Source organism: Mustela putorius, unplaced genomic scaffold (genome assembly GCF_011764305.1).
Source record: "Mustela putorius furo isolate JIRA1106 unplaced genomic scaffold, ASM1176430v1.1 tig00003853_pilon_pilon_pilon, whole genome shotgun sequence".
Taxonomy (NCBI): Eukaryota; Metazoa; Chordata; class Mammalia; order Carnivora; family Mustelidae; genus Mustela; species Mustela putorius.
In genome coordinates, this window is record NW_025422005.1 from 43,255,819 (window position 1) to 43,538,926 (window position 283,108).

General features: G+C 52.8%; 4 protein-coding genes and 2 long non-coding RNA genes across 16 annotated transcripts in view; 2 read left to right on the plus strand and 4 right to left on the minus strand.

Annotated features, from left to right (window-relative positions):
* The window catches only part of CDCP2 (CUB domain containing protein 2), a 13,822-nt gene extending 2,035 nt beyond the window's left edge, over positions 1 to 11,787 (minus strand). The window contains exons 1-5 of the mRNA XM_013055622.2: positions 11,701 to 11,787; positions 8,205 to 8,552; positions 5,377 to 5,712; positions 4,113 to 4,466; positions 1,053 to 1,231 (exon numbers count right to left, since the gene is read on the minus strand). Of these exons, the coding sequence (XP_012911076.1) occupies positions 1,053 to 1,231; positions 4,113 to 4,466; positions 5,377 to 5,712; positions 8,205 to 8,552; positions 11,701 to 11,779 (1,296 nt within the window). The 5' untranslated portion in view covers positions 11,780 to 11,787. The remainder of the gene's footprint in view (positions 1 to 1,052; positions 1,232 to 4,112; positions 4,467 to 5,376; positions 5,713 to 8,204; positions 8,553 to 11,700) is intronic.
* Positions 11,788 to 23,278: 11,491 nt separating this feature from the next.
* LOC101691030 (NADH-cytochrome b5 reductase-like) lies at positions 23,279 to 45,643 on the minus strand. Of its 2 annotated transcripts, XR_006601756.1 has the most exons (8): positions 45,581 to 45,643; positions 42,485 to 42,774; positions 41,482 to 41,630; positions 37,993 to 38,080; positions 34,304 to 34,408; positions 30,911 to 31,114; positions 27,003 to 27,315; positions 23,279 to 26,696 (listed from the first exon to the last, which is right to left on the minus strand). XR_006601756.1 is itself a non-coding variant. In XM_004751589.3 (7 exons), exons 2-7 carry the CDS (start codon positions 42,677 to 42,679, stop codon positions 27,112 to 27,114), a joined length of 945 nt encoding a protein of 314 aa, XP_004751646.1. In that variant the 5' UTR covers positions 42,680 to 42,774; positions 45,581 to 45,643; the 3' UTR covers positions 23,279 to 27,111. The 2 variants fall into 2 exon arrangements, 1 of the variants encoding a protein (XP_004751646.1); XM_004751589.3 differs by having other exon boundaries at positions 23,279 to 27,315.
* LOC106005669 lies at positions 26,619 to 33,290 on the plus strand. 2 transcript variants are annotated; one of them, XR_001179203.2, is made up of 3 exons: positions 26,619 to 26,708; positions 27,966 to 28,095; positions 31,058 to 33,290. It is a non-coding gene; the product is annotated as an uncharacterized LOC106005669 (long non-coding RNA). The 2 variants fall into 2 exon arrangements; XR_006601757.1 differs by lacking the exon at positions 26,619 to 26,708 and adding an exon at positions 27,231 to 27,339.
* Positions 45,644 to 45,770: 127 nt separating the features above from the next.
* MRPL37 (mitochondrial ribosomal protein L37) lies at positions 45,771 to 60,319 on the plus strand. The gene is made up of 7 exons (XM_004751590.3): positions 45,771 to 46,193; positions 49,580 to 49,763; positions 49,858 to 49,973; positions 52,867 to 53,052; positions 54,911 to 55,068; positions 57,998 to 58,201; positions 59,924 to 60,319. The coding sequence occupies exons 1-7, from the start codon at positions 45,848 to 45,850 to the stop codon at positions 59,999 to 60,001; spliced, it is 1,272 nt and encodes a 423-aa protein (XP_004751647.1). The 5' UTR covers positions 45,771 to 45,847; the 3' UTR covers positions 60,002 to 60,319.
* Positions 60,320 to 64,591: 4,272 nt separating this feature from the next.
* Positions 64,592 to 225,950, minus strand: SSBP3 (single stranded DNA binding protein 3). 8 transcript variants are annotated; one of them, XM_045064567.1, is made up of 18 exons: positions 225,764 to 225,950; positions 224,711 to 224,783; positions 224,415 to 224,476; positions 221,604 to 221,688; positions 111,214 to 111,303; positions 89,634 to 89,714; positions 88,666 to 88,725; positions 84,452 to 84,518; positions 84,283 to 84,359; positions 77,213 to 77,277; positions 76,493 to 76,541; positions 75,853 to 75,888; positions 75,266 to 75,320; positions 73,860 to 73,930; positions 66,547 to 66,625; positions 66,277 to 66,305; positions 66,044 to 66,145; positions 64,592 to 65,272 (listed from the first exon to the last, which is right to left on the minus strand). In XM_045064567.1, exons 1-18 carry the CDS (start codon positions 225,817 to 225,819, stop codon positions 65,243 to 65,245), a joined length of 1,167 nt encoding a protein of 388 aa, XP_044920502.1. In that variant the 5' UTR covers positions 225,820 to 225,950; the 3' UTR covers positions 64,592 to 65,242. The 8 variants fall into 8 exon arrangements, with proteins under 8 accessions (XP_044920502.1, XP_044920504.1, XP_044920507.1 ...); XM_045064569.1 differs by lacking the exon at positions 89,634 to 89,714; XM_045064572.1 differs by lacking the exons at positions 88,666 to 88,725; positions 89,634 to 89,714.
* A 35,251-nt stretch (positions 225,951 to 261,201) lies between these two features.
* LOC101691755 lies at positions 261,202 to 274,237 on the minus strand. Of its 2 annotated transcripts, XR_199318.3 has the most exons (5): positions 273,885 to 274,237; positions 273,290 to 273,384; positions 268,858 to 268,938; positions 268,525 to 268,635; positions 261,202 to 261,298 (listed from the first exon to the last, which is right to left on the minus strand). It is a non-coding gene; the product is annotated as an uncharacterized LOC101691755 (long non-coding RNA). The 2 variants fall into 2 exon arrangements; XR_006601590.1 differs by lacking the exon at positions 261,202 to 261,298 and having other exon boundaries at positions 266,591 to 268,635.
* Between the last annotated feature and the right edge of the window lie 8,871 nt (positions 274,238 to 283,108).

A 283,108-nucleotide genomic window follows, 5' to 3' on the forward strand; every position in this document is an offset into this window, starting at 1 on the left:
GCAACTCAGGGCAGAGACGGGTGTTCGTGCAGGTAGGACATATAAGGGCGACACTAGGAATCCAGGAGTCTAAGGTGTTCAGCCTTTATGGTCCTATGGTATCAGCCCCAAGATTTTGTGATTCTGTGGCTCCAAATTATGGTGGTGGTTCCAGCCTTGAAGCTGCTGAGAGTCCGTCATACTTCCTGGTTCCCTGCCTCTGGGATTCTCTGTCCCTGTCCTTTCGTGACTCTGTGGAATGTCCACAGAACACCCCTGGGGGACTTAGGGCACAGAGTCAGGGTGAGGGGAGATTTTCTTGGTGGCCAAGACTGCCCCCACTTCTCTCCTCAGGTCAAAAGGACAGAGGTCACTGGAGGCTGGGGGAGTGGACGAGTGGGCTAGAGGGGACATTTGGTTAATGTGGGGGGCAGGGGGGCACAGTTTGCTGGAAAGTGCATGTTTTCTGCCAAGCCAGTCTGGCACATTCCTGGACACCAAGGCGTGGCGGAGGGGGGGGCTCTCCATGGAAGGGGGGCGTCTCTCCTTTCCCCTTTCACTTGTCCCTAAGAATGCAGGCATCTGAGATACTTGGGCCACGGCCCAGGGACTCTGAGGGCCCCAGATCTGGGGTCAAGGCCTTGAAAATATACGGAGAGTGGAAAAAATTCATCTGTAAGCCATGCTGCCTTTGGAGGGAAGTGGATCCTGTTACGTGAAAGGCCCTTTTGTTCTGTGGAGCACAGGGGCCATTTGGATCACAGGTTGGAGAAAGGGCAGCTAGAGGCAGCCGGGCTCCTGCAGCTCTGAGTCTTGAAGGGGTGAGGCCTGGGTGATGGGGAGTTCCTGAGAGAAGGGAAGGAAGATCAGGAAGGCCTCCAGGGATGGTCAGGGTTGGGGCCTTGCAGGAGGAATCTGCAATAGGGTTGTCGCTGTCTATACTGATCTAGTTTGGTGGTGGAGTCACTGAGCCAGGAAAAGAAGCTGAATTCTCAGGAATGGCAGGTGCCTCTCAGCAGGGGTCAGACGCACTCCCTCCCACCTGCCCTCCCCAACCCCCACCCAGCCCCTACCTGAGACTCAGTGCCACAGGTGTCAAAGCGGGCCTGGATCCGGAAGGTGCCGCCGGCTTCCTGGGCGGCACAGTTGCGGCTGCCCAGGTAGACCTTGGTCCGCTCCAGGGGTGCCAGCGCCTGTGCGGAGATCAGGATCTGGAAGTCCGTGCGGGAGCAGCTCACATTCATGGGCACGACTGGGGACGGAGGGAAGGAGCTGCTGGAGGTCTTACGGGCAGGAACTAGGCCCTGAGACCCCATCCAAAAGGGGTGATGTGCGGGAAAACCAGGGCCCAGAGTCGGGAGACATCTATGCAGCCTAATGGGGATGTTTCATGTGTGTTACTCCATTTCACTCCATCAGACTAGGAGCTCCCCAGGGCAGGCACCTGGCCTTCTTGTGTCCTCACAGCCCGGCACTGAACTTGGCAGGTGCTGCGAATTCTGTGTGAATTAATGAGTGAGTGAGTAAGTGAGTGAATGAATGAATGAATATTCTTAATCATGAGAAGAGCTACGATGTGCTGATCTTACCATGTGCCAAGCAATTCATTCAACCATTTAACAAATATTTCTTGATGGCCTACTACGTGCAGGACACTATTCTAAGCACCACAGAAAAAGAAATGAAAAAAAAAAAACCAAACCAACCCCATCAGCCAAAACTTCCTGCCTTCTTGGAGCTGACATTCTAGTTGTGCAAGGGGCGATATGTACATAAAATGAAAGATGTGTCAGAGCGGGCTGAGGGAAAATCAAGCAGAGAAGCAGGACAGGGAAAGGCAGAGTATATATGGTGGTGGGGCAGAATGGCAGCTTTGCAAAGGGCGGAGAAGGAAGTCCCACTCTCTCCCCACGAGGACCCCATGCAGTGGGCACAACGAAACCCAATTTACACTTCTGGAAACTGAAGCTCTGAGAGGTGAAGTTGTGTGCAGGGGTTGAGCCGAGATTTTATCGATGATCCCCCCCCATCCTATCTGGGGGGCCCCTGCAGCCCTCCAGGACCAGACGGTGCAGCTTTTCGTGTCTGGGTGTATTGGAGTATGTGTGTGTTCCGGGGGCAGTGTGGGTTAGGGAGGGGGCAGTGGAGGTGGAGGGCGGGGCGGCCAGCGGGCGGGCGAGGGAAGAGCGGGCAGGCAGAGGCCCGGAACTCTCAGGCCCTCTCCGGGAAATGCCTCAGACATATTTCAGCCTGTGGTGTCTGGGCAGCTAGCGATTTATGGGCCCGCTGTCTCCCACAATGATCTCGGCAGCGCTGAATGGCGCAGCACCCTGATTGATGCTGAGGTTGTCCTCTAGCTGGGAGGCCACTGGCAGCCTGGGCCACCTCTGGAGCCTCGCCCCAGCACGAGTGCCCCTGTCTGGTCCTGGGGTCCCACAGGAATCTGGGCAGGGGGGGTGGGGCAGGTGGGAGTGGGGGCTCCTGCCCCTGGAACAGAGTCGGGTTCAGAGTTGCCCCACCGTCAGGCTCTGTAGACTCCAGAAGGAGAAGGGGCTTGTCCAAGATCTCGCATCGCTGGGAGAGGGAGGACCCAGGCCTGGAAATAAGACTATCAGAACCAAAGGGGACCTTAAAGGTCCTTCACCCAGTCTCCTCATTTTACAAGTGGGATAACTGAGACCCGCAGAGAAGAAAAACCACCTGCCGGCTAGCTGTGACAGACCCCGTGTCCCCTACTCTCTGGAGTGAAACCCTAGGAGGGGTCGCTCTCCCAAGGGACAGCTCTCCTCCCCCAGGTTATGGATGGAGCCACCTGGGGCCCTGGAGGGTGGGTCTGCCCAAGCCACTCACTGCCACTAGCAGTCCTTCTCCATCACCACTTGTGTAGGGGCTAAGGACAGAGGGAAGATGTTTGAAAGCAGACCAGGCTTTAGACATGTGCGCGTGAGGGAGAGAAATCCACCCTCAGCAAGGATATCTCCTGTTCCCTCTTTTCATCCAAATGACCGCCTGCAAAGGGCATTCATCGACCCCTTGCATGGAGGAGGCCACTGGATGGTCGGTAATAGCAGCATTTGGATGTGGCCCTGGTCTGTCAGCCCTGGCTCCCTCCCCCTGGGCCCTGTTGGGCCACAAAGAAGGCAGGCAGGGGTTCTAGTCTTGGCTGTCCCCCCCCGACTCCCGCCACCCCTGGCCCATGGGACCACAGTGAAGTGGTTCCTCTCTTTGAATCTCCCTTTCCATACCAAGCACAAGAAGAAGCTTTCGCCTCCTCAGGTAGAGGGCAAAATGGGTCCAGAGCAGGGGTTTTTCTGGGCCCATGGGCCAGGGAAGGGTGGCGGGAAGAGGGGAGAAGATGGGGGAGGCTGCTGGCAGGCAAATCTAACAGGCACTACAGAAGCTGGAAAAACCCAGTGCCAATGTCCTCAGCCGCCTCTGCAGCTGAGCAGGACACCTGGCCAAATTCAAATATCAAGACCAAAAAGTCTTTTAAGGACTTCTAAGAATGCCTTCATTTTCCTGATGACAGGACATTTGTAGCTGGCATCTCCTCTATGGTCTTCCTGCCTTAAATGTGGACATGATGTCTGGAGTTGTGGCAGCCATCTTGCAGGCATGAGGTCAAGAGAATCCCAGAGATACTAGCTGAGACCGTGTTAAGTCCCTAACCCAACAAAGCAGCTCCCTAGCTCCAGAATTCTTGTTATGTGAGGAAAACAAAAGCCATGTCTAAGCCACTGCCAGTCAGGATTTATGACCGATACAAGCAAAGCCTGTCCACATCTCCATGGTTATATCAACTGTTTATCATAAGGAATATGGCCATATTTTGTGTACTAACCCTGGATACACAGGACAAACCACGCATGAGAGATGCCAGGGGCCCAAGGGGGAAGGAGGGAAAAGCGGGGACCTAGGACACGTGGAGTTGGAAGCCTGGGAGACAGGGCTCTGTGGGGTGGAAATAAGCAAGGGCCACAATGGTATGGTTTCAGGGGTCCCAAAGCAGCAGTCGGTGATGCTGTAGCCTCCCAAGAAGAGATTGGTGGGATGGAGGGAGGAAGCTGTGAAGGACCCCAGACTCGGCCCGCATCCCCGCCATCAGCACGCCCACACACTCCACCCCAGCTGACCTCCAATGTAGGCCACGGAGAAGCCCCTTCGGGTGGTGCTGCGGTCTGTGTGCAGCAGAAGCAAGAGCTGGTTGTGGCCCGAGGTGACTGGTGCTGGCAGGTGGTGGCCACACCAATTTCCCAGCAGGGGGGCCTCCTCACTGGCCCCATCAAAGGCTGCCAGATGATCGAAGTCACAGGTCCTGGTCAGGCTATTGGGACCCTCTAGGTCCAGGTCCAGGAAGAAGAGCCTGACCCGGTAGCCCGGAGGCAGGCGGATGGTCCAGTGGCAGTGGATGTTGTTAGGGTAGGTGCTGGGGTACTGGGGACTGGAGAAGTTGCCCCGTATGGCTGTGTACACCTCCTGGCATTCTCCTGGGTTGGGGAGAGTGGGACAGAGGGAATAACAATTAGAAAAGTTGGAGACTGTCACCCTCTTAGGCAGTGGGCTCCATAAAGGTCCTAAATCCAGCTTGGTGGGTGGTGGGTACCATGATTGGCAAACCAGACAACTGATCGCAAAGCCTGCTTTAAACAGAAACTAGCTGAAGGCCAGGACTCTCATTCCAATTGGCAGTCCACTTCACAAGGGCTGGTCCTGTAAGGAACTCAATCACCAGACCTAATACTTGAAGCTGAGTCCAAACTTGGACTTGACAGACAGGTGACTCATGACAGGACTTTGTTCATTTTCTCACTGCCCTACATCCAGCCCTACCTTCTAGCCTCCCCAAACAACACCTAGCAAGCACACTAAACCCTCTTTGTCCTTCCTGCCTTCAGGCATGCTGATATCTCTGCCCAGAATACCCTTCCCTTCCTTCTGCCTCTGGCTAACCCCTTCAAAGCACTACTCAATTGTCTCCTCCTCCAGGAAGTCATCCGTGATTCTTACTGTTAACACAGATCACAGTGGGTTGTCATCGTCTATTTCCTTCTCCATCTCTTCCACTGTCTAGTTCATTTCACTGTCAAGGGTTCATTCATTCATTTGTACACACATGGAATCCCTTTTATGTGGCAGGTACAGAGACAAACCCATAGGAGCTCGTAGTCAGGGAGATCAACGTGCCAACCTCAAACATAAATGATAAATGTTAGATTAACGCTGCAAAAGCAAAAACAAAACCAAACAACCTCCAGAAGGAGTTGAAAGATTGGACTAATTCTGAGCTATTCGGGAAGACTTCAAAGAGGAGGTGACATGCTTCTACCTTGGCACTGGCTGAGCAGGGACACACACAACATGCACAGAGACTCGAGGTACAGCCCCAGCCCCTTCTACCTGAGAAGTAGTAGGCCTTGAAGCCCCGGCCTCCAATGTTAAAGTCAGACTTGAAGATCACCTGCAGCTCGTGGCCCAGGGACACAAGAGTGGGGGGCCGCGTGCTGCCACAGTAGTGATGCCCGTGGGCGGGGCCAGGCCCCCCAAGCACGGCCACGTAGTCATAGGTACACTCCTCATTGCCTTCCACCTGGAAGTCCATGAACACCAGCTTGACGGTGGCGGGGCCAGAGGCCCGGATCACCCAGTGGCACTCCACATTGTTGGGGTAGTTGTCCGGGTACTCGGGGCTGGTGAGGACCCCTGAAAGGCCCGTCAGGACGCCACCACACACATCTGCAAAGAAGCCCTCCTGAGCTGAACTTTCTTCCTCCCCGTGGCCCCCCCAAACCCCTCCCTTGGGAACCGGATATCCCCCAACGTGCCTCCCCCATGGGCATTCCATGGGAGCCTTGTCACCATCACTGAGCACTTGCTAAGGGGCAGGCACAAACCGGGCACTTGGCAATGACACTGTCTTTTGACACCAATACCATCACCCTAGGGGAAGGCACAGTGTTTCTCCCCATTTTACGGTTGTGACAGTGGAGGCACGGAGAAGGTAAGTAACTTACCTGGGGAAGTCTGGGTTCACCCAGACCGGCCCTGAGACAGGGGTGTGAGCGCAAGGACTCTGTGCGGGAGATAGAAGGGCCAGTAAAGGGCATTGTCAAGCCAGCTGCCGAGCCCTGTTGGGGGAACTCTGGGAATGGCGTCAGACGCACACTCAGAGTTATGTGACCTGAGAGAAAGGGAGCTGAGGCATTCATACACCAGCTCTGGAGAGTCCAGGCCGAGGGCTGGGAAGATGGAGGTAACCTGAGACTTCAGAAGAAGCCTTCACATAGAGATGCAGAGGTTGACAGGAGCCACTGAAGTAAGGAGGCCCCGGGAATCTAGGCGGGGCCCTGATGGCAGGCGCCTCCCCCCGCCCCGCCCACCCCAGCTGGTAACAGGAAGGCAGGACCTGCCTGGCTGCAGAGCCTGGGCACTTGACCTTGTGATTCTCACTGTACCCTCCTACCAGGCCGGCTGCACACAGAGGCTGAGATGCCTGAGTTCAGGAATGTTCCCAAAGCTCCCTAACAGAGGAAACAGAGGCTTGCAGAGAGGAGATGGGCTTGAAGTCTGAAGACAGGTGTCCGTCTTTAGCTCTGTCCTCTAGGAGGGGTGCGACCCTGGGCAAGTGACAGCCTCCCTGAGCTGTGTGGGAATACGAGAGGTCAGAAGACCTGCCCAGCCTGAACCAGCAAGCAAAGGCTCATGCAGAGTCTCTCAGGCTGATGAAAGAAAGCCTTCTGGAGCCCAGTACTGCCCATCCAGCTAGAAGGTGGGTGGTGATGAATGTCCCCATCAGCTGGAGGCCGGGGAGGCGGAGAGGGGGGCAACCTGGTTTCTCAAGACTCCAGAATCTCACCCCAGGCCTTGGCTTTGTGAACCGGGCATTGCTCTGGGTGGGGTGGCTAATACTTCCTTTGTCCTGGTGTTCCCACTCTCAGCTGTGTCACCTTGGGAAAGCACACCCCCTCTCTGCTCTTAACTTCATTGTTTGTGAAACGAGACAGCAGGTTTTGACAGTCTGTGAGATCATTTTCCATGTAACATCCTTAGCAGAAGCTTTTGAGCTGTGTTCTGCTTTGCAGCCGCCCCCCGGGGCATCTATCTGCCTGCATGTGAGGCAAATTTCACTCCTGTGCTGTCTTTAAGCTCTCTTTAATGAGCTGGACGACAGTATCCACAGTCACAGGTTATATGCAAAAATTTCACTTATTGGAGGCCATTGTACTGACTTCTGTTTTCAGTGATTGGCTTATAATAAGCAAATGTTAAAAACCTGAACTTAAAAAATACAGTAAATGCATACCAAGAAAATACTCCCTTTACCTCTTTTCTATATAAGGGATTAACGTAAGCTTCCATTTGGTCGAATGGTACTCCTGTTTTTAAAAATTTGGAAAACATTGCTTATGGTATTATAACTTTGATACCCTAACATTTTAAAAACTGAAGAGTCCAAAACTCCAAAACCATATTGAGATTGGTCTGTGATTCTTGTGTTTGAGCATTCCGAAGTTTTGTGCCTCTAAAGCCAGCTCAGGGAGGGGTGTCCCACCGGAGGCTCCCGATCATTGTTTGGGGAACCCTGTGCCCCAGGAGCATCTGTGGGTATCTGTGGCTTGAGCTGACATGAATAAGGCCTTGGGAGAAGGGAAGAGGTTTGAGTATATGCAGAGAGGCTAGGAGATCTTTGGAAAGGGGAGGAGAGCAAAGCCTCCGCTCCCCTCACTAGACCAAGGGGCGGGTTTCCAGGCTGAGGGAGGGAGGGGTAGGGCTCCGCAAGGTAAGGGGCATTAGGTAAGGCTTGGGGAGGGAGACTGTCACCAGCTCCACACAGATGGCCCTCGTGCAACTTCTACTCCAGAGGACTTGGGGGAAGGTGCAGGGGCGGGGTGGGGGGTGGTCCCTGTGCCTGTAAGTGTCAGGACACCGCAGAGGGACGGGCAGCAGGGGCAGCATGGTGTCCTCCCCTTCACCCTGATGCCATGCATGGGATAAAAAGGATGACGGCTAGCCCAAGAGGCCTTGCCCTGGGTACAGTGAGACCTTCCCAGTGTTCCCAGGACTGCTGCCGCGAAGGTAGGGACCCCCTCGACCGCCTCTGGAAGCTGTCCTGTCCCCCGAGCTGCTGCAGCAGGGTCACCCAGGCTCGGGAGCAGCCAGCAAGCTGTGCCTCAGCCCCTGGCTCTCTTCCCCCATCCCCCAATCCCCGCAGGGCCCCCCCTCCTTGCCTTTCTGGTAGCCTGCAGAAAAGCCACGGCTGGCCACGTGCTTGTCTGAGTGGAAGACGACAGACATGACATGCCAGGAAGAGGTGAAGGGTGGTGGGGGCACCTGGCCACAGAACCTCCCCAGCAGGCTGCCCTTGTCCCCCGAGGCCCCGTTGTACACCTCCAGGTAGTCGAAGCCGCAGGAGTCATGGTACTCCAGGTCGAAGGCATGGAAGGTGAGTACCACCGACGAGCCCTCGGCCACCACGATCAGCCAGCTGCACTCTGTGTTGTAGGGGTAGAGCCTGGGGAAGTTGGGGCTGGAGAAGTTTCCGGAAGGTGCTGAGAGCACACCGCCACATTTGACACCTGGAGCAAGAGGGAAGAAAGGCTCAATCAGCCCTGGGTGGTAGACCCGGCCACAAAGCTGGGTCTTTGGGATGTGGTGAGGGAGCATGAGGCCGTGATCTAAATCAATTCATGGATGTGTACGTTTGCTCATTCATCTGCTGAATCCTCAAATACTTATCAAGCACGCTTTTATTCATTCAACAAATACCGTCTGAGGGCTAGGCAGGTGCTGGGGTTTCGGCAGGGACAGAAAAGACAAAAAGTTCTTGCCTTCGTGGAATCTCCTGTGGGCTTCTGATGGGAGCACAGATGATAAACACAGTGAGTAAAACAGAGCATCGTGAAGAGTGATTAGTGCGACGGAGAAAAACAAAACAGGGAGAGGAGATGGAAGCATCCAGGTGGACCTATAATTTTAGATGCAACAGTACTGTATGCCGGATCCTAGGCGTGTGCCGTAAGGAACTTGAAAATTACAAATGCTAATGCCCCCACCCTCAGTGAAGAGGCGCACAGCCTGTTTCACTGTAGTCACAAGTACATTCTTATATGCACGTGTTTGCTTATATTTAAAAAAGAGGGACGCCAAAGTGGCTCAGTGGGTTAAGCCTCTGCCTTCGGCTCAGGTTATGATCCCAGGGTCCTGGGATCGAGGCCCGCATTGGGCTCCCTGATCAGCAGAGAGCCTGCTTCTCCCATTCCCTTTCCCTCTGCTTGTGATCGCTCTCTCTGTCAAACAAAAAAATCTTCTCTTAAAAAAAGAAAACAATGGAAGGAAACAAACAAAAATATTTTCTCTCAAGGGAAGGAGTCAACACCTGGGAGGGAAACAGGCATGAAGCTAGACTTCTTTCAAAGCGACTTGTTTTATAATTTTGACCTTAGAATCATGAATGACTTTTAGTACAATTTTTAAATGAGCAAAAATCCATTTTTTAAGTAACCCCTAAAAAAATCCCAAACTGAAACGAAAGAACTTAACTACATATCAGGTTGGAAACACATTCACTTGGGGGAAAATGATCTCAAATGACTTGGAAATATACTTTCTGGACTGTGCCTTCCTAGTAGGATATGTCCCCGGGACAGAACGCAGCACAAAGAAATCTGAAACTTGACTCAGGAGACTTACTGTTTGTAGTAACAGTCAGAACTGCTCTCGTACAGTATTTTATAAATTGGAATAAAGCATGTCTGTTAATGTCAATAGAAGCTAAGATGTTCCACGTAAGAGGAGAGCAATACAACCATAAAATTAAAAAATTAAATAGAATGCTTGTGATCTTCAGTGTGAATTAAAGACAGTATGAATTTAAGATTTATTCTTATTCAAAAAAAATTAATTTCCTAGCTCTGTTCACTGAAAAGGCCAAAAAGCATGTGCTGGGCCTGGGCTGACTCAGCACACACACACACCCCCACCTGGGGAGGGGGGAAGCGCACTGTGGAATGGGGGCAGCTGTCAGCAAAGCCGTAGGGGGCCCCAGGGAAGGGGGGCTAATCTTGCTGCGCCAGCACTGTTAGGGGAGGGACAAGATTCACAGGGAAGGTGATGTTTGAGTTTGACCAGGAGGGACAAGAAGATCGTTAGTTGGGGACAATTTGGAGGGAGGAAGTGGTGCAAACTCACAGTTACCTAGCCTCCCCGAGCCTCAGTCACGCATCTGTGAAATGGGGTGGCTGTGAGCACCGATGAGACAGAGCTAGTCCCTCAACAGCCGCAGATGTACACTCAACTCAGGCTGATCAGGCTCCAGGCCTGACCCCTGTGGCAGGCCGGGCAGGAACCCTGTCTGATTTGTGCCGTTACGGCAAGAGGACAGAGAGACAGCCTGTCCAGTGTCTGTCCTTCTCCTTCCCCAGCCCTGCCAGGCCAAGAAAAGCCCTGGGAGTGTTGGAGCAGCATTCCTGTGGCCAAGGAAGCCCCAGGTGCTGGCACAAGGGGAGGCCTTCGTCTCCGCGACTCAGACTCCCTGAACCCCAGGGTCACCCTGGGGCCGCTATAGCCCCAGAGGCTGGAAAATAGGAACATCTAGCTTCTCCCGCTACAGGAAGGAGAGAGACACCTGGCTACCCAGCCCACCTCCTCCACCAATGAAGTGACTGGCCCATTCTCTTTCCTCCTCTTCCTTCTTCTTCTTTTTTAAAGATTTTATTTATTTATTTGACATAGAGAGAGATCACAAGTAGGCAAAGAGGCAAGCGGGGTGGGGGCGGGGAGAAGCAGGCTCCTTGCTGAGCAGAGAGCCCAATGCGGGGCTCGATCCCAGAACCCTGGGATCATGGCCTGAGCCGAAAGCAGAGGCTTAACCCACTGAGCCACCCAGGCACTCTTCCCTTTCCTTCTTTAAGCCCCACTTGAGCCTGTAGGAAAACTAGGTACTGAGGGCCACTTGCCCAGCCCCTCCAACACGCACAGCCCTTGAAGACCAGTGAAATGATACTGTTCACAGACAGGCACACGACACAACAGGGCTGGAGCAGCACAAGGCAACCCGGGGCCAGGGTCAGGCACAGAGTTTTGGGAGCTCCCAGGTGGGAGCCTCTGAGGCTGATGGAAGGATGTGGAAGGCTTCCTGGAGGAGGTGGTATTTGATCTGAGTTTGATAGATGAGTCCCATGTTCTCAGAAGGCAAAAGAAAACAGGGACCTTCCAGACAAAGGGCGAAGCATTTCCAGGAGGGGTATGTTCCTCTGCCAGAGCACGGGGTGCCCAAGGGACACAGGGGACCGAGGCTAGATGTTTTATAGAGATTGGGGTCAAACATGGGAGATGCCGAATGCCATCAGGAGGAACTCTGATTTCACCTGGCTCGCGGTGGGGAAGTGCAATAAACCTTCCACTGTTCTTGGAGCCATTCCTTTAGCCCTTGGTAACTATGCCTCCTTGGACAGGTTACTTAACCTCTCTCTGCCTCAGTTTCTTCATCTGTGAAATGGAGGACTCATGCCCACCTTGAGGTTTGTGGTGAAGATTAAATGCAATCATATTTACAGGCACTCTGCAAATACTGTCTTTCACCGTCTCAGAAGAAAAGACATCCTCAACTTAGTCAACTCCCCCCAGAAAGGCCTCCTGCTTTCTGGCCTCCCACATAGAAACCTCCTGAGACCCTGGCAGCCACCCTCCACCCCTTCACAGAGACTGCCTTTCGTGAGCACCTACCTTTCATGGCATGGGCCCTGGGGCCTGGGCCCAGCAGCACCACCACCAGCAGCAGACAGGACCCCAGCTCTGCCAGCATCTCCTCACTGGGGGCCCCCGCAGGTCTGCCGAGCCAGGATCTGAGGGTCTGGAGCAGGGAAAAGAGAGGTGAGTCTGAGAGGGCCTCCAAGTTAATGATGGCCTGAATAATTCATTGGCCCCTCGAATTAGTAAGCTGATCCCCAGGTGCTCCCTTCATTCCACCCTAAGGTGACGGATCTGGTGTCACTGTCTTGACACATTCTGAGATCTGCATTGGCCACACTGTATCGGGAAGAGAAGCATCTCAGGGCAGGGAGGGAATTTGGTGGTGGAGGAAGGGCGTGAGTTTTGGGGCTGGGCAGATCTGGAAACCACCCTAAGTCGGCCTCTAGGCTGCCGGGTGGCCTTGAACAAGTCATCTAGCTCCTCTGGGTCTCAGTCTTATTCATCTGTCCAGTGGGGCCATTCAGCCCCGCCTGTAGGAAACGGAAGGTTGTGGCTGGTGCTGCAGCCCAATGGCTATCACATCCCCATCCACTGGGGAACTGAAGGGACCTTCTAATTAGTGGGACAAGGGGGAAAGGCATCTTTCAGACATGCTTAGATTAGCTCAGAGGGAGAGCGAAGGAGGCTGGAGTGTGCAGCTGATGAGGGAAACGATTATTTTCATGGAAGAAAGCAGCCAGAGTAACAGAATGGGAAAATTGTATTGTGCATCTCCTACAGCAGATCTGGGCCACAGTGTAAATTCCACAGGAATATTAGCTATTACCTCCTTGACGGGTCCACAAACTTTGCCTAAGCATCACCCTGTGCCAGGCTGGGTGCTAGAAGTGGGGCCACAGGAACGCCTTCAGGGGCTCTGCTTCCCACAGGAAACAGGATCTAGTTCCCCCGGGAGCCATATTTGGTTCCATTCGACCCAGAGCTTGTTCCTCAGCTCCTTCTCTGCGCAGAGGCTGCACAGGGCATCTGAGGGAAACGTGGCACCTTCCCGCCTCCCAAGGAGCCTGGGCACTGGTTAGGCCGACGAGCCCTGATTCCTGTCCCTGCTACTCCTGCCGGGCTGGGGCAGCCTGGGAAAGTGGCCCACCCTCTCTGAGGCCTCAGCTCCTGAGCACAAAGAGGAGGAAGTAGCTTGTGGTCTGCTTCAAGGATGAGAGGAGACGGAGTGTGGGAAGTCTTAACCGGTGCCTGGCTCTGTGCTTGGGAGCAAGCACGATTTTTATTTACCTCGGAGGAACTCAGAGGGCCAGACCACGTGTTGCTTCTGGCCCATCCTTGCATCAGGAGGTCCCCAGGGAGCCCTCTGCAGCCAGCACCAGAGGCCACCTGGCAGGTGTTCAGCAAAGAGCATCGGGGATGGTTGGGCCTGAGGGGTTGGCTTACCTGTGGGGCTTGATTGGCAGCAACAGAAAAGTTCTGCTGTCCTGGGCCATCTGAGGGGACAGGAGCTTTTGTCTCTCACACACACACCCCATGTGCATGAGAGAGGGCTTGGACCTGGTTCCCGCTGAGCACTAGGCCTGGTGCTGGGAGCCTCACCCCAATGGGCGGGTGCCCGGCCAACATCCCAGGCACACGTCAGCCTCCCCGCCTCACAGAGCAGGAAACAAACACCCAAAGGGTTTGAGCGCCCTGTCTTGGGTCGAGTTGCTCCACAGGAAGACCCTGTGACAAGGATTCAGGGGTCAGTAGCTGATTTGGGAGGTGTTCCCAGGAAGCAGGGGCAGGGGTGTGGGGAAGCGAGCCAGGGGTGAGAAGAAGCCAGTTGAGGGCATGCTGGAGAGCAGGTGCCATTGTGGACGATTGAGGCTCCACCCCCACGAGCACCTCCAGGAGGCAGTGCAGACCATGGCCCCACGGTGTTCCAGTGAGGGGTGAGGAAGGGCCCCGAAATGCAGGGGTTGCAGCCAGAAGCCCAGGAATGGTGGAAACCAGGAATGTGGGCAGGGCCACAGGGGCACCAACGGAGTCGTCCAGGACAGAAGACTGTCGCCCTTAGCGCGGCTTCAACCCTTGACCTGCTCTCCCTGGAATCACTCACCCCTGAAATGTTCATTCCAGCCCTGAAACAGCCTCTCTTCCCGCACTCCCTGGAACCTCTGGTCTCTTTCCCTGCCCTTCTCCCCACAGCTGGCATACCCTTTGCCCCATCTTCTCTCTCGGGCTTAGATTCCAGGGTCAGGTCATCCTGCTCTTTCACAACATTTGCTGGACCAGCCCAGATGGCTGCATCCTCTCCTATAGGTCTGGGCCTCTGAGCACTGCAGGGCAGCACGCCGTCACCATGCGGTGGCACTAGGACCTGTTCAGTGCTCCAGCTGTTTTGGGGTCTCAGTTCCACCCCTCAGCCTTTCTATGTATCCCTAGGTGGCTCTCTCTGACCCTCCATAGACATTATCCCAGATAGTCACCAGTCTCCCCAGCGGATGACCCCAAGCCCTCCTGACAAGCCAAAAAGACATAAAGCAGAAACTCCTTAATCTCATAGCCCTTACCCTGCCTCCAGCTGCTCACGTGTCCCTTCCCTGCAGCCTAAGGGTCGGTTGTTCCACATCCTGTCCGAGGCCAATTTCCCATCCTGTGCCTGGAAGCCCACCCTTCTCACTGCCGCAGGGACCAAATCCTGCGTTAGCTCCCCTCTCCCCAGGTCCCTGGCCTCGCCTGCCTGGTTGCCCTTCTCCCATCCCCATTGAGGCATCACAGGCGTGGCTGGGGTACAAACACTTTCCAGGAGCCTGTGTTTCCCTCCACCCCCCACCCTACCCATCAGCTGGCTCTCAGAGCCCAGCATCTTGAAGGCCATGTCTACACTTCTTATCTTTACTTTCTCCCCTCCTCTCCTTCTTCTAGGGTCTACAGGGTCGTGGGGATATTGCTACCACAAAAAAACAAAACCGACCAGGATTTGGTCAGCAAAGCGCAAGGCACAGATGGCTGCTGTGCTGGTAACCGGAGTAACCACCAGAGTGCCCCTCAGGCTGCTCAGCCCACCGCCAACTCATCGCCACCCCCTCCCCCCGCCAAATCGCTTCTTCTCTGAGGTTTCTGATTCTAGGTGGTGGCACAACCAACCCACTGAGCCTGAAATGTCGCAGTTGCCTCGGCCTCCCTTCCCTCCCATTCTGCACTTGAGATTGGCGAGCGCTTTAGGCTCTGGAACAATTTCTCAAACCACTGCTCCCCACACTCAGCATCCGGCTCCTGCCCGACTACCTTCCTGGCTGGCGTCCCTCCGCTCTGGCCTGCTTCCTTCCCCATCAAACTGCTCTCTGCCTTCATCTCCGAAATATGGACCTGACCAAGTCACCCCTCTGCTCAGGATAAAATCCCAAGTCCTCTGCTTGGCATTCCTGATTCTCCAGGACATCTCAGACTTGCTTCCTTTCTTCCCCACATGCCAGTAGCCGGCATCTCCCTCACTCCTCACATGCTGTGTCCTGAACCTCAACTGCCCCTCTTTCTGTCCCTTCAGACTCTTATTCACCCTTCAGAACATTGCCACCTCCTCCAGAGAGGAGGTGCCTTCACCCCAAGCTGGGACAGTGCCTGTGCCTGGGGCCCAGCTGTAGCACAGCGAGGGCCACCTGGCTTTTGTGCAAACATCCTGTCCTCTTGGGCTTTCACTCCAGCGCCCCGCACAGGGCTTGGCCCAGAGCGCATCGTCTCACTGTCTCCGTCCCTGCGGCACACCGTCCCCAAGCGGTGGATGGCACTAATCGGGAACACACAGCTAGGAAGTATCCCTGTCAATCTGAGCCCATTCTCACCTGTGTCCAAAGCGTGTGCTTTTAACCCTGCCCAGGGGAATGGCAGGGGGTCTGGTGGTGTGATTTTGCCTGAAGTTCCTAGAACCAAGACCACCTTGGGAAGCTACTAGCTGTGTGACCTCGGACAAGTCACCTTTGCCTCTCTGGCCTGTTTCCTCAGCTGTGAGATGAGAATGGTGGGCATCTGTCAGGCGTTGTGAGGACCAGAGAGGGGAAAGCGCCTGGAGTGTGGAGAAGAGGGCCAGCGCTGAGCGCGGGGATGTGCTCTCTCTCCTCCTGCCCTCTGTTTGTGCAGACTCCCAGGGCTCCACAGACCTCAGGTCCTCTCACACTGGTCTTTTCCACTCTCCTGGAAGTCTCCTCTGGGTGGGGTGTCCCCTGCTGGCTGCCCCTCCCTGCCTTCAGCAGTCTGTCCCCAGGGGAGGTGGTGGAGAAGGAGGGAAGCGGCCTGCCCACTAGGGTCCTTAGGGAGTCCCTGAGCCCCGCAGGACAGTCACACCGGGGGCCTGGCAGCCTTCTGGTTCCAGGCTGTGCAGACTCCCACAGCCAAGCCTGAGGTCACGCTCTCAAACTTCCAGGAGGTGTCTTGGCGCAGAGATGCCTCTTGTCCCCATGACCGGCTCTGCGGTGCCACAGACACTTAGCAGCCGCAAGGGCTGTCCCTGAGAAGCGCTGTCAGCATGTCTGGGGTGGGGGTGGGGGGCTGCCTCCATACATGCTGGTCTCTGTCACTGTGTGAATTTGTCCATCCCGGGGTGCCCCTGTGTCATCCACTGGTCGTGCGGTTTCTTCAGGCACATGAGCCTTTCTTACTGTCTATGCATCAGGCACCAGGTACACTAATCTCTCTGGGGATGACTATCTGTTTCTGCGTGTCCCTGTGCCCTTTGCACCTGCACCCAACACCGTGTACACAGAACTGCTTCTTTGCACACGTGCCCGGATCTCACCTACTGCTGTCCCTGCGCAGACACGTGTCTCGATGTCTGTGGATATGCATCTAGGCCTGTATGTACCCAGTGCTCTCTCTGGATATATACGAGCACTTCCGAGGGGCGGTCCCTCCCTGGGGGTCCATCTGTGTCCAAATGCAAATGTCATAGCTGTGTGCGCACGTGGCTGTGGCGGAGGATCAGCACTGCTCCACATGCCCGTGTTTATTGTTATAAACTCATGTCTATTTCCGTGAGTACATGGCTTATAGGTCTGTGTCCCAGTTGTTGCCTCTGGCCGGCACGTCTAGCTCTGAGGATCCTCACCAAGCCAATTTTGTTTTCCTGCCTGCATTCTGTTACTCCACCTGGGTACCGGGCGGGTACCGTGGGATAGCAAGGGTGCTGCCTCAAGCCTCCCTTTCCCGGTCTGAGCTGACAAAAGAGGTGTGGCAGACCACAGGGAGCAGGGAGGCCCTGCACCCCAGGGGATTCCTGGCTGGGCCTCAGGGAGTTACATCTCTCCATTAGCCAGGGCCCTGGGGACTTAGGAGAGCTTCCGGAGAGGATGGGCCTGGTGGCAGAGGCCAGGATGGAGGGACACCTGGGGAGCACCCACACCCTCTCCTCCAGATGTCTGGATATCTGCGGGGACTGGCCTTGTAAGGGTGGGGGATGGGCATGCCACCTCCCAGACCTCTGCTGGGGCCTCCTAGAAAGCCAAGGGGGGCCTGGGTTGAGTGGGAGGAGCAGAAGGGGAAAGGAGGCGGGAGGGAATAGGGCAGCCAACAACCAGGAGACCAGATGAAGGGAAGGGGAGAAGAGCAAGGCGGAAAGCTGAAAGCAGAGAGGCAGGTTCTGACAGAGACAAGGCTGATGGTGGGCTGGACAAGAGTCCCTGGGGGTGTGGGGACAGCAGAAAGGGGATGTCCCTCACAAACCAGGAGCCACAAACCAACCTGGGACTCTGTGAAGAGGACACTGCCTCCCTCCCGCGTCTCTCCTCTCTCTGTGTCTCTGTTTTTCTCTCCGTTGCTCTGCCCTGTTCTTTCCCAAGGTTGTGCTACAAAAGCCACATACCAGGAATGATGTCCCAGAAGAACAGATGGGCCAAGGACCAGGTATTCCGGGAGGGCCCAGACAAGGGTGTGACCTTCACAGCCTCTGGCTCCTGGGCCATGGGAAGAAAGTGAGGAGGGAGCCAGAACTGCCCCCATTTGTGGGGCCTGCCAGGCCCTGGGTCCTTCTACACCATATCTCACTGAATCTCCCAACCACGCAGGGAGGGGGCAGTGCCCCCACAGCACAGCCAAGGAGCTGGACTTGGCCAGGGTGGGTGCCCTCAGTCCTGGGACAGGGAGAGACCTGGGGGCCAGGCAGAGGACAGGCCCCTTCATGGGCCCTGCTTCCCCTCAGCAATGCTAGGCCACTGCCATTAGCCAGGGTTTAATGGAAAGGGTGATGGGTATGGGTTCAGATCGTCCTGGCTTTGGACCCATGTTTCACACCTGATGGGCAACGTAACTTTGGGCAAGTCACTCACTTGCCCCTGGAGCCCCGGTTTCCTCTTGTGTGAAGAGGTTTACTAATCCTGCTCTCCATCTCCCTGGGCTGCTGTGCAAATTAAATGCAAGGTCCAAGAGGCAAAAGGGCTTTGCAAACTGTGAAGAGCTGTGCACTGCCAATGTCTGGATGTGCTACACTAACAATTAGGGTGGGCATGAAGTTGGTGGGCGAAGCCCTTTGCATAGGTCAGGTCATCTCCTGTAATCCACATATTCCCGCCATCGCGCAGTACACAGACTGGGGCACAGCGATGATCCAGGATCACAGTCCTCTAAGTGGCAGGAGTGGGATTCCAACCCAGGACTGCAGAGCTGCAAGGCTGGGGCTGAGTACTGACTGAGGGGGGTGAGGGGTTCCTGGAAGAGGATTTGCAGAGCCAGGAGCAGAGGGGTGGGGAGGCTCAGGAAGGAAGCCTACTGCTGGCCCAGCTTCTTCCCTCCCTTCCCTTTGATGGCCCATTAGTCCTGCTTCTTTGGCAAGCCAGGACGTTTAACAAGGTTCGAGTTTACATACAGGGAGGGAAGCTGCCCTGGTGACGACCTTCCCTGCCTCAGGAGACACGGTGGCGTTGGCTGTCCCAGGATTACAACTTCCAGGACAGTGTCTGGGGTATTCTACTGCCTCCTCTTACCGCTCTGGGCCCTCCTGTCCTTCTCACCCACCCATCACATTCCACCTCTTCCACCTCCACCCATCCCCACCCAGAGCTCCCGCTTGTGGGAACCTTCCAGAGCCTCCTGCCTCGAACTGGATCCCAAGCCTAAAACCTCCCTACCACTCAGCAACTGCTGAGCTCCTACTGTTTGCCAGGCACATTCACGCCCAGCCATATCCAAGCTGTGTGACCATGGGCAGGTTCCTTAACTTCCTCTCTGTACCTCAGTCTCCTTATCTGTGAAATGAGAATAATGAATTAATATTTGCAAAGGGTTTAGAAGAATAGTACTGGGGTGCCTGGGTGGCTCAGTGGGTTAAAGCCTCTGCCTTCGGCTCAGGTCTTCATCTCAGGATCCTGGGATCCAGCCCCACATCAGGACACCTGGGTGGCTCAGTCGATTAAGCCACTGCCGTTGGCTCAGGCCATGGTCCCAGGGTCCTGGGATCAAGTCCCGCATCGGGCTCCTTGCTGTTCAGGGAGCCTGCTTCTCTCTCCACCTCTGCCTGCCACTCCTGTTTGTGCGTGCTTGCTCTCTCTCTCTCTGACAAATAAATACATAAATAAAATCTTTAAAATAAATAAGTAAGGGGCACCTGGGTGACTCAGTGGGTTAAAGCCTCTGCCTTTGGCTCAGGTCATGATCTCAGGGTCCTGGGATCGAGACCCGAGTCGGGCTTTCTGCTCAGTAGGGAGCCTGCTTCTTCCTCTCTCTCTCTGCCTGCCTCTCTGCCTCCTAGTGATCTCTCTCTGTCAAATAAATAAACAAAATCTTTAGAGGAACAGTACTTGGCAAGTAGTACATTCTATTAACTGATTTAAATTTATTATTTTAAGCAAAGTTCAATATCTTCACAAAAACTTTGTTAAGGTAAGGATTACCAAGCTCCATTTTATGGTCTGGTAATCAGAGCTCAGAGAGAGTTGCTTTTATCAGTGCCTTTATTCAACAAGCATTATGAAGCGCCTACTGTGTGCCAGGCCAGTGCTCAATATTTTGTGTACTTTATGTCACTTCACCCTCACAGCTCTGTGAGGAGGTGTTAGTATCCCCCAAGGTTTCCAAACCCTTCCTGGGAGGTACGACTACCCTGGGGGAGACCCCTGGCTGCTGTCTCTCTCCCTGATCCCCTGAGCACTGGGAGAGCAGAGACCTGTATTTCATTGTGGTTGTATTTCAGCCCATGGCAGAGAGTAAATATCTGTTGAGAGAAGCAGTAAAAGTATCCCCAGCTTCCAGAAGAGGAAAGTCAGTTCAGAGTAATGAAGTGATTTGCCCAAGATCACACAGCTGCTCGCTGGTGGAGTTGGGATTTGAACCAAAGTATAACCAGCTCGAAAGCCCATGTGTGTTCTTCCCACGACACCAATTCTACCCACACGGAGGCCCGTTTCTGAGGAGGAAGATGAGGTCTGAGCTGGTGTGCAGACTTGGGACGGAGGGTTGGAGATGCCTGGAGAGACTGAGCTGGGGGCGAGACCCCGGCAGCCTTTTTCATTGAGAGCTCTGGTCCCTCCTGCCTCCAACCTACCCACCGGGCTTTCCCCTCAGGCCACTAGCTATCCCAGTCAGGGAAGCAGCACTCCCTCATCAGGTCCCCTATCAAGAAGGGGGGGCCCTGGGGCGCCTGGGTGGCTCAGTGGGTTAAACCTCTGCCTTCGGCTCAGGTCATGATCTCAGCGTCCTAGGATGGAGCCCCGCATTGGGCTCTCTGCTCAGTGGGGAGCCTTCATCCTGTCCCCCGCTGTCTAACTCTCACCTACTTGTGATCTCTCTCTCTCACTCAAATAAATAAAATCTTTAAAAAAAAAAAAAAAAGAAGAAGGGGGTCCCCCTGAGCTTCACAATTTCTAAACACAGAAGCTGCCACACTCAGGTTCCGGGACCTCATCGCTGTTCCCTGCTGGAGGGTTTCCCTGGAGACAAGGTGAGAGGGAGGGAAGGGCACAGACAGGAGGAGGGGTGGCGAGCCCAAGGAAGAGGGTGGGCTGGGACCTTGGGCCATCTGGGCTTGGGTAGACTTCAGAGAGCAAGTCCAAGCCCCTTACCCTCCCATTTTTTAGATGTTGAAACTGAGAGCCTGGGAAGGCAGAAAAATGAGACAGAGCCCACCTTCATAGGGTGTCCTCACAGCGTGTAGACAGAATGCCAGGCTCTTCCACATTTATTCTAATAGCTTCCATGACCCCGGGGGAATCGCAGACACCTCCAAAGTCAGTGTCTTGAAGAACCTGGCAGAAAGCCTGCACACAAGCAGGTGCTCAAAAATGCTTGCTGAATACATGGAGGAAGGGGTTACTTAGTTCTCAGAATAATCTGGAGAGGTAGAACTTACTACGCCATTGAGGAAACCGCCTCAGAAAGGAGGGAATTGACAAGAGCATCGCAGGCTGCTGGAAAACGATCTCCAGATTCCAGGGACACATGTGGGGTGGGCACCAGAGTGGAGGGGGTTGGGAGTGAAGGGAGGTGAGAAAGGAGGCCCCACAAGTCACAGGCAGCCCTTCAAGGTGAGGCAGAAAATATGGGAGGGGAGGAGGGCAGAGAGGCTGGAAGACCAGGGGCATGTTCTTCCCTCGAATAACATGGAGGAAAGGCAGGCTAGGGCTGGGTTTTGTTGAGTTGTCATGGGGGAAGCTTGGACAGGCTTCAGGGTTGTTTGGATGGAGCCTGTAGAGCTTGCTGGAGATCCCCTGGAGCCCTCTCTCTGGAGCATGGGGGACAGCTCCCCGAAGGTGGTCATAGGCCTGGGCATGAAGGTTCCCTTCTGAGCAGAGAGCACTGCTGCCCTTAGAGGGGGCAGAGAAAGGGGATCCCTGCTCACGGGGACCCCATTGCAGGCCAGGCACAGCGCCGCACACGTTCCTTACACCCTCTCAACCCCAACCCATGGTCAGGGACTCCCACCAGCTCATTCATTTATTCCACAGATGCCACGTCCACATTCACTGGCCAGATAGCATGCTAGCTGGGGTGGTGGGGAGGGAGAGGGCAAGCTACAGACCCCTCCCCTCATGCAAGACCACCCCTTTCTCCACCTGATGCTTTACCTCTTGAGTATCTGTCAGTTTCTTTGCCTACAAAACGGGGAAGCTACTGCTCTCTAAAGATTGTGAGCACCGAGACACCTTAGCAGACGGTGATCACTGGCCACCTCTCCCACTCACGCACCCAGAGGAAGTTGCAGAAAGTCCTTATAAGCACCAGGCTCCTGCATCTCTCTGCATGAGGGCTCCCCTGGTGGCCAGGCACTGAACCCATCCCTGGGAGGCCACAAGTGTAGGGGGTTGGTTCCCTAGAGCAAGCCTCAACCCCCTGTGGCACTTACTGTAGGCTGAGCCACTTAGAAGCCAGGGGTGTCTCTAAGCTGAGCGCTAAGACCGGGGCCTGGTTAAGGCTGTCACCCTGCCCTGTTACAAGCCAGTGTGCTTCGTCAACATTGGGAGCAGGTGGCAGGATGACACAGTGGTCTCCAGCCAGAGCTTGTGGGATCCACATGCAGGACATCTCTGCTACCTCCCCCTATGTGAACCTCACGCTCTTCTGTATGGCCCTGGTCCATGCCATCTATTTAGAATGAGCCCTGCGGCATGAAAGTTCCCGGAACCATGGGGGCCCTGTGCCAGCCAGAGACCTGTGCAAATAGTACCCAGCCAGGCGACGCCCGGCTCCTACAATTCATGGTCAATGCGAAAGAGGAAATGAAAATGCTGCGTCTGCACTGCCCCTCCTCAGGCCACTCGGACCACCCTGGCTGTTGCCCTCCTTCGCCTCTGGCGGGAATGAGCTCAACCACGTGCAGCCCCCCAGCTGGCTGTGCAGATCCGAAGCTCTAAGGGCCAGAGCTTAGTCTTTGATTAATAAAAAATGCGAGATAAATTAATAATGACTTAATACGTGCAATTTGGGATCAAAATCTTTCCAAAGCATGGAGAAAATAGTAAAAAGGGGAGTTCTTGAGAGTGGAAAGTTTGAGAACGAGTGCTATCCTCAGAGGCCAGCCATGAGCCAGGCACGGCTGGGAGACACCAGGGAGACAGGAGAAAGGACGGGGCTGGGTTCTCACACCTGCTCTGGTCGAGGTGCAGCACTTGCCCACCACACACGTTCCCTTCATCCTCACACAAGCCTGGGCAGCGCTGCAACTGTCCTCGCTTTGTAGATGAGTAAACAGAGGCTCAGAGAGGCAAAATTATTTGCTCTGGATACTTATACAACTGGCAGAGATTTGAATCTCGGCCTGCCTTTCTAGAAAAGGAAAACAACATGAAACAAACAAGCCCCAAACTCTGGTGTCTAGAAAGTCACTCTGGTTTGCATTTACAACAGAAAGCAGAGGGACAAGCAGAGGGGACAGCTGTAAGGTGCACCTCCTACTTGCTGTGGCACCCGGACCAAGGCACATAGCAGGCGCTCACGACAGTTTCAGATGGAAGCAGGACAAGCCTGGGGGCATAAACGGGCACAGCCTAACTTGAGGGGGGCGGGCATGACTGTGTATAAGCCTCTAGTTTCCGAAGCAGTGTGACTAGGTGCATTTCGTCTTCTTTTTTAAATCTTTCATTATGGAATGATTTCAAATACAGAAAAAGCAGACATCAGGGACCACATCACCCAGAGTCACTCAATGTTCGTATCTGGCCATGAATATGGCAGACATTGCAGATGTTTTTATAGTGAAGCGATGCAGAGGCAGATTAAAAAAAAGAAAAAAGAAAAAAAAAGCCCTCATCCCATGCCATCCCCTGAGGTCACCATTGGCCTTGCAGTTGGTGCACCCCCTCAGTGAGCATTTGACATTATTTTGTGTTTTTAAACTTTCATAATATTGGTATCTCTGTCTTGCCTTCTACGATTTGATTTTCACTCAATTACTGTGTTTAATTGAGTCTGTGTCGATACATATAGATCTCATTCATTCTTTTTAACTGCTGTACGTTATTTTACTGGATGAATATAGTTCATTTCCCTATTCTCTTACTGATGGATGTATGGGCAGTTTTTACTTGCTGTTTCAAATGGTGCAGCAAAGAACATCTTTATACATATCTCCTGGTGCACTCACGTGTCCCATATAACCTTTTTGACAACTGCAGCACGTTGGAATTTGTGCATTCCGATGTGACCTTGTAGGACTGTTTCATGTCTTGGAAGCTTGGTTTTCCTCATCAGTAGACAGGGTAATAAAATCGTGGGCATTTTGGGGACAATCCAGGGCTTCAACATAGAGAGATGCATTCTGCAACCTGTAAAGTACTCCACGTATACTTCCTGTTTACTTCGAGGGTATTCGACATCCGGGATATGCCGGGCACACTCCCATGCTGGGGACATGATGCATGGGCCCCAGGATAGGCCGGTGATGTGCTCACCTGTCAACGAGGCAGTCAGAGAGATGCCGCCAGGATACATGGGAACCTGCTGGCTAGCCTGGCCGGCAGTGCCGAGGCAGGCACGGCTTCAGAGAGGAAGGGGTAGTGAGCTGTGTAAGTCCTTGGAGGACGAGGAGGCCAAGGCGAGTGGAAGAGGGGAGGGCGGAAGGATGGCCCAGACCCAGAGAGCAGCAAACAGGAAGGGCCATACTGATGAGAGAGCAAGAGTGCTTGGACAGAACCTGAGAGCTGGGGGTCAGGGGCCAAGGACAGAAAGCCATCTAGAGAGGCAGACAGAGCTGTGACGCTGTATCCTAGGGCAACAGGGAGCCATGGAAGGATTTTCAGTAAGGGAGTGACAAGCTCGGATCTGTATGAGATCTGCTGTTCAAAATGGGAACTTGGGTCAACAATAATGCACTGTGCACAAAATCTGTTGTGGGGGAAGCTCTCTTGCTAAGTGTTACCGGAGTTGCAAAACCAGGTCTGGCTGCAGTATGGAGGAAATGAAGGGAGAAGCTGGGAAAACCACCAGGGGAATATGGAAGTGCTGCAGGCCAAACACTGAGGGGGCCAAACTCAGGTGGGAGTCCTTTGGCTGCCGTCACCCCGACGGCATGCCCCGACACCATGCGGTGGGTGTGGCTGCATCAGGAGGGATGGGCAGAACCGTCCACCCTCATATTGAGAGAGGCCATCCTCATACACCCCAACCAATCCCCTTCTTAGGCTCTTACCATCTTGCAAGGCAGGAGGTTTCCAGTCTCTGGATGGTATGAGCTCTTTTGGCATATTGGTACCACGGGCATGGCTGGGTCTTCACCATCATCCCATGATAAGAGACCCCACTCTATCCAGATGGTACAGATGCCATGTGGGGTGAGGGGAAGGGGAGGGCAACACATTCTAGGACAAGAGGAGCTAATGGCTATCGCTGAGTGGCTGTGTCTAATATCTAAAGCACCCAATACATAAAATGGGACAAAGACACAAAAGAACTACCCCAGGCCTCCATTTCTAATGTGGGACTTCCTACCACCCCTAGCTCTGAGTGACAATATTGCCTTTGAAGTATCTACTCTTGGGGCAGTGGCATGTCCCTGGCCCCTCAGAACTAGGTATCCATACTTCCCTTTCTAGAACACTCATCTCTTTTAGAATTATGAGTTTAATTTCTGCACTCCTTGTTGGGTTATAAGCTCTGTGGCGGAGTGACCAGAACTGCTGGTAGTTCCCCTGGTGCTGGAACAGAGTCTGGCTCGTGACGGGCCCTCCAGGAACATCTGTGAGGAGCATCAACAGAATGCCCCAGGGGAGGGGAAAGCGGGGAAGGAAGACGCCCACATGTGAGGGGCCCGGAGGGAGAAGTGTCTTGCCCAAGTCACAGGAGAGGCAGGAAGAGATCATGGCTCTCGCTGGGACCTCTGAGGCTTAGCGCAGGCCTCATAGCTCACCACACTCAGGGGTGTGCAAGGGGGCCGTGCCACGGACCAGTGTGTCCCAAAGTACAGCCCATAGAATGCTGCTCTCAAAAGATTCTAGTGGACAGGACTGTCCTATAGTTAAATAAGCTTGGGAAACTCTGAGTTAAACAAAATGAAAACGATTTCATGACCACTAGACCTTTCTGATATGCTCAGGTGCCTAGGATTTTGGGGGAAGGTCCAAGGCAGTCTTCCTGTCCTCTAAGTGACTGTCAGATTCTGCCCAGAAAGCACAGCGTGAAACCTCGGGCACCGCCTCCAGATGCCTCTGCTGGGTTGTTTCCCGAACAATGGCCCAGGATGGAGATGTGCTTGCAACTTTTTGAGCCATGCAGGAAAACCCCTTTCACAAATGGAGGTGACCACACACCCTGATATATCAGTGGGATGACCACAGAACTGTTCTTGTTGCGGGGGACCTGGAGACCCCACGGGGCTGTCCCTTCACTGCTGCCATGCATGGAACCCTAGTGTCCTACGGAGCCCAGTCTGAAAACCGCCGGTTACCCAACCCTCCGTACAGGTGACATCAGGGGACCTGGCTTCTCATGCCAGCTCTGCAGCGAACTGCTTTACCTTGGGTCCATCTCTTTGCCACAGGGGGCCTTGCTTTCCCTGTTCACACACGAGTCTATTCGACGCGATGCTTCCTGGAGTCTTAAACTTTAATCTCTGGTGTGAGGAGGGCTGTGATTCCACGACTGTAACGTTCTGATTCCATGGTCCTCTGGCTCTGAGATTTCATGGCTTAGTATTCCGATTCTCGGAGCGCCCGCAGCTGGCCTGAGCTGGGGCAGCATGGTGGAGGCCAGGCAGTGGAAAGTAGGATTCATTGCCCATAGTGTCCCGCCCGCTGCCGGGGAGCACCAGGTCCCTGGGGAGGTCTTGCCCCGTGTAGGCTGGAGGGGCTCGGTAGGGAGGGCAGTGGGGGTGGAGCAGAATCAGCAGCGGCTCAGTGGGCAGAGCAGGGAGAGGGACCCAGGTCTCCTGACTCCTGCTCTATCTTTAGATCTCCATAGCAACTGTCACCAGGGCTCCGGAGCTAAAGGCGGGCTGAGCTGGCTGCCTGCAGGAGGGAGGGGTATTTGTTTCTGTACTTCTTTTGCTCAGGAGAGGACTCTGGGCTGGGCTCTTGAGCCAGGGAAGGGAGACTTCGAGCGGAGCTGTTTGCAGCAGGAAAGGCCTGGGCCCCCTACAAATAAAGGTAATTCAGGACCCACCTTGCTGGGACCGGGTCACAGAACCTGAGAGCGCTCTAATCTGAGACACCTGGGATGCTCTTCCTGCACCTTCTCCTGCCAGTTCCTACTCATCCCTGGGCCTGGCATGGACCTGGCTTTCTCCCGGGAGTCCTCTGGGAGTCCTCTGGGATGCCCACGCTCCCTCCTGGGGCTCCTGCAGCCCCATCTTCCCTCCATCCAGCAGTATGTCAGCCTGAGGGAGTCAGCAACCTTGTGGAGTAGATAAGAGCTGGAGGAGCAGGGAGGAAGACATTCACCTACAGTCACCCGGCCAGTGAGCGGTGGGCCAGGCCTGCACTCCAGTCTGTACTTCTCCCAGTGTTCCAGTGGCAGGACCCTGGCTAGGGCTTCGGAAGGGAGGCCTGGCTAGAAGAGGAAGTAGGAGTCCTCGGCCAGGCCTGCACACAGCAGGCACTTGGCCATGTCCTTGGTAAACTCAGCCGAGCCACAGACCAACGCAAACGGCTTTCTGCGACAGGAACCAACCAGCTCTTCGATCAGGCCCTGGGCCAGGCGGCCAAAGCGGGTCTTCTCCTGGTAACTCTGGGGAAGCTTCTCCAGGGAGTTCTCCTGAGACAATGAGAAAACATGCAGGTGACTACTGGGAAGTCTTTGGAATTCCCCCAGTTCGCTGTCGAACCAGGAAACTGAGGTGGGGGGCCGGGGAAAGGCAACCTTTAGCTAGCATTACTGCAGGCAAGAGACTTCTTGCCATGGGGGCTCTGATTACCCTCGTAACAAGCCCGGGGATGGGGGGTTGCTTATCCTCCCAGGTGAGGCACAGGGAGGAGGAGGCACACCCCAGGGCACGCAGGGAGGCAGGCCCCACCAATTCTCGCTGCCTCCAGGGGCTGTTACACCTGTCACTCCAGGGGGATGTTTGCTCCCCAAGATTGGAGACCTCCGCGTATCTTTGTAAGGCTGTCCACCACCGTCATCGTGGGAGCATGACATGTGTTCATTGGTTTCATCAGGCTTTAATGACCTTGTTGATGGAACCCATTTTTACTGAGTGGGCACTCTGTGCCCTGCACCATGCTAGGCGCTGGGATGTGGCAGCTGCTCAAAACTGACAAGCTTCCTGGTCTTGCTCCGGCTTTGTGTCCTGGGGATCCGAGGCAGCAGTGGGGGTGCTATTTCTCACATAAAAAGGCTGGAAGAAGGATTCCAGGGTGCACGGTGCTCCGGTGACCCAGGCTTCTCTCTTTCTGCCCCTCTAGCCTTCGCCGATGGCTTTCATCTTCAGGATCACAAAACAAAAGCCCCACCTCCAGCTTACACGGAGGAACTTCTCTCTTTTAAGTGGACATTCCCCCGAAGTACCATCGCACAGTGACAGCGCACAAATCAGTAAGTATGTGTAGTCTGATGATCTCTAATGGAGGCAAGACACCACTTGCCCAACATCTGAACAAACAAAACCAGAACGGGACCGTCCCCTCTGCAGACCCTATCAAGGCAGGCTTCTAGCTTCTAGGGCTAAGCAGAGAGACACGAAGGAGAGAGAGGAGGCTGGAGTCTAAGCTCTGCCACCACGTCCCGGCTGAGTGACCATGACCTCTGTGAGCCACTGTGATGAATGCAGGCCTTTTCTCACACCGCCTCAGAGGCCCACCCCACAGAGCTCATCTCACCCCACTGCGGTGCTCGTGGGGGATCCTCTCTGGAGATCTGGACCTTCCATGCCCACTCCACGCTCTGACCCACCGAAAGGGCCCTTGTGGGCTGGGACCGCAGGGCCCCCACTGGTCTCACCTCTTCCTCCTGCTGCCCAATTCCCCCAGGTTAGTTAGGTTTGGCATAGTCCCCCTCCCCCAACTGCACACCCAGAGATGCGGTGGGTCTGGTTGCTGCCCAGGTGGGGTAGGGAGCCCACAATCAGTGACGGCACCACAGGGTAGCTGCTGTCAAGGAGGAGGGCCCTGGCTGTGACAGCAGAAACACCTGGGGGCTCTAGAGAACTTTCAGGAGAAAGTCACACCCCAGCAGAGAGATATGTGTGGTAAGCAGGCTGAGCAGGCGTTAGGTGAGGAGGTGGGGGAAAGTGCTTCTGGAAAGGGGGATGGCCCCAGCACAGGCAGGCCCAGCAGCCAGCCAGAAGAGCACGGTGCCCTCACAGCCGGGAGCAGACCAGTGACCAGTGACACCGGGACACGCAGGGAGGGTGCTAGGAGACAAGGCCACATGGGTTGGTGCAGCCGTGCAGGCTGGACCATCATCCTGAGAGCAGTGGGGAGCCAGGGAAGGGCTGGAAGCAGGGTGGTGGAGGAGTCAGGGCTGCCCTTTTGGCTACAAGAGGAAGGGCCAATTGGCAGGGAGTGTCTGGAGAGGGAGCCCCGGGGGCTGCTGCGGCTACCGCCTGGCCAGGCCAGGGAGCATCCTAGGTCAAGGGGGCACCTCCCACTCCATCGCCCCTTACCTGTCCCTGCCTTTGACAGCCAGCCCACTCATCTGCCCAGGCCCAGGCCGCTGGCATCATCAAAACCCTGGCCCAGGGCTGAAGACCCTTAGTTGCCGGTAGACTAACTCTGCTCTCAAGCCCAGGCTCAATGCCAGCTCCTCTGTGAAGCCCTCCGTGCTTGCTGCCAGCATCCTCAGTGCCCTCCCCATGTGCTGTCTTATATCAACACGTGGTAGAAGCAGGCTTCTAGACCAGCACCTCCTGGTCTCACACCTAACTCTCTACCAACTCAGTCAAGGTTCTTAATCTCTCTGTGCCATCTCTACAACACGGGCATGATGGCAACACAAGCCTCCTAAAATGGTGGTGGGATGAAATGATTTCATACCCACAGAGGGCCTGGAACAGTGCCAGGCATGGAGAAAGTGCTCGGTGAAGCCCTGTCCCTGGGGCTGTCTCCCCACACAGCAAGGTGAGTGCCTGGAGGATGGGGCAGGTCATCTTCATTTCCTTATCCCGGGCTCCCGGCATGCGGTCAGGGGACAGGAAGGACGGCCAACAGCCTGGTGGTGCTGCCACTCATCCCACCTTCCCTGAGCTGGGCTCCAAGCAGAGGTGACAGACCCATCCTGGGGACACGGTCGGGCTGCACACTAGCCTTTGCTTCATTCCCCAGCCTTCAGCTCTCCTGTCACTGCAAACACTCACCAAGCATGGCCCTCCTCATGTTCACGCCACTGGGCCTTCTGTCCCATGGACAAGCCCACAGAACCTGGTCCCTGAGGATCCCAGAGCCCTGGTACTAGGGAGGGAAAGCCGGTTTCCTGACAGCGCCCCTCCCAGTCACACTGGGGACACTCTAAGGCTGCCTCAAGTAGGAAGCTGATGAGAAGGGTGCTCCAAAGTCCTGGGCAGTGAGGCCAACCCTGAGCAACAGAGAACGGGTAGGGGCCCCAGCAGGGACCCAGGTCTGGGGGCGCATGGAAGAGAAATAAAGCTACAGACCAAGGGGAAGGGAGCTCAGGGCCTGGCTTGGGTTAAGGAACAAGACCCCCCCATCCCCCAACCTATGGGCCAGAGGGGAGGGAGAGGGCAAGGTGGCCCGAGAGCATGAAGGGAGGAGGAATCCGAGGGGCAGGGGTCAGGAGGCAGAGTTGCTTCTAGTTCAAGTTTCTGCAGCCTGGAGAGTCTGGAAGCAGCTTTCCTCCCATGTAGGGGCAAAGTGCTGTGGGAGGGACCCGAATAAATGCAGTGACCCCAGATCTGCTTGCTTTACCAATCCTTGATGGTGAGCAAGCCTACTCTGTGCCTGGCACCCTGCTGAGCACCGAAGGGAGCCTGGTGATCCAGACATGAGATCCCTGCCCCGAAGGAGATTATCCCAGCCTTGGGGACATCTACAGCCTGACCCACTGACTCCACACACAGGTCCCCCAGCCCATATATCTGGTGAGGCCAGGGGACATCTGACAGGCAGCACAGCACGGTGGGGAGGGCCAGAGCTCAGCCTGGGGCTCCAGATCTGGCTTCTCCCCCAGTACAGACAGGCCAGTGCCCCCACCTCTTAAGCGTCAGTTCCCACATCCACATACACCAAATGGAACCAGACCCGTCTTCCTTGCTGGGCACAGGGTGGTGGTCCCTACCTGGAGCAAGGATCCCTACTGCAGCCCCGGGGCGGGGAGGCCACAGCGGATCCTCAGGACGGGTGCAAGGGGCCGGCACAGTCTCAATCAGGGAAGGAAGTCACGATGCTGGGCTCACCTGGCTGAGAACAAAGAAGGTTCGGACGTTCCAGAAACGGGCCTGCTCCTGGAGGAAGGTCTTCAGGTAGATGCCCTCAAAGGTCTTAAAGCAGCCGACCAGGGTGACAAAAGTCTCATCCTCTGCATTATCTGTTATGGTCTGCAGGACGGGCACCATGGGGGCCAGGCCAGTGCCTGAAGCCAGCATGAGGAGCTCACCATACTGGGGAACAGAACGGAGAGAGGGCAGGTCTCAGCCCACCCACCCGCCACATGGCCCATTCCTGGGCTTGCTTGAACTGCACAGCATAGCACAGCCCTTCCTGGGGGTCCCACCCGTGTGAGGTCCCCTCTCCACATCCTTCAGGAAGCCGTCCTTGCTTGTGAAAGCCTACAGCTTATGAAGTCTCTGTCACAGAAATTATGGAATCTGGAGATTGAAATGGAACATAAAAAGGTATAGCCCATCCTACAAGTGGTTCAGCTGCTCTCCTACCCATCTCCACAGGACTTTGCTTACATACTTCTCTTGACAGGGAACCCACTACCTCCCAAAGCAGATCACTCTGTCATAGGCTGACTTCCCCTGCCAGAGAGGTCTTTCCACCTCACACTGAGCTGAAACCTGCTCCTGCCAAAGCCTAGTCTGCCACCCCTATCGCAGCCCTGGCCTCTGTGCTGCCTTCTCTGCCCCAGGGGAGCCCTGTAGAGATCTGAGGGCCCTGGCATGGATCCCTGAGCCTGCTCTAAAATGAGATATTTACTACACATAAGCGCCCAGCACTGGCACAGAAGAGCCACTCGAAGAGAATTTCTTCCCCAGGAGGGCCCAATTCTATCAGCCCATTACTGAATCCACGAATCCATCTCCTGGCTCTAGGTCTCTTTAGGAGATGTGATCTTCTTTAAGGTCAGTGCTTTAAAGGTTAGTGTCCGACCTATGCAACAAGCTAGTCACCTCCTTCATTCTAGAGATTAGGCCTCTGAGAATGCAGCCCAAGTTTCCACCAGCTTTACCGACGGCTAATGCCTCTCACACCTCAGCATGAAATACTTCCTCGAGTATCAGTCATGCAGACCTGGGTCTAAATCCTCAGCCAAATGATCTGGCCAAGTGCTTTCACTTCTCTGAGCCTTGGTTTCCTCACAAGTGAGAAAGAGTAACAGCTTCTTCCCCACAGTAACATGTGTCTCAGAACTGTCGTGGGGATTAAACAAGATGCCATCAAGAGCCTGGTGCAGATCCTGGCACTCCCACACAGTTCAACCCCTTCCCTCACTGAGCCCTGCTGCTGTCTGCACCATCCTGTCCTGTGTGTGTGTCCCCAGCCTCCTGGTCCCCTGCCCGTCTGCTCCTCCTCTTCCTCCCACCACCCCTCGGGGTCTCTTCTGTAAAGTCTTCCCCGGGCCAGGAGCATGTGAGGGGTCCTTCCTTTGGATCCCCACAGTCCTCTGTACTCCCTCCTCACGACATAGGTCATGCTGTACCACCACCATTTGTGTGGGTGTCTGTTCCCCCATCACACAGTGAGCTTCTGGAGGACAGGGCCTCGTCTGTTTGCCCCATGTGTGAACCCATGTGGAAACCTGTGAACGTCTGGCGGGAACGCACAGAGATATGCTCACGTGCCACTCTCAGGGTGGTCACGATGTCCCATCTACAATGAAGGTGACTGCAGAGCGGCCAGACAGGGCCAGGGAGAGGGCCAGAGCAGCCCGGCGTCCCCACGGGCGCAGAACCACACTTTTGTGTGTCCCAGAGGCCAAGTTTGTGTGTGAGATGCCATGTCTCTGTCTGGCCCTATACTGCCTGGCCCTATAATACCCATGGATGGGAAGGGCCGGGGCTCTGCAGGGGTGTTCTGTGGGCGCAGGGAGGCTCCCCCAAGAAGGGATGGTCAAGACAGTGTGCATCAGGAGTCCCCTCCAGGTCAGGGGGAAACAGGGACAATTCGGGTCCCTTGACAAGGGCCTGGGGGACACGGGGACACTCTCAGCTAAAATGCAAGGCTGAGCAAGGCTGACACAGGGAGCACGCTGCCGAGGGCTATTGCCACCCAGATACCGGCTACGTCTGTAAGTGGGGGTAGCAGTACCCCAGAGCTGTGGTGGGGTAAACCCTTAGCACAGACATGAGGGCCTGGCCCATAAGCAGCGCCACACACGTGTCTCACGGCATTGTACACATGTATGTGGGTGCACGCACTTGTTACACACACAAACATGGATGTGTGCATGGGCGTTCCACCATGTGTGGAAGAGGAGCTGCGGAGTTATCTGCTAAGGTAGTGAGACTGGTGTGTCTGGGTAGATGGCCTGCAGGTGTGCTTTCCTTTCTTCTTTTTGCCTGTCTACATCTGATTTCTTTTTTTTTCTTTCTTTCTTTTTTTTTTTTTGGTAATGAACACACATTGTATGTGTAATAAGGAAATAAAAACAATGGAGAGAAAGGAATGATTCGTTCTTTTTCATTTGCATTGTTTCCTAATTATATAAAGGTAGTAGGGGCTCACTGCAGATGATTTGGAAAGTATAATGAAGCAAACAAAAACCACCCATAATTCTACCACCCAGAGTCGCTACCCCTGCGTTGCATTTTCTTTTCGCATATTTTCTGTGCATTTAAACTTTGTTTCCCAAACCTGTTGCACATTCAGTTTCATACATAGTGTTTGTCACCTGATCTTACAGCATAAGCACAGAGCATCATTTATAAACATTATTTTAAAATCCAGGATAATATTCTATCAAGTACCTGTAACCCCATGCACTTAGCTGTCCCCCTATGGCTGCATATTCAGTTTCCTGCTATTATAAATAAAGCCTCCGTGAACATGTGCACAAGAGGCAGCATTTGGATCCTTTCCACAAGACAGACTTCCAGGAGTGGAATCGCTGGGTCAAAGGATTTGAAGATTCTTAAGACTCTTGGTACACACTGCCAAGCTGCCTTCTAGATATGCACCAACTGATGAGAAATGACTAATTCTTCCTGGGCCCATCAGGGAAGGAGGTGCACATGCCAGGAAGATGAGGGGAAGAGCCTTCAGGCTGGGATGCATGGGTTCCCGAGTGGAGAGGTATGGGGTGTATTTAAGGGAGTGGTCTCCATGTTTTTGTAGCTGGAATGTGACAGTGGAAAGATATCGCAGGGTCTGGCGGCATAGGATTCCTGAGTACCAAGTATGTGAGTGTGGATTTGCTAAGCAATGGGCAGCCCTGGAGAGTTCTAGAGCATATGCAGAGGCCCGTTCCGTCTCCTCCCACGTCCAACCCCAAGGACGCTCTTGGGATTGGGCTTGGACTCACGAAGAATGGCACAGTGTGACTCTACAGCCTGACATGTGGAAACCGTGGTCCTGGAGGCTCAGGCGGGAGGCGTCTCCTGAGGGCCTAGCGTGCTGGCACTGACCTGGTTGGCTTTATAGAAGAAGTCGCCGAAAGGTCCTCGCCAGAAAGCTGTGTCTCCTGTGCTCCAGGACCTGACGTACTGGGACATCAGCCCAGTCGGGTAGCACTGGGAGCAAACACAAAAAGACCTCACTGAGACACGTACTTGCTGCCCGTACCAACCATGTCAGCCACTAACGTGCGGCCCTTCCGAGTTGCCCCTGAGTTGGTACTCTCATTCCCAATTTTCAGATGAACCCAGAAGCTTATCCAGAAGGGAAATGATGAGGCTGGGATAAGAACCACAGGGCTGACAGCCTTACCTTCAGAGGTCTCTGACCCATGGGACCACAGGTGCCCTGCATGTCACATCATGGAGTACAGAACTGGGTAAGAGATGAGTAATGTCAACTGACACTTACTCTCAGTATCAGGGAGGCAACAGGGGGTGGTGGGGACTGTGGTAAACTGGTGAGTGCAGGAATGCTCCCTCTAAAGGAGGAAGTCACTTTGCCGATCCCGGGATGTAGTTTGTGGGGCTGATGATGCCCTATCTTCTGATTTTCTAAGAAGGGCAAAAGATCCACATTTTCATGTAAAATTACCCATCTTTGAAATGTCAGAAACTAATTCTAAATTTTAAAACACTGTGTAGGCCCAAACCAAATACACATATGTGCTGCAATCAGTTCTTAGGCCACTCGTTTGCAGCCTCTGTGTTACCTGTCACTGTCTCCTGACTGGCTGACAAAAGTAAAGGTTGTGCAGGGGATTCCCTCATGGTAGCAGGCAGTCCACATTTCCTGTGCGCCTGCCCATGGGGGGCCAGGCACCATGCTGGGGCTATAGGGAACACAGCTAGATCTTAAGCTCCATGAAGACAGCCAGTGTCTGAACCTTGGGAAAGACTTAATAAATAGCTCAATGAATGAATGAATGAATGAATCCAGATTTAGGACCCCTCCTGAAGGAGCTCACAAACTAGGAGGGACCAAAGTCTGATACATTCAAGGTAGACACTTGAAACACCCCATGAAAAGGACAGAATGCTGAGAGAACCCTGAGGAGGTACAGTTACTTCTAATGGAGTAAGATCAAGGATGGCTTCCTGGAGGAGGAGATGTTTGAGCTGGACCTTGCAGGTTAGGGAAGACTGCATTTACTAGGGACACCTGGGTGGCTTAGTTGGTTAAATGTCTGCCTTTAGCTCAGGTTATGATCTCAAGGTCCTGGGAGCAAGTCCCTCATCAGGCTCTCTGCTGCTTCTCCCTTTGCCTGCCACTACCCCTGCCCATGCTCTCTCTGACATATAAATAAAATCTTAAAAAAAAAAAATGACTGCATTCACCAGAGAGGGTTCTGGGCATCAGGTATGGTCAAGGTAGCACAGCCCAAGACAGGAATGTGAGGGGAAGGGGGAAGCTCTAATAGGACTGAAAGGGTGTTTGGAGTGAGAATACAACTAAGTTTGAAGGAGACTGGGCTTTGGTTACCAGCCGTGCTTTTAAGCAACCACAGCTACCTCTGGTAGCATCGCTGACTTCGCTGGGTACCATATATATAAAGCAAGGGAAGGCCTCAGCCCTCCTGCCAGAAGTCTGCGAGGGAGGCTACAGTTCTCTTAACTTTCTGGAGGCAAGCACACCGGTTTTCTGACCCCAGTCTTGGGGAAGGCACAGGCCGAGCTGTGGTTTGAGTGGCCCTATGGCACAGACAGCACTCAAGGAGAGAGGAAGGATTCTTCTGTGCCTCCAGCACCCACATGGAGCCTGCTCAATACACACTTGTCCAATAGAACCGACCCTGAACTTCTATTCTTCCACGTGGGGTCACATTACCCAAGGGGCCTTGGGACAGTGACATCACCACTCTGAGCTTCAGTTTATCTGTAAAGTGGGATAATACGATATACTCTGCAGGACGGTTATGAGGCTGAAAGGAGATGGAAACAGCTGGAAAACTGGAAAGAGTGCGTGGTGCCAAGAAGGTGCCTGAGCGATGAGAGTTCCTCCCTCCCATCCACACGGGAGGTAACCCTAAAAAACCCGAGTGCCTTCCCAATTTGCAAAGACATTTCCAGCTCTTCCCAGCCAGCGGCTTAGGGATAATTAAGCATCTCTCTAAAGAGAGGCTTTCCGGTAAATGAGGAGAAAATCAGCCTTGCAGCTGGGAGAGATCCAGCTGCCCTGAAGAACTGTCTCCAGGCTTATCCTTTCAACAGAAACACACCCAGACGAGCAGCTTGGGGAAGCAGGCCATTTGGAGAGGATTTGTGGAATCTCCCAGACAAACAGTTGCGTGGAGAAGGGATCCCATCCAAGCTTCTGTGTAAGGGAATAAATACTCGGGCTTTGAGTACAGTCAAGGAAGGCAGGAGCCAAGACAGTGCTCGGGTCCTGGAGGCAGGAGGCCAGGCTCACTCGCCGGCCACACTTCCTACGCCCTGTGGAGACTCGGGTCCTCCTGTTTGCTTACCAATGAAAGGGGAATAATAATTCCCATGCTACAGGGATGATAAGGGATGTGAAAGCTATTCTTAAATATCGCTGTTCCCTAAGGTTCTGTGTGGGAAATGACAATGTCGACTGTGTATTAGGTTGACCTGTATGAAACCACTGTTTCTGTAAGTCAAAAATGTTAGAGTATCAGAAGTTTCATGTGCTTCAACCTAATTATTTTTTCCACATAATTGGATCTTCAAGATCTCTTATATATCCGGTGCTGACACCTTGGGGCCTGGGGGCATGGGGGCGGTTTGTACCCAGACTGTTTTGTTCACCTCATCTCTGCCAAGTGCCACACCCACCTTGGCTGCCCCATGAGCACCCCTCCTGCCAATCAGATTGGGTACAGTTCCCACAGACCCTATCTCACACCTCCTTCCCTTTGGTCATCTGCCCAGGCTGAGGCCTGGAATGCCACTTCCTACCACTGCCCATCTGTATCCCTTGGTCAAGGCCCAACTCCAACACCCCGGCACCGTCTCCACCCTGAGAATGGTCTCAGGTTAGTCCCATTCACGAGGTGCTGCGTGTCCCAACTTCTGCCTGCTCGCCCCCTTCTAGGCCGGGACAGGTCACGAACGGCTCCCCCAGCTGTGCCTCCTTTGCCCTTGCACATGCTGGGAACACAGCCCTGAGAGCTTCCTTCTCACCCTTCCCTGCCGGTTCTCCATTCCTTCACTTCAACTCAAAGCTCTAACTCAGCTTCTGTTGGGAAGGCTCTAACTCAGCTTCTGCCTTCCCTGCACCCAGCTGCCCTGAACTGGGTTGGGGCCTCCTGCCCTGGTCTGGCCCTCTGTCCCAGGGTGGGCACTCTCTCTGACTCCTCTCTGGAGCCCAGCAACTAGTACACAGCAGGGCCCGGGTGACTCGACCACCCCTTCCTCTGGGCGCAGGGCTCGCTCTCCATGAAGAGCTGAGAAAGCACGAGGGAACAGCGTGACCTTTCTCAGTCTGAGCTTCCTTTTCTTAAAATCAGTCCCCGTTGGGGTCTGAGGTGCCAACCCCCAAACCCGACCCTGCCTCGGGAAAGGAGGAGATGGGAGAAGGCTTCCTTTACTCCCCCTGCTCTTTCCTCAAGCCAGCCTCCTCCCATGTGAACACACTGGCTTTTCCCCCATGGCTGAGCACCACCCCATCCCGACCCATCCTGACTGCCAAACGGGGTCCGTCCACACCATCGGAAGGGCACCCGCGTGGGTCGGCTCACCTTGATTAAAACTTCAAAGTATCCTTCTGCGTTGGCAGGGCTGATGGGCGTATAGGCTCTCTGAATTTCTAAGCCGTCCACCTTCCCTCTGGGGAAGAGAAATATATGGTACAACAAACGCTTTTAGGTACTTCCTCTGTGCCAGGCTGGTGAGACCTGGGGCCCAGCTGTCCCCAGTGGTCCTCACTGAAGGTGGAGCAGAAAAAAGGGGCGCTGGGTTCCCCCACTGCCATGTGCTGGCTGTGAGACCCAGGCAGGTCAGTGATCCCTTAGCTGCCCCTCTGTAAAGTGAGGACAACCACATGTGTCCCTGTGATGTGGTTCTATGGGATCAGAGATGGCAAAGTCTTCAAAGAGTCCTCTGATGATGGGGGCTGTTTATAGGACATCACTGTGGTGTTTCCTGACCTCTTCTCGACCACACAACAAGAAAGAGAAAGACTGTTAATGTTTATTAAACACTTACTACCATGTACCAGGAGCATCAGAATTAGAAGGATCCTCAATGGTGCCCTAGTCCAAAGCCTGACCTCATGCACGAATCCTCTCTATGATGTTATCAACAATGGGGCTAGGATGATTAATGACAAGTAATAATTGTAAGCAGTCATGTTGTAGTCAATAACTACTGCGCACCAAGCATACTGTGCATGTTATCTCATCTAACAAATGATAACCCAGGGGCGCCTGGGTGGCTTGGTTGGTTGAGGGTCTGCCTTCCACTCGGGTGGAGATTCAAAGGTTCTGGGATCAAGCCCTGTGTCATCAGGCTCCCTGCTCACTGGGGAGTCAGCTTCTTCCTCTCTCTCTGCCCCTCCCCCAGTTTGTGAGCATATGTACTCTCTCTCTCTCTCTCTCTCAAATACATAAGTAAAATCTTAAACCAAAAAAAAACAAAAGGGGCACCTGGGTGGCTCAGTAGGTTAAAGCCTCTGCCTTCAGCTCAGGTCATGATCCCAGGGTCCTGGGATCGAGCCCCACACTGGGCTCTCTGCTTGGTGGGGAACCTGCTTCCTCCTCTTTCTCTGCCTGCCTTTCTGACTACTATCAATCTTTGTCTATCAAATAAATAAATAAAATCTTAAAAAAAAAAAACCCAAAAGACTCTAATAACTCACATGAGGAAACCAAAGCTTGGACGTTACTTGCTTGAGGTCACACAGCTAAATACCATCCTTAGCTCTGACTAACACTTCAGAGCTTCCCAGAAACACCCAAGCACTCCTCCTTTGAATCCTACTGTATGCAAAACTTTCTTCTTGGACATGTGGAAAGATTAAAAAGACCCCACCCTGGGGCGCCTAGGTGGCTCATTTGGTTAAGCATCCAACTCTGGTTTTGGCTCAGGTCATGATCTCAGGGTCCTGGCACCAAGCCCCCATTTAGACTTTGTGCTCACTGGGAAGTCTGCTTGAGATTCTCGCCCTCTGCCTCTTCCCCTAATTAGGCATGCACTCTCTCTCTCTCAAATAAGTAAATAAATCTTTAAAAAAAGATGCCTGGGTGGCTCAGTCAGTTAAGCGTCTGTCTTTGGCTCAGGTCACGATCCCAGGATCCTGGGATGTAGTCCCACAACACACTGCTTGCTCAGTAGGGAGCCTGCTTCTCCCTCTGCCTGCCACTGCCCCCTGCTCCCTTCTCTCTCTTTGATGAATAAATAAATAAAATCTTTAAAATAAGGGGCTCCTGGGTGGCTTAGTCGTTAAGTGTCTGCCTTTAGCTCAGGTCATGATCTGAGGGTCTGAGGGTCGAACCTCGAGTTGGGCTCCCTGCTAAGCGGGAAACCTTTTTCTCCCTCTACCACTGCCCTTACTTGTGTTTCCTCTCTAGCTGTTTCTCTGTCAAATAAATAAATATCTTTAAAGTCTTTAAAATAATAAAAAATTAAAAGGCCCCATCTTAATGCATCACAAGCAAGAAACTAGACAGAAATATTCAAGGAACGCTTGGGGAACAAACAGGGAAATAAGAAACACAACCTGTGGCCTGGCTTGGATGCCAAGAGTACTATGACATCTGCCATCACAGAGGTAAACACAGACATGCTCCAGACAGAGGGACCACTCTCATCTGGGGAGCTTCAGGAGGCCTCCTAGAACTTTTGTTACCCTCCTGGCTATGAAAAAGGCAGGCCACTCACAGGTGAAATTGGGGACAGGACGGGAAGGAATTCCAGGTAGAGAGCACAGCCCGGGCAAAAGCTTAGAGGTAGGAAATGCAGAGCATGGGTCACAGGGCTGGAGCAAAGCACATGTGTGAGGAAGGAGCAGGGAGACTCGGTGGGAAAGGAAACTGGAGCCTTGGGAGCCTCCTTGGAACATGAGAAAGGAGGGACACGGTTAGCTACCTATGTTAGGAATGTTGCTGGAGCAGCATAGAGGGTGGAGGAGAGGCGCCAAGCTAGGGACAGGGAGTGCTGGGCAGCCCTGACTTATGGATGGAGGGTTGCATGGGGTTGTGGCTTGCCCTGGAGGCACCGGGATAGTGAGCTTTCGTGACAGCCAGCCAGGCCTCGGGCTGGACACACTGGGTGCAAACACTGGGGGATGGCATGAGGCAAATGGCTAGAGTGTGACCCGTAGTAAGACACTCTCCTTGTCCTCTGTTGGCTCTGCTGGTTCCCCCCTTCTTGCCAATACCACAAATGATGGAGTTGCCAGGGTTCGGTCCTCCATCCCTCCCTCTTTCCACGCCACATACACCCCCAAATGCCACCCAGGTGCCGGCTGTGATTCCCACACTCACATCTAGAGCTCCTGTCTCTCTGCTGAGCCTCTGACCCAGAGTCAACCACCTAGCAGATGCCTCCCCCTGCAGGTCCCAAAGGGCCTTGTCCCTGGGCCAGTGCGGGAGAGTGCAGAGGGAGGGGTTCAAAGTTGAGGGAGAGGGTAGAAGGAGGCTGGGAAGAGGAAGGAACTTCAGAGGACTGGTAGAGTCTAGCTGGGCAGTTAGGCTGGGGGTTTGAATCCTGGTTGCAGGACTTACTAGCTGTGTGATCTTGGGCAAGTCCCTTATTCTCAAGGACAAGTGTCCTTCCTCTCAACTGGCACGAATATTAGATTCATACCACAGGCTCTAGAGCCAGACTGCTTGCCTTCAAACTGTGGCTCCACCAATTCTTAACTGTGTGACGTTGGGCAAGTTACTGAACCTCTCTGACTTTAGTTTCCTCTTGCGAATGATAATGGTACCTTCTGTACAGGGTTTTGTGAGGATGCAGTGAATTCCTAGGTGTTCTAGGAGGCAGTCCTAGCACACAGAACTGTGTGCTGGAGAGTAAATGCCACGGAAGTGTTTGCTGTTACTGTTGCTGCTGTTAGTTGTTATGATAACACAATCCCAGAATCCTCTGAGTCAGGGGGCACTACGTATGTCTTAAGGGTGAACAATAGAGGCTCAAGGGAGGCTAAGCAAGTTGTCCTCAGCCACACAGCAAGCAAACGGCCAAGCAGGGCTGCGAAGCTTTGGCCTCCCACTACCTGAATGTACCGTAGGATGAGGTGCTGGCCAGGCCGCAGGCCGAGCTGGCAGTTCCTGGGGAGTGCGAACCGAACACAGTAAGTGTCCTCGGTGAGTCTGTCCATGGCACTGATGCGGAAGGCCAGGAAGGTCTCTGGGCTCAGCTTGGATGGACAGCTCTGTAACAGGAAAATATCCAACAGCTAGGACTTGGGGCCCAGTAGACATGCAAGCAGGTGCAAGCACCCTTCTCGCTTTCCCTTCCGAACAGGCTATCTCTCTGCAGTTTTCTGAATAATAGAGAGTAGTCCCACCTCACCTCTGATCGAAGAAGGCCCTTCATGCTCTGATCGAAGAAGGCCCGAGCTTTTCACACTGAGCTTCCCCTACTTGTAAGCCTTCTGCAGCTCCGTCAGCCCCAGGATAAAGTGCAGCCTCCTTGGCTGGACACTCCAGGACCCTGTGGACGAACTTCAAGCCTCCTTTTCTTCTCTGTTCTATCAAGAATGGCTTGCTGCTTCCTGTCTGGGAGTCTTTATTTGCTCAAGCTGTGTCCTTTATCCAGAACACTCATCTCCGATGTATGTAATACCTACTCACCCTTCAAATCTGCTAAAAATCCAGATTTGTAGAATTTAGAAATTGATGGGACCTTGAGATGATCTAATCTAATATCCGTATTTTCTATGTGGGGAGACTGAGGCCTGAGTGGTAGTGGCTTCCTTGTCCAAAGTCACACCCTGAGCAGGAATTCAAATTCACATCTTCCAAGTCTCAGCCCACCACCTTTAACATTCCACTCACTTGCACCTCCTCCAGGAAGTCTTCTCTGAATGTCATGACTCACAGATCTCTCTCCTGTAAAATGCCCAAACCTCATCCACACCTGGGCTGACCCCATGGCTAGTTCTGGGCCAGGCTTTGAACCCGAATATCTCTGCCATGCAGAGTCAGGGAAATCTTCCCCACATGGGTGCAGGGTGCTGACACTGCCACCTTGACCCATCTTGGCTGAGGAGCAGTCCTCCCTCACCTGTGACTCCTCCCCACTCAGCAGGCTCCTGTCCTTGCTGGCTCGGGCTGCTTCCCACTTCGCCAGCTCTTGGTGATAGAGGTCAAACACACAAGGTGAGCAGCCACTGCCACAGCACTGGGAGGGCAAGGGCTCCACTGGCCGAAGCTGCAACCAGGCTTCCTCATCGGCATCCTCCTCCCTCTCATCCATCATTGCTGGTGCTTGTGCAGCCTGGGAGGGTCAACTTGGTACTCTTCCCAGATCAGGTCCGAGTCCGCGGCCACAGGCCTGGGGCCTCCCCTGTTGGCCTGAGAGAGAGGGAAAACATGTGAGTTAAACTCTGGTCACCTTGATTGCTCCCATTCGCCCTGAGGCCCACAGGTGCCCAACTCTGTGTGAGCACTGGGTCAGGGAGGACTCACCCTGAGTCCTGCTGCCTGGAAGGGGGGGCAGGCAGACAGGGTGCAATGATCAGAGCTGGCACCCAAAGTTTCCTAATTTCTTCCTGTGCTTTGGGTGCCAGATAAGCACTTTACATAGAAAAGCTCACTGAGTTCAAAAAAATAGTTTAAATGAGAAAATATAATAGTTATGTACAATTTAGCAGTTATCAAGATTATTTAGAAGTAAGTTAAAATGTTAGGAACACCTTTGTAACTACCACATAGTCAAGTACAAAGAACCTGGCTAGTGACCCAGAACCCCCTCATAACTATCCCTTCCTGATCACCTCCCATCCCCCACAAAGTAACCATCATCCTGACCTTTGGTATAATCATTCCCTTGTTTTTCCTTAGTTTTGCCCCCTTTGTGTAGAAACTTAAGCACTGTAGTTCAGCTTTGCTGGCTTTTTAATGTCAACAGAGTCACACCAATGTATTCTTTTGTGTCTAGTTTCTTTTTTAAATAGTATATATTTTTGGATTTTTATATTATTTTTTTGAGAGATTGAGAGAGAGAAAGAAAGAGAGAGACTGAGCATGAGTGGGGGGAGGGGCAGAGGGAGAAGCAGACTCCCCACTGAGCAAGGAGCCTGATGAGGGACTCCATCCCAGGACTCTGGGATCATGACCTGAGCTGAAGGCAGACGCTTCAGCAACTGAGCCACCCAGATGCCCCTTTTGTCTAATTTCTTTCCTTCGGTAAGTCACCCACCAAACTGCTGCATTTAATTTAATCCTTATAATGATGCTGGTACTAGAGATGTCATTTTTTAAACAGGAAAACTGGGGTCTGGGGGTGGTTAATAACATACCCAAGGTCAACCTAACTCCTAAGACAGGGAGGTCTGGTTTCTCGGTTACCAAACACTTTCCGTGATTTCTAATCTTTAAGACCTTTTCTACTTATCCTGCTTTCCATGTCCATTTACACTGGAGCTTTCCATGATCCCAGAGGATGTGCTTCCAGTCTCTCCCTACACCATCCATCAGCATACCTGCCACCAGTTCTGATCACACCAGTCTCCTGTTTAGCAACCTTTAACAGCTCCCCAGTTGCCTTCTGGCTTGAATCCAATCTTCCTCCCTGGTCCCCTGATCGGAAATTGTCCAAATCCTCTTACCACTTGGTTTTAGAAGTACAGTCCCTCTTTGTGCAATATATCTTTCTCTTATACAAGAAAGGGTTTGGTTTCAGAAAACTTGGATCTACTGTTCATGAGCTCTATGACTTCAGGAAGGTTTAGCAGGCTGCAACCCCCTTGAGGACAAGGATGATGTCTTACTCTTTCTCTGTTCTACCACTAAGCACAAGGCTGGCATATGGAAGTGAATGGTGAATGCTCATTCAGTTTATAGAAAAGGTCTGAGAGCCAGGCACAGTGCTACACGCTGGGACACAAGACATAAATAGGATACAGGCTCTCTACTTTTAGAGAGCTTCCAGCCTAACATGGTGTCATAATAATGCAACACGTTTTTATCTTGTGCTATGGACCAGGTGTGTATGGTGAGCAAATGAAGTCTGGAGCCCTCTTTATGCTTTTTTTACTCCTGAAGTTTTTGCAAGATAAAGTGAGAGAAGGGAAAGCTCTATTTATTCATTGTAAACTGCAAGACAGCGTAAGGGTTATTCCTATTAGTATTTGCCTTAAACTTACCTTCTCCGTGTCTTAACTACCCTACTTCCTTTGGTATTTTGGAAATTGGCAGAGAAGTTGGCCAAGTCTGTCATGAACTTTAAAGACCTGATTCCTGCCTCCTCCTAGCCTCACCTCTTTCTTCAGTCTAAGACGCACCACTTTAAGCCAGGTCTTGACACATCCTGTTGTCCCTGGTGGGATGATTCTCCCCACCCTTTCAGGCCTTCTTAAAGGTCACTTCCTCTCACTCTATTTAGTTCGATTATGTATTGATTCATTTAGCATGTATTTACTAGTGCTAGGCACTCGTCTAGGTGCAAGGGATAGAGCAGCGAGGAAGCCAAGACCCCTGCACTCATGGAGTTTACATTCTGGTGGAAGAGACAGTCATTAGACAAGATCAAAATGGAAAACGCGACATTTAGTGTTAAGTGCTAAAAAGAAAAAGGGGGAAATACGTGTGCGTGTTCCAATTGCTTATTTATTGACTTTACTTTCTGCCCATACGCTCTACATCCCATAGCTGTTTTATTCACCAACGAAAACCCGACGCTCACCACTGCGCCTGACACACTGCAATCATTTGATAAACCGGTGTTGGTGGGCACAAGGAGCAAAGAGCACTTCCATAGCTCAGGCCTTGTTTCTAGGAGGCAGACAGGGAAACCCCGAGGAAAACGGGAGGAAACTAGATCCCTCCGGGGAAGGGGCGCGCAGTCGGACGCAGCGCTGGTGTGGTGGCCAGGGCCACTCTCGAACTCCGGGAGGGGCAGCGGTCGAGGTTCCGCAGCGTGGGAAGTGAGTGGTGAGGCAAGAAACTTCAGTGCACCCACTTCGGGCCGGGAGCTGTGCAGGCACACTAACTTACACATTTCTCACCCATTTTTATAGTGAGGGACACTGGGGCTCGGAGGGAAGTGCCCTGCCCAAGCTTCAGCTGCCCGTAAGCGGTCAAAGTTGCCCTAATTTCGGGTTTGAAGTACTGGTATTCTAACACTGGTCCTATTGCAGCCTCTAACAAGACCACTCACCTACACACCCGCGCCTCCCCTCGAGACGCGTTCCTCCAGGTGCCGCCCGCCCCCCCCTCCGGGAGGCGGGAAGAGGGTCTCACCTATGAGAAAGTGAAAATAGCCTGAGGGGTGGGGCAAGGTACGAATATACTGAATGTGATTGGTTGAAGTGGCTGCCACTCATAAAACGAGCCTCGGGCACCCAGCCCCTTTCGCTTCCAGCAGGCTTTGCGCGCAGGAACATGGCGGCGTCCAGGTGGAGGTCTTGAGGGGGATCAAGTTGGTATGGCGTTGGCATCGGGGCCCGCGAGGCGGGCACTGGTTCGCCCTGTGCGGCTCGGCCTTGGGGACTGCGGGGCGCCAAGACGCGGGGCGTATGAGTGGGGCGTGCGCTCTACGCGGAAGCCCGAACCTCGTCCCCTGGACAGGGTGTACGAGATCCCGGGACTGGAGCCCATCACGTACGCGGGGAAGATGCACTTCGTGCCGGGGCTGGCGAGGCCGGTCTTCCCGCCCTGGGACCCCGGTTGGACGCACCCAAAGTTCCGCCGACCAATCCCGATTCACGAGCAGCCGTTGTACAAGGATCAGGCCTGCTACGTCTTCCACCAGCGTTGCCGCCTCCTCGAGGGTGAGGCCCTAGGACGGGCAGGAGGGGGATCTCCTTCCTCCGCCCAGCACTGACCCCAACTCTCCGTGGCCGTGCAACTCTGTGGGTGTCGGTTTCTTCGACTGCGAAATGGGTAGTGATGACGTCTCCTGAGGGTTTCAGCTTTAAGTGGGATGAGAAGTGTGCTTCTGTGAGGCAGTGTTAGGTTGAATGGCGAAGTGAAAAGACCTGGTTTCTGGTCTGCCCCTGCCTCCATCTAACTGTGTGATTTGGGGCAAGTGGCTGAAATTTCCGGAGCCTCCATTTTCTGTGAACTCAGTGGTTTTGATTAGATGATCCACATTGACCCTTCCAGCTCTTAATACCCTGGAGATGTAACTGTACATTGAATGATTCGATGGAGGGAGTTTATAGTGGAAAGAAAAAGCATGCTTAATCTGGTCTATGGCCTCTTTTGGCAGGATTGGTGAATGTGACAGAGAGGTGCCCACACAGGTGCCGTGGGTTAATAGTGAACCCAGGCCTACCTGTCTTGTGTCCTAGGTCAGTGTCCTCTGTCAGAGGTCAGAGCTGAGATGTTTTCACGAAAGGGTTCTGGACCTAAAAGCTATCTAGCCTATTTCTGCTCTCCTTTTACTAAGAACAGGTCATAATGACTGAGCTGAACGAAACCAGTCTGTCTAGAGCAGAACCAGAATTATTTTCAAGAGTCCATAAGGGTGAGGGAGCTTTTTTTTTTTTGAGCGTCTCTTTCCCTACTCTTTACCTCTTCTTTAGTCCCCAAATCACTGTGGGAAGGGGCAGGTTCTGGAAATACAAAATGGTCAAGGTCAGTGGGAGCAGTATTTTCCAAGGAGTAATTAGGAAAGAAAGAGACCTGGCAGGATTTGGGGACTAAACCAAAGAATAAATCCTAGATTAAAAAAAAACCTTAATGGCCAGCCTCTTAAGCTGCTCAAACCCATTCCTGAAAGCTGAATTTCCAGCATCTAAACATTCCCATTGCCTTACCTGGGTATTGTAATGGACCTCACAGGACTTGGCAACCCCCCCCCCCCCATTTTGTTTAATTTAAGTAGGCTCCACAGCCAGCATGGGGCTAGAATCCATGACTCTGAGATTAAGAATTGATGCTAAGGACTGAGCCATCCAGGTGCCCCACCCTTGTGTGACCCTTGTAACATTACTAGGCTTTAGGGTAGACAGACTCAGGTTCTCCTCTCCATCATCATTTACAGGGTTGTGACTTGAAACAAATTCTTTAGTCTCTGAATTACATCCTCCAGTCCATAAAATCCCATCTGATCTGTAGATAAAGTTCCTGGCACAGGGTAGATGATGGTGCTCAGTAAATGGCAGCTCTAATGATTATTTATATCCTAGGGAACCATGAAATCTCAATATTTTAATCCACTGTCAAGTTTAAGGAACAACGGCAGTGCCAGAACTAAAATTCAGGTTATCTGACTCTGGTCTAGGGCTTTTTCTGCTGCACCATAAAATCCAGAAGTTATATTTCTAAATGATTGTATTGTCCTATAAGCCTCAAAGTAAAAAGTCTCATTGTGTTCATAGCATTTCATTTATTAGCACAAAGGAGATTGCTTGAGAGTATCTCCCCCCGCAGAGTATCCTAGGCTCGGTTTAATCCCAGGCATAGCTTTACAAATGAAGATATGTGCTGGCGAGAGTAGCCTGCTAACCAAAGCCATCACCAGCCTGCTGTCAATTTGTGACTACAGCCATGGACAAGAATACAGTATTAACTTTGTTCTGAAGGTAGGGGACTGGGATGTGGATTTGATGCAGAGCTTAGGTCCCTAGCGCTGGGCCAGTTCTTCCCTCAGGAAAGCCAGATCTGGGGAAGGGGGAGCAAGGGACTTCTGCTTGGCATCACAGCCCATCCCACTGACAATAGCTGTCATTCCTTACTGTCTGAAAACGAAGCAGTCTGAATCAAATGTATTTTTGTTTATTTATATCCCATCATTTCCTGAAAAGTATTTCAGGCATATTACAGAAACTTTACACACAGCCAAATTAAATTAAAAACATACAGGTGAGGGAATTTACATGAAGGAGAAATAAAACAGTGAGTTGAATAAAAAAAATCCATTCTGTGAGGTTCTTTTTGCTAAAGGGGAGCCCCAAACTTGGCTCTCAGCCTGTTAAGGGTGCAGAGCAGTGTTAGCTGACCTGGCCACTTGCCTGTTTCTGTAAATAGTTTTATTAGAACACAGCCACACTCACTTGTTTACTTGTAGCCCCTGGCTACTTCCATTGCCACAGCGGCAGAGATGAGCAGTTGTGACAGAATGTATGGCTCAGAAGCTGAAAATATTTACTATCTGGCCCTTGAGGGAAAAGTTTGTTGCTCCCTGGTATAGAGAGGAACATTTTCAGTTATGCAGTTCACCATGTCTGTAAGACAAAACTGTACTATCCCAGGAGAAGCCCGACCTTCCAGTACCAAGGCCAGGGAGGATCCTGTGTAATAAAGTTCATGTGTGATCCTTCTGAAAAATCACGGCAGTGCATTTCATAGGGCTTCTGCATATAAAAATCTGCTTAAAGATAGCTCATTGTAGAAGCTCAGGGTTAGGTGAGTTGTGAAAGATTATCTGTTTCAGTGCTCCCAAACTCAGGGCCCCTGAAGTTATTCATGATTAGTAAGTTATTCCATTATTTCCAGAAGCTGTTTTCCCTTGATACGGCAGCATGGGCTTCATCCTCGGCCCACACCTAATACATGGGATCTATTTGGTAGATATGAGCTTTTCCTCCCCCCCCCTTTAAAGTTTATTTATTTGACAGAGAGATCACAAGTAGCAGACAGGCAGGCAGAGACAGAGAGGGGGAAGCAGGCTCCCCACTGAGCAGAGAGCCCGATATGGGGCTCGATCCGAGGACCCTGAGATAACGACCTGAGCCGAAGGCAGAGGCTTAACCCACTGAGCCACCCACCTGCCCCGACCATGGGCTTTTCTAATCAGGGACTTGGATTTTGGTTATAAAGGGATTGAGGATTTGAAACACTGGCATACTGATCTAGTCCTTGAGTCTGGAGTCTGTCTGAATCTTGCAGGCAACAGATGGACTGTTGCCACAAGATTCACCCTTACGATCCCAGCCGTCTCCACTGCTGTTCCGATCGCTCCTGTGCAGGCTCTCACTACCTCATTCAGTTTGACCATCCGCTGGAAGACAGTCATGCCTGCCATCGAGTTGGAATCGGCTGTCCTGGCTTCCACTCTTGTTTTAGTTCTGACTCCTCAGATGTCACAGTACAAATCCCGTCTCTCTCAGAGCAGACCTCTCCCCAAGATGCTACTGGCAGACCTAAGCAACTCATACTTGTCTTCTTTGTTTGTTTGTTTGTTTTGTTTTTGTGATTGATTACCCCAAAGGTGTAAAGCAGGCCCTCTGGCTTACCAAGACCAAGTTAATAGAAGGACTTCCTGAGAAAGTGCTTAGCCTCGTCGCTGATCCAAAGAACTGCATAGAGAACCAAGATGAACGCCTTTTGAACGTGATCTCTCATGCCCGTCTCTGGCACTCCACTGAAGACACCCCCAAGAGAGAGGCCTACTGGTAAGTTTCCCCCAACTCAGGAAGGTTTCTAGTTGATGGATTTTAGAGTCAGCCTTGTGCTTTAAATCTCCAAATGTCTCTTCTTTCCTCCCAGCCCCATCATTGTGGACAGTCTGCTACAGCTGTGTAGATCTCAGATTCTCAAGCATCCCTCTCTGGCCAGGCGGATCTATGCCAGAAACTACAGGTTATCTACCACCTGGAATCGAGGTTGGTCATCTTGGTCTGTTTTTTATCTTTCTACTCTTAACACCACTACCTGCTCACCACCACCGTGTCCTTGCCTGTGCTCATTTCCAACTTTCACAGACCACTTTTGTAGAATCAGACACATCCTCCTGTCCTGAGCCACAGACCAGTTCTTTTTTTTCTTTTTTAAGGGAAAGATGGGAGAGAGAGAGAGAGAGAATCTTAAGCAGGCTCCTTGCCTAGCATGGTGCCCGATGTGGGGCTTAATCTCACAATCCTGACATCATGACCTGAGCTGAAGTCAAGAATAGGGCGCTTAACCCACTGAGCCCCGGGTGTTCCTCAGTCTTTTTTGTTTTTCCTGACTTCTTCCCATGACTTAATTCAGCCATATCTAGTATCTATTGAGTGCCCATGAGAGCCTAAATGTTGAAGATAACAAGTAATAAAGCGCAGGCAGTCTCTGCCTTCACAAAGCTCGTACTCGATGGTCAGAGCCTTATTACCCCATTCTTGCTTTTCTCCTTTTCCAAATCCATTTTCCACGTAGCTGCTAGAGTGATCTTTCTAAAGTTCACTTCCCTCCCCTGTTTCTGACCCTTCACTGCCTCCCAGGAACTTCAGCCATTTATGATCAGATGTACCCCACTGATCTGGCCGCCAGCTGGGCTTTCTGGTCTTCTGTCCTTCTTACTGCCCCACCCCCAGCACACCCCCAGGCCAAATGTACACTTCAACTGCTTGCAGCTTTTTGGCATCAAGCTTTTATACCTTTTGCACTGTGCCGTATGTTCTGTCTGGAATGCTTTTTTCTACTTTCCTCGTTTGGCTAAATTCTGCTTGTCTGTGAGGCTCAGCTCCAGCCCCGTTCCTACGTGAGTGCGGTCATCAGCTAGTCTGCTTCTGTGCTCCTGGTGCCCATCGTGTGTCTTGTTACCAGAGCAATGTTGTACCATATTAGAATTCTCTAATCTCTCCTCTGTCCCCACTAAAGTGAACCCCTGACATTAGGGACCGTGTCTCACTTGTTTTTGTGCACGGTGTCTAGTTCCTGGCACATGAGCAGCGCTGACCGAGGGTCGGGTGGGTGATAACCACCCCAGGGGTTTCCGGCAGGGATGTACCAGGCACACCAGCATTCCGACTACGGAATCCTGGCGCAGGGAAACCGGCTGTGGAATGATTGGGGATTTTCAGGGCATCTGCTTGGTCAGGTTTCTCGAGCTTGCCCCTTTTGAGTATGGACTTCCTGGCAAGGAGTCAGCTGTGCAGAGGTAATGGCACCACTAAGGAAATTAGTGAACCTCATTAATAGAGGAGTACTTGTTGGCCCGTCATCAACTATTACCTCTAATTAAACTGCCCCATTTGGAGCTGTCACTGGAGGAGGGATGTGGAGGGAATTGAATTGGAAACCACACTAGAGTGGTCTGTGGGGAGAATCTGAAACCCAAGGTTAGGAGAGGTTCAGGCACATTTATCTTCCTTGCAGATGATATGTGAGGAAACAGGAAATATTTTAGGAAACTATTCCTGAGGTGTGGGTGTGACGTGTTTTACCAAGCAGCTCAGAGTTCATCCATCCACAGACGTGGTATCCCTGCTTTACACACGCAGTGAGGGAGACCACGTGCTAATTAGGTGGCAGTGCTGTGGATCGAACCAGCTGTTAGATGTAGAAGGCATCTAACCTGACATCATGACCTGAGCCGAAGTCAAGAATAGGGCGCTTAACCCACTGAGCCCCGGGTGTTCCTCAGTCTTTTTTGTTTTTCCTCACTTCTTCCCATGACTTAATTCAGCCTGATCTGTTACCATGGTGCTGTGATTTGACTGTCCAGAGCACCTCCAGAGGAAGATTTGGCTCCCTGGAGAATCTTCAGGAGGCTGTTCTCAGGGAGCCTTTCAGGCACATCTTGCCTGGTGGCATGAGGCCTCCTGTGGAGACCTCAGATAGGGGCATGTGCACATGCTCACAGTGGCAGCTTTGCTGGTATGTCAGGTGTGTGTTTTCTCTTAAACTGATGTCTGTGTGGCCAGGACGCCGATCTGTCTTAGGTGAGGCCTTCTGACTGGCCTGATATTCCCTCACTGTTGGTTGTTGAGTTTAATAGCCTTTCTTCTTAGCCTCTAATCTCTTCCTCCTTCGCCCCCTCCCTCCTTCCCTACCACATTCTGGTCGTCACCTGGTTTATCTCCCTAAACTCTGCCATGGGGCAGTACACTTGTGTGCCTTCGCACATGTTCCTCCTGAACTAAAATGTTTTTCCTGGGTGACTACTAACCAACCAAGGGCATTTTGCGCCCTAAGGGAGATTTGGCAGGGTCTAGAGACACTTCTGATTATCATGACTTGAATGGGGGGAGTTCTACTGGCATCTGGTGGGTGGGGGCCAGGGGTGCGGGCAGACCTCCACGGTGCACAGGACAGTTTATCTCATCAAAGAGTTAGCCAGTCCAAAATGAGAGGGCCAAAGTTGAGAAACTGCTCTTATCCATCCTTTGGTCTCCCAGAGGAGGTCAGTTTTTTTTTTTCTCTCTGCTGTCTTTGAGTATGGTTTGTACTTACATATACACTTACCAACTAGGAAGCTTCTTGAGAGCAGAGGGTAGCTCTTACTCATTTCTGGGTCCCCAGCATAGAGCAGGTGCTTGGGAAGATCTGTGTGGGGCATCCCCGAATCCAGACTGCCAGGTGGCCTCAGGGTCATTGGCAAGGGAACACAGGAAGAAGAGTGCTCTGGTTGGTCCCCTTCTCAACATCTTGACCAAAGTTTTGTTTTCTGCGATTAGGCTGATCAGCTGGGAAAGCAGTTAAGACTTGAGAAGCATGGTAGGATGAAGGCTCTAGGCTTGGCTGAGCTGAGGTAAGGCTTTGGATCAGGGTAGACTAATCGTCTTTCTCCCCTTGTAGAGTCTTTTCTCCTTCAGGTTCGTGGTTCCAGTGGAGCTCGACTGAACGCCAAGGATCCGCTGCCCACCATCGCCTCCAGAGAGGAGGTTGAAGCTACTAAGAATCATATTCTTGAGACCTTCTATCCCATATCTCCCACTATTGATCTTCAGGAATCCAATGTTTATGATGTGGAAGACAACACAGGTAAGTGTCACAGCCTTGTGTCTCTGCACAGTGTGGAGATGAGGGACGTGTTTTTTCTGAAGGGAAGGAGTATATTAAATATTGAGTCTGTGCTCTGTACCTCACGGACATTTTCTTCTGAGAGCCACGTAGCAGTGTATCCCCACTTGCTTTTGACCCCTGAGAGGTAACTGTTATGTCAGAACTGTAATGGGTAGCTATGGGGCTTCTGGCCAGGTGCAAAGTGTTTCCTTTATTCACAGGTCCCTTGAAAGACACCCCTCTTCCTTCGTACCCCTAAACCCTGCCCAAACTCCTGCTAGGACTGAGGAACCCCCCAGGCCTTGAATGGGAGTATTCATTCAAAACTCCATCGAATAAAGGCCCCACCACCTCCCCTGGCTGCGGCGACAGAAGCCAGAGCATCAGGCTAGGCAGGCCCATGACTCACGCCCTCCAGTCTGTCCCTAGGAGTTGTAGCTCCTTCCTTCTAACCTCATTTCCATGGTGACAGCTTCCAGGAGGCCCAGCCCATTGCTGCAACCTCCTACCTAGCTGGCCAGCCTGACCTGGGCTGTTTTCTCTCAGTCCATCTGGTTCCTGGTTCCAGAAGCACCCTTCTGACACCCACGTTCTGTCCCTTCCCTCAGTCCTCTGTCCCTACCTCCCCAGGGCCTGTCAGGTACAGGTGGAAGTCCTCAGCTTACAACATGAGGGCCTCAGGTCTTGGTCCCTCTTTTCAGACTCAACTTGAGGAGTCCCCTGCTGCTCCCCCTCCCCACCCCCCGCCCTCTGCCGTAGTCCAGCTACACATAACACATTGTGCTCTTTCTCACCACAGGCTCTAGTGTGTCCTCTTCCCTCTGCCTGGGGTGTGTGGCTGTCCACCTCTTGTTTTCTTCCCCTCAGTAGTTCATCTGTCATCAGGGGCCTTTCCTCTGTCTTTCCCTAGCCCCAGCTCACCCCGCTCAGATCTTCACATGTCCCTCTCTTGGACCCCCCCCCCCCAACCCAGGACGGAGCCCCTCAAAGGCAGTGACAGGCCACGCTCGGCTTCTGCTCCTGGCCCTTGTCTGACCGTGGTGCCTGTCTCAGACTGGGAGCACAGGGAATGCTGAGCAGCTGAAGCAAGGACGGAGGCCCGAGGGAGGGCGTCTCTAAGTACTGCTTGCTTCTGGGATTTTTCAGAGCCCATGTTTTCCCAGCTTCTTCCTCCTTGTCACCCACTTCCACTAATCTGGGTTGCTCATTCTGGAAGCTGCCAGCCTACCAAGGGTTTACTCTTGGCCACAGGGGATGCGCATGGTGCCCTGGCAGTGTTGTGGCTGGGAGGAACAAGGGCTCGGCTTTGACCCGCAGTGCCAGCGTTTGCAGAGCACTTGGGAGGCATGAGACCAGGCCTTTATCGTGAATAATAAAGTATGAGATGTTGCTAATGATTGGCTTTTGAAAAAATAATTAGCATAGCGTCCATGTTTTCTTCTACTAGCAGTTGCTGTCCCCTGTGTGCTTGAATGAGCGCGAAAGGGGTAGAGTTAGAGCTAACACACAGAAGTCAACCTGGCACAGTAAAGAGCCAAAATAGTAAATATTTCAGGTTGTGCAGGCCACACAGGGTCTCCGACAGCTACTCTGTAGACATTGTGTCTGTGAGTGGGCATGGCTGTGCTCCGCTAGAAACTGTTTGTTAAAATAGGTGGGGGCCAGGGGCGATGTGACTGGCAGACTGGTTTGCCATCCCTGGAACTATGGTGATGACTTCTGCCCTAACAGAATCTCTGTGGTGCCTGGCACTGAGCCAGGGTGAGGTGACTTTCCAAAGGCTCTGGGACAGGCTGATACTAATTTCCGTTCCTCCACATGATTATGTACCTTGCAGGATTCCAGGAGGGTTATCCTTACCCCTACCCCCACACCCTGTATTTCCTGGAGACGGCCAGTTTACGGCCACACCGCTTTCAACCAGATCAGCTGCGGGCCAAGATGATCCTGTTTGCCTTTGGCAATGCCCTGCTCCAGGCCCGGCGCCTCTATGGGGTATGTATGCGGAGAAGACCACTGAGCTACTTGACGTGGTGTTGGCCTCCTGCCTTACACTGCTTAAAGGAAGAAGGAAGGTGCAGAGGGATCCCTTGCTTGACTGAGGACTTCCAGGGACAGGCGCTTCCACGCACCCTGTGGAGATAAACTGGCATCTGGGGGCCTCCTGTGTGCCTGCCTGTGTTTTACATAAGAGACATCGTGTATTCATCAGAATAGCCCACGGGGTTTCTTTGTCATCCCCATTTTCCAGTTATGCCCCTGAACCACCGGCAGGCTAAGCAGCTTGTCAGCATTACACAGCAGTGAGTGGTGGAAAAGGGGGCAGAACTGGGTGTGCCCAGTTCCTCGGGCTTTTGTTATTCGTGCTCGAGTACACCCCCGTGGTTCTGTGAGAGCAGAACGGGGGCACGATCCTCCACGGGCAGGAGGAGGTGAAACAGAGATGATACAGACCTGTGTGCCAAACGAGGACAGGCTTGGGGACCAAGATACCACTTGGTGATAGCCTCTTGATTCTGGGAGGAGGTCTTAAGGACCTGGATTGTTTAGAATGCGGGCTGAGTAGTTGTCCCACAGAGCTGTCCCTAAAATGGGGGAAAGCCTGGCCAGGGAACAACAGCCCCGAGGGAGGGAGTAGGGAATGGCAGTATGGGGTTCCCCGAGCAGGCCTGGGACACTGGATCCCTGGATCCCGGTGGGTGGGGGAGGGTTGTGTTGGGGGAGTGCTGAGAGCTGCCAGCTCGTAGGTCTGAGGCCCTCCAGTAGGAGTGAAGAGACTCATGATGTTCTCTTTTTCCTGTTTCTCATCCTACTTGGTCTAGGAACTAGTGGGGTTGGAGGGGTGTGGTTGGGCAAACGCAATAGGGTGTGGAATGGACCTTGCCTATATTGGGCATTTGTTACATTCCAGTGTTCTTTATATCTGTGTTCCTCAAAGTGTGGGCCTGGGTTAGTGGCATTGGTGTCATCTGGGAACTTGGTGGAGGTAGAGATTCTACCACATCAGGAACTCCGGGGTGGCGCCCAAGTAACTGGTGTTGCCCGGAGCCCTGCAGGTGGTGCTGGCTTTAGCTCGGGCTTGAGAACCACAGCAATGAGGTTTGAAAACCACTGCCTGTAGCAACTCCGTGGCAGATGCTCCTGGCCTCATAGCTGAGGAAATTTGAGGCTCAAGGAGGCCAACTGCCTTTCCCAGTGTCACACAGCTAAGAGATTGGCAGCTGTTACATCTTTATATATTCTTGTGTCTTCTTCTTGTGTCTTCTTGCGTCTCTTCAGTCCTGGAAGGTTATCTTTGTTTCCGTTCTTTGACTATGTACTTAGGAAGGCTCTGGAAGGTTGGGTGACTTGCCCAAGGTCCTACAGCTATTGCTTGGGGAAGCAAGCACTGCCGCCCTGATCCCTCTAGCTTCAAAAGATGTGCTGTCTCCCACCTCCCGGGCAGGGGAGCGGAGCAGACGGGGTGGCACGTCAGGGACCTGCTCTGTAGGCTCCTCGCCGCTCCTGTGCCAGCTGCTGCCAGCAGAGCATGGCTAGCGACACTGCTGCTAATTGCCACCCAGTTGGGTAGGAGGGGAGACCTCCCCCATCCCTCCAGGTACGAATTATTCCTGGGGATGTGAAGTTGAGCAATTACAGGAAGAGCCTCCATGTAAAAGGTAAAATTGCTGAGAAATTTATGTACTACCTGCAGTTTTATTGATCTGTAGAGGGAGATAAGAGTCAATACAGAATCTCAGCTAACACTTAGAGGTACTTTTCTTTTTATTTATTTCTCGTGCAGCTAAGAACAGGTATTTTTAAGGCCAGCAGTCCCGGTGTGGCCCACACCACCATCTGACATTAGCTGTTCCTAATGTCCCATTCCGCTCTGGAGGGGTGGACGTAGGCAGTGTTTTTGGATCAAGGATGCTCTGCTTCCCAGGGCCTGCCTGCTGGCTCTCTGTCCAGCAGCTGGCCCTCACACAGCTGCACCGTTTGGAAGCTTCAGGGGGAGGGGTGAGCGTGTCATTTCTCATCCACCCTGGGACACTCCTGGGAGTGAAAGGAGGTACTCCTGTCCCATGGTGTGGGACTGCCAGGGCTTGGCCATGATGGGAGGGGTTTCAGTGATTTCTTGGCGTGGGGTCTGATCCTGGCTCACGCCCACGGGGCAGCCTTGCACAAATGATAGCACCTCTCTGACACTCAGTTTCCCCATCTGTGAAGTGGGGACAGACTGCTGGATCTGTGAGCTTACTGGTGGCTGTAAAGCTGGTGACCCAAATGGTGTGTGCAAGGTGTGTGGGAGCTGGTTGCTGCGGGGGTCCGGACCGAGTGGCGCTCCTTGAAGGGGAGCACCAGCACGCAGGCTGCCAGGTGAAAGCCTACTGCCAACATGCCGGTGCAGATAGCCAGAAATGCCCTCCATTTCTCCAGGCTTTCTGGGATGCCAGGCCCTTGGGAGCAAGGTGCTGTGGGAACCGAGTAGGCATAGCGCTGGCCGGGCCACTGTGGGATATCAGGCCAGTCCCTAGCCTTGCTGAGATTGTTTCCTCATCTGGCAAGTAGAATGGGAACGGAGTGAGCTTATATATTCACTGACCCATTGTGGAACCAGCATCACTGTTGTCGCCATCGGATAACACCACGGGTTTGAGGGATTTCCCATCATTAAGCTCCCCTCACCTTCCTGTACTCTGCCACTGGCCCAGTCCTCACCCCGCGGCGGCAGGAATTACTGTTTCTGTGTGCTTATCAACCGGGAGGCACTGGGTCAGGCAGAGCCAGGCCGGAGAAGGGAGGGACGGCCTCGCCCTGGCTGCTGCCCCACGGTCAGAGCCTTAGATGGGAGTGGGCACTGGCTGTGGAAGCTGCCGGTTCGGTGCTGTTCTTTATACCCTGCTGTGTCTGGTTTGACTTCCTTGTCCCGTTTCCCTCTCAGAATGACGCTAAGGTTTTGGAGCAGCCTGTGGTTGTGCAGAGCGTGGGCACCGACGGACGTGTCTTCCAGTTCCTCGTGCTGCAGCTGAACACCACGCAGCTGGCCTCCAACGAGGGTGTCAAGAATCTGGTCTGGGTGGACTCAGACCAGCTCCTCTATCAGCATTTTTGGTGTCGCCCAGTGATCAAAAAGAAGGTGGTTGTGGTAAGTCCTGCCATCTCCAGCCTGGTGATGGGACCGGGACCGGGACTCCGTGTCCCCAGAGTAATTCAAGGGTGGAGCTGAAGGGATGCTTGCAGCGGGGACCCTGGCTTTAGGGTCGTCCTACCCAGGATCTTTCCAGGAGCGCTTCTTCTGTCTTGGGCCCTGCCTGGCCCTCCGTGCACCCCCCCCCGCCCCGCTTTCCTGTGCCCCCAGCATGGCTAGCTCCTTACCGCGCCCCATATGCCCTGCTGCTGCTGGCCCGGGCCCCTCAGGGGTGCTGCTGCTTTTTTGTAGGAGGCATCTCCCTTCTCCCCCTGCCCTCCATTTCTCTTTTGTCGGGCCATCCTCTCCTTGTCCTTCCAGGTCTAGCATAAGGACCTCCCCGCCCCCACCCCATCCCACTGCTAGCCCCATTGCAGTTCCTCAGGTGGGTCCCCATAGCCCCCGTGTTCCCCCATCACAGCACAGTCCCACAGTTTCCAGATTTTTCTTCTCCATCAAATGGAGCTCCAAGCTCCTCAGAGGTGGGTCCCGTGGGAGACGCCTTCATTTCTTTCCGCAGACATGGGATTCTTTCTGAGGCCTTGTCACTGTCTCTGGTGCTCCACTGGCAGAGTCTCGGCCTGCTTTCTGTGCAGCACGCAGTGACCGTTCTGATTCATAATGCGAGGACAGGCAGCGATAAGCACCCTGAAGGGACAAGGGGACTTTGGGGGCTGCTGGGTCTGTGGCTAGCTGTGTCCTGGGTCCCCCACGGACCTGAGCTGGTGTGCTGCACGGAGCTGGTGTTGGGCTTTTGAACAGAATTGGCGTGGCAGCTGCCTGCTTAGCTCTCCAGCGTCTGCCAGTGTTGTTTCTGCCCCAGAAGTGCCTCTCTGGGCGGGGCCCTCTTCTTTGGCCCCAGACACCATTGCGTGTCACCTGCAGCCACACCAGCTACCTCTGTACTCTCTGCTCTTACCCTGCTCTCTTCCTCTCCTGTATGTTTCTGGGTTCTCCCTTCCAGAACACTGACTTAGTGGCAGACACATCCTGGCTGGTCAGATGTCTCCCACCCCCCCAGCCCTAGGCCCCCAGCACAGGCCCTGGGCTCCAGCCTTGCCCTTCTGCTTCCTACCTGTGCTGGCACAGAGACTCGTCTCTCAGAGGCATCCTGCCTTTTCTTTTTAACTCCGGCCCATGCTTCTTGCCCTGTAAGACTCTTCTTGCCCTGTTCATACTCATGGGAAACCATGAATCATCTCTGCTTTCTGAACATCTTTTCCCTATGTCTTCTGTGAGGCTCGTCAGCTTTTATCGTCACTGTTCCGAGATCTGGCTGTAAGCTCCTTGAGGGCAGAGCCAGATTCAAGCCACTCTCAGGTTTCTGGCACAGAGCACAGGCCTGGTACAGAGAGAAGGGGGGTGCCTGATCGATGTGTGTGAACAAGTGAGGGATTATTGTCCCTGGGAATGAAAAGCAGGCAGACCATTGGTTCATGGTGGTTTAGGGAGGGGGTAGGGAGGGGGGGCGGTGTCAACAGCCCTAGGAGAGCTTCATGTCCTCCAGCCCAGCCTCTCTGGTATCTCTTCGCTGCCGGCTCCCTGGTGCCCCTCTTTGCTCCATGAGAGGAGAAGACCGGCATTATCCAGACATTTTAGGATTTACATAAAATCCACCTTTGTTTTTATTGCTGCCATTATACCTCGTAGCAGGATCCTAATGGGCTGTGTTCTTTCCAGGAACCTGTTGGGCCGACTGGTTTCCAGCCTGAGACATTCAGGAAGTTTTTAGCTCTGTACTTGCATGGTGCTGTGTGAACCCAGGACCACTCTGGGGTCTCGAGCCCCCCCCCCCCCGGCCCCTTCCGCACAAGATGCTGTATCCAGAGCAGTGCTGGGCCGCCCGAGCCTCCACGCTCACCCGGCCTGTAGTCTGGTTGCCGACAGAGAGCCCTTCTGCTGCCCTGGAGCCTGTGCCTGTGTGGGGAAGCTGTGGGAGGGGGGTGCCCGTAGCTGTATGTGAGCCCTACCGTCAGCTGGCCTCTGCGTGGGTGTGGGCCCTGAAGCCTGACCTGCCCCCGGTAAGCCAGGCTCTGCCCACAGCCGACTCTGACTTAAGATGACTTCAGATAAGAATCTTTGTCTGAGTTTCACCTTGTTCATTTGATACTTGAGGATAATGACGTCCTGTGTTGTGAAGACGGAGCGGCCGCCACAGGATAGGTGCTCTCTGAGGCTCCCTGGGTTCTCAGGGGACTCTCCAGACTGCGGGCACATTTCATCAGGGCTGCAGAAACTCTGACTGGAACATTCGTTGTAGATTTCTCCCTAGCATCCAGGTAAATAGATCAAGTACCTCCCTGGTTCAGCTGGCCTCTCTGTGCACACCACCTCCGAGTCCTGCCCTGGGCCCTGCACTATAGACCCAGCACCCTGTCTCGTCCTCCCGTGTCGTTTCCATATTCAGGGAAGCGCTTGAATGCCCGTGTGCTGGGCACTGTTCTGGGCCCTCGAGGTAAGGGACCTCAGATAGTAGAAGGCCACCTAGGTCACACAGTGGGTGGTGCAGGTCTGCTTCCTAGGTAAACGCTTGGAGATGTGCAGGTGATTTTGGGGAAGGTCTCGAGGACAAGCCCCTGTGAGGAGTGATGGGGCGTGCTGGGCGGAGAGCTCGAGCTCTGTGGGTTTGCACCTGAGGTCTCGGCCAGTTCCTAGTTCTTTGGGTGCCGTGGAGCAGAGGTGAGGAGTGGAGCCTTTCTGCAGACACTGTTGGCCTGCCACCAGTCATCGGATGCACACTGTTCGTCAGAGCGAGAGAGCCCGAGGTGCAGCAGGGAGGAGGGCAAGTCCTGGAGGGAAGCGGGGAGGCTGGCCCTGCTGGAGGGCCTCTCGGGAGATCCACGGGCAGCACGAGCCACTAGAGCTGGTAAATGGCCAAGTGGAGCCCTGCCCCTGTGTGGCTCCCAGGCTCATCCTCTAGCCACTTTGCAACTTACCTTTTAGGCTTGGGTGGGATGGTGGTGGCGGCTTAAAGCTGGGCTGTGCTGGCTGAAACCCCTGGAGCCTGTGGGAGCGAGGCTGAGTCGGGCGGCCATGGTAGTTGGCCGCCAGCAGATGACCCTGTGGTTCGAGGACTGCCCTGGGAGGGGCTGGTGCTGCAGGGTGGGCCTGGACCACAGCCCACTTTGAGTGAGGACCGCCCTTGTGGCTGGCTTTGGTCTGTCCCCTGTGGATCTCAGAGCTGAGCTCTGGGTCCAGCGCAGCTGACCTATGAGGCAAGGCAGACAGGACTGCCGGGTTTTATTGTCCCCCTACAGATGGGGGGACTGAGGCTCAGAGAGCAGGTGTTGTGGTGTCAAGAGCTGGGAGTCTCACACGTGATGACAGCTGCCTTTTCCACAGGTGTCTGCTTCCCCCAAATCCCAAGAGCCTGCAGCCTCAGCCTCACCATCTGCATCCAGGGTCCCTCCTGTGGGCAGCAGCACAGCCCTGCCCCCTCCAGCCTACAGGCCGCGGGTCCCCTCCCCAGCCAGGCCGAGAAAGAACTGAAACCTGGATCAGGATTGGGGCCCGAGCCCTAAGATTCCCTGCTGCAGACCTCCGGGGCAGTCCAGCAGTCAGCCCAATCTAAAAACTTGCTGTGTGCCCTGGCTGACCTTGTGCTGGGAGCTGGAGCTGGAGCCAGAGCTACAGAAGGAGCCCTGGTCTCTTCTCCAGGGGCTCCAGTTTGCTGGCAGATGCTGACAGAGCAGTGGGTCTCCTCTGGGTCCAGGGAAGCTGTGAAGGCCGCCTTTCCCCTGCCTGAGCTGCTGCCCACAGTAGGTGGTACAGCAGGCATCACCACAGAGGGGACAGTATGCAGGCGTGACTACCCAACAAACACCCAGTTCCTCTGTGAGTAACTGAGCACCTGCTGGGTGATTCTGGGGACAAGGAACACTCAAATGTCCCCAGCTTGGAGGAACACCTGGCCTCGGGGTTGCTGGGGGGCATTGGGTATTCTCATCCTACAAGCAGAGGTGGGGGAGCCAGTGAGGCTAGAGGCAGGATCCCATTCCAGCTCAGCACCCCACACCATGGCTCCCGCGTGCCTGGAGAGCACTGGCAGTGGCACGGGGCCCGCATGGCAGAGGCTGTGTGCTCAGGGAGCCAAACCCTTCAGAGCTATGTGAATGTGGGTCAGGCCGAGTGCCACCTGCCTGGTCATTCAGAGAGGTCTATGCGGAGGAAGAGCCCAGAAGCCTTGTTCAAGAGAAGGGAAGGGCGAGATGCGAGCTTCCGGGTCCTCCAGGCTCTTCCTGTCACCCCCTTCTGGACTACCCCCTCAGGGGGGGCTACCAGGGGCCCTAACCACCAGTACTGCTGTTAGTGACGGATGCAAGGTGCTGTTCTAAACTGCTCACAAACACCAGCTCATCCTCACAATGCCCTGGGAGAAAGCTTTACAAATGAGGAAACAGGACACAGGTAGGAACTAACTTGTCCATGGCCACAGGTGGTAGTAGTGGCCAGAACAGTGTCTGGAAGGGTCAGACCTTATAAAGGTATACTGAGCCCACATATGGCCTGGAGCAAGGTCCTGGGAGCACAAGGGAAGCAGAAAGTCATACTTTCTCAGTGTCCAAACCCACACACCCCACTGCTTACTTCACCCCAGCTCTCCATGTGTGGATGGAGGCTAGGACCGGGGCTCCCCACGTCTGCCCAGCGCCACCCAGCTGCCTTCCAGAATGCCAAAGGCTACTCTCAAAGTCCTCCAAGAGCTCCCCCTTGCCTTGGAGGTGAAAACAAGACCAAACTGAAAACAGGAAAGTCAATGTCCCTGGTGGGGGGTGGGGGGTGGGGAAAGTCCCCAGCCTCTGCCTTGGGAAGCGTCCACCTGAGTGGGAAAGGCACTGTGGCTGCAGCCTTGGGGACCCCAGTGGCCTGCACGGACTCTGTGGAACAAGGCAGCCCACACCTGTTCTAAGCCCTGAAAAACAGCCTCTGGCACATCGGTGTGTGTCTGAGACTCAAAGCTGAAGCTGGATTTTAGAGTGCCCCCACATATCTGAAGGGTGAATGCGGTCTTCCCTCCCGATCCCCCTTCCCCAAAGGCCACTGCAACCCCACACAGCAACTGCAGATTAACATGCCCAGGAAGAGCATAAACACCTTGAACACAAAACAAGGTCTTGTTACACACCAGGCACAAAAACCGCAGGCAACCGGCCACCTTGCGTTCTGTAGTCCGAATGATAAACTCCAACCCACACCCCCCACCTCCCCAAACATGTCAGGAAGGGCTGCGGAAAAAAGATGTCCCTTTAATAAAACGTTATCAACATATATCGTACACAAACTACAATGTATCATAATTACTTTTTTTTTTCCTCTCTTAATTCAGAACCAGACTACAAGGTAAGAAAAAACACAGAAACAGCTACAATGTTCCCAATAATCCGCACAAGGTCTTTTTTCAGGCAGATGGTATCTCACATAGTATGATATACATGGATCAGGGAGGGAGGGAGGGAGAACAGACAGCAGCTACAGGGGCGTGGGGAGGAGGGGCTGTAAATGTACAAAGAATTCAGGTGTCTTTAGGGCGAGACACGGGAGGTTTTCGATGGGAGCGGTGAGGTGAGGGAGGCCGTGTGTCACCCCTCCTGGGAGGGGACAGGCTCCACTGTCGCATTTGTCGGTTTTTGAAAATAAAAACAGGACCGGAAACAGCACGTCTGTTTGGTTGGTGTCCCCCGCCCCCACAGCTATTCCAAAGTCTTTCCATCCAGTTCCAAGCGTATACAGAACAATTCTGGTCAATTTCCCATCTTTGAAAAAGAAGCAAGAATCAAGAGGAAAAAACAAAAGAAAACCCAAACTCCAGCCCTACGGTGCCCCCCCACACACGACGAGGATGATGCGAGCCAGGGCCACGGGACAAGAACGTGGGGGTCACAGTTGCCATGTCCCAGGTCATAGCCATCCTGTTGGGGGTGGCCTCCCCCACTGTGCTCTGTCCAGGCCACCACCCAGCTGGCAGGATTCTCGCTGGGAAGACTGGGGTGGGGGCCGAGGAGGGGGCCGGAGCAGCACAGAGGCCGGGCAGGGGAAGGTCCAGGAGAGAGAGAGGAGGAAGCGGTCCTGGGAACACAGTGCATGCCACCGGGTCACAGCGTGTCTCCGCCGCCGCGGAGTCCTGAAAGCGGTCAGGTGGTCAGGCCCCTCGGGCCACATAATGGGGTGGGAGTGGGGGAGGCGGTTCTGGGGTCCCAGGTGCCGGTGCCACCTTGGCTAGGAGAAACCAAGCAAAACCCAAACAGGTTCCTGACCCTCCCTTGCCCATCCCCACAAACCAAAAACCCCAACTGGAGAAAGGTGATTTTCTTTTCTCTTTCCAAAAAAGGCCTTTTGAAAGAAACCACCGATTGTAAACTGCCCAGTTTATTATTATTATCATTATTTTTAGATGGCTACAAAGACAGCGTGAGACCTCACACCTAGACTAGCTTTCCTGGTGGAAGGGCTTGGGTACAGACATACAGCAGGGCGTGGTTGGTTTTTTTTTTTGTCCTTTTTTCTTTTTTTTTTTTTTTTAAAGAAGAAAGCAAAGAGGTTGACTGGGGGGGGGTGGGGGGGGGCTCGCTAGAAGCTTCCATTTTTAAAAATTTTTCCCCCAAAAACCCCCCCTTGAAAACAAATTAAAAAATCCCAGTAACGGTAAAACCCCAAACAAACAAACAAACAAAAACAACAAAAAAGTGTCACGTACATAAAAGGTCCTTTTGGGAATGGGCAAGGGGTGGGATTTTTCTGGTCATTGACTTGAAATATATTTTTATTTTGAGTTTTGTCCTTCATGTTTTATGGAATAAAAAGTTCGGCCTTTTTATTGCATGAAACTAAAAATTGGGACAGGTTGGGGGACTGGAGGAGGAGAGTGGGGGCTGAGGGGGAGCAGGGAGATGCCCCTCCCCCAGCTCCTGGGTAATGACACCTCACTTCTTCTTGCATAATTTCTGGCATCTTCCCGCCTGCAATGCTGGCTCTCTCAGCGTCTCGGAGAAGAGGAGGGGATCACACGCTCATCGTCATGCTTGGAGAATACTGGAAGGGGAGAAGCAGACAGGGTTGTGAGGCCAGGGTGTGGGAGACTTGGGAACTGGAGAGGGCCCATCTGGGGGTCTGGGGAAGCCTGGGATGGCACTGCCCACTCAGGCACTAGCCTGTGCGCCAGCCACAGTGGGAGCTCTAAGGGTCCCCCTGCCCCCTTTCTCAAGTCCCCCCTTTTTCCAGCTGAGGAAGCAGAAGATACTGCCCTCCCCACACAGGGTGGGCCAGGGCTCTGCCGGGGGGATGGTCTGGGGTTCTCAAAAGCTGCTGGAGCAGGACGCTGTTTCTTCAAATGTGTTGTAAGGAGAAGCTGGCCCCTCTGCATGGAGACCCCCAGAAGTCTCTGGTTGCACAAACCTTCTTCCCCAGGTCAGACAGAAGTGGACCCCAGAGACCATGCTCCCCAGAGCACCAGAGCCCAGGCCTCGTGAGTCCCAACCCGGGGCTGTTCTAGCCACATTAGCTTTCTCAGTGTTGCAGGCACTGTTGATGCCTCCAGAAGGACCTGCCAGCGGTCCAGGTGGCAGTGGCTGGGCCATGCAGCGGGGGTTGGGGGGCAGAGGGGCCTCTGCACTTTGCAGAGAAAAATGACCAAGGAGAAAGCCAGTGGCACGGCTCTTGGGACACCAGCCAGCCAGGCTGGTGTTGGACAGTGCATTCCAGAACTTGTTAAAGGAACGATCCCTGGCCGCAGGGGTGAGTGGAAGAATCCAGGGGCAAAATGGGAGTCGGGGTGGGGGTGAGGGGGGGGGACACAGCACTTACATTGTCATTCTGGAAGGAGTGGAGGAAGTTCCCTCCTAGCTCACCATCGTCTCGAGGGGTGCCTGGAGGATTGCTAATGCCACTTATGTTGTTGGGAGAATTCTGGAGAGGAGAGAGAAGGTAAGCCCCAGCTCCCCAGCAACCAGCCCACCCGATGGGGAGACAAGCTTTCTGGGGCCTTGAGGCTGGGGCAGGGTGGATGCTGTCAGCGAGGGAACAGAACACACACTCACTTTTGGAAGTCCATCTATGTCACCTGACCCTGCAAGGAAGGAAAGCTCGGATTCAGTTTTGTGTTTTCTCTTCCACGGAGAGACCTCCAGACCACCCCCAGATCCCACACTACTGCGCAGAGAGTCTCCTTTCCTGGCTGGAGCTCTGGGCACCTTCCTAGGAGCCCAGCCAAGGCCAGTATGGGGGACCAGGCCCGGCTGAGCCGAAGACGGATGCTGGCGCAGGGCTGGGCAGGGTAGAGTGTGGCCATGGGGCCGGTGCCTGCTTACCTAACGATCCATTCATGTGGTGTGGCTCCATGCCGCCCATGCCTCCCATCGGGCCGTCCGAGCCTGGACCCATCGGGAACTGGGGGAGAAGCACAGGGTGTGGTGGCTGAGTAGGCCCCAGGCCCTTTGCAGCTCTCTCGCAGGCTCCCACACCCAGCTGCAGAAGAGCAGTGCCCTCAGGGAGCTTCCACTCTGCCAGAGCCCCTCTGTCAGGCACATAGAGGTGTCTGACGTGGGCCAGGAGGTTGGAACGGGGCCCTTTCCTTGGCCCCCAGAGCTGTGCGGGCAGAGGTGAGGAACCAAATCCAGGTAGGAAAAGGCACTGGGCTGAGGCCACACCATGTCATACTGGGACAACTCTCTAACCAAATGGCATGGACTTACTTGGGCTCTCTATGTCCCTGGGGTGGAGTGCGTGGCTCACCAGTCAGAACCTCACACAGACACACACAGATACACAGGAAGACTGCCTGTGCCCAGCCAGGGGCCGAAGTACTAATGCTTCTTCTCTCCATTTTACAGATAAGGAAACTAAAGCACAGAGAGAGTAGGAAATGCTTTGCCAGAGGTCCCCGTCCCCCCTCAAGAGATGGGAGGTGCTGGGACAGGGCACAGGCAACTGTTCCACAAGCCTCTGAGTGCTTCCTCAGAAGCGAAAGAGTTCCATGGGGCTGGTGAGGAGATGGGGTCTACTGAGTGACTGGGGAGGGGAGGAGCTGGGCAGGGGACAGTACAGAGGGAGGCCACTGACGACGTCCCTACGCCGAAGCGGTGGTGCAGGCGGGTCACAGGGCAGAGGCGGAGTCAGCTCCAGCCTGGGCCTCAGGCCTGTGCAGGGCTCGCAGACCAGACCAAAGGCTGGAGGTCACATCACATGGTCATGAAGGGAGGGCTGAGCTTTGTCTGGACAGCCAAGGCCCCGTGAGGCACACCGGACGTCAGGGTGGACAAGGATGGACCATGTGGCATCTGGCCCTGTGCTGGGGGCTAGGGACAGAGAGCCGAGTCATGGCTGGGCCTCAGCCTGGAAGAGGAGCCCACAGCTACAGACACCCAACCACCCCACAGGACAGACGTGCCCAGTTCCAAAGGGAGCTGCAGACAAGGCAGGGCCAAAGCTTCTGGAAGAGGCACTGTGGAGAGGGCAGAGAAATCAGAACATTCTGCATGGAGGTGGCAGGGGGCCAAAATAACTGAAGGACAGGATTTGGCCAGGCAGAGACAGGGCGTGGAAGCCATTCTAGGCAGGGCTCCTGGGTAAGCACAAGAGGCAGGTGGCAGCAGGGAGTGCCGGGGCAGAGACCAGTGTGCCCAGCCTGGGAGGGAGCGCCTCGGGGCCATCTGCCCACTCCCAGCCACTGGAGTCTCAGACTCCTTGCCTCCCGCCACCCTGGAGGCTTCCTAGGGCCACATTTCTGTCATTTGGCAACAAATTTCACACTTCTTAATCCAAATGAGAGGAAGACAAGGGTTTATGAAGTCAACTTGGGTCACAACTCCATTAGACAAAACAGCTCCAAGCATGAGAATTCTATTAAGTTTTAGATCATTGTGCTTTTTTTGTGTATTAGTATTTTTTTAAAAAAATAGGCTCCACACCCAGCGTAGAGTCCAACATGGGGCTTGAACTCATAACCCTGAGATTGAGACCTAAGCTGAGACCAAGTCAGATGCCTAACCCACTGAGCCACCTGGGCGTGCCTCCTCTGTATTATTTTTAACAGCCTTGCTGAGATAGAATTCACATCCCATCCAACTGGCCCATTTCAAGCCCACAATTCAGAGGTTTCTCATATATTCAGAGCTGTACAACCATCGCCAAATCTGTTTTAGAACCTTCCCGTCACCCCATGAAGAAGCCCTGTACCCATCAGTAGTCCCGCCCCAGCCCCAGACAATCATTACCTCGTTTCCCGTCTCTATGGATTTGCATGTTCTGGATGTTTTGTATAAATGAAATCCTGCGTGAGCTTTTGTGGTCGGCTTCCTCCACTCAGCAGGTCTTCAAGGTTCACTCATGTTGGGGCGTGAATTAGTGCCTCACTCCTTCTGGCCAAATCACGTTCCACCAGACGGCGAGGATGCATTTCATTAGTCCCTTCAGTCCCTGGACACAGAGGGTGTCCCCACTTCGCAGCTATCACGAGTACTGCTGCTCTTGACACTTGCGTACCGTCACTACGTGGACACACATCATGGTTCTCATGGGACCGACCCCAGAGTGGAAGCGCCGGGTCACGTGATGATTCTGTGTGGCCTTTCGAGGACCTGCCAGACGGTTCTCCACAGCAGCCGCATCCTCTTTGGTTCCTGCCAGCGGAGGAGGGCTCTGAGGTGTCCCCGGCCTTGTGGGCGCACAAGGCTAAGCTCACTGTGGTTTCCACTCGCCTCTCCCTGACAATGAAATGGGGCATCCTTTTGCGTACTTACGGGCCACTGGCACGTCTTTGGAGCAATGTCTGTTCCCATCCTTGGCCCATTCTTTAAACCGCGTTGTTTTTTCTTGACTGAGTTTTAAGAGTTCTCGGAGTGTTCTGGATTCAAGTCCCGCATCAGGTATGTGATTTGCGAACGTTCTCTCCACTCTGGTCTGTGTTTTTACCTTCTGGAAGGTGTCCCTTTGAAGTGCAGAAGTTTTCAATCTTGATGAAGTCCCATTCATCCGCTTTTTGCTTTTGTCGCTTGGGCTTCCAGGCTCCTAGGTAAGAAGGCTTTGCTTTCGTCCAGGCCACAGGGATGTCCACCTCTGTTTTCCTAGAAGCGTTCTATTGCTTCAGTGCCACTGGGCAGACAGTGCACTGTCTGCACGGATCCCGGGTATCGGTGTAAACAGCAGTCCGACATCACGCACTTGCCTGGGGACACCCACTGTCCCTGCACTGCTTCTTTATTTTGTGTTAGTGACTTCGTTACATAAATGCTAGCATCTCAATAAAGCCATATTAAGGCTGGTTAATGGGAGCAGGGAATAGAAGCCTAGTTAAATAAACAGTTTCTGTAAGAAAAATGTAACATTTTTATGTTTCTGTCTTCTAATACAGTGACTTATTTGAGCTCTTTATTGGATATTTAAATTCTATAGACTATATTACAATGGAGTCCTACAATATACAAATGTAAGGTGTTTTTTTTTCCCTTGAAGCTAAATGCAATGGACTGATTAAACAGATAATACTTATGTTTGACTTTTAAAAAACCACATTTCTTGGGGTCTCTGGGTGGCTCAGTCAGTTAAGCGTCTGACTCTTGATTTCAGCTCGGGTTATGATCTCAGGGTCATGGATCAAGCCCTTAGTCAGGCTCTGCGCTCAGTGGAGTGGAGAGTGTGCTGGAGATTCTCTCTCTCCCCCTTTGCCCTTCCTTCACCCGCTCCCACACAAGCGCTCTCAAATAAATTTTCTTAAATATTTTTTTATTCATTTGAGAGAGAGAACGTAAGTAAGAGCACAAGCAGGGGAAGGGTCAGAGGGAGAAGGAGCAGCAGAAACCCAGTTGAGCAGTGAGCCTGACATGGGTCTCAATCCCGGGACCCTGGGACCACGGCCCAAGCTAAAGGCAGACACTTAACCAACTAAGCCACCGAGGTGCCCCACTAAATAATCTTTTAAAAAAACTCATGTTTCTTTCTGTCCTATATTATAATGGGGATTTTCTTTCACACCCTACCCCCTTACAAAGATTAGAAAGAAGTTTTGTATGAAGAGGTAGTTAGCATGGTTTCAGGTTAGGTGTCTTAGATAATCCATTCAAGGAAGGTCATTTGTCCAACTTGATGAAGCGAGGATATCCTGAGCATCCGGATGGGAACACAGGTGGCACATTTCTGGATGGGCCCAGGCCAGACCAGGTCGATGAGCTGCTGGGGTGACCCATCTTACTTTTGTAGGTGCAACATACTAGGCAGTGCCTGCTTTCCCCACAGTACTTCTCTGGATTGCCCATAGCCTCTAGGCCAGGTTTTTTAATTCCTTTAGGTAGTGGCAAATGCAAAAGTCACTGTGAGCTGCCACTCTGCTCTAATCAGGCCCTGCTGTCAGCCCCACATGGTCACCCGGAAATACTCCTTCCACAAATGCATCTATGTGTGGGGTGCTTGGGAGGTCGCTGACTTGCATGGATTTGGGGACCTTGAAGAGACTCTCCTCCAGCTCTCCTAAGAGGTCCATCATACTCTGTATCTACAAGCTGGTTTAGGAAGACCAGCACTTGCCAGTCAGGTCTCTCTGCATCCCTATTTCCATCAGCTGGGCTGTCCTGTCTCAGATGTCCATCACTTCTAAACTTCCCAAAGCACCACAATGTCATTCTCACTTAAACCTCTCTCTCTGGGAAAATGGTTTAAAGCAGAGACGTGAGATGTACTTGTGTATATCCAAGTGAGACGTGAGATGTACTTGTGTGCTCCAAGCTGGATTCCAAGTGAGTTTTTTGTTGTTGGTTTTTTTTTTTTTTTTAAGATTTTTATTATTTGAGAGAGAAAGGAGAGAGTGTAGAGGGGAGGGGCAGAAGCAGACTCTCAGCTGACGCAGGACTAGATTCCAGGACCCCGAGATCATGAACTGAGCCGAAGGCCAGACGCTTAACTGAGCCACCCAGGGGTCCCATAAGTTACAGTTTTAATCGAGAAGCTGAGAAAGTGCTATTTAACGTGGCTGCTCTTTACTGGTGACAACTTTTGAGTTCTTGAGCAACCTCATTTCCAAAACACAAGTCTTTATGCTTTGGTCGATGAGGTTTTTGACGCAAGCCTCCTACCACCCCCAATGACTCGGGTGCGGTCTGCTCATCCTCTTCTAGGCTCCTGGGGCCCTCCTGCGACATCACCGAACGGTTCTGGAGCCACAGCATACACATCTCTATCTTCCTGGAATTCCTCTCAACCTTCTCTCTTCTCAGCGCGGTTCCCATTAGAGAAAGACGTCACGGCGGGCTGAGCCTTTGACTCTTCTCTGCGGCCCAGCAGTAATGCCAGCTACCGTGCAGGCTCGTGTCAGGGCCTCCAACTCCACAAAGTCCGAAGTCTCGTTCGCTGTATCTGCACATCTCAAGGAGACTGACATGTGAGCCAAAACTTCCATGCCCGCTCTCACAGGCAGGCAAGCCATACCCTTCGGCAGCAGTGCCAGGGACAAGGTGTGCGGGACAGTTAACAGGTAAGAAGTTCCTACACCAGATGAAATGGGCCAAATTAACTGTGAGCTGTGTGCCAAATCCGCAGAGAGAGGGCCCAAGCCTAGCTTGCATTTGGACAAGAGGAGAGCCATCTTTGATCTGTTTTCTGTAGTTTCATTAAAATCGTTGCAGAACTCAACACGCTAATGTGAAGCCCCATCCAGCTCTGCAGTCCAAGTACCAAACAGCCAGGGGACAGGTTTTTGTCACCACGACATGAGGCACCACCTGATAGACTGTGGGAAGGTCCCCCGATGGCTGGTGAGAGCCGACAGAATCTGCCTGACTAGAAACTCCCCCTTCTGCTGACACACAGGCGGGGCCTCTGGGCCTGGAAATGGGGCCACCTCGGTCCCTGGGGCCACAGAGGGCTCGGCCTGGCAGCGATGGCGAACATGTCCGAGGGCTATGTCCTAACGTGGCCGCTCTCCCTGACTGCACCGAGGCACCTCTCAGGCCTCGCGTGCCAGGGCCTCCCTGCCCCCTTCCCCCTTCTATTCTGCCTGCCATCCCCGTGGCCATGGCCATGATCCACACCCACCGCCGCAGCCGCCGTGTGTCCTTCTGCCTGGCGCCCGCTGTTCTAGATGGTCAGGGTCTCCATCCTTCTCCTTTCTAGCCTCTCACCTCCGAAACCACGGCCCTGGTACTCACAGTGGGTAAAATGAGGCCTATACCATCTCGACACAGAGCACAGCAGCCATGGACCCACGGGCGCAGCCCAGGCAGACCCTGTCCAGGCTCCTGTGCACTTGACCCGCAGCCCCCGGAGGGCCATGGCGCCAATGGTCCACTAGGAGCCGCAGGCCACCGATGCAGGCAGTAACAGCAGGATGGTCCCCTGCGCCAATTCCAGCTGACGCAAAGCCCAGCGAGCTCAGGCCCTGGCTCCGGGGTTTGCTGTAAGAGCCCTACTCTCTTCCCCCTAATCTCCCACCTCCACCGCCAAAACCCTGAAACACTCAGGTGTCTCGGGACGTCAAGCTTTTAGTACGAAAACCTGATGGGTGGTCACCCTAATAAGAAGCAGGGGTCACAGGGGTGCCAGCTGCCCAGGAGTGGGACAGGGATGGTGGAGCAAGGGTGAAGGAGTGGGGTTCCCAGGCTTCTCGGTCAAAATGATGCTCGGGTTCAGTCCCTCACCGCACCCAGGAGGCCTCCAGAGATGCTCACTTCAGAGGCTGCTAGAGGACTGAACATGTGCAGTGTGCAGCACGGGGCAGCTCCCCGATGGGTGTTTAGCCCTGTGGTGATTCAGATATCACATCAGGACCCAAAAACCACAAAACCAAACAAAGCACCCCAATAGGCCAGAAGAACTGGGGGGCCCCAAGCCCATCCTCTGGCTCTGCAGTCCAGACTATTCATTCTGTCCCCCTGCAGTCTCCTTTCCAGACACGCTCCAGGAGGCAAGGCCAGAGTGATTCACCTCCCCCGCCTGGTGCAGAAGGGCTCTGTGCGACAGTGAGTCAGACCAGCCTTCTCCTCAGGGAGCTCCCAGCTGGGAGACGGAGACAGGCCACAGCTGCAGAGTCAAAGGGCCATCGGGCACAGGACAGAGGACATGGAGGGGGTGGGTGAACAGCAATCAGACAAAGTGGAATTTGAGCTGCGACATTACTGAGGGTTGGGACCTGGTGAAGCCCAGAGGGAGGGAATGGCTTCTCAGCCAGGCAATGACAGGAGGAGAGGCCTAGAAGCTGCAAGGTGCAAGAGTCATGGGGCTCCCAAAGGGGCTGGAGGCACAGGGCAGGCGGGTCCCCTGATGGGCTCCAGACCCGGGAGGGTGACAGACTGCCCGGGGTGGCCCAGCCCATCAGCAGGGCAGGGTGGGACCCAGGGCCACCCAGAGCCCGGTGCTTTCCCTCACGGACACCCCACCGGGAGTGGCGGGGACCCCCCAGTGAGGCTGGGCACCTGACTCAGACTGGACAGGAGGGCATCATGCCATCCCCCATCTCTCCCGGCTACAAAATGGAAACCGAGTTCCCCAAGAGTTAATCACTTTTCTGACGGTTTATTTTATTCATCTTTGGTAACAAATGGCTGAAATCAATTAAACTTGCTTTCCCCTCAGCTGATGAAGTTAATTATGATTTGTTATGGTATCTGATATGTAAATTATTAGAAAGCGGACTTACGTTGGACCGGCTGCCTCCAGGCGGCACTGGATTAATCATTGTGTAGATGTTGTCACTGGAATTTGTTGAATCTGTAGAACAGTGGAAACCCACAAGTCGCGGTGATTAATTCATTTCTTAATTAAAACAAACTCGTGGCACTTGAACTCATTCTTTTGTATTTTATCACCTAAAATCTCCTCTAAGTACCACCATTTTCTGGCTAATTTGTATTTAATGAAGATTCACCAAGTTTTTAATCACAGAAAATTCAACTGTGAAAACCACTCAACCCTGAAACGAAGAATTCCAGGATGCCTGTCTGGACAGCAGCATGAATGTGGCAAAGGGGGGGCGGCAGGTCTGCATTCTCATCTCCCCACCCCAAACCCAATCTGGTCCCCAGACACTGCCGGGGACCACACGGGGACAGCCACCTGCGCTCTCCTCCCCATCCCGCCCAGCAGCTTTAATCAAATCGGGGACAGAAACGCCACAAATTACCCAGGGGCCACCTTGCCACACTGATGGGGCAGGAGGGAGAGGCAAGGATGGGGCTGGAGACGCATTACCATATGGAGTGGCTTAATGTGACCCAGTCTGAATGTAGGTCACGCAGCTCATCAAAATGCAGCAGCAGAAAGAGGGAGCGGGAGTGGGAACCAGAACATCATAGCCGCCAGCTCCGCCACTGCAGCTGAACAGCTCCCCTGCTACTGGGGGCTGAGGAGTCTGGGGACAGAGGGATCCCTCCGTCTCCCCCAATTAAGTGGCAAAGTCTCCTTAGAAAATCAGCTAACATGTTTCTATCAGAAACAGGCCCCCCATTGCTCAGGCAGAAATCCAGCTACCTCCCGCTTCTTATTCTCTGGGTAGGTAACAACTATGGCGGAATTCCTTCTAGACGGTAGTATGTTAGTCTCAGCTGGAAGAGAAACATGGAACGTGATGCTCTGTGTGTATGCATGTGTGTGCATGCCCGCAGGTACGCACACATGCCTCTTCCGATCCAGGAAAGAGTGATCTCCTATAGAGAGGACCAGAAGCCAAGAGCGCTGGGAGCTTGAGGCATCATGTTACATGGTCCTGGTCCCAGGATGCCAGAATTACAAAGCCCCTTTTTAGTCACTTAGAGATAGGCACAGCCAGGACAGGTGCTCACCAACTGGTGTGAGCCGAGGACAGCGAGACCCTCATTCCTGGATCTCCCCACTCTGCCCCATCCTTGAACCAGAGGAGTGACCTAGCTGAGGCCACCGGGCAGGTGAGTGGCACCAGGGGCCTCCATCCCCTAAATCCCTGACATTAAGATACCTGGTAGGGTAAATGCTGCTCGGGAGGTATGGATGGTAAGCTTGGGGCCTGAACTTGCGCCCCTCCAGGACCCCTTGCTCCCACAATGGCACCCTCTCCCCAAGCCTTCTTACCTGCAGGACTAGGCATGATGGGTGTTCCTGGGGGACCACCACCGCCAGGAGGTCCCTGGAAATGAGATTTAAAAAGGCAATCAAAAACTCATGGCAATGATACAGGTTGGGAGAAGCCACTGAACTCCAGTGACATCAAAGACAAGAGCTCACGCAGGGCCCAGCCCGGTATTCAGTTCTTGGTAAAGCTCAAGGAGAGCCTGAGTGCTTAAGCCTTGGTGGGGCTGGACTTGGAATCCCCCCACCCCCGACACCCACCCCAGTCCTTTCTTCAAACCCAGAGGCAGCCGTGGGTGTGCATGTGTACACAAACACACACCAGTGGGTGGAACCAGACGCCTGTGGTAGAAACCAAGTGGGCCACTGATCAGTCCCCAAGATGGGGACCCAACTCTAGGTCTCGTTGGGGGGACTTTCAGGCCACTGGAAGGTACAGAAACCTGAATAGCGATAGCAGGTTCTAGCACAGTTTGGAACGTGTGCTCAGAATGTGTTTTGAAGGGAAAGAGACAGGGACCCTGGGAGAAGATCTTGTGCGTGTCAGTCACGTGTGGTCGGACATGCAGTGCCCTACCCCCCACACTTACCACGTAGGTACCAGGTGATGAGGAGGAGTATGGGATCTAGAAACAAGAGGTGGGGGAACCATGATCAGAGTCACTTCCTCAAATACTCAGGTGCCCTTGGGCTCCCCAGTCCACCCAGAGACGCACCCCCTCTTGTGGGGAGAGGTGGTGGGTCCCCTGGTTAGTTTCCCTTGGGGGACCAGTTGTGTGAACAAAGCCCGATTTCCACACTGAACTGATCCGGAGAGCCCTGGCAGGGAGCTGGCAGGGGGTGCGGACATGGGAGAGCCTCCCGTTCAGGACAGGAAAGTGAGAGCTTCTCCCCAGCCCTCTGGCCTTCTGTGTGGTGCCCTCTCCCAGCTCTGCCCTCTGAGTGCAGGCAGCCAGCCCTGTCAGGGAAGAGAGGATCGCCAGGGGACAGCACTCTCTAAGCGAGCCCTCAGCTCACCCATCAGGGTTCCTGCACAGCAGGGGGCTGGGCTGGGCCCGAATCCTGGAAGGCCCACGCCTCCACTTAAAAGCGGCACTCCTCCCTGCAGGCACTGGGGGATGGGGGTGGGGGAGTCTTGCTCCATCTCCGCCTCTGATGACACCTCTGACCTGGGGCCAGAGGACCCCGGACCTCCTGGCACACACCATCCCATCCCACCTGGGTACTCACTGAGTTAGCACTGTTAGGATTTGGCCAGGGTCTGCCAGCTCCCGGGCCCCTGAGAGAGGGAGAGAGAGAAGATTATGACAATGAACAAGGTCTTATCAACCCCAAGGAGGTGGTGCCGGCAGGGCCAGAACGAGTGGGCTGACATCACTAACAGGAGGTCCTCCGCACGGGCCTAGGGCCTTATGCACCACCTGGCTCTCGGGGTGCCATGGGCAGGTCCGTGGGTGGAAGCATACAAGCTCCTATGAATGACACAGAAAATGTGTAGCATATCTAAGATTTCCTGTGCTTGCGCATTTTCACAGCTTCTCACGGGGCTCTCTCCCTGCAAGGTTGGGGGGAGGGTTAAGGACTAAAGCAGTTGGTGGTCACCGGTACAACACAGGGGTTCAAATCTCGACCCTGTCTCTTAGAGCCGTGTGAGCCTGGGCAAGTTACAACACCTCTCTGGACCTCAGTTTCCCCCATCTGTAAGTGGAGGGTGCTGATAACCACCAGCTCCCAGGGTTGTTTGGAACAGTGGGTGGGCAGGGCCATGGCAGGCTCAGAGTCACAAAGAGTGCAGACACGCAGCAGTATGGCCAACAAGCCCACACCACCGCTAAGAGACTGATAGCCAGAGAGGTGCCCCGCATGCCCCTGCCCACGCGTGTCTTGGGGGTGCTGGAAGGTGGGTGAGCCGAGGGCTCTGAGCCAACAGCAGGGTCAGCTGTGCCTTACATGTTAATCCCGGGCATGGCGGGGCCGAGGGAGTTGGGTGGTGGTCTCATGCCGCTGCCGTAATTCTGCAACGATAACCAAGGGTCAGTCTATGAGAAGGAGAAGGGGAACCGGAGGGAGGAGAGGGAGAGGAAAGACAAACAGAATATAAGCAAGAGGATTAGTCTGTGGAAAGGATCTGATGAGGAAAAAACGTATTTGTTAAAAAAAGGTGAGGGGGTGGGGACCACGTGATGGACCACAATGACAAGCCAGCACAGAGGGAGGCTTCGGGATGGTTCTCTCAAAAGCATGGGGATGTCCGGCAAGCCCTCACATCTCAGGTCTGGGGGTGGGGGACGGAATGGACTTGTAACAGAACTGACTGGGGAACACTGCCCAGCTCAGAAATTCTGGGCCTGGGGGTCGTGGCTGGGTCTGAATGTGGAAGGGGAAGGAATCCTGAAAGGCCTGGCCGGTGGCTGTCCCCACGGTCCAGCACGTGAAGACACTGCCCCCATGCCCTTGGGTTGTCCCCCAACCCCTGGATCAGGCTGCCTGATTCAGGGATCAGCCTATGGGGCCCTCAAAATACACAGTGCTGGAGAAGCAGGAAGAAACGCTCACGGTGGGAGGGGTCACCAATTCTGTTTGAGGGAAGAGTCCCTCCTCAGCTCAGTACAAACCCCCAAGGCAGACTGTGGTGAGTCATAAGAGTGTCGGGATCAGGAACCTCTAGTCACGGCCACCCCCGACTCCCCACTTTCAGCGCTATTTCCTTTGCCGAAGAAATGCCTTGCTTCCTTTCTCCACTTGGGCTCCTACACATCTTCCAGAGCCAGCCTGAAGAGCACCTCCTCGATGAAGCCTTCCCTGGACATCTCCTGGGGTTAACTGCTCACCCCCATAATGCACGGCAATCCCTGACCCCTGCCACACCGGGCTATGATTGTGGCCACGTGTCTCTCCCACTGGGCTCTGAGTACCTGTTGAAGGTGGGGGCTGTATCTGAATGAGCTCCGAGCGTGCGTCACCCCCACACCAGCCGTCACAGACTCAGTGCTGAACCAATGAAGGAGTGAATAAGTAAAGGGATAGAGAGAAAGATTAGCCTGGTTGGCACTTTAAGCTCTGCCTTTGTAGTATCTGAACGAAGTAAGGTTGGTGGAAATTTGATAGCAGCAGTTGAGCACATAACACATTTTACACAGTCTCTGGCTTGTCCTTAGAACAAACAACACCGCGAAGCTAGTATTGCTCCCATTTTAGAGAACAGGAGACCAAGGATCTGAGGGGAGAAAGATCAGTCCAATGTCAGTAAGCCAGTGACTCAGCTGGGGTTTAAAGCCGGATCCGCAAGCCTCTGGGTCAGCACTGTCCCCACCAGGCATCTGGTGACAACTCAGAGCCAACGTCACACTGGTGGTGGCCTCCTCAGCCAAGGTCAGGCTCCTGAACTTCACAGCCATGGGCCCACCTCCTCTGCCTGGTCCCCCTGACAGTGGCTCAGAGTCTGAAAGAGTACACTCACAGTGCGGAGATAGTAATGGGAATGGCCTGGAGCCGACTGGCAGAGAGCGAGCACTGGGGTTGAGGAGGCAGAGCGGGTGGCCACAGAGGGTCCCCATGCAGGAGCCAAGCCCTCTCAATCCATGGTGGCACAGGCTGGCAGGCGGAGCTACAGACGTGAGGTCAGAGCCCAGGAGGGCTAGCCCCGGCTTGGGCACACGTGTGTGACCACGGCCCCATTGAGGTCCCCGCCTGAAAGATGAAAATGCTGAGGGGCAGAGAGCCCCCAGCCCTACAGGCCCATGAGGATCAAATGGAATGACGGCTTTGAAGTCTCTGTCAGCTCTCAGAGGTGTGCTCTGATTTGGGATGTTAGCAGCAGAACGAACACCAAAGCCCTTAATGCTGTCTTAAGCATCACAGAACCTTGGGTCTTCAAGGGTCCTTCCTAAGCCCCACATGCAGCGACTAAACCTTCCACAAACCTCGGCCTCACTTCTGCCGCTTCAGGATAGGGAGCCTGCCCCCTCCCCAGGCAGCCCACTCTCCCACGGTGGACAGACAACCCTCCCAAGGCCTCTGGCCACAGCCTGCTGTCTCTCCTGACCACCGAGGAGGAAGAGGAAGGCCAGCCTGGGGGCTGGCTGCTGCAGCCAGCCTGGGCTGCTGCAGCACACAGACAGGGCGACAGGAGATGACAAGGCAGAGGCTCGCTCCCGGAACACACCCGGCCATGCAGTGTGCTGCCCCTAGGAGGCTCTGGGGCACCAGTAGCTGTTCCCACTTCGATCTCACCTTTCAGAGCCTCCCTAATAGCAGCATGCCTGCTTCCCAAGAGGGAGGCTGCCCACTAGATCCTCCCTGCCAGAGGCACAGACCCTGGAGGGCTACATATGCCCTCCCGATTCAAAGACAGTAGGCTAGAGGGCAGGAGGGACCACAGATTTGCCCAGGCGTGCATGCTAAGTTAGGGCTGAAAAGAGGGCTGAATCTCAACTTTGGGGAGAAGTTCTCAAAGCACAAACAGCAGCCTTTTCAGAGAGGGCTTGGAAGCATGGTTTCAGAGACTCCACGGAAATGGTTCTCTTCCCTCCGTGTCCACCTGTCCATAGGGCCGGACAGCAAGGTGACCACCAGCCAGATGCCCCCCAACTCCTCCGCCATCTGCATGGCTCTTCAGTGACAGGGGCAGCTAGATGCACGAGGGGAGGGAACCCTGGTGCAACATGGGGCTGGCCACGTTCATGGCATGGCGGTGGTCCCTGACTTCCCACCCCTCCCCTCCTTGTCACCACTCGGGCACCCCAGACCCTGGACAGAGGGGTCTGGCTAGCTGTCGGGAACAATGAAGGGCCCCCCTGCAGGGAACTGTGGCTGGACACAGGAAAGTGCTGGGCAGCCGGCAGTTGCTGGGGCCCGCTCCTACTCCCTGCAGCACCCAGTCCGAGGGGCTCCTCCTTCTTGGGGCTGCCCACAGCCCTCCTAGCACTATCTTCACCTTAAAGTAGGGAAAGAATATTCCAGTCTTTCAGACGTACCATCTGGGCAGCTTCCTGGGCAGCAGGGTCCTGTCCTCCATTTCCCACTCATCATGTGGGGCCTGGGGGCCTCTATGGGGCCCCCTGGTAAAGTGCTTTAGGGGCCCCAATTTCTCCCCACCCAGCCCCCAGCTGCTCTGGCTGGGTTTGTGATCCTTCCTCTATTGCTGGGGCTGCTGCTCAGAAGCCACAAGTAGGAACCAAGAAAGAGCTGGGCTGTCCTGGACCAACAGAGAGACGTGATTTCTTTCAGGTGGCATAAGGGGTGGTCCTAGAGATCAGGGGCTATCCTTTATGTGAACTTTCTCAAACATGGACAAGCTAAGATGGCAATCTCATGCCCGCCTGTGCAGAATCCATCCCTGGCTGAACAGCAGAACCACTAGTCATCGGCACCCAGGGGATCTATGGGCCACAGCATCTCAGAGGGGCCCGCAGTTCTGTCCACAGGAGCAGAAGCCTGTGCAGTTCTAGCTTCCCCCCAACAGGACTCCCTTCTGAAAAACTTAGCCAAAACACTCCTATCAGACACTGACACAATTCTTCAAAGAAAGACTGTAACTAGGTGGGTATGTATTACCTCCTTTTTGGCACTGGTCATTGCACCAAACCAGAGTAAAATCTGAGACACTCAGGGAAAAGGGCAGGGCAATGCTTGGTCTGCTAGGTCCGTTGTGACATTTAGGCTAAAACCCAACACAGGCTCAGAAAGGGCAAATGTCACTCCATCTGGCTTTGAAATCTATAAGGCAGCCCCAAGACTACAGTGTAGCTCTTCTTTGTTCAGAAAGCCAGAGTCGTCACTGGCTATTAGCAATCTTACTCCCCGCTTGGACTAATAGGTTGATGGTTTTCCCACCCTTGTACCTGTTTTCAGCAGGGCACTGTGCATACAGTGGTGCTTATAAAGGCTGCCCGAAGGGGCTGGCCTCCTCTTCTAAGAGCCCAGGCTGTGGCAGAGACAGCACTGCCCGCTCTGCCCCCTTGAGCCAGTGTACTGGGGAGGGAGTGGGGTCTGTGGAACACCCTGCAGGCAGCTCATGCTGTTCCTACCAGGCCTATGGTGGACCCTGTCAGGAGATCGCCTGGCTGCCCATTTTGCAGATAAGGGACTAGAGGCTGCAGCCCTGTTTTCCATCACCAAGCTCTGAGTTCATCCCGCTCCTGTCCATTAGGAGTGAGCAAGAGTGCACCAATGGGGACAGACAGAAAGGCCTGTAAGCAGGGGATGGGGAGGTCCTACCCTCAGCCTTGTGGTCCAAACTTCTAGGCTCTGTTGTACCTGTTTCTGGCTGACCCCAAAACCTGCCCCACACCAGGCCAGCCCCTTCTGTCCCCAGTGAGGAGTAGGGGCAGACATTCTGGGCTGTTCTAAGGGAGCTTTAGCCCTGGAATTTAAGATTGCACTCTACCCAGATGGGTACAGGAGACATGGGCAAAGCACTTTAGGGTCTCTCTGTCAATACAATAAAGTCAAATAAAGAACAAGGGAGACATTTCCAGAGCCCCTGAGGTTGGTGGAGGTGGGGGAGTCAACTGGCCTGATCCCTGGGCTGGTTTCTCCGTTCCCTCTGGGTCACTCCTCCCAAGGCCTACAGGAGAGCTCTGCCCTTGCACACTGCTTGGCTGGATGCGAGAGGCCTTGTCTGGTAAGACCTCAGCCTTTAGGAGCCTCCCCTCTTTAAAGCATGCCACAAGAGTGTGCCAGACTGCTGGTCGGGGATTCTGACAGGAGGAGACACCTGCTAAGCCAAGAGGAAGTCCTACACTTAGAGAATACTCTGCTCTCGGTCAGTCTGCTGCCGTCCATTCCCAGCTCCCAGAACCTCAGGATTACTACAGGCTTAATGAACTGCTAACGTATGGCCTTGGCCAGGAAAAATTTAAAAAACCAAAAGCACACCCCGCTCAAAGCAATCATGAAACACAGTCAACGAGAGTCCTGAACAACTGAATGTAAGCCCCCCACTGGAAGACATACATTGCTCACGAGGAGCACGCGATGCCAAGCGCCAGGCCGAGCCTCCCCTCAAGCACTCCTATACGGCCAGTGTTGGTCTCCTGCCCATTTTACAGATGCAGCTGCTAAGCATCCAAGAACCCAGAGGGGCAGGCGGGGGCCTTCCTACTCCAACCTCTGGCTCCCCCAAAGTCCCCAGGACTTTGTAGAAGTCCAAGGTCACTGCTTATCCACCCCGAGTCTCTCTTAAGTGCTGCTGGGGAACCTACAGGTTCCCCACTCAGGGGAGGCAACACTCTGCTTCAGACCCTGTGGCCCCTCCCACAAATTCCTCAGTGGAGCCACCCAGCTGGGGTCCACTCCAGACGGCCACACGGCAGGAAGGGGCCACTCTGGGGGCTCAAAAGGAACTGGTGAAAACACAAGCCCTGGGGATTTCAGGAAAGAAAACAAACAAACAAGAAAACCAGAGCTGGAACTGGCGCGCGCTTGCTTCACTGTAGGGTAACGGGGCCAAGAGCAGACAAGGACCTCCCTAAAATCCTTCAGCACCACAGATGTTTGCAGCCCCCACCGAGAAGAAGGCAGTGGGCGGGGGGTGCTGTAAACACAGCTCCAGACGGAGCGGAGGACTCTGGGTGTGGGCGGACCCCTCTCCCTCCCAGCAGGACACGTGTCTGGGAACCCGGGAGTGGGAGCACTCCTCCTCCTGCCTGAGGGAACAGGAAACCCGGGGAGGGGCCCAGAGAATGCAAACATCTGCACACCGAGTTAGGGGGGATGGACCCCCGATGACAAGCAGGCTTCCAGGCAGGGCAGAAAAGGGAAGGAACACCCTACAGCAAAACCCTCCCGATCTCACTAAATGAAATTCCCTTCTCCTTATTTAGACTTGCAGCTTCTTTTAGCTAGGCAGATCAGCAAACCCTCTGCCACAGCTACTAGAGGAAAACAAGGCCACATTCAAATATTCTGGAGGGTGGGAAGCAACTGTGAGAAAGCTCAAGAATAGGAATGGCCTGTCAGACCCCTGCCAGGTGGTCCTGTGAGAGCCAGCCTGTACCTGCGGGGCCTGAAGCTGGGTCACAAGGACTGACCGCTGTGCCGTAACTGCAAAGAGGTGGGCAGGGCACTTGACAGCATGTCTCCCAGAGATTTCCAAGGGATCCTTTTTGACAATGCAACCTCTCTGGTCAGAAGAAATCTTAGCTTGGGGGCGCCTGGGTGGCTCAGTGGGTTGGGACCTCTGCCTTCGGCTCTGGTTATGATCCCAGGGTCTTGGGATTGAGCCCCGTGTCAGGCTCTCTATTCAGTGGGGAGCCTGCTTCTCCATCTCTCTCTGCCTGCCTCTCTGCCTACTTGTGGTCTCTGTCTGTCAAATAAATCAATTAAACCTTTAAAAAAAAAGAAGAAGAAGAAGAAGAAGAAATCTTAGCTTGGAGCCAGGGCCAAGAAACCAGCTGAGGCTCTGGGTTGAAGGGGGTTTTAGGGTTCCTGGCCAGCCTGGCCTCCTCTCCCTGGGGTGGCATCACCGAGAACCACGGGTGTAGACACACTCCTCATCCCCTCATGTCAAACAGGGAAACCAAGGCCTATTAGGGCCCACCGAGGTCCAAAGGTTCACCCATGGACAAATGGTGAGTCACAGGCAGAGCTAGGACTGCCCCTTGTTCATCCCGCCTTTGGGTCACAACAAATCGGGACCCCAAGCCAGTTCAAGTCCACTACCCAGGAGGCTTTGGGATTCCCAGAGAACCCACACCACTGCTCAGGCACCAGACCCTCCACCTCCCAAAGTCTTCAAAACCCTCCCACGGCAGGATCTGGCAACACCTGGCCGCCCCGCTCCCCCAGCTTCCCGGAAGGCCCCTTAATCTGGCCTGCCGCCTACCAAGGGGGACTGCTCCTGGCTGTGTGGGGGGCCAGCCCAGCCTGGGCAGACCAGGCAGCTGGGGACTGGGCCATGTTCTCTCCCCTCACCCCTGCGAGCTGAGTGACGTGAACGACTGACAGACTGTGGAAGGTGGAGAGTAGGCGGGTGCACATAGATGGACAGGGAGATGGACAGACAGACAGGGGGTTACCTGTGGGCCGGGCCCCATGGGCCCCATGCCTCGGGGAGGGTTCATTCTTTGCATTGATCCTCCCATGTTGGGGTGCCCTGCATGAGAGAGTAGGGGAGCTGTGAGGTGGGGAGGGGGGTCAGACAGCACAGACTCCCCATGCAGCAGGTGGCCCTGCCCTGCCCTCTACCTTGTTGTCGGGTGGGATCCATGGAATTGGGCAGCAGCGGCTGGGTCCCAGGAACTCCTCCCGGAGGCTGAAAGAGACACGAGAGCCACGCTGAGTGGCTGGGGGCTGGAGAGAGATGCACCTGCCTGGCCCAGTCCACCACCACCCTCCTGGGGGCTCACATGGACCCTGACCTGCCGGCTGGTGTTGGAGGCAAGGGCCCCAGAAGCGGCAGGCAGTGGGACAGGAAGCATCGCACAACCCTGCTCTCTCCACGGGTCTCTGCTCCCAGAGCCTGGGCTCATCCTGGCCTTGCCCCAGCCACACGCCTCTCAGCAGCAGCACACCCCCTACACTCACCTCCCGAACCCTGGCCCCAGCAGTTTAAGCCATACCCCGTCTTTCCTTCACCTATGGAGATGTAACTCACCTTATCCCCTCCCCTAAAGTGTGGGGACCAGGAGACCCCCCCCACCCCCCAGCTAAAAATCCTATCACTACACAGGGATCTTTGTACAGGGGAGCAGGTGGCCTTTGAGGTCTGGATGGGGAAACTGAGGTCCAGAAGCTCAAAGGCCCCTGGTCACCTACTGACAGAGCCAGGATGAGCGTTCAGAGCCCCCAACTCCCTGTCTTCGTCCTCCATATGAAATGCCCCCTTCCGGCCCCAGGGGTGAAAAAGAGGCCTCCCAGAGAGGGGCGAGCAGGAGACTGAAGGAGAAGCTGCCCCCCGAGAGCCGGCTCCAAGTGGCAGGTGCTGGTGTGGCTGCTGCGAAGAAGGGGAGGACAGGGTGCCACGGGCTTCCCGAGTGGACGCCTGGCACACTCATGGTGGGGACCTGCTAAAACGGACTGAGACTTGGGATTGAGGCGATTTCAGCAGCAATCGGGAAGAAAAGGACAAAAGAAGCAGCAGAGCTGGAGGGGAAGTGTATGCTTCTGGAACCCTGTGCCTCAAGACTTAATCACAGGCCCTTGCCTTTGAGAGGGAAAGCTTCTGGGAAAGCGGACCACCTGTTCCCTCTGCAGACGCCAGCGCTTCTCAGAGGCTGGGCCCGTGGGACTGGGACAGCCGCCCCCTCCGCACCCCCTGGTCCTGAGCTCAGCCGGGGGGATGGCCCAGCGGGGACCTCCAAATCAGCTGTGGAACGAGGTGGTGGTAAGCAAAGAGACTAGTTCTCAGTACTGTTCCAAGCTCCAGAATGGGCTGGCTGTGTGTGTGTGTGTGTCCAGTGCGTGGGGGTACTCATGGGAGGCCATGCAAACCTGGGAGGACCTGCTGTCCTCTAACTCACAGTCTGTCTCTCTAGCCCCCGGTCTTAGCTCTTCGGACCTCTTGCTTTCTTCCAGCCCTGCTTCCTCTCCCCAAGGTCTCCAGCTCTGAATCACTTGACTGGTTTGGGTCTGCCCAGTTGTGGGTTTGGGATATTTCTAAACCCTAGTTATAGGGGCCTGAGAGGACCAAGGCAGGCCTGCCTCTGAGGCTGTCTGGTTTGGGGGACCCCAGGATGTCAAGGTGGACAGGGGACCATCCAGGTTACAGACTGTCCCCACCTATGACCCTGACAAAGCAGCTGTGGCAGCCGGGCAATCACTCCCCCTCCAGGTAGCCCCGTAAGGAGGTGGACAGACCTCGAGGGGAGCTCCTCCTTGGGGTCCCCGCACCCTGCTCTGTCAGGACCCGGGAGCAGAGCAGGGCTGCCTGCTCAGCGGGAGTCTGGGAATCACTTCCCTCCAGCCCTCGCTGGGGTGACCCGGCACTGGGGACAGGGCCACCTCGGCCTCCTCTACGAGGGAAGGCAGATGTGCTGTGACCGAGATAACAGGTCTCACACAGAGGAAGCCGAGGCCTTCCAATATAAGGAAGAAGCAAAAGCACGGCTCATACGTGGGGCTGAAAGCGCTCGCTGTGGCGCTCCCGGAGCCTGAGAGGGAAGCGATGCTCTGGGGCCATCCCGCGGGCTCTGGGAAGTAGGCCAGCAGCTCTCCTGCAGCACTGTGGGGCTGGTGCAGGAAGCGTCTGCCCAGGGAGTGGCCAAGCAGCGTCTGCAGGGTCACCCAGCTGCCTGCCCCCGTCAGCCACGGGCCAGCGGGGGCTCCTCTGGGACGGGTACAGGAGGGCTGCCCGAGAAACCCAGGTCCCAGTCCTCCTCTCCTCAGCCCCGCGGATCCCCACTGTTCCCCACCCACCCGCCGACTCTCGCTGGAAAAACAGCAATGCTTTCACCTCTATATATGGCCCCAAATCTGTCACCAGGGAGGCAGGTGGGAGGATAGCCTTGTAAAGCTCAGAGGACGGGTCAGCAGTCCTTAGCTTCTTGTCCCCTACCCAGTGCCCTTTCCACTGCCCTACCACAGGCAGTCCCGGGAGTCTCAGCTAGGCCTGAGTGCACTGGGGTGGCCGAGGGTTCTGTTCCACCGCCAAATGAGGCACTTTCTGCCCGCCGCCCCCCGCCCCCCCGCCCAAGTGCAACACCCCTGAGAGGGGCACATCCCTCCCTGGAGGGCAAACACTTGTTGAGTCCACAGCAAATTGGAAATTGGTATAGATTCCCAAATGCAGGGTGGTGGGGGGCAGCGCTTGGTGGGAAGGTTCCGACTGCTTTGTAATGTGAGGTGCAGAGAACAGATTTATTCTCCGTTTGCTCTCTTGGGCTCTGGCTCATGCTTAATTGATAAATAGGAACATACATGTTTCCTCTCGTGTCCCCTAATTGCTGGAGAAAAGGCCACAGTGATGATAAGGAAGCATCTGTTCCCTCCATGGGGAGGAGTCCAGTTTGGGCCAAGGAGAGCTCCTGGATGCACTGGGCAGGGGGAGAAGGTGCTGTGGGGGCCCGCGCCCACGATGGCAGAGACCACCCTCGCGGTAGCTGGGCCAGCACATTCACAACTCTGAACGCTAACTGAACCGGGTGAGGGGCCAAGGAAGGGTGCTGGGCTGGGAGCTGCAGACGCACTTGACCTGGCTGACTGCAGGACTCCAGGAAGCCACTCTGACCTGTTTCCTCCTCTGGGACATACCCAACGGTCCCTCCTTGTTCAAAAAGCTGGGTGTCTGATTCTTATCTACCTCTCTCCCTCATGTCAGAGAAAGAGAAAACAAAAGACTTTGGGAGGTGGAAAAAAAAAATAACTGGAAACCTGACAGGCATTTTAACAGTATAATCTGGTGGCCCCGGACTATGAGGGTCTCGCCTTGGGCCCTACAGCTCAGCACCTGGAGGGAGGCCTTCCTTGCAGTGCTCCGGGGAACAGAAACAACAAGGCCGCTCTGGCTGCTAAGAGAACTCCCAAGCTCCAGAGGCAGCAGGGGCTAGAGGCACTGGTGATGCAGTCACATTTTTTGAAGGGTTTCTGCAAGGTCACTCGAAGAATTTTATGTAAAAAAGTACTTCAGCATGAAAAGAAACCTCCCTAACATTTCTTTTTAAGTTTCTTTTAAATCTGTCGATCCTCAAAAGATATTTTATCTTTACCTCTCCAGCTCCTTTCCCGCGCCCGGATGGGCTGAACTAGGGATGGCGGCACAGGCGCCGATTTCTCCAGACCACCTAAGAACTGCCAACCCTAATGGGCCAGCATAAGGCACACAACCCCAGGACGAGAAGCCCTCCCCATACGTGGACCACTTTTCTAATTACACGAACAAATCCTTTCTTGTTTTGAGTTGGGTCTGGGAAACAGGCAGACATTGCTTAGAAACTCACAAGCGTCCTGCTCCGCTGCATCCAGGCTCCTGATCTAAGCATTCCTACGGGCCATTTCTCCCCTTAATAGCAGGATTATATTTACCAGCCTTGGCAATTCTCAAAAGCTTCCAGGAAAAAAATGCACGTTGTCAATTAACTTCATTAAGGAGGAAGACCCTTTTCCAAGAAGGGCCTGGAAGGGAGGGGGCAGGGGCATTACCACCTTCCCTAGAATAGCTGAAACCATGCATTCCCACTGGGGCTGCTTCTGCTGCTGCCCTCTGGGCTCCAGGAACCACCAGGCTCTGTTCTGCTGCCCAGAGCCCACCAGGAGAGGTAGAGGCAATGCTGGGAGAGGGGCTGTACAGTGAACATGGAGCGGACAAAGGGACCTCCTTGGGGACCGGCCTGTAAGCTATCTCCAGCACTCAAACCTGTCCCTCCACCTCCAAATCCTTTCCCCAAGTTTGGACTGGTGTCACAGTCCAGCGGGGGCCAACGGTGGCTGGGTGAGGGGAGAGAGAACATGAAAAGGTACAGTACCTGGTTTCCCATTCTGATCGGGGGCCTGGGGCCGCCTGCGTAGCGCGGTGACATAAAAGGCTGCAATTACAGGGAAGTAGTTCAGTGACAGCCTGCACTCCCGCCCAGGGACAAACACGACTGTGCTCCAAGCCACCAAGTCCAGTTTTGTTACAACCGGCCATCTTTCCAACTCTCTTTCTCCCGGTGGCCTCTTCCCTCTGGGCACAACTTCCTCTGGGTGGAGGGAACAACAGAGGCACCCGGCACGGGCGGCTCCTGACTCCGCGTGGGCCCGTGGACATTTACTCTGGGTGGCTGGAGAGCGCGGCTGGGCCTGGGCAGGGGGTGCGGAGGGAGGAGCTGTTATAGTGGTGCGGGGCGGAGGAAGAGACCTCTGCTCTCAGGAAGGGAAAATCGCGACTCAAAAGGGGACTCATACACAAAATGTTCCGGGTGTGCGGACAGAGCTGGACACACACGCGCGTGCGCACACACACACACACAGAAACCACTGACACAGGGGGTGGGGAAGGGGAGTGAGGATTTGGGGTGGGGGGACACAATGAGAACAGTAAGGGGCCAGCGGGCTCCCTGACTTGTGCGGGGCGATGGGCAGGAGCAGCAAGAGCGCACACAGAGAAAGGCTAGGGATGCAGCTTCGGTTACGAACAAATGGTTAACCAAACTCAAAAACCAAACCAAAAGTGAGAGAGGAAAAAACAAAAACATAAAGGCCGCTGACAAGGTCACAGAAATATATTTGCTTTTCTTTTGGTTTCAGATCCAAGCTGGGTGTGATGTCCAAGGAATGAAGACTGTCTTTGGGGGGGAGGGGGTGAAAAATTTTTCTTTTTAATTTCATTTGTCCATAAAGACTCAAAAGCAATGGCTAGAGCACATTTTTGATTTTTGTTTTTCCTCTGCTGGCTCTGTCCTCCTCGTGCCCCGCGCCCCCCGGCGGGCGGGCGAGCCACAGTGCTTTTTACCTGACTGTGGGGTCCCATCATGCTGCTGGGATTGTGAGGTGGAGGCTGTGCGTGCGGCGAGGGCTGTGACCCCGGAGGACCCTGTGAGGCCAGACAGTAGAGGCAGGTTATAGATCACAGCACATGGAGAAGCGCAGAAGCTTAAAAGAACAAAAATTAAACCAAAACGAAGGGCAGGCGGCGGGCGGGCGTGCGGGCTCTGGCTGGTGGGGAGGTGCGCGGCGGCTTGGGTCACAGGCTCAACGGTGGGCGCAGAGAGCGGGAGGGAGAGAAGCCGATGAACACACTCACGGGGCGGTTTACAGGGACGGGAAATAAAACCCAGCTCCTTTGCCAAAGCATGCAGGAGCGGGGGGCCTGGGCACCATCTACGGCTGGAGAGGAGTTTGCCATGTTAAATACGCTGGTTGTGATGGGCTTGGAGAGCATGGCGACGCATAGCAAGGCCCTGGTTTGGGGGAGCTTCCGGTCTGGAGAGGGACACAGACAGGATGCAGGCTCCTGGGCCTCACTGCTGAGGGGAGGGGGCCTGATGGGTGCACGGGAACAGACAGGAGGAGTCAGGCTGGGCCAGAGATCAAACAAACAAGGGAACAAAAGGACAGTTACAGAGAACCCATGCCGTGAACTTTATTAATTCACCTTCACTTTTAAAGGGCCCCATGAAGTAGGGTTTCTCATTCTTTTTACCCATGAGGAAACTGGATCTCAAGGGATGAGGGAACTTGGCCACAGCCACACAACTGGTGGACGACAAAACCAGGATGAGATGCCTGATGGCCCCGAGGCTCGCCTGGACTCTGTAGCCCAGAACTCAAGCTGGCATGTGCAGAGGGGCAGGAGGATGGGGCTGGAGGCCCCTGACTGGTGGGTGGGTGGGTGGAGGTACTGGGCTTTCCACTCTAGCCAGCAATGAGCCACCCACGGTCCTGAGCTGACCCCAGAATCCCTGGGCTATGCTGACCTTGGCTCCCCCCAGAAGAGATGGGCAGGTGAATTCACTCAAACCACAGGATGGGTCAAACTGTGGGTTGCAACCCATTAGTGGATGGTGAAATCAATTTAGTGGGTTGCAACCATTGTTTCCTAAAAACCTGGAACGGAGTAAAAAAACAGAATAGAAACTAACAGCTCTGTGTGTATAAAGGCAAATCTTTTCACCCACTTCTTTTCACATTTATACGTGTGTTGTGTATACTGGTTCGCCACGTCAAACGGATTTCCTACTGCAGGTCAATCAAAAAGCACAAAAGGCCCATCTTGGAAGCTCCTTCCTGCCTTCGGGATGTTCAGAGCTGGACACGGGGGCTGGTGACGAGAAGCTCACCCTAATCCACTCTTCTCTACCCTACATCATGCCATCATTACTCTCCCAAGTCGTTTTTGAGAAAAGTCCAAAACCTGAACAGGGGATGGGGGAGGTTACATTAAAAAGGAAAGGGAGAGAGAATCTTCAAGATGCAGGTAGAATTCTCTTAGTCAGCCTTCTCCCTCAAAGCCAGGCTGCCCAGTCTCCCACCTGCTCAGAAAACACAGTCCGGAGCCAGGGCGGGGTGGAGGGGCTGGTACTGGGCGGTGGGCCCGGAGACAGGGAGAAGAGGTGTGCAAAGAAAGACAGCAGAGGGCCGTCCAGGAAGGCGGGGGCGCCGCTGAGGACAGGCCTGGAGTTTCTTGGCCAAGTGAGGGGCTGCTCACTTCCGGAGAGCTCTGTGGAGCAGATGTTCCCCTACCTGCCACGCTACTAATTTCAACAAGTGTGTGTCTTTCTAGCGGCTGCCAGCAACGGCATGGTTTGTTACCATGAGCAATTTTCTTAATTAACAGACATTAATTAGCCATTTAGCAATTTTGCAAGCATTTGTTTAGCGGCTTTCCTAAACATGAATACCACTGTGATAATGGCGCTGATTAGAGGGTCCCCTAATTAACAGTACAGGGAAGGAAAATTGAAATCACATAAATTAAAAAGGGAGGGGAAGCTAATGAAGGCGGGACATATTTGCACCTGCAAGTCTTTTGTACCATGAAACTTGGGTGCAATGTAAACAAAATAAGATAATTCAAAGCCAACCCCCAAAAAAAGAAAAATAAAAAGAACAGAAGAAGAGGGTTCGAGGGTGAGGTCCACTTGCCAAGAGGGGGCAAAAGGCCTTCTGTTGGTTCCCAGCTCTTGGCAAGAAGAAAGTGCCTCCTCCCTCCAACTCTCGTGGCCCTTCCCTGGTAGGATCTGGAGCTCCTTCGGTGGGAGCGGCGTGTCTCCAGGCAGGTCCCCCACACCTGTGGCCCTATGAGCCAGGGGAGGCAAGCAGCAGCTGACCTGACGGCTGACTGTAGAAAAGGTATGGAAAGCGCCCCAGAGTGTCTGCCACCCACAGGGGACCTCAGCCAGCAGCGGCCCCTGCTTAGGGCCAGTGCTCGAAACTGGGTCTGGAGGGCCATTCCAAGTTGTCTCCTGCCCCTAGATTATGGCTGCTTGGGCGCCCTGACGTTCAGAGGCCAGGCCAGTACACGTGCCTCATCTCTCTACCTCCCTCAGAAGCTCCCTGACAGACTCTGGTAACTGGCCCCTGAAGAAGTGGCTATGGTACAAGTTCACCTCCAAGTAGCCCCCTCAACACAGATGGCCAATGAGTAGTAAGGGCCGGGAGTGCACGGCTGGTCTGAGAGGCTCTGGGCTGGTCCAGCAACTTCTCTGGCTGGGAGGGAGAGGTGGTGAGTGGACTGTGAAGTCTGGGGAGGGAGCAACCTTCTCAGAAGTCTCCCCCATGACTTGGAGCCCGGGTTTGGAACACTGAAGACAAAAGAACGCTGGCCTAGGTTAGCCAGTTGCCTGGAGAGAAAACCCCACCATGATCTCGAGACAGGTGGAGACGCGGCTCAAAGCAGGTGGCTCCTGTCCCACCCCAGAGTACGTGGTGACCGGGCTCCGCTCATATACTTCCCAGCACAGCACCTAGCACAGTTAGGAGCTCAGTGAGCCAAAAAGTGTTTCCTCCATGAAGGCAGAAGCCTATCGATTCCTGGTGGTCACCCGCATCCAGACAAAGTGCCATCCTCTGGGTCTCTGCTACCTCCGCTTGGCCTGGAGCTGTCTGCCACTCGATCTGCGTCCAGACTCTGGCCCTGGGACAGTGTGCGACAGCACAGGGAGGTGCCCCGCAGGCCTGATGCATTCTTGGGGCAGAGAACAGGGCACCACACTGAAAATGGATGCTTCTGTTAAGACGATGACAGACCTGTTCCCAGCTCCACAAGGAGGAACGGGATTTGCTGCCCTGTGGTTTAGTGCACCCAGAAGAGGAGTTTCTCTCCTCCCATGCCTTCTCCACAGGAGACCAACAGGTAGGTGTTAAGAAGACAGACTTTATGGTCTTTTCAACTCCTTACCCACTTGGTCAAAAGGTCACAGAGGAGGCAGACCACAAATGACCTTGCTTGAGGCTCCGACCTTCTTTGGGTTGTTGGGCTTTTCTCTTCCCCAAACTCCGAAAGGATCCGGCAGGCCGGGGGAGCGGGTGCACGTAGAAGGTAGGAGAAGGAGGGAGTCCAAACACTGATGGTACTGATGAACCTTCCCACACAGGACGGCTGCCCCATGGGGCCTCCTGGCTTGCATTTGCTGAAAGCTTCAGAAGAACCAACATTAGGTGCATCTGGAAGCCCATTTGGCCAAAAAGAGCCTCTGAGTCCAGCTCTGCTTAGACGTCGAAGGATTTCCAACTCACGAACAGCATATCCACCCTCCCAGGATGCCATAGAGCACATGGTTATCGGCAGACATCTGAGGTGCACAGAGTACTGGATCAAACCAAGTAGGGGCTCCCACTGGCAGCTTGGGGAGAGCTACACCTGCCTGCAGTGGGTGGCCCTGACAGATTGTCACTTCTCCTAGTGCCCTGCATTTACAGGGAAGAAAGTGATGCCCAGCACAGAGGTGTGACCTGTCCAAGACCACAGAGAATGCACTGGTGGCAGAGCCACATCGCCTAATCCCAGCCGGGGGATCTCTTTATGACAATCATACTCCTGCCCACTGTAGGAAAAGTGGACTCAGCCACTGACTGCACTTCCCTCGTCAGAGAAATGGAGATAGTAATAAAGCCGCACGTCACCTGCATTAGCTCACGCGACCCTGGACTCATGGCTGGAAAGGCTAGCAGTTGCTCTGTTTCATACCTCAAAAGGGTGAAGCCACTGGCAAAGCCATTCAGCGGTGGAACCAGGCTCCAAGTCTGCTTCTAGAACTCCAGGGGGTCTGAGCTGGCCCACTACTCCACCAAGCCCACAAGGGGTGCCTCCATGTCACACATGGAGCATGAGGAACAAATCTTAGAGGCTCAAGGCTGGGGGTTGCGGCCAGTCACTCACCCACATACTTATTCTGGAGGCTGACCTCAGGGGTCCAGCCAGCCCCATCCATATCCTGGGGGTGGGTGATGGAGGCGCATCAGACAGGTCAGGCTAGCTGGGGAGAAGGATGAGGACACAGTGACAAATGAGCTTGTGTCCGTTTAAAATGCCATGGTGTCCAAGAGAAGGTGTCAGTTAAACTGAGGCCCAGTGTGGCTGTAGAAGGAAGGCCAATGGGGAGCTGGGCTGAGAACTGAGGTCCCCTCACTGGTCAGAAATCTTTCCACTGCAGGGCACTGCCCCCCTTGGCGGGGCAGGGGGGTGACGCCAGGGAGGCCTGCACCAGGGAGAGACCCCAAGTGGGAAACCCCATAACCAAATCTGGGAGAAGGGAGCGGAAAATGTGCCCACTTCCTGCCTGGGCTTTCATTCTGCCCCAGACCCTGTTAATGGACTTGCCACTCTGTCTCCAGGGCCCCAACATCTCTGACTGGAGATCCAGAACTCCCGCACTTCTCCTTTTGTTCCCTGCAGTTCCAGCGCTGGGTAATGTCCCATCTCACAGCCTCCGAGGGCCCTGTAAGCAGGGCCTGGGGGCCTGGGGGCCTGGGAGGGTCTGCAACGGTGTGACACTGAGAGTTCAGTGAGAGAGGCTTTCTTGTCACAGACGGGGAGGGGAGCAGAACAGCCCCATGGCATAAGAGAGCCATGGTCTCTGCAGAAAGGCATTTCAGAGTGTCAGCATGAGCCACCCATGCCTCTGGGTCACAGCTGGCTTGATTGAGTCCCTGCACTTCCCCCGAAGCCATCCTGGGGAGGTACATGGGCTTATGGCACGATGGCTAACGCTTCAGGTTCCATGGCCCTGGCTGGCAGCCGCTCCCAGCATCTCCGGGGCACACGGTGAGTCCAGTTCCCTCAGGAGGAAAAAGGGACATTGCAGTGGGGTGGTGCAGGTGACAGCGCTAGGCATGCCGGAGGTCCCTAGGCTTCCGTGGCCGCGCATTCACTCCTCATGTTCCGGTGGCCCCTCACTGCCCATTTATGGGGAAAGCAGCAGTGAGGCCCGCTCTGCTGGGAGCGCCCCCCTCAGCCTGTTGAAAGCCTACACAGGACGCTCCTCTTCAGACACTGTGCCAATCCGTAGACTCCACGCAGGCTGCTTGAGGGCATGGGCACGGCCTTCCCCGCCATGTGCACATGCTGGGCAGGGGCCGGACAGGGCAGAGAGGATTGGCCAACACGCAGACCCCACAGCCACAGTGAGCCGGCCCCTGGGTGGACACATCTAACCCCTCAGAGTTTAAGGGACACGGAATAGTACCAATGAGGTTATTGAGTTGGTCCTCTGAACTAAAGATTCTCACAGAAAAGAGAGGATAGCGCTTTAAAATTAAAAGTCAAATTAAAACAAAAAAACAGTATTTTTTTTTAAAGGGGAAAAATAATAAAAGCTAAGTGCTAAGTTCAATATTTCTAAAACTCACTGCTCCTTCACCTGGCGCCACTTCACACTCTCCAAGGCTGCCTTTCCCTTACTAGAAAGCATGGACTGTCAGGGAAAGAGAGCTGAGGCTTAACTCCAGGCTTTCTGGGTGCAGAGGCGAGCCGGGGAAAGAACACATATGAGAATGAGTTGTGGCCAGGGCAAATGTTGGGCTCCAGAGCCTAGGGCACTCGGGCTGGTGTCCTGCCTTGTCTTCCTGGGGTGTGGGCTGCTCATCTTCAAAGGGGAGGAGTTCAGGTGACATGGAGTTCGGGTTCCTCACAGGAAAGCCAGGAGAATGCTCTGTAAGCTGCAGAATGCTACATGCTTACCACTGGCCAAAATTTGCCTTCTGTCTTCACAGGAGGCCTTTGGGGATGGCATTTGGAAGTTTCAGGTGTCTCAGAGACCCAACACTCTACACATCTTCATCCCTCCTCACTTATGGGGCCAGTGGCCGCCAGCCTGGCAAGGCTGGGGGCATGTTTTATCGACAGGCTGCGGAGACAGACGACTTATATTACTAGGGGCCTGTGTCATCTGCCTGTTGGGCGTGTCACTTTAATTGAGAGAATATAAAATTACATTAATTATACACATGGTAAAAGGCATGTGGCAGACAATCCAATTTGCTCCTTGGACACAAATGCTGATAGAAAATGGCCTAAGCCCATTCTGGGGAGATGGGGCCAAGGAGTGCCCGAGTGCCACTGACTCCCCCCCAACCACGTCCGCTGGTGCAGTCCACCTCGTCCCTGGAGCGTGAACTTGACCACGTGGCTAGGTGAGGGAGGGAAAGCTTTAGCCGCCCCTCCCCTTTAACATGCACCTCAGCAGAGGAGATGGCTCGCACCGTTGCTTTCCTCTCCTGCCTCTGTCCATCCCCTCTCCATAGAAGCTTCTCTGTGTGTGTGTATGTGGGAGGTATAGGCCAGAACTGGAGCTGAGATGACCAACTCGAGGGCAGAGGGAGCCTGAGCTATCTGTGTGTCCACCTAGTGTGAGTCCAGGACACACCCAGCCGGTCCTCAGGGGGCTGAGCTGGGCCACACCTGACGGCATGACCACACCCCCCCACCCCAAGAGCTCCACGTCAGGGGCAGTGGGCTGCCTAGGACATGAGCCCACGGGAATCAAAAAACCCTCTGGAGGCACCAGACCAGGAGGATGGGTTTTGCCAGAGAGAAGTGAAGTGGTGACAGCCCCTTTTCCTGGGATGGTGGGGAGATGGCCGGTTAGAGGGAGGACAGACGTCTCCCCCTTGGGGTCACATCTGCATACCATCGGCAATTGATAAGGCCACCAAGGTCCCCTCTGGGCAAAGATCAGCAGAAGAATCTGATTTCTGTCTGAGCAAAGTCCCCAGCTGACCTCCGCTTCTCACTGCACCTCTCCAAGGAGCTGGGATGGGGCTGGGTGGACGGCAAGGGCGAGAGGTCTGCATACTTGTGAATCTGGTGCCAAGACACTCACAGGAGGTGCTCAGCGACCGTTCTCAGCAGACATGAGGCCCGCTTGCCCCACAGAGACGCAGAATCAGCAGGCGTTGGTTTTCAAAACAAAGGGAGGAAGCGTGGCAAATGAAAGTAGTGGCAGCGTCCAAGACCTAATGCAGAGTTCCGGCACGTACTGCCCCCCGCCCCCGCCTCTTCCCCCAGCCCTCGCACAGACAGGAAGACTGAGCTCCATCTCACCAGTCCCAGGGCCAGGCTTGGTGGCTTGCACCATGCTGCAGACCCAGAACGGAGGCTGGGGTCAGCTGCAGGGTGGGGACCCCAAGAGCACGGCTACCATGCTGAGCCAGAGGAGAAGCTGGCAAACTGGCTCATGGCCAAATACAGCCTGCTGCCTGCTTTTGCAAATAAAGTTTTATCGGAACACAGCCACACGCATCTGTGCCCAGTCCACAGCTGCTGTCACACAACAGCTGTCTGTCAATGTCAGTGTTGTGACAGAGACCAGATGGCCCACAAAGCCTCAGAGATCTACTATCTGGTCCTTCACAAGAAAGACAAGAAAGTATATGCTGACCCTTGGGATAGGGAATGGGTTTCAAGGTGGAAAAGGGGGAAAAACTGGGGTCTTTTAAAATCCTCAAGGTAGGGCACCTGGGTGGCTCAGTGGGTTAAGCCTCTGCCTTCGGCTCGGGTCATGATCTCACGATTTTTCCCACTGCGGATGAACAGAATGAAAGCTGGACCAGGGGTCAGCAAACCCGAGCTGTGGTTCTCCTGCCATGATGCCATGCAGCCAGTCACAGAGCCCCAGTTTTCTTAACCACTGGTCTTGCACAAATAACCTTTCATCCTTGTAACAGGACAGCCAGCATTCACATCCAGCTGGCTGGCCCCGGAATACCTTCCCAGCCTCCTTCTCACCACAGTGCTGGGGAACGAGCTCATCCCTCGAATGCCAACATAGAACATTCTGGGGACTCGATTCCAGCCCTTAGTTTTTTCAGCAGATTCACACTGTGTGACCCTCTCCTTTGTGGTGAATTTCTCTAGGGTCATCTTGGGAAGGGCCTCTACCTTGAAGGGCTATGGTTGGAATGTGGTGGGGGGCAGAAGAGAGATGACCATGCCTCCAGCTACTAAAATTCTGGGGCTCCCCTGCTGGAGATTCTTTGTATGTGCCTGTGTCTGTATAACCAGGCATCCTTTTCAGGGACATGGGACAAAAGCACACACGGGACCCAGTCCATCTGGGAGTGTATCCAACCACTGGGTCCCAGCACCCTGGGCTGAGGGTGCCCTAAACACCAGACACACGTGAACAAGCAGTACTGTGGACCAGTGTCCCAGGTCTATTACCACGGCAGCACCTCAACAGGCACAGAACTAGGCGCCCTAGAGAGCAGGAAGGCAGCAGTGAGATAATTAGCACACTGAGGCAGGGCCTGGAAGGAGGAACAGGTGTCCTCTGGAAGAGAAGAAAGAGAAGGGGCTTCTGGGCTGAGAGACTGGCCTCTAAGCTGTAGGGGCAGTGTGGCCATAGTGCTGGAGGGCCGTGGGCATAAGATGGAGACCTTGGGGCTGGGCCCTCCAGGATGAGAAGCAGGGCCCTTAACCCTTAGGAGCTCCTGCATGAGCGTGCCAATCAGATCTAGGTCTTGGGAATTACACATCCATTCCGTTCCTTTCCAAAGATGTTTCCATGGCGCCTCTCAAGTTAGAAATCAAGACTTGTAGCCACAGGAAAACTGAGTTCATGGCTGTCTCGGGAGCTAACTCTCCCACTAAGCCACACTCTGGCCTCGAACAGCTAGCCTTCTTTCATGTTGGGGAAAGGTCTCCAACACCCAGTCCTAGCCATGTGGGTTTCTGGCCAGGATCCAGAGAGCAAACCTCTCTCTTCCTGACACAGACTCACTGCGATAGAGACCAACTCTGTGGGTAAGCCGGAGGGGTAGAGACAGACCCAGGATCCAGAAGCATGCTGATCCCTAGAAACACCTAACCTTGCCAAGAGAACCAAATCCCCACCCACCCCCCCACTCCAAATCAAAAGATTGCCTTTTGCTCTGCAAATGGATAAAGCTGCAAAGATACGTCTTGCTCCTGCCCGCCAGCCTCGATTTCACTCTCACCAGCGCTCAAGCTCTGCTGTTAATCACAGCGGCACAGGGAAAGCGAGGTGCATATTAAAAAGCACTGCCTCATCCACCCAGAGAATTCCTGCTCTACTTTAAGTTCTCCAGCACATGCATGCACACAGCCTTCACCCTGCTACCCCTTCGTACCCCGAAAGACGATCCACAAAGTAAGGATCTCATCATATCCAATTTGGAAGGGATGGCACAGGGTTTTGGAAGCCCCATGTCCAGAATGCCAGAATCCATCCCCTTTTGTCCACTGAGCGGAAGACAGCTGAGCTGGCAACAGGAAAGTCGGCCACGGTTCTCCCTGTGCTTTGTAGCTCCCTGGACGGTCTCATGCCTCCTCTTCCCCAAAGACAAAACAGCTTGGGGAATGGCCCAAGAGCTCATCCTCCTTCCTCAGCTAAGCAGAAGCAACAGGATGGGGCAAGGGAAAGAACCAGAACTCTGGGAATAAAGGGGTTTAGGAAGCCCGCCCAGAGTCACCGGGCAGTGGGTTATGCAACTGGGCAAACCTCAACAGAAGCACAAGGGACAGCTAAGTGAGTGTGTGCAGGGAGGAGTGGGGGAGCTGTTGGAAGTGCCCCAGATTCATGGCCAGGAGCACCGTCTCCCACCCCTGTCATTCTTACTCACCTCCTTCCAGAAAGCTGGAGAACTAAGATACTGAGAGTCAAGTACTCAGTCCAGTCTGAGAACTGACCCTCAGCAGAGGAGGTGGATCAGATCTCCCCCACCTTAAGGAATCCTTTGGGAGCACCTGCTTCTTTGACTAGGCTCTCCCAGGACCCTAATCCCAGGGTGCTGCCTCCTGGCCTGCCGTGCCTCGGGCTGGAGGCACGGCCCTCCAGCAGCCAGCCTGATGCTGAGCGCGCTTCAGCCAACTCTTCTGGAGTTGTCTGGCCCCTGACATGGACACTTCTTTCTTCTGCCCCAAAAGCCTCTGATGTCCCAGGGGACAGGAGCCAGGTCTCCCCTGCTTGCCACTGCCCTTCCTGTGCCTGCCCCCTAATGGGGTTGCATGTCACACACAGGCAGGTTAAGGCCCAGAACGGTAGAGCCACGGCCCCAGAATTGACTGCACTTCTCCACGCTCTCGAGTAAGTTTCTCGGGACTGATCCGAGGACGAGGCTCTTCATCAGACTCATTGTCGGGGCATGTGTTTCTTGGGGCAAGGATAGGGCAAGACGTTGCCCAAGTCTCCTGAATAACACTGACCTGAGACTGAAGAGCCTTCTAGAAAGGCAGGGGAGAATGCTGCTGTCTACAGAAGAGGCCACACAGTCATGCTGGAGGTACAGACGCTGGGTTTAAGAGCAGCGGCCCTGGCCCATCGTGGGGATCAACAGCTGGTCCAGTAACGGCGAGAGGGTAGCAGGGCTTAGATCACAAAGACCTGTGAGTATCTTACCAAGAGCCCAGACTCTGTGTCTTTAACACAAGGACATCATCAATAGGAAGAGCTGGGGTCAGCCCCATGGACTATGAACAGGGCCCTGTATACCAGTTCCGTTTGGCCTCCCGACTGTGGGAGGCCCGCAGGGCTGGGCAGAGAGCTGTCACTCAAATGTGTACTGAAAGAACAGATGGCTGAACGCAAGTCCCTGGGAAGGAGGGCTGGTGCGGATATTCTGATCTGCCTTTCGTTCCGACTGCATTTCCAAAGTCCTAGCCTGTGAAGTAGGGAGAAGTTGTTCCTGCTTCATAGGTGGGGAGTGGACACTCAAATGACACCCAGGTGAGGCCAGCTGGTAACAGAACTCAGGATGCCCAGCAAAGACCCAAATGCCTGGGCGGGAGAGTCAACATGAACTCGCAAAAAAGAGTTCATATTAATGAGCCCGGCAGGAAGAGAATGAGAAGCTCCCGGCCATACAACCTGCTTCCCTGCCTCTACCTCCCCTGAACTCCCCCTTGGTGGACCGGGGAGCAAGGAGTTAAGCCACGTAGGGCAGGATTAAGTGAGGTAACACATTAAAGGGGCCTGTGCTTGCTAGGTCCCAAACACATCGGTGTAACTGAAAGTCTAATACCCATCGGAAACACCCAGAACCTCTCCCACGTGCCACTGCCACCAAAGCTGTGCTAAGCCTCTAGGAATAGCCCCTTCTTGGATGAAGAGCACCCACAGTGGCCTGTGCCCTTGGACGAGCTGCGGGACCTAGCTCCGCCGTGACCCCTAGCTCTGAGAAAAGAACAGCCCCAGGACAGACCTATATGCGTCCCCAAGACAGACACCTGAGTGTTTAGCCACGCCGGGCACCAGGCAGGGCTTCATGGGCCTCATTTCCTGGCTCCTCAGAGGTGCCCGGGAGTCTGGGGCTACCTTCACCCCAGCTGTCTGGTGAAGCAATGGCGCCCAGATGGGTTAGCAGACTTTCTCAAGGCAACTCACGTGCCAGCCCAGGGCCTCCCAGAAGGATGGAAGGCCTTGAGGGGAGGGGGGAGTGGGGAGGGAGAGGGAGAGGAATATGGCAGATGAGCTTCCAGGGGTCCAGGTGCTCATCAATGTGGATCCTAAAGCCCACGGGTGTGTTTCCACGGCAGTAGTAAACCAGCACTGAGCACAGCTCCATGTTTCTATGCAGAGTCCGTCCTTACCAGAGCCCCGCCAAGGAGGCACTGTGATTTAATGAATGAGTGCTCTCAGCATAGCTAAGGACACCAGTGCCCAGTGAGGTCAGGTAACCTCCCCAGAACACATGGTCAGGAAGTGGCACTGGGGGGAGGGGGAGGTCAGGGATCCTCCTCCTAAGCTCGCGGTCACAGCCACCACACCTTGCGCTGCCCTCTTCCAAGGTGTCCATAGGAGGCCTCTCCCAGGGCTGCTGCCCTCTGATGCCCCATCCCTGCACTGCGTGCAGAGCTGATGTGGTGGCCCCCAGTCAGGAAGCCCAGCACCCAGCCTGGAGAGAACACTGCATAAAAGCTGTGGTCCCCCAGCCATACTCTTTCCAAGTGTAACCACCCCCATTTGGGTATTAGCAAGAGACAGGGGCTTGCTGGGCAACCAGTGGGTCTGGCCCAGGGCCTTCATTTATTCCAAGACTTTATCTGGGGGAGGGAGAGGTTCCGGGGAAAGGCAGGCTGAGCGGGCTGAGGAGTTCACTTGGGCAAAAGCAGGACAGGAGCCCGAAACCAGCCCTGTGGATGGGCTGCTCCATCCCAGCTCTCAGAACAGCACCTCACAATTAGCACCTGGCGAGATGTGAGAAAGCCCTCTGACCCTGGCCCGGCCCCTTGGCCCAGCCCAGACTCCCCAAAGGGCAGTTTCCTTCAGCGTGGTGTGATCTTATTCAGGGGGGTCTAGCCTGAGCCACATAATGCCAAGGCATGTTATTATAGGATTCCACTGGAATTCTCTTCCTCCAACCTCTTCTGCTACAAGGGCTGAGGAATGTGACCTTTTTTTTAAAGGGGAAAAAAAAACCCTCAGCATGATCTGCAGAGAAGGTGGAAGCAGGAACACAGAAGGGTCTACCCCCTCCGCCAACTATGAAGAAACAAAACAAAAACACAGGGGGCTCCTCCACCCTCTGGAAAGGCAGGAGGATCATGGCGGGGGTGGCAGGGGGAGGGCGGCGACGAACCCAGTCATGGCGCTGGGACAGGGGACAGGACAACACGGCAGAGCAGCTCCCAGACGCAGGGGGGGAATCTAATCTAAGAGAAATCCAAAGTAAAAAAACCAGGACTAAAGGGGAAAAGAATAAATCGGCCCAAGCTTTTAAAACCCGAGGGGTGAAGGGGTTGCTGACACCAATCTTTGACGACGGGATCCCTGAAAGTCAGACCCAAATCAGCTCACAGCTCAGGAGGAGAGAAGGGATACCCTGGGGTGTCCAGGGGTTTTAGGAGCAGCAGTAAGAACTAGTGCGAGCCTCCCAGGTCCCAGGGTCCTTCTGGAAAGCACTCCCTTTCCTTTCACCGCAAAGGGAGCAGAGACCTGTGGCAGGGGAAGTCCTCAGCGGGGAGGCGAAGGCCACCAGTGGCTGGGCTCCCTGGTGCTGGGCTTCCCCGCTGCGGGGCCAGCTCCGCGTTAGGGGGCAGCCGAGGCCCGCAGAGAAGCCCGGTGCTTTGTTACTGAGCAAACCTCCCAGGCACTGGCTGCTGGTGCGTAGCTAACAGGGCGGCAGACACTGATTTATGTCCAACTTTCCATTTCATCAGCGAGAGTTACGGCGTGACACGCGGAGTTCACGTTTGTCGGCGGGGCGGAGAGGTGGCCCGAGTGTGCAGACAGACACAAACACGCCCGCACGCGTGCACACAGGCACACGCGCCAGTCAAGGCCACAACTTTGTTTTCCTCTCCAAAGGGAGGGCGAGGGGGCCGGCAGCCTGGCACGTCAGGAGTAACCTTTTGTCCGCGGTTGCTAGGAGCCCCGGCACGGTCTTCTGCCGCTGGGCAGATGCTAGGCACCAGGCTGGCTGCCGGGTGGGGCGGGAACACAGCCTGACCTTTGTGGATGTGGTGTTGGCAAGAAGAAAAGCCTCCCCCCACCTTCTCTCCTGCCCTGGCCTTTCCACACAGGCCAGGCAATTGTTGGGGGGCTGTGGGGGAGGGGGGAAGAGCTGTGTGTGGGTCCATGGCGGGGCCAGGGGCCAGCTCAGGTGACAGGGTTTCCCAGCAGCCAGGGTCCTCTAAGGCACCTAAGGCCCAGAGAGGGGAGGATGGCCCTGCAAGGACACCCAGCAGTCTGGCAACAGGGCTAGACTCAAACCAGGATATCCACGACCAAGGGCAGGAGTCTTTGGGCTTAAAGCCACTGCTGGCTTGCTGTGTGTGTGGGGGGGGGGGAGGGGTGCTGCTGCGGGACTGGGGGCACTCCGTTGGCTTGGAACAGGTGGGGCTGGGGTGGAGGCAGCCCAGCGCCCAGCAGTTGGGGTGCCCCGCCTCCTGTCTAATCCTTCTCAGCAGGGGTGACCCTGCCTTCTGTCAGTCTGGAGGCAGACAGCAGGGTGAGGGGCGAGGAGGAGGGGTGTTTCTGCCCCCTGAAGGTACTGGCACACTCCCCGACCAACCCGACCCCCCACGGCATCTCTGTCCTCCTCCCCCACAGACTGGCACAGCACATCAATAGGAACCCATCCTACCCTCAGTGATGGAGCCAGGGCAAGGGTCAGGGACCAGAGCGTGGGGCCCAGAAAGGGAGGGGACTTGCTCCTCCTCACCCAAGACAGGGCATTCATCGAGAAGCTCTAGAGCCTACCACCTGGTCCACACCCATCTTCCCTGAGCAACTCCAGCCAATGGGAGGCTCAGTTTCTTCATCCTGAGTGGAAATGCTGTTAGCTCTCAGGCCTATCTCCCAGGGTCAAATGGAATCACACACGGGGATACCTTTCCTAATCTAGAGTGTTCTACCAACTGCAACAGGAGGTCAGACAGGTCTACTTTAGGACCTCAGAGCATGGGCTGGGAGCCTCAAGGGGCAAGGGGGCAGCCACAGGACCACACGCCAGGCCCCCTCCCTTCGAAGGTGAAGGGTCTGACAGGGTAGGAGGCACGTGACAGCCTCTCAGTACCCCGCAGTCCAGTGCAAGTCAGAACCCTGGGCATACCCTCCCAGCTTTGCTTTCTCCCCACTCCCACATCCAGCAAGACGCTGTGATTTCAGGGCATGGAGGCACAGGCCACTGCACTGAGGCACCACTGCTGCCCAGGGCCGGGCCACTCCCCGCCCCCGGGACCACAGCCTGGAATCCACACTTACACAATGGCAGCCTGCCACAAGTCCAGCCCCTCCAGGCTACTGGGTCTTCCTGGAACCCGGTCACTTCCTTTCTTAGGAACCTTCCAAGGCTCCCCTGTCTTTAAACTTAAGTATCTCTCCAGGCCTCCTGCCATCCACTGCCTCCTGCTCAGACCTCACTCCTCTAGGTTAGCCCCTCAGGGAAGTTTCCCAGATGGACCCCAGGTTAGGCCAGATGCTCCTTCGCCTGCCCCCTGTGGTACTGGACTATTGGTGTAATCATTCCCTGCCTCCTCCACCAGACTGTGAGCCCCTTGAGGGTGGGTACAGGGCTGCCTCATTTTTCCGAGGTGCTCACTGAGGCTGCGTGATTAGGTCACTGTGGCCTTAGAGACCATGTCTGGCCAACGGGCTACACGATGACCGGCAAGTCTGCTGGGCCTCACGTGGTTTAGGTCCTGGCCTCAGACTGACCATCCATCAGATACGGAACCATGCCCCCCATCCCCCACCACCAAGTCCTCCCTTTGCTGCAGACTTTGAAAACCATACAAACAAGGTGGTTTGCTTCTTCCCAAGCTTCTCCTCGTCCCACCCTGGCTCTAGTCAGCAGAGAGGTCTTTCCTGCCGCTGCAGCTTTCTGGCAAGAGGAATGCCAACTCACTGTGCTGCTGCCTGCTTGCCGCCAGAGAGGAAGGCAGGAAATGGACAGCACTCGACCCAGCTCTTGGGAACTGCCTAAGTGGCCACCACCGCCAAACCCTTATTTACTGGGCTTTGATCCTCCCTGGAAACACACTATCCCACCCCAAGGCGCTCAGTCCCCAGGGCTCTCTACTGGGCAGAGTCTCTACTTGGTTACCACTGAGTGCCAGGGAGCTCACTACTTTAAGTAGGCAGGTGGTAGAACGGTCTTACATCCAAAGACTCAAACTGGCCTCCCTCTTCTTTTCTCTGAAGTATCTGAGATCGAAGGGCTGAGGAGTCAGGTTTGAGTATCTTTTTTTTTTTTTTTAAAGATTTCTTTCTTTCTTTAAGTAATCTCTACAACACCCAACGTGGGTTTTAAATTCACAACTCTGACATCAAGAGTTGCACATTCTTCTGACTGAGGCAGCCAGGCGCCCCTGGTCTGAGTATCTTCTATGTGGACGAACTTCAGACACTCCAAGTCAGTCATCAGAGACTTCCTGAGGCTGCTCCTCTCCCACAGAAACCTCGGCTACTTCTGCAAAAAATGAGGCGTGTGCTCCCTATAATCTCAACAGGCAAGGTCCAAGGTCATGCGTCTAGCTCTCCCTCTCATTTTTGGATAATTTCTTAGGTTTCTGGACTATGCTTCTTCTCTCCACTCCTCCTTAGCTGGTGGGGAGGGTTCTCTGGAGGAAGACCTCAGAGGTGGGTGGGCTCGGCTGGCCAGAATGAGAACTCACTGGAATGGGGACGTCGGGGGACGGGACATGTCAACCCCTATTGTGTCCCACTACAACAGAAACTATCTAGGGATGTTCACAGCAGAACATGATGAGCTTCTGGCAATGGGAGCCTGGGTTCCCCCAAGACCGTCTCTTCCAGAGAAGACCTGCTCTTTAATCCTTTGACTGGATCTCGGCAACACCAGTCTCCAACTTCAGTGTGGTCTGCCCCTAGGTTCCCGCCTCCGAAGAGCGGACAGAGCCAGTGCAGAGTGAACTATTCAGGAACACAGACCTGGCCCAGGTGTTATCCAGACCAGGGTGCTCCAGTGGCTTCCATTACCTCTGGACGGAGCCCACAGTTCTCCACAAGGTCCAGCAAAAGCTACCAGCAAACTCTCCAGCCATGTCTCCTACAGAGCAACTACCTATCCTACCCCTCACTGGGACCCCACCCCAGAATGTGGCCTCCAGGAAGCCCCTTGGCAGGCAGGCCCCTTCATTTCTTGCTCCAGGGCATGTTACCCATCAAGCCTCTCTGCTAAGCTTTGTGCTCCTGGGGACAGACCAGGACTGATCAGCTCTGGCCAAGAGTCAAGCCCCATGCCCTCACAGAGGGGGCTGATCGCTATCACAAACCACAGTCCCATCTGCCTCTGGGCCTCCATTCTGCATCTATACAATCCATTCTGCATCTGTACGAAGTCTGCCCTCGATCAGGGATGGCAAATTCAGAGGTCACATACTACCATCTACATCTGCATGTTCACAGCAGACAACGCCTACCAATATCCGCTGAGCCCACACACGGCTCTAGAATTACTCCCAACAGTGGTCCAGCAGCCACAACCAACCAATCAGGGCCGGCATCAGAGCAGAAACACTGCCTGCTTTTTAGAGACGATGGCTAGAGTTTTCTCTTTCTCCCTCCATCATTTCCCTCCTTTTCTCTTGTTCTCTATTCTCTCTCTAGACAACCAGACATGCATCTGACCACTGAGTTAGAACACTGAGGTCCCGAGCCAGCAAGCCTGGGCTGAAACCCCGATTATGGCCCGTAGCTGCTCACTGAGCAGGTCAGTCCTCTCCCAGTCTCTCTCCCCCAGTCAGCCATGCCTCCCCTCTGCAGAAGTGTGGTGATCAAAATGAAAGTAAGTCGCACGTCTAAAAACACGACATAACTGAAAACAATCACTGGAATTTGAAACAAAACAAGAACAAAAACAGTCTGTACTCAGTGCTCCCTTCTTCGTGACCCCTGCCCTCCTGCCATTCCCCAGCTCCAGACCTAGAAATCCTCACTGAAGGGCACCTCCCTTAGAACTACCTTAGGGCCAAGGAGCTGGGAGGGGGCCCACTCATACCAGCAGGCCTGGCCAAAACTAAGCAGAGTCTGCCAGATGTACAGCCCAACTGACTTAAGCTGCATGGAAAAAAAAAAATGCCACTGCTTGATTATGTAAAACCCATCTGGATCCCAAGCAGAAAATCCAAGTTGGAAAGGCCCTCAGAGACCATCTGGTCCACCCTGCTACATCTACTAGCGAGGAAACTGGGGTCCAGAGACAGCGAGCAACTTGCCCAAGGTCACTCAGCAAGTGTATGGATAAGCAGGGGACTAGAACAGATGTCCTCAGGCTCTCATCTTCTGTATCCTTCCCCACTCCAGAATGCGGCCCCTGGACCCTCCAAGCCCGGAGAGAATGAGGATCTAGAGTTTTGAGGCTGACGGGGCTCTACTACTGGTAACGTGAACAGCACGAATAAACTCAGTTCAAACACTCCCCGGGTCCTTTGTGCGTGCCAGATGCTGGGGATGCCAAGATGAAGGTGTATTTTTACAAGGAACGCACAGAAGTAGAACGTCCTGGCTAAATTCTACCATAACCCCAAGAACCCCAAAATACTCCCCAATACTGTGAAGTATGGTCAGGCCAGGCCCTGAACCATCTCTCCACCAGCCCTCAACTTGCTATCAGACATATCTCGTACCACAGGACCCCTCAATACTAAGTAAGAAAAAGCCAACGGATGGAACCTAAGGCTTGGATGGCCATACCTTCCGACCCCAGGAGTAGCCTCGCAGCCTGGCAGTCTAAGGAAGTAAGTCTCCTGTGTTCCTTTCTGTGGGGCTGGAGTTGGGGGGATGGGTAGACAGCTGCTGTCTACCCACCAACCCACCTGGGAGGCCCCACTGGCTTCAAAATTTGGCACCAACTGGGGGTGAAGTCCTGATGTGAAAACTGGGCTGGCCACCGGGGGACAGGATCTGGTCGCAGCTGAGTCAGCCAACCCAGGCCGGCTATCCTGGTACAAAGACCCCCTCAGCCGCAGAGCTGCCCGCGCAGACTGCGGCCAAGCAGGGGAAGAAGTGCAATTGTTGGCAGCCGATTAAACCCGATAGCATCTCTATTTCCCTTCGAATAGCAAAGCAGCGGCGGGAGAGCCGAGGCAGGGGCCGCATCGATAGCTGATATTCTGGTCGTGAGCTGGCCTACTCCGGAAATGGGCAGTCACTACCTCCTTCCAGAGAGATACCCTTTCCCCTCAGCACTGACCCAGCCCGAGGGGGTCAGATCACAGCCAGGAAGCACCTCCTCTGCCTTCGTATTCACCTGACTGACTAGAAAACAATGTCCTTATCTGAGGAGGGTATGGTGGGGACAAAGTCAGACAAAGTCACCCAGGAAGTAGAGAGTCTGGGGCACACAGGTCCCTGGCTCCATGTCCACCCTCCACCCCCGCCCCAACTCTTGGTGGGTTCATCCTGACTGGGGTTCAGAAAAGACCTCCACTCAAGAGGATCCAAAAGTTACCTCTGTTTGATGGTGGCTGGAAGTGGCCAAATAAGGACAGGATTCGGTCTGGGCTTTCTGACCACACACCCCTGAACGTCACAGGGGAGGGCCCGAGAAGTATGTCTGGAATTAGGCCTTAACCATGGACAATTCTACCAAAGCAGGAAGTTATGAGCTGCCCACATTATCAGGCAGACCTTGCCTAGCCCCAGACTCAGGCCAAAATAGAAGTCAACAGCCTATTTAACAAATGCAGCTGGCTACTGTCCACCTCTTCCCGCCACAGCATCCTGCACTGGGCACTCAGCCGCCAGCAAGCAGCCTCAACAGGCACGCAGGTGGAGACCGGTACCCGGGGTTCTGTCCACCAGGCAGGAAAGCCACAACGGCACTGTGTCCAGGGTGTACCCATGGCCTCATGTGGGAGGATGTGTGAGCCTGGGAAAGAAGGCCGAAGCAGGTAACACCTGGGGGAAAGACCAACCAGGTACAGGACACCCACCTGCAGTGGCCAGGAAGATGACTGTCCCTCGGCATGGAGGCCCATCTCAGACAGCAGCCCCTGGGCTTACCCTCTGGGGAAAGGACAGAAGCCTGTCTGCCTCCTTTCTTTCTTGGGTCCATTATGAATGTTCCATTCTCTTCCAAGTCTAGCCCCTCTTCCTGCTTACGTCAAGCCAAGCCCCAAGCAATGCCTGGACTGGTCTAACCTAGAGCCTATGCACCCCTTTTCTGAGGCTGTACCCCTTTCCACCCCAGGATAAGGCTCCAGTTCGGGCTACATGCTGGGAATGTATACAGATGTATGTGTGGCCACCCAAAGCCCTCAACTGCCATCCCTATGACTCCCCTCACCACCATCATGATGGTGGACAACCTGCTCTTTCTGGTTTTGGGGAACACCTAAATTTAACGGATTCACTCCTTAGACAGTCAGCAGCATGTCCAAACCCTTCTCTCCTGAGAGTCAAGATCAACTCAAATGTGAAATCTTACAAGGGAGAAGTGTCACCTAGGCCATCTTCCACCCAGGGGGAGAAAATCCCCTGAACATCCCTAAGAGGGGTTTCTCCCCCTTTAGCTTAGATGTCTTAGTAACAGGGAGCCCCTGCCTCCCGCAGCCTGCGTCTCACCGCTGGAAGCAAGAGGTGTGGAATTCTGGCTCAAACCAAGCAAAATTCTCCTTGGACTTTGTCTCAGTGCTCCCAGTTTTGAATTCTTGGGCTTCACAGAGAAATCTCGGCACTCTTTTCTATATGACAGCTCTTTCCATAGTCTTATCTGGAAGTGTTAGCCTTTCAAAGGGGTGGGGAACACAGGCAGGTTCTCAAACCCTGCCACAGACAGGTCTGAATGAATGAAATGTTACACTCAGAGAAGCTCCTCTAGTCCTGCACGCTAACTCCTTTCTGAGATGGCATCCCTGGTCTCAGCCTGCTTAAAATCGAAAAACCCCTTATCCCTTGTGCCAGGGGACCATGGAGATAGGGGGAGGAGCAGGCACAGAGAGGCCTGGCAGCCACCCCCAACCCTGATAGGAGATGAAGCCCCCAGAGGCTGACAAGGGGTCTTTGGGAAGAGACCAGACTCCCACCCCACGTGGGATGTGCCCCTGCCTTTGGCGGGCGGAGTACGGGCACAGATGCTCACGGAATGCCGACTACGATTGCACTCGGAAAAAATGAAGTGGTTAACCAGAGGGAAAGGATTCTGAGACCTGCCAGGATGGTGGGTTTTTTGGTTTTTTTTTTAGATTACGCCTAAGGTTTGTAGTTTGGACAGGCAAAGTAAACAATGACGATGACAGCAGCAACACAACAGAAACAAAGAACAGTTTACTTGCTATTTAAAAAAAAAAAAAAGGCCTTTTGTTATAAAAGACAGCTCCCCACTGCCTCCCCCACGATGGGCTGTGCTGTGCTGTGCCTTCGAAGATGGTGTGAAGAAAACCCACTCTAACAGAAGTGACACAGCATGTGCAAGGGGCGGGGGGGGGGGCGCGGGGGGCGGGGCGGTGGAGGGGTGTAGGAAGGGCAGCTACTCCCATCTCTTTTCTCCCCTCTTCAGGTTTTGGAAGGGATGGAGAAAGGGATGGGAGGGGTTGGAACCAGCACAAAGCAACTGTATTTAGACCATGGCAAACTGAGCTGCTACTTACTTCTCTCTCCCTCCCTCCTGCCCACCTGGGCCTGGCCTGGAGCCTAAGGAGCAGGGGACCGAGGGGGCCCAGCACGTACCTGAAAGAAACCTGGCGGGATGGGGCCTCCTGGCATCCCATCGTTGGGGGGAATGTTGCCAAGCACAGGGCTCGGGGCGGCTGCTGCACTCTGTGGAGACAAGAAGTGGGAGAGTGAGAGGTGGGATCCACCCTGAGAGATGTAGAGCTGCAACCCCTCCCCCTCCCTGCCCCCATTCTCCCAGTCTGCCGATCTGCCCACATCCTTCGAAGACCCTCCTCGAACATCATCCTCCCAGGTGTGTCTCTCACTGGGCAAATGATGAACTCTTTGAGCCTCTGTTTTCTCATCTCTAAAATGGGAGAACATCATCTACTGTTTTGCACACGCACCGCAGAACACAGTGCCCGGCAGCTGTTGCCAGTGTATGGACACCCTGCCTTACACACTCAGCTGCTTTATGGGGTCCCTGCAGGGCAGTGGGGGGAAGGAGGTTTTATAAACATTTGCATCCCCTCCAAGAGGCTGCATGCTGTATGGTGAGCATGTCAATCACTACCCACAGTTTAATGAATGAACAGGGAGACCCACTGGGAAACGTCCCTGGAGAGCCTGAGGAGGGCAGGGCTCTTTTGGGCCCATCAGAGTCTCGGGGGGCCACAAGAGATGAGATGGGCCGTGCAGCATGGGGAGTGGAAGCACTTTTCTTCTTAAATGCTGCTATTCCAGCATTTACCTAGTACATCTGCCTCAGCAAATGCCTCCCGGGAGTGAACAGACGTGGTTCTCCCCAGCCTGGCTTCCTTCCAGGCAATCTGTGTCCCACCTGCCATGTGGTCAGCGTGTCTGAACCTAGGCCTGCACGCACACAGGCAGGGTGAGGCTGATGGGGCAAGTCACACACACACACGCCCCCAACCCCACTGCCACCCTGCACACACACCCCCCACTCCTCCTGCAGGACCCCCTTACTCCACTTCCATGTCACCAACCTCACACATACCCCCCACTGAGAATCTGAGAATTCACCAATTCTCAATCACCAATTTCCTCCCAGGGCTCTGACCTGTTCTCTGGGACAAGAGTAAGCCCCCCAGGGTTTTGGGACAAGAGTGAGCCCCCTGGGGTCAGGAAACGGAAGGAGGCCGCTTTTTCTCTTACAAATGCAGCAGAATTCACTTCTTCCCTTTCCTCAGCCAGGAAAGAGGAACCAGAAGTCCTAACTTCCAACTGTGACTGAAGGAAATGAGGTAATGTGTGAATCCCATTGGCCGTGGCAAGATGAACAGATACCCCCCACCCCAGGGACCCCTGAATCTGGGCTCCAGGGCCATTACCCGTACCAGCAACAGAGGGCCGTGGGCAAGCCAAGTGGCTTTCCAGATGGTTTCCTGTACAAACTGGGGGTTGCCATTGTCCTGCCTGCTCGTTGGGATTGTGGAGGATCATGGGACAGAATGGCCTATATTTGTGCACCAGGAAAGCTCGGTAATCTGAAAGCAAGGAGGGCTCACTATGGGCAGGCACTGGGTGTCTTAGCAGACTCAGCTAAAGAGACTGGAGTGGAGATGGACCGGCCAAGCCAGCCCAACCTCTCAAATGCTTCTGCCTACCGACAGGCAACTCTCTCTCGCTAACCATCCTGTCATGTGTGACCAGCATCCCCAAACACCACGAATGAGGTCTTTCCACATTCTCAGGTGAGAGCCCCACTCAGGAGGATGAGGGGCAGACTGCCTCTGTCTGCCCCCCCCCCCCCCGCCCTGCTCACCCCACTACTATCTGGGCAAGGGCCACCTGGGGGACTATGCCAGGCTATCCATTAGCTGCACTATTTTATAATCTCTGGTTGGTGGGTCTGTGGAAACGCACCTTCTCAGGATTTACAGCCAACAATTATTCCCTGGAAGCAGGGGCAGCAAAGTTTTAAAGAAAAATCATAGGGAGGTAAACAGGCACCCACGTTTTCCTCAAGTTTTGTCAGAGACCGGTTTTCCATTTAACTCTTTAATCCTTCAGGAAGTTGTTTTGGTACAGAATATAGATTTTACTTCTCAGGCAGTGGCCTCAGTATGATTTTGCCCCACTCATTTGAAATCCAGAGGCAAAATCCTGACAAAGGCTTGGGTCTCTTTCTCTGCTTTTAAATCCTGTCCTATGTCTCTACAGTTCCATTGTCATGGTCGGGGCTTCACCGCGGACATGACCTTCTCCTCCAACTCTTCAGTGGAAGTTTTCTGGCTCATTCTCACCCACCTGTCCCTCCAAACCTCAGATCATTCATAGAGGTCACCCTCCTACCGAAAGAAAAAAAGTTCATATACGTGTATACGTGTACACACACCCCCCCCAATGCATGTATGCATATACGTGAATACAGATCTGGAGGAGAAATGCCTTCTTTCTTCAAACTGAGGTGCCCTCCCAGGACTCAGTCTTTCTCCAGTGACTCACACCTTTGTGCAAGTCCCGCAGTCAAGCAGGTGCGGGGGCACTGACAGTAATTACCGGGAAGGTAGGAGTAGGCGACACGGGGAAAAGCAAAACCTTGTCTTGCTAAAACTGACTAAATGTTTTATTCAACAAATGTGGCACCAACTTGTCTGGGGGATGAGGACAGGAAAGATGGAGCTCCTGACTGGGGAGGCCCCGGTGGCATGCCTGGCAGGAGCCACTGGGCCTGATGCTAGAAACAGGCTGGGTACTCCCTGCCACTCGCCTGCCCTCTCTCTCCCTGAACCCCCAGCCAGCCTCTTAGGTGGACACGAGCACCCCGTCTGACAGAGACACAAACGTCTTCGTGAGGAGAGTGGGCTCAACACAGCCCTCTCCCGTTTGTCCTCCTTGTCTGGATCTACTCCTCTCCAGCCTTCAACCCAGATCCGTGCTCTGTTTTCACAGAAAGATCTGGAAAGTCTTACCAACTTGATTCTTTAAATTAGCGTTTATCATTTCATATACGCTTCCTTTTTATAGAACGCAGCAAAGGAAAAAGAAAATTAGCGACCGTGTTTTCTTAAATAATGTCAAGAGCACGTCCCTTCTCATTACACAGCCGAAGAAAACATGAGTTTTTAACGAATCTAGTATTATACAGAGGTAACATTATTTAACCAAGTATGGTGTTTGCTACTCTGACAGTTACCAAATGGTGCCTCTCTTGTATTCGGACCTATTTTTTGGGTCACTACCTTTTGAAATGGTCTCTGCTGGCCACTTCAAGATCTACTTTTATGGAAAGATGTCCATGTTCCTTGTTATCGGTATATTTGACTTCTTCCTTAGTGATATATAAGAGCTCTTTATATTTTAAGGATATCACATAAAGATATCTTAGAATTTAAAAAAAGAAAGAAAGAAAGATACCCCACACTTTTAAATGAAAATTTGAACCCAGGAATATGACTTACAAGTCTCCCTCCCTTTGAGAGTTCCTTTTCCTACAAAATTAGAAGTAAGTTCATGGTTCTAGGAACTGTGGGTGGGTGGGTGCAGGGTCCATGGTCCTTTGAATGCAGGGCTGGGGTAACCGTGGATGGTACAATTCTCTGACATCTGTGGGGAGGACAGATTTCTGCTAGCCTCCAATGAAAGGAAAGCCGTATTAGCAGTGATTAAGGTAGCAGGAAGCTGAGGAGACAACTTTTATCATTCAAAGCCTCATCCAGCAGCAAACATAAGCAAAATAATGAACTTGAATTATGACAGATACTGCTATTTTTTGATTATGAAAGAAATACATGCTCATAATGGAAAACTTTCAAAGGGGCAAAAAAGTACAAAGAAGCAAATGAAAAGCAGCAACAGATTTACAAGGCAACGAAAGGGTTAAGTACTACCTGTGGTTCACAGAACCCAGTCCTCCAGACCGCCTCCTCCCACCCCCATACCTGAGAGCAGGGGCTGTTTTATACCCATCTCTGAGATGGGAGGGCATACAGCAGGTGTTCAATAAATGATTATGACTTTTATTATTCAAAGACCTGCTCAAACCTGGCCATCTAGAGCCAGGCCTTTACGGATTGCTAGAACTCAGCCTCTCCCTGCGGTTTCTAGCTTTGAGTTAGAGCTCCATTAAGGCACTCAGCAAAGCGTCTCATGTGAGTTTTCTCTAAAAACACAAAATCCAGACCAAAAGCCCCTGACGTTCACCACGGCCTACAGCTGTCAGGGCTGTGGGGGGTCGAGGGATGGAACCTCCCACTAGGGCAGGGAATTAAAGAGCGCTGGATTCTGAAGCCAGAGACCTCTCTATGGGCTCAGGTCCTTGCTGCTGGGAGCCTCAGTTTTCCCATGCATCCAAAGGCAGGGTTAGACGGGAAAGAATAGCTAGTGCATGAACAGGAGGACAGTCCTCTTTCTGGAAGACTCCGAATTTTAACTCTTTTCTGCTCACTAAAGAACACGTAAGAGATCAAAGATTAAAAACCACCCTGACACCTCTGCAGGTAATAGCCTTGACATCTGAGCTCGACCGGCCCAGGCCCTCCTCACCCACATTTATCTAAATACACATACGTACATGGACTAAAAAAAAACAGAATCAAATCAGGCATGCAGTTTGGTAACTCATGCATTAAAAATAAATAAATAAATAAATTTAAATTCTTTTCTAAATAATAAACAGGCCTTGCACTGGGTGGCAGGGCCCACTGCAGCCAGGTGCCTCCTCTAAGACTCGGGGGTCAGAGTCAACATGCCAAGCTCAAGGTGCCTACAGACAACTGCCTGCCTGAAGCTCCTCGAGGTCCCCTGCAAAGTATGGTATTTTTGTTCATGACCTGGGAGCGTTCCAAGGAGGACTGATCCCACAACCCTCTCCCTCAAGAGTAGGCCTTCTTTACGATCCCACGGTGGTTACAAAGCCAGCTGGGTCCGGGGCTCACCGCAGAGCCTCAGCCTGCCCTGCACTGCAGCCCCAGCTGGCTGGTCTCCCACATGCCCTCCAACGAAAGGCGGTCCTCACTAGCACATCTGCTTTTCAGCAGTGACCCCCCTTCCCTTGGCTAGTGCCGAGCATCCCAATACACCCTCCACTAACCCACCCAACACCAGTAGAGGACAAATGCACGTGGCAAGTCCCAGACATAGTGCCAGGCCCTTTCCTCGCTCTGTAGCAGTAAGTCCCCTGGGGCTCCAAGAACAGCAGGGTCAGTCCAGAGGAACCAGGAGACAAGCTCCCAGGACCTCCCATCTCGCATCTCAGAGCATCTTGTGCTAGGGGACAAGTGCTCATACTTCCTTCCAGGAGTGTGGGTCTGGGGGATGGTCCCTGCGAGGTGTTCTCTTCCAACCCCCACCCAGGGAACCTCAGCTATCCTCACTCACAAATTAGCATGGGATCCCCCCCCCCAGCCCCGGCCCTGGCCTTTGTACTCATTTTCAATCTTTTAAAGTGATCCCCGGGGTGCCTGGGTGGCACTTCGGGTTAAGCATCTGACTCTTGGTTTCAGCTCAGGTCACAATCGCAGGGTTCTGTGATCGAGTCCCACACTGGGCTCCACAATCAGTACAGAGTCTGCTTGGAATTTTCTCTCCCTCTCCCTCTGCCCCTTCTGCTCATGCATGTGTTCTCTCTCATAAATAAATCTTAAACATAAATAAAAATAGAAATAAATAAACAGAAATCACCAGCGAACTGAATAAAACCAAATGCTCAGTGAACCTCAGGACTCCCACCAGCTTGGCCAGCCCCTCCTGGTTTACAAGGCTGCAAAATGCAACTTTGTTTGGCGATCCCCTCCCTCCTCGCCCCACCCCAATACTCAGGCCTCAGGCGTGTAGCAGCACAGAGCCCACACGCAAAACCACCAAGGATATGGCCTTTCGCAAGTGAAACTCAACACAGGTCACGTGGCCAAGCACGCAGGACACCACAGGATGTGTGGCGTATAGGCTGGGTGCATGCAGATGGGAAGAGAGGTCACTTAGAGGAGTGAAGGCATCCCTGTGCTGCCTCTGTGAGAAACGAAGGTCTCTGTGGGACGCCTGTGTCCAGAGAAGGAGGGACGCTTGCGCGGGTGTCGAGACAGGGGTTTCAGCAATCTGTGCAAAAAGCTCCGTCCCTCTGGGCCGAGTTTCCTAGAGGATTTGTTAACCCAAGCAGGACAGATGAGCTGAAGATGTTGACGAGGGAGCGGAGAGAATATCATCACTCAGACAGAAAGGCCAAGACAGAGAGAAGCAGGGTCAAAAGAGGGAGACGGGACCGGAAGAGGCCTCTTGGCTTTATGCACAGACCACAGAAGAGAATCAGTTCTGGAGAAGAGGGGCTCTAATTCTGCAGCCTGCAGAAAACACAGAGCTGTTGCTACGTGAAGAGACAGAACCAGCTGGTATTAAAAATAGGTTCAGATGACACACAGGAGTGAATGACACAGGATCCCTGCCTCCAAATAGCCAGGGGGCTGTCACATGGAAGGAGGAGTGGACGTGCTCTCTTGGTGCCAAGGGACAGCTCTGGGTCCAAGAGGAGACACACTGAGCTACAAAAAGCTTCTCCAGGTCTGAGCATCAGCATAAGCTGCCTCAGGAAGTGGTAGCCTATGTGAACTTGGGGCAGCTCATGGCTGGGACACAGCAAGAGCACACTGCAGATCTGAACTGGTAGGGCTCGATCTCTGCTCTCCAGCTTTGAGCCATGTGGACTGTCTCAGCCTCACTTCCCCTCGGTTACCCACCACTACCTGGTGTTGCATGGAGATATCAGCATAGAGGACCCCTGGAGTGAGGGTCCCTGGACCAGGTTCCCACTCTGGCTGCGCACCACCTACGGTGTGACCTAGGCAACCGCAAGCCTTCCTGCCCCTGGCCTCTGCTCAGCTCCAAACGAGGTGGCTGAGGTCCTGCTATTTCAATGAAACAGGGAGATCGCACTGAGCTCTAGCTGAGCAACAGGAAAAAAGGCCACGTGGAGGCAGAAAAAGACCTGGCCAGCCACAGTCAGGCCATCAGGCCCCAGGGAGAGCTGTCCTGGCACCGGAGCCTCTTCCCAAGTATCCTGGGTAAGGGGGTCAATGGTGTGGAAAAGGGATGCGGAGAACAGTAACTGCCTTTCGTCCTGACCCCAGAGATCAGGGGAGGGGATGGTGTGACGGACTCTTCAACATCCCCACTGAGATGTCATTTCTGTTTACCATAAGATAACTGAGGCACAGAGAAGCACATGATCATGAGTGGCTCTAACTTTAGTCTCTCTGTTCCTCCACCCCTCCCCCAATCTTGGGTCCAGAAACCCCAAAGCAGTCTCCAACCAACCCTGCGAGGGGAGTTCTGTATGCTTTTTGACACTTAGGAAAAGAAACAGCAGATCATTACAGACATGGGGTGAGCATGCAAGGCATTTTCTGCATTTGGGATCCTCTCTACCTGTTCTACTCTTCCCCCTAAGGAGACTGACCTAACCCTGCTCCTTCCAGCAAATAATTGAGGGACCCGGCCTTCAGCAAAGGGTGTGGTAAGGGGTGTGTTTGTGTGTGTGCACGCGCGTGTGCGTACAAGTGTGTGTGCAGGAATGCATGAACCCACGGAAGAGGCTGCTGGATCTAACTGGCAAATTACCCTGGGAAGAGAAGGAGAAACAAGGTAGGTGGGAGCTTAAAAAGGTTATGAGTGCTTTACACATGCTGGACGTTCTCAGCAAACGCTTGCTCCCAGGGCGGTGGGGGCGCGTCGTGCCTGCCAGGGAGGCAGATGACAGTACGTGGCTCTGCCCTCAAGGTCTGGAGGATGAAATGAGCCGCGGTGACAGCGAGCTGAGGGGTGTGGGAAGGTGCTCCAGGCGGGCGCAGGGAGGCGGGGATTAGCTGGATCAGGGAGGCTTTATGGAAGAGGTGGCACTCAAGCCAGGGCCTTAAAGGACGGCAGGACTCGAAGATGCAGGTGGTGATACAGAGGTGAGAGATTACCGCTGTCATCTCAACCCTCCCAGCGAGCCAGGCCTTTGACAGCTGCTCCGCTCCTTCAGAGCGCAGATGCCACAGAGCCTCCATCTCCTCAGAGCTCCATCCCAGCAGCTCCATCCCAGCCCAGCTTGGGAGTGGGGGAGCCCGGGCTGGGCCTGACTCACTTCCCTCCTCCACAGGGGGGGGGCTCTTCTATGGGAGGGGAGTCGGCCACCCAATGCAGCGGCTGACTGTGCTGGCCCAGTTTCTCCCCTAGACTTCCCAATAAGCCAGTCAGTACTCTAGCTGAGGACTTTAAGGGATTTGACTAGGGTCACAGGGCTTGGAGGGGCAGAACTGGAGTCAAGCCCAGATGTGCTAAAACCAGAACCCATCTCGGCCACGTCCCAGCTTCTCAGATCTCAGTGCTGAAGATGATGTTTCAAGACAGTCACCCAGTACAGAGAGGTCAAGTGAGGAAGAGACCTAGCCCTTCTGTTCTCCAGGAGCCCTTCGTAGTCCTCCGTAGAGGGGGAGCCTTCTATCTTCTGCGGGGCGTGGGAAAGTTAAATTGGAGTCTCAGGCGATGGGCTGAGGCCGAGACAGGTGATCGGCAAGCAGAAGCCCCTGCACCAGCGACACAGCACCAAGGCAGACAACAGACCCGCTGGGTCTCCGTGATTCCACAAAAGCAGACCAGGCCAGGGAAGGAAAGGGGGTCGCGGCTGTCAGAGGACATAATCCGCTCAACAGAAGCCACACTTCTGAGCAGTGGTCTCTCTCTACCCCATGTTAGAGAAATAGGATTTCATGTTTTAGAAAATGAAACAAAGGCACTCCCATCAGTACACTTCCAAGAGGAGAACTGGCTTCCGTCCCGGAACTGAGAAGGCCACGGCCACCATCCCACCAGGCCTTGCCCGTCCATCCCATGGAGCACCCAACCTCTTCTGAGAATTAGATCAAAGGGTACCGTTTGTGTAAGAGGCGGAACCCCACATAATTAATACCTGGTTATACTGTGGATGCCAGCCAGGGCACCCTCCTCCATGTGCAAACACCCCCTGGCTAGGCCACACAGCACAGGGCGCAGGTTCTAGGCGTGTACACCCAAGACCAGGGAGATTAAGGGCTAGAGGTGCCCCCGCAAATGAACAGTAAGAGTGGATCAACAGCACACTATTTGTACAACACTGATTTTCTCCTTAAAGAGAGATGAGCTCCGTGGCCTGGGTTTACACCATTAGCAGCACACACACACACACAGAGTCTTAAAGGAGTACTTACAACCGCAAACATGTCATAGTAGGCCAGTGACAGCTCCTTAACAAGAACACTGGCATTTGCCTCTGCAAAGCGGAAAATTCCCTGGCGTGGACCCACACACACTCAGTTCCAATGACAACTTAATCCTGCCAGGACTGAGGTGTGCAGAGAACAAAAAAATCGCCTGCTTCCAGAAACTTTTAAGGTTAAGACAAATCATTAAAGGCATGACCCTTGGAACATCTTTCCAAAAACGGGAGCCCACACTCTGCTCGGCTGGCACCAAATTCAGCGGGGACAGAGCCACTTGCCCTCGGATAAGCCTCTACTGTGACAGGACGAACGTGCAGTCTGTGAAGTGCACTGGGGTCTCCCGATATCGAGGCCAGGGACATGGAGCCTGGGCCAGGTGGGAGGCCAGTGAGCAGCCCACCACTGTGGTCTACATGGCTGGGGCACAGGCTCAGAGCTGAGCAGATGCCACCTACGCCTTGAAAGCATGCGCTAATTGCGCTAATTTAGCTAACAGTCTCTGTTTCGTCCCCCACCCCAGTCAACCAGCATCCTTTGGTACTGCTGGAGAGATGCAAGCTGTTGGCTTTAGTGTTATTTTGTCAGCCATTAAACGATTCATCGGAGTCATTAATTGATTTATTACTGCTGCCTGCTTAGAGGGTTTAGCAAATAGAGAATGATGTAGGTCACAACGCAAAGGAAATTGGACCAAACAACACCATGAGAAGCTGGGCACTGAGAGAGTGTGCCACTGTCCACTCGGGCAGCCCTCCATGCCCAGCTGTCAGATGGGTGGACAGCAGAGCTGGCTCTACTGCCTGAAATCCGGGTGCCAGACTGCCTCCTGCTCAGGCACCGGTGTTGCCAAAGATGTAGAAGGCAGAGAACCTTGTCCAGAGGCCCCTGGCAGCTGGGTTCCAGGCACCTGCCAGGCATGATCACCAGCAACTGAGTAAGAGGGGGAGAGAAGCCTCCACTGGCCCCCACCCAGTGCGTACTGGGCTACAATGGCTGGGATGGTGTGGCAGCCCGCCAGGGCAGTGGGGAGGCCAGGGAGAGGCCCCCAGCCAGGACTCGACTCCTGTGGAGGTAACAGGCTCCGGCCACAGTCCCTTCGTTCCTGCACTGCCCACAGGAGTGCGGGGACACCAACAGCTGACAGTAACAGGTGTCTCCTGACACCTGGCCCTTCAACTTCTCTCTGACCCTTGCAAAGGTCCTAGGAGATAGGTGGCATTACTAACCCCGTGCTGGCGAAGAAAACAAGCTGTCACACAGCAGGCCAAGGAACAGCAGTCCTGGGCATCAAACCCAGGTCCACGTGACTTCAAAGTCCACATGCCCTCCCCTCTCTCACACCCCCTTTAGCTGACACCTCAGCAATAAGCCCAACCCAAACTAGCTGGGTGACCAAGAGCAGAGAAGCCCCCTTCTTCTCAGAGCCCCCGGTGCCTCATTTATAAAGGAACAGAGTTAAGGTTGGGGAGCCCTGAGGTTCCTGCTGGGGCAGGAGGGGCTGCAGGACTCAGTTCCTCCCACCGCCAGCAGCACTGGCCCGGGGGGGTGGGGATGTTGGTGGCTTGGCCATGCTGCCAACACAGGTCACACCTTCCAGTGCCCACTTTCTGCCATGAATGCTCCTCATACTGGCAGCAGGAGCTCCCATGGTGTCCCGTGCTGCCCCACCTGGCCTCCAAGCCCCCGCCCAAACACAGCAGGTCCAGGAAGCCCCCCACCCCACCCCTGCCAGGACCTGGCCGGGACCCCGGGAGTGCACAGGGAAGGTCTGCTGCACGGGGTCAGTGCAGAGAGCAGCTGCTCTCCTCCTGCTCTGCTCCCAATGCCTAGGGCTGTGAGCAAGCACAGGGAGTGGTGCTGACACAAGGGGAACCAGAATGGTCATTATTTTCCAAAAAAACCAAGAGGATTACAGGGTCACAGATTTGGGGGAGGCGGGGGAAGGAATACAGGTCTCTGTCTCTAAAGCAGGAAAGGTAAATGCTCTGGTTCCTGGTTTCCCTCAAGAACCAAACACTGGTCTGGTTGACTCCAATTCTTTAGTCACAGGTATCAGCCACTCAAAGACGTATCACCTGCCCACCCTGCCTTGAGGCACGGGAGAATAGAGCCCACCCAGGCAAGCCTTCTAAAGCCCTCCAAGGGCAATTATTTAGTTTGCTCCAAAGTGACGCAGAGGGGCTGCTGAGCCAGGTCAGGCGTCCAGCAAGAGCTGGCCAGCTTCAGTCCTCGGTACAGCTCAGTCCGTGGAGCTCAGGGGCCCACTGACAACCCGTGAAGCGTTGGAAGGCAAGGCAGGGGGGCCCTGCAGAGCTCTCCCACAGAGCTTACAAATACTTGTTAGGTGTCTGTCAGCGTTGCCAGCAACGCCCCATAACGGGTCCAGAGCACCCCAGAACACCTATCTTTTGGTGTCCTAGTGAGAAACCCCCTCATGGGGTGGGGCCAGGAGCCCAGCCTGGGAGGACCTAACTTGTCAAAGGCTTCTAGGGGACAGAGGAGTGTATCTACTGAGAATTCAGACCCAAATGTGGCTTCTGAAACAGACCCAGGATTTCCCACAGCGGCAGTCCACCCCCTCCCCCATACAGAACTGAAAGCAAAACGAAGGTCTTCATGGAGACGTGCATCAGGGTCCAACAAGTGAGATGCTCGAAATCCCATGGAGAAAGAACCACCACTGTCACCTACACAGCTTCAGGACCCTGACTCACAAAGGCCTTCCCTTCACCCGCATTTTCCTGATGCACACGCCCAACCGCTCTCCGCACAGGTCCATGCCTCTCTCTGGACCGCTCCTGCACACTCCCTCCCAGGGTGCTGCCTCTGTCCTTTATGTGGTCTTCATCACAGCACGTGTCACATCTGACTGGTAATTCCTTATTCAAGTCGTCAGCTCTCTTCCCAGGGACAGGGGCAAGAGGGGCGTACACAGCACAGACAAGGTGCTGGCTCTGTAAATATTTTTGGGGGGTGAATAAAATCCTTGCAGAAATCCTGCTTTTCAAGAATATCTACCATTTCTACAAAGTCCAATTCTAAGGCTAGCTAACTCAGTCACCTACTAATTTACCATTTGGCTAGATCCATACAACTACTCCATCCCCTCTAAATGACACACAAATACACACACACCCACCACCGCCACCACTACCATACCCAGGCCTGTCTTGAGACACACCGCTCCCTCTGCCTGCAAAACCCAAGCTTTGGGCATCAGAAAACCTGCCTGCCGGTGCTGCTTGGGCCTTGCTGGCAAATGACTTGGGCAGGCCACTTGTCCTAGAGTCCCTGGCCAGCACAGTAGGGTGGGATCGTCTGGATACCCCTCCTCCCAAGACAGCTATGAATTAACTAAAGCTGACATCTGGGCAAAGCAGCAGTGGTTGTCAGGCAACGACAGGGAGCAGGGTAGCCTCAGAGAGCTCAGAAAGCCATTCCCACTTTGGAAGGAAATCGAGACTGGGCCCAGTGGGCCGGGTGCAGTGAACAGATTCCAGTGGTCTTAATGCGTCTGGCTGAGATCTGGCTGCCTAGCTCAGCCCTCTTGGCCAAGCCTCCCTTCTGCCTCCAAACCGAAGCCTGTTGGTTATTCTTAGAGAGGCTGGATGCCCTGGTTTACCCCCTCCCTGAAGAGAGATGTCTGCTCCCCTGACCAAGGGGCCTCTTTTTCCATAGGCTTCTTTTTTTTTTTTTAATATTATGCAGCCCCCCCCCTTTTTAAAAAAATATTTTATTTATTTGACAGATAGAGATCACAAGTAGGCAGAGAGGCAGGCAGAGAGAGGGGAGGAAGCAGCCTCCCTGCTGAGCAGAGAGCCCGATGCAGGGCCCGATCCCAGAACCCTGAGATCATTACCTGAGCCGAAGGCAGAGGCTCAACCCACTGAGCCATCCAGGTGCCCCTTCCATAGGCTTCTTAATGGGGTGGAGAGAACCTGCCTACCACCTTTGGGGCTTGGGGACATCCAAAGTGGGAGGGGGCCCTCCTGGGCCTGGCTGGAAGCTGAGCAGGACAGCGAGGCAGAGGTCCCATCCTGAGATGCTTTTCTCCATGTCCCATAAAATGCACCCCGCAGGCAGGAATCCTCTACCAATGTGAGGATGGCCCTTCACAGCTGGAACCCCCAAACCACAAGTTTCTAAAACACAAGGTTCCTGCGATCGGAGATAAGCCACAGTGCAAGCCCTGAGCTCACTCGGGAAGAATGTATCCTCCTCCTCCTCGCTGATTCAGTCCCTTGCTGGACATGAAATGAGAACTTGAGAAGGGCAGAGAGAAGGAGGGCAGAGACCAGGCTCTCTGAGCCCACAGGGTCCTCCAGTTGCACCCTGTTCTGCCCCCTCCCTGTGCTTACAAGGCCCTGGAAATGGCTCCAGCCTCTCCCCAACCAGGTCTCAGGTCCTCCACTCCCCGGGGGACACTGGGTTGCTTCCACTTTCTGTCCCAGACAGGCTCCCTATCACCTTCCATGGATCTACCTATAGAACTCCTGGTCATCCATCAATGCCAACCTCAAATGTCCCTGCCTCCTAGCCCAGAGCAAACACTAGTCCCTGAGCAGGTTCAGCCAGAGTTAGAAGTCAGTATCAGAAGATACCAGTTTCCACCTGCAAGTGTCTCAAGAGGCATCCAATGGAACATGCACTCTACTGCCAAGCGGTAGAGTGCAGAGAGCTGTGGAAGAAGGGCTCCGGCTCCTCCAGCTCCCTGGCTAATTCAGATAGGCAGGCAATTCATCCTGACTCCAGACGCTCCCCCAATACAAGACGATACCTTTACTGGGGCTGGCATGAGACTTACAACAAATAGGAGGTAACAGAGAGAGGGGCTGTGGTCTCATGTCAGCCACTCCACCCCCCTCCGCCCCCGACTCCAACCTCCCTCCTCTTGTGCCCTGAGCTTCAGCCCTGAGGAGCACTCTCTGGTCTCCAGCCTATGCACAGACTATCCCCTCCACCCAGAGTGCCCACACATCCCCATCACCATTTCAACCCTCCACCTGGCCCTCGGACAGCCCTGGGTACTGGGCAGGATGATTTTTTTCATCTTCCAATCCCATGTGAAACTCTACCTATGACTCTTCCAGGACTTTCTATGTGGCTTTATTGTAAGGACAAAAGCTATCTCCCTGCAGGACTGTTGGTTCCAAAGAACAGAATCCAAATATTTACTATGCCTAATAATCAATAACCATCAAATGACTGGGTACTATGAAAGGGCTTTTTGGACAAATCTAGGCCTGGCCCTTCTGGGAAATTTCTTCCTTGTTTTTCTCCTTTATAAAGACATAACTTTAAAGAACAGAACAGACTTTCATAAACCCAAAGTCAAAAGGGACAAAGAGGGGCCTTATCTCTCTGTGTTTCTGTTTTTCTCCTCAAGCAATCATTGCAAGAGACAAACATGGAAACCCTGGAAAAGGCTTGAATTTGAATCCTGGTTCTGTCCAAGTTTGAAACTTGTGGCAGGACTACCCTTAGTGGATGATCAAGGGCCACCACCACCACCCCCCGCCCCAAATGCGTCTAACGCAGTCTTGTTTTTCTCCTGTTTTGTCTAATTCCATTTGAGACCACAGCCTGGGTCTTCTCCACTGAAGACGTAAGTTTTTGATTAGATTTAGGTAATCTGCTGGCCTTCAGAAACTCTGAATCTAGAACTTCTGAACAGGAGGGGTCCCCCACAGTCCCTCTGTTGTAGATGCTGCCTCCAGCTCAAAGACCTAAGTCAAGGGAAGGAATCCGATCCAGGACTCGGGTATCCCAAGATGTCTATACCTTGGTGGTCTCCTCTAGAAAACTGGGCTAATGACCCTTGTTCAACAGAGTCTGTGAAAGTTTCCATGGCCTCCCCTACAATTCTGCCTGGCCTACGTCCTTCGGGTACTCCATAGAGAACTGCTGAACAGACACGGCTTCTCAACTCTCTTCTCTGCCTCTGCTCCACCTAGGAGGGCCTCACCCTGAGGGGACAGGCTGGGCAGCACACACCTGTGGAGCCCTGCCCCACCCCCCTGGAGCGTTCCCATCCCTTGCCGGCCATGTGTCCCAGCAACAGAAACAAGCTGCCACAAGAGGCAGGCGCCGGGGACAGCCAATCCCCCCAACAACTTGGGAGGTTGAACTCCACTCCTTTGCTTCACATCTGACCTGTCTGGCTGGCGAAGATCACGAGGGGCAAGCCTCTTCACCAGGTCACAGCTCTTCCTGGCTGGGTCCAGTCATCACAAACCCATGCCACCCACCCCTACCACACCCGTAGGAACCAGAGAGAAGACCTCAGTCTTAAACTTAAACCTGCAACCGAGCCCAGTTTTGGGTGGGTCTCTTCAGCCTTAACTTGACCATCTGTAAAATGGGAAGTTGCCACTGCCTCGTGCAGGAATGTGGAACACAAATCAAGAAACAAACACAAAGCGTGGTGTGACCAGAAGGGCAACAGCACCCCCGGCCCCCAGACCATCAGAGGGGTGGGAAGAAAGGAGGAGGCTGTGGTGACAAATCCCTGGCTGGCTGCCCATCCCCCCACTAGCCCTTCCCCTCACTTATAAAATGAAGGGTGTGGATTCGACTTCTGGTCCCTAAGCTGGGCCATACCTCAGAAGCACCAGGGAGCTCTGCAACTACCCAGCTGCCCACCCTCCCAGGCTGCAGGGATCAAGATTTTTGGGAACCCCTGGATCAGAATCTAGCAGATTCTTCCTGGGTTCTGCCTCTGCCCTCACCAGGGAAAACAGACCCTGGGTCCAGTGATGACTAGTCACATAGGCAGGTCTCTTCTGCCCCTCACCCTCCAGGCTCCCAGGAGGCCTGCAGGAAGCCTCTGGATGCAGGTCCGGGCTTAGACAGCCGCCCAAACAGGTACGGGCCCAGATATAATTGGCCTCTCGGTTAAGCTTTCTAATCTCATTAAAGCTGCCTGCCTCATGCAGACCACAGCTCTGCATTTAATAACAGAAGAGCACTGCCCTGCCCGCGGTAAGCTCATTAGGTCTGGGGACACCCAAGAGGAGTGCGCTGGACCACAGCCCCTGGCCCAAGTTGGACCCCTCTCTGCCCTTCCGTGCCATGCTGCCATGTGGATGTCAAAGACTCAGAAATGGGGGGAGGGGAGGCCCCCGCGCACTGCAAAAGGGGCAGGCAGGCAGGAAATGTTTAGAGCTGGGGGGGTTCAGGGCCAGTTGTGCCTACTCACCCTGGGAAGCCGGTGCTGTCCCCAGAACTTTCAATACATGCAAATACATAAATAAAAAGTAATTTTATTTATCTTATGAGGGTGTGCTAACGCCCACACCACACCATGAGACAGCCAACCCTCGGGGCAGAGTGCAGGGCTCACAGCAGCTCCCCATCCCTGAGAAGCAATGGGAAGAGGAGTACGGGCTGGGGTCCAGAGGGCTGCATCTCTGGAAGAGAAGACCTGTCCTGCCACCCACCCTCGCCCCCACTCTCAGAGAGGAGGTACCCCGAAATCCTTTCCTTGCAAGTGTGTGAGGAAGTAGCCAGCTCCTGGACATCAGCTCTGAGAACACCACAGTCAACGTGTGCAAACATCCCTGTGCAAACACACGTCACCCACTTCTCGGTCATCTCTACACGTCACCCACTTCTCGGTCATCTTCTCCATCTAAATACATCCCAAGAAAATAACTTAGCAGTGGCGAGAAATTCTGCCATGGTTCCAAAATAGGAAAAACAAAACACACACACACACACACACTCTCTCTCTCTCTCTGCTCTGCTCAAGGCGCCACATTGGGTCAAGGACAGGCGTGGAGACACACATACACAGGCAACAACCAGCCAGAGTATGCTAGGGGTTCAGTCCTGCTGAGAGAGGTTGGTTAGTATTAATATTTAATAGGTAGGATAATATTTTAGAAGGGAAGGGACTCCGTGCAGGTTCCAAGCCAGACTCACACAGATGCCCTGTCCAAGGGAGATGTTTGGGGGCACGCCCAGCCAAGTACACATACACACCCATCCCCACCCCCTCTGGGACTTGCTTTAAGACACTGGCATTTTCCACTCCACTTGCCAAGAATGAAGCCACCCTGCCCTGTGTGAGCCTCAACCCCCTGGAAACAAAGGCGGCAGTCATGGGGGTGGGCTAGTGCACCTCGGGCACTGGGCCCGTGTCTCCCCCGCCCCCTGCCATCTCACCAAAGGGGAAACAAAGGCCCCCAGTAGGAGACAGACATGCCCAGAACCTGGCCAGGGTGCCTCTTATGCCACTATGCTTTCATTCTCTGGATAATTTGGAAAGAGGTGGCTTTTTTTTAAAAAAAAAAAAAATACCCTCAGCAAATCTAAGCTGCTTACAATCACCACTAAGCCCACCCTCTCAGACACAAGAGCAGCAAGTTACTAGGAAAATGCTGAGGGTCGAGGGGGTAGAGGCAACCCTCCAATCATACCAGCTCTCAGTGGGCCAGGCCGGCTCCTCCGCCCCCATACAACAGCCCCAGTGCCCATGCACCCCAATCTCCATCTGGACTCGATCCTCAGGCCTGGAGCACCCGCCAGCTTCCTCACCGGTGTGGCTGCTCCAGTCCTCCCCTCGTTCCTACTCTTTTCCCCAAACTGACCTAATCAGACCACTAACGACACCAGTTCATCAGCTCAGTACACTGTCTGCTATGGGATGCACACTAGCCTGGCTGGGCCCTTCTCAGTTCCAGCTCTGGCCACACAAACCCTCCTCCCTGAACAAATACGTCTTTTTGAGCTTCCAAGTGTTTGCAGATGTTTCCTTTACCCGGCAATGCCCTCCTCATAGACACCCCCTCTTTCAATCACCAACTTCTATTCCTTTTTCTTTTGTGGGACCCACAGAAAATGTCGAATACAGGAAGCCCTCCGGGCAGAGCCTTCTCTTGGGACTCAGCAACCGGGTCCACTGGAGCAGCATCAGCATCCACTATGTCCTCTTTCCCGCTGACTGTGAGATCCCACGAAAAAGTCACTTAGGCATCTCCAGGGCCCTACTAAGGGTCCTGCACACCAAAGGTATTTGTAGGCCCACACAATCCACCACCCAAAAAATAACAAAAACAAAAACAAAACAACCTTTAAATCTCAGAACCAATACTAGAGATACTGTTCAATCCGATCCTGGTTGTTTTGTTTTGCTTTAAGTCAAGAAAATGAAGGCCCAGGGAGAACCAGAGTGTGTTAAGATCACACAACGCATTAGCAGCGCTTGGCTGGTGGCTGGCCAGTCTTCACTGACTCCTCCAGATCGGCCCAAAGTCCCCACAGGAAGACCAAACACAGGAGAGTGCTACGAGAAAGCGGGGCACAAGAAAAGACTACACGCAGCCTGGGAGAAAGTGGTTTGGGGACTCAGGAGCCCCACAGAAGGAAACACACAGGCCAGCCTGGAAGCCCCAAGTGGAGACTATGGGCTAGAGTGTCCTGACGAGGTGCTCGACAAGGACAGGAGGAAGGACCAAGGACAGGACCTGGCACGGGGAGGCACTCAACATACATTTGCTGTTGCACAATTAATGGCACAAATGACCAAGTATAAACCAATGCCATGCATGGTGTCGCACAGGCCTGCATTGGGCTCCAGGATCCCGAAGAAAGGAAGGATTATTTCTGCCAGAGGGTGGGGCAGTCTGGGACAGCTTCACAGAGCAATGACATCTGATCAGACGCCATCTGTTATTTTTCTCTAATTGTTCCACATGTGTGAAATTTTGATTCTAAGCTAGAATGTGGACTCCGAGAAGCAGAGGCTGTGGCTGCTTCCCCTACCTTCCCCAGCCCTTCTCTCCAAGGTGTCCCCTCCATGGGGCTCCTCATAGACACTGACAGCACACCAACAGGGGTGAGGGCCACACCCTTCTATTTCCTTTGAAATAGGAGGCAGAAGCAACGCTGGCTTCCTGCCAAGTCTGTTTTACCTGCAGAAGCTCCCTGACACCCATCAAGAAATCCTGCAGCATCCAGGGGCACTCCCAGCACCCCAATTGCCCTGTCCCCCTGTGTGACGTTAGAGACAGGCACTCTTAGGCTCTACTGAATACTTCCTGAGTCCAGTGGACGGCACCAAGTCTCTTCTACACCTTCCCTGCTTCCCCCCAACCAGCCCTGAAGCCAACAACTCTCTAAGACAGGAATCAACGCCCCCACTTGACACACTGGGAAAACTGAAGCCTGGAGTGGGGTCACATGGCGAGGTCAGCGGCAGGTCCACGTGGGTCTTTCACATCACACTGCCCATAACATTACTGCTCTGCCCACAGTTTCCTGCAACAGAAGCATCCCCAAGTTCGCCTGGTGGAAATGAATGACCGCCGACCCAGACATCCCACGTGCAAGGAACACCACCACAGGCACACAAACTATGATTTCATACCACCGACTCCCCCGTGGGGCAGACCGTACCAGGCGGGGTTACTCACAAACCATACTGTAGCCCCGTTTCTACAGTCGCACCCCATCTTCTCACTTTCCCGAGGCTTCGCCACCTCCCCCCGCCCCCACCAGCCCCGCCACATCCTCGTTTCCCTAGAGGCCCAGAAGAACACAAACTCCAATGATTCCCTTTCTTGTTTGGATAATGGCCACTTCGCAATTCTCCCTCCTGCCCCAGGACCCTCACGGCTCCCGAGCAGGCGTATGGGCCAGGGAGAGAACAAACGGGAGGGGATGAAAAACACACACAACAGTAAGCTGCAGCCCAAACAGAACTAATCCATTCAGAGCCCAAAGAGGCTGAGCAGATGGGAAGCCGGCATTCCCCTGCCCTACGCCACCCCGGCTTCCGGGGCCTTCACCACAGTGTGATAATTACAAAGGGTGACCCAGCCACATGCTCTTGGGGCCGCCCCTGCTCCCAGGCACCCGCAGGCGCCGCCTTCATCTGGTTTGTGTTTAGAGCCCTCCCCGGGCCTCCCCCAAGTCAGACGCACAAGGGCAGAGAGCACAAACACCCGGGCCTCGGGACACACTTCCATGGGAAACAGGGAGGCGCCAGCTCTGCGCCCTCCCCTCTGGCTTGTGGGCAGGAGGGGCAACACAACCCCTGAAGGGCTCCCCAGCCAGGTGACCCCTACTCTCCCCCAGGGCAGCTCCGCCTGTGTATCCTCCGAGTGCATCCCTGTCTGTTTGTCCCTCTGCCCCATAAGCGGGAGGTCAGGGCCACCTGGGTCATTCACTGGGACACCCCCCGTGCTTACTTAGCACAGGGCAAGGCTGTGCAGAACACATGCAAAGATCTGCTTGAGGGAATGTCAACACAACTCCAATTAAGTATACTGCCATTTTTATTCCTTTGCATTTGTTCCTTTCTCTAAACCTTAAACCCCCCAAAGGCAGAATGCCTGTCTTGTTCATTACCTCCCCAATGCCCGGCACTTCTAGGGTGCTCAATGGATACCTGGTTGAGTAAAGGAATGACTGTTCACCGCCTTGAGGACCCTGAAGATCCACCAGTGGAGGGACAGCCAGAGTCCGGGAATGGGGGCGGGGGGGGGGGTAACGGCGGCTTAGCTGTATCACTGGTATCACCCTGCTCCTCTGTAAAAGGAGGGACAGCACCTCATTGGCAGCCACTGACAAGCCCGTGTGGCAGACAACAGCACTCGAACCTGGGTCCCAAGGCCCAGCCTGCCATGGAGCAAGAGACCAAAGGCACCAAGGACGGGCTCACTGCTCCGAAGACGCCGTTGATCTGGCAAGGCCGATGAGACAGACAGGCGGAACAATTAGTGAACAAGATAATCACCCGGCCGATGGCTTTGTACCGATAGAATAAAGTATGCCCTATACGACACAATCAGAGACAAGAGCGGAGCATGCTGCACTAATCACACAGGACAAAGAGTGAGCAAATGGAACTGCCTGGACACTGGAGCTGTAGAGGAGCGCTCTGGAGACAGAGGAACCCAAGGAGCATCTGGGTGGGGCCTCCACCAGGAAGCCTCTCCAGATTGTCACTCCTTTCCTCAGGGCTCCTGCTAGCTCCTGCCCTGAGCTTACAGAGCACTCTGTCACTCTGGGTCCTTCTTCGGGCAATCTGCTATCCTGTCACTCTGGGTCCTTCTTCGGGCAATCTGCTATCCGACACGTGCATGGGCAGACCAGGGGGCAAGCGGCAGGTCCTGGCCCTGAGCCAGCACCCCGGTGATCGCTCAGGCTTTGTCATCTCAACACGCACAATCACCAGTCCCACGTGCTCAGAACCGTGATGAGCCTCTGTGCGCCCCGTCTCGTCCAGGCAGGCCTTATAGCTACCCCATGAGGTGAGGCCACGTGCCTTCTGTGGATAGTAAGCTTGGAGAGGGGAAGCCACCGTCCCAAGGCCACTGGGCCAAAAATGGCAGAGTCAGAGACAATATAAAATAGATCCGCTGCTCTGCAGTTCTCCAGCTCCTAAATCTCCACACCCATGAGGGTCCAGCATGGAAGCCCTGTCCCGAAGGGGCTACTGAGTTCTTGGAGACACGGGCAGATCAGGAGACAGTGAAACACACACCAGATCTCAAGGACTTGGAATAAAGAGCAAATCTGTAACTCATCAATGATTTTTACCCCGCTTACAACTTAAAATGATAGTGTTTTGGATGTATTTGTTTAGGAGTAAATAGAGTATACTACTGAAATGAATTCCTGCCATTTCTTTTCACCTTTTTTTTTTTTTTTAGGGGATGATGAGAAAAGGTAAGAAGACAGGCATGAAGAAAAGCCAGGCAGGGACCAGTGCTGAGACATCTGAAGGGAGGTGTGCTATGGGGAGCAAGGCTGGGAGGAACAAATCCTAGCTCTGAGGTGCACTTGGAGAGCCTTTGGGCTGTTAGCTGAGTAAGAGGGGAAGCACGACTTACTCCAGGGTCTAGCTCCAGGGCTGGTAGTCTCCACGACGTTTGTGAATGAATGAGCAGGAAGCAGAGGACAGGAGGGTATTGAAGGCGATATTTCAGACAACAGGAAGTGTGGAGGGAGCGAAAGAGTCGGGGGAAGGCAGCCCCGAGCCCCGTACACTGGGTGTGTGGGGTGACATCTGGCTAGAACTAGGGAAGGGCTTGGTCAGATAGGTTCACCGGTGCCAAATGAGAGAGGACGTGGAGAGCAGAGCAGGACTTGGACCTGGGAGTTCTGCTGAGAACAGGAGGTAGAGCGCGGACCACACAGAGAAGAGAGCTCAGAACGAGGACTACGTGGGATTCGTGGCCAAGAACTAGTGGCCCACCCCACTGCCCTATAGAACACAGCAGCAATTCCTCTGTTTCCTGAGTTGAGGAGCATTGGATAGGGTCTCCCCACAGGGCCAGGAAACACTCATTCCAACCGGGCATAGACATTCTGTGGTCACAGGGTTTGTCTCACATTGGGGTACAAAAGAGGCCTTGGGGAGGGGCTGGTCGGGTAAGGCTAAAGAGGGGGTGGGGAAAGGATGTAGCAGGTGGAACTCCAGAAGAACAGGTCATTCTAGGAAGAAGGTCTGCTGTGTGCAAAGGCTACATGCCCAGGGGGGCAGGCAGAGGCAGAAGAGCAGAGCCTAGAGGGATCCAGCGCCAGGACGTCCTGCTGATAAGGAATAAATACTGTTGGTGCAAGGCTAGAGGTTGAGGCTGGGAATGTGGCTGGACAACGGACCAGTCCTCACTTGTGGAAACAACCCTCAGGCCTGGCCCAGGACCTCTCAGCTGTCCACTACCGATGGAGAAGGCAACCCCAGAGAAACCCAGAGCGACCCCCACCCCCATCGCCACGGCCATCACAAAGGGGAAAGGATGCACAGGACCGAGGAACCCTCCAGCACAGCCGGCAGACATTTACCATGACAGGAGAAAAGCTAGGCAGAGACCAGTGCTGAGGCATCTGGAGGGAGGTGTGCTATGGGGAGCAAGGCTGGGAGGAACAAATCCTAGCTCTGATATGCACTCTGAGAGCCTTTGGGCTGCTAGCTGAGTAAGAGGGGAAGCACAACCTTACTCCAGTTTACTCCCCAGGGTCCTTATGCAAATTCCCTAGCAGAGACCCAGGCCCTTCCCTTCCCTGTGTTGTCCCCTGAATGTCTCCTTTCTGCGGTCAGGGAAGGTAAAGCACCTGTCTAGCATGGGGGCAGCCCATGATAGGCATCCAATGAATAGTGAGTTTTCTATTATCAAATGTCACGGCTGAGAGACAGCAAATTAGATGCAGTTAGGAGAGCAGAAAGTTATGTCGGCGAGCAATCACAGGGCCACGGAACGCTTTTAAAAAGAGAAGGAAGCTTCAAGCGGGAGGCCACTGCCTTCCTCTGCCAGCCTGGGCAGCTCTGAGCCACAGCAAAGCAGCAATGTACTCAAGTCTGATCTTTTATTTTTTTTTTAAGATATTATTTATTTATTTGAGAGCGAAAGAAGGGCACACACAAACAGGTAGACGGAGAGAGACAAGCTGACTCTAGGCCAAGCAGGGAGCTTGACGTGGGACTCTAGATCCCAGGACTCCGGGATCATGACATGAGCAAAGGCAGCCGCTTAATGAACTGAGCCACCCAGGCACTCCAAGTCTGATCTTCTTATAGATGATGCGCCAGAGGCACAAGGAAGCTCTCAGGTGAGGTCATGGCTCGCAGAGAGTTACTACTACCTGGTTCCCTCTCTGGCAGACTCTTCTGCCCTCTCCCAGTTCTGTCCCAATCCCAGGCACCCTGACCTGCTAGCCATTCTTCCACCTCCCCCCATTTTCTACTGAGATCCGCTCCCACTCTTCATCGTTTGTACAAACACCCTAACCCTCGAGGTCCCAGGGAAACAGCACCCAGCGTTCTCAGTAGCCCTTCCCAGACTCCCGGCTACCTGACGATGCCGCCCTTCCCTCCCCCACTCCATCTCCTGGCTCTCTTCTCTCCAAACTGGCAGCTCCTGGGTTCCTTCCTTACTCCTCCTCCTAGACTCTAAGACCCCCACCCAGCCCACCCCATTGGACAGGACCACATCTCACCTGCACAGAACCCCTGAGGCCTTCCCAAGGACAGAGTGGAGATGATACACTAGCTAAGGGAAAGAGCGGGAGGGATGTGATAATGTACACCTTGGTGCGATAAGCCTCAAGCTGGTGTCAGTCCCGTGTCACTGAACGCACCCACAGAGGACAGGGGAAAAGCTACAAGTCCGAACAGGCATAGAGTTTCAGGCCAGGACACCAGGTTCATTATCAGTGAACATCAGGTTATCTGAAACCAGACTGGCATAACAGAGGTAAAAAGCCACGGCAAAAGAATGGCCTCATATGAGGCCATGTTCAGCACTCTCCTGGATAATCCCTGGGTGGGGGTGAGTGGGACCAGTACCCTGGTGTCTGACGCTTCTTAGGAGCTGTTATTATGGGTGTATCATTACAAAGCCAATAGCAACAGTATGTGTTTATTTGGTACAAAGCACTTGCTATGCTCATGTCTCTTTATCTATTTTCACACCAAGCCCAAGATGTAAATTCTCTATATGACCCATTTCAGAGAGCAGGCAACTGAGGATCGGATTGCCAAGGGTCACAGAGCTAGCAGAGCTGGGTCACACAGAGCTAGCAGAGCTGGCACCTGCTTAACACTGGGTTCTTTCCATGACAACTGTAGTCTTTCCCCTTGGTGCCCACCACCATTACTCACCTTGACACTCAACCTCCAGATTCCCAGAGTGAAACCAGGAAGACTCAGATAGGCTTCCAGCTGTTCCCCCTCCCCCTAACCCCCAGGATGAACGAAAGCCAGACTTCATTGGGCCACCCAAGCCCTGCTACCTGGGGTACCTATGCTCCCATCACACTCTCCTCCTTTTGCTCTTTGGGCCCTAGAATCCTCAGGCCCACTGCCTTCTTTGAAGGAAACAGCTTCCCTCCATTCTGGCTGCCTAGCAAACACCAGTCTCCACTACCAGATCAGCCCTACCATCACCTCCTCTACCAATCTTTACACCAACTCCACGTCGCCCCTGACCCGAGAGAACCGCCCCGTTCTCTCTCTTCTGTGCCTGGCTGACCCTGGCCTGGGCCCTGCATGGAACCACACGCTGTACTGTGTTCAATGCTCTGTCTGGCTTTCCTTGACGGTGGGCTCCTTGAGGGCAAAGATCCCATCCTAATTAATCTTTGAATCTCTCATGGTGAAGAATGAATGTTTTAAAGCACAACCCCCCAAACAAAAACTCCCAAGCCCCCTCACCAGAACAATATTAGAATAACAAAGAAGATTAGAACGATGCACCCCAAACCAGAGGGGCAGGGATTCATTCCTAGGTCCGTTCTGAAAATGAAGAATACCTAAGAAAAAGGTAATGTCTGCCACTGGCTTCTCACAGATTTGGAATAGTTAGAGAGAGGAGAGGAAAAGCTGGTCCAACTTACCACGGTGACAAAGTGACAATGCACTTTTTGACTGCATGAGGCACACACAGCCTATAGCTTTAGGGACTAAACCAGGCCCATTTGTCAACAGCACTCCCAGGGCGTGTAAGGCAAACAGGGCACACGACTTCGAGTGGTGTGGACTATCAAGCAGGTTTTGTCATCTTCCCGCACCTTAGGACACCACTGGCAAACCTGCCTTCCGGGCCTGGCCTGAAGGAGTGAGGCACGAGCTCTGCCTGGAGGGCGGTTATAAAATTTCCATCAGACCCCAAAAGACGGAGCTGCTTCCAAACAATACACAATTTTGTAAGTTGCCTCAATGAGAGCCGAAGTTTCCACAACGAGCCAGACCAAGTCAACACAGGCTTGAGCTTTAGCCACGGTACAGGACCCTAGAATGAAGGGAGGCCTCAGCCAGCGCCCCTCCCCTGCATGGCAAGAGAAGGGAAATGAAGCCGGTTCTCAGAACAGTCAGCCCTGCATCGGACTACAAGGTGGGGAAACCTCCCTGTGAGGATTCGAGGCTGTGGGCGCTGTGAGAAATACCAGGTCCCTTCCCCCACATATTCAGTGGGGTGGGAAAACAGCAGGATGTCAGCAAGGTGGCTCTGGGTGGCTTCTCTACCGCTCCAGACACCACCCGGTAAAACTCAAAGACTCTGGAGTGGTCCTGAAAATCCCCAGCTCCCCAACTGCCCTGTACTCAGAAATAACCAAAAGCCTCAGCCGCTGCCAAAAAAGGAAAAAGAAAGAAAACCCCAGGAACACAGCAAATCCATGTCCAACTCCTTTGCCCCTTGGAACAAAACTCATTGCGGGTGCACACAAAGCGGGAGAAGGCTGGACAAAGAGGAGGCCAGGTCACACTTGACAAGGCGCTTTCTTGTCGTTTCCAAAACAGAACTGTCCTCTATTAAAACACTCTTGTTGCTCGGATGTTGGGGGGGGGCGGCCCCCCCTCCCCTGCACACAAATCTCAAAACAAAAGACAAACCGAGGTGGGGAGGGGAGGCCTGGGGCCTGCTCCTTCTCCCCTGCACACTTCCCAAGTGTCTGAATGCCCGCAGATCTCGGCCCCAGAGCTGGCAGCTGTCTGTTATTATCCCAGCGACTCCAAGGGCCCCGGCACCAGGGAGCATGTCCCGAGCAGGTGAACGCCATCTGCCTGGCTCTGACGAGATGCCCGTCTCCGTGCCTGCTGCTGCCAGCAGGCCATGCAGACCTCGGGGCGGCACAGCCAGCCTCCCCGGGCTGGGCCAGGCTTTCTTCTCTCTCCCCAGGGGCCGCGGGCTCAGTCACTACCTGGCATTTATCACAGAGGGGAAGCTCTTTTGAAAAACACTTGGTCACCTTTCATAGAAATTGCTAAAGGCATCGAGAGTATGTGTTTGCGGGGTGGGGGAGGTCTGCCCGGTGCTGGGTATACATCGGGAAACAGAGCCCACCAACACACACCTTCCAGGGGTTAATTTTAAGAAAGATCTTTAATTGATCTACTAAGAGAAAAAAACTTTTCTACCTGCCTTTTAAAAAGCACTCCCCGCATTAGCTAAAACATTCCCAAAGCACCCCAGGCCCATTTCCTCCTGCCCCCACCCTGGCTGTTTTAATCGGGGTAAGTGGTTCCCTGATGCAGTCTGCAAAGCACTAGTCCAGACCATGGGAAGAACAAGAGCTAAGTGCAAAAGCTGGGCTGGGGTGGGCACCATCCCGGGCTGGGAGTGGGAAGGCCACACTTCCCGCTCTGCCTCTTCTGCTCCTGGGAAGAGAAGAGATCCCCCCTTAGAGCATTTTCACCGGCTGGTCTGTCAGAGAACTGAACCGCCCACAACCCGAGTGACAGGCAGGGGGAACAACTCCACTTCCCAAGACAAGGTGAACCACGGGTGCTGGTGAGCCGTGGGCCAGTGAGAAGGGTCTCCTCGGGGTCCTATCTAGTACTCTCCGCTCCAGGCTAATGGCACCTGGAAGGAGCACAGGCCCCCACCCTCATCTCTCCCGAGTCTTGAGCAACAAGAAATCTGCGGTCTCCTGTCTTCTGAGCCACACACGCTTCACTGAGCCAACCAGTAACACTTCCTCCTCGTAGAGAGGAAAGCAAAGCAAGGTGGGGACAAGCATGGGGAGAGAGCAGGCCATCCCAGAAGGGGGCAGCAGAGTTCCGGTCTGGCCTTGGGCGGCCTGGGCTCAAGGCAGAGGGAACCCACCAAGGGCTTGGAGTGAGGGCTCCTGTCTTCCCAGACTGGAAACACCCTGGGGAAGGGCTGAGCCACAGGGACCCTCTGCTTCGGAACAAAAGGCCAGAAGGCAGCAAGGCAGTGTGGAGAACCTGGAAGTTAAAGTTGGTTCTGACCCCTGCTAGATGGCGGGGCCCTGCAGGACTCCTGGGGCAAAGAGAAGACCAGCAACCCACCTGACGCATAAGACCGCAGTGGGGAGCACCCAGGGCGGTGCGGTTGCAGGGCTTGGAGCCCTACCAAGGACCCTACCAGCAAGGTCTCCAAATCAAGTCAGAGCAAACAGGCTGCACAAATCAAGTGCAGCACACGAAGGTGACGCACCCTGGCCCTGCGGCCACCACTATCCCCACCGTTCCTCTGGGAGGGAGCTGCAAGCCAGGAGGTTCAGGAAAGCAGCCCAATTACACGGAACAAGCAGCCCTTCCACCCCCTACCCCGCCTCGCCCTCCACCCTCCACCTCATGTCCAGTGCAGAGGAGAGGATCCGACTTCTAGGGTCTTCACCTGGAGAACCATCCACACCATTATCACCACACCAAAGGAAGAAGGCAGCACATAGAAGCAGTCCTCGAATTACTCCATCTGAACTGAGCTCTGTGTTGTGTCCCCGGGTCCACAGAGCCGGGGGTCCCAGTGGCACCCGCAGCAGCTGGGCAGATGCACCGGGCACACCCTCCAGCGACAGAAGCTCTCGTCCACACCTGTCTCAGCCTACACCCATCTGCCTCTCCCCAGCATTCCCTGGCCTACCTGCCTTTTCTCATTCTCGTGCAACAAAGCAGCAGCCCACAGGAAAAGGGCTCCAGCCCACAGCACCATCTCTGAGCTTTGTAGTATCTCAAAGGAAAGGGATTGTATGGGGCAAGTGGTCAAAGAGGGCTTCCTTTCACAAGGAGGGTGTAGCTCATGATGAGCCTGGAAGAATAGACGGGATTTCAGAGAACATGCTCCCATTCACGCTTCCATAGCCTTCACTCTGGGCTCAAAGCAAAGTCACGACCTGTTTTCTGCCCTGAAGGCTGTCCTGTCTTGTCACAGCTCCTGAGCCCAGTGTTAAAAGCAGACCAACCCCCATGCCTGGAGATGCCAGGACTCAAGACCTGTCATTCCCACCTGGGAGGCAGAGGCCACAGGACAGCGCCCAGCTGACGACCCTGAGAGTCTCCTCCCCACCAAGCTCTCCTTCCAGATCAGGGGATTGAGCCAGCTTCCTGGAAATGTCTCCTCCACTCTGAATCCACTTCGGAAAGGCAGGCTAGGCTGGCAGGCTGGGGAGGAGCTGGGATGGGAACATCCTGTCTGCATCAGGGCAGGGGGGTGGGGCTCAGAGGCTGTCCACGTGTGCTTAAGGCTCTCCCCTCCCCACCCCACCCCACCCCCTCCCTCCCCACCCACCCCTGCCGGCCCCACTGAGCAGGAAGTGTTCATTCAACCGACAAACAAGCATCTGGGGGTCGTGGTAGGGTTAGGGCGGTGAAGCCAACCTGATTTGTGGAAGTGAATAATCCAAGACAATGGCTGTGCGACAGCGGAGAAATCAGCCCCAGATGCCGGCCAGAGCCAGCTGCCCAGGGACCCATGGGGTAATCAATCCTGTTGATATGTTTATTCTCAAAAGGAGGACCTAGGGGAGGGGGCTAAGGTTACTGCCCTGGCAGACAATGGAAGGCAGCTGGGCGCTGGTCCTATGGTCCACCCCATCCCGGGCACAATCTGGGGGTTCTGTGTCCTCTTCCACTTCCAGGCTTCTCTGCTCCCCAACCAGGCACTTGAGGGGAAAGGGAGATGACCACACCGAAGCCAGGTGTGGGCCCAAGTTTTCTGAAATCAGCAAAAAGTTCCCTGGGGTCCACACCTAAGGTCTTACAAAAAGCACTAGAGACGAGAGTCTCCTCCCTGGGGGGATGGCTGAAGGTTGCCCAGAGGTCTTAAGCTCATGCTACTTAGGTTCAAGATGGCCAAGCTTTCCCCAAACAAGCTTTCCAGGAACCTCAGGACAGCTAGTGACCAGGAATCCTGGGATTTTCATTTTGTAGACCTAGAAAGAATCCAGGTGGTTGAGATGAAAATGGGGGCCTGGCAGGGCCCAGCCAGCTAGTGAGTAAGCAGCAGAGTCAGGCCCAGCACCAGACCTCCCTTCCTATCCTGGGGCTCTTCCCAGGCACCCAAACGGGCCCCTGGCCCCAACATGTAACCCTAGCCCCAGTCCCCAGTGGGAGACAGGATTACTTGGTTCTCTGGTGGATGGACCGCAGGGAGGATGACCACACAATGACAAACCACACCAACCTAGCATGTGGGACACATCCTAAAAAGCAAGTCTGAAGACTTAATGTGTCGCACAAACTCCATGGAGAAGCAGAAACAATACAGGACTCCCCTACACCACAGAGCTCTTCCACCCACAAGAAGATGGGCGTAAGAACCTTCCATGTGACAAAATGTGACCAGGAGCTGTAGCCTCTCCACTGTGCCCAGACCTGGCTGGGGAAGTCTCACCAATGCCAGTGGGGCAACAGGGCCTCCCCGCCTGGCACACATGGGAGGAAGCCTCCGAGTGCAAAAATGACTTGGGACATAGATTATTAATTGGATGGGAAAAAGCTGGGCCTGACACCTGTAATCCTGCTTCCCAGGACCAATATGCTAAGGCCTTAAATATTTCCTTAGATCCTTCCTAAAAAGGACCCCAAAGGGCCCTAGAGGGAAAGGGCATGGAGTGAGCAGCCTAGTTAGGCAGTAAGCAACCCGTCACCCACTGTACCCCAACAGGTACCAGGCTGCTGGCTTCTAACACCTCTTCCCAGCACAAGTCCGTGAAGTCAAAGGGCACTTGGGTATGAATACTGGACGAGGAAGGAATACTTGTTGATCTGCCCAGCCTTCCTTGCTCGTAAGGGGAGCCTTTGATGAACAGGGAAGGGAGAAGGGAGTTGAAAATCCTGAGAACAAAAGAACCGCAGTGCTTGTCACTCCGGCCCTGATCACCCATGGCACCCTCTCCAGCCATCTGTCACATCATATAGAAATTCCCTGTGTGTGACTCTGTCTGCCTGGAAAGACGTCTGGCTCCTATCCATCTCCCTATCCCCACTGAGCGTGGTGCCCAGGAGGCACCATAAACACTGGGGAACAAAACGATGAGCGATGAGCGAGGGGGTGCCTGGCAAGCACTGGCCACGCCCATTCCTCAAGGCCAAGGCTCTCCAAGGCAACTTCCTCTCCTTAACCTTGACAGCACTCGAAGCTCATCCTGCAGGGTATCACACCTGGCCTACCTGTGTTCCCACCAGCCACCCTCTCCTCTCTCTTGGGCTGCTGTGAGCCTTCAGCAGCCAGGGAGCAGAAAGGACTCGGCACACTTTACTTGGTGCTCCAAGAAGCACACAGCAGTCAGATATGGGGGTTGGTACAAAAAGCAGAAAAGTCAGGGTTAGAACATTTCTCATCTAGAGGGAAAAAAAAAAAGAGCTTCCTTTAAAATCGTGTTTCATAATCCCCAGTGCAAGCAAAAATGCAGTCAGAATGCCCATTCATCTATTCCAGCATCAGTGTAAATCAAGACAATCCGTTTGAAAATAATTTGGCAAAATGACTCAAGGATCTTGAAAGGAGAGGCCCATACTTTCTGACCCGGTAATTTCACTTCTGAGAATTTATTCCAAGGAAATCATCCAAAAATGAAATGCTAAGATGTTCACTGCAGTGTTATGTACAATGGTGGGGTGGGAACGGGGAGGACAGGAAGGGAGATCCAGTAAGATGAACGACAGTTAAATAAAACCTGCGCAGCCATTAAGGTATAATTAGGAGTAATAAGAAGCATGCTTATCCAAAGAAAAAGCAGGCCACAAACACATGTACAGACCTGGACAGCATTTAATCCGAGTCTAGAAGTTGTGATAAGATAATGGTGTAGTGAACATTTTCCTTTCACTTTCCAAACTGTCCCTCAATGGACTCCAAAGACAGGCCACCCTGCTTAAGGCGGGGGAAGAGCCATGCCTGGGTCTCTGTCCTCCTTCAAACCCATCTAGTGCGTGACCAGGCCCTGGACTTCGGCAAGGGGACAAGTGGTGGGAAGACTCTGAACCATGGCAGCCAAACCGGGTGAGTCGAGCTCTCTGTTAACACGACACTTCCGAGAATGACATTTAACCAACAGGAGCCTTCTGGGAATATCTAAATACCCTCCCCAAAAAATCCAAACCAGGCAGACGGGCTTTATTATACAGAGTGCACAGTTCTCCATATACAGAGACAGGGACACCGTTTCGTTCCCCAGCAGCCACGGCAGCCAACTTTCTGCCCCAGTCAGCCATCTGGGGCTCAAAGGGAAGGTGTCAGATTGATCACCAGGGTTGGATTAAATTTTTTTTTCTTCTTAAATCCCCTTAACTGAGAAAGCAGCTTGAGCCAATTCTGCTTTTCTCGCAGACACCAAAACACCAAGCTGTAGTTACCCCAGTTCATCTTCACACCCCCAGCGTTTGGGGGAGGGGCAGACTGAGCTTTCCAAGCAGCTCTCTGCAGTCCCACCTCCCCATAGAGAAGCTGGAAGCACAGGCTTAAAGGAACAGGATGCTGGGAAAGGGCCACATCCCCAGAACCACCCCCCAACCCGCCCCCTCACCACCACAGGCTCCAGGGTCTCCCTTCACCACAGGCCTTGTTCTCAGATCCCCAGCTCCACTCAGGAGCCTTCCCCCTCCTCTGCTCCGCTCGGCCACTGCAGAGGTCTTCCAGACTAGCAGACTACTCGCCCTGGCCTGACCTCCACCACTTAACATAGCCTCAGAACTCACTGAGAGGGTGAGTGGAGGGAGAAGGTCATGGTGTCCTAGGATATACCAGGCACCTTCTTCCCACGATCTCCTTTTCTCCCCTCAGCAACCTGACCAGGAGATACTCCCATTTTATAAAAGTCTTGGAGATGCTGCCCTGCTGTGGCTGACTCCTTTGCATTCTAGACTTTCTACACCACACTGGCTATTGCAGACCACGCTCAACAGGAGACAGGGAACCAACCACTACTGAGCACTGACTATGTGCCAAATCCTCTTACACACACATTTTTTTTTTAAGATTTTATTTATTTCAGAGAGAGTGCATAGAGGGGGAGGGACAAGCAAACTTACCCGCTGAGCTGGGAGCCCGACATGAGGCTCGATCCCAAGACCCTGAGATGGTGACCTGAGCGGAAGGCAGACACTTAACTGACCGAGCCACCCGGGTGCCCCCTACACACACTCTTTCTAATTCTTCTAAGCTGGAGAAGAGGAACTCTAGCCTCATCCCCCATCTGCAGATGAGAAACCGGAGGCTCAGAGAAGAGCTGACTTCCTACTCACACAGCTTCTGCGTGATGAGCTAGACTTGAGCCCACCTCCGCCCCTGTTCAACTGTCCAAATTTCCTCCAGGAAACAGCCTGCAAACCACCTGTGTAGCTCCCAGTCAGGCCTACACCAAGCGGTGTAGACATGTGCTTTCATTGAGGAGAAAGGCAGGCAAAAACCAGGGTAAAGGAACTCCTGAGGATTTACCTCTAATGGGGAAATTTCTAAACACACAAGCGGCAGTGGTGGCAACAGCATGGGACAGGGGTTCTCCAGGGAGGAGGGCGCTGCCTCCCAGCTCAGCAGCTCAGCAGCTTCTTCCAAAACCTTACCACCCACTGAGCCCACCTTCAGCCCAACAACTAGGAGGATCCTTAATTCCCCCCCACTCCCAGGAAACCCATTCTGTTACCTACTTTCCAACCCAGACCCTCTCTGATTCTGTTAACAATCAACCCTCCAGGCAGGTGTCAGCCTTCCAGAAGTACAATGACTGCCTCCAGGAAAAATGGCCCAAAGCAGGTTCTGCATCAATTTATTAGGCTTTAAAAAGGGTCCAGAAGAAGGGGAGGGGGGCAGTGAAGACATGGTGTTTCCAGTATTTTTACTATCCTTTTGTTGGCCCCTTCCTCTTTCAAGGAAGCAGGTGGTGTGGGAAAGGCCTAAGGAACCAGCCAACCACAAAGATCAGTGCTTAGGAGCCCAGTTCCGAACTCTCTGTCTGGACACACTCCACAGTTTTTCAGGTTTTGACAGAAGGGGGGCTCTCTCAGCTCACAGAGCCCCCTGAAATCCAGCAACTGGAGGCCACCTCCTGCTGCTCCCGCCATCATGGACGCTCAGGTACCTGCTCCACACCAGGCAGAAAGAAGGGGGTAGGACTTCAAGGTGAATCTGATGTGCCCCGGCCTTTAGGGCCTTCCAGTCGAGTGGGGGAGAGATTCACCACAATCTCCAGTGACTTCCAAGGGAAGAAAGGCATCAGATAAAAGTTACATGGAAGATGGGATGCCTGGGTGGCTCAGCTGGTTAAGTGTCTTACTTTGGCCCAGGTCATGATCCTGGGGTCCTGGGACCAAGCTCTGCGTCAGGCTCTCTGCTCAGTGGGGAATCTGCCTCTCTCTCTCTCTCTCTCTCTCTCTGCCCCTCCCCTGTCCCCCAGGTTGTGCTCACTCTCTTGTGCTTTCACTCTCAAATAAACAAATAAAATCTTAAAAAAAAAAAAAAAAGTTATGTGGAAGAAAAGCCAGCCTCTAAGATGAGAAATGTTGGTTCTGGGTTCCAGACCCCATTCCCAAAAAAGAGGAATTAGTCAAGATCCCAAGAATCATCCAGGTGTTGGAACCTGGAGCAGAGCCACACAGACAGGCCCTGATCTCAAGGAATCTGCGGGGGAGAAATAAGCACAGATAACTTCAATCCCCAATCTCAATCAGTCAATCAACACGTACCTGGCAAATGAAGACATTCACCCAATGCATGGGTGGGATGAATGAATAATATGAGCGCCTTAAGAAGGCAGAAAAGGTGTGCTGGGGGAAGAACCTGGAGCCCAGTCCTAAAGGCAAGCTGACCCTGCAGGCATGCAAAAGGAGCATCGGGCATCCTAGGTGGAGGGGAACAGCACGCACCAAGGCCCAGTGACACACAGGAACGTGGAACATCCAGGAAACTCCAAGAAGCCCCTCTGTTCGTGAGGGACCAGGGATGCCCTGGAGCAAAGGCGCAGAGCCTGCAAGACCTTGGGCCCAGCTGGAGAGCACAGGCTGTACCTGAAGCAGAAGAGAAAGCAGTAGCATCGAGACACGGGTGCAGCACGGCCGGACGACTGCTGCAGAGCAAGAGCTCCAGCGGCAGCGTCCAGATGAGGGACATGAGCACGGCCAGCCATTGCTTAAGGCCCGGCGGCTGGCGGGTGTCCATCCCTGGCATCTGTCCCTGAAGGGGCTCCCTTCACCCCACCCAGCTACTGTCCTGAGTACGTGCACTCCATCACTCGGATACACCACGGACGCTGCAGGGGCTCTTCTGGGTGGTTCTGCACAAGCAGGCGGCCAGCTCTGGGGCCCGGGCGGGCCTTCACCTGCCCGAGCCCCAGCTTCTGCCCCACCGTGAAAGACGGGGGAACGCAGGCTAAACCCAGGGAGCCATAGAGCAGATCAAATGAAGACAGGTACGACTCGGGCACATCGGCGTGCAGCCAGTAAGCCCTCTGCGGGGGACAGACCAACCGCAGTCCCTCATTCTGACGTCCCTGAGTGCCTACTGTGTGCTATTCTGATCAGGAAGAGCAGAACGGAGGAGATGAAGTGGAAGACCACCAGCACAAAAACGGACAGAATGCCTCCCCATGGTGGGTGAAGGGGGTGGTGCACGGGGGGGTGCAGTGTGAGGCCCTCAGCCTGTGAAGTGAGGGGCTGAGTAAGGAAGGAAAAGAGGGAAGCCATGATGTTTCACGTAATGCCGGACCGCCTGAGATAAAACCAGAAAGCTGGCTGGGAAAATGGACTATGGACTGCTCTACCCTGCCCTTTCCAAAGCTCTGGGACTGAAAACTTTTCTACCCACAACCTACGGGGCCATGGTTGGGGCACAGCTATGGGCCTGATTCCAGCCTTCCCAAGGCACCGCTTATGAGCTCACTGTTCAGGAAGGTTCTGGTCTGGTCACAAGTATCCGCTCTCCCTCCTGTGGCTGGCTGGCTGCTGAGACAGAGTAAGGCACAGTTTCGGGCAGCAAGGGGGTGGTGGACAGCGCTGATGCGGACTGAAGAACCGCACAGACCTGAGCTCTGACGGGGGGGGGGGGGGGGGGGGCACTGCGGAGCTGGTTGCGGGAACTGGAACGCTTCTGTGGATTGTAAGCAGCCCTGGCCGGCAGCCACCAGCCACGACAACGGCCAGCCTTCTCCGATCCAGGCCAGGAGGCATGTCCCTCAAGGACCCACTACAAACAGTTCTTTCTTATCACTACTACCGAATAACGCATCTGGCACAGAAATTCAAGATGGCACCTACCGGTACCTGAAGATAACGACCAGGCCAAGTCAGGCAGCGACACGGGGTGTGCACTTAAGAGATGCAGAAAGCAAGGCCCTTTCTCCCAAGATGGGCAAAGGGAAGAACAAGAAGGGAGAGCTGTGGTCTCCAAGAAGTAAGCCGGCTATCTTCCCCAGTCCCTCCAATCAACAAAGCCAGGTTCAGACAAAACCAGCAGCCCACTTAGACCTCAAATGTTAAGTCAACTCACATCACGAGGCAGCTTTGAAAGTCTAACACAGCACGTGTCATGGGGCAGACAACCTGTACAATGACCTGTTTCCTCCAAATTGCACCCGGCACCTTATGGGGGGTGGGTGGGTGGGGACCTGGGAATAAAAACAGAAGGCTCCCCACCTTCTGGGACAATACTGATAAATAATGACTTACACTCCCCACAGGTCTATTCACTGAACCCTAGCCTTCAAATTTTTAAGGAACTCAGGAGAATACTCCAGGCTTCCTGGACAAAGAAAGGGCAGGGTATCTGAGTTATGAGAACATTCCATGGGAGGACAGAGCAGAGAGGTCCAGCGTCCTTCCCCTCCCCCACCCATCCCCTAGCACTGGGAACCTCTGGTCAGCCCTGGAGCAAGTGGATTAAGCTCCCAAAGCACCTAAAACTACTCTTTAGCTGGGAAAGAAACATCTTTGAAAAAAGAGAAAAGAAAAAAGAAAAAAACTCTGCCTCTAGGGCTTAATTAGCTTTGTAAAAGGCCAAGAGATGCACAGATAATGCTGACTTTTGCCAAAAGAGCAGAAAAGTAAACTACTCCTGGTAACAGACAAGATCCATGTCCCCAGCCCCAGGGACCCCTCTCGCAGGTGGGGCTGGGAGGCAGGCCCTAGAAACCAGTTTCTCCAGCAGGGCAGGATACCAAGGCTCCGCATCTTCCCTAGAGAAGGTAGTGCTCCAGCCTCCTGTCCCAGCCTGCTAGCCAGACCCTGTCCTGACAGGCAGTGGAGGACTGCTCCTGGCCATGCTACCTGCCTCACTACCTGCCTTCAGGCAAGCAGAGGGCAGAGAGAAGGCCTGCAGAGGCAGTGGGCGGCGGGGGGGCAAGGCTCCATCTGGGATTCCAGAAGCCTAGATTCCAGGGACAGGGGAGACTTGAGGGGAATTCATCCAGAGGTTAACAATACAGACCCAGCAAGGCCTATGGCAACTGTCCCATCTCTGCTTCTACCTGTTAAGTAAGGTTGCAAAGACTGGGGGGGGGGGGGGGGGCTGGCAAAAAAACGAGAGTCCCCTCCCTTCAGGCTAGCCTGGGCCCACCCCAGCAGGACAAACAAGTAGGGTACAGCAGCTTTCCTGTGCCCCCCCAATAAGATTTACTGAGTATCAGTTATTGAAAGTCGGGAAGCACAAGGTATTATGCTAAGCATTTTACAAGAACCTTCTCATTTAATCCTCAAGCATGCTCGCTGAGTGAAGGAGCTGGGGCCCACAGAACCTGTTTCTTGGAGTTCACAGCTGCTCCTTCTCATTCTTCCTTTTGACCATCCTAGGCCCCACTCTTCCAAGTCACATCTTTTCTTTTCCATATACCCCTGAATTCCTGTGGTTAGTGACCAAAGAAGCTGCATTCAAATCCAGGTCTGTGGACTCCAAAGCCCCAGCTCACAGGCTCCAGATGTGGGGACGGGCTCTCCACAGTCTTTGGGCCGTAGGCAAAACCCTGTCAGAACAAAATCCCGGGGCACCTGGGTGGCTCAGTGGGTTAAGCCCTCTCTGCCTTCGGCTCAGGACATGATCCCAGGGTCCTGGGATCAAGCCCCTTATCGGGCCCTCTGCTCAGCGGGGAGCCTGCTTCTCTTCCTCTCTCTTCGCCTGCCTCTCTGCCTACTTATGAAGAACAAAATCCCTCTCCGGCAATCAGGGAAGGGACCTGCACCTTTCACACAGTCCTCTGGCGTGGCCCCATTCTCTCGCCAGCCTCTGTGCCACTCCACGGGCCACCGCAGTCTCTGGCAGCCCTCACGATGACAGCCCTGGTCCTCACCCCCAGAGAACACTGCTCACTCACTGATTCCACAGGTCAGGTAGTGGAAGAGCCTCAAGGCCAGTGTCCATTCCCAGAGTGCTCCTAGGAAAGCCTGCGAAGATGTAGCTTCACCTGCCCCGCCCCCCCAATCCCAGGGCATTCCATCCCCAAGGCGATAGAGGCAAGCCCCCCTGGGGAGCCAGGAAAGGAAAAAGCCAGCCTGATTTACAGAATTTACCAAATGGGTCCGTTTTTCACCAAGTTCCAGGTGCTTTGGGGACAACTCCAGGTTTTTAGGAGAAAGAGATTAATGGCAAGGAGTTAATGGGGCAGTGATATATCCTGCCTGAAATTTTCTGAAAAGTTCTGTGTCGAGGTGTGCAAGTCCACTGGACCTGCCGTGATTTAGTACGGCAGCCCCTGAGAACAGGCAGGCCCACTACATCGGTAAATCTGCTCAACGAGGTCGTTTTGGGAGGGCAGTTTACAAGATATATGGCCTGAGGTGTTGCCAAACTTCCCAGCTAGCTGAGCCCCAAATGTGAAGACAATGGGAGAGCCAAGGTAGAGAGCCAGCCCCCCTCTCCTAGGAGGTAGGAAAAGTATGTCGGGAACAGCAATGCTGGAGAACCAAGGAAAGACGAACTTAAGTTCTCTGGCTTCCTGCTTGTGCTTGGGTATGGGGGAAGGTCCAAGAACAAAGGCACTCAAGAGAGCAGAGAGCCAAGAGGGAACTCAGGCATCACCCACTGGGATACCATCTTATCACTGAGAAGACAGAGCCTCGGACGCTAGCACACATGGCAGGCTGGTGTCTCCGACCAGGATCTGACTTTCCCTGGGCAGTCACACCCCTGACCACTGTCCCCACCCCCAACTCCAGTCCCCAAGCAGACTGCACTGCCCAGGCCTGCCCTTTTCTCAAAAAGCCTCACCTCTGATCGCACAGGGAGAAGGCAGGATGGCATTGTGCCTCTCTAGCTCAGGGGTCACCAGGCTCACCAGCTCATCTGGGAGCTACAGACATTGCCTAAATGATGGCAGACACAATCCCTGAGGGTACAACCCTCCCCTCCAACAAGTCCTGAGCAGGGAGAGATCACACACGCCACCCCAGATCTTTCTGTGGGCGACAGATACGATCACGATCATCGTCCCAAGATGAGATGCTCCCTCACTCTGTAGCTCCCACTGATGTAAGAGTCCGTATCAGATCGATTACAACACCATCATCATTCCCCATTACCTTTGCTGGAGGATTTGATTATTGGATTAACTCATAATCGGCCTTCCTGGTTGTTTTTTGCCTATTGCTCTCTTTATACCAAAATCACATGTAAGTAGAACTTAATCAAACGGCCCCAAAAAAAGGCATTTGAAGTCTCAACTGCTGATGTCGATGCATTAGAGGCATTACTGCTTCTCCTCTGATTTTCTCCATACTCCTCACCTTATTCTGAAATCCCTAGAACCAAAACCCTTATCTGTGGACTGAACACAGTGGCAAAGATAATCCAAGGGAAAGTCCTGCTTGACATCAGGGCTGTGCTTTCCAGTGGATTTCCAGGGCCCACCCCAGCCATCTGGGACACCTCCATGCCACAGCTCAGTGGGTACCAACCGGGAATGGGGCACAAAGGGCTAGGTGCTGATGTGGGGTCCCTTTCGGGGAGAGGGGGCTGCCAGTGGCTGCAGCAGTGGGCTCAAACTCTCCAATCTCCCTCCAGGAGCTCACGGTAATCTGATGATCGCAGTGGATAATTAGAGTCTCTTATCAAAACAATTAGCGGATGAATGAACAGCCAGCTCCGTCTCCAACACAACTGCCCGAGAACAGCAAGGAGGGAGAGGCAGAGGCAAGGGGAATGAGGAATCACAGTCAATGGCCATCCGGTCCGCTTGGGAACAGGAGTCCCAATTCTAAAGCACACACTCACTGCTCCAGCCTCACCTCAGGCTGGGCTCCTCCGTACCCGCCTATGTCCTCAGCAGCGGCCCAGAATGCCCTCCCCAAGCGCCTTCCCTTTTCCCACTCCTCCTCCGGGAAGTATCAGCCTCGTCCTCCTGGCACCCTATTCCCTGCAGAGTTCTGTGCATCCCCTCTATTTACCCAGGCTGGGACACCCAGGGCAGCACTCAGCGCTCTACTTTCCGTGGCTACTGGCACCGGATAAGGGCTCCGTAAAGGTCCATGGCTCCAACAAGCAAGCGAGCCTGGCCTGCTTCTCTCCCTCAGTGTTCCCTGGGAATACCCAGGCCGTTCCACCCAGTGCCCCCGTCTGCAATCTCATTAGCTAATGTTTAAAATTCAAAGCTCCTCCATCATTCCCGTGTCTCCCCATCTGTAAACAGGCCTGTGGGTCCAATGCCATTTGTTTCCACCAGCGAAAATATACAAGGATTAGCCAGAAAGCCCTCTGGAAACGTAATCCAAAGTAGCGTGGATCTAAGGTGGGACCGGTCTACCAGAAGAGGTGGTCCTTCCTGTTTAGTTTTTGGACCTGGGAAATGAGGCCAAGAAGAAGGTGGGGGACTCCGAGAGGTCGATGGGGCTCTGACCAAGAGATGCCCCAGAGGAAGAGCCCCCTGGATTCTAAACAGGACTTAGACACTGGCAGGTGGGGGTCCCACCATCTCAGGCCCAGCCTCTCTAGGGTCTTACCCCAGACTCACCCCAACAAACATTCTGGAGTGTGCTTGTGCAGTGGGGTGCCCCTGCCCCATTCCTAGTGTTCAACGGAAAGGGAGGAAAAAGGAAAGAAAGAGAAGAGGGAAGGGCAGAGCCCAAAGCAGAGCTCTCCATCTGCTTTTGTTTTCCATTGCGTTCCTTTCAAGGTCTGAGTTCTGCTAAGCCCCCGAAAGCCCGTGGCGTCATCTGTCCACTTCCCCCTTCGCAATCTGCCGCCCGGCTTGCTCCTGACAGCCATCCATCACTCTGTAACGTGCTGACCCCAAGGCTCAGGGGACGGAATTTTCAAGTCAAATGTAGCCGTTAACATAAATAAAGCATCGCCCTGGATTTCTTTCTTTCTCTCTCTCTCTCCCTTTTTTTATGATTCTGCAGCTGCTGCTAGGGACTCGGTAGGCAACAAAAGTGAGGCCAGACAGGCAGAGGAGAATGGCAATTCTACTTTTCTGAGTCATAACAATTATGACGTGGTGATAAGAAACATTTTCTATGCATTTTTTAAGCACCAGTTATCCTGTTTTGCAATTGTCCCCGGGGAAAGAACGACAGAGTCAATGGGACTGAAGACTCCAAGCCAACTGCCCTGAGCAAGGCAGACCCGGGGGTCCCTCCCACAGCCCACCCCAGCGCACCCCCCTAGCCAGGGCACACTCTGCATCTTAAATAAAGCAGTGTCCTTTAAGCACATTTACATGCAAACGGCTTCCATGTACCAAATATAGTTCCGTAAGCCAGCGTTTATTTTTAAACATGAAGAAGAGTCTCCCATAATAAAGCTCATGATAAATGTTATGATCCTCCAAATGGTTTTTAGGGGAAGAGGAAGAGTGACTGGGGGACTGGGCAGGAGAACGGAAGCTCTTCTGGGGGGGGGGTCCCCCCCTCCCCTACTGCATAGCCATCAGGATGGTCTCTCCAGGCAGATGGCCCTGCCCTCCCCTCCTTGCCCTGTGCTCTGTGAGGAACACACCAGGGCCCAGCAGGGGAGTGATGAGCGGAGGCAATGTGGTCCTCCATGCCAATGCCAAAGGGACAGTTGTCTGGAGATCTAACCCGCTGGGCCAGAAGAGGGCAGAGGCCCTGTGAGAGGCCAGGTGTGTCCCAGAGCTCTGTAGACACGCCACAGTCAGGGCCTCTGAGTCAAAAGCCAGGCCCACCAGAGACTGTAGGGCGAGGTAACTACAAGCTTCCGGTTTCACTGATGATCTTGCGTGTGGCCTTGGCCAGGTCACAGCACCTCTCTGGGCCTCCCTTTCCTCATCTCTAGCATGGCAGAGGCCAGCCCAGAGAGAACGCGCCAGGTTCATCCCAGGCCAAACTATGCATGACCCCCAGTCAAACCAGAAGCCCCCAGCAGCTCTCCCTCAGGCAGAAGGCGGCTTTGCCCACTCCTCAACCAGCATAACACTGTCTTGACATCCTCACTCACATCTTGAAAGACCTGGGGTCCCTGCAACTCCTTCTGGGAGAAAAATCAACAGACCGGTCACCTGGGTGTCTACAAAAAGCCACAAGCAATGACAACAGGATATAAAGGCCACTGAGTGATCTGACCCCCTCGTGGTGTCTCCCCAACCTGTGGCCCAAGGCCTCTCTCCTTCTAGAACTGTCACTGAGCATAGAAGCCATTACCCCAACCTTGGAAATGTGGTGCCTTGCATCCCCACAACAATGGGGGCTCTTCTGACACCAAGCCTGACTTCCTCCCGGTTATCCTGGAATGGGGGGGGAGCCCTGTCTGCCCATCTTGGAGACCCAGGGCTGGAGCGTACAACATTTTCCCTCCCTAGATCCTCTGAATGGTGGGTTTTCATGGGAAGTGAGAAGGGTCCCCATATGGAAGCAGCTAGAAGCCAATGCCTGTTTCACAGGTCCAACAGTAAAGTTCCAAAAACTGTTCTGGAAACTACCAGATTCAAAACCAGGGGAACAAATGTATCTCCCGGACTTTTGGAAAAAAGGGACTTTGAGAGTCTAGTCCCTGTCCCCACCAAAACTCTGATCCTGGAGGAGAGACGGACACACCACGGAATGCGAGGAGAGTACCTGTGAGTCTGAATAAGCCTGTAACTCTGAGAATTAATGACAGACTTTTTTTTTAAAAGACTATTCAAAGCAGACACATTAAGAAAGCTGAGTATTTATCTTTCTGACATTTTTAAATATGCTGCAAAAAGGGGAATCTTCAATCAAGGTGCTTTTTTTTTTTTTTAAAGATTTTATTTATTTATCAGAGAGGGGGCGGGGGAGCGAGCAAGCACAGGCAGGCAGAATGGCAGGCAGAAGCAGAGGGAGAAGCAGGCTCCCCGTGGAGCAAGGAGCCCGATGTGGGACTCGATCCCAGGACGCTGGGATCATGACCTGAGCTGAAGGCAGCTGCTTAACCAACTGAGCCACCCAGGCGTCCTAATCAAGGTGCTTTTTTAAAGGCAACATTGTACCAGGGACAAGACCACTTCCTCTCTCCATTCAAGGAGCATGCCTGCCGTGGAGCAAGGCTTACTGCATGTGACAGAGCCTGGGCCTCCCGAACAATCTGTACCAAGTCATGACCCAGAGGCAGCAGGACAGCCGGCTGAGCTGGAGATTGCCACCACACAAAGCACCCTGTCAGAGCCTCTCCCGCCCACCTGGGCCCCCAGGCTCAGCCGGCACTACAGGGTAGCTACCTCCCCTCAAGGGAGCCACGGGCTCTGCACAGGCTCACCAGGAACAGACATGTTTCGGACTTAACTCCAGGATCCAGCTCCCCGTCAACTGCTCCAAGGCCTGATCCCAAGCAGGGAGCCCCCCACTTCTTAGGTATCTGGATGCCCCAGCAGCCAACGGTGCTACAGCAAACAGCTGCCCTGGCCGCTTCTCTCTCTGCGGGAGGGGTTGGCCTTTGTGGCTGTCCTCCTTACCCCAGAGCGCATGTGAGGGCTGGGGCACGCAAGAGAGAGGAGCCCTGGATGGCTTCTTGGGCGAATTTTGGTCCAATGTTGCATCAGCTGTGGGGAGAGCCACCGACATAAACGAAGAAACCGTGTACATCCCAAATGATCGGGTTGACGCCCACTGCCTAGCGCACTGATGCAGAGCGTGGCCTGGTTCCTGAAGTGTCCTGGTTCAGGTATTATACGGTCCCTCACACCCACCCACCAGAGCCTGAACCAAGGTAGGAAAGACACCTGCATTAAATCCTTTGCGGCAGGCAGCCCCCCCAAAGCAAAGAGGGCAGAACTGAAAACCAACGGGAGACTGCTTCTCCATCCCGCCAGAGCCCAAGGGAGACCTGGGCCAAACTCAGCTGTTAATGGAAAAAAGTAACAAACCATAAACTGCCGCCACCATAGAGGGAGGGCTGCCCCAAGGGGTACTGGGACCAGGAGAATGATTGGTGGTGACCACGAGGGAGGTGTCGCCCACCTTACCTTATAGCCCCAATTCACCTGCAGTTAGGAGGAAGCTAGTAATACAGCCCCCGGTTCAGCCGGCACGACCTGCTCACCCCCACGCACCTCCTCCAAGACCACCCGTCTGCTTCTATTTCATTCACTCCGATGGTTACCAAATTCTTCCTGATGTCGAGTCTACGATGTTACTAGAAGTCAGCCTGCCTGCAGTCCCTTTAGGTAATGGGGAGCAAGGGTAACCCCTTCCTTGCTCACAGGGGACCCTCTCCACCATCACTGGCCACCTCACTTCCCCCTGGCCGTTCTCCACCAGAATGAACACAGAGGTCCTCAAAGCTTCCTGCCTATCATGCCCATGGTGAGGACACAAGGTCTGTCTGCTGAAAAGACCAAACCTTAGCATGACCAACAGCTCCAGCCCTGTGCCATCCCAACATTCCTCCCCCAATCCCAAATCTGAAGGACACAGATTGCTCCCAAATCCCCAAGACAGGTTCCCACCCACACCAACAGCAAGCAGCAAAGAGACACCACGAACAGATGGCCACCATCGGCCACCCTTAACTGTGCCAGCTCTCCAGAGCACTCAACTCTGGTAGGAGACCACCACACTGGTAGTGGGGATGGGGTCCAGGGTGCCTGTTGAGGCCAACGGGAGGAATAATGAAGAATCAGCTAATTATAGTCACTGAAGGAACTGTTATATGGTTTATTAAACTCTGCAAAGAAAAAAATACAGCAACATCCATCAATGCAAATGCTTTTCTATACATCAAGCCCTTGAATATTTCCTCAGTCCAAGTAGAAAAAGAGCTTTACACATGTGTACACACAAGCACATGTCCCAGCAAGATAACCTCCGTACCTGAAATCACGATGTAGAAAGCAGCAGAGGTGTGTGTGTTGCTGGAGAGACAAAGGCCCAGTATCTGGGCGAGGGCACGTTACACCATGAAAGTGTGTCTGTGCATGGACCCAGCACTTGGACCAGATGCTGAATCATTTCCAGATGCTACTGTCTAGGACAGCCTTTGTTAAGGAAGAGGAGAAAAAAGCTTGCCCTTCATGTCCAGATAGTTGGGTTCAGGTTACACAAAACAGGATTAGTTCAGAAAAATAGTGCAACTTCACAGCCAAGGCAAAAACCAAAGAACGAAAACCATGTAGGCAGCCGACAAGACTACGGGACTGAGCAGTTACAAGGCCGAAGGAAGACTCCTGGTTTAATTCTAACTCCCCTCCCTCCACCCTGCCTGTGTAATCTCACCTTGAGGGGACGGGGTCCCCCTTAGGCCTAAGAACAGGGCTGGCATTCCTCCCACGACAAAATCCAGTGGCATACAATGCAGGGGAGGGGTGGCAAGGTTTGGCTCCCGCCTGTGTCTGGCTGTCATGCCTGCCTCCAGGCTATGCCGATCAGCTGGCCAGGCCTTCGCCAGCGAGCTCTCCCCACTGAGCAGCTGCCACTGAGGACAAGCAGTGTTGGTGCCCGCAGTCCAGGTGCACAGGAGGAAGAACTGGCAGATAAGGGGCCCAGAATGGTGGGGGTCCCATGCCCCAAGGGCCCACGAGCACCCAAAGCCCAGGCAACAGTCCTCTGGTGAAGCCAGAATCTGAATGCATGCATGGCCCACACCGCCCCACGCTGGCCTTTCCCACCAGACCACGCCACCTGCCCTTCCCAAGAGAAGAGCCTCCAAGCACAGGTCCATGTGGGTCCCACTCACTCTCTTGAAAATCGTTAGTCACAGACCTGCACGGCTGGAAGGTCACTCACTGGAGGTTATCTCGTCCAAATCACCCTATCTCCCAGGTGAGAAACCAGGGCTCAGAAAGGTTAAGCAACTTGCCCAAGGTCACCCAGCTCACAGGCTGAAGAGCTGTGACTACATCCCAAAGCCGCCTAGCTCAACCCACGCTCCTTCCACTGGGCTAAGTTCCTGGAAACCAGCTGCTGCTCCCAGTCCTGGGAGGCGAAGGAAGTGACAAGGGGGATAATCAGACGGTGGCGGTGGCGGCCAAGGAAGGCGGCAGTGGCGGCAGTCGCATAGCCAGGAAGCCTGGGTGGCAGCCACAGCCACTACTTCAGTCAACGCAGCAGAAGCCGCCACACACCTGGGTCGCAAGGAACCCCAACGTGGAAGAGGGGGCTGCAGGAGGGAGGGGCCCAGGAGCCAGGAGCCTCGGGTGCCAGTCTCGACTAAGCCCCTGACAACCGGCCATGCCTCGACCAGGTCAAGGTGCAGCGGTGGGCCCTGTCTCCCAGGGTGGACAAGAGGACCCTGCAAGCCCCCAGCCCCCACAGCCAGTCTCCTGGCCGTGACTGTAGCTTCGGCTGCACTTGCCGGCACAGGGCCTCTGGTGAGCCACTTCACCTCTCTGGGCCTTCACTCCCTGGCCTGGGAAGAGAGGATGTGACCGGGCTGAAAGCGAGGCTCCTTGGTAAGAACTCCCAGGAGGCCAGGGAAGCCAGAGGCGTGCCCCCAGATGACCGGCTCCCCCGAGCCATGGCCATCGCTGACCCAGAACAAGGGGCCCACGTGGGAGTCAAACACTTCAGAGGCAGGCTGAGTGCCCACCGGGGACCGGAGGGGACAAATAGAGTGTATCGCTGCTGGCACTCAGGTCAGGAGGCGAGCAAACACATGCACACGCCTCCTCCCACGCAGCATTGTTCCCGGTGCCTCCGTCAGCACTTTTGCCGGGCTTGACAGCCGGGGCTTCCTAATAGGGCAGGCTGGACCCGGCGGACACCCGGTCACTTCCCCTCTAGCAGTCCGCGGGGACGCGCCAATGCCTGGGGGTGGGGGAGGTGCCAGGAAAGCCAGGCTTGTCCTCAACAAAGGACTGGGAGCCAGCCAGCGACATGGAGGGGGCCCTGGGGCCCCTTGTACCACACACAGGTCGGCTCCTCAGTCCTACCTCTTTGGGCATCCCCGACGGGTGGGTAGTCACCCAGCAGCAGGGAGCTCGCTACCTCCCTCCAGGGGCCTCCTCTGTGACCACCTGGGGTCCAGATTCAGGAAAGCAGAAGCCTCTCCTGTGTACACATCCATCCGCGGGCTGTGGTTCTCCCCTGGATCCAAACACAGCAGCGTCCTGCAGACTGGCCACCTGGCAGAACAAAGGGCACAGCTAGCTCCTCCCTCACCCACCACCCCCGTCCTGACCACACTCGTCCTCTCCAGGGCTGCCAGGCAGAGACAGTAACAACTCCAAGCCTGACAAGCCAAGTCTGAATTCCAAACTTCCAAGCCCTATCAACTCGGGGTCTTAATGCAACCTCTCGGTGCTTCAGTTTCCTCATCAGCAAAACAGTGTAATAATGGAACTGATAAGTATAAACGGTTTAGAACGCGCCTGGCACACAGTAGGGCCCATACAGAGAAGACCGGCTTCAGTAAAACCGCTTTCAAGCTCAACCACCAGCCATTTCCTTCGGCATTTCTTCATCCAGCTCCCCCACCATCTGGTGACCCTCTAGTTCGCTCCAGACAGCATGGGCCCTGGACTCCAGGCGGCTCTGCCACTTCCTCACAGTGTGACAAGGGGCAAGAAACTCTGTCTCTATGAGGCGGCTGAGTGGCTCAGTGGGTTAAGTCTCTGCCTTCAGCTCAGGTTGTGATCCCAGGGTCCTGGGATTGGGCCCCGCATCGGACTCTCTGCTCAGCAGGGAGCCTGCTTCCCCCCCCCCTCCCCGCCTGCCTCTCTGCCTACTTGTGATCTCTCTGTCAAATAAATAAATAAAATCTTAAAAAAAAAAAAAAAAAAGAAAGAAAGAAAAGAAAAGAAAACTCTGTCTCTAAAGCCTTGGTCTCCTCTTCTAAATTAAGAGGATCCTCTGACCTACCTCAAAGGAGGACTTTAAGGATGGACTGGGAATGCATGGAAGGCACCTCACTATTATTATGAATTATTAACAACAACAACATCATCCTTCTCCTTTCGGACACGATCCTTCCTCGGTGAGCCTGCATTCCTTTCTTTCAGCCACAGCCAACCGCTGGCACACGGACCCAACCGTCAGGTAAAGCTGAGGGTCACTTTCTCACTCGCTGTTCAAATGAAGCTTCCCCACCCTGTGCCTGTGAAGTTGGTAATTTTTGAACCCGCGTACGGGACTTTACATTTATGCCTATTAAATTCCATCCTGTTGTTTTCCCCCTGGAAAGGGAGCAAGGAGGGTTCGCTCATCAGCTCTGACTCAACCAGCACGGAGGCGCTGTCCCCAGAACCGCGATCCCCAGGAGGTGACAGGGTCCAGAGAAGCTGGCGTCTCCGAACTAGGCAGGGGACAGCTGCAGCTGTGAGGGCCCGGGGCCAGCGCTGCCCTCTGTCTGCCCAATGCCAGGACACGAGATGGCTCTGACTAACCGAGTCCTATAAGGCAGGAGGGAAAGCGCCATCCTCTTGAAATGAAAGCCACACGTGTCAACTGTTGTCCCAAACAAAGCCCCTTCTCGAGGGGCTGCATTCCCCTGCATTCCCCCCACAGAAATGTGTTTCATTTCTTCAATATCAACACAAATCAGATTTATGACATTCTGCTGATAGTTCCAGGATGGGGACTGAGCAAGCTGTGCTTCCTGGGAACAAAAGGCACTTGTGCCTAAGTGTGCAAGAAGAGGAGCAAAATCTGTCTCCTGGACTCAGGGTCTGGCAATAGCAGGCCACTGGCAGAAACCGTCATACACAAGGACCTTTCTGCCATCCACCCCATAGTGGCTGCAGGACACAGAGGCAGACTCAAGGAAGGCGTTCAACATCACACGTCCAGCCAGACCTCAAACTGGCCCGCCACAGTCCGCGGAGGTTCATGCCATTTAAAGCCTCTCTCCCCTGAGGCCAGACCTATCCATTTCACTAACACTTTCTGGGACTCGGAGCGGCCCAACGAGGAGAGAGACTCATGGCCTGTCCTCGGAGGGGGGCAGACGAGAATACACGCACCATCGTGGAAGACAAGCACTCCGTCCCCTGGAAGGTGGTGGAGAAGCAGCTGGGGAACTGGGTGCCCACTCAGGCTTTCAGTTCCTAAGACTTCTCCCAGGCTGAATGAAGCAGAGGGATTCCTGGGGAATGCAGGCAGGAAAAGGAAGCAGTCGGGGAAGGGCAGGGCACATGAGTCTCTCAGAAGGACCAACCCCAACCGGGAGCAAGAGCCAACGTGACGTCGTGGTGCAAGCATGAGCACCAGAGCCGGAGAGACTCAAATTCCAGCTTCACGGCTTCCTGCGTGGCTTTGCCCAGATGACTTAACCTTTCTGAGCTGCAGCTCCCACATCTGCAGAAAATAGGGAATGAACAGGACCATCCCTAGGGTTCTCCTAGCAGTTACCCTCAGGTTCTAACCAGGAACTTCCACACCTTTGGCAAGCCCTATTTAAACTGTTCACTGCCATCCAGAGGAACTATTAATACGGTAGGGTGCCTAGTTCCCTTTTACCTACTGAGTCTTCACAGTAGGCAAGGAAAATCTATTGAACAGGGGTGCCTGGGTGGCTCAGTCAGTTAAGCCTCTGCCTTCAGCTCAAGTCATGATCTCAGGGTCCTGGGATTGAGCCCCCCATTGGGCTCCCTGCTTGGTGGGAATCTGCTTCTCCCTCTCCTCCCCACTCATGCTCTCTCTCACTGTATCTGTCCTCTCTCTCAAATAAATACATAAGATCTTTTTTTAAAAAACGCAGATTGAACAGACACTGCCTGACATTGCCCCCTAATCCCTCCCAAAGCCCTCAGAGGCCCTGGCCCCTCACCTCCCACCCTCCTCCGCTCCTGCTTTGGGGGTACTAACAAGAAAGGAACTGGATCCAATTCCCACCCAAGCTTAGTGGGCACCCCAGCTGCCATCCACCTGGAGGAGAAAAGCCAGCATTGACTGGAGCCTCCCAAGCCCCGAGAGCCAATGGGCACCTGGCAGGCGGCCCACCTCTGCAGACTGGCCTGGTTCAGCAGCTTCTCAAAGTCAACAACGGAAGGTTTTCAAATCCTAAAAGGCTTCTCAAGCCCCTTCTAATCTGTCTGCCATTTTGTTTCGTCTGCTCAGCTCCAGTCAAGGGGAACTTGACATTTGGAATACTAACTGCAAATAATCCCACACCAAGGACAGGGCTGGCGTGCTGCAGTGTCAGCACGTGGCTCACAAGGATGGTGGGGACATGTCAAGACATTCCAGCTATCTGCAGAGGGTCCCAGACTGCACACGGCAGGTCGGGCCCCATGGCCACCTGCATGGGGACCACGTAGAACTGGCAGCCCCTTCAGGGGCAGGACTGTCCTGAATTCACTGGCCTTTCAACACGGCACCCACGCATGGGGGAAGAGAGTTGCTACGTTGCTGGCAGAACCTAGGTCAGACTGATGAATGCCTACGAACAGAGCAAGTGGAAAGGACAAGGAAGCGGTACTCTCGCAAACTTGAGGTGTGAGGCTCAGCTCTGAAGTGCCATACCATGCGAGGCTGCCTCAGGCCCAGTGCCCTCTGCTCTGTACAATGTCACTCGGCAACAGCTCTCACCGTTGGTCTTCGCAGTGGGGTCCGCCAGCAGCCCCACTGTCCCTGGGTGACAGGCCTCAAACAGCAGGCAATGCAGGTAGGACCACATGCTCGGCCCCGTCATGCACACTTGGGCTCGGGGCACAAGACAGGCCAGAGCCCAGGGTCTGGGGAAGCCAGCTGCCTTAACCCCTCTGGTGCAATAACCCACCCTGGTCTGCCCTTTGAGCAGGAAGAGGTGCTGGAAGTGCCCACAGGCCCGGAGAGATGGAGACTTCAAGGGCAGGCTTTGTGTGGCCCAGGCTGACCTCCAGTCTCCAGCCTCTGAAGCAACAAGAGCTTGGCTGACACACAGCATTTTTTTTTCCCCCTCAAACTTTTCAAAGACAGCACGCCCTTTGGGTATAAAAATAAAATGCCAGGACTTCAACTGAGTAATAAAATAAGATATAATGACTTAAGCCACCCATAATGTCATGTATGTATACAAATAAAGCTCAACAGTAAAGAGAACCAAAATGCATACTTGAAACCTCTTGTCCCCCAATTCCCTAAATCAGCTCCTACAACTCAATGCCTCCTCCAGGAAGCCACCTCGGATGCCCCCATGTGATCCCGGTGCCCCTCTTCCACATTCCCACAGCCTCTGTGGCCCCTACTAAGACAGTTTGGGGTCTCCAGTACCTACAACAAAGCCCATTTCCCCAACTAGACTACGAAATTCTTGAGGGGTAATATAGTTGACCTTGAACAACACGGGTTTGCACCACACAGGCCCACTTCCACATAGATTTCTTACAGTGCAGTACTATAAACGTATTTTCTCTTCCTTATGATTTTCTTAGTAACATCTCCTCTTCCCAAATTCACTTCATTCTAATAACACACTACAGAAGACACAGAACGTACAACTGTTTGGATTGGTAAGGCTTCTGGTCAACAGGAAGCTATTAGAAATAGTGAAGTTGTGGGGGAGTTAAAAGGGGTACGTGCATTTCTATGGAGGGGGGGCTGACCCTTAACCCCTGATTTGTTCAAGGCTCAACTTCACTCTTCAAAGACCTGGAAAAAGACCCAGCAGCGTATCTCACACTGAAAACCCATCTGTTGAACGTAATAAAGGAGTGTGGGAAGCCAAGAGGGCCTCCCGCCTCTGAGGCCACCCTCCACCCCAGGAAGGAGTCTGCGGTGCCCCAGAACTCTCCGCCCTAATAAGACAACTCCAGCCAGCCAGGGTGACCGCCTGGTCACTTTGGGTCCCTCTGCCTTTAGAAAATACATAAACCCAAGGGATGTGAGCCTGAGTTTCCATACAGGCCAAGGCAGCAGAGGGAGTTCTCTCTTCCCGGCTGAGGCTAAACACGGACCCAACCACAAACATCCAGTAATGCTGAACATGACATGAACGAGGTAAAAATAGCTGCTCTATCTCTTGCCCCCACCCTCCTCCTCAGCAACACAAAGGGCAGAACAAAGTGACACCCCTAACAAGCCTTAGCCTGCTCAGCGAGGGCCAGCCCCAGCCTCCTGCATCTGGGCCAGCTGCTGTGAGCCAACAGGGAATTCCAAATTACATTTTAATTACCATAATTTTTCACAGGTACCTGAAACCAGACCATGACAACAGTGCAAAAAAGTCCCCAAGTATGATGCATGAGGACCATGGGCCCCTCTGAGCACACAGCTTTTTCCCACGGCCTTCGTTTCGTGGGCCACTTTACAGTCTGCACAATGCTCTCGGAGGACTTCTCTCTCCCCCACCGGCTCGAATCTAGATTTTGGGAAGAGTTTAACAGCAGCCTCTAAAGGGTGGTGCCTTCTACAGAGAACTTGGGTTTCTTTTTTTTTAAAGGGAAGTTGGGAATTGAGGGTACAATTCCTTTCCCACAGGATCACTAGGAATATTAAAGATCAAAGGGAAAGCATAGTAAAGATTTTTTTAATTCTTTTTTGGAAAGAGAAAGCACCTTTAGGATAACTCACGCTGATCAGAGAGTAGGTGCTTAACGGACACACATGCTCAGTGTAGACGTGTCCACACAGCTAGCAGTTAGGAGAGTGAGCTGTCAGGAATCAATGTGCTTACATCTGAATCCAAGCTTTGCAACATTTTCGCTGTGGGATCTTGGGAAAGTTAATTAACCTTTCTGGGCCTCCCTTCCATCAACTGGAAAATAAGGATGAGAGTAAAAATTACTTCCCAGGGTAAGTGTGAGTCCAGGGAAATGAATGCAAGTAGAGTACTAGCAGGGTACACAGCCCCAGCCCCCAAAATAAATAAATAAATAAATAAATAAATAATGAATGAATGAATGAATGAATGAATAAGGTTTTTCCCCCCTTTTTTCCCCTGGGGGGCAGGGCTGGGGGGAGAAAGGAATTAAAGTGCCTAAAAAGAGGGAAAGGCAAAATGTGTGGTTCGGCATTTAGCTCCCACTCTGGCGGACACTGCAAACCAATTCTGGGAGGAAGGGTGCTGTGGGGAGTCAGGACCCCAATAGCTTGCCCGCTCTGGTTCTCTCTGAACACTCAGATCTTTCCTCCCCCACCTAGAGGATAAGCACCTTTGAGGAAGGGACTGTGTCCTGCTGCTTTTTGGTTAGCCCTCGGGTCCCGGCCATGTGACTGGCATAAAACTTCTGCTCAGTCAATATTTACAAAATTAATTGAACAAATTAATTTCTCTCTCCTGCCTCTGTGCATTCCAGATATCAGAAAGCAGCAGGCTGCACAAAGAAAGCCCTCTAAGGGGGCCTGTCTCTCTTTTCAGCTGCAGTGGTATTTGCAAAGGGAGTGGGCATCCCCGTGCATGCCGGAGCACCAACCCACCTGCACAGCTGTTTGCGGCTGCAGGGAAGCACAGAGGCACTTCCTCGTCCAGGCCCCGTGAGCTCTGTTCTCAGGCCGGCAAGCAGCATCAAGCCCACCCATGTGCCCAAACTGTGGGAGTCCCTATGCCCGCAGAGGAGAGGAAAGGAGGGGGAAACCAAGGGGCATGTGACTCCCCATGAAACCCCAAAAGCAAGCCCAGAGGCAGTGAGGAGCAAGTGCACATTTTATTTTTAGCCACAAATGATGGAAAGTTACTCCCAGAACAGTGCAAATTCTGCCTCATCACCCTCCGTCCCTTTCCAGGAGGCCCAGGGGACAGAGGAGTTCCTACAGCTCTCTCAGAGGTGGTGAGAAAGGACAAGGAGAAAGGTGAATCCAGGTGGACAAAGAAAGGGGGTCTCCGGGAACCACCAGTCCCCTGTGCCAGCACAGATGGCTGGAAGCAGGGGCGTCTCCTTTAAGTCGCTATCCCTCCACTGGCTAGCAGGAGCCAGGGTCCCCACCAGAGCCAATCGGAGAACAGGGGTTGTTGCTCCTAGGAGGCACCAGGACGTGGAATCAGAAAGACCTGAGTTTGGATGCCACCTCTGCTGTGCCTTGAAGCTAGCAACCAAGTTCACGGAGCCTCCACCTCTCCCCCGCAAACGGTACCTCCCCAACGGAGCCGCCACACAGAGCGGCTAGCAATCTAGCCTAGCATCTAGCATTGGGTGCCTGATTCACTGTCTTTTTAACGACTACTCTGGGGCCCAGTTCAAGGTCTTCAAAGGCTCTGCTGTGCCATCTTGGCCAAGTCCTTTCTGGGTTCTGGGCTCCGTGTCTTTTCACCCAGCTTGTCTCGGCTTTGAGACATACAGACTCCAGGAGGCTGTGCACCCTGGCCTAAGGTGTTGCAGGCAGAAGTCTCCCTGGTTTTCAAGTGTTAGGCGCTCCACTGGAAACCATATCCTGACCCTGAATGGCGCCTGCGCCTCTAGAAACATTAGGAAATCGCAGTGAATTCTGATTCCCCATGTTTGTTCCCTTCCGTCCTCACCCATACTGCCTCCATGGGCCAAACCTGCCACCCACCCACTCCACCAGCGTTTACTACCCCCTTCGCTGTGCTGTGCTGGGCAAACAGGACAGACTAGTCCCTGCCTGCCCCAAGCTTCACTGCTAAATGCTATAAAAGGTAAGTTAATTCTTTTATTACACTTGTGGTCAGCACTACGAAAGAGAAGTACTGGGAACCTTGGGGGTCTTTGTGAAAGGAGGCTTGACCCTTGGAGGATCAGGAAGTATCCTTGGGGCTGAGATCTGAAGGATAAGCAGGTGCTAAACTAGAGACCAGGGAGCGAGGAAAGGGAGGGATGTACCTTCTAGGCAGGAATGGCATTTGTGAGAAACCAAGAGAAGGCCAAGTGGCTTACAGGTGAAAAAGGAGACCCAACTGCCTGTGCTGGGGCTGGTCAGGCCAGTTTGCACACGTGGATTGCGGCCACACTCTATGGGAGGCCTCCTCCATCCCCACTCACCCTCAACCCTGAGGGGGTTTTCTGGAACCTCTGGCTTTGGGTGAAGTTTCCTGCACAAACTGAGCTAAGGAGACAGGTAACTGGGGCAGAGCGGCACAGGATGGGATGGTCTCTGGGTTCAGAATCCAGGCATGGCCTCCTGGCCTGGAGTTGGCCTGCCCGTCAAGAAAGACCCCCCTCAGGGCACCTGGGTGGCTCAGTAGGTTAAAGCCTCTGCCTTCGGCTCAGGTCATGATCCCGGGGTCCTGGGATCGAGCCCCACATCGGGCTCTCTGCTTAGCAGGGAGCCTGCTTCCTCCTCCCTCTCTCTCTCTGCCTGCCTCTCTGCCTACTTGTGATCTCTATCTGTCAAATAAAATAAATAAAATCTTTAAAAAAAAAAAAAAAAGAAAGAAAGAAAAAAGAAAGACCCCCCCTCAAATACACTTTTAGTTTTTCTACAGTTCTGATCCATCCTGCCTCCCACTCCCGCTTGTTTGGCTTTCTTTTTTTTTTTTTAATTTATTTTTAAACAGGGGGCCTGTTTACGGTCAAGTTAATGCATATCTAAAAAGAAAGCCTCGAATGTGCTGCGGCCCTCCCTCAGAGGAGATGGTGGAACCATAGCCCTCTGGGTGTTCAGCCTCCACCTCCAGGGGCCAGGCCCACGCCTCACCCCTCCCTGTCCTCTCTCCCTCCCAGGCAAGGTCTCCCACACCTTCCTCTGGACCACCTACAGAGCTGAACCCCAAGAAGCAGAAGGACAGACTCAGGGAAGGGAGAGGACACTGGACAGTTGAAAGACTTAAGTTCTAATGTCAGAGCAGCCTGGAAACCCCAGACAAGACACTAAACCTTCCTGTACCTCAGTCTGCTTAACTGAAATGGGGGAATCTGTCTAAAAACCGAGTTAAGTAATGGGAAAAGGGATCCAGGCTGCTGCAGACCGGAACCTCCCAAGGACCCCAATCTTGTCCGCCAGGTGCCAGGCTCCCCAAGCACGCAGGCTGTGCTATGGGTGTAGGCGCAGAGCCACCCTGCTGTCACAGATTCCCCTTGCCCACCTCCCCTCCTATCCTCTCCCCCCTACCCCGGGGAGCTGCCACGCTTTGAGCTCCCTCAAGTGAAAACCCTCCCTGTGCCGACAGATGGGAAGTCCTAAAATACAGCGTATGGATCATGTTTCGTGACTAGCAAAACACGCCAGCCGGGACACTTTGAGAACCCGGCCGGTTTTCAGGAACAGGATTTTACACATTTCCCAGGATTGGCGGATCTGAGCTCGCCTCCACCCACCTGCAAAGCTCTGGAGCCCAGATCCTGCATCAAGGAGATACTTAGGACAGGTGGGGGCCTGTAGGGGAGGGGAAGCCCCACAACCAACAGGTTGGCGGTGCCCAACCCCCTGCGGCTTTTGTTATTACCATTTATTGAGCACCTACTACATCCCTCACGGCAAATTGGGTATTTGGCACGCGCTCTGAAACCACACTGCCCGTGCTGCGGTCCTGACTCTTGACTCTGATTCCCTGGCCCTGGGCTCCTTATTTCCCCTCTCCGCGTTTCAGTTTTCCCACCTGCGAAATGGGGCTGAGAGTATAGCCCCTCGCTGGATCACAGGGAAGGGTGGGCACCCAGCCTAATGTGAGCTGCTACTAATAACCACAGTCACTATCCCAACAGCATAACCAGCACATGGCCGTCTGTCACCGCCCCCATCCTACAAAAGACAAAATGGGCACCACAGGGCCAAGTCAGCCATAAGGCACGCCCAGTGGCAGAGGGCACACCTCTCCCTGAAGGGCCGCAGGGAAGGGCTTAAAAGGTCTTCAAATCCCCAGACTTATCACACACACAGTGATTTCCACCCATACTGTTTGGAGAGGACACCAATTCATCAGTCCCACGGAAATCTGTGGGCCCGTGAAGGTTAAATCCATGCTCCATACTGGACCCACATGCAGTTCCTGCTGGCAGAGCAGTCCCGGACTCTAGGACTTGGGAGCAAGGATTACACCCCATTCCCCTCTTCCCAAGGGAAAGAAACTGGTTCTTGGTAACATGGGTTATAAGGAGCTCCTGACTTGGGAAAGGAACGCCACAGGTAGTGAGTGTGTGGGCAAGCCTCCTGGAAGGAAAACCACGTGCGACATGGGTTCTAGAACCTCAGAAGAGGACATGCAACTTGGCAAACTGAGGCAGGCTGCCTGCACTTCCAAAGAAGAGAAGACCAGAGGGGAAGAAAGGAGGTGGTGGCCAAGGAGCCAGGCACAGAGTGGGGAGGGTGCTGGCCGAGGGGCTCCTACGGTTGGATGGCCTGGCTCAAGCAGCCAAGTAGACTACAGATATCATCCCACTGCACCTGACCTCCTAGGGGCAGGGACGCATTCCGACAGTAAGTCCAACCAGCAAGATACAAATCAAGGTATTAACAATACTAATCCCTGGATAGTGGAAGTGCCAGAATTTTATCTAATTTCTTTCACCATGAACACACATCCACAATACTGCTTGGAAGTAAGACAAGAAACTCATCACTCACGGAGTTACCTGTGTGAAGCCCATCCCCAGGCTTGACATCATGAATATTTGTAGAAGTGGACTCTTGAAGGCCCTCTCTGGGGATGGGGGATCCAAGCCACTCCCAGGAGAGCTATCACTCTGGAGGCAGAGTGGGGAGACTAAAGTCCTTCCTAGATACTTCCTTGGATCCCCTGTGGTTTGGTCATTTAGGGACATACAACTGTCCTCCTGTAGAGATCAACAGAAAGGGCGCTGAATCTTCTGGACTCAACATGTTCTGTATCTTCAGGGTGGTGAAGGCCTTGTAAGAGGTGAAGGAATTGAAGGAAATGCTTAATTAATTTCCTTCTCTTTTTTTCGTGGGTAGGAGGGTGGGAGACCAGACGAGAGAAAGGACAGCGAGGAGCATGAAGTCCTCCCACCGCCTGCAGACAGCACTCTGGAGGCTACAGGCGCGTTTTATCAATTTCATCTGGCCTGTGTGGTTTTCAGTGGCAGCGTTTTGAGGATACATATAATCCCAACTTCCTATTTACATTACATTGGTTTTCACCAACACAATAGCTACAAATGCTTTCTGCTCCACTCTTGTCCTCTGTGTGGAAATCCTCCTCAGACACAGGGAGACTGTAAAGTCCTGGGAAGAATTCTCATGCATGGCGAGTACACTAATCTCGGTTCTCCCGTCACTCCTACAGGAAACTTCTGGGAGGGAAGAAAAGGGGCTGGCCCAATGCATAGGCCACTCACCCACCCCTGGCTTCACTTTTACCCACAACAAAACACAGGGGCCCCTATGAAGCACTATCCCTCCTGAAACGATAGTGTTTACCCTTCTAAGAAAATGGTTCCAAGCTCCCATGGATGCCAGGAGTGGACCCCAGAAGCACCTTCTTAGAAACCTTCTAAGTCCTCCCCTCACTCAGGAGGAGGAAAGCGAACACTGAAAGAACCTCCAGGTCCAGGGGTTCCCAACCCCCTTCCCCATCACCTTCCAGGGAGCAGGGAGAGGAAATCCTGGCTGGATCCAGGTGGCCTCAAAAGTAATAGGGCAGGAAGGGAAAAGCCTGTCCACCTTTCTCAGGTCACGCCTCAAGTACGTGCATATAAAACCCCAGTCTCCACAGACACTTCTCACCATGAAGGCCACGCAGAGTCTCTCCTCTCCTCACAGGGCCAAGCCCAGAACCCAGCACACGCAGGGTCCATAACACAAATGTACTGGACGGACTGAACTTACAGAACCAATGAGGCTCTTAATTTAAGGCCCTTTCAAACCAGAGTTTGAACATGCTCTCTGGATCTGGGGCTGGCATGATCACCCTGCATTGTGCATTGAGTTGTATCCCTCTAAAAGATCCCTTCAAGTCCTAACCCTGATACCTGTTCGTGTGACCTTATCCAGAAACAGGTCTTTTGAAGTAGTTAAGATGAGGTCCTACTGGAGTAGGGTGGGACCTCACCTATGACTAGTGTCCTTATGAAATTAGAGAAACGTGGGCACACAGACACAAAGGGAGGACACCATGTGACAGCAGAGGCACAGCCAAGGAACGCCAAAGACTGCTGGCAATGCCGGAAGCTGGGAGAAAAGCTCAGACAGAACAGATCCTCCTCTAGGGCCTTCAGGAGAACACAGTCCTGCCGACACCCTGATTTTGAACTTCAAACCTCCAGAACTATGAAACATTGCATTTCTGTTGTTTACAGCCAGTCCATTTGTGGTAGTCTATTAGTACAACCCAGCAAATGAATCCATCCTGAATTCTCTCCAACACTACGACCTACAACTAACTACATTCTCATCTGCCTCTTCCTCCCTCTCTGCATTGTTCCCAGTGCCGTGTAATGTGACCCACCTTCACATATCCATGCAACCACCCTTGACCTTCCACCACCATCTGCTGGGACAGGACAGAGTCCTGTCACAGTGACACAAGGTCAGCTTTACTGGGTGGTGGACTGTCCCTTGGCCTGCCAACTGAGTGCAGCCAAGGAGAATCTGAGGCAATGTACAAGGTATTGGGAAATGCAGAGATGTGGGGAATAAGGTGGAAGGTGGCTGGAAGTTAAGAGACTTGGCAGAAAGAAGGAGAACAAAGGAGAAAGTTCAAGAAGGACCCTGAAGGTCAAGGGCACAGACAAGAGGCAAAGAAAGTGGACCTCCTCTGCCCTGCCCACCATAGCCAGCCCCATGCTTATAATTCTCTCTTCCACCAACTTGACGACCCCCTGGAACTTGACTTCAACAGCCTGCCAAGCAGATTAACACCAGAGAGCCGACTACCCACAGAGCTGTTGCATTTTGAGCTTCCACAAGGAGAAAGGCAACCTGCTTCCTACCAGGGGCTATGCTTTGATTTGTTTGGGATTTTCAGTATCTAAAACTTGGTGTGGCCAGGACAACACAGAATGACCAAGATGCTGGCCAGGCAGACAAATGAGGTTCATGGTTTCCACATGCTGCCTCACCCTTGCCCACTTAAGGAGCAGAGTCACCAGAGGTCCTGAGGCACAAGGGCAGGTGGATTCCGGTCACACTCCCCTGCGACACTCACACTCAGACGGAGGCACACAAGCAGCGAGGCCAGCGGACTGACAACAGTTGCAGGGAAAGCTGAGTGGCTGCTAAATCTCACTTCCACATCTATGAAACCACCAGAAACAAAGGAATGCTCCAGTAGGGACAGCGGCAGCGATGATGGCAATACACACCTACTTGGTTAGACAATACACACCTACTTGGTTAGAGACCACAGCAGGACCTTGTACTAAAATCTTCCTAGGCTCTGGCATTCACACTCAAAGCAAATCCACAAAACGAAGCTGGCCTCGAGGGATAGGTGCCAGCGCTGGACAGGAAGCCTGATGTCTTGTCGAGAACCCAGGCTGGGTTAGAAACCCAGCTCCACTGCCTTTGAGCCAAAAGCCAAGCATCTGGCCAACACGTGCCTTTACTGAGCACCTGCTAGGTGCTCTCAGTGGCCTCACCTGCAAAAATGGAGTGACAATACCTGCCTTAATGAAGCCCTTCTGAGCACGGAGAGCGGGGACAAACAGAAGATGCCTACAAGAGCCAGCTTGGTGGGTTGGTGTTTTTTAACCTCTCTCCCCTCTACCCATGTCCACTTCGGGTTCAAATTCCCCGGCAAGTGTCTTGAAGTGCATCGCACAAACTGCGTGGAGACCCAAGGCCTCCCACAAGACCAGCCCCCAGCATGTCAGCTCCACAAGGACAGACCAGGTCAGCACCCGTGCTGTTCCCTACCACACTCCCAGCACCTACAAGCGGGACGGACACAGACGGTACTCAAAAGTGAGATGAACGAAGTAGCTGCTGGGTACCACGGATCTAAGCCCGCGCCGCTGGACAAAGAAGCATCAAAACTGCCATGACACGCTGAACAAGGACAGGAATCTGAGGCTATAAACAGGGAATTCTGTCCTGCCCCTCCAACCCCATGCAACTGGGGAATGGAAGGACCACAGGGTCCCCCTAAACCAGATTAAAAGAGGAAACCAGCACGGAGGTGCCTCTGGTTTCAGACTCGGAGAAGCACATTGGCCCCTCCTGGAGCAAAAGGTAAAGGATTAGTGACACTATAGTGGTCTTCATTGAGGGTCTGGGCGGGCGCGGGGGTGGGGGGGTGGTCACCACAGGAGATAGGTGGCCAAGGAGGAAACAGGTGTGGGAAGGCCAGAAAAACCTATCAAGATCATTGTTTTGCAGACCTCTTTTTCAAGAGATGGCTCCCACTTTGGTCACGACTCACAAAAATGCCACTTTTTTAACCTCTGAGAGAGGTTCGGGTTCAGGTTCTAACACCCTGGCAAGTGTCCTGAAATGCATAACACAAGTTGCCACCTGGACCCCCCCCTCCCCAGTCCATCACCCACCCCGGATCCCTTCAGCCATGTGCTGGCTATCATTCCAACTCTTCTGCCCCAAATGAAACCTCACCAAACCCTAACCCAGGGGTACTGAACTAGAAATGCCTTTACCATGCCACCCTTAAGGGCCATGTCCCACCTGCCACTCCCCACCTGGGACTATGAAGACTCACTAAGATCTAGGACTCGGGGGGCATCTGTGTGGAAGGCCAGGACAACAGAAGGCCACCTAGAAGACTGGGGATCTGAAGGCCAAACCACAGCCTTGGGCAGGTGACTGAAGGGCAGGTAGCTTTCCCCCCCCTTCCTGAGCTCCAGTCCCGCCAGCCATAAAAATTGGCACAGGATAGTAACAATCCCTCCAGACCAGGACGTTATAGAGGACAAAAAGAAAGAACAAGAGAATGGCTCCTAAACATTCCTCTTCCAAAGTGAGACACAGATGCTGTTACTATGTGCTCCAGTCTTTGCTTTCTTACCGCGGAAGAAGAGACCAAAGTGCACACTAGAAAACTGGCCCACGCGCAAGGCAGCCCTTGCAAAGCGGAAGAGGTCCCGTTTTTCTCAAGTAATGAACCGGTCCAAGAAAGGCTGCAGCGCAATTTACAAGGGCCACAGCCAAGAGAGATTTACACGCATATGGCCTTCGGATGGCTTTCTAAGACCGCGCACACCCTCCCTTGGCTGAGGACCTCAGCAGCAAGTAATTTTCTAATTGATTCATTAGCACTCCAATCAACTACTACTTTAGACACAAAGGGCCCTGCTCGGGTCTGAATGCCTGAGCCAGGGATGCTGGCTGCATGGAAGACTCCGGCTCCCCGGGTTAGCTGGGCCCAGGGACTGTGAAGAGAAGCCCCATGCCGAAGTCCCCCAGAAACCATACCTTCTGGGGGTGGCGGGGGGACACCCAGAGTCTGGAAACGGAGTCTACAGAGCTTCTTCACTGCTAGAGTTTTCTAACTAGAACACCATTACACAAAAATGCTAAGTGGACAAGAAGGAAAAGAGCCTGAGAGGAAATATGCCCCTCCACCCCCCACCCCGCAAAAGAAGCTAGCACAGTGTTCGTACAGGTGGTGGAATGATGGGGTGACTTTTTCTTCCTTCTACTTTTCAAAATGAGTGTGCACAGGACATAGAATCCCTTCAGTTTTCTCAGGTGTAAAAGCCACAGCAATTACACCCCAATTCCCAGTTACTGTAAGGATGAAATTAGATTGTGTATGAATAAGCAGCCCCCACAAGAGCTGTGGGCACTGGACAGTGGGCCAGGCTTACCCACCAGGCTCAGCGACTAGGGGGCCAAGCCGAGAATCAAAGTTACACTCTGGGAGGTTATAAATTACTCCTGTCACCTGTGAACTGTTGAAGCCACAAATGCTAAAAATTCACAGATCTCAAGGGTAAAGCTGTGATAATTCAAGTATAAATTAAGCTTTAAAAACAATCTTCCTCCATTGTTCCATATTCCTTTGGCATGTTGGATACTCACGAAAGACAAGGTTCCTCCACAGATGAACCTAATAGGAAGGAACTTCCAGCAGATGCTAAAAGGGAATGGTCAGAAACTCCACTCTGCCTGCTACCTGTACTCAGCTGTTGAGAAGTCCTCAAATGTCACATGGCATTCTGGAAAGACTTCCTTTTTTTTTTTTTTAATTTTATAGAGAGAGATCACAAGTAGGCAGAGAGAGAGGGAAGAAGCAGGCTCCCTGCCGAGCAGAGAGCCCCATGCGGGGCTCGATCCCAGGACCCTGAGATCATGACCTGAGCCGAAGGCAGAGGTTTTAACCTATTGAGCCACCCAGGTGCCCCTGGAAAGACTTCTAACTCACCGGAGCCTGGAGCCACATACTCAACCCACTCAAGCAGACAGCCGTCCACCCAATCCACCCTCCCACCTACCCATCCGCCCACTGAAACATCTCTGTTTCTTCTCCATAACCAACCCCCGAGAAACAGTGGGAACTCTCCAGGCAAACTAACAGGCTTCCTTATTATGAAAAATAACTCTCGGTCTGCACAGTCTTGGGCTAGACAGGGATCAAGGTACACACAGAAGGACCAAAGGCCTAGAGACGCTAGCTTCCTCATCAAAATGCAAAACTTCAGAAGTGGCATAGGACACCTTAGGAAGCTTCAAAGAAACTGATTCAAGTGCTCCTTCACCTAGCAAGAAAGAACCTGCTAGCCCAGGAAGTGACATTCTCCAGGAAAGCCAAATGGGTCCCAGTTTCTTGGCTGGTAGGTATGGAGGCTTCCTCAAGGGACATCATGAAAAGAAGTCAAACTTTCCCACAAAATACCCTGAGGGAACCTCTGTCAGAAACTGTCCCCACTGGGTCCACACACACCCCCCTTCCTGTGAGGCTTCATCTCATCTCCAAACCACGACCTGGCTTCCCCTCACCTCCCACTCTCCAGAGAAGAAAGTCATCCATGTCATGTCTTACTATGGCAACATTAACACAACAAGGCAAACACAGAGCAAGGTGGCTATCCTGAGTCTTGCCTCATAGGCTGTGGCAGGAAGCAGCTGCATCTCACTCATGTTTTTGGCCATCAGAGGGTCTACCATGATAGGCATGGTACTTACTACAATCATTACTGTTAATAGAAATACACAGATGAGGCAAAATTTGAGGAAACCGCCTCAACATCTCAATCAGCTGCTTTAAAATGTCAATATGGGGGTAAATTCTTCGCCATTTTTCCCTACTCTAAAACAGAGGATGGTTAATGATAGCAGAACCTCCACAGGATCTGTGAGGCTCAACTAAGAACCCCCCCCATAACAAACATAAAAACTACCCAATCCTATAGAACGTAAGCAGACTCTGAGGCACATCCCCTGAATGGCAAACCCAAGAACTGTGGGAGAGACTGGGGGGCAGTGGGTCAGAGGGAAGAGCTGGCCCTGATGGTCATGTGTCCTCAGGCGGTCCTTCTATCCCCTATGTGGCCCTCAGTTTCCTCATCTGTGAGGAAACCACTAAGGCTCTCCACACATCCCTGCTGTGGGGAAGCCAGGCCTCTTGAGGGCTTCGGCCAGCTCTGGAGCGAATACAGTCTGTCTTATTTATTTTGCGTCCAATGAGGCCTCAGCTCTCTAATTAGAACACAGCACATCTATTCTTTCCATGGAAATGAGGCCCACTGTGAAAGAAAGAACTTTGGACCAAAATCTCAGCCAAGGTGGGAAAGAGCAAAATCATCTCTACTTTTATATCCCCGAGGTCCCAGAAATCTTCACCTCAACCCGCATGCCCCACTCTACACAGTGACTTACCACTTATACACACCCCCCCACATGTACACATAGCCCAACCCCAACAGCTTCAACGCTAAGGATCTTTTCCTTTAGCTGTTCTGAGATGCTAAAGGCCCTGTGTAACTGCTACCCTCCCCACCCCTCCGCAGGAGCTGAGAAGCTCTCTCCCCACAGGGATATTAGAGCTTAGTATACTGAAGTGAACCACACAAAGAATTAGGACCCAATTCAGACTAACGTCTCCAGATTCCATGAAAGTCAGACAAAAGTGGGCAGGGTCCTGAGGCTGCCCCCGAGATGTGGCCTGACCCCCCAGTCTCCAATGCTACAGTACAGCCCAAAGACAAAAGCTTGAGAAATGCATTAAAATGCACTGAAAATTGGGGCGCCTGGGTTTAAGCCTCTGCCTTTGGTTCAGGTCATGATCTCAGGGTCCTGGGATCGAGCCCCACATCGGGCTCTCTGCTCAGCGGGGAGCCTGCTTCCCCCTCTCTCTCTGCCTGCCTCTCTGCCTACTTGTGATCTCTGTCTATCAAGTAAATAAATAAAAAAATCTTTAAAAAAAAAATGCACTGAAATGAACAAAAATCATACCCAAAGTATTTAAAAACTAGGCAAAACCCTAAAGCCACCTCCTACAGTGACTGAAAAGCCAGTCTGAAGCCCAAAAGTACAGAGAGACTTTGCAGAGATGCTGCTTTTATCCCTGGACCTGGACTATGCGATGGGAGAGAGACAGAGGATGACGAGGTCAATGCCAGCGCTTTACAGGCAGGAGACTGTGATGCGGAGGGGACCTACCAGCCAAAGCACACGAGGACCAGAACCCGAGCTGGTTGCAGGCCCTCAGCTGCAGGGGATACATCATGTGCCCTCCCAAGAATACTCCCACATCCGAACACGGGGTCATGCTAGCCAGCAATGGGGAGCCTCCCATCCCACTGCCCCAAGCCAATCCTCTGAACCAGAAAGCCAAAGCCTGCAGCCAGTGCACCATACTGTCTATGGACTCTCCTGATCTTAGGAGGGGGCACGTCCCTTGATCTCCCGCCCTGTTCCCACCCATCAAGACCCACATTCTAGCCCAACCTTCTCGCATATCTGCCATACACAGTAGATGGACAGCCCAACCAGGACCTGGTCCAGTGGGGCAAGTTCTTGTCTGGGATCCAGAAGGCCCAGAAGTGGATACGCCATGGCCTCTGGTCCTCAGCTTCTGCATCTATGAAATGGGAACAGAGAGCCTCCGAAGCGGTCTGCTGGGGCCTTTAACACACAGACCTCTCTGCACAGAGCTCACTCTCTCAACAGGGAAAGGAGGAAGGCATGTAAAATTCCCTCACAGATCCCAGGCACACTCAACCTCTCTAGAGGGAAGAAATTCAGAAAAGCAAGAAACCCAGGAAGCCAAACAACTAGAAACCCCTTTGAACCCGGGCCCGGGCTAACACAGAACTCCACATAGGACACAGTGTTCAGAGGAGCACAGCCTCTACTCAAGCCAATTATCAGGCCCTCGGGTTTCTGGGCAATCACAGCCAAGGGGGAAAGAGGAGAAACAGAGCAGACCCCTCCGAGAAAGGTGCCCCCAGTTCAAGGTCACTCTAAAAGCAAGGCCTCTTGTAGACCGGGGAGCCTCTCTGGCTAGGAGAGTGGTGTGACCTCCCCGCACTCTGCGGATCCTGACTCAGGCAACACCCAACCAACGTCTGCTGAGCAAATGAAACTAAGCATTTGGTCCCACATCTCTCTGCTCTGGGCACAGGGCTGGGAGCACAGGACACATGCAACTGATGTGCAGAACTGAATGGAATTTCTCGACCATATCCACCTGGTGGAAAATATAAGAGGAGAGAGCCCAGTGTTGACACTGCAGTAGGGAGGGCCTCCCCCCACCTTAGGGAGCCCCCTCCACAAATCTAAGGATTCTCATCCAACTAAAGAAGTTCCCTGAAAATCTAGCTACAAAGCCAGTCCCTCTCAAGACACTAAAAAACAGAATTCAGTTGACACAGTTGTGTTCCAAGAAGGCAGCTATTGTATGCAGGAAAGCGAACCCCAGTGCACAGCCTTCTATCCACACCCTCCTCTTTGTGTGAGGGGACAAGCCCCACATTCGGGCTCCTAGAACCCAGCTCCCTTTCCTCCGCCCACCCTGCCTGGCCAGACCCCCATTAACGCACTGCTAGTGCCATCAACACTGTTGTTTCGGAATGTGCCAGTAACTCTAGTGGCAGGAACAGCAAGCTTTAAGCTCAGCAGAGAAACCAGCTGGAGAGGCAGCCTCATGAAATAATGAAATGCCAAACCAACCCCTACATCTTCTCCAGTCTCTCAGGTCACCTACCAGATTAGAAGGCCTGTTGCTACGGCAACCATATCTTGCAAGTGCCGGCTGAACTTCCCCATAATATTTAACCCTTTCCCGAGCTCCAGGAGGGTGGTGTGCCCGCGAGCCCAAACCCTGGAGAGTTGGCCGGCTCTGGCTGTGCTCTCACACATTAAACCAAGGCTGGAGGAAAACACTAGGCAGGGGGAAAGGGGGATGGGGGAGGTCCCACCGAAGCAAACAGATAAAACTGGAGAAAAGAAAGGCAGCACACATCCACCTTCTCTTGCCTCTGCTGCCAAGCCACAAAACCACCGCGACAGGACCACGGCGACAGGCCACCGCGACAAGCTGCAGCAAACTTTCGGGGCACCTGGCAACTCATGTACAGGGCACGGGAGCCAGGGAGGAGCCGGGAGTAAACAAAGGCAAGATGGGACCATGCCTGCCCCTCCCGGCCAGGCTCCATGCCCTTGCGCTACAGACTATTGCTGGGCCCTTCTGTGGTAAGCAGAAGGCGGACAGGAGCCAGGCGGAGGGGGACAGATGGCCAGGCAAAGCACTGGCACTTTCCAGTTGTCTGATAGGCGCCTGCTGCCAAACAAGCTCCCACCTCCCCGCAGCCCTCCCACCCCCCACCACCCCCTACACACACACACACACACACACACAGTTCCTGGAAACTGCGTGCAGGCTCCAAGGCGCTGGGGCTCAGGGGGCCAGTCTGTCCCTCCCCTGATCCCCTGCATCTCCAACAAATGGGAGATGCACCGGCAGGGACAGGGACATTGCCCCTCTCCCTTCAGGGGTAGAGCCTCCCACCCACCCCCACCCACTAAACCCTCTTTGCATTCGGGTCCAGAGTTCATGGGGTCCGTGGGGAATAAATCTTTCAAAGGACTTCCCTCAGCCTCTCAGACTTGACAGGAGAAACTTAATAAAACCACAAAGCGGCAGAAAAACGCCACACAGGCTTCAGCACTGGGGTGAAGCCCCCTTACCTCACACATCATCCATGGCTGGCAGACTTCAAGGAGAAAGGGGCCAGGGCCCATCAGTGGGAACACAGGCTCCTGACCCATGAACCTACTAGCGAGGGGCCAATGTGGTTTCCCTAGAGGACCAGAGAAAGTCTTTGGAAGGAAGGAAACAAGGAGAGTGGTGCCAATTCCCCACGAGAGCAAAGACAAAGCTGAGGCAGGAGGGAGGGGAGGAAAGGAAGAAGGCACCCTGGGAGGGACCCAAAGGACAGGCTGGGCAGCAGCAGCGGGAAGAGGTGCTGCCATGTGTCCCCAGAGAGCCTAGCATGCCCCCCACCCCACCCTCATATCCACAGCAGGAGGCACGGGACAAATCAGGCCACAGTGCCTCACACACATCACAGCCCCATTCCTGATAGAAGGCTGTGGATTCACTTAGAAAGTCAGGTGGTGGGGAATGCCTGGGTGGCTTAGTCTTGTTGAGCATCTATCTGCCTCTCTGATTCCAGCTCAGGTCATGATCTCAGGATCCTGAGATCAAGCCTCACGATGGGCTCCACGCTGGATGCTGGACGCAGAGTCTGCCTGGGATTCCCTCTCCCTCTCCCTCTCCCCTAACCCTGCACACTCCCATGGGCTGGTCCTCTCAAATAACCAGCTTTTTTTTTTTTTTTTTTTTAAAGAAAGCCAGGTAGGGGGCAGGATATGCAACAAGGGGGTGGGCAGTACTTCAAGAGGGTTTTCTGGAGCGCAGGAAGGGGTGACTTGCCAGTGTCTTGACACTATTAACAGAGAAAAAGGAGAAAATTCAACCCCGCCTACCCCTGTCACCTTACCACCCTCGACCACTGTCCAGCCAGCATGGCCACCCCCACCTCTCTCAACCATGCAGGGGGACACCTGGGAGGAAATCCAGGCAAGTGATTTGAAGTCCTCATGTTCTCTTTGCCAAGTAATTAACAAGACATGCCACAAAGGGCACAGCACCCAGAGAGGAGTGATGATTTTTATGAGCGTGTTCACTGTCACCTAGGCCCTCTGCACAGAGCGGTCCATCAGTCAAGTTTAACAGGAGCTGAGGAGAGGCCATGGGGTGGAGGGAGGCTGAGGGTAGGTCCCCATCCCCAGGAAGAGGAAGAGCGAGCTTTGGCTAGAGTTTTATCACTGGGCTGCACACCCTGGCCACTGGGATACCCAGAGGGACGTTTTCAACAGCAGCTGGGAAGGGACACTTAAAGGGAGGACCTTCCAAAGCCAAGGCAGACAGGCAATCAGCGCTTACAGAATACTTCCCATACCATCCAGACATGGGGTGTCCTTACAGTAGGGTCTCCTTCCCTAACCTACTTGGGCTGGGCTGTGACCACACCTTTACATCCCTCTTAAGGGATGTCCAGGATGAGGCAGGAGTTCCAAGAACATTTGGGAGATTAAAAAGTAACTGGCTTTTTCCATTTCAGCCCACCAGCTGGGCAGGCTACCGCCAAGCTTCATCCATTGTTTGGTCTCATTTATCCAAATCCTTTCAACAAATCCATATTGAGCACTTACTATGTGCCAGGTGCCAGGCGGACAAACGTGAAGACTGACACACCTGTGTGCCCTCAAGGAGCACCTCTCACCTGGTAGCCAGCCCCATACTCTGCCAGCTCTCCACCCCTGCCTTGTGCTCAGCAGGCCCTTGGGACCTGAAGGATACACTGCACTCTGGGACTCTCACCGGATGTGCCCCCAAGGCGTGGCCAGCATGCACAGTTTAGCTGGACAGAGAGAAAGACAAGGACAGAGCCTTAGGGTTTCTGCGTAAACCCCAGTACCTGTCGGCCAAAGCTAACCAGCCAGAAACCCCCTAGACAATTCCACAACGATTAAACTCAAGACCCTTCTATAGGGGCTGCAGCTCTGACCAGGAAAAAGAGACAAGTAGCCTGGCTTCCAGCCACAAAGGCCAACTTCACTGGCCATGGGACAGGAGAATAGGGACAAGCCGACTTCTACCCTCTGGGCCACAGTATCCCCTGCTGTAAACCGAGGAGGCCGTCCCGTCTCAACTCTGAAGACATCCTAATAAACAACATTAGGGGAACAGCACCACCCTGGCTGGACAGGGCTTCAGAACAAAGGACCCAGCGAAGAGGATCCCAGGCAGAGTGGGTGTCCGTCAGGCTGCTGCGTCCCCACCCACGCTTTCAACAACACAGGGAAATTCTACCCACGGCTCTGAATAATAATAGAAGTAACATTTAGGTAAGGTTGGGGATTAAGCTAAACCTCACATAAGAGGCAGGGATGTTGGCATTTGGAAGCAGGAAACGGGCCTGGGAACGTACTTAATACCTACCACAGAGCAAAGCCGATCACGGCCAGCTCCTGACTCCAGAGCGTCTTCGCCCCGCCACCCTTCTCCCTCTCGCCAGCTCCAGACACTTTGAGGGTGCCAGGCCAAAGAGTGGGGCTGGAGGTCAGTCTGGGAAGCCACCGTTTCAGAAGAACATTGGCAAACCAGAAGCCAGGCGAGATGCCTTCCAAAACAGAACAGGAGCTATTTTAAATGGAAACCCACTGGTGGAGGCGGAAGAATTTTATGGGAAGAACAGAGAACATGAATGAGTTGCTATAATTAACTTACCCCCCCCCAAAAAAAACCATAAGGAAGAAGGAGTCAAACTAATTCTAATTCCCTAAAACTGAAACGTGCCGCCCCATAGGTAGGGAGTTCCCCATCACGGATGGTGAAGCAGATGCTGGAGAGAAAACTTGGGCTGGGGAGGCTCTCCCCTTCAGAAGGAACCTTATCAATCGATAAAATGCTGATGGGAGGGAAATGCAAAGGGAAGCAGTCAGGCCTTTCATATTTTAAAATAGACTTTAGAAAAAAAAAAAAAAGCGTAGGACTCCTCAGGGATGTGAAAATATTCTTCCTGCCCCTCACTAACCTGCAGAGGGCTTTTTATCAGCAGAAAGTTTCCCTAAACATCCTTGGTCAAAGTCTTCTGGGCTGCAGAGTTCATTGTTTTTCTGGCAAAAGCTGCAGGTGGTGACTGGGACACGGGAGAAGTAAGAAAGTCCCATGATGTAAACATGCAAATGCTTAGGGTGCCTCTGCAGAGCACAGACTCGAGAGCAGGAATGAGGCAGGCTGGCATTCATCATTGGGGTGGGGGGGCCACACTGACAGCAGGCACCCCAGCATCACCCAACCTGGCACGCCGAGGGCAGACGGTGAGCCGCAGAGAGCAGTCAACACTCACCACCTACACGGGGACAATGTTCAGATCACAGATCAGCGATCACCCACGGAGGAGTCAGAGCTCGACCTCTGGCAGTTGCCGGGTCTCAGTGAGAACCAAGCATATTGTAATTGCTAGTCCTTCCTTCAGAGCTTTGTTCACTTGCTGAATGCTAAGGATGGAGAACAGTGCCTAACATGTGCTCAAGAAATACTTGTAGGAAGAATGGGTATTGAAAACGAATCAGCCAACCAAGTATCTTCTCCTTTAGTTTTGGAGTCGATTACATAACTTCTTTCCTCCCGCTGATTCACCTCTCTCCTTGTGTTTGGGCTCAAAATATTACACGAAAATTATTTTTGCATTCTCTGAATCTATGGTGGGATAAAGGAGCTGTCTAAAACCTTAGGGTAAAGAGTTATGGCATAGGAATACCAAACCCTTCATTTGAGCTCCACAAAGGTAACAATTTTGTCTGTTTCGTTCGCTGCTTTACCTTCAATCACGGGACAGAACGCTGGTACACGGTGCGTACTGGACGAACATCTAAAAAGCATCAGCAAACACCGTCACTGCACCGTCTTGGCAAGTCACTTCTCTCTACAGGCCATCTCTTCTCAACTATAAAATGCTAATGCCAAAGGGCTCAGGGAGTCCCCAGCCAGTTCTAATGTGTTCCAAAGTCTGTGACCCAGGGGAGCTGGCCTACAGATGGCTTTTATCAGAAGACTGACTGGGTCTTGCCCAGGAGCTTCCATGAGGAAGGAAGCTAGGAGGCAGTGTGGTGCCACAGAAATAACACAGGCTTTAAAACCCAAATGTTTGAGTTTAAATCCCAGCTCAGTTCAAGACACAGGACTTAAGGGATGTCACTTCAGGAACCTCCTAGCGCCTCAACTTCCTCATCTGCAAAATGGGAGGCCACGCCTAGCTGCCTCTTCAGGCTGCAGCCTGGATTACAGGCTAATGCACATCAAAGCCCCTTTGCAGGGATTAGGATTAGTACAGAGGGAGTTCACAGACCCTCACTCACAGAGGGACCCATGCCACTTCCAGCTCTATGCCTTCCAATCACTTCTGCCCTCAACGGGAGACTGCTGATCTGGGACAAAGTATAACCAAGACCAGTTCACAAAATAACACTACTCGAAGATTCACAATCTGTAACTTGGCCTGTCCTAACAAAAAGATATCAGTGTCTATCTTACATAGCTCATCTTTAGCTTTTTGCTCCTTTCTCAGAAGAATGAACTGAGGTTTGAAGAAGGGGAAATAGTTAAGACAACTGACCACCCCTAACAAAAAGACAAGAACCCCTCAGAAGCTACAATTCACCTCTCGCTGATGGCTGGCGAACACCAAGCAGAGAAACGCTGCCCCCGAGAGCGCTAGCCCTCCCAGGCCTTGGGGAGGACGTAAGGAGCATGCGGATCCTCCTCCCCACAGTGCAGCCCCCAGCAAGATGAGCAAGGCCCTAATTAGCTGTATATATCAGCACAGCATCTATGAGCTGCAGAAGTGACAACCCAAATCAAGACAAGTGACCTTACTGGACACACTAGACACATTCAGGCCCTCCACACCACTACGACACAGTCGGGCAATGCACGTTATCATTAAAAGGTAAAAAGGCCTCATTTTAACTCTCCCTGACTGGGAGGTATTGTCAGCTCTCCCACGCCCCACCCCCACTTCACCTCTCCCTGCCTCACTACATGGGTGTGCAACCAGAGCTTCTCTCGGAAAGAGACTTGGTGGGGGGGGGGGGTATAATTAAAACAGCTCAGGAAAGAGGGGTGTGAGGCCTGGCAAAGGTTTCTGGGGTGGCTTAAGGCAAGATTTAGAATTCACATCTCTTCACTCCCAGTCTGGCACCTTATTTGATTATCTTTACCCAGGTATTCCCCTCCGTGGCTAGGACAAGCAGGGGAGACCACAAGTCAACACATCCACACAAATATCTTCACAAGGGAAAAATGCTTGAAAAATCCCTCCCTTTTCTCCCGGGTCATTCATTTCCTCACTCTGGACCAGGAGCTCCCCCAAGAGCCCGCTGGGTGTTCACTGCCAACACTGGTCCCTCCCTGGTCCATCCCCAACACCCACAGATGCTCAGTGAAGAACAAACCTCCTCAGGGCACCTGGCTGGCTCAGTCAGCAGAGCATACGATGCTTGATCTCACGGTTATGACTTCAAGCCGCCCGGTGGGTATAGAGATTACTTTTAAAAAACAAAACAAAACAAAACAAAAAAAAACCAACAACTTCCTCATGCCCACTGAGTGGTGCTAGTCCACAGAGCAGACTCTCCGCTGATCATCCTCTCATCCCCAAAACCAGGTGTGGCAAAGAGTGGGGGCCACCAGGGCTCGCTCGTGGACAGATTAACTTAGTTGCTGAGTGGGGCCGAGAACCTCTGGGGTTGAGGGGTGGGGCAGGTGGGTGGCAGTCCACTGGATGAGTGAGGGCTCCATCAGGTTAAAACCTGCACCCCACCCCAGGCTCCCCCAGGCGGGTCCTCCATGGGCCATCATGGGCCCAGGTTCCCACAATCTGGAGAAGGAAGCTTATTCCACCAGGAAGGAACGCCCCATGGTCCATTTCCCACCCACTATGCTCCCGGCCTTGAAAGCTTCAGGAAATAGCAGGCCCCCAAACCTAACTTTGTTCATAGACCAGGTAGTTGGTTTTATTTATTTAAGTCCTAGTTTATCTTCTTAAGCTGTCCAAACATTTGCCAGAGTATCTCAGCCACATGCTAGGCTGCCCTGGGGATTAGTTCTGCTTTTAGTGGTGAATTTTTTTCCCCTTTCTCTCCCCCCAGATAACAGCAGAGACTTGCATTTCCAAGAGCTGTGTGCTCATCCTGGGAGTACTCATCTGATGGGATGGGGGTGGTGGGCTGGAGTGACCGGTCTCAGTCTCAAAGTGCTGCTTCACACAGCCCGCGTATTTACGTGTGGAGTCTGGGAGAGAGGGCGGGGGCAGAACCCTTCCAGCCTTGGCCATCTCTCTAGAGGGCATTCCCTGGGAAGGGAGGCAGTAGGCCTGTCAGAAGCCCACTCTAGTGCAGCACCCCTGAACGCCCAGAGACTGTTTGCTGAGTCACATCTCTGTTTCCACAGGAAAATGATAAAGACGTTTGCCTGTCGCAGCCATATGCGATTTTCAATCCGGAACAGCAAAGCTCGTAACGGCATACTGCCTTGTTCTGCCAGTCTGCCAGTCTGGGAAATGGGGACAAGTGTTCCCTTCTCCTCCATTCAAAAGGGAAGGGCCAAAGGAGGACACACACACACACACACACACACACACAGAGACTTCCGCAATAATGTAAATAATGAGCTTCTTCATCTGGAGCAAAAGCATTATTTAACACAATTCAAAGAAATGACAGACAACCCTGCTACCAAATCAGCCATCTGACACCACACTGACAGTTACAAAGAAGAGGGGTAACCTTTATTTATGCTCCTTTCCCCTCACTAAACACAGTCTCCTCGGGGCCCTCAAGGAAGCAGCCTAGAAAAGAAACAAGACATCATAGACAAGTGGGGAGCACAACACTGGTGTTCCTGAAAACTACCCTGTGAACCACCAACTTTTTTTATTAATGTCAAAATAAAACACCAAGAAAGCCATACAGCGACAGAAGCAAGCAGGGTTTGATTTTTTGCTCTCCCACTATAGAGGTGTATCACGGGGAAAATACATAGGGAAAGGACATAGGGGAAAGGTATGCTATTTTGTAGTGGAGAACTTCCTTACTCAGAGTCAATAGATAAAGACTCAGATTTACCCTATCTTACAGCTCTTCAGAACACGGCAATCTGCATAGGGCTAAGCACTCCTGCTCTCTAGGGAAGTCCGGACAGGCCACCTACCCCATTATCAGAGGGGAAACATTGGGGACAGACCAGGTTCCTGGAAAGGTCAAGCCTCAGAGGGCTCAGGTGTTGGTCTCTCACTCAAGGAAGAAATTCTTACCTACACACCAGTCTCCTGCACAAGAAAACATTACAAAATCCCAAGAGAACACTCTAGAGCTGGGACTGGCAAACTAAGATACACAAACCAAAGGCAGCCCCAAACCGCTATTTGTTAACAAAGTTTTACTGGAACACAGACACACCCCTCCTCTTCTGTATGGCTGCGTTTCGGCTCTAAGGCAGAGCTGAGTGGTTGCGACCAAAAGCATACAACCCAAAGAGCCTAAAACACTAACTACCAGGCCCTTCGCATTGAAAGCTCAGAGCCCAACACAAGGAGCATAAAAACAGCCAGGTTTCAGGACAAGGACAGCTAGTTCAGCACCTTGGAGAAACGGAGGCATGAAGAGGAGGTGACCTGCCAGGGTCAGACTGCCAGAAAGACGGAGGGGTGCCTCCGGCTTTTCAACCTAGCACTCCTCTGAACACAAAATAAAGCACCAGTGACAGGCATACCTGGATGGCTCAAGAGGTGGCTGAGCACCTGACTCTCAGTGTCGGCTCAGGTCATGAACTTGCAATCCTGACAGCCAGTCCCACGTGGGGATCCTCCTTGGGAACCAGAGCTCTGTGGGGAGGTCTGCTTGGGATTCTCTGTCTCTCTCTCTCTCTATCCCTCCCCCCATCACGTGTTTTCTCTCTCTCTGCCTAACAAATAAATAAATCTTAAAAAAAAAAAAAAAAAATCAGCGACAGGAAAAAATATAAACAAAATCAAATTCTACAAAAAATATATTAATACTTAGCCCAGGGTTAACATCAGCAATGTAAAAAAAATGGGGAGGGGAAGAGGACATGGGAGGGTCGAAGCAAATTCATACTCAAAAGGACAGACTGTTTTGAGCACTTTAGAAATACCCCTTCCACTGTTTCCCTCCCTTCTCTCTGCCTGCCTCTCTGCCTACTTGTGATCTCTCTGTCAAACAATAAATAAATAAAATCTTTTTTTAAAAAAAAAAAAAGATTTTTAAAAAAGGGAAAAAGAGGCACCTGGGTAGCTCAGTGGGTTAAGCCTCTGCCTTCAGCTCAGGTCATGATCTCAGGGTCCTGGGATCAAGCCCCGCATCGGGCTCTCTGTTCGGGGGGGAGCCTGCTTCCCCCCACCCCCCCGCCTGCCTCTCTGCCTACTTGTAATCTCTCTCTCTGTGTCAAACAAATAAATAAAATCTTAAAAAAAAAATTTTTTTTTAGAAATACCCCTTCCACATATCCAAAGCACATGTGCTAATTAAAATCCTGCCCTGTCCCTCCCCAGGCAGATGGCCACTCCTCCTTGCCACAGCAACAATGAACTTGGTAGTACTGAATCGAAATGGTCTTTTTTTTTACCAGTTATCTGCAATTCCAGCTTCTCTTGGTTCTCACACAACTCTGCCCAGGAGGAGACCAAATTAGTGAAGTTTGTGCTCATTTTAACACTCTAATAATTAAGACCTCTCCCGAAAGGAGTGCCCAGCACTCTCCCCAAGACAGCTGTGGACAACAGGGAGGAGAGGGAGACAAGATGGAAGAGACCTGGGGCCTCACAGAAGGGATGGGGGGAGGGTCAGAATCCACATCCGCCCTTTCCAAAGCTTCCCTTAAACCAGCACCAGGGAGAACACTGGACAACGTGAACAGCGCATGGAGATGAAGCAATAGGACCAAGTGAAAATTAATGAGCTGGCGTGTTGACAGAGGCTCCATTGTGCCGCACGGTGAAGCAATCAAAGGGCAAGGGCATCACACACAATGTCGAAAGGGCCTTGGCAGCCACAGGTACGAGAGGGGAGGACATGCTCAGTCGTGTCACCAACATGGCTCCTTCAAGGAAGGAATGCATACTGTATGTGTGTGTGTGCGTGCGTGTGTAATGGCTACTACAAGACAACTCTGGAAGTCGATTTTCTTCAATGAACTTCAAAAAAGCAATGACAGAAATACCAAGAAGGCTCAACTGTTTGAGATGCTAGAAAGACCACAACGGCAGGTGACGCTTGCCTAGGAGCCACTGAGCAGCCAGAGAGCCGGGCGGGCAGGTTGGGAGTCGTCACTCATCGGGTGGATGTCAGGAAAGCCTGAAGCTTCCCCCACTCAAGGCACGGAACAGGAGCAGGAAGAGGCCCAACCACCATGGATGCTAGTGGCTCTAGGTGCTCCCTTATCTGCTTACCATCACCCTAGCCCGCCGTGTCAGGAACAGCCACTCCCCCACCGCCCGCACACCCTGCCATTCCCAGCTCTGCCAACAGCTGCCTCCCCCACCGCACCCAGCCCTGCTGGCCTGGGTTGCTCCACTCCTCCAACCAGACTCTCCTGGAAATCCAGCGGCCTGGGCCACACAGCCACCGAGAGCACGGAATACGGAATACCTCAGCTCCAGTCCTAGCCCGGACACTTACCAGCTTTGTGACCCAGGGCGGGCTGCTTCCCCTCTGTCTGCCTCAGACCCCTCACCTGGAACGAACGCTACGCTTCCGGCCTCAGAGCTCCCACCGTGTCGGTTTACATGGAATGACGTGAATACCGACTGACACAATTCAAGGCAACATAAGCTCGTACTATGAAGGCCCCCAATCCCTCCTTCTCAGAGGGCACTTCCCTCAGAAAGCCCTCCCCGGTTCCCTTTGTGGTTTAACTGCTCCGCACTGGAGCCAGGAGCCCCATCTGCTGCTAACACCTCTCTGGTGGCATTTATAGCTGACTTATAGCTTATTTTGTATTCATGGCTATTTATATCATTGTGGTCCATGTGACTCTCAGTCAGGCAGAGTACTAACTACACCCGTTCCCCATAGCCTGCAACACTGGGGGCACAACCTTCGGTAGCCTTCTCCTAACTTCATTTGTGCCATACACACTGGGTCATGACACTGCTATCTCATAATTCTCTCAAAACCCCCATGACACTCCGGACTGTTAGCCCAAGGATACAGATGAGGCATCCAACACTTACTCTCTCTTGGATGCACGACTTACCCAAGTTAGAGTTAGTTAGCATGCTGCTATCTAATTCAGGTTTGCTGAAATTAAAGAAATAGCACAGGCACACAATGGGGCCTCCGGTCAGAATCGCAATGGCCTTCAGGGCTGAGCCAGAGCAGACATTAACACACGGAAATGCACAAAAAAGGGGCAGCAAGGAGCAGGGAGATGCTCTTCCCATTTTATTTCATATACCTCTGTGTTTTAACAATATTCAACACCAGAAGTACTTAGATACTAATCACATAATTAAAAATTAAGCATCGTGTTGCCCTCATCTCCTACAAGACCTTGTAACCACTCAGATTTTGTTCTAATAAAACGTTAGAGATTCCCGGACAAAATGCTTACTGCAGTCCAGCTTTGAGTTCGACAGACCGGGCTGCCAGTCTGAGTGCTGTGTGACACTGTTCAAGGTACCAGAACTCTTAGAGCCTGGAATCCCTTGAGCAGGAGGGGAACTTGACCTCCTGCTCTGGGTTTTCACGAGGCTCCGGTGATGTGGCATGTGGTTCTGACGTGGTCTGCATACAGGAGGCCCGAGTATGGCAGCCTCCCCCATGGCTCTGAAGGGTTCATTCTAATCCATATCCACGAGTTGGTACTTCTCCAAAATGCTCTACGTGGGCGAAAACTGAATGCCACCAACCACCGCTGCCTGTAAACCTCCACCCCTGAGACTCCCCTTCTGAGAAGGCCGGCCACCCTCCAGGAGCCAGGCAAGATCCAGGCTATAAAAGCAGCGACAGAAACCTTCTTGCAAACGAGGCCCCCAATGCCCCACGGTCTCTGTCGTCCCATCTGTGCCTCTTGCACAAGGTTTCAGGGACATAAAAAGTATTCAGATAAATGGGTCTCCGCTACCAAGCTCTTACATGGGGAAAAACATCTAAATCTAAATCAATTAATATGTATGAAGTCCCGACCACTAGAACCTTCAGCAGGCAGGGGGAGAGGAGAACGAATGAGGGGCCAGGCCCCAGCCCTCCAGGGCCAAACTGGCTGGAGAGGGCAGTGCAGCCCACAACATGAGGCCATGCATGGACTTCCCAGGTGCTGGTTACCAAGGTCAAGGTTTCCGGTGTGGCTGGCATCTTCCAACACTGCTGGTTAGCACCTTTGCCGGAACTGCGTGGGCAAGTGAGACTCAGAAGCCTGTGAAGCAGTGTGGTACGGACACAATCATGTTTACACAGTGTGCTGTGGATACCACGTGACCCGACCACTTCACATCTACGAATGCCATCCCCCCGATGGGCACAATCCTTTAGCCACGAGGATGTTCATCACAGTGCTGTTTACAGTACGAGAAAAATAAAATAATCCCAAAAGTTCCCTAGTGAGGGTCAGGTAAATTGTGTCACACCTTAGAAGGCTTTGGGTGATCAATGAAAAAGACAGCAAGTATCTAATGACACGGCTGGGCAGAGGCTTTATGGGCGCCATTTGCTGGACACCCAACCAGACGCTTCATGAAGAACAGACAGCTATGAGAGATGGAGAGCCTATGCCATAGTCCAGGGAAAGGGACTTGTCCTTCCACTGACAACTGGACCCACAGTTGTCCTGGGGAGGGGTCGGGAATCGATCACCTACTCACAACCCAGTCACTTCCCTCCCGCAGCATTTCTTTCTTTCTTTAGAGTGGGAGGAGGAACAGAGGAAGAGGGAGAGAGAATCTTAAGCAGGCTCCATGCCCAGCATGGAGTCCAACTCAGGGCTCAAACTCATGACCCTGAGATCATGATCTGAGCCAAAATCAAGAGTCGGATGCCTAACCAACTGAGCTACGTAAGTGCCCCCCCACCTTTAGTATTTCTGAAACCATTTTAGGATCCCTCAACCAGATAAGGTCCTGTTGTCAAACAAGTTTGAGAATCACTGTATTGTGTACTGTCTAGCCACACTGTCTAGCCTCCACTACCCTCCCCTACCCAAATTCTCAGATCTGCAATGCAACCTGATGCGCTGAAATCTCAAGAAGCCCTACGGTAAGGAAACCGCTTACCCCTGCATTTCTCACAAGCATCTGGCTGCAGACCCTTCCCTGAAACCTGTCTGCACATCTCAATGAAGAGCTGGGGAATGCTGACAGACTAGGAAGTACCCCAGATGTGGCTGGGAGGCATGGGGATCCCATGCCTCCCCCTCACTGGGGCAGCACCCCTCCACCTGGGAGCTGGACTAAATCAGAGGGCCACGAGGGGCAGGAGGGGCAACATAAAGATGGGAAGTTCAGGGGCAGGACTCTCAGCCCCCCACTTCCCTCATACTAGTGGACAGCTGTGTTTTCTGTTTTACTATTTGGTCTCCCACATAAGACCTCATTTTAAAAAAAGGGCTCTCCTGCTACAACGGGAAAAAAAGTTAGTTAAAAACCACTGAATCCTAAGCCTGGAAGGTCCCTTCTAAACGTTCCGGTTCACTTTCTTTAAATGTGTATTTCATGTGGGAAAGAGTCCTCTCAAATGGAGGGGCCGCGCCAGTCTTCCCGGAGAAGGTGAGGGCTTGAGCTGAACTTACTCCAAAAGAGGCTCCACGGGTTTAGGGGTGGGGATGAACCAGGGAGCCTTCCTGTAGGCAGGAAGGCAGGGAGCGGGGTGACACTGCTGGGGGAGATGAGAGGGTCTGCGCAGCTAAGTGGACGGATGAAAAGGCACCTTGGAAACCAAGGTCAAGAATATCCACGTGGAGGCTGACAGCAAGAAATCGGCCGATGTTTGAAGAGTTACGTGATCAAAACAAGAGAGCCACTAGTTAGGTGACCGTGGCGGATGGTTTCTGTGGCTCAGCACGGAGGAAAGGCTGAGGTGAAAAAGTGCTCGTGGTCTGGCTATCCAAGGTCAGATGCAGAATTCAAAGTTCAACTTGAATGAGAACTTCAAACTCAACCTCCACCTGAAACCTGGTGTAGGAAGATACCCAGCACAGGCCTGGATATTCAGACTCACCAACCAGTCTGAGAACATGTCCCTGGCCTTCTGGCGGAGAAGGGATCCCCCAGGATGCGCCCCCATGGCCTCCTGGGCGCACACACCCCTCTACGTCATCACCCCTGCACCACTCAGGATCCCCACATCCTATGAGGGTCTTGGTGTGGCATGGAGCTCAGGGGGTCTGGAATAGAAAGGAGCTGTGCGGCCTCCTCTACGCTTCCTCCAACCAGGAGGCTTCGATCCTGTCTCAGCAGTTAGTGCATTCCACCTTCCATCCCCTTCTGGGGCCCCATCTGGCACTCTGACTGAAGCAGTCCTTCTTCAGTCAACCACCACGCCTCTCGCAGAGACTCTCCCGGGCCTTCTGGAAGCTGGTAGCTGGCTCTGGCAGGGAGGTCCAGGGACTCCAACGGGAATCCAGTTACAGTATGCATCTGACATCCACTTATCTAGAAATCCAAACAACCAGGAAACGTACATGACGTCACCGGCCAACTTCCAGCTGGTGTGAGACAATGATGACAAGAACTCCTCTCACTGGCCGATGCTCTTCAGCTGACCGTGGCTGGCTAAACGCACGAGTGAAAATAACCTCGAACCCGGGGCACAAGAAAGAGTCACCGTGATCAGTGTGCCATGCCTGACACAGGCAAGGGAGGAGCATGGGTGTGCGTGCCGAGCACCTGCCATCTGTCCCGTACCCCATGACTGGCCTCCCAACTGGATTTTACTCACAGCCTCATCGTACACTGGACATGTGACTGGGTAAAGTCACAAAAGCCACCTACCTGCCTTTTCATCAACAAACCAGGATAAGAAGCCTTGTCCATCACTCCCCCAGGACTGCTGGAGGGTGCCAAAAAGCTCGTGTACGGGAGCCCACGTTCCAAAGTACCCAGTGCGGGGGATTATGATATTTGAGGGATTACAGCTCCTCTCCACAAGAGTGGCCCTGAGGCACTACACGATCCTGAAGAGGCTTCTAAATCAACAAAGAATTAGCACGAGCGCGGGAGCTGTGAGGGTGGCAGCCCCAATGACGTGAGGCTCAGTTCCAGACTTGGGAAGGGTTCTCTGCTCCCGGCACACGGGCCGAGGGCTGCTGAAATCGTGGCTTCTTCACGGATGCTTCCCGGCATTGCTTGCTGCTGTGCTGCGGGGGCGCACACAGTCTGGGGACCTGAATGCCCAAAGCCAGAGGGCCCAGGGTGCAAATCGACAGAGCCGCCGCCTCTCCCCAGCAGTGGGGAGGTGGGAGAAAAGTCATGGCATCGCTGCCAGAACACAACCCAAAGGGGGCCTTGAGGTTCCTCCAGCAGCCCCAGAGCTGCAGACACTTCTCTCTGCATTATTTTTAGAACTGTACTGGGTCACCATACTGGACTTTTTGCAAAGGAGCTGCACATTCTTGCAAGACTGAGGTCTTCAGGGCCTGGATTTGACAAAAGGCAGGGTCATACACCCGCACCCAGGACAATGACATTGCTGGTAGAGGAGAGTCACAAGCTCAAGCGTCCAAGTGGGAGTGGGACTCTGGTACCTGGCTCTCGGAGTCTGGATGCTGGGTCTTCCAAGCTGTGTGAGCCCGGAAAAGTCTCCGAACTTCTCTGTGGCCCAGGTTTCAACCGCAAAATGGCAAAATGCCTACATCACACGTTTATGGCAGTTAAATCACTCCACGCAGACAAGACCAGAGCCTGGCACAGACTAAGAGCCCACATGTCCACAAGCACGCTTTGCCCTACACAACTGGCATGTTTGGAAGGCTGTCTCTGAGAAGGCCTGGGTCAAGTGTATTAAACCTCACTTAATGACACCCGGGAGGGCCTTCTGGAGCCTTCCCATGATGTAACACAGGAGGGCAGGGACAGGAGTGTGACACACCCAGCTCAGAATCTCCCCAAGTCTTGGCAACTCCTGTGACTTTGGACGCATAACCCACCCTCCATGCTGTTTCCTTTTCTATAAAGTGAAGCTAAAATCACCCCACAGGGCTGATGAGAGGACCATCAATAATAATTACTAATATCGAGAGATAAGACACAATAATGAAAATGACTACTGTTTACTGGGGCTGCGCGTGCCAGTGCTGTGCTGGGCACTTTGCCCACGTTTTATCTAATCCTGCCCAAGTCCCACAGGCTCCTGGCCTCTCAAACAATGACAGTGGGGGAGGGGAGCCTGCCTTACAGTTGAATATTTTTTAAGTTGCAACTACCCCTCCTTTAGCTGCTGGGGGTGACAGCCCCCTACTCACAGAGCTCTCTCTGCGCATGCCCCATAAGCAGACTCCATCCAAGAACCTCACTTCGTTTCATGGACATGTGTTATTCTCACTTTACAGATAAAGGGAGGCGGAGAGGACTCCCCAACGCGCCCAACTAGTGGTTCTTAACACTAGTTCATGAACTTCTGTCTCTCAGCAACTAGATCTGGATCCTGTCAGGCCAGGCAGTGACTCAAGGCTGTGGGGGGTGGAGGGGGTGTCTCTGGAGCCTGGCTCTAGGGGTTTGAATGCTGTGTGCACCTGGAAAGGTCCCTTAACTTCTCTGTGGCCCAGGTTTTCAACTGCAGAATGGGATAACGCCGGCCTCACAGGGTTGGTTTTGGGAATTAAGTCACCTCACACAGGCAAGACCAGAGCCCAGCACAGACTAAGAGCACAACTGTCAGCCGCTACCAATGCCCACTGCCTACAGTCCTCCAACACAAGGACCTGCACCTGCCTGGGATGTGCTTCCCTCTGCTTTCTCTTTCCCTGTTTTCTCTGAAGCCCTGGGGCAATGTCCCCTCCAGAAAGCTCCCCAAACCCTGCAGCAGCCAGACACAGCCCTCTCAGGGCTCCCCTCAGATTCTGCCGGGGTCCCCAACCCAGCACAGACCAAGACCTACCCACTCGATGGTCAAATCCGTCTGCTCTTCTGGACCATCAGCTCGATCCTCACCCAGTTTTGCATCCCCGGACACCAGGCTTTTGGCAGGACCTAGACGACACTCGACAGATGTAACTGACTGACTGGCCAGCCACCCTTCCCAGGTTTCCGGTTCTTACACCAGCTATCTTTCACTAAGGAGCTGGGAGTGTCAGGGAACGTGCCGAGCATCACACACCTGCAAACTAACGTACACCTGTACCCTGCCCTGTTTTATGGACAGGTAAACGGAGGCTCAGAGGGGCCAGGTAACTAAGCAAAGGGCACAGAGCTGGAGAACAGCTGGGCCAGGATAAGAGCAACGTCTACCCGATTCCAGCAGACCTTGCTGCCTAGTTGTCCTCTATTTTGCCAATGTTTTTCTCCCTTTTCTATTCTTTTGCGTGTACGGTATAACAGCCATGTGGCATCTTTTTGCACAAAGCGAGGGTCCCTGTGTGTAATCTCCCCGTTACTGGGAACAATTAATAGCAAACCAACGGGCCCCCACACCGGATGGCTCTGATGTGCCCAGGCCCTCCTCCCAGTGTCACCTGCACTAACCCACTGACACAGACACTCAAATGCCACCTGACTGACTGACAGCCAGGCTTCCACCTTCTTCCCTCTTCCCCTCGAGGGCCCCCAGAACCAACAGGGGAAGTTGGTTGCTAATGGCAACGGCCTTGGGAGCAAGGTGAGACCTAGCAGCCGACTGCTGAGGGCTGGAGGGAAATTTGCAAGAGCCTCTGAGGCCTCTTTCTATCAATCAAGTCGGCCTCTTCCCTGCCTGGGCCTCAGTTTCCTCTTCCAGAAAAAGCAGGCACTGCCCTTCCTAATTCTAGTTGTAGAGCTGAGAAGAGTTAACGAAATCCTACCAACTGGGCCTGGAGGGAAGGGGGGGGGGGCTGGATGCTGGATGGACTCAGATGGGTCAGCAAGCGTTTTAAAAAAACAGGAAAGTTACTCAGCAGACCCACCCCCTTCAACCCCCCCAACCCCGCCAAGGGATGCACACCGAGGCCTCAAGAGTTGCGTGCCATGGGCTGGGCCTATCCTGGGCTATATGTGATTTGCAACCACTGGAGCTAGAGCTACTATTATTTTCAGCCCATCATCCCTACGAGCCTAGAAACCAGCTTGGGGAGGAAAGACAAGCTATACTGCACCCAGGAAGTTCACAAGGCAGAGACACACAGGGCATCTGCGAGGTGGCCAGAGCGGCCGGCTGGCTGGCAGGCTGGCTCCTGACTCCCACAAGGTGGACACGGGCTCCTCTGAGCACCCACCCTGAGAGGGCCGTCTCAGCCCCTGTGCCCTTAGATACTAATCCCTTCGGCTGGCCACAAAAGGGCCGCCCGCCATCCTTTCCTTCATCCTATCCACTGCCCTGCCCCTCCCAGCTCAAGTTAGTGACCTGCTCAAGCCTTTCCAGGATTATCAATACCAAATACCTAACATTTTCCAGAGAGAAACTGGTTCACAAATCACCCTCAACGATTGCCCCACCTCACAGATGAAGATGCTGTGGGTCAGAGAACGCTGCCGACAGTGAAGCTGTTCATGGGCACATGCCTCCCCAAGGCAAGCCCACAACTGCACCCAGCCATGGCCCCTGGAGACCCCCACATCCCCCTCCCACCCTGGGTGATCAGGGGAACTGGCTGGCCACCAGGACAGGAATTTGTTTTGAAATGCTTTCCATCCTCACTCTGTTGAAAGGAACAGCCTAAGCCTGAGAACACAAATATGGAACTCTGGCCTGGGGGAGGGGAGAAGAGCCCCCCTGGGAAGACGTAAATGGCAGCATGGCACTCCAGGCCCTGGGTGAACAGGCAGGAGTCTTACCTCGCAACAGAGAACTTTGTCTTGTGAAAAAGCAAGCAAAACAGAAGAGAGGAGGGGAGAGGACGGGACAGAGGGAAGGAGAGGCAAGGTGAGACAGACAGGCTGGAGGTCGCTGACACTGACGAACCCCCAAGCTCAGCTCCCCGCGCTGCCCACTAGTTTTCTGCCCTACGGTCTCCACTTGTCCAGTCTCTACTTGTACACAGAGCAGTCTAGGGCCTGTCCCCAGATGCTGGGCAGGCCCCTCTGGTTGGAGCCTGGAGGACTGAGCGAGCTCAGCATTATGGCAAAAATCACCACAGAGAATCTCACTGGAGTCTCAGGACAGCCTGGCAGAAAAACGTCATCACCATTTTACCGATGGGGAAACTGAGGCTCAGGCAGGGAGGTGGCTCAGAGGTGGATGACAAAACCACTAGGTACTTCTTTTATCCCTGCCTGACCATCCATCCAGTTACTGCTGAACTGGGGGGGTTGGGGGGTTGCACAGGAGACAGTACTGCTTCCAGCATGCACAGGGCAGCGAAACACGGAATTCACTCAAGGCCATCTCTAGCTCACCACCCTGGGACTCCCATTCCGAGACTTGGTTGAGATTGCTCTGGGTCACCCCAGCCACCAACCCTCTGCCTCCAGCAACCACCCGCAACTCCGGTGGATCCCCAAGTGGCAGGTTGTGGCCCCGGACAATAGGCCCTGGGAAACCACCTTAAGAGAGGGGACATGGGCCACAGTCTCCCCGCAGAAGTCTTGCCTTCAGGCAGAAAAGACAGTCAAGGCAAGCATTTTAGAGTTCATACAGAAACTGCCTTTTATAAAGTACTAGCTTTTTTTTTTTTAAGATTTTATTTTATTTGAGAGCAACACAGCAAGAGGGAACACAAGCAAGGAGAGTGTGAGAGGGAGAAGCAGGCTTCCCACGGAGCAAGGAGTCCGATGTGGGGCTCGATCCCAGGATACTGGGATCCTGACCTGAGCCACAGGCAGCTGCTTAACGGCTGGGCCACCCAGGCACCCCAAAGTACCAGCCAGAGGCCTGCCTTTGGACTTTATCTTGACTCCACAGGCAGCTGTGGTGGCCCTGCCTGCAACAGGAGCCTGGGCAACAGGGTCAGGCCAACCCTGAGCCATCCATGGGGGCACAGGTGGTGCTGACCAGGCTCAAGGGCCTGGCTCCGGAAGGGGAGGAAAGGGGGGACAACAGGGGAAAGGAGAAAGGAGGGGTCTGGGAGGGGAGGAAAGAGCCTTTGTGCAGGCCTCCCTTCCCCCACCACAATCCCCTGGAGCAACAATCAGTTATGCAAATAGTAACCCCTCCCCCCACCCAGAGCTGCCACCACTCCTAGGGGCCCCTCCCACTCCCTCTGGGTCTCTAGGTCCCTCTCTGGTATCTCCTTTGACCCTATGCCCCCTCTCCATTCTCCCTCCTTCTCTCTCTCTCTCTCTCTCTCTCTCTCTCCCTCTCACATACACACATACACACACACACACACACACACACACACACAGAGCTACAAGGTCCTTAGGCCTTGCCCATTCAGAAAAGAACCCTTGCCCCTGCCCCCCACACCATCCCTCAGGGTCTCCGATCTTTAGAAATTAATTTTACCCTGATTTTTTACCACCCCCATACTCATTTCTCATTTTGGGGCCAGAAACCGCTGGTCCGGGAAAACAGTGCACAGCTGGAAAAAAACAATGCATGGCTTAGAGCTTCATAAAGTAATGTGAACACACCAGCCACTTCCATTTCATTTTGCTAATTCTCTCAGTGAATCAGAGTATCTGAGGGAAAAGTCTGGCTTAGAGGCAGGGCTTGGGCCCGGGCCTGGCGGTCCAAGTGGACCACCGCCATCCACATGGAAAGCCCGAGCTGGATGACGACTTCTGGTGCAGGGGTGGGGCAAAGGGTCTTGGCCCCCACTGCTCTTATTTTTTTCTCCAGATACGTACTTCTGATTGTTTCAGTTTCAAATTACCATCAGCCATCTAAATCCGGCATCCCAGGGCCCACTACACAGGTGCACCTGAGGTGGGTATTCAAAGCAGCCCTTATTTACAAAGGGTGATGCAAATGTGCCCTGTAAAGCTGGACACAAACACACATCCCGCAGCCACTGTCCATCCTCACCCAGGACCAGGGGTGTGCATGTCGTCTGTCACCCAACATGGTGAGATGGCAAACAATGACCATGACGATGACGACAGACATTGGGCACACGCTGAACCTGGTGGCCCCGCAAGTCTTGAGTTAAGCTTTTGCCAGCTTTGAAGTATGGACACATGCAAGACAGAACACAAATGTTTTTCTGAGTCCTATCTACAGACTGGTCAAGGCTTCTCTTACCTCCTGGGCAAAAAAAGGCTCCAAACCCAGGGAATTTAAAACATTCCACTCTAGGAATGCCAGAGGGCAGGCCCCGGGAACGCTTCTTTGAGCCCTGGGCCTCCTCTCGGGCCTCCTCTCGCTCCCAAGACTGAAAGTGCCACACCACGCCTTTCCCTCTGGAATGGTTCCCCCACTTCAAAACCCCAAATCAAACCCACGGGGGTCCTGGCCTTCCAGACAAGGACTGTGTCCAGGCTTCGTCTCATAAGCCCTCAAAGTCACTCTGTAAACCAGAAGGGCCATAGTGCTCCAACCAGTCCAATCTCCACCAGCGAAATCTGCTGCGAGCTCACTGTCCACAGGGCACCATCCCACGTTCTTCACATACTGAACCCTGAGAAGTGAGCCTTCGGCACTATTGTCATCTGTCCTGGATCACACTGGGCACGTGGAAAGGGCAGCACCTCCCCTAGCTCACCAGCATCAAAATGGGGGGGTCTCAAATCTGACAAAGCGTCCCCAGCAACAGGTACCAAGGAGCCAAATGTTACAAATCTGCCCGTTTTCATATTCTAACGGATCCCTGTGGCTTTGGATAAAATTCCCAGAGACGAAATCCTACACAAAATTAAAAAATACCATCTATCAAACGATTTGGATGGGAGTATTGGTGAAACATGCTCGAAAAGTGGGTTAGAAGACAAAAAAGTGGCTAGGGTGACAGCATTTAAGACACTCATGCCAAAAATGCACGTGGAGACCTAAAGTCAATTTTTTTATGTAAGTCGAGAGCGGAAGAGAACACTTCTAAATTTACACATTATCTCCTGTAATGTGATTTTTTTTTTTTAAGATTTTATTTATTTATTTGACAGAGAGAGATCACAGTAGGAGAGAGGAAGGGAAGAGATCACAGAGAGAGGAAGGGAAGCAGGCCCCCTGCTGAGCAGAGAGACTGACGTGGGACTGGATCCCAGGACCCTGAGATCATGACCTGAGCCGAAGGCAGCGGCTTAATCCACTGAGCCACCCAGGCGCCCCAATGTGATTTTTTTTTAAGATTTTACTTATTTGACAGACAGAGATCACAAGTAGGCAGAGAGAGAGAAGGGGAAGCAGGCTCCCCGCTGAGCAGAGAGCCCTGATATGGGCTAGATCCCAGGACCCTGGCTGGGATCATGTCCTGAGCCAAAGGCAGACGTTTTAACCCACTGAGCCCCCCAGGCATCCCTCCTGTAACATGATTTTAAATGTGCATCATTAAGTTAATAACTCAAAATACTTTAAGTAGGGAAAAATACTTGTGGGCAACAACAGAGCCACACCAGTCAGCCTCGGTTCTGCTCTGCCTCAGCAAACCCACAGCCACCTCTACCTGACCTCCACAGGCCTCAGCTCTCTCAAGTCCAATGTGAGGTGCCTGGCCACACGGCCTCAGCAATCACAGAGCCTCATACCCTTGGCCACCAGGTTTGAAACCAGGCATTGGAGTTCCCATTTCAACCACGAAAAGACTTACGGGGGCTCATCCTCTCCATATTCTCAACCAGTTAACAGCTAGATTTTTCCCCAAGTTCAGTTTTCCTCTCCCAATCTCTGCTTAACCCCCACGTGATGGATAGCATTGGTTTAAAGATAATGAAGCCTATCTTGTCCCAAAAGTGGGTGCTCTGGGACGCAGAAGTGTGGTTTTGTCTCTTAGAGTTTGCCTATCGTTATTTCTAGGTGTCACACAGAAAAACATGTGACCAAAAGGGCCCCCAAACTGCTCAGGACAGGAGAAAGAAGAGCTCTTAAGGGGACCCCAGGGCCCTTCACCAGGCAAGGGGGGGTCCCCCAGCATAGCTTCAGCCCCAGATCTCTCTAACTAGGGCAGCAGGCCCCCCAACAATGCTGTTCCTTCTGGAGGGGCTACCAACTGCAAGCACCAAACTTCAAAACTAACTACCACTTTTAGGGGGCTGGGGTCCCTCTGTCTAGTCCCTTTTAGTCCACGTGCAGACAGCCCGGCCAGGACCCACCAACTACTTTTGTTCCATAGGGAGCAGACAAGGCAGGGGCCTGGGCAGCCACTGGAGGTTCCAGTTAAGTTTCACTGGTGAGTGAGTGGCGGGGGCACAAAGGAAGGAACTGCTGGGGGAGGGGAGGCCGCAGAGCTGGAGGGCTGGGACAAAGGGGACAAGAGACAAAGGGACAGGAAAAGGGAGCCCGCTTTCTCCTCTGAGGAAGGAACTCTCCATTTAGTCTAATATTTCACTCACACATCCCTGGGCCAGGAACGCACAATCACACATTCTGGGAGGCGGCTTCAGGTGACAGGGACACCCCTCCCACCTCAGTGGCACATTGGTGGCTCTCCTTGCCACTCCCCAACCCACCCCTGCTCCTGCCTATCCAGGCCCCCTTTCCTCAGCCCACTTGTTCAAAGTCAGGGAGGCTGCCTTTGATCAGCTCCCTCTCTCCAGCCCCATCCACCACCCTGAAGAGAGACAAAGAATTATTTATTTGGAGAAAAGACAAACCCTCAAAGTGTCAGCCAGTGACAGACATGATACTTTCTATACAGGAACAAGGAGGCAGGAGCGAGGCGCCGGGTTTTCTAGTCTGTGGGGGGCTGTCACCAGCAACCCACAACACCAGCCACCCTCTGTACCCTCACATACGCTCAAATCCTACCTGCTTGGCCCTTTGGGTTTTTTTTCCCCTAAAGACCACCACCTGCCCCACTGGGAGATTGCGATAATTAATCTACATTGAAGAGAGGGTCCAGCACCCGGATGAGGTCTGCAATCAAGATGGCAAAATCTGAAATGTGGGCGAGGTCAGACCAGAAAGACCTGGAATGTCTGGCTCACGGTGTGGAGCCTCTGTCCCACAGTCAGGGAAACCTCAGGGCTGGTCTGCACTATGGCTCCTGATTTGTTTCATTTTTATTTGATTTTGATTTTCACAGGGGAGAGACAGGATGCCATCACATTTTACATTAACAAAGCAAATCTGGCGTCCACGCCTGGGTCCAAGACAACAAAGGGGCAGTTTAAGAGTGAAGCCAGGAGGCTGGCTGTCACCACCAGCAGGGATAGCAGGAGAAAGGCAGGAGCCACCGGTGCCCCTGTGGACAGACCACAGCCCTCCTATGCACTTCGTGTTTAGCTCCTTCTCTCCATCTGCCTCCTTCCCTTCCCTCCCTGGTGCCCTCCAAGCCTGGGCCACACCAGAGTCCCCCTCCGGAAACCACTTGACTCCCCCAGAGCTGAGCCCCTCCAAAGCGCCTGGCACAGCACAGGTAGCATGGTCCCCACCCTCCTGGCAAGAGCACCAATCACCAGACATCAGGTCCTCCACTCCAACTATTTTAAAATTCAAGGCTTTTAATGAGCACCAACTGTGTGCAATCACACAGTGAGGTACTGGGGGCTTTCTCATTTGTTGGGGACTGGGAAAAGGCACTCCCAGTCCTGCAGCGGGGACAATGGGGGCCTGAGGAGTGGTAAAGAGCCTGTGCTCGGAGAAGGGAAAATGGAATCGGACCAAATGAACCAGAGAGAGGTTGGGAGAACTATGCCAGGTGCCTCCCTCCCATGTGCACTAGGCTGGGCAGCTGGCGGGGGTGGGGGGCATCAAGTCAGGGGTGGACCTGTATCAGGTCAGGGATGGACCTTCGCCCAGAGCAGCAGACACTGCTGCTGCAGGGGCAAGTGACCCTCTCTTCGCCTGGACAGGTGAAGTCATACCTCCCCTATGGCTTCCCTTCCCACTGATCCTCCTCAGCCCCAGGACCAACACCTGAGTCCCAGTAACACCCTGGATGGGGCCCCTGCAACTGGCCCACCATATCATCAGGCCAAGGACTGGGCCCCAATCCACTCTGGATCAAAACTCAGCTCTCCATGACAGCTTCTGTCCTCACAAGAAGAACGCCAAAGGTCCTCGTAAACGTTTTCATACAGAAAATAGGGAGGGGGAAAGAAGTCACGTGTCTCAGGTGTCAACGCCGCTCTGCACGGGCCAGGCCCAGAGGGGCCCTGGCCCATGACCCTGGCCCTCCCCAGGACGAGATATTCCAGAACTCACTGACTCACCGAAGGAGGGTGGCACGGCGGCACATACCTGTGCCTCCAAGGTGGCCCGCGGCCTAGCGGCAATGTCCGACCCCCCAACCAGAAGGAGGATTTGTGCTTTTGGCAAAGTCTGGAAAAATTAACTCAGGTCTGAGAGAATTTGGGTCCCTGAGAGCATCCCTAGACCAGCATCTCTTTCATTCTTCTCTAGTTTATGTTCTTGTGGATTCATGTTTCCAATAACCAATCTTTAAAGAAGTTTTACTAGAATAACAGCCATGCAAGGTCATTTTTGTTCCGCCTCTTCTGTCTCCAAGGTACAATCATGGCTTTCTCCAAACTCGTAGCCAGACCCGACAAGGCCCCCGGTCAGCTCAGCAGTGTGCAGCCGCACACACGCCGACACTGGGACCCCGGAGGTATCATTTACCACCACTTCGCAGAGAAGGAAGTGAACAGTCTGTCAACTCCAAGCAGCCAGCCCAAAAGCCAGAGCCGCAGGCCATGGCAGCCACAAGGAGGGAGCAGGCTGGGGCACAAGGGACTGCTTTCCGGAGAGACCCGCTTTCGGGGGCCACCAGGAGCATTCCCTGGTACCTCCTGGAGGACAAGCCCACCGGACCTGCAAATGTATCTGCATTCAAAGATGCACAGTTAGCATCTTAAAACAGAGAAACCCCAAAGAAGGGGGAGGGAAGTTCTGTGAGGGTAAATGTTTTGCTGCTGTCCTGTCTGCGGCCATACCTCAGAGGCACCAACTATCTGACGAACAGAAGACGAAACCACGGGATGAACATCTGAGAAAAACAAATATCTGCTCTGAGCCCTCAATGGATTTTGGAAAAAATGTTCCCCCCAAACAGCACCATTAGGACTGCCTCAACAGGAAGTAGTGTCTGGGGGTACCTAGGGGGCTCAGCCAGTTGAGCAGCTGCCCTCAGCTCAGGTCATGATCCCAGGGTCCCAGGCCAGAGTCACGCATTGGGGGAACTCCCTGCTCAGCGGGGAACCTGTTTCTCCCTCTGCCTGCCACTCCCCTATTTGTGCTCCCCCATTTGTGCTTGGGTTCTCTCTGACAAATAAAATCTTCAAACAAACCAACCAAAAAAAAGGTAGTGTTTGGAGGAAGTGATTTCAAGCCTTGGGAAAACCCTGAATGGTAGGCTTAGAACTAAAGCAGCCCCTCCACTGGGGTGTGGCCAGACTTCCCCTCCTTCAAGAAGAGGTGAAGAGCTACCTGCAATTAGGAGCGCCCCCACAGCACAAAGTGCCCAGGCCCAAGGCCTGAGCACCCCCCATCTCCGAACTGTGTTTATCCTCCTCGCCAAGCAAACCATCTTCTCAGATAATGCACAGGCCAACTGCAGACTTGTGTGGCCTGATAAAATCGCCACGGATGCTGAGTGACAGGGGGTCAAATCATGACATACTCCTGCCCAGATAAGCGGGAGTCTTGGGAGAATCAGAAGCCAGCTATTTCCCACAATGCCAGGCGAACGCCACACTCGGGCACCAGCTGCAAGACGATGTTCGGGGCTCCAGCCAGGTGCCTGCCTACCCTCTCCCTAGCCCTCAATACAAAAGGCTAAAACCAGGCAGAAGAGTAATCACGGGGCTTCCAGCCTCAGAGACCTCAGCAGTGGGCAAAAGGTTGGGCGAACTGAACCTGGAGCATTCCTCCACACATCTCTGAGGGCACTTCATGTCAGAAGTACCACCAACACGTCAAAGCCCCAGCAGGACAGTGGCTAAGGAGTGTGTAAGAACTCACCTGCTGAATCAACTACCTTGTTTTTAAAAAAGGCAAAGCCGTATTTCAAAAAAGAAAGGTGAACGGCAGGGCAAGGCAGCAGAACTCTTGACATGCACAGAGGGTATTAAGGCTTCAGGGAGCCATTTAAAGGCACAGATGGCGGGGTGGGGTGGCTTGGGAGGTGGGCAGCCTCTTGGTACTTCTTGATCACTTTCAGTCCACAAATGTGAAAATATCCATCAGGTATCAAAAACTCCAAGTTTATGGGTCCTGCCTGATGACTCAAAGAGGATTATGAGAGGTTTCTTAGAAGTCAGGGACATCCGAATTGATACATGAAAAATGAATAAAGATCCCCACGGGGAGAAAGAACAGAAAAAAGTACTTCAAGCAAGGAGGAATAGCCTGTGCAAAGGCCCTGAGGTAGGGAGCCTGGCCCTTCGCTTAACTTCAGCCTGGCTATGTTTGGTATCTAAGTTTCAGGGTTCACATTCCACCCTAACCATAAAAATACACAGCCAACATTCCAAAATTCCCTCAGTTTTTTTCTTTTCCCAACATACAAGGTTAACCACCTTCTCACCTTTCCCTGCTGACCACCTTTCCACTTCTGCAGTGGTTTCCTTGGTGCAGTAGCTTCTAATTTCTGAGCAGCTCACATGGGCCTACAATTTATGACACACCCTAGCTTCCCAGCTGGACAATGGGCACTCAGGCCGCCTGTCCGTGCCTCCTGAACAGGCCTGGACAGGGATGAGGGAGAGTATGTTGCCTAACTAAAGGGAAAGGGAAAAACCAACCTGCTCTGGGCAGCACAGGCCAGGAAGGAAGTAGGAAGTCATCCTGAGAGCAGGAAGTTCTCGCTCATCCCTAGATGAGACCAGACCAAAGCTGAGCAACAGGCACTCAGTCCTGGGAAGGGAAAGATGATCTGGGGGCAAGGGGTGGAGGTGAGACCCTGCTCTGGCCCTGTACATAGTGTGCTGGGGACACACAAACACTTCTAACCAAAAAGCACTTGGTTCTCTGGGAAGCTCTGTCCTCACTCCCACTCCCCAGCATAAACAGACTTCAGGAAGAAAATGAATCAAGTTTTACAAGCTTCCCTATTTACCCAGGACTACAAATCTATCAGTGGGGAAGCTTTTAAAATAAACTCTCTCCTAGCCATGTCACTTCCTTTCTTCTATTTGCCGCTAAACACACACACACACACCACACACACCCCTCTTTAACCCTGGCTATGGATCCTGAGTCTGAAAGAGGAATTCCAAATTCAGAACACACACCAAACCACCACTTGAAAACACTTCCTACTTTTTATTCAGGCTCTCTCATTTACTCGTGTGTCCACACATTCCTGGTGCAGCTCCCTAAGCAGGGATACTGTCCCCCACAGCACTGGCTACCTTTTAGCCTCTCATTCTTCTATTCCAGAAATACTAAGAGCATTTTCTAAAGTGCTTGGCATCCTCATCTCAAAACAATACTGCAAGTTAAGTGTAGCCCGCTTTACAGATGAGGCCACTGAGGCTCAGTTAAGCAACTGGCACAGGTTACACTATAAATAAAAGCCCTACTGGGGATTAGAGCCCAGGCTGCTTCACCTTCTTCTCTGAACTCTGGTTCCCTAGAGCCCCATATATGTATCAAAATACAAATAGCAAAACTGCTTCCTTCAAAAAGAGACTCATCCTGGGGGCGCCTGGGTGGCTCAGTTGGTTAAGCGTCTGCCTTCAGCTCAGGCCATGATCCCAGCATCTTGGGGTCGAGTTCTCCCTCTTCCTCTGCCTCGCCCGCCCCCACATTATATGCACTTTCTCTCACTCTCTCTCAAATACATAAGATCTTTAAAAAAACAAATACATACATAAATACATAAACATAAAAAAAAATCGTAAAAGACTCATTGTGGATCACCTGCTGCTTTAATGTTAAACTTGAGAACTAATGGCCACTTTAACTGGTGCTTCCAAAATGGATCATGGAAAACTCGGAGGGCAAATGGTAGAGCCTGTACTTCATTGTCAGCAGCACCATTCAGTGGCATGGGAGGCATGGGACGATGCCCAGCGGGCCATAAGGAAACAGCAGTCCCATAGCCGGGGAACCCAGGGTTAGAGTCTCAACTCACCATCCCTCACTACAGGACCCAGGCAAGAGCCGGCAAGGGCTGATTGCCTTCTGCAGCAGCCCCTAGACCTCATCTATGGCTTGCGGCTCTCCAGATAAGATGACCTACGTGCAGAGCACCTTACAGCCTTCAGGATTGACCACATGTGAGCTGCTGGGAGCTGAGTAGAAAAGTGGGGAGGTGGGATCCAGGCTATGCTGGGGTCTGGAAACAGTTCCAATTTCATCCCCCAGCTCCAAGGCTGCTTACAACCCGTATCCCAGGTTTCGCAGGGGAGGCAATGAGATAGCATCCCCAAGAAAAACCAAATAGAGGGACTTGCTCCACTTTAAAATCAGCCTACTCCATTCATCCTCAACTCTCTGCTGGCTTTCTATATCCCTAGATCCACCAGCGGGCCCTGCCTTCCAACCCCATCCTGCCACGCCCCTCTCCTCTCTGGACCAACGTGCCTAACAGAACCCCTGCCTGTCTGCCTGCCTGCCCACAGACCTGTTCCCACCCACCTGTCCACCCCTCCCGCAACCCCACACCTGGGTACCTCCGTCCTAGGCCCTCGGTTCTCCTCAGCCATAAAGCAGAGCGGCAAGAACTTACACCTCGTCTGTCGCTCTCACATGGCTGCCCCATACATGAGAAAATACTTTCTAGAAAGTCAGATATGGCTCTTCACATGTGCTGGCGTCTCTGACCACCACACTTCCCATACACAGCTGTTTCCTCACCAGACTCTGTCTCTTGCGGACCACTGCTTCTGGGGTGTTGGTCAGAAAAGCCCCACGGGGTGAGAGATGAGGGGAGACCCTAAAAAGAACTCTAACTCAATGACTCAACTACTCGGAGTTCAGATCCAACTTCTCATTTAAAGCAAAAACAAAGCTGCCAAACTCCAGGCCATCCATCCTTCAAAGAAGGAAGGATTTCCAGCTAACCTGTCCAATGAAATCCAATGTGGCCTCTTAAGTAAATTCTCCCTACTCTATGGCAGGGCCTCCGCGGATTATTTTCCCTCAAAAAAAAAAAAAAAAAAAAAAAGAAGAAGAAAAGAAGAAAAAAAAACAACCATAATTTACACACTGAGTATCTTTACTTTCCAAACCATTCAGAATTAGGGAAAGGGGGAAAAACACGTCTGTTTCTATTTGAAACTGTCAAAATTAGCATTCAGTAATTAAAAATCACACCCTTTCTCTTAATAACCTAACCAGCATGATACAATCAGGTTGTGCCAACTCTTTAATCTAATTGACTAATTACAGATTTTAATTTAGTCAGTTACTGAACAACTGTTGACAATTTGTTTTCATTAGGGACAGAACAGAATAAATATTTAGGCTTCCAGTCACAAAGACTCCTGTGATTGGTTCTCCACCGTGACCCCAACTTCCGAGCGGGCTCTGGCTCTGGCAACGCCCTGAGACACAGGTACACACCCGGCTCGCCAGCCACAGCTCAGGTGCAGCCCCCCACACACCTGCCCCCAAGTCCCTCTTAAGGCAAAAGCTGGAAATGCGAGTGGCGGCCTACATTCCCGAAGTACAGGCAATTCCCAAAATCACACACGTCACTCAAGAAGTGGCAAACACTTAAACGTTGTGAAGAAAAATAAATTCAACGCTACATGTCACTGGCTTTTAAGCAACAAAATAAGTTAACAGTCAAAATAGGTTTACCGGCATTCATCTCACTGGGAAGCAAACTGTCACTGACATTTTTTTTTTTTAATAAAGACGCACATTTACAGTTTTCACCGGAAATGATCCAGTTCTTTCAAAGTGCATTTTGACCCCCGAGGACCCCCACTCTGAAAGTCACCCAAAAGTCTGTTAGAATAAATGGCTTGGAAGACTAGGAATAAGGGCCTGGGGGTCAAACCATGACTCCCCTGTTTAATGACCTCATCACCAGTTAAGCCTCAGTTTCCCTGTCCAGAGAAGGGGATAAAAAAGCCTTCACCCAGCAGAGAGTGACCGGGAATAAACGTCATGCCCACACACAGGGCCTGGCCCAGGGTGTGTGGCAAATGCAGGTCGGTCACCACTGCTCCAGAAATCACTTTTGTATCCCTCAACCAGCCCCAAGACAAATCAGGAAAGTGAAGTCAGTCGAAGGCTACTTACACAACCAGTCAGTGGGGAAGTCTGGTTGTGATAGAGGATTTCTACCCAGTGAACCATCCCTTCCCCTGGATGCCAGCTCAGAATAGTAGGGAAAGTGGGACTTATTTGCAGGGAAGGGGTCAGGGGTCTGGGGAGCATCTTCTGGAGATGGGAGCCTTCCAAGCAGTCTTACAGCCCTTGGGCCACCCAACCCAAGCTTTCTCCCTACGGGAAGACTTTGAGCAGCCTGCCCTTCAAAGGATGACCCACCCAGGACTAACTCTGCATTCTGCACCAGCTAATCCCCAGGGGTGGAAAACACAAGGGCCTTCTCTCCTCAAAGCCCACCCCTGGCCGTTCCAAAACAAGGCCAAAGGAGCCTCCCACACTGCTAGGATGGAAGCCACAGGTTCCCAGCCAGAGGATGCTAACCAGGTCTCTTGAAAACCCTCCTGGAGACTAAAGCATGGCTGGTGGGGGTTTTTGGTTGTGTTGTTGTTGTTTTTTTTTTTTCTTTTTTGGCTCAAAAAAAATCCCTTCTACCTCAACTGAAATGGAACCAAAATTCCCAGTGTGTTCTGTTGAGTAGAATTCTACCAACCTGGTGTGCTCACACCAGCTCCCCCGAGCAGCTAAGCAGCTCTAATCAGCGACGCCATAGTTCTCATTTTTCCTATTTCTTAGTTAAAATGATGACTTGATGCAAGCAATCTATTTGCAAATGAAATATGTTCAGGCATGGAGTCCACAGGAGGTGGCGGAGGATTAATAAAAGGTGGCCTTGTCAGTGAAGAGATGGGAAAAACTCTCCATGGGGGGTATGCAAGCCCAAAGCAAGAGGTGGTCTTCCCAGACGAGGTCACTGAAAACCAGCCTGGTAAGAAACCATCCGGCCGGGCCCACGGGTAGGGCTTCAGCTCACCCACCACCCTCATGACACACACCCACCTACTCCTCCCAACGCTAGTACTAAACTACCGTGGCCTGGGCAGTGGGTCGTCAGTTAATTAGGCAGCAAAGACGTCAAATCTGGTACTAATTCCAGCATGGTGTGGCAGTGAAAAGCACTTTCCCTATTAAGTCCACCTCCAACATGACCGAATCCCTCCAGTGCCTCCGTTTCCTTTTCTTTCCTTTTCTACAAAAAGGGAATGCAGACCGAACCTAACCCACTGGGCTGTTCCGAGGACGACAAGAGATAAAGCCTAAAGAACAGAACAGAGTCTGGCATACAGTTAGCACTTAAACTTGTTCACTGTTCTCAACAGTTCTTCCTTTGTGAAACGGGAAGAAGATCCTGTCCCGTGTTACCCCAACAGGACAAAACTGAATAAGAACAATTTCTTCAAGGTCTTAGCACATAGCAAGTGCTCAATAAACACCAGTTTTCTTCGTCAGGCGAGGGACTAGTTGTTACTATGCCACAACGCCACAGTTTACTTATCCCTCAGTAAGAAACTACCACTCCAACTCCCAACGGCTCAGCCCTCCATGGACGGGTTGCCCCCTCCAGCAGTGGCGGCTGGAGTCCAACACCATGATTTTCACCTCGTCTCTTCTCTTCAAGTACCCTGGAACAGAGATGCTGCTAGCAAAATAATGCCAAAGAAAGTACGTGGCGACAGTCAACTAGATTTCAGTTCATTTTCTATAGCTTGGGGTCAGAATCGACTGATGCACTCTGGTGATCAAGTTTTCTGCAATTCCCTATCCCACGCATTAGCTCCTGACAGAAATTCACTGCGGTATTTAAAGTGGCAGTCATCACAACTAACTCAAATTGTATTGGCTTCCCCGATGCTGAAATGCTCTGCTGAAACCATCAATTGGCCAATTCGGAGATAACGTGGTGGCTGAAACTCCCTGTCATGCCGTAAAACAGCCCCCCACCCACCCCCCGTCTGCAGTGGCTCCCCAGCCCGGAGATCCGCGGCGAAACCTGCCACCAGAGCTGCGGGCCAGGGCGGCCTCGTGTAACACAAGCGGGAGCTGGCGGGTGGCGGGCAGCCGGCGCTGCCAAGAGGAAGGGCCTCCAGAGAGAGGATAACATTTGCTACTGGAAGCCTTCTAAAAGACAGTGAGAAAAGAACAGCAGCGTGCACACGCCCAACGCCAGGCCTGCCCACTGGGCCGTCTGCCCCCCGCTCAGCACAGGCCACGGAGGGCCAAAGCCATAGGAAGCCCACAGCATCGCCCAAAGAAAGCTGAAAAATTCCTAGCTGTGGCACAGGCATAGGCGCCTGACTCTTGAACTCAGGTTTTCCAGACTCAGTGGCAGCTGCGAGAATCAGGTGTCCATCTGACCACAGACGGGCTGTGTTACCGTCCCACTATGCCTCAGTTTCCCCATCTGTAAATTGAGAGCGTGTTTCTCAACACACGTTCTAGGATTTGATAGTCTGTTCACATTCCTTCTCAACAGGGGAACCACAGTTTACAAACCATTTTCACAGGCTCTCACCCGACACCCCAAATGCTTGAGAGGCAGGGGGAAAAAAAATAAAATCCAAGCCTTTCTTAACATCGTTTCAAATCACAGATGGTCCAACGAAGGCTCAGAGAGGCCAAATGACTCACCCAAGGCCATCTGGAAGAACGAGCACTTGGATCTCTGGTCCTCCGAGTCCAAATACCGCGTACCATCCGTGACACTGCTTCGGTTCCCCGCACCAACCAGCACAGAGCCAGCCCACGGCAGACACCTGGGACTAAAGGCCCACTGTGCTCCCACTCCAGTCTGCAAAGCCCTGCTCTGCATCCCCGGCATGGGGGAGGCGTGCCACCCCACAGCCTGCTCTCTCAAATGGCCTTTTGTGACTGGGAGAGAAGGATCAGAGGAAAACCTCAGACAGGGGCCCCAGGGAGCGGCCGTGCTTCTTAAGGTCAGAGGACTGTGAAACAGAAGTGAAATGTCAGGCACTTCCCCCAAGCACACAAAGAACGGGAGACACAAAGCCTGCCTCAGGGGCTGTGCAAACAGCTGTCACCGAGAGGGGACAGAGAATTTGGGAGGCTGGGCCAACCTGGGTCAGACAGGATGCCCTGAGACCTGTTCTCGAGATTCTTGCCGTGGCCAGAGGCTGAGCCCTGCAGATGTTCAAACAACCCCCTCCGCAGGGGGCCGGGGACCCCGCCTCGCCCGCAGACACCCAGGACAGGAGGGGCCCCGTGGCCAGCCAGCAGGGACAAGCTGCAGCCTTCAAGTGGGAGCTACTGCTTGTTCAACATTCGGCAAGCATCTGCCAAGCACCTTTTACGTGTTCTCTGCACAAAGAATACAGCAGCAAACGCCACAGGCGGCCACCGAGGAAACCACGAGGCACCGCGCAGGAGGCGAGAGGCACGGTGAGGAAACGGCTCTCTCAAGAACCTGTGGCGGTGAGAATCATTCCTTCCTTATTACAGGTCACCAAGCAGGATCAGCAACTGCATGTCACTTGGCCTCATTCAGCCCACCTGTGGGTCCCAAGACTCAATCCCAGCCCTCTCTGGGCTAGTGGCTTTCAAAGCTTAGACAAAGATCCCTAAGAAAACAAACTTGACTTCGCAAACTCAGGACATGTGTGTATTCACAAGGCGATCCCAGAAAACAGAGATTTCCCCAAATAATACTTATGCTTACTCAGTGTGATAACAGTGGTTTCATTTTTTTGTAACTGCCAGTCGTGACCCACTAAGTTGATTTCCAAAGGCACTAATGGGTCACAGCTCACAGTTTGCAAAACAAGGCGTTACCATGTGCCACTTGCCCGTCTCCATCAAAATATGTATCTAACATATTTGATCCCTGGGCAGGTATCAGGCCTTTCCTGCTTCTCAAGGCTCAGAGTCCAGCTCCCCAGTCTAGGGATTTATTCAAAACTCTGCAATAAGCCCCAGGAGTGGGGGTTAGCACACAGGAGTGGGGGGTAGTTCCTGCCCTTCGAGAGCTTGCAATCTACAAGTTGGGAAGGGAAGAGATACAACCTTGACCCTAACCATTCTCCTTCTGGGCAGCAAGTAGCAAGTGAATACAGACACAGAGTTCCTGGGGATAAAAAAAGAAGAAAGGAGGGGTGTTCCCATGGAGGTGGTCCTGGCAGGCCTGGTGGAGACCACCATGTTCCAGGCTGTCATCTGCCCTACAGAAGGGCCAGAGGGCAAGTGAGGAAAAAGCCCCTATCTCAGGTGGGACCACAGGTGGGACCTCAGGGACCACAGAAAGGGTCAGAGGGGGAGCAGGGGAAAGCTCCAGGTTCCTAGGTCAAGAGACGTGGAGAGCAGAACCTGAATAAATAACCCAGTCCAGGTGCTGGCCAGGGTGCCCCTGGGCGTGTCTCATTTCATCCTGACGAGCACCTGGGCTGGTCTGGAGGCTGTGTGTGTGACCCCACCCCCAAGCTGATCAGCGGTACTTGGAAGATGGTGGATTCGAACCCAGGGATCCAGAGCGCTAATCAACAGGTGAGACAGCCTGTGACGGTTCAAGTCCATGGGAACACACCTCCCACACCAAGCCCACTCTGCTCCTGCTGCCCTTCTGGCCACGAGAAAACCAGGATCCATCCAGGGCCCCAGGTGCAGTCACAAAAGGAAAAACACACACTGGTGCGGTGTTTCTGCTGTGCCAGGCCCTATCAGAGAGACAGGGTGTAGGGTGCATGAAGGCACCTCAGCTCATTTCATCCTCAGGACAACCTTACAAGGAGGCTATACTTCATCAACCCCATTTTTCACCTGAGGAAACAGAGAAACAGAGAGGCCAATTGACGTGCCTGAGTCTGCACAGCTTGGAGTGCAGCAAGGCAGAGGAAAGTGTCCTCGATCCCAATGGGGTCTGTGGGTGTGACTCCTACTGGGGACCTCAGGTGAGGTTCCCCCCTGCAGCTCAGCTGACCTACTTGTTAGATGACAAGGTCGCCTCCAGTTCCATCACCTCCAACCCTGCTGCAGGCAGATATACACTAAATACATCTCTAAGCAGCCACAGGGGCTAGAACCATTCACCTTCTCCCACCACCCGTCCTGACAGCATCCTGGTCCCTCAGAAGACAGAGATCGTCCCGCACGAGGACTTTCGGAGCATTTATCCCATCCTGGGCTCCATCTGTCTCTTCAGTGAGACAGTGAACGGAGCAGGCAGCCCGTCAGTGAAACCGTCAGCACCGCACACACCTCAGCGTCTCCTGCTCCTGGTCTGGGAGCCGACTGACTGCCGCCTCCCTCACGCTGAGCCAGGAAGCCCAATCAGGAAGCAGCCCCTGCACAAGCACCAGCCTCCCACAGACCCCCAACAGCGACCCTTCCCCAGCTCGCTTCCTAAGGCTCCTTTCTGGGACTCCCAGCACCACCAAAAAGTTGAGTGAGGCGGGCAAGGGCAGTCTCCATATCGAACAGGGGAACTCAACTTAGAGGCTTTCGACCCCGTCCATCCCTGTCAGCATCTACACAGCACCTTACCACACAACTAACCTCTGGCCGGGCTTCCTTGCCTTTCTCTCAACCCCTCTGCGGCAGGATGAGCCAGGACGACCCTGTGCCTATTCCACCATGGAGAGAATGGACCTTGAGCAGCGGAGGCTTCCCCAGGAACAAGGGGTTGTTGTGGAGCCAAAATCTGAATCCTGATTTCTGCTGATGTCAAGTCGCAAGCCCCCTCTGGGTCTTTACCACTTCACCATGTGGGATGGGGACAGGACTTCTCTGCCGCACACAGATAAGGGGTGCAGACGTCTCTGGGGAGCACTTATCGGAGCAAGCTTGTGGCAGGACTGCCCGCTCTGCCCCTTGCAGGGGTGTGGGGAGGAGAGAAGACAACTGGTATCGAAGAGGGACGCCATGGCACATCAGGGGAGCACAGGCACTGGCAGGCACCATGGGAAATTAAAGTGTCCACTTCCCTCAGGTCAGCTTGCCCTCCCAGAAAAAGATGCCGTTGTCCCCATCATATTAAAAGGTTTGGGGGAAAACTTTAAGGCTGCAGAGACAAAAGAAACAAACTCACCAGGCACAGAGAGACAACCATTCTATGTAGGGGATACTACTCAATTCTCGTGCCAAGGGATCACCACTCCCCCACCCACACAGCAGGAAACCTGAAAGTCTGTCATCCTACTAGGAACCGACAGTGAGGGCTGGAACTTAGGTGTGCGTCCCAGCCACCAGCCAGAGCCCAAGCCCTTCAAAATCCAGAGGATTCAAGACCCAAGAAAAAACAAAATAAAACACGGGAGAGAAGCATTTCTTAAGCCCATTCGCCAGGGCTCCAGAAAACCCCATTACCCTGGCGAATCAAAAACAAACAATCGTTATTGTCTATTTGCTGTAAGCTCCTAGCAACATGTATTAAAGAAGTTTATGTGAATCGTCTAATGCACTTGTGCCGTGGTCAGAATTATTACCAAGCTAAAAAAGATTAATTTTTCTAAATACTCTAAACCCTAGACACTATTATAAAGGCTACAGCTAGTCTAACATTTCTGTTATCTTGGCTGACAGGCCCTCAAGCGCACACACCTCCCTTCCACTTCTCCCTCTCAAGACTTAAACACACACACACACACACACACACAGGCAGAAAAGTCAGGGGGAAGGGGGCCAGGCAGGTCTGGCCTGAGGTCTCCACTAGAGCACCCACTTCCCCTGGAAAATTAAGACAGCCTCGGGGACACTGCAGGGAGAGCTGGGTGTCTCTGGCTCCTCCCGCCCAGTGGCCCACAGAGCTAACTCTTGGTCCAAGTTTGCAAATGCTTAGCTAACAAAGATGGCATTATGCAGAGACGTGCACACGGCTGGTCTTGGAGTTCAAATGAAGTGACCACTGCCAAAAACTTTGTTTGGGTCCCCACCACTCTACCCGCCCCTGCCCCGGCCCCACCTCCTGCCTTGAAATAAAGGGCAAGGATTTGCAATTTGGGGTCTTGCCGCCACTTGAAACCCATTAAGGTGGCTGCACAGCCTGGGTGCTGGCAAAATGCAATTCCAGTTACTCATTTAGTGTTTAATTAGCTACCGATGGAAGAGTCTGGCAGCCTTTGGGGTGAGAGGAATGGCAGCAAATGGGGTAGGAGCCCGAAGAAAGGATGCAACACAAAGTCTAAGCTCCAAGGCGGGTGGGGAAAGAAATAACTGTGTGTATGTTTTGTTTTTTTAATCTGCCACACAAGGGTGCCAAGGGTCAGAGCCAAAGGCAACTGCTACGAACTTGCCAGGACCTCTGGGCAGATGGCTAGGCTGGCTTATCTCTGGGGAGAGCACTCCCCAGCTCCTCAGAGGCGGGTCGTGGCCCTTCCCCTCCCATTCTGCCTGCACTGCTGTCCTCTCCCGCCCCTGCCCCCCGAAGGGTTCTGGCAGGCACGGACACTCCCCTCCTGGCAGGAACCCCAGCTCAGCACATCCAAGAAGAGCCCTCTCAAATATCACTTTGCTATTTCAAACCCACCAAGGACGCTGGACCCCTGCCACAGAGCCACAAATACCTCAGCTCACGTCCACGCCTAGGCCTCTGGGGCACTTGCCTAATCCCCCCTGGCAGCCTGGAGACATAGGCTCACAGCTGGGGGCACAGGGGGAAAGGGAGCCAGGCCCTCCTTGTCAGGGGCTCACAATGGCAGAGCAGAAAGGGACCTCAGGTCTTCAGAGCGGAGAAACTGAGGATCCACACTCATCAAGGTCATGGGATTCCATGTCTAGTATCTGCCCCAAGTTCTTCCCTGGGAATCACAGAGGGGCCAGGGTCAGGGGCAGCAGTCTGCACACCTTCCGAAATCAGGTACAAAGTCTCCTTTGTGGGGACACGGGTATTTTCTGGAAGGAAGGGCCAGAGCTTTTATCACATTTTCCCTGCCAAGAGAGCCACTGTACCAGAACAAACTCCCTTCCCGAGCTCCTGTCCCCCTCTGCCAGTGATTCCGCAGTTCACCTCTCAGGGGCTTCAGACTAACTCGCTGCCCAATTCATTTCCTCAGTGACTATACATGGGCACACTTGGGGCCAAGTGTCAGCACCTCCCCTCCATTCAGCAGGAATTCTGTTCACAAATGAGGGCTGCCAAAAGTTGAGAGGAAGAACCTGAAAAATCCTATTTGGTCCTAGTTCTGCCACCCACCCCACCCCCACCCCCGCTACATGCCCCTGCACAGACTATCTGAACTCCAGGCCTCGGTTTCCTCATCTGTGAAATGGGGCTGAAACTCAAGAATAACCCCTGATGCACCATGAGGCCCAACTACAAGCCTGCCCTGAAAGGCTTTATAACGACTGCCGTGACATGAGCCGCGCAAGGAGCCCCCACAGCTCTCCAGCACCTCCAGGTCAGAGGCTGCACTGCCAGGGCACACCTACTCCACTCATTTCTCTACCAAGAAGAAAACACACATTTAGCTACCACACAAGGAAAAGGGCCACTGGCAGCCAAGAAGGCACCGAAAATACTTCTTTCTACCAGCCACAGGGGCCGGGGGGGAAAGCAAGCAGAGAAGGTGGCCCAAGGTGAGAGACTCAGGTGGAACAGGTATCCACCCCACAAAAGGCCAGGCCCCAAACAACAGGGTCTAAGAGAACTCAATGGTACCCCAAGGCCTTTTACCGATGCCCTGAGGAGCACTGCTCTGGTGAGAGTAGAAGAGCCCCCCAAAACCACAGCAGGGTCCCCATGAGCCTCCTCCCAGGACCTCGGGGCTCTTCTGACTTAGGATAAACGGATTTCTCAGAAAAGTCTATTCTCGTACTGAATGCCCAAACACTCCACGTTACACGTAGTCAACATCAGGGCTTACAAATAACATTCCAGGTGTTTGGGGGCTGGGGGGGAGGGCGGGAGAGAGGACAGACTGACTCATATGAAAACTCAGCAATTCAAAGAAAATTTAAACCCCCTCCCCCACTGAGTCACCTGGCTCATTCCAGGCCCTACAGCCTGGCTTTGACCGGAGAGGAACCTTTATGATCACCTGACCCCTGACCCCACTGTCAGGAAGGGGAGACAATTTGTCAGGAACACAAAATCTTTTCCCTAGAAGAGCGGAGACAGGTCCTTTCCCAAGACCGTTCCAGCCCCACAGCAGCAACCGGGCAACCCCTCCCTGACCCCTGCCCCGCAAGAACTTGATACTCACTACCCCCACACACCAAGGCTAGTTACTGCCCACTCTTACCGACAGGATGTAAGGTAACTAGTTAACCAGCATTAGAACACCGTGCTCAAGACCACCCAGCAAAAGTGAAAGCACCAAAGGAACATCTTCCAACACGCCAATGGCCGTTCTAGGCCAGGCTCGTCAGTGAGCCCAAATGACCTATTTTTCCTTACCCGTAGGTCTTCAAGCCCTTCATTCAATGAGCACGCACGCCTACTGTGTGCAAGGTACTGTGGGAGCTACAGAGACAGACAGCTCTGTAGACGAATGAACAGCCTCTGGCAGGGAAAAAACTAATAAGCTGCAGTTGGAAAGACATGCCTAGAAGAGAAAGTAGTGGGAACAGGTGAGAACGAATGACACTCGCCATGGACCAGCAGGGCTGAGCCTCGGCAGTCAGGGGCCGCGACCCTGGAGTCGCTGACAGACTGTGTTTGGATCCTCATTCTACCCGTTAGCTGTGGATTCACCTCTCTCGGCCTCGGCTTCCTCATCTGCAAAATGGGAATTAACAATACCCCTCTCACCAGGCCACTGGCAGCTGGAACAAGAGACTAAACCAAAGTGGTCAGCACGGGGGCCCAGTACATGGAGAGCTGCCAACAAAGGCTCTGTGTACACAGATAGATGGTCTCCACAGACAATGAGGTGGGGTGATCAGAGTGTGCTGGAAACTATCACAGAAGTCCACAAAGAAGTTAAGAGATGGATACGATTTGAATGGATAAGAGAGGCATGCATTCTAGACAAGAGGAAGGGAGCTTGGAAAGAGACAACAATTCTAGCAAGAAGGAATGAGGGCTAACTAGATGGTAGCCGTGGGGATGGACGGAAGACACGAAGGTCTGAGAAGGCCAAAGAGAAGAGACACCAGTTCCTTTTCTTAATGGTCTTAAATTTCTCTTAATTTACCAGTTGGTCCTCTGTCACCCCGGCAATCCAATGTCACCCCGGAACTCCTCCACCATACAGATGTGCCCTCCCTGTCGCCATTCATTACTCCACCCCCCCACGTGACCTCACTCTCAAGCCAATGACACCAAATGGATTCCAATCTAGGGAAAAGGGCTTTATTCCCCCAAATCTGTGAATCCTGGGCCTCAATCAGTGGGACTGCAATACTTAGTAGCATCTTCTACACATCTATGCCGATTTCAACTTGCCACGTAATTCTGCCACCATTCCTTAATAAATTATGGAAAGCAAACCCATGTGAGCTTTCACTGCCACCCGTATTATTTCAAGATGCAGACCAAACCACAAATTGCCACCACCTCACATCATTTGCTAGAGCACCAAACTTAGTTAAAAATTATTAACTTCTTCAACGTCTTGCAAAAGTTAGCAAAGACATCTCTATCAAGAGATTTACCTGAAATAGGCATGTCCACCTATCCCCCACAGCTCTAAAACCATTTGCACAGCCAAGACTGGCCACACAGGAATGTACTCTCTAACTGTTTAAAAAAAAAAAAAAAGAGGAAGATTTTTTTTACTAGGTAGAAAGGTCAAATTCACCAACTATTTTTATATGCTTAATGTTCCTTCTGGCCTCCTCCCCCATCCTCCAGCTCAGGAAACCCTAAGATCATCACCACGGATTTTCCCAGAAGAACCACATCACAAGAGAACCAGTCACCTCACCTTTTACTACTAAAAGTTTACCAGACCATAAGTACCATGCTCTAGCTTCTTTCTCAACCTTGGAGAGGCACAAGAACAGGTCCACTTCCTCAGCGGTCTTGTCCAAGGGCATTAACTTTTCAGTCATAATAAGAGTTCATCCCGTTGAGTAGTCTCAAAACCAGTGAGCCTCCTGCGGAGCGGCTAACTCTGTCTACTACAGGAGCAATTGTCACCAAAAAGACATTCATGGTAATGGCACTTGTGAAAATCAACCAGATGGGTTCACGTGTCCTAGGCCAGTTTCTGGTGTCCTAGGTGCGTCCCCCCTCTGCAAGCAGGGGGCACACATGGCCTGACCAAGTGGGTGGACCCTGACAACATTCAAGAAACCAACTTCCATACCCTAGAACTTGGAGACCATTCCTACCGACCTCATGAAAAAGTGCAAGACCAAATAAACCACCTCTTGTGTGCATGTGCGTGTGCACATGCACACTCTTTTACACACACACACACACACACACACACACATACCCATCTACAAGGCCACCGGGAGATGAAGCCTGGAAGGAGGCTGGGAAGAACTGCAGACACTTCCCCTTCCATCTCCCACCTCCTCCAGATCGTGTTTCATCTGATCATAAATTCTGACTCCAACCCATGTTTGGAGTTTAATTTTTTTCTGAGGGGGACTGCCATGGGAGATGGATATGCAGCGGACGTCGCTCTTATAAGCATTTCATAAATCTTAAGAAACTCACCCAGGTAGAGGATGAATGATAGGGTAGCAAGCGCTATGATGTGATGAAACTAACTATCTTCACAAGAACATTTTGGACACAAGATTATGGACCAGCCAAGGACTTCAAAGTACACATGGTCTCAGTGGGCACAACCTGAGCCCTCCAACAAACCACACACGCGCGCATACACACACTCGTACACACACACCTCAAAACATAATTTGAAAAGACTGCTCCCTGGGAAGTAAGGAAGGAGTCCATTTCACCAAACTCTCACTCAACCAGCCCTTCAGCTCTGAAACACAAGTTTCGTGTTTGTTTTTGTTTTGTGGCAGTGGCGACGGCAAATTTTTTAATTAAACCAACACCAAGGAGACTCAGTCCCTTCTCAGCTAGCTAACTGTCCGCTCTGAACATCAGCCTCTTACAGCTGAGCCCTAACACCACCATTTTATCCTCCAGATAGGTATCTATACTCTTTTGCATAATTACCACATTACGAAACACGGTTCCCCAAGTTAGAACGGGGCAAGGGCAGCAGGGAGGTGGGCAGAACAAAAAGGCTAGGAGAAAACAAAGACCACTGCCAAATGGCTGTGTATTTGCTTCTGGTACTAAAGAAGTTAGAGCTATCCAACCCTGTAATTATTGCCAGGATTAAAAATTTGTTACTCACGTAATCATGAAAGGCTTTTGCTTCACTCGAATGTTCACAAGTGTCTCGCCTTTCAGGAGCTGCACAGTAAAGGTCCCAGAATACGCTGCAAGTTGAAAAATAAAATAAGATCGGGTTACTAATTATCACTCGTGTACCAGCAACAAGTGCACACCGTATGGGGCTAACAGCACGGGGTCTCCCAAAGGCTCTAATCCCACATTTCCAGCCTTTAAACTCGGGCTTGAAAACACAATGGACCAACATCTTCTGGCAAGCCAGACTTTTGCCCTAAGAGTATTAGTTCTTGGCCATGAGGCACCTACTGTGCGCTAGATGCCTCCCGCCCGTGACCTTGCTTGTACTACGGTGGTGCTTTAAGGGAGGTGACTAACCCTACTTTATTCAAGAGGCAACTGAAGCTTGGATGGATTAGTACAACCCATTCATGGGGGTCCAGATAGGACAGGTAGGAATCTGGGTAAGAATCTGGGCCTCCTTCATCTGTGCTCCTTTCACCACCATCCCCCCAACCAAAATGGCTACATTTCACAAAAAGGTTAAACTGTCAAAGTCAGGACTATGATTCATAGGCGGAGCAATCTGGGTGACTAGCAATAAAGGAACTTCCTACAGGTTCTTAATCCCAGAGCCCAGAGCCCACACCCCCACCCCTCCCATCTCACCCTTCAGTCCCATCCAGGCCCTCCCCCAAGGAATTCTTATGCAAGAACCATCCCCCCCACACCCCTAAAGAATGCATATCAATTAGCCAAAGGAGAGGCAGTCGACAACCCAGTATCTTGTCCTTTCATGTTGAAATAGCCCTCCTCAGAGAGGCACCTGTCCACCAATCCAGCAAAGGGCAGTGGGGGTAGGGGGCAAGGGGCAGGGCTAGATATCTCTGCCTCATACGGGCCTCCAAGATTTGGTATAGTCACTCTAACACTTTGGATTACATGAGAACAGACCCACAAGTCATCTGTCAACCAGTAAAAGCTTACACAAACATGCGGTAGTCACTGGTATTAATACGGGGCCCTAGAAAGCCTCTTCAGGTCAGAAGCCCAAGGCCCAGGGCTGGGAACCACTCAAAGGAAATGGGCACCTGGGCATAAGTCTGACTCCCAATCTAGAGCTCCTGTCCCCAACAGCAACAACCGACTCAGCAGATCATCAAACAAGCCATCTCGCTCAAGGTGTCCAAATTCCGGGGCCTGATCAACTCCGAATCAGCGCCTAGGCTTCCTCCCACCTGGAGAGTCTTAGCTGTCATTTGCTCAGTGTCGAATGGCAGGGAAGCAACTTCTACCAAGACCACAGACAGAGCCGCTCAGAGCCACCACTGCTCAGGTCCAGCACAACAGACTCTCCCCGTTCCTGGGCCTGAGACAAGGCTGGAGAAGATTGGGGCAGGGGCTGGGGGGTGCCGCTTATGGACACAACAAGAAAATCAGACAGAACGAGAAAACAGGAGGCTCCTAGTAGCTGCAGATAGAGGCTCAAAAACATTCCTTTCTGTCCCCTGAAGTAGCACACATTGGATTAACAGCACACACTAAAGATTTCGAACACTACAAACTCCCTGGCCCCCTTCTCAGTAACTTTTACTCCTAAACCCGAGGTTCTGCAAAAATCCGTGATGGTCAGACGCACCCACCCCGCTCACATACTGCTCTCCCAAACCACCCCAGAAAACCTATCACCCACTCCTACAGGTAGAATCCTCAAGCCACAGCACCACAGTTCCAAGTTTGGCAGAAATAATTAAAAACGCATTTTCTCTGTGCAAGTTAGAACAGACACTTCATCCCCCCGCCGCCCCCCCTGCCCCCCAGTATTTCAAAGAGACTCGGAACAGTAACCTGAACTGGTGGTCAGGTAAAAACGCACAGCTAAGATCCCAAGACGTGGCACTCCAATCCTTCTGAACTCCACCAAAATATCAAAAGCCATTCTGCTTTCTTGTCCTTTTCAAAAGGACGCCAGAGACTCCACCAATCGGTCCCGGGGAAACAGCCAGGTCTCACAGCGACTCATTCCTGCTGACCCTCAGCCCCTGTTCTTACGCAAACCTACAAGGAGAGACCTGGACCGACAGAGGTCCCACCCCAGCAGGACCCAGATAAAGGAGGGAAAGGGTCACAAATAAGGGAAAGCCACCAACTACCAACTACCGACTATCAGCACTCTGTGAGGTCAACACCAACCAGTTAAGGTTCTTGGTAAAATGAAACTTTGTGGTTTTAGGGATGCTGGGGGTTGAGGGGAGGGCCCACAGAGGAGAGGAAAGTCCAGTCAGTCTGAATCAGTATCTTTAAAGGAAGTGGCAGCCCCTTCTTGCTTTTTTTCTCAGGGTGCCTGGGAAAGGACCCAGTAGAGCTGCTCTCTAAAGGTTTGGAGCTCACAGAAGAAAAAGGAAGGGACAGGCCAGCTGTAAAACAGACCTGGTATCCTCCCCACCCTACCCCACCCCCACTCCCTCTAATTAAAGCAGCATGTAGAATTGACAAAAATCCTTCAAGGTTTTTTCAAGACCCGGCCTGGTGCCCCGGAGAGAGATAGGAAAGTAAAGGAGTTTCTATATAAACACTAGGCATGATTTAGGAGCTTCTCAATAGGAGGGGAAAGAGAAGCAAAAACTTCAGGAACCAGCCTCTGCTGTCCTTTTCCTCCTTCACCAGCCCTAGTCTGAATGTCCAGAGGCGCCCTGGTCTGTGCCAAGCCCAAAAGCTAAGGCGTGGGCTTCTGCTCCAGGCTGCCTGTCTTTGTTCACCCAGACCCAGGTCTCAGAACAAAACAAACACACGCAAAACTATCACACAAACTTACCACCACCACGAGTGCAAAAACCCAGGCGGTTCTCCCAACGTGATGTTTTTTTCCCATCGAATCTGTAAAGCAGAGAGCAGAGACCGCTTAAGAGGAGCAGAGAGGAAGGGTGGGCTGGGGGCTTCCCGGAGCCAAAAGGCTGTGAAGACCAACTAACAATAAATGCCAAAAGGTGATAAAAATTCAAAATGGTGGCCACAGTGGCTGTTCCTGAAAACAAAGGCTCTAAGAATAGTGGGGAAGAGGGGGTGTCAAGAAATTGGATGATGGGGGTTGGTGGGGGGAGTTCCACTCACCTCCGACAAGAAGGTCTGTGCAGATTTCTGTGCTCCTACGTGCAGTAAATATTCGTAGACGTATAAAGCTAACCTGGAAAGTGGGCAAGGGGCACAGAAAAAGAGGGAAGGCGTCAGATCACACGGGGCGCTCGCTTCTGGACCTTGCCAGCCGGCTTCCAGCCCTATCTGCGCTGTCCCATTGTGGCCCCAACCAGAGGTGAGCAGCTAGCTCGGCCCTGTCTTGGGGCCGCGGGTGGAAGCAGTCAGGGGGTGGGTACCAGGGGACGCACTGCCTCGAGCCGTGAGAGCTAGAGAGCAGCCCCCCAAACTTGAACTTCCAACTGGCGTCGGGGCCAAATCCGCCTAGGTCTCTCAAACTCTGTAAGCCTCCCGACCCCAGAGCCTCCCTCCTTTTCCCGACCCACTCATTGCCACCCTCTCTCCAGCTCTGAGGGTCCGGGGAGACTCAGTCCTGGACTCCGGGGTGCTCAGCGCGCTCTGGAGAGGGCAGCAAAGCGCCACCCTCATCAGCTCCCCCCCAAGCAACTGTCCCCCAAGCCCAGGGCCAAGCCGGCGCCGCCGTCCCTGCCCAGCGCGGCGCCCCGGAGAGCGCGGGGCGGGAGGCGAGGCCGAGGGGCAAGCAAGGGAGAGCTCTCCCCGCCGAACAAAGCCCCCGGTACGCACTCCTCACGCCGCGGGCGGACAAAAGGAGCCTTCGGGGCTGCGGGAGCCACGCGCCCCCTGCCCGCGCCCGCGGGGCAAAGTGCGGCCGCCGCTGCGGGCGCCCAGGCTCGCGCTCGGGACCTCGCCCACCCCTCTCCGCGGGGCCCCCGCGCCCGGCACGCCCCGCGGCCACCAGGTGCCCCCTCCGCCGGCGGCGCCCCCCGACGCCCCGGCCTCCGCCGCCTCCCAACAATGGGCTCTCCCACGCCGCCCGCCGCGGCCTCGGGGAAGGGGCCAGGCAGGCGGCGCCGGGCCCGGGGCGCAGCAGCCCCCGCCCGCCCACCTGCCTCCCACCGCCCTCCCGCAGCCCGGCGACGGCGCGGCCGCCACTTGGAAAATAGGGCTTACTTTTCCCGAGCCTGCCCGTCCGAGGGCACCGCCGAGCCTTTGCCTTTGGCAAACATGGTTTGCGGAGAAGAGGGCACCGAGCCTCGCTGCCGCCGCCGCCGCCGCTACCGCTCCGGCTTGCTCCCGAGCTGCCCCCTCGCTCCCGGCCCCCTCCCCGGCCTCGCTCGCTCGCCCGCTCGCGCTCTCCTCGCCGCGCTCCCTTCCCTCCCCCCCCAGGCGCTGGCTCCGCGCTCTTTCCAGCTGTCAAAGCGTCAGCCCCGGCCGCGGCCCCATCGCCCTGGAACTCCTCCCGCGCCGGCTCGGCCTGGGGTGCCGCTGCCGCCGCCGCTCGCCCGCCGGCCCGGCCGCCCGCTGGCTCGCTCGTGCGCCCGCCCGCCCGGCTCCGCCTGCGCCGCCCTCTGCGCCTCCGGCACCGCTGCCGCCGCCGCTGCCGCTGGTCTACTTGGAGCTCAACCGAACGTGGCTACCCGGGCGAGGAAGCGAGGCGGGCGTCAACGTCCTGCGATTGATGGCGGCTTCGGCCAATCGGCGCGCGGGGGCGGGCCCGGCGGCCCGGGAGGGACGCCCTGTCAGCGCCCGGCCGCGGCAGTCCCCGCTGCGGCCGCCTCCACCGAGCCGCTGCCCCTGCTTCTGCGGCTGAGCCGGGGGTGCCCGGGGGCGCGCGCCTCTCTTTTCTGTGGCTGTGGGGAGGGGACTCGAATCGGGCCGGGGGAGCTCTCGTCTCCTGGCCCCGGCGACGAGGGGGTTTGCCCGGCGCTCTCCGCGGCGGGGACCATAGGGGGGCGGGGGGCGCTGCGGCAGCGTCGGAGGGGAGGGGGCGCGGACCCCTAAGCGGAGCGCCACCGGCTCCCTCCCGCCACGTCCCTCTCCCTTATCTGCCCCTGGCCTCTTTTCCAACACCCCCCTAGCCCGGCCCGCGCCGGCCCAGCCCTTATCTCCCCCTCCCCCTCGCCGGCCCTCCCCACTGGGCTCCGACCCCGACCCCCTCCTCAGACTCCAGTCAGCTCCCCAGCCGCCCCGCCCCCGGCCCTCCCTCCTGCCCTGTCCGCCTTCCGAGTGTCGGGCCCCGGGCTCCACGCTGCGAGCTGGGCGGCCCGAGCCGGCGCCGAGGCGCGCGGCTGCTCCTTTACTACATCATTAAAATACTTTGGAAAGCCCCAAAGTGGAGCCGCGCGATAGAGGTCCACGGCGTGCTTTGGGGAGTCTGGGGGGATGGGGGGGGACTTGTGCTAAGAGAAGGGAGAGTGATTGCTCCCAAATTTCTAAGGTCTGGCAACCCTCGCAAGTTAGCCCTTTGGCTTCTCCGCAGGAGACTGTGCCGTTCCCGGGTACCGGGGCGTCACCTGGGTGCCCTGCAACGTGGAAATGCGCGCCACAGAAATCAGCAAACTTCAAATAAATGGAGCTAAATTCGGGAGGGGGGGGGACAGGAGAGTCAGGCTTGGGGGGAGGGGAAGCTTCCATTGTCAGTGACCCAGGTGTACAATGGGAAATGGGGGGGGGGTGCTGGCAGAGTGACCCAGCTATTTGCCGCGGACTCCTCTCTGTCCACGCTGAGAACCCCAAGTAGACACGATGACTCCCTTCTTAGACCAGAAACCAGCGAAATAGGGGAAGACTCCCCCATTTTCAGACTGCTTTCAGAGCGCGGTTCTCTTTAAATGTGATAAAACACTGTCGGCACTGTCTCTTTAAAAGAGTCAAGCAGAAAAAGCTGTGTAAGCGCTGATTGGCTGCCTGTTTGGATACATCTTTAGGGGAGCCTTGAAACTGTTAGCCTAGGTTGATTTTTTTTTTTTTAACTGCGCTGTTCCAATAAACAAGTAACGCCCCTCCCCCTAACATGCCTCGCACCAAACAATTAAAGGATAGGTCAGTGTCCTGGGGAAAACACGTTTCAAGTAGGAAAACTCAGAACTAAATTTCAACAAAATAAAGAATAATTCCCTACCATTAAAGTTTGCTTATTTTGATCTGTTGAAAAGAGAAAAGGGGCTTTTAAAAGAAATGCCCCGCAGCAAACCGATCTGCATTGGTTCAGGAAGGAGACTCGTGCATTTTTGGAATAATGTTCTACTCAGTGTAACAGCCTCCCTAAATTAGAATACAGCCAGGCCCTACGGATGCCTCTGGACGCACTCCGTTCTCTGGGGGGACCTGGAGATCGCCTGGGAAGGGTACCGAAAAGGGGAAATACCGAACCCTAGTCTATGGTTGTCTGTATGGAAGCCCCTAGTTTAAAGGTTGTTTTGTGAATGAGGGAAGCATGGAGATTGGAGGGAGTTGAAGGAAATAATTACAGTTATTTTTTCCCCTAGGCTGTTTAATTTAATAGGGCTACCTTAAGGTACCTTAGAGCCCACACTAATTAAATTGGCCTGTTCATCCCCTTCCCCTGGACTTCTATTTCTGATGGGCTAGGAATGGCCAAGGATGGCTTGTCAACAGACTGACTCACAAGAAGCCTGACTCATCTTGGGTCTGCAAGGCCCACAGATTATAAGGATCATGAGTATCGGTCAGGTCCTGCCTAAAGGAAAACACTGCCCTTCTCTGGCTGGACTATGGCAGTGTCTATCTACCAAGTTGGTTATGCCCTATTAGCACCAGGCCTGCAGCACAAGCCTGTCTGGACATCACTTTCCTCATCTGTTAAATGAGAAAGGAGGGTTAGAAGATCTTTAATATCTCTTGAGAATCTGATGTTCTGTGATGCTGATTTCCCTTCTGCAGTTTTCTTCCCACACCCCCACACCCCCACCGAAAAAAGGACTGGCACCTTCTTTCGGAGCACATGTGGCAAGAGGAGAGGAGGGAACCTGTGCCAGGCACTCTGTCTTTGTGGTCTGCCCTTTGCTAGGGCCTGACCCAGAATGAGGCTCTGTGTCAGTAGGTACCTGGGGAGGCTAAAAGAAAGGACTCAGAGGAAGCAGGGAGCCCCCCGCCTGCTGGAGAGAAGGCAGTTGACAGGCTCCTGGGAAGTGGGACCACTCAGCAGCCCCAACCAAGTGTGCACATGGTAATCCAAGAGGATCCAGTCCAAACCCCTAAAAACAAACAGCATCCCAAACCCCAGCCTCCCTTTCCCCACTGAATCCCCCGGCTCCACCTTCGCATCTTTGGGCGACCACATCTTTGAACCTGCTGTCTTTACTAGGAATTCTTCCCACGCAACATCCCCCTTGGACCATTGCTTAGGGCTAACATGCTGTTCGATGCCATCTTCTCCTCTAAGACCTTTATGCTTTTCACTACCAAAGCAAAACTCATCCATCCCCCTGCTTGGTCTCATTTTGTTTGAACCTCTGTAGTGGCTCTCTGTGGTCATTCTGCCTCTTGTTGTAGCCGTTGTTTACTGTCTGTCTCCTCCGCCAGAGCGGGCAGGGAGGGGAACGAAGTCTGAGTCATCTGCGTGTCTCCACCACCAAGCACAGGTTCAGAACCTGTGTGTACATCAACTCAGTGTATGTACCAGGGGTTGGGGAACCAGGAAAGGAAAAAATGGTCTCATCCCCGAAGGAGCTCTGGACCCAGGGTGGAGATAAGAAAGGGACACCAGCAACAATGGGATGAGATAAGGCCCGTTTCCCAGCCCCACCCACCTAAACCACAGCCTCGAGGAACTACTGTACTTTTGGTCCTCAGAATACACCCAGTCATTGCTAGTATATCCACCTCAGGCTCATTCATTCTTTCCTCCTCTCTTTCTCTATCCCTCCCTCCCTTTTCTTCTTTCTTTCAGTATCTGTCTATTGAGCATCTACTATACCAGGCATTGTTCCAGGTACTGGGTAATAAACCAAACAAAAATCCTTACTCCATCGAGCTTATGCTATTGGGAAATCCTCTGTCCAAAAACCTCTTTCTGTGACAGATGCCTCCTAATCCTAAAATCCAGCCTGGGCAGGTACCACCTCTACCAGGAAGCCTTCCAGGGAAGCCTCCCTGAGCTCCCTGACTGGGCCAGGAGTCCTCTGGCAGCCCTTGGGACACCCCCCTCAACAACCCACAACAGACTGCAGTAGGCCACAGTGTGTAGGTGTGGACATGTGTGCATCTCCCTCATGGGAGCGTGAGCTCCTCCTGCCCAGAGGAATGGTCGTCATTCACCCGTAGGTCTCCAGTGCCCAGCAACTGTGGTGAAAGGAGACTCCAATAACTGAGTGACCAGAATGAGGAGTAAGAGGCAGTTGAGGTGGAAGAGGAGAAGGAGAGGTCAAGTCCAAGCTTGGGCTAGAATGGCCACTCCTCCACTCAGCTGCCAGAAACCGGAGGGCAGAAATCCTGGGCTCTGGGATTAGGTTGGCAATGGCCAGGCCTCCAGAAGGTGGCAGTTAAAGGAAAAAGACTCCAGGCCCGTGGGCTCAAGCTGTGAAACTGCTTGCCAAAGATGCCAGAGGCTGTCCCTACCTCTCCCTGGTGAGCAGGTCTCTTTCAGAGTTCCTCACACAGCTGCTAGAAGGATGGGGCTCCCCTTTTTTTTGGGGGGGGGGGTGCAGCTATTTTGGTGGTCACTGAGAATGCAGCCCATCCCCCTCCTGCCCTGACACAGTGGGTCCTGGAATTGAATGGAAGTGTCTCTGGTCAAAACCCTGGGCTCCTCTGCTGGGGGTAGCAGGGTGGTCAGCCCTCATGTTTCCCGACGTTTTCCTGAAGGGATCAGGAGCCTCGATGAGGGGGTACAAAAATCCAGCGTCCAAGCCTGTCTGGTGGATGTCGGGCTGGTGACCTCGCCTTGTGAGCCTGTCTGGGAAAGGAGGACCTCATTGTCCCTGTCCAGGGCAAGCAGGGGTTTGGGTCCAGGAACTTCAGGGGAATTGCCTGCTGGGCTGTCAATCAGTGCTGGCCAAGCCCGTGCTCCTGATCGTCTCTGGACAGTGGAGAGTCACTGCTTTGAAGGCTGTTTGGAGCTCAGCAGAGAGAGTAATTGGAGAAACATTCTCTAAATTGAAAAAGATGATTACTCCTGATGTTATTAGCACAGCAGAGCCGGCAAAAAGAGAGGTGCTAAGGAAGAAGGAAGCGAAGTTTAAAATCAAATGTGTTTTGAACTGTCTTCTTCTGGACACACACCTGTGCTGAGACAGCTTGTTAGAGCAAAATGGTTTTAGGCATTTTCTTGAAAGGGGTTAGTTCTATCAAGAAAGCACCTACTAAGCGTGGGACCCTGGGCCCTAAGCCAGGGACGCTGAAAAATGCAAGAAAACACAAGGCAAGGTGTTGCCGGGGGTAGGCAGGGAGGGGAAGACAATGCTCGGGTCCCTCGGGGTTTCTGCTGTGCCCCCCAAACCTCCTCTCTAGGATGTCTTGGCCATGAGTTCATTCCCATGCCACCCACCGTGAAGCCTTTCACAGTGTCCCCTGGCAGCTCCCCCTTGCATGCTCCACTGGCCTTGGGCCAGCACGTCTCCATGTGCCCTCACCTGCTCCATCCTTATCCCCGCCATTTCTCTGCCTAAGCACCTCCCCCCAGCACATGCCTCCCTTCCTCCAGGTCCCTGGTCTGAACATGGCCAGAGCCTACCCTAATGAACCTGTGTGGACTGGCTCCTGCCCCTCTCGTCCTGGTCTAGTTTCCTCCCAAGCAACCGTTACCAACTACCATAGTATATGTTTACTTGTTTTTCTTATCTTTCCCCTCATTAGAATTTAAGCTCTATGGGAATTTTATCCCTATCTCTAAAGCAGGTATTCAGTAAAAATATGCTCAATGTTGAATAAAATAATTGATTTAAGAAAGATTTTCTGAGCATCTGATAATGGCTGTGCCCCCTAATAGGTGGCAAGAATGGCAGGTGAACGAGACAGTCCCAGTCTTCTTCTGTTCAGAGCTCACAGCCTAGCAAGCAAAAGAAGCATTAATTCAATAGGCACACTAATAAATATGTCATGACAAACTGTGCCAAGGAGAGGATGCTATGAGCAGAGTCTGATTCTGTGGGGGAGGGAGTGGTCATCAGGGAGGGCTTCCCAGTGTAGGTGACATTTGAGTTCTAAAGGATGCAGGAGAGTTAACTACACAAAGGAAGAATGTTCCAGATAGGGAAGTGAAGTCTGCGGCAGGGAGGAGCTCTGTTATGTGGGGTTATTGATAGCTAGTCCTTGTGACAAGAGCAGATGCCCCTTGCCACGGCATTAGAGAAAACCCCAGAACAGAGAACTAGAGCACCTCTGCACAGGAGGGGAGGTGCTATCAGGTAACATTTCAAGAAGCTGGTTATTGTAGCAATGGTTGGAGTCACAAGTGGGCTGATCACTTTTACGCTCCTTATAATAGGTAGTATAGCAAAAGGAAGGAAGGAGGGAAGAAAAAGAAGAAAAAGAATATCAAGTGTTGGAGGATGTGGAGAAAAGGGAACCCTCGAGCAGTGTAGGGGGTTACATACCCTGCTGCAACCATGCTGGAAAACAGAGAGCTGCCGTATGATCCAGCAATTCCATCTCTAAGAACACACCCCAGATAACTGAAAGCAGGGACTCAAACATATATCTGTACACCAATGATCATAGCAGCATTATTCACAGCAGCCACAACATGGACTCAACCCATCAGCTGACTTGTCCATCAGCTGAGGAACTATGGAATATTACTCGGCCCTGAAAATGGAGGGAACGTCTGACACAGGCTACAACATAGATGAACCTTGAGGATGTGATCCCAAGTGAGATAAGGAGACACAAAAGGACAAATATTGCCTGGGTCCACTCGCATGGCGGACCTAGAGCAGTGAAGTTCACAGATACAGAAACTGCAACTGCCCACAGGCTGGGCAGGGCAGGGGGAATGCGAGGTGCTGGCTAAATGGATTCAGAGTTTTGGTTTGGGAAAATGAAGTTCTGGAGATGGAGGGTGGTGATGGGCACACGGCGGTGTGAATGTACTTAGCTGTGCACTTAAAACTGGTTAAAATGGTCAAGTTTTACGTAACGTATATTTCGCCACAATAAAAACCAGAAAGGAAAGGCACTGAGCTAAGAGTGATGAGGGAGGGCACAGAAAGGGTCCAATATGGGACATCATGGGGCTTGGAAAGGGGAACATAAAAAGGAGGGGCATTTAACTTATCCAGTGGGGGAGAGGCGGGACAGAGTGGAAGGTGGTAGGAAGGATCCAGAAAGCTGTTGAGACCAGGCTCGGTCTAAACTGAGGCTTGAGTGGGAGCTGGGGGCAGGTGTGGAATATGTTCCAGACAAGAATGAGTGACATTCATGGATTTATTCAGCTGAGCTGAGCCATTCAGGGCCTTGGGTGTCATGTTAAGAAGTTCAGTCTTTGTCCTGTAGGCAGGGGCTTTCACCAGGAATGACTTCTTCGTGCTTTAGGAAGAGCACTCTGGGGGGCCCGGAGGAAGGGGGAGCCCCCAAGGTGGTGGGGGTGAGAGCAGCAGATGTGGTCAGAGGTGCTGCAGCAGGTGAGATGGAAGGAAGCAGACGGAAGAGAGTTCCCTGGGCTCGGTCGCTGACGGCGTATGAGGGTGTGAAAGCTGACTCCCAGGTTTCTGGCGTGGGTGAGGGGGCTGCCTGTCGGAGGACCCCGGAAGGGAAGCAGGTCTGTGGGTGGCAAGTATGAGGAAGGCGGTCTTGGACATGCGGAATTGGAAAAGCCCATCGGAGGTCCAGATGGAGATATCCAGGGATAGGGAGATTATAGTCTGGAGCTCCGGAGCGAAGTCTGCCTTGAAGATGTAGCCTGGGGAGTCGTCCACGTCTGGAATTCAGATTCAAGCCCAGCAAGGCAGCTAAGGTGACCCAAGCATCACCTGTGGGAAAGAAGACATATAGGCGTGGTGCAGACGGTGCAAACGTTCCCCCCAAACCTCAGAGCACCAGAGGTCTGGACGCTCCCGAGGCTCTCTTCCCACTCTCTCCTGATTTCCTTCCGTCCCCTGTGGTTGGTTGTTCTTCCAGTGATCCTAGAAAGGGTTCTTATCCTCCGGCCTCCTCTTAAAATTCTATTAGAAGAGCTATTGCTGATACAATGTCACATAACAAACAGCCCCAAAATCTCAGTGGCTTATTGTAAAAACCATTTATTTCTCACTTATAGGTCTGCTGTCAGTCTGGGCGGCTCTGCTCCAGTTTGCTCCAGGGTCCCCCTTGCTGGGGCCCAGGCTGCAGGGCAGAGGCTGCCTGGCGTGTGTTTTCAGAGTGGGTGAACGGAGCACCAGATGCCAAGCTGATCCACGCAAACATCCGCCTGCTCCGCAGTCACGTGGCCACCCCAGCATTGGCGCGGTGGGGAGGTGTCTGCCTCCCATGGAAAAAGAGGTGGATATTTGCTACACAAGCTACCTACTGTGAATGAGCTTCTCTCAGGCTCTGTCCTTGACCTCCACTTTTTGCTTTGGGCGAGTTCAGCCATGCCCGTGGCATTGACCACACCGAGCCTCCATGATGATTCCTGAATCCACCCTCTGCCCCAGATTTTTTTCTTAGTACCAGACCCCAACCCGCCACCATCTGTTTAGTTAAAAGGGATTCCCACCTGGATGTCCCCCAGGTGTTTCAAAGTCCCTGTGTCATGACCTGGACTCATTATTTCTCCCTATTCAATTCCTATCCGCTCCCCATGTCTGTGCAGGGCGCCAACACCTAGCTGATTACCCAGGCCAGAGACCTAAGAGTGGGTCTTATCTCCTTTTCTTCCTTGCCCACTGCCCCCTCTACAGCACCTGGGTTGGTCAGCTAGATCTAGTAAGCATCCCACATTTTTCTTTTCTTTTTTAAAAAGATTTGTTTTAAAGATTTTATTTATTTATTTGACAGACAGAGATCATAAGTAGGCAGAGAGGCAGGCAGACAGAGAGGGGAAAGCAGGCTCCCTGCTGAGCAGAGATTCTGATGTGGAGCTCCATTCCAGGACCCAGGATCATGACCTGAACTGAAGGCAGAGGTTTTAACCCACTGAGCCACCAAGGCACCCCCAAAAGATTTTATTTTTAAGTGGTCTCTACACCCAACATAGAACTCGAACTTACGACCCCAAGATCAAGAGTCACATGCTCTACTGACAGAGCCAACTGGGTGACCCGTAGGCCTCCCACATCCTGTCCACTACCACCCCCACTCTCATCACTGTGATCCAGCCCCAGATTAGTGCACAACCCCCAGCAGATCTCTCTACCTTCAGACTCTCTTCCAACCCTCTGGCCTCTCCTGGCCAGCCAGAGGGATGTGTTGAAGGCACAGATGTGACATGCTTTTTGCTCAAAACTCTTCAGTGGCCCACCTTCTCATACAAGATGAAGCCCAGGGTCCTCTGCAAAAAAGTTCAAGGTCCTTCATAATCTGGCCCCTGCCTCCCTTTGCAGCCTGTTGCTCCCCATTGTCCTGAGCACTGGGGATGGATGTGCTCCTTGGGAGTTTGCAGCCTGATAGTGGAAGCACGCAAGTCTACCATTACTTATGGTACAATGTGCCAAGTGTCACCATGATGGGTACAGGCCTCTGTGGGCAGAGTGCAGGGGTATTATGACAGTCCAGTGGGTCACAGAAGGTGGCTAGGAGGAGGTGGCCTTCCTCAGACAGTGGGAATGGATGAGCACTCTCAAGGAGAAGCTGGAAAGGGAGCTCTGAGGAGCATCAGCAGGTCTGATGGAGGAGGAGCTGATGGAGGTGATGGAGGAGGCCTGTTCAGAGAAGCCATGAGGAGGAAATCTGGGGGAAGGGGTGCCTGGGGAAGAAAATGTTGACTCTCAGAGAGTGATCAAGCAGCAGAGAGCTCTGCAGAAACTGGATAGCTGGTGAGGGCATTTTAGGGGAGCAATCCGGGCAGAAGTCTCATCGCAGCAGTGGCAATGTGGGAAGGGAGATCGAGACTGCAGGTGCAGATGATTCTCTCCAGATGCTGGGCTGTGAAGGGGATCAGAGGCCAGCGTGCCAGGAGTAAGGAGCTTTGCTGTGTTTCGGCTGAAGAGGAGAGAGACTGGATCCCGTGTAAATGCTAACTGGAAGGAGCGAGTACAGAGGGAGAGGCCAAGTGTACTGGAAAGTCAGAGGACAACGTTACAGTGAGGTCCCTGAGAAGGTGGGAAGGGGAGGGGCTCAACACAGAGGGAGGGCCTCCTTCGCTCGCCTCTGGGAACGCAGAGATGAGGAGACCCAGCCTGTTCCCTCCGGATGGATACTCTTGGTAGGGGCACCTCGGTGGCTCAGTCAGTTAAGCACCTGACTTCTGATTTTGGCTCGGGTCATGATTTCTGAGTCGTGAGATCAAGCTCCGAGTCAGTCTCCACACCTAGTGTGAATTCAGATTCTTTCACCCCCTCTCCCTCTGCTCCTCCGTGCTCGTTCTCTGTCTGTCTTAAAAAAAAAAAAAAAAAAAAGATGCTCATGGTCTAGAAGTGGAGGCTGGGTCTTTGCCAAGGAAGTAAACCTGGAGCAGGGGCTCTGAAGATTGAATAAGAGTCTGCTAGACAGAGCAGCAGTGGTGAAGGGATCCCAAGCAAGAGGATAGCATGAGGCATGGGGGTTGGGGGAGTGGCGTGGTGACAGGAGAGGGGGTTCAGGGTGCTTCCCACACCCTTCCACATTGACTTCATGGACACCCACCTTGGTCACCCATGGATCCTGAGGGAACGCAAGGACTGGGTCACGTCCACCTCTGTGTGGCCCAATACCCGGCTTCCACAAGTGTTGAGTAACAGAGGCTCTGCTTCGGACAGAGTAAGTCTATCCTGAGGATGATGTTGAGGAGTTAGCAAGGATTCCTCTGGGGGTCATCGCTTCTCTCCCTTAGCACTGGACACTGTCCTAGGCAGGCCCCAGTTAGGGCCCCAGTAAATGTCGGCTGTGTCCCCAGAGGCCCTGTGTTCCAAACCTCCTTTCTAGCCGCCCTCTGAGGCCACCGGGAGAAGAGGTTGGGGAGTGCCCTCTTCCCCAACTATCTGGGGCACCCAGAGCAGAGCTCACAGGCTCATTCTCCAATTCTGAGCCCCGTTTCCACGGAAACAGAAATCGGCAACCATCAAAGTCCCAGCTTTCAAACACGAGTCCTTTCCAAAACTTACGCTCACGTGATTCATAGACCTCACAATTGTGGGGGCTGCAGGGGCCTTCCAGAGCGTCCCACCCTCCCTGTGATGTGAGGGCAGAGCCAGGGCTGGAACACCGGGCCCTGGCTCCCCGCTCAGTGCTCCATCCTTTATCCAGTGCTGCCCCGACTCGAAAGAGCTCACAGCCATCCTGACCCATTGACCAGAGCCTCAGTTTGCCTATCCATCCATCTAAGGAGGAAAAAGTACCAGGAGTCAACACACACATGTTGGGCACCCCAGATTCCTGCCAGATCAGTGCAAGGGTGCCCAGAACAATGGGCACAGGGGCAGGGATAGTCAGCCTCTCTTCCAAGGCTGAGGTCACTAGAACATGAGACCTGCTTCTTGGTCCTTGAGGGCTGGGATCCTGCTTCCGAGGACTCTGGGTGGAGGAACTAGAAGGACACGGGTCACCCACAGGCACTGATTCACAGGAAAGGGGTTTGCTAGGCAGTGTCCTCTGGGCTCTGCCTCTCTCTGCCTCTGGAACCCTTTTTGCCAGTTCTGCTCCTAGTCCCTGCCCTCTCCTCTGGGGCATCTTGCAGTCTGTTGCTCAGTCTCTGCATCCCTGTCTGTCTCTCCTTCCTCTGTCTCTATGTCTTGACCCATCTCTGTCTCTGGATCTCTCCATACTGTTCCCTCTCAGTCCCTTTCTATGGGCTTCTCTGGGTTTCTACCTGTGTCTCTGGATTTCTCTCTTCTCCCACCTGAGAGACACATGAGGACAGGGATTTTGTCTCTTTTGTCCACTGTCAAATCCCTAGTGTCTTGGACGGTGCCTGGCACATAGTAGGTACTCAGCAAGCACTTGCCAAACGAATGATGTCTTTACATGTCTGTCTGTTTCTCACCCTTCCAGCCTGTGTCTTCCTCCCTTCTCTGTTCTCTCTCTCGTCCTCATCTGCTGCTGTTGTGTCTTTGGACTTCTGCTTCTCTCTCCCCCTTTCTTTCTTTGTCTTTTTCTTTCACTCCGTCTCTCTCATTCTCTCTCCCTCTCTCCCTGTTCTGTCGGTGGCTGCCGGCCTCTTTTACACATGGGGGCATGCGCGTGAGCATACATACACACACACCCCCACACACCCATCTGCAGGATTTTTTCCTGTAAATGTTTCCTAGGTTGATGTGGGTTTAGGAAACCTAACTTCAGTACTGCAGCTCCAACCCTTAGCGGTCACCATGCACTCCCCCATCCCCCAATTACTGTCACAAACAGGACCAGGTGTCCAGCCCCATAGCAAAACTGGGAGGTTGGCAAATTTGTTTCCAGTGCCTGCTTCAGCTGGTTCCTGGGTCACCGTTTCCCTCTGCCCAGTGTCTCTCCTGAACAGCAAGACCCCCAGGGGCCGAAATATCAGACCCTCCAATGATCTGCTGTAGAAAAGGTTCTGAGAGCAGCCATTCACTGACCTGGTATGACCCTAGTCGCTGTCAGACTCCTTCGGGACCTGTCTAAAAATTTGTTCTCTGGGGCACTAGGGGAGGATGAAGGTTTTGCCTCCAGGAGGAGGAGGCCCCTCTAGGGGCCCCTGTAGGCCCCTAGATGCAAAGGAAGGCAGTGTGGAGGTTTACAGAAAGAGGTTTATGCCCCCAGATACCAAACTCACAGATAGCCCCCTACCCAACAGACAGTGTGATGTGACCGTGGGAACGTGGATATGGAGACCAGCAGACGACCTGTTTCAGTCTCACCTCTACTCCGTATTTGCTGTGTGGCCTTGGCAAACCACTCAACCTCTCTGAGCCTCCACTTCTTCATTTGGAAAATGGGGGTCATGCTGTCATCCTGTTGGAGTGAGATTCAGAGCAAGGTATATAAACCATTTCACACACAGTATGTGCTCAGTGCATGATCATTTCAGTTGCCCCCTCAGCGTGTTGGATATGCAAGGAAAGATGGAACCAAGATGCAGTACATGTCTGTATAGCACTAGTTCCTGAGCTGGGGCTACAGGCCAGCTCTAACTTTGGGGTCAGAGAGGTCACTTACTGCTGTGTCGCTGACCTTCTCTAAGCCTTGGTTTCCTCTTCTGTAAAATGAAGGTCATCACATCAACAGTTTAGGGTTTTTTGGAGGATTAAATGAGATAATAGCTATAAAGTTCTTGGCCAAGTGTGTGATCAGGTGTGTGATCAGGAAACATTAGATGCTACTAGTTTTCTAAATGTTGGCTTGTTGGCTGTCACAATGACTCTAAAAGTACATGTTCTTTCGCCCATCTTCCAGGGGAGGCAGCAAGGCTTGGATGGAAGGGGCAATTTACCAGTTCAACCAGCTAGCAGGAGACAGGGTTAGGACTGGACTCCAGCCTCCTTCTTGGCATTGTCACTATTTCAACCTCTCTCTCCCTTCCAGAGCTGCCCAAAACCAGGAAGCTGGGTCCTAGCTCATAAATCGTCCCTGAACATGCTCCTATGTGCCCTCTTACCAGGCAGTGCTGTGACTGCATGAGGAAGCAATATGTGGGAGCAAAATCCCTGCCCTGAGAAGCTCATTGAGGACAGTGCAAGCTCTTGAACTTGACATGGAACCACAAATGGGAGAGGAGCTGGTGGGGGGTGGAGAGGGAAGGAGCCATGAATGATGGAACACGTGAAATCCTTCAGCAAAAGGGTGTCTGCTGCTGTGCTTTTCAGGAAATGTTATTCATGAGTGTGGTTCATCTTATACACTGGCGTGGAAACAAGAATAGTAGGCGTGGCACCCCACTGGCACTCCGAGGCCTCCCAAGGAGGAAGGAAGAGAGGGAGGCTTTGCTCACGAGAATTATCCTGGAGACAGCGAGGGGTTCTCAAGGCAGAAACCCCAGATGGGCACACCTGGAGCCTACTCCCTCCATGGCTATGGCCCCCAGATGCCTTGAGGTAGGCTCCAGACCCAGTGGGCAGCCTGGAGTGGGATGAGCTAGCTTGGTCACAACATCTGGACAATATATGCCCCATTCTGTCCCCTAAATGGCTCAATTCCAACCATGGGATGAGATGACTAACTGAGCCATCCTGGGGTGGGGAGGAGGTGAATGGAGGGGTCCTTCTGGAAAGAGGGCAGGAATAAAGATTATCAGCAGTGTCTTTAGTTGATAGGAATACCTGATAACACTAACCACCCCCACTCCCACCCCCACCCCGCAATTTTTGTATTTTTCCAGCTTGTCAGAGCTCTGAGTCACCCTCTAAGTGAAGAGATTCCCATGCCTAGGTGCTGGCTGGCTGGCAGATGTCAAAACAAATCAAAGGCCTAGGCGCAGAGTGCTTGGCTGGGTATAGCAAGGTGCTGGGGCTGTATTGTAGCTGAGGGACTGTCACTTCTTAGAAGATAAACTGTCTTCTGAGCAGCAACTTTACTATCATTTATTTATCCTCAGCCACTCTGCAAACACGATTCTAGTTCAAGGAGCTTGCAACAAAGAGATTCCATTGCAGGCTTTTTAAAAACAAAAAGAAGAAGAAAAAGCAAGACTAGGGAAAGAAAAAGAGAATGGAAACAAGCAGTTCATCTGCTGTGACCAAGCACTGGATGAAGCTATAAGTTCCCTACTGGCCAAGGCAAAAAGGGAAACATGATCACTTTAAGGAACTCTTGACATAAAGAGGGTAGAAACTGACATTTGTTGAGTACAATCTAGGATTTTTAACAGATAGCCTCTCATTTCCTTCCTAGTACCCATGCCAGGAAGCCATGGTCAGTCCCATTTTCTGGGAAGGAAAGTGAATCTCAGATGTTGCTGTGGGTTCTGTACTAGTGCCTCACTGAGATTCCCTGTCCTGGACCCAACAACCTTGTCCCACAGCTCCTGGGACTTTGGCTGCTGCCAGCCTGCAGTTAATATTCCTCCCTGGGAGTTTGGCTGCAGGGAACTACTTCATCCAAAGTCACACGCCCTTCAAGAGGAGATTTCTACTCCTACTCTGAGGATCTAGAAGTCCCAACAAGCTCATGTTTCCATCAGGGGACACAGGGAGAGCTCCAGTGAACTTTAAACCGTGGCTGCTGCCCGATTATTTTTGAACTCCTTGAGCTAAGAGATCATCTTCAAGGAAAAGAACCCCCAGGCTAGCAGAGGTAATTGACCCTGGTCAAAATGAGATGATATAGCCACGCAGTTAAGCAACAAGAGTAGGGGAGAAGGTGTGTCATGCTCAGGTGATTTCCAGGGGTGTCCTTTGTGCTATTTGCCCAGTTTTAATGGCACATGGACAAGTCAAGCAGGCGATGGTAACATGGGGCTCAAACCCTTTGTGGTGCAGGTCTGGGGTCTCCACCACGAAAGCACCCTAGGTGAGAAGAGACACTGGCAGAGAAAGTGAGGACACTCCAGGTGAGATAGTGTAAAGGCAATCACCAGTATCAGTTATGAGCTTGAAGCTTCTGCAACTAGTAAGGTGGTTCATCCCCTAACCCTTCTCTTTTAAGTTTCCCAGGAAACAAAGCCAACCAGAACCCGGTGAAGTGATTTCCATGTGGGTCAAACCTCATGGCAGCCAATGAATCAAGACAGGGCGGGGGATGGACTGTAGTGGGCGCTCTGGTTGTCCAACCCAGATTTCCTCTTCAAGGCACACCACCCCTCCTCAGCTTGAGATAGTGACACATGGGTTCTCACCCGATATTACCCCCCCAACTCCCAAAGGTGGCTTAACATGGAACTGCAGAGCCTGCTAACTTGCCTTAATCTGGGACATTTCTGAAGGACCATCCCAGCTCCAAGCCTCTCTGTAGGATCAACTGAGTCTTCAATTATAGTCACATTGCTGGTGGAGGAGTTTCTGCCTCCTACCAATCCTGCCTTCCTATCTGCCTTGCAGGCACATCTTCCAAGAGCACTTCACAATAAACCTTGGGCTGCAATTCTCAAAGTCAGGGTTTCTTTCCAGGGAACCCAATTTTTTTTTTTAATAGTCTCCACACCCAGCATAGAGCCCAGTACAAGGCTTCAACTCATGACCCTGAGATCAAGACCTGAGCTGAGATCGAGTCAGACACTTCACTGAGCCACCCAGTGTCCCCCACCACCAAAGAATCCAATCTTAAGTGGACGTGTTGACAAACTTGCTCAAGGTAACAGCGCAGATAAACATGCTCCCCCTTATGTCATGGAGGCAGACAAAAGTGTTCTTGCAATAAATTATAAAATTTTAATTATTTAATTGAGAGTCAAATGGTTTAAAATGTGTACACTATAAGACAAATGCCCAGTTTTCCATGTGCTTTTGTTGCATAACCAACTACCCCAAACCTAGTGGTGTAAACAATGACTCTTCTATAATGCTCAGGGATTGCCAGGACCTTAGACGGGGTACAGTGGGGGTGATCGGTCTCTGCTCTGTCTGGGGAACTCAGCTAGTTGGGCTAAGTATATTGTAACTTGGGCATTTTACTCCCTGGCATCTGGGTTTCAAAAAGGAGAATCCTGAGAAAAAGCATTCCCCAAAGCCAAGGAAAAGGTACATGACTGTATGACCTTGCCTCAGAAAGCACGAATTGTCCCTTCTACTGTACTCTCCTGGTGAGAGCTGCACAAGTTCACCCAGATTTCAGGGAAGGGGATGTAGACCACACCCTTTGATGAGAGGAGTATCAAAGAATTTGCAACCATTTGTTTCTTGAAACCACACACCATTGGTAGGGATTTATCAAAGGGAACAGATACACTTGTCTAAGATCTATGTAAAAGGAAGTTTACCATAACAATGTTTATAATGCTGAAAAATTGCAAACAATCTAAATGCCCAATGACCCATAGGGATTGGTTAAATAATTTGTGGTACAGTGTGTCAATACTATGAAATATTATGTAGCTATTTTTAAAAATAATACAATATGATGGAAAGATTTTTATACTATATTGTGAGATGGAAAAAGTTGATTTTAGACAGGGAACATAAGAAGGGGGAGTAGGAGAGAGAGAAGCAGGTTTCCTGCTGAGCAGGGAGCCCAGTGTGGGGCTTGATCCCAGGACCTTGGGATGATGACCTGAGCCTAAGGCAGACGCTTAACCGACTGAGCCACCCAGGCACCCCTCTCCTCTTAACCCAGAAAGGATTTGATCAGATTCACCATCTCAATGGGGGCAGAGAAAAGAGACAAAAAGAGCTGTTTCCTCAGTGTTTTTGAACACTATACAGTGTTCATCTTGCTGCCATGCCAAATGAGATAATGGCTTTCCTGATTGTGTAAGCCAATGAGCAAAAGGATGTCTTGTTATTTGCAGCTGAAAGCATGCCATCGCAGAACATTCCAGATACCAGGAGTAGATGAGGGAGAATGGGCTGCAGTTCTGTGTGGCTTCAGGAGAAGATAGATGGAGAGGAGGAACGCCAAGGGCTGACAGCAGAGAGGCCAATAGTGCCAAGTCATGACAAGATTATGCCATTGATGCTTCCAGGACCTCGTCCTGAGGGCAATGGGGAGCTGGCCAAGAGTTTTATTATTTCTTTTATTTTTTATTTTAAGTAAACTCTACACCATGCTTGGGGCTCCAACTCAGAGCCCTAAGATCAAGGGTTGTCTGCTCTCCCAACTGAGCCAACCAGGTGCCTCTGACCCAGGAATTTTAAACAGTGAATTGATTTGTTCAAATCCACGTGAGGAAAATCACTCTTGTAGCAAAGAACAATTTGCAGGACAGAGAGAGAGAGAGGGAGACAAAAAGAGAGAGAGAGAGCAAGAGCACGTGCAGGAGTGAGCGCGAGGAGATAGTTGGAGTACTCACGGGTGAGGGCAGAGAGGTGGAAGTAGGAGAAAGTCAAAGAGGTGAGAAAGAGGCAGAGCTGCCAGGCTGGGTGAGCAACTGAGTGTGGTAGAGGGGAGGGTGATGAGGCTCCTGCCAGGGTTCAAGCATGGGCATCTGGGGGAACGGAGGTGCCATGCACTGAGAAAGGCCATGCAAGAAGAGTTGTGTGGGCAATAAAGCTTGGTTTGGATGTGGTCTGTGCATGGTTCCCCAAGATGCTGGCAGTGTAGAGAAGGCTGCTGAGAGGCATCTGTTACCTTACTTCTGATAGCCACCTTGACTGGCTTTGGAGAACCATCCCCCAGACACTGGATAGAGGCTTTGGGGCTGGGGGGCGGTAGTGTCTGCCATCGATTGATCTAAAAGGTGGACTGTGATCAAGCCTGGACAATTAAATAGTCTCCCTGGAATCCAAACCTTGACTTGTCTCACAATTGAACTATTCATCCCCATCTGGTCTCCCTTGAACTTAGTGACTGGGCAAGGGCTTCTATGCAGGAAGTGTATTTGGGAAGTAATTCCAAGGAGTAGGTGAGAGGAACTGGGAAGAGAAATCTAATTCAACGTTATCACATTGGATGCTCCAACCCACCGGAATCTCTGAGGAGGAAAGTGTGTCTCAGTATAGTCTGCAAGAGGGGGCGGGAAGATGTGAAAGGAGAAGCCAGCATCCATTGGCCCCTGAGCCCACTGGGTAAGGGTGGACACCCCTGCGTCCCTGGCTTGCCCATGCAGGCATGCCCAGTAGGCTCCCACCGGGACCTCAGGTGGCAACATCAGAAGCTGGGGCGGAAGTGAGAGGATACAGTGCATCTCATTGGGAGATGAGACACTGCCCTTGCAAACTGGGTCAAAATCTGTACAGGAAATACCACAGAGGCAGCATGGGCGGGGCGGGGTGGAGTGGGGTCAAGGGGTGTGGGTGAGGGGATGTGAGCCAGGGCACAAGAGATATCTGTCATGGGCCCCAAAAGGCTGCTGGGTCCTGATGTCTGGGTTTCCAGCAATCTTCCTCCCATGTTCCCTCCAAGGCCTAGCGGTCCAGCTTTTCTTTTCTCTTGGTTCTATAAGCCCCACGGTAATCTTCCAGCGAGTTCCTTTTGGGCTCACATTAGCCATAGTTTCTGTGGCTTATGGGAGGAAAATGCTAATGGATGAGTACCTGAGTTCACAGAGAGCAAACAAAAACTAGTGGAGAAAGTAACACAACATTTTCCTATAGTTTCTCTTCAAAGGTCCCTTGATAAAATCAGAGGACTGAGGCTTGTCTCCTAAGGGCATATCCTTCCTCTGAATCTGAGGAAGAACTTGAACCTTCTTGAACCTTTGAGAGCATACAGATATGCTTGCCTCTATCACCCATGCTTCTTTCTGAGAACAGCAAAGATGGCCTGTATCGCCTCAAAAGCCCTGGGTGGGTGTACTCCTAGGCCGAAAGAGGGTCTTCACGGGACAGCTTCTAGGAGTGGGTCTGCTTAGACCAAGGTCTTGACCCTGAGTAAGGGGCCTCAGGAGTTTATGGGCACAGAATGGATTTAACACTGCAACTGAAGCATGAGTCTTTGTGTGTGTGCACACATGTGTGTATGTGTGTGTGTGTGCACGTGTGCACTAGCTTCCACAGCGAAGATAGGGCCAGTGGTCACCGACCCCATGTCACTTTTGGGAAACCATGAAGAAAAGGCTGGGAGAGAAGACATCTTGGCAAATAGAGACAAATTGTGAAATACAGACATACCAAGCCGTGTGTTTGTTTTTTTCCTGTTCTAAGGGCAGTAAGCTTCGAAATAAGGTACCTGCACCCTCACAGGAGCTCCAAGTCTAATAAAGCTGACAGATACAAATATCAAGTTGAATAGAAAATCATAAGAGCTAAGATGGAGGGACACACTATGGAGTATTTTATCATGGGAAATCCAGAGAGACTGTCTAAAGGAGGAAGTACCTGGCCGGGTCTTGAAGGATGGGGAAGAGTGTCCAGGCAGACAACAGGGAGTAGGGAATGGCAGACCGAGAATCAGCAGGGTAAAATCCCAGAGTGGAAAACAACACCGTGCCTTGGGGGACCCGGAGGGAGGTAATGGTAGGAGGTAGTGAGGGATTTTGTACTTGATCCTATAGGAAAAGGGGAGCCTTTGAGAATATCATTTGGGAAATAAGACTATTGTATGCATATTTTTATATATTTTAAAGAAAACATATGTGATATAAAAAAGTTTTTTTAAAAAGTTCAAGTGGTACAGAAAAAGTGGAAAGTGCAAGCCCTTGCTGTCTCCTACTCCCACCTAAACCTTAGGCAGCCTTAATAGCTAACTAGCTTACAGTTAGCCATTTCCTGCACATCCTCGCAAATGCTTTCTAGACGCCTCTACACACATTCACAGATATATCCTTTTTAGTTCTAACAAATGAGTTTATGTTCTATGTGCTGTGCCGTGTACCTTGCTCTTTTATCTTAACAATATATCCTAGACCTCTTCCATGTTACATAAGGGGACAGCTCCTTCTCTGTAACAGCTTCATCGCACTGTGTAGCACAGGGAGACAAATCACCCTCCAAAATCATCGTGCCCATTTCCATAGTCCTGAAGCACAAGTCAGTGTTGCGGTTAGCTTTCCTCCCTGTCAACATTCTTGCAGTCTTTTTCATCTCGACGGTCTGATGTCTCATCGACAGTTTTGACAATCTGGTATCTCTTTGTTTTAATTTACGTTAATTAATTTAATTATAAGCGAGGTTGCTCCTCTTTTTTTTTTTTTAAAGATTTTATTTATTTGTCAGAGAGAGCGAGCGAGAGCGAGCACAGGCAGACAGAGTGGAAGGCAGAGTCAGAGGGAGAAGCAGGCTCCCTGCGGAGCAAGGAGCCCGATGTGGGACTGGATCCCAGGACGCTGGGATCATGACCTGAGCCGAAGGCAGCTGCTTAACCAACTGAGCCACCCAGGCGTCCCGTCCTCTTTTTACTGCGTTTATTGACCATTTGCTTTTTCAGCAAACAGCTTATTTGTATCCTTTGTATGCTTTTACGTCTGTTAGTCATATCAACTTATAAAAATTATTTATATTTTGGGGCGCCTGGGTAACTCAGGTGGTCCAGTGGCCGACTTTTGATTTCTGCTCAGGTTGTGATCTCGGGGTCCTGGAATCAAGCCACTCATTGGGCTCCATGCTCAATGGGGAGTCTGCTTGGGGTCTCTCTCTCTTCTCTCTCTGTCCCTCTCCCCACTCTATTTCTCTCTCTCTCTAAAACAAATAAACAAAATCTTCTTAAAAAATCATATATTTGGGGGGCACCTGGGTGGCTCAGTGGATTAAAGCCTCTGCTTTCAGCTCAGGTCATGGTCCCAGGGTCCTGGGATCGAGCCCCACATCGGGCTCTCTGCTCAGCGAAGAGCCTGCTTCCCTTCCTCTCTTTCTGCCTGCCTACTTGTGATCTCTGTCAATAAATGGATTAAAAAATTTTTAAATCATATATTTTATATTAAAACACATATTTTATGTATTCTTATATAATATACGAATATATACTGTATATACATACATAATTATATATTATAATTATTTAAAATCTTTAAAAAATTATATATCTTTTTTATTCTTTTAAAAATATATATATTTTTATATTTATTTGATGGGTAGAGATCACAAGTAGGCAGAGAGGCAGGCAGAGAGAGAGGGAGAGGCAGGCTCCCCACTGAGCAGAGAACCCAATGTGGGGCTCAATCCCAGGACCATGGGATCATGATATGAGCTGAAGGCAGAGGCTTTAACCCACTGAGCCACCCAGGTGCCCCTAAATTATATGTATTTTTAAAAGGTTTTATTTATTTATTTGAGAAAGAGAGAAAGAATGAAAGAGAAAGCATGAGCAGGGGGCAAAGGCAGAGGGAGAGGAAGAAGAAAACTCCCTGCTGAGCAGGAAGCCTGATAATGGGGCTTGCTCCATGACCCTGATATCATGATCTGAGCTGAAGGCAGATGCTTAACCAACTGAGCCATCCAGGTGCCCCTAAAAATTATATTTTAATGAAATTTGACATTTGTTTATAAGCTATAATAGTTTATATATATATATAGATATATTACTGTATGTGAAATATACATATATTATATATATACATGTTTATTAATTTATCTGTACATATATTAGATACTAAATATCTTTTGAGTTTGTTTACAGGATTTTTGCCATATTGAAATTCATAGTTTTCTATGTTCTCAAATTTATCATTCATTTCTTTAACAGCTTTTAGGTTAATGTCATCCTTAAATGTCTGTGCCCATCCCTAGATTATGAAATAATTCATCAGTGTTTTCCTCCAGCACGTTTTTTTTTGTAAAGTCTTTTTTTTTTTTTTTAAAGATTTTATTTATTTATTTGACACAGAGAGAGAGAGATCACAAGTAAGCAGAGAGGCAGGCAGAGGGAAAGGGGGAAGCAGGCTCCCTGGAGCAGAGAGCCCGATTCAGAAGTTGATCCCAGGACCCTGAGATCATCACCCAAGCCCAAGGCAGAGGCTTTAACCCACTGAGCCACCCTGGCGTCCCCCTCCAGCACTTTTTTAAGAAAAGTTTTACTTTTTTATTTTTTTATGCCATCTTCACCCCTGCATGGGGCTCAAACTCACAACTGTGAGATCAGGACTACCATGCCCCACTCACTGAACCAGCCAGGCGCCCCTCCTCCAGCACTTTATGATTTCATCATTTATGTTAAAATCTTGATTCTGGGGCACCTGGGTGGCTCAGTCATTGGGCATCTGCCTTCAGCTCAGGTCATGATCCCAGGGTCCTGGGATCGACCCCCGCATCAGGCTCCCTGCTCAGCGGTAAGCCTGCTTCTCCCCCACCCACTCCCCCTGCGTTTGTTCCCTCTCTCCCTGTGTCTCTCTCTGTGTCAAATAAATAAATAAATAAAATCTTTAAAAAAATAAATAAATAAAACAACCTGTGACCAGGGCCAGTGAAGATGTGGTGGCCTGGGCATGCTCATGGGTGCTGCTGGGACTCTATCTGGATCCAGCCCATTTGGAGGGGAGTGTGGCAACCTGTGCCAAGAGGATTCATGTGCTTTGGCCCTAAGTCCATTTCTGGGGCTTAACCTGAACAAATCATCAGAGAAGTGGACATTTACATACTAGGGAGTTCATCCCAACAAAATTAATAAGAAAGAAACATTGAAACAGTTGTAACAGCCATACATTATGATTAGATAAATTAGTAATGTTTCAGTTAAATTACAGAATATTTTATGGCTATTAACAATCATATTTTAAAGAAATAGTCCGTGTTAAGGCGCCTGGGTGGCTCAGTTGGTTAGGCCACTGCGTTCGGCTCAGGTTGTGATCCTGGAGGCCCAGAATCAAGTCCCACATTGGGCTCCCAGCTCTTCAGGGAGTCTGCTTCTCCCTTGGGCCTTGTCCCCTCTCATCTCTCACCCACTCTCTCTCTCAAATAAATAAAATCTTTTTAAAAAATAGTCAATGTTATAGAAAATGTTTATGATATAATTTTAGGTGAAAAACATAAGAATATAAGGTGCTTACATAGTATGAAACATTCCCCCCTTAATTTGTATCGCATGATGTGTATGTCTGTGTGTGATATATATATATATCAGTTAGGAGCTCTAAATTTGAGTGAGTCACATTTCCTCTCTATAAGTCGATTTTATCTTCTGTCCAATGGGGCACTGGGGTACTTAATTCATAGGGTTGTTGTGGAATTGAATAACATTGAACAATGACAGCAATAAAAACATGAAAAGCGGGTCCCTGGGTGGCTCAGTGGGTTAAGCCACTGCCTTCGGCTCAGGTCATGATCTCAGGGTCCTGGGATCGAGTCCCGCATCGGGCTCTCTGCTCGGCAGGGGTCCTGCTTCCTCCTCTCTCTCTGCCTGCCTCTCTGCCTACTTGTGATCTCTCTCTGTCAAGTAAATAAATAAAATCTTTAAAAAAAAAAAAAAACATGAAAAGGAATTAAAGACCAAAAAAAAAAAGAAAAGAAAAGAAAAGAAAAGAAAGCCATGCCAACATGATGGGGTTGCAGATGTTTGGATTTTCTTCTTTAGAATATTTTGGTACTTTTCAAGTTTTCTAAAGTAGTACTATAATTAAGAAATAAGAGAATGTGTTTAGGTAAGTGAGCAAATTGTTTCTATTGTTCTTTAAATAGCAAGTTACATGGCTTGAATGTAAATGATTGAATGTTATATGAAAATATTAAAAATTTGAAAATACAGGGACGCCTAGGTGGCTCAGTCAGTGAAGCCGCTGCCTCCGGCTCAAGTCATGATCCCAGGGTCCTGGGATAGAGTCCCGCATCAGGCTCCTTGCTCAGCAGGGAGCCAGCTTCTCTCTCTGCCTCTGCCTGCTTGTGCCCTCTCTCTTTCTCCTTGACAAATAATAAAATCTTTAAAAAAATTGAAAATACATTCTAATAGTCAAAAAATGTTTAAAATATCTGTATACTCAAGAAAAGAGTTATCTGCTGTCCCACAGCAACCCCCAGGGCCCATCTGTGACCATTTTGTTACATTCCTTTTTCCTAATGTGATTTTGAAGATTGAAAAAGGTTCCACACCTGGTGACTTAATTTGGATCTGACAGAAACCTAATTCAAAGTGGCTTATGCAAAACAGGACATTTTTTGGCTCAAGTAGCTGAAAAGCTCAGGGCTAGTGCTAGCTTTAGATCTGGCAGGGTCCAGGGCCGCCAATATCACCCTTACCTGTGTGTTTCTAACTTTTGGCTCTGCTTTCTTTGGCACAGGCTTCATTCGCAGACAGGATCTTCCCAGAGAAAGCCTCAAAGATGGCCACAGTGGTTCCAGCCTTACATTCTACTGCTTGGTAATTCCCATGGAAAAGCAGCATTTCTCTCCTGGTAACTCTGCCAAGAATCCCAGGTCTTCCTCTGGTTGGCCTGATGTGGATCATGTGACTGCCTAAGAGCCAATCACTGTGCTCAGGGTCATAGAATGCTCTGATAGGTCAGGGAGCCTGAGGTTTCCACCTCACTTGGAGCCAAGAGTAAGACAGAGTGAGTTCCTGAGAGGGAAAAAGCAAGTCTTGTCATCAAAGAAGGGGAATGAATGCTGAACAGGCAAAATAATATAGGGGGCCACCACCCTGCCTTAGTGCTTCTAGAAGAATACATGTTTACTGACTGGGAACACTCTCCTTTTCAGGGCTTCACATAAAATTAGGGTGCCTGCATCCCTGCCAGGGGCTCTGCATGTGGATGGTGTGAACATCCCTGGAAGGCTTGAGTGTTGCTCAGCCCTCGTCCCAGTGGCTGACCCACATGTAGCTTCACACTGGTGAGCTGGTGAGTTTCTTAAGTTACTTTTGGGTTTCAATAAATCAAGTGAACATTTTAAAAAGAGAGCAAAGTTTGCTATGTGTCATAAAAGGGTAGGAGAACAGGACTGGGTGGGAAGAGAGGCTGTGGGGCAGGACAGAGAGAGTCAGGAAACTTTAGCTCGTGGCTCAGGGCAAGAAGGGACCCATATTCTGAGGGACAACCCTAAGCCAGACACTTCCACAAACATACACATATACTCTTCACACCCACCCAAGAGGGACGTGATATTAGTATCCCCATTTTATAGATGAGGGAACTGAGGCACAAGGAAGGAAAAACACTTGTCAAAGCCACTCAGGGAACAGTAGCAAAAAAAAAAGAGGGGGACTCAAGCGCAGGTCCATCTTCCTTCTTTTTTTTTCTGCTCTATTTTGCTGGCTCAGGAACTCACAGAGACTCTTTCAGATTTCAAATGGAACCCCAAATGCTATCCCTAATCCCAGCTCTCTCCAAATATTTCTTCCTACAGCAGATAGAGCTAACCAGGAGGCTGAATTCTCCAAGTAATGTTAACAGCCCTGTTTGTTATATTGGTCCGCTATATTAGCAGCTTCTTCTCTCCCTTACTCACTTCTGTTTGCCACCTACCACCTCTGCAACTACATCCCTTCTCCTGTGCCTCAGTTTCCCAGGGAAGAACTCTATTGCTGCTACAGTCCAAGTAGAAGAGAACTCACCCTCTTTATTAATCCATTCATTTGACTATTTATTCATTCAACAAACGCTCAGTAAGCTTATATGGCTGTCAGGCTTGTGATGAGAGCTCAGTGAGACAGCTCCTGCCCTCAGGGGAATTTGTCATCTTGTGGTGGTAGGGGAGGGTGATCACAGCATGTTAGCAAGTTGTTATCAGTGCCATGAGATCTGTAGGGCACCTAACTCAACCCAGGCAAGCTACGATGGGCTGGGAGCCAGGGAAAGCTTTCTGAAGAGGTAACACTTGAGGATGCCTTTATTTATTTATGTTTGTTTGTTTGTTTGTTTATTTTAAAGATTTATCTATTGAGGGGCGCCTGGATGGCTCATTGGGTTAAAGCCTCTGCCTTCTGCTCAGGTCATGATCCCACGGTCCTGGGATTGAGCCCCACATTGGGCTCTCTGCTCCATGGGGAGCCTGCTTCCTCCTCTTCCTCTGCCTGCCTCTCTGCCTACTTGTGATCTCTATCTGTCAAATAAATAAATAAAATCTTTAAAAAAATGATTTATCTATTGATTTGAGAGTTAGAGGGAGAGTGATCGAGGGAGCAAGAGAGAGAGCAAGCATGAGCAGGGGGAGCAGCAGAGGGAGAGAATCCTAAGCAGACCACACCCCCAACCAAGTGTGGAGCCTGATGTGGGGCTCCATCCCACAACACTGGGATCAGGACCTGAGCTGAAATCAAGAGTCAAACATCCAGCTGACTAAGCCACCCAGGTGCCCTGAGGACGCTGGGACAGAATGTCATATTCAAGTCTATCATTTTCAAATAATCTTCTTCTTCTTCATTTTTCTTTTTTGTATTTGGAGTGATTCGCCCTAATAAGTCCCACCTTCCCAGGATAGAAGATGGAACACCAAATGCGAACCTCTCTTGCACATTGAAGGCAGACATGTGACATAGGCTCTGCATACGCATTTGTCCAGAACTTTGATCCAGGAGAGAATGACATGAGGGCATAGCACCTTACTGGAGCAGGTGGTGTGAGGGACAGCTGGCATGGCAGGGCTGAGTCCCTGACACACATGTGGCATAGGTGCTTGTGACACAGCCACACCAGCTGCCACTGAAGTTGAGGTGCTAGCTTCGGTGTTGGTAGTGGTGGCGACAGCATGTTCTCCAATGGCCGGTTCTGCAGTGTGTCCTGAGGAGTGAAGTGCATTACCAAGTCTGTTCCTCTCGCTCCTGATGACTCTCTGAACTCCCTCACAACCTGCATTGCACCCCAATTCTGCTTTTGCATGCCTGACTGGATTCCATTGCTGACAACCAAAAGTGCAGCATGAAACGCAGAGGGAGGCAATGTCGTGGGGGGCGATGACGTGTAGTGGGGCCAGATCATGGAGGACCAGAACCAGCTCAAGGGTTAGGCTGCCGGCAGCGGGGAGCTCCCAAAGGATGCTGCAGAAGAGGGACAAGGCCTGGGCACCACTTTGTGGAGGCCAAGGGGAACATGGATACAGACTTAGAAATCACAAGGTTGGAGGATAAGATCCTTATTTTCAAATCCATGGAGGGTTAGTTTTTAAAGTTTGAAAGAGGGATTATAGAGGAATGTTTAAGAAAATGGACTCTGTCCATGCTCTGTGCCTCAGTTTCTTCATCGATAAAATGGGAAATAAGTGTACCTATCTCATGTTTTGAGGATTAAATTAGTTAGGGACGCCTGGCTGGCTCAGTCGGTAGAGCACGCAACTTTTTTTTTTTTTTTAAAGATTTTATTTATTTGACAGAGAGAGACAGTGAGAGAAGGAACACAAGCAAGGGGAGTGGGAGAGGGAGAAGCAGGCTTCCTGCTGAACAGGGAGCCTGATTCTGAGCTTGATCCCAGGACCCTGGAAGATCATGACCTGAGCCAAAGGCAGTCGCCTAGTGACTGAACCACCCAGGTGCCCCTAGAGCACACAACTCTTGATCTCAGGGTTGTGAGTCTGAGCCCTCACATTGGGGGTAGAGATTACTTAAAAATAAAATCTTTTTTTAAATTTAAATTTATTTATTTATTTTAGAGAGCAAGAGCAAGCCAGAGAAGGGGCAGGGGAGTGGGATAAAGGAGAGGGAGAGAATCTGAAGTAGACTCCGGACTGGATGTGGAGCCAGACATAGGGTTCCAACCCATGACCACACAATCATGACCTGAGCAGAAACCAAGAGTAGACAATTAACTAACAGAGGTACTCAGGCACCCCCAAAATAAAACCTTTTAAAATTTATTTATTTAAGATTTTATTTCTTTATTTGACAGAGAGAGAGATAGCTAGGGAGGGAACACAGGCAGGGGGAGTGGGTGATGGAGAAGCAGGTTTCCTGCTGAGTGGAGAGCCCAGTACAGGGCTTGATCCCAGGACCCTGGGACCATGACCTGAGCTGAAAGCACACATTTAACTACTGAGCCACCCAGACACCCCATAAAAACCTTTTTAAAAGTTTGATATTATGAAATGCTTAGTTGATATTATGAAATGCTTAGAACAGTGCCTATTTACTAAAGAGTAAATACTTTGAAAATGTTAGCTATCATTATTGGGAGAAATATTGAAAGGGCTGGGACTTAGTATGGGACTTAGAGTGACATGTTTCTGGTCCTTGTTTTGTCACAGCTGTGATGTGTGACCCGAACAATATGCTTCCTCCTTTCATCCTTTCTGGCTGCTCTTTTCTACCTCTTCTTCCTGGCTTTTCATCTTTACTTCTTAAGGGGCGGCGGGGGGTGGGGGGAGGATGGTGGGGAGGGCTTCCCTAGGGCTCGTCCTGGGCCTCTCCACTCTTCAGTCTTCACTCCGTCCCCAGGCCAGGTCCTCTGTTCTCAAGGCTTCTATCACCTCCTTGAAGGTTCTGGCCCTGCATTGCTGCCTGTTTCCTGGACAGCTCCACTAGATATATATAATACATCAAAGAGAATTTATCATTCACTATCAGGCCAGGCTTACAATCCCCTTCCTAGAAGATGACACCACTATCACCCACTTAGATGCCAGATAGACCAGAAGCCCCGGTTCTCTATGGGCCTCAAATCTTATTTGTTACTAAATCCTGCTCACTCTACCCTCTCAGACTATCTTGTTTACTTATCACAGCCTCTACCCTAGTCCAAGCCCTCCTCCTCTCACCAGTACCTTTGCACCAGCCTTCTCACTGGGTTCACTGCTTCCAGGCCTGCTTTCTCTGCTTCATGTTATATGGATGGTTTATGCGTGTGATCAAGGGGGGCTTATTCTAGAAATTCAAGTTTAGTTTAATATCCTAAAATAGATCAATATAATTTATTATACTTACAGAATAAGATAAATAGGATCATTTCAATAAATAGAGAAAAAGGACATTTAATAACATTCAATACCATTTACAATAAAACTCGACAAACTAGCAATAGAAGGGAACTTCTTCAGTCTGAGAAAGGACACCCACAATATCCTGTAGCTAAGATTATATTTAATGGAAAGTACCAAACATTTTCTTCCTGATGTCAGGAACAAAGCAAGAATGTTCTAGCACACCAGTTTTGTTCAGCCATTATACTAACAACACTCTCTCTGTCTATACTAGCAAGGGTGATAAGGCAAGAAAAAGCAATAGAATGGGGTGCCTAGCTGACTTGGTTGATAGAGCATATAATAATTGATCTCAGGTTTGTGAGTTTGAGCCCCATATTGAGCCCCATATTGGGTATAGAGGTTACTTAAGAATAAAATCTTTGGTATGCCTGGGTGGCTCTGTCAGTTAAGCATCTGCCTTCAGCTTGGGTCATGATCCCGGGATCCTGGGATCAAGTCCCACTTCAGGCTCCTTGCTTAGCAGGGAGCCTGCTTCTCTCTCTGCCTGTCACTCCACCTGCTTGTGCTCTCACTGTCTCTGACAAATAAATAAATGAAATCTTTAAAAAAAATATTTAGGGGCACTTGGGTGGTTCAGTGGGCTAAGCATCTGACTTGTAATTTCAGTTCAGGTCAGGTCATGATCTCAGAGTTCTGAGATCAAGCCCCACATTGGGCTCTGTGCTCAGCCAGGAGTCTGCTTCAGATTCTCTCCCACTGTCCCTCCCCTCACTGGCTTCTTCTGTAAAATAAATAAATAAATCTTAAAAAACATAAAATCTTTAAAAATATATTTCTTTCTTTTTAAATTTTATTTATTTATTTGACAGACAGAGATCACAAGTAGGCTGAGAGGCAGGCAGAGAGAGAGGGGGAAGCAGGCTCCCTGCTGAGCAGAGAGCCCGATGTGGGGCTTGATCCCAGGTCTCTGAGATCAAGACCTGAGCCGAAGGCAGAGGCTTAACCCACTGAGCCACCCAGGTGCCCCCCACAAATATTTCTAAATGAAGTATTAGAATGAATTCAAGATAGTTCCTAGATATAGGACAATATGCAAAAATAATTATATATTTTTAAAAAGATTTTATTTATTTATTTGAGAGAAAGATAGCATAAATGGGGGAAGGGGACAAGGAAGGAGCAGAGGAAGAAGCTGACTGCCCACTGAGCAGGGGCCCAATGCAGGGCTTGATGCCAGGACTCCAAGATCATGAATGACCTCAGCCAAAGTCAGACACTCAAACAACTGGGCCACCCAGGCACCCCCAAAATAATTATATATATATATATATATATATATATATATATATATATATATTAGCAGCAAACAATTAGAAAATAAAATTTGAGTGCCTAGATGGCTCCATCAGTCAAGTGTCCAACTCTTGATATCAGCTCAAGTCTTGATCTCCGGGTCATGAGTTCAAGCCCCACATCGGGCTCTATGCTGGGCATGGAAAGTACATTTTTCTTTTTAAGATTTTTTTTTTTTTAATTTATTTGACAGACAGAGATCACAAGTAGGCAGAGAGGCAGGCAGAGAGGGAGGCGGAAGCAGGCTCCCCACTGAGCAGAGAGCCCAATGCGGGGCTCTATCCCAGGACCCTGAGATCACAACCCGAGCCGAAGGCAGAGGCTTTAACCCACTGAGCCACCCAGGTGCCCCTGGAAAGTACATTTAAAAAAAAAATGAAATTTGAAAATAATACTATTTACAATGGCATACAAAAACATCAGGAATAAATGTAATATGCATAAGACCCTTACTCTGTACACTAAATATTGCTGCAAGAAATAAAAAAAGACCTAAATGAATGGAAAGAGAAAGAAAATACCATGTTCACGGATTGGAAGATTCATTGGAAGATATGAATTCTTCTCAAACTGGCCTTATAGACTCAATGCAATTTCAATAAAAATTTCAATAGATTTTTTTAAGTGAACCCTCTGATTTTAAATTGATATGAAAATGTGAAGAAACTAAACTGATAGTGCATTGTTGGAGAAGAAAAGCCTGAGGAGTTATACTACTATATATAAAAACTTAGTATAAAATTTTAACAATTAAGACAATATAGTATTGGCATAGACAAGTAGACCAATGATGCAGAATAGAGAACCCAGAAATAGACTCACACATGTATTATTACTTGCTATATGAAAAAAAGGCCACTACAATTCACTGGAAGGAAAACAGTAGGGGCACCTGGGTGGTTCAGTGGGTTAAGCCTCTGCCTTCCAATTAGGTCATGATCCAAGGGACCTGGGATCAAGCCCTGAATCCAGTTCTCTGCTCCTCGGGGAGCCTGCTCCCTCCTCTCTCTCTGCCTGCCTCTCTGCCTACTTGTGATCTCTGTCTGTCAAATAAATAAATAAAATCTTTAAAACAAACAAGAAACTAAACTAAATAAGAGACTTAACCAGAACCTTAACAAATTACCAATAAGCATATGAAGGGTACTTCACATCATTAGTTCTCAGTGAAATGCAAATTTTTTTAAAGATTTTTAAAATTTTATTTCTTTTTTTTTTGTTATGTTATGTTAGTCACCATATAGTACATCATTAGTTTTTTTTTTTAAGATTTTATTTATTTATCTGACAGAGAGAGATCATAAGTAGGCAGAGAGGCAGGTAGAGAGTGAGGGAGGAAGCAGACTCCCTGCGGAGCAGAGAGCCTGATGCAGGACTCAGGGCTCCATCCCAGGACCCTGAGATCATGACCTGAGCCGAATGCAGAGGCTTAACCCACTGAGCCACACATCATTAGTTTTTGATGGTGTGTCCCACAATTCATTGTTTGCGTATAACACCCAGTGCTCTAGGCAATCAGAGCCCTCCTTAATACCCATCAAGGGCTCACCCATCCCCCACACCCTCCCCTCAAAAACCCTCAGTTTGTTTCCTGGAGTCCATAGTCTCTCATGGTTTGTCTAAAAATTTATTTTCTGGGGAACCTTTGGTGGCTCAGCTGGTTAAGCATCTGCCTTTGACTCAGGTCATGATCCCATGTCTGTATGGCTCGCTGCTCAGCAGGAAGTCTGTCACCCTCTCCCTCCATCCTTCCTTCTGCTCATGGTCACTCTCTCTCTGTCTCAAATAAATAAGTAAGAAGTTTAAAATTTTTTTTATTTTCTTTAGTAATCTCTACACCCAATGTGGGGCTTGAGCTCATGACTCTGAGACACTGACTGAGCCAGCCAGGTGCCCCAGTGAAATGCAAATTTAAATGACAATGAGATGCTATTATACACACTTATCAGAGCAGCTAAAATGAAATGGACCAATATTTCCAATTGTTTACAAGGATGTAGAGCAACCAGAACTCCCATACATTGTTAGCAGGAAAATACACTGATACCATACTTTGAAAACTGGCAGTATTTACTGAGGTTCAGTGTATATGTCCCAGGAATTCCACTACTGGATACACACCCAACAGAAATGAGGGTGTATATGTGCACCAAAAGCAAGCAAGATACAAGAATATTCACAGCAGCATTATTTATAAGAGCCAAAAATTGGAAGCACTGACATGTCCATTAACAGTAGAATGGATAAATAAAAAATATATGTATTCACACAGACAAACATGCACGCAAATGCACACACTAATTTACACAGCCCTGGGTAGGAAGAGACAATTGCCAATTGCTGCAACACAGATGAATCTTTTGAGCAAAATGTAGGGCAAAAGAATCCAGGCACAAACAAGTGCATGCTGTAGGATTCTATTTATATGGAGCTCAAAAACAAGCAAAAATAACTATATAGTGGTAAAAATCAAAATAGTGGTTACTTCTTGGGGGTATGGCTGGGTAGGGGCATGAGAGAACTTTCCAGGCATGAGAAATGTTCTGAGTCTTGATCTGAATAGTGGTTATAATTTACCAAGCCATACATTTGAGATTTGGGCAATCTACTATTTGTAAGCTATACCTTAATTTTTTAAAAGCCTTAAAAAGTTTAAAATGTCAATGTCCATCAGTGTGTCCCATTGCTTACAGGAGAAAATCCAGATTCATTTTCAGACCACTGATCCCCACTGTCATTAGCTCATGGCATGGCTTCCACCATCCCCCTAATAGACCATAAGCTCCACAAAGTTAGGACCGTGACTGAACAGAACCGAACTGCACTTTTTGTGGCCATAACCCCAACTCCTAGCACAGTCCCTGGCAAACAGCAGAAGCTCAATCAATACATATTTTAAGTAAATTAGTGGATGAGTAGTGGCTTTATCTTGTTCCAATACTAACACTTTTAAGCTCCCTCTCCACCTCCCCCAAGAGGTTCCTGGAACCTTCCCAGCTCTCTCCAGCCCTGCAGAGTGGCTCACTCTTGCCCAACAGGTGTATTCCTGCATCACCTTCAGCCTTTCTGGAATATCCTTTCCCCTTTCTTGTCCCACAAACTGCTGCTCCAAACCCTTCTAAGCCCATCGACAACTCCCTCCTTCATGATCTTAAAACTTGAATACAGCACACAAATCACCATGTCTTTATTTCCACGGCTTCACGACTCCCTGATTTTGAGACCTTAGACAAGTCACCTAACTCTCTGGGTTGGTGATTCAGTGTGCACACTCCCACCAAGATTTATTCTTTTCCCTGTGCCCAGAAGCCTGACCTCTATGGACGATATCACTGAAAAACATTGCCTTCTGTTTCCCTATGGATTCAAACAATGGGAAGTCCCAGCAGGAGGGAGAGAAAAGGGAACTCATTCTTCTACTCCTAACACCATTTTCCACAGCCATGGCTCCCATCAGGTACCCCCACTTTCACAACCCCAGCTTCACTAGCTGCTAGTGAGAGCCTTTCTCACTTCTTTTCCCTTCAGACCTATAGGTGGTAAGGGCTCCCCACTGTTGCTAACCTTCGGGGCACCCCACCAACCCTTGTACGTTTCCCTCACCCTTGCCACTTCTGTAAATTGTCCTTTTATGTGACTCTGCAAGAAACCCTTCAGTTGCCATCTGTTTCCTACTGGGACCCAGTGTCACATTTCCCTAACCCTCAATTTGTTCATTTGTAAACAAGGAGGCAACTGTGATGATTGAATGAGGTCGTGTGTTTGCAGTGCTTAGTAAAATGCTAGCCTCTGCATGAGTGCTCAACGACCATAAACTACCTTTATAATTATGATTTTGCTCTAATGCTGGGCTGTGAGTATCCTGCTTCATTTGATGGAGGCCCAATAAATATTGCTGAGTGAAAGAAAATGAACAAATGAACAAGTGAGCAGTGACACAGAGCAAGACAAGAGGCACTATGTTACTCATAGACTCTTTGTGTTTAGCTGAAGAACTTTCTTGAGGTAGTGAGCCTCCCAAGTTTGGAGGTGTGCAAACTCTGGAGGTAGAGATAATCAACTGATGGTGTTGAAATAAAGTACAACAAAGCAGTGGCATGGAGCAGGGGGAGTTGGTTAAACTTTCTGAGACCTTTCCAGCTCCAAGAGTCTGCAGTTCTCTGACCCTAGGAGTCATAGGAAGAGAAAATAGAAAATCCTTTGCGGGTACCTGGATGGCTCAGTGGGGTGAAACCTCTGCCTTCCGCTCAGGTAGTGATCTCAGGGTCCTGGGATCAAGCCCCATATCAAGCCCCACATCGAGCTCCACATCGAGCTCTGCTCAGCGGGGACCCTGCTTCCCCCTTTCTCTCTCTGCCCTCCTCTCTGCCTACTTGTGATCTCTCTCTGTCAAATAAATAAATAAATAAATAAATCTTAAAAAAAAAAAAAAAGAAAGAAAAAATCCTTTGGCTTAGGTTTGGAAGAAGATCTACACAGGGCAGATCTCCACATAGACTCACAGTATTTTGGTTCAGCTTTTAAATACCACCCAGTTGGCCAGCCTCATTTACAGAGAAGCAAATGAAGCCCAGAGAGGGGAAGACACTAGTCCAAAGTCACATGGACAGGCCAGAGCCCCGTGGTCCTAAGTCCCAGCCTGCTTAGGCCTCTACATGCGTCAGGGCTCAGAAGAAAATACACAAAAAATTTTTCTTAAAGGAGAAAATGGGGCATCTGTGCAGTTCAGTTGGTCAAGTGTCCAACTCTTGATTTTGGCTCTGGTCATGATCTCAGAGTGGTGAGATCGAGCCCTACGTCGGGTTCTATGCTCGGCAGGGAGTCTGCCCGAGATTCTCTCCCTCTCCCTCTGCCCCACCCTCCTCTGCTCACTCTCTCTCTCTCTCGCTCTCTCAAATAAATACATCTCTTTAAAATAAGAGAAGAAGATGTTTTCCTCTTACAAATTCTACAAAATGACTTCTCTCCATACCTTTGCAGAATCAGACGCACATCACAGCAATAAGTCAGTGGGCTGGCAAGGATCCTGGCTCGAGGTAGGGAGGGGGCATCACGTGAGATCCTCACCAGACAAGACCTGGGGTGGGAGTGGAGAGAGGAGCATGTCTTTACCTTCTGGGGACTACTGGGACAGAGAGAACAGATGTGGTTAGTGTGGCCCAGAGCAGAGCAGGGACCTCTGGGAATAGCTACAAGGAGTGAGCTCCCAGAACTTTCCAGCAGAGTGATCCATGGTGGGAGTGAGCTCCTCAGTCCCTCTGGGGGCACAGCAAGGGCTTTGGAAAGGGACTTTGTTTCCAGGTGAGGGAGAGGAACGAAGACAGTCTCTGAGGTTCCTTCCCCAAGCCAAAAGATTTCAGGATCTTTTTTTTTTTTTTTTTAAGATTTTATGTATTTGATAGAGATCACAAGTAGGCAGAGAGGCAGGCAGAGAGAGAGAAAGAGGAGGAAGCAGGCTCCCTGCTGAGCAGAGAGCCCAATGCGGGGCTAGATCTCAGGACCCTGAGATCAGGACCTGAGCTGAAGGCAGAGGTTTAAGCCATTGAGCCACCCAGGTGCCCCAAGATTTCAGGATCTTAAGGTTGGAAAAAGTCAAATTCATCTGGTTTAATGTCCCCCACAGGGCGCTGGAAGCATTGCTACAACACCCAGTTGACAGCCGAGATTTATCTGGAGCCCTCCCACCTGGACCCCTCCTGGGGCCTCCCACTGCTCTCCCCATCCCCTCCCCTGCCCCACCTAGAAGCCAGGGTAGCAGTAATGGGGAATTACCAGATCACACTCCCCTTAAGGCCCTCTGGGGTCTTGGTTCACAGGCCCTTCTGGTCTGGCCTTCACCTGCTCTCTGACCACTGTCCTGGAAGTGTCCTTCATTCCACCACACGAGGCTGGCCTTCTTTCTGTGCCTTAGACAAGCTAAGCTCATTTCTGCCTCAGGGATTTTCACTTGCTGTTGCTCTATCTGGAATGTTCTTCCTGCAAATCATACCACACCTCCTCAGTGCTGAGGGGTACCACCTAGGCTCCCCTTTAGGGCAGAGGTGCTCACTCCCCCGTCTGCTCTCAGTTGAGACTCTGTTGGAATGTCTCCTCTGAAGAGAGCCAGCCTGCCCAAAGTCTTGCCCCATCCAGCGAGCAGCTAGCTACCCAGTGGCGGCTCAGTGTGAGGGCACAAAGGCCGGGCTTGTTGCCTGGAACTGGGACAGCTTGGAGAGGCTCTCCTTGCTCCTAGATTTCTGGGGGTCAGCAGAGGCTTTTGTTGTGACTTGAGTGCACAGTCCTCCCTCCTTTACTCTGCCCTGCTTCTCTCACTCACTCACCTCTTCCTGCCTACGGCTCTCCATCTTAGCATCTGCTTCTGGAAGGTGGACTGAGGTAGCCTGGTGGGTATCTTCATCTGAGTCTCTGCTCAGACGTTACCCTCCTCGGCCTCCTCCTAGCTCACCATGGGGCATGTCGCCCCATGTTTCTGTCCCTGTATCCTATTCTGTATGTATCAACTTTTGAAACTACCTCTTATTTTTCTTTGTTTCATTCCCCTGCTGTCTCTCTCCCAGATGAGAGTTACCATCAGTTTCACAAAAGCTGCTGCCTTGTCTTCCCTGTGCCCCAGGGCCAATGCCAGGGCCTGGTGCAAAACTGATGCCCAGCAAATATTTGCGGACCCCACCGATGTGGGTGAGGGAGTGAGCAGGTGATGGAGTGAAGCATGGCAGGAGCTTTGCCTGTATCTGCCTTTCCTGCTCTCCCCAGCCCCGCCCTACCCCCAGAGCCCCCTAGCCAGGCTGCGGGGCCCCTCCCCCATGTGACCCCGGCTGAGCTGGGGCCTCCTGGGAGGATGGAGCCTGCAGCCGCCTTGGCTGCCTGCCCTGTATTGATCAAAGCTGGGAGGCCTGCTGGCTGAGGTCTGTCCCAGCCCGTGGGGGCGGGGGGAGTGGGAGGGGGATTCTGGCTGAGATTCATGCAGGGCTTGCCTGGGGCAGTGTGGTGCTGGCTAAAGATCCATCTGCTTTGGGGGCTGACAGCACCCCTTCCCCACACCTCTCAGGGAGGCCAGACCAGCTAGCTCCAGGAGGATGGCTGGGCAGGAGGGTGTGGGGACTGAGGCTGGGCTGGGGCTTGGACACTGGACTCTCCCAGCCGCTTGGTAAGCCCTGCTTTTGATGCCTACCGCTGTTTATGGAGATCCTACCGGGCTCCCTCTCCTGGGGCCATGGAGTGGACAAGCGGCTCTATACAGTCCTGTCTTGTGCCCCTCTGTGTGCAGCACCTTGCAGGACCCAGGGATGAGGTTCTCAGTGGTCTGGTGGGAATTGCACTGGTCACAGCTCACCATGATCCAGGGCAAAGCCAAGGAAATGGAGAGGGAAGGCAGGCAGCCAGTGGAGGGAGCCTAAGAATTGCTCCCTTCCTTCAGAGGTCTGACTCAAGAACTAATAATCATGGGGCAGTTGGGTGGCTCAGTTGGTTAAGTGTCTGCCTTTGGCTCAGGTCATGATCCTGGGGTCCTGGGATCGAGCCCCGTGTCGGGCTCCCTGCTCCTTGGGGAGCCTGCTTATTCCTCTCCCTCTGTTGCTTCCCCTTTTTGTGTTCTCTCTCTCTCTGTGTCAAATAAATAGATAAATCTTAAAAAAAAAAATGAATAATCAGGGTAATTCCTATTTGGCCACAAAAGGTCCTTGGTCTAGAAAGGAGAAGCAACCGGCCCAAGGTCACAGGGCTATCAGCAGTTAAGCTGGGGCTGGAGCCCAGTCTCCCATCCGGCAGGTGGACTCAGAGAGCAGGGTGCCCAGGATCCTCAGCACTCTGCATGCAGGTACTGAGCACCTCCTCTGGGCGAGGCCAGGTGATGGGTGCCAGAGATAATATGGGGGGGGGGGGCAGGGACCCACCCTGACCTCTGGTGCTCACAGCCCGGGAGAGAACATGCATGCACTCATGTGTACACACACACACAACAGTAATCCACACTGGTCCGGTGAGGGGGGAATGCAGAGCTGGGAAACCACAAGGCAGAGGAAGTGACCGCATCGGAGACATGCTGGGAAGACCCTCGGGAGGAAGTACTCTCTGAACCAGGTCCTGGATGATTTTGAAAAAGCAGGGACATGGGAAAGAGGCAGAATAGTCCAAGACTAGGCACAGCATAAAGAAGGCACTCAGGCTGCCATCCTCCAGGCCTCCAGACTCTGGCCTCCCTGCCCTTCTGCCCAGAAACCACCGCAGTGTGAGAGCAAGGGCTCTGAAACATGACTGGGATCATGTGACTCTCCTGCTCAAAGCCATCAGTGGTTCCCCACTGCCCTCTGGCTAGGGTCCTGTCATCATAGAGCTTGAATGTGAGAGGTCAGGCATTCCGTGTCCACCCATGCCCATTGTAGAGAGAAGAAAACTGAGGCCCAGAGATCATACAGTGAGTAGCAGGCTACTCTGTAACTAAAGTAGGGGCCTTCCGAGCCCTGAACCGGACTCTCTTTCCAGACACTACATCCTCTGTCCTCCCCTGAATGCCCAGCGAGTATTTAAGGAACATCCTGAGTCTCAGAATAGCAAAGCTGGAAGGGACCCCCATTCTACAGATGAGCACACCAAGGTCAGGAACACAGGCCAGCTTTGCAGTTCCTAAAATGCTTGCACAAAGATTCTTATTTAACTCTCACAACTGTGGGAAGTAGGCAGGGTAAAAGTTATCAGGCCCATTTGATAGATGAGGAAACTGAGGGCCCAAGAACAGAGTGATGGGTCAGGGTCCCCTGGTGGCTTCCTTCCTTCACCCTTCACACATACACTGCACGTGGGCTCTGTGACAGGCCCTGGGCGGGGTGCAAGCAAGGGGCAAAACCATCCTGTGCGCGGGGTGCTCGCAGTGTCCTTGGCAATTCGGAGAAGCTGGAGCTGCAGTGAACCCCAGCATGGGAACCCCAGGGGCTGGGAAGCCCAGGGTGAGACTTTAGGGGGTGATAGTTCAGGGGAGTTCAGTGTGGGAGCTGTGGAGGGAGGGAGCTCCAGGCAGGGCCTTGGCCCGTTTCAGGCTTCCTGCCTGGCCTTCTTACCGGAGCTCCTTCCTGGAGGATTTAAGACTATGTTGAGCAGTTGTTTTAAATTTCCGGGCAGGGGGCTGCAAAGGAGGGGGGTGTGCAGGCCGTCTGGGGTGTGGGCTGCTATTTACCAGGGCCCTTTGTGGGACGAAGCTCTCCAGGCTGGAGGCTCCCACAATTGCTTGCAGCTGGGCTGTCAGCCAGCCGGGGGAGTTGGGGGTAGGTTGGGAATGGTGGGGAGGGGGGAGGCGCGGGCCAGAGAGGAGGCCAGGGGCCTGCAGGGTCCCATCCAGCCTCCGTGATGGCCTCTGCCTCCTTGGGTGGCAGCTCTTGGTGGGGTCCCAGACCTGGCTGAGGGTTCTTGCGCACAAATGTATCTATAAGCTGGGAATCCATCCGGCTGGACATTTCTGAGCTTTATGGCCTTGATGCACTTAATCTTTCATTTCCTCTCCCCTGCTTCATCTCCCCGCTCACTTCCCCTCTTTCCCGAGAGAGGAATTGCTCTGCTCCCCCCGCCCCCATGGTGTGGGGAGGCTCCCTGGCCCCTTTGTCAGAAGCTACCTGTGTGCACAGCTGTCCCGGATCCCTCCCTCTCAGTCCGGGCCACCGTTCACTCCCCTTCCGATGACAGTAGTGACAGTAGCGGATAAACAGGCCTGGCAGAAACCCCTGTTTTCCTCAGCACCCACAGGATCGGCTCCTTAGCCTGAGAGCCAACAGCCTTCAGCCTCCTCTGTCTGCTCCCCTCAGGGATAGCCCACACTCCAGCCCCAGCCTAAGGAACCAAGGCACCTGTGTGGCTGCTCTCTCCCTTGCTCACGTGCCCCCCCCACACCCTCCCTGCCCAGAGTATCTGCTGTCCATCTTTCCCCCTTGACTCAGGCATCTCTCCCAGGGCAGGTCAGGGCCTGTCCTCTGTACGCCTGCAGCCTTATTTTCGGTGAAAGGAGAACACTATTTGGTCTTGTTTGTCTTACAAGCTTACTGATAGACCAAGGGGAGTAAAGGGCTTTGGAGGTTGTCTAGGACTGTATCAGTTCGAGGGTAGGGAGGTTAGATTCATTTGGGGGGATCCTACTCTCACAGAAACGTATTTTACCTTCAGAGTCATTTTGTGCTCCTTCTTGATGGGGTCCTAAAGCCAGATTCTGGGAGCCTGGCTTGTCTGTGGTATCCCAGCGCCTGCCTAGGGTCTGGCTCAGGAAATCTCAGAGGAGAGACTCCCCAGGTTCTTTCCCTTCATCTTATACCGAGGAGACCAAGGCCCAGAGAGGGAAAGGAACTCACCCAAGGTCATACAAGAAATCAGGGCAGAGTTGGGACCAGTTTCTCGAACATTTACTAAAAACCTATTTAGTTTTAAAGAGCCCCTGGCTGGGAGCCAGGAGAAGAGTAGGTTTGAGCCCTAACTTAGTCCCTACCCCAAACTCAAACAAGTCCTCTGAATGCAGTCCTCTTTTCGCGGCTCTGGCATCCTCCCCTTTCCCCTCCCCCACCAGGTTTCCTTCCGGCCAATTCTGATGGTGGGGGTTGGGACTCTCCTTTGAGGCCCCTCCCATCTGTGCGCTCTCTCCTCCAGTGCCACGCTCAGAGAGCTGGGTCAGGCCTTGGGGGAAGGTGGCTGGTCCCAGCTGAAAGGCCTCGTGGGTCCCATACTGGGAGAATGAGCCTGCATAGGACAAAGATGTCGAATGCCCTTTTGTTTTGGGGATGGGGTGGGAACAGAGCCCTGGACCAGCATGGGGAAGAATGGAGCAGGATGGGTATGTCTGGGCAAGGATGGTAGGATGGGGTGAGGGTGTGCTCTCAGGGGGTTCAAAATGGTGAAAGGTCAGACATGAGTCTCTAGTGCTTTGGCCTCGTTGTGGGGGATGGGGGGGAGGGGAGCCACCTCCCTGGTCCCAAAGCAAGGTGGTGGGAACCTTGTAGGCCAGGGTCCCTAGGTCCCTACACTGTCACTAGGCTTTCTCAGCGTGTTTCTCCCCACTACACGGCACCAGCAGTGGAGACCTCCCAATCTTCAGCGAAACCCCAGGGAGATGGCCTGATCACCCCCATTTCGCAGGCATGGGAAATGACTGGTCTCTAGCTAGTCCACTCGGGAAAAGCAGAACCAGAATAGGAAATCAAGCCCAGCTCTAAGCTAGGGCACTTACCACTTTTCCCTTGAGGGCAGAGGACGCTCTGGCCAGATTTTAATTGGACAAAGGGCTCTTCAGAAAGGTGAGGCAACTTGCCTCAGGCCACCCAGCCTGTTTGGGACAGGGACTGGCCAGGCCAGCCCTCCTGCCTGCTCTAACTGGCTTTAGCCCTGAATGACCTTCTCTAGGACCCAAAGCCCCGGACAGGGGAGACGCTCTTCTTCCTCCAGGGTCAGTTTAAGCTCCCAGATTTCACCTGGGAGCCCTAGAGTAAGGAGGAGGAGTAGGGGAGCTGGCTCCTTATCAGTTGTGTGGTGCCTGTCAGAAGAGCTCTGCTCTTGGAGAGTGAGTCTGCTCCTGTATAAATAGGTTCTGCCTTGTGGGGTCACTCGGGGGGATCTCTAGGAGACAAGGGAGGCAAAGGTGAGCAGTACTGACCGGGTCTCCACAGGCGAATTCCCTTCTTCCCTCCTCCTCTCCTCCTCCCTGCCTCCCTCCCCTTAGCTCTTTGGCCTTGAGGTCAGATGAGGCCTGATTAATGGCCAGGGAAGCTAGTTCAGCAGGGCCCCAAAACACAGGCAGGGAGTATGAGAGGGTAGGAGGAGGCAGGAGAGGGGACAGGGCAGAGCCTAAGGAGGAGACAGAAGTGGAGTGAGAGAGCTGGTCTCCAGATTTCTGTTCAGAGGCAGGAATTCATTTCTGGGGGCTCATAGCACTTGAGTTACCCACTGTCATCTTACCCTCAAGAACCCTGGGCTACCTGTTCTAGAAGGAAGGAACTACCCCCTGCTCTTTACTCCAAATTGTTCAGATGAGACCACAATGGGGCCTTGGGAAGGCAGTGACCTGGCACCAGGAGAGCCTGCTGGAATTTCCCCATCTTGTGGGCCCACTGGTTAAAAGGGGGTTGGAACTGAACCAGGGGTGGTGGAAGAACTTGTTTTGAAGCCAAGGAGCACTCGGTGCCCCCCCCAAGCCCCGAAAGCTGCATGTTTACTTGGGGAAGCCCTAGGGGTCTGGAGGAGATTATGGGAGCTCTCAGGCTGGAGAGTCCCCCATGGTGGGGTCTCTTGGACCTGGGTCTCCGGGGTCTGCTCCACCTACACCCACATGCTCCCCACCTTGCACTCAGGCAGAACCCTTAACCCCCTTGATGGAGTGAGGTGGGGGCTGACTTCAGGTTGTCCCTCTCTCTCGGGCTGAATGGTTTCCTTGCAGAAGATGCTCAGGCCCTTTAAAAAGAAATAAATAAATAAATTCAAGACCAGATTTAAAGTCTTGCCTGAATGCTCCCAGCCTGGCTTCTCCCTCCCTCCTCCCCCTGGAGCTCTTACAGCCCCCACTGCCTGAGCACCCCCACCCCCAGGGCCATGCAGCCTTCCAGTTGAGTAGGAAGAGCAGGCAGGAATATTGTGTTTTGGAGGGCCTCCTGTGTGCTGTGCTGTGTCGCTTACCTTCCTGACTTACTTCATCGAAGCCTTCCCAACCTGCTCAGGTCCTTACAGCAGGCCCTGTCATTCCCACTTGTCCAGAACCTGGCGGAAGAGAAAGGCTGGGCTGAGGGAGGGTAGGGAACTTTTCTGGGGCTGCATAGGGGCAGAGCTCAGGACATGTCCTCAGTCTTCCAAGTGGAGCTCCAAGTTCTCGCCTGTGCCACCCTGCCCAGGATCTCCAGCATCAGAGGGCAGTGTCAGGCTGAAATGGGCAGACATCAGAGCCGAAAGCAGACTCAGAGACCATTTCATATGGCCCTTTCTCATACCGTTGGAGGCTGTGACCTGGAGGAGGCAATGGGCTCTCTCAGGGTTCCACAGCAAGTCATTCCAGGTGCCATGCAAGGTGCTAGGCGCTAGGGAACACAGAGCACAAAAATGACAAGATGCTGGTCTCATGGAGCTCTTACTGATGGAGCCCAGCAGGGCCTTTGGGGTTCCCATAAGGGAAGTATGGTGGCCTCTCATGATACAGAGCAGCCCCTCACCCAGAAGGTTTCCTGGACGAGGTGGTTTCTGAGAATGGAATGGTCACTGGTAACAGGCAGAGAAGGAGTGCTCCAAGAGCTGGAGTGTTGTTCTCCATTCTCCCCCCCTCACGGAACCACTGGAGGGAATTACCAGCTTAGAGTTACCAGGTAAAATACAAGATGTCCAGTAAATTTAAGTTTCAGATAAACAAACAAACAAACAATTACTTAGGATAAGTATGTCCCATGCAACATTTAGGATATACTTGTACTAAAAAATGATTCATTGTTGGGGCACCTGGTTGGCTCAGTCTGGTAAACATCTGCCTTTGGCTCCAGTCATGATCCTGGGGTTCTGGGATCCAGCCCTGCATCGCATCGGGCTCCCTGCTCAGCGGGAAGCTGCTTCTCCCTCTCCCTCTGGCTGCTGCTCCCCCTGCTTGTGCTCTCTCTCTCTCTCTCTCAGATAAATAAATAAAATCTTTAAAAAAAAAATTATTCATTGCTTATCTGAAATTAAAATTCAACGGAGAGTCCTGTATATTTTATTTGCCACATCTGGCAACTTAACCAGGCTGTGCCCTGGGGAGATGGGGTGGGAGGGTCTGAGGCTGGAGGCTGGGAGGCACCAGGGCAAGAAGGTGGAGACTCAGGAGATTGAGTCTGGACGGAGTTAAGAGGAGGAAGGAAGAGGCAAGGCTAACCCCCTGCCATCTGAGCAATCAAGTCGGGGCATGGAGGTGGCACCCCCAGGGAGGATGGTGGGAGTCAGGGAGCATGGTGAGTTTAGTTACTGACAGTTATGGCTGAGACTCTCAGGGCCCTCCTAATGGAAATGTCCAGGGGGCATCATGGCTAAGGTGCCACTGGCAGATTCCAGTGGAGAGAAGAGAAGGGGCTGACATGGACCAGTGGCTCCCCTCGTGTACCCCCACCACAGGGCTCAGTTGTGACTCAGGGCTCAGGAAGGGGCTGGGGGTGGGGGAACCCGACGCAACTGGTTCTGGTCCCTGGCAGTACCACCCCAGGTCTACCTCTGCTAGGCTCAGAGGACTGGAATTTGACTTTATCTTCCCAAAGGTCACCTTGCCCACAGCCCTGCCCTGGGGGGGTGGGGGGACGACATTCCCCACATTCCCTCCCAGGAGGTGGCTTGTCCCAGTTCCCAACCATCCTCAGCTCCTCTTGGCAGGCCTTACTGAAGGCCTACTACGCATCCCTGGGGTCTGGGCTTGGGGGTCTGACCAGCCTATGTTTGAATTCTGACTTTGCCTCCCACCATCTGGGCGATCCTGGGGCCAGTGACCTCTCCTTTTTGAGCCAATCTGTCCCTGTCCTCACTCGTAAATGGGGGATCGTTCTGACAGGACTGTTAGGTGACCACGTCTTTATATTTTTATTTTCATTTTTTAAAGTTTTTATTTATTTGTTTGACAGAGAGAGACACAGCGAGAGAGGGAACCCAAGAGAGAGAGGGAGTGGGAGAGGGAGAAGCAGGCTTCCCGCAGAGCAGGCAGCCTGATGTGGCGCTCCTTCCCAGGACCCCGGGATCATGACCTGAATGGAAGGCAGACGCCCAAGGACTGAGGCACCCAGAAGCCCTGGTCATGTCTTTTAAAGCATCACCTCAACCCTTGTCTTTCAGCAGTGTTCTTAATACTGACTCCATCTTTGCCTTGAGCCTCAGTGTCCTTGTTTTAAAGAATAATGTAGGGGAGCCTGGGTGGCTCAGTGGGTTAAGCATCTGCCTTTGGCTCTGGTTATGATCTCAGGGTCCTGGGATCAAGGCTCTTGCAAGGCCCAGGAGGGGCTCCCTGCTCAGAGGGAAGTCTGCTCCTCCTCCTGCCCTTCCCCCTGCTCAGGCTTTCTCTCTCTCTCTCCCTCTCAAATAAATAAATAAAATCTTTAAAAAAGGAAAAAGAATGATGTAACCTGTCATGTCAAGCCAGGGACGGGCATGAATGGACTGTGATGGCCCACAAGGTAGCTGTATGGGAGGCCCCAGAACCCCATACTTCTCAAGTCCAGCAGAGGCTGGAAACAAAGTCTGAGGTGACCTTGGCCAGGGTCAGGCAGGGAGCAGGCAGATGGAGGCTGCAGGCTCCATGGTGTGGCTGCCGGGAAGTGATAGGCTGGCCAGAGGGCCTGGTGGCAAAGGCTGAAAACAGAGGCAGGGAAGCCCACAGACCTGGGCAGCCAGACCTCTGCTCTGGCTCTGTTATCTCGGGGTCCCCTATGCCTGCTTCCAGTCCCACCCCTCCTCCCAGGTGTGGGATACACGGGGCCAAGGGGACAGCCAACTGGAGCCCAAGTTTATCATTCTAGATTGTACTCCAAGGGCCTGGTATCTGGAATTCCCTGCCCAAAGGGCTCTGAGACCACTCCCAAGACCTGGGTCTATTCTCCGGGGGCTCTGCTGCAACCTTAGGCCTACAGGATGGACAAGGAAGGAGCTTGGACATGGGGCCTGCACACAAGGACTTTTGGAGAGAAGGAAGACCTGGCAAGGGGATTGCCATTTGAACTCTTGCCCCAGGGTGCAAATATGAGGGGTGGGCCACCCCATAGAAGGACCAGGGTCAGAGGAGTCCCAGCACAGTAGTTGGAGGCTTTAGTTCAATGATGGGCCAATTTTACCTGCAGATTCTCAGACCCACTCGTGGAAATTCATATTCTTGGGCTTTGGAGAAGATTCTAGAATTTGCATATTTAATAAGGATGGCCAGAGACCATGACCTTTTACTTTTAATTTAATTCTTATTGTTTAAGATTTTTATTTTATTTATTTTTTAGAAGATTTTATTTATTTATTTGCGAGAAAGAGAGAGTGAGAGAGAGAGCATGAACAGTGGGAGGGGTAGAAGGAGGAGCAGACTCCCTGCTGAGCAGGGAACCCAACTCAGGACTTTATCTCAGGACCCCAGGACTGTGACCTGAGCCGAAGGCAGACACTTAACTGAATGAGCCACTTAAGGTGCCCCTTAAGATTCTGTTTTTAAGTAATCTCCACATGCAATGTGGGGCTTGAACACCTAGCCCTGAGATCAAGATTTGCATGCTCCACTGACTGAGCCAGCTAGGTGACCCCCATTTAATTCTTACAATAACCCTACAAGGTAGGTAGCTGGAAGGAAACTGAGGCATGGTGAGAAGTCTTGGCGAAGGGACGCCTTGGTGGCTCAGTGGTTAAGCATCTGCCTTCGGCTCAGGTCAGGGTCCCAGGGTCCTGGGATCGAGCCCAGCATTGGGCTCCCTGCTCAGCAGGAAGCCTGCTTCTCCCTCTCTCGTCCCTCTCTGCTGAAGTTCCTCTCTTGCCGTGTCTCTCTCTTTGTCAAAATAAATAAATAAAATCTTAAAAAAAAAAAACCCAAAAAACAAAACCGAAGACTTGCCTAAGCCCTCCCAGCTGGCAATGGACAGAGCTAGGACTGGTCAGCACTTGCACTCTCCTGCCTGTCCCTCATCCCTGAACTCCACAACCTCAGTGATAAAGGCACATAGACAATTTGGGTTAGAAGTCATTTGGACATATTCTACTTGGTTCCAGGAAAACAAAGCTTAGAATCCAATTGTGAAGCATAAATCCTCTTCTCTGGTCTGGTGAGGCCCCCACCCTCTGCTGACTCTGGGGCAGCTCTCAGACCCTGGCAAGATCTGTTAGCCTCCAGGCATCCATGTTCCCAGGGCTATCTCTCCAGCCCAGGTCTCCAGGTCTCTTGGCTCCAAACTCAAGTGTTCTCAAGCAGGAGCACCTCCCATCCCCAGACCTGCCCCTCTTCTGGCCCTGCCACACTCTCAGTGCTCAAGTCTGAGCGTCTGTGCCCATCCTCAGCTCCCCCTCCAGCTACTTCCAGCCCATAGGTCACCTTTCTGCCAGGTCTCCTTCCTTAATAGCCATGAATCTGTCCCCATCTCCCACTGACCTTGCATCTCCCTCATTCGGGTTCAGGCTTCAGCATCTCCCAAAAAGACCACCGGATCCTCCAAGTCACTGCATATATGGCATCTAGAATGATCTCTAGAAAAACAAGGGACAGGTCATGCCTCTGTTCACAACTCTACAGTGGCTCCTGTCTCAGTGCCCTTTGACTAAAAGCCAAGTTTTTCTCTACTCTCCAGGAACACTGAGGGGCTTTGAAAGTCTCCCTTACACCCGCCCCTTCCCCTCCCCTGCGTTATTTTTTCACCTCTACGTCTCTGTCTTCACTGCTGCTGTTCCCTCTTCCCTTGGGTTTCCTGGCTAACAGCTACTTCCTCAGATTCCAGCAGCACCGCCTCCTGCAGGAAGCCACCCCTGCTGCACCCAGGCTGGATCAGGACCCCTGCTGGGGCTGCCAAGGCTCTCTTGCAGCACCTGCCACCTGCACTCAAAATAATAGCTGATATTTATTGAGTGTTGACTCCATGTATTTTTCTATATTGACCCACTTAACCTTCACAAGCACCCTATGAGACAGGTTCTATGATCATCTCCAATTTCAGGTGGGTAAAAGGTTAAGTAAATTGCCCCCACACTACCTGGGGATCTGCAACCACAGTGGCTGGCTCCAGAAAGCTGACCTCTAATCCTGAGATGCCGCCTGCTGCTGTATTGGGTGCGTCTGCGGGGGGTGGGGGGGCAGTGGCAGGGACGGGGATGGGGTTTGTGTGGCACATCCTGGATGGTCCTTCTAGAGCGGCTTCTGCCCCATCAGGATGAACACAGCGGCTAGCCCAGGTGCTGGCATGGGTAGACGCCTGACGCCTGGCGCTTCTGCCCTAGTCTCAGACCTCTGCGGGGCTGTAAGGGCCCCCGGCGACCGGGGCGTCGGGCGGCCCAGCTGGGGCGGGCTTGGGGCCAGATGGGCTGTACCGCGGCAGCGAGGCCAGTGTGGCCGACCGGGGCCGTGCGTTGCCATGGGGACGGGGGGGGGCGGCAGTCCCGCCCCGGTGGGCGGGGGAGCAGGTGGCGGGACGGTGCGCCGGCTGGGGGAGGGGCCGGAAGGGGCCCACGGGGGCCAGGGGGCCGTGGCTGGAGGGGCGCGCCCCGGGCTTCTCCTCCTCCTCCCTACCTCCCCGCTCCCGCTGCTCCCTTGGCGATTCAGGCTCTCCCTCGGAGCTTCAAGTTAGGGCCCCGTCCTGGCCTCGGCTTCCCATCCCTGTACATCTGGGGCATATAACTTCCTTTGCTCTCTCCCTCCTAGACTCAGTTTCCCCGACTGTGGAAAGGAGGAGTTGGGCTAGGAGATTCATTCTTTCTTTCTTTCTCTCTTTCTTTCTCTCTCTCTCTCTCTCTCTCTTTCTTTCTTTCAAGATTTTCTTTATTTGACAAAGATCACAAGTAGGCAGAGTAGCAGGCAGAAGTGGGTGGGGGGGCGGGCTCCCTGCTGAGCAGAGAGAGCCCGATGGGGGGCTGGATCCCAGGATCATGACCCCAGCGGAAGGCAGAGGCTTTACCCCACTGAGCCACCCAGGGACCCCAGGCCGGGAGATTTTCATGCACGCTTCAGCGCACATAGTTTTTATGGCTCTGGGATAGGCCCAGGAGGATTCAGGGTTGGGTAATTTCTCATCCTCTTCTTAGATGTAGGTGAGGTTAGTTCGCATCAAATGACGCCCTTCCTAGGTCCCAGATGAGGGGAATGTCGGAAATAGACGAGCTGGCAGAGCTGCATCCCCCCTCCCCCCTTCCCACCCCTCTATCCCCAATCCCCCCACCCCCTACCTGCCCACCGTGAACCCAAGCGTCCCCATTATACAGAGCAGGCAACGGAAGCCCAGAGAGGGTGAGGAACCTGTTAGGGTTACACAGCGAGTCGCAGGCAGAGGCAGGGCGGTGAGAAACTAGGTCTTAGCTTCCCAGTGCTCCACCCATCACCTGCTGCTTTGGAGCCCAAACCCCTGTCAGGGTGGGGGGAGGGGCAAGGTGCTGTGTGTGGGGGTAAACAAAGGTCCCCACTCTGTGCTCTGCCAGGGCCAGCTGCCAAGATGGCGGGAAGGCTGCCTGTGAGCGCCGACCTGAGGTGCGCGCTCCTTGTGTGCAGCAGAGACCCCCATGGTGGTCCTGCCACCACTCACTGCCCTCGTGGTCTACACCAGACCAAGGCACCGCAGTCCCAGCCCTGCAAAGAGGGTATGGAGGTTGTGGCCTCCCTCCACCGACCCCACCCATGGTAAATGTTGAGCTGGGACCCCAGCCCGCAGTGTGGCCCCAGAGCTGGGCCTCCACACCTCCCCAGACCCCAGTCATTTCTCAGGGAGGCCCTGCTTTCCTCAGGAATAAAGCCTCTTCCTTCTCCACCCTTTCTGAGCGCTCAAAGCCTCAGCCAGGGATGGGGGTTGTCGGAAAGGACTGGGCTTGCTTCTCTCCCTTCAGGCAGGAGTTGCTGCTCTGGTTCCCAGCTGATGGTGGTGGAAGGTAGCTCTGGCTGGGGGTGGGGGTGGGGAGGGGAGCTGGGCAGAGGCAGGGTCTGTGCCTTTAAGGTACAGCTTGCTGCTGGAGTGCCACACACACACACACACACCCCCCACACAGTCTCCCTAGCACACAGTCACGCAGTCACACAGCCCCACACACACACTTCAGGCTCTGTTCCTCTCTCTCTCTCTCTCTCTCTGTCACCCTCTCTCTCCACAGGCACACGCACACTCCCAGGCTCTGTTCTCTCTCCCTCCCTCTCCCTCTCTCCACACAGGCATCCACACTGGGTCACACACACACAGAAGCATCCACACTCTCTGCCTTCCCTCCCTCCTCTCTCCCCAAGGTCTAGTTTTAAAAAACATGGGCTTGGGGAGGAAGGGCAAGGGCAAGGAGTTCTGACCTAGAAAATGGGCCTTGCCTCCTCTCCCTCCCTAGCCCAGGAAAGGGGGCTTATTTCTCAATTTGGTATCATTGCCCTGGGTCAAGGTTACAGAGAGAAATGAAGAACCCAGGCAGGATGAGAGTCAGCCTCTTGGAGAGGGAGGGAAGGGGGCTGCTTGGCCATGGGCCCAGCCTATTGGCTAGGAACCCAGGAAACAGGGGGGCCTCTCCTTCCCCTACTCACTCAAAGCAAACTCACTTCTAACACAAAAGAAGCAGGTTTAGGGACAAAGTTATGTGGGTGGCTTAGCCACAGAGGTATGAACCATCTGACTTTTTAACCAGGTGACTTACAGTAAAGGGGCCCTTGACCCTTTTCAGGTCATTTTACACCTTCAGTCAAATCCTGGATTAGAATTCTTACCAAAGCTTAGGAAGAGAAGTCCTTTTTTAAAAATCTTAAAATGTTGCTTGCTGTGGCTCCACTTTGAGGTTGGGAGTTCTCTACCTAAGTGACTCTCAGCCTCTCATCTCAATATACTCTGACTATTTGTGGGGAGCTCCTAGTCATCCTTCAAAGCCCAACTCAAAGTTCCCTCAACTAGAGGGCTCTCCCTGTGTCATTCTGGGCAGAATGAGTTCCCATTTAGCCCTGGGCATCTGGGCTTTCTACACTTTCTACAGTTCTAACACTTCCATGATTTAACAGGCAAGTGTGTACCTGAGCTGTGGATGGGCTTTTCTCACTTCTTCTCATTTATTCATCACCCCCATCTGCCTCTGTGGTGGGGATTAGGATGCCCCTTTAAGAGGTGTCAGTACTCCAGTTCAGCTACATCAGTTGAACAGATCAACAGGATTTGAATCCATATCTGCTGGGTGTTGGCTGTTGGCCTTTCCCCCTGTTGCTCACTATTCTTCACAGGCACCCTGCCCTGCAGAGGACTCAACAGAGGAAGAGCAGGTCTTTGAAAGGAACTGATGTCACCACAGGGAAACTAAAATGTACCCTTTTCAAAGCAGCAAAGCTTTCCCAGGCATCTCCCTGCTGCAGACCCTGTGTTGGGTGCTTGGGTAGAGAGACAAAATAGTCGCTGTCTTCTTCCGTCCTTGAGGACAACAGGCACACAAACAGACTGTGATGACCTAGGGTGGTTGGGGCTGAGATGATAAGGAGGCTGGGATCCCACAGGAGGCCCTGGCTCAAACTGGAGAGGTTGAGAAGGGGCTCCCCAGAAATGGTGACGAGGGGGCTTGAAGCCAGGGCATGAACCAGCTGGGTAGACAGGGCACGTGGAAAGACAGATTGGGGGTGCCACAAAAGTCTTGAGTGCCACACAATCAATAAATAAAATCTTGGGGTGCCTGGGTGGCTCAGTTGTTTGATGCCACACAAGAAGCCTCACCTTCCTCCCAGGGGTGAAGGCGATCCCCACGGGTCTTTGACTTCACTGGCCCCACACCCCCAAGGGCTGCAAGGTCAGACATTCTGCTGAGGACCCTCCTGACAGCTGGTCTGGACTCTGGGGGTGTGGGAGAAGGAGGTTGACAATGGCTCAAGATGAGTCACCTCAGCCTGGGTTTCCTTTCCATCCCCACCTTCATGACGGGGGCAGGGGGAGGTTGCCAAGGCACTACATTTGGTATTGAAGTTCAATGAGGAAAATTCCTTGGCCAGTAGCATTGATTCCAACATGAAATGACAGGTGAAATTCTTACCTTCCCCGCTTTTAAATAAAAAGATGAACAAAAATAATAATAATAAAAATAAAAAAATAAAAAGATGAACAACAGCACTGAGACCTTAGGTCACTTTCCTAGAAGAATGGTTGATGTTAGACCCACGAGTCTGAGGTGCCCCACCCAGGATTTCCCTAACGTCCAGTCATTGGTACCCCTCCACGCTTTCTGCTGTATATCCCGACCTCATCCGCTTAGTGGTTTTCTTTGAATTAACTCACTTTTACAAAACTTTAACAAAGGAAACTGTGTCTGTACTCTAGATGTGTTGGCTTTCCAAAAAATAGAAGGTAACTATAAAGGTAAATTCAATGAAAACAAAGCAATTCTAGCTTAGATACTCTTGCTTGCTACGAGGCCCCTCCCTCTTTGCCATCATGGGAGATGGGCGACTGTTAGAGAGGTGTTAAACACATACCAGCTTCACGCTGGCCCTGTCTCCTTCTTGACTTCAGCTGAAGCAATAACTTCCCTGAGATGAGCTTGAAGTCCCGTGTGCTGCACAGCTGGGTCTGGGACCATAGGGGTCAGTGTGCCTGACCTAAACTTTGAGAGACTCAGTGTCAGTGGAAGCCCTTTGGTCCAGAGAAAGAGGAGACATAACCAAGGTCATTCAGTAAGGAAGTAGCCAACAGGAGCCAAGGACCCAGGATTTTGACCCAGGGTGGGGCTGCTTGAAGAGGAGGCGGGGTCTGGGGGGAGGGCGAGCCTGGTCCAGGAGAGCGAACCCTGGGTTGTGACACCTGAGGCTCAGTGTCGCTGTTGTCCATCTAGATGTCCCTGAGCATGGGCTAACATGGCTCTGAGCCTCAGGTTTCCCCATTTGTGTGGGAGATCTCTACCCCCTCATGCAAGTCCTAGAGCTCTGCGATTCCTTCCCAGAAGACAGAAACCCCTCAGGACCTCCCCATAGCTGACAGGCTCACTCCCACCCCCGCCTGGGCGGTCTGACCCCTGCTCCCCGCTCCAGCTCCTCCCCTTCCCGTCCAGCCACAGCCATCTGCTGAGCACAGTCCCTGGACCAACGCAGGCACAAGCTATCGGTATTTGTTGAAGGAGTGAATCAGTGAATACTTTGCTGCCCCATCTATGCATCAGCTGGTCCCTTTGCTTGGAACGCCCTTTCTTCCTTTCTCTGTCTCGGCTTGGATTCATTTGCTAAAACCCTGCACCCCCTTCCCTAAGAAGCTCTCCCTGAAATTTCCCAGAAGAGTTCATTACCCATTAGTTCAACAGATGACTATTAGTGCTTCCTGTGTGCCAGGGATGGGGCTGGGGGCTGGGGGAGATCAGCAGGAAAGAAACAGAGGAGGGTCCTTCCCCTCCTGATCGTCCCCTCTTCTGAGTCCCCCAGGGCTCCTGCTGCTGCTCGCCAACCGGAAGCCTTGCTGTTATTTGTACCTGTGACTCCTGGACTGTGAGTGAGCTCTCCTGTTAGGTCACCGGGGGCCCCAGAGCCCAGCCCTCTGGGCGAGGCAAGCAGTAGGTTGCCTTGCCAGGCACCAGGCCCCACTCCCCACCCCCAGAGCTATAATTCATAGAGCAATGTGAGCATCAACAGAAGTGACGCTGGCCGCCATGGACGGAGGGATGGAGAGCCTACTGTGTGCCAGGCACCTAACCCACGGACAGCTCGCTGTCAAGTTGGTGACTGGGACCCGGGACTCAGGCTGGACCCTGTGGGCCAGGCTTCTTCCCCCATGGGCCCCTCAGCCCTCCGGGAGCCTCTTCCCGAGGCCAGATTCCAGGAGCCTCCTCATTCTCAGCCCTGCTCTGCACACCCCCATCCCCCTCAGCACTGGCCTGGCTTCCTGGAATTTGTCCTCCTAATTGAAACCAAACACCGGGGCTCCTCCAGGGCTGTGCCCCAGAGGCCCCGGTGGGTTTCTCTTTCCCTGGCCTCCTCCCTTCCCCAGCTGGGGGTGGGGTGCTCAGCCCCAGGCAGCACTTGCTGGGGGGGGGGCCTTCCCCTGCACAGAGTATGGGGTGGGGGGCCCTCCCTGCCGCTGGGGTCTGAGTGAAACTCTGCTCTTGCACAGTCTGGAGACAGAAGGAGAGGGACAAGGAGGTAAGGGAAGAGGAGAGAATGGAGAGCGGTCCACTCGGACAGTCCCAGGAACACCCTGGGCAGGTCCTGTCTTAGGCCAAAGGCCTGGGAGCTGGAGGGCAGATTTGTTAGTTAGCTCCGTCCAGACCTACTATGTGCCCTTGGGCCTTGGGCAAGTACTTCCCTTCTCCAAGCTTCGAGTTCCTCATCTGTTCACAAATGGGCGTATATGGGGCCCATCTCACGGGGTTATGGCAGGTGTGCGACAAGATTACCCTAAGTACCCTGTAGCCAGTGGTCGGGGCTCAGTGAGGCCCAGCCTGCTGTCTGTGGTAACATGGGCACACAGCCTTTGCTGGCAGGCACGTCTAATGATGTGTGGGACTGGAGAAGGATGTAGCTGGAAAGGTCACTTGGGGTCAGTGACTGTTTGTTGAACGAAGGAATTCATTCAACTTTCAACAAACATTCACTGGGCACCCCCCTGCTCCAAGCCCTGGGACGCACTGCGAGGGAAGTGAGGCCCTGCCCTCAGCGCACACTGGGGGGAGGGGTGGGCAGCCGGTCACAGCAGTTAAAGGCGATGACAATGCAGACTGATCGGTGACAGGAAAGCAGAGGGGGCTGAGGGAGCCCCCAGGGGGAACTAACCCAGACTGGGGCAGGGGACAGTGTGGTCAGGGATGGCTTCCCAGGGAAAGCAGGGGAGAGCTGAGAGGTGAATGCTGGCCTCCCCTTCTGCCAGCAATACTCGTCCCCGCGGGCCTGCTGGCGGCAGGTGCTGCCCATGAGGGTGGCTGTGCTGGGAAGCCAGAGCGGACCACCTGCCCTGTGCCTCGGGCGCCCAGAGTTTCCACACACATTATCCTTAGAGTCACTTATTTTTATGTGTGTGCTCTTTGAGGCAACTGGCCCGTCCATGTGTCATGCAGGTGAGAAATGTTTTAAAAAAGTAAAAATAGGAGCACTTGGGCTGGCTCAGTCAGTAGAGCCTGTGACTTGATCTCCAGGTCGTGAGTTCAAGCCCACGTTGGGAGCAAAGCTTACTAAAAACGAAACAAAACAAAACACATGGAATTACTTATAATATACTGTGTTAACTCAATATATCCAAAATATTATAAACATGTCATCGATATTAACAAATTGTTAACAAGCTAATGGATATTCTTCCTCTTCTTTTTTGAAATCTGGTGTGTGTTGTGCACTGAACAGCACGTCTCAATTGGGATCAGCCATACTCAGGCGCTCACTCAGTCAGTCCGGTGGTGGTGAGGGGTTACCATAGTGGACAGGTTGGCTCTAGAATGTGGGCTTCTCTAGGGCAGGGACCTTTACTTCTCGTGTCTTCAGTGTCGAGAAGGGTGTCTGCAGGAGAGGGCACAGTGGAGAGGAGAACACCAGAGTGAGAGAACAAAGTATGTTCAGGGAATAGCATGCCCTTTGGTCTGGCTGCCTGTAGGGCAAATCAGCGGGGGTGAGTGGTCAGCGGGACTGCATGGGTATCTGCAGCCAGGTCAAGAAAGGCCTCGAATGATGTGCTAAGGAATTTGGATTTGGGTTATGGGGTTATGGGGGCATCTCATGTCCTCATTTATTTATGAGTTAAGGAGTGTTGTATTCAGGAGGAAAGCTTTAGAAAGAGCCCTCTGCTACATAACATGGAGGATAATTTCAATGGGACCAGTCAGGAGGCAGGGAGACCAAGTCAAGAAGCTGGTGTCATCACATAGGTGAGTGATGAGGGACAGAGATGGAAGGTCAGGACTTGGAGCCTGATGGGTGGGGGGTATGGGCAATCAGGAATAAGTCCCAGGTTTTTAGCTGGTGGTGCCAGTTTTCTGATCCAGGACACATAGGAGCAAGGGGAAGAAGGAGCAGGTATGTTGAAGACAACATCGAGTTCAATGCCGGTGCCTGCTGGCTTTGAGAAATTAGTGGGAGGTCTTGATGGACAGGAGTGGTAAGTGGTCAGGATATAATGTGGTAGAGTTCACATGTGGTGTGTGGGCTGCTGATCACACATGGCGTTCAAGCAGGAGGTGGACAAACACTAGCCTGAGATTTTGCAGAGGGTCTATGTGCATCCCAAGTGATCCGGGCTTGGGTCAGCCTGGACCCCGTCTGACCCCAGGATTTTGCCGCATGTATGTAAGACACTGTCTTACAACTTGGGCATGTCTGTACTTTGGGGACCTTTGTGGTCTAAAGGTAATTCATGTTTTTGGACCTTGACCCCACAATTGGAATTGGGGGTGGGATCTAATAGGCGTGATGGCTGCATGGGGACAGGCTCCATGCAGACAGAAGCAAAAGAGCCGTGAGGTCCAGCTGGACCTGTATCTTAGAACCAGAGAGTGAAAAGGATCTTTAATCTTCAACCAGCCTCCCTTCCTCCCCACAGTTTGATTTGTGGGGAAACTGAGGGCCTTGTCCACGTTCACACAGCAGGTCATGTATTCTCCAAGATGAGGTTTGGGGGTTTGTGCTGCGTCTTGACACCACCTTCCCAAATCCCAAATGCCTAGAGCATCTGCATCTCCTTGCCCTTCCTGGGCACAAAAATATGTTCTTTAACACATGTGGAAAGGGATCCCGGTCCTTTTTAATTAGGAGGATACAAAGAGAGAAGTCAGACGGCCGCCCCCACCCACGGTTGGAAGACTAAGTGCTCCCCAAATTACACAGCAGATGCCAAGGCTCCAGCAACAAGACCCAGCTTGATAGCTTTGTGGTAACCTCAGCCAGCACAATTTTATTTTTATGTTTTAACTCCTTGGTGATATATAGACCTCTCACAGGCAGGAGAAATGGCATCCAGAACTTCTCCCTTAAAAAAAAAAACCAAACCCAACAACAACTTATCGTTGAACTTGTGCAACACGAGCCCAATTTAATTAACCCTTTGGTCAGGCCACTTGGTTTGCCCTGGGCTGGACGAAGAAAGCTCTCCTGCCACGAGGATGTAGCACAGAGTACTTGAGAAGAAGGCATGCCCCCCTACCCCCAATGTGTCCTTGCTCCTCTTGGGGCCTCTAGGCCTCCAGCAACGACCTGGACAAACAGCCCTATGGGCAATCATATGTGCCTCTAGAGTCTGCTTTTTCCTGCTTTTCAAATTTCAGTCTAAGGTGCCGGTTCAAGAGGCGTCCCCGCATCTCATCTGGGCAC

What these genes read in the sequence shown, in the direction of transcription:
- LOC101691030 (XM_004751589.3), bottom strand. Translation starts at nt 42,679, where the DNA reads ATGATGGATGAGAGGGAGGAGGATGCCGATGAGGAAGCCTGGTTGCAG. An exon ending in GGCCAGCACCTCATCCTACG is followed by an intron (nt 38,081 to 41,481) that starts GTACATTCAGGT and finishes TCTCTTCCCCAG; the next exon opens with AGGGAAGGTGGACGGCTTAG. An exon ending in ACTTTGAAGTTTTAATCAAG is followed by an intron (nt 34,409 to 37,992) that starts GTGAGCCGACCC and finishes GTTTGCTCCCAG; the next exon opens with TGCTACCCGACTGGGCTGAT.
- MRPL37 (XM_004751590.3), top strand. Translation starts at nt 45,848, where the DNA reads ATGGCGTTGGCATCGGGGCCCGCGAGGCGGGCACTGGTTCGCCCTGTG. An exon ending in CCCAAGAGAGAGGCCTACTG is followed by an intron (nt 49,764 to 49,857) that starts GTAAGTTTCCCC and finishes CTTTCCTCCCAG; the next exon opens with CCCCATCATTGTGGACAGTC. An exon ending in ATCTACCACCTGGAATCGAG is followed by an intron (nt 49,974 to 52,866) that starts GTTGGTCATCTT and finishes CTCCCCTTGTAG; the next exon opens with AGTCTTTTCTCCTTCAGGTT.
- SSBP3 (XM_045064567.1), bottom strand. Translation starts at nt 225,819, where the DNA reads ATGTTTGCCAAAGGCAAAGGCTCGGCGGTGCCCTCGGACGGGCAGGCT. An exon ending in CACAGACCTTCTTGTCGGAG is followed by an intron (nt 224,477 to 224,710) that starts GTGAGTGGAACT and finishes TCTGCTTTACAG; the next exon opens with ATTCGATGGGAAAAAAACAT. An exon ending in GGATCCCACCCGACAACAAG is followed by an intron (nt 84,360 to 84,451) that starts GTAGAGGGCAGG and finishes TCTCTCATGCAG; the next exon opens with GGCACCCCAACATGGGAGGA.